Raw genomic sequence first — 288,358 nt, 5'->3', positions numbered from 1 at the left:
AAAACACTAAAAAAGAGAGAGAGATTCAAAAATACTATAAAATAATAACAGTTCATCTACATATATGTTCTAAGAACTGAGTGGAATATGCAAAAAAAAATGCATCAGTTGGAAAACCTGAGAAAAGAATCATCAAAATGACTGACTGAAACTTTTGTGTGAGAAAGTAAATGGGCCTTCAATATGTCTATTAATTAATACACATGAGGAGAGCAGCCTCATGGACTGGCTACCTTCTGTACGCAGTGGGTTCTTGGGCAGAACGTAGGGGGGGAGGGGCAGGATGGCTCTGGACTTCAACCTGGCAGGCTCAGTCAAGCCAAAGGAATCGGCAATTAAAGCTGTATAAAAAGAGCTTGCTGATTAACCTACATACATATCATCGAAAAGAAGAGGAAACTAGGATGGAAGTGAAGCTTGGCATTTGCCTTCCTCTTCTAAGAGCCAAGATATCAAAATGCTTTTCTTGAATAAACTTCAAGGGGCATAGGTCAAATGTTGTTCAATTTAAATTGATTGGTACTCTAAGGGATGTTATATATTTATTTTTAAGCCCACGGGGAAATTAAAAATTTTAATCTCGATCACTCAAAACGTTTTTGTCACAATTAATTGAATGATTAAAAGGTGCCTATGATATAGACATTAAATATGGTCACGGAAACTGGGTCAGAAGGCTTGTCTTAGTATGAACTTTATTAAAGAGCCAACAACCAATCAAACTTCACCTTCCCTCCCCTCCCCACAAACAAGAGGATACAACCAAAGAAGATGCCATGAAGGTTCATCAGCAGGGTTACATTTTTCCTACCATCAGGACACACAGGTGAATCTGGGGCCAGTTGGCAATCCTGTGCCTGCTCCCTAGCTCCTGTGCCATTTTACTGAGTCTTGACCTGTGAACTTTTCAGGTCACCCTGTGCCCCCCCTCCCCCAACGACTGTGCCACCTCAACCAAGCCCCACACACCATTTCCCAGCTCTGCCCTTTATCCTGCATATAGGGACCCTTTTACAAAGGTGCATAAGGGCCTAGTGTAGACTGATAGTGGCTCAGGGTCATTACAGTGTGGTGGCTGCTTGATGTTTAAACTAGAAGAGGGTAGTAGTGGTGGATGTAAGTCAGTGGACTTGAACTGTCACCCCTAAGGAACAAAGAGAAATTCTGGGGAAATAAGTGCACATGATGAGCTTTCTAGTCTACTTGTGAGTGCCAGGGTAGAAATGAGCAGGGGTTGAAGCTATATGACATATAATCAACCCAAGGAGAAATAGCTGATCACAAATGCCCATCTAATATAATCATTTGCACCTCCAACATTCTGAAGCTGACTTCATGGCAGTGACGCCGTGTAGTGTTCATAGGGTTCGTAATCGCCCCGCCCTTGAGGGAACTCTGTATAGTTGTCAGGGAAACAAACGCGATGTCAGAAGGAGAAGGGACCAACCAGAGGCAATCCCACTCGCTCTCACTGCCCCGCCCTCGGAGGGAAGGGAAGGCTGCATATAATATTCACCCACCGGAAGTTCGTTCCCTCCCTCCGAGTTCCAGGGTCATCGTCCGTCCCCCCTCCCAGTTCCAGCGTCCCCACTCCCTCCCAATTCCAGGGTCGTTGTCCCTCCCTCCCTCCCTTCCAGTTCCAGGCCCCCTCCCTCCGAATTTTAAAAGTCATCCTGACTTACCTCGCGCGGTAAAAAGCGTGCGGGCTCGGCACTTCAGTTTTCCCTTTTCTGTCTCTCAGCTCTGGTCCCGCCCTTGCGGAAACAGGAAATGAGGGCGGGACCAAAGCTGAGAGACAGAGAAGGGAAAACTGAAGTAAGTTTCGAGCCTGCACGCTTTTTACTGCTGCTGCCAGCCACCGTAACCCCGACGAAGTAAGTCAGGATGACTTTTACAATTCGGAGGGAGGGGGCCTGGAACTGGAAGGGAGGGGGGACCCTGGAATTGGGAGAGGGGAGAGAGGGGGGACCCTGGAACTGGGAGGGAGGGAGGGGGGACGCTGGAACTTCCCTTAAAAACATTAATGGCAGAAGGTGATTACCTTGCTAGCGCCTGTTTCATTTCAATCAGAAACGGCCTTTTTTTACTAGTAGGTAATAAAATTCCACATCTTCAAGGCTTAACATGGCAGGCCTGGGTATAGTGTTATCAAAGAGACATGGCTCAGTGAGTCTCATGAATAGGACATGACCATACTGGGTTATAATTAGGAAGGATAAGGCTGACAGAAAAGAGGGAGGGGAGAAATAATATTAAAACAATACAGATGTAGGGAAAGGAGGTATTAGAAAGCAGCAATGACATGTGCATCTACACCAGTATGATCTCCAGACCTCTGACTCCAGTGGAGGACCTGGACAGAGATCTGGCCAAAGACATCAAAAAGTGGGAAAAAAGCTGGTGTTGGTGGGAGATACAAGCTTGCTTGACATAAATTGGAATACCCCATTGGCAGGCTCAGATCCTAGATTCCTTTCTAAGGGATCTTCTTGCAATTCTCCTGTAAATGTTGTGTTATATTACTTTTCAGGGGACTCAATATATTTTTTATTAATCTTTGCATCTTAATATGTTTCTGCAAGAACATGGTGATTTGACTCCTTAGCTGAAGTTGGTTTGTTGGGGTTATATAAAGAATTCAATCTTCTTAGTTAAAGATCTGCATATTTGCTTTTCCTTTGTGCTCATGTACCTAAATCTTCTCTACTTCTCCCATTATGAGGGCTTATTTTTAGGTGTGTTTGTTTCTGAATTTATAATTTTAATATTTCCTTTTGAAATTACTTGTTAATTTTCCTTTGTATTTTTGGGAAATGTATATTTCATAAAAGCAATGAAAAAAAAAAAGACAAACAGAAAACTGGCATGGTTATCTAAAGAGGTGACTGAAGAAGAACATAAAGATTAGAATTCATAAAGTAAAAAAGATTTTGAAAAGAAGAACACAGGAAAGGAATGCATCACTTTTAAAGTATGCACCTTAGTCCACAAAATCATTCACGGTGAAGCCCCTGCATACATGTCTGATTTAATAGACCTGCCACCCAGAAACGCTAAAAGATCATCCCGAACTTTCCTCAATCTCCACTTCCCTAAGTGCAAAGGCATAAAATACAAAGTACTGCACGCATCAACCTTCTCTTATATGAGCACGCAATTCTGGAACACACTACCACGCAACCTGAGAACGATCTACGAACTAACCGACTTCCGCAAACTATTGAAGACTCATCTCTTTGAGAAGATCTATTGCAAGGATCAAAACACATGAAGTCTATACACACTAATAGAAACGCATCAATACACTTTCTTCTGAGTTCTCTTCCCCCGTTTTTTCACCACACTTAAAACTCCACCCACAGTTAAAAATGTTATACCCTAATGTTCTCTTGCTATTGTTTTATCGTCTTATCAATTCCCTATTGTTACATTCCATTGTTCTATTCCCCATATAATATTTGACTTTGTCTTCCCATAACTCCTCACAATGTAACCCATAATCGTACTGCAACAAATTGTATTTCCATCATTTACAATGTAATGTAAGTCACACTGAGCCCGCAAATAGGTGGGAAAATGTGGGATACAAATGCAACAAATAAAATAATAAAATAAAAATATATGATCAAGCTGAATAAAGCAGGAAAATAATTCAGGATGTCAGATGGAAATTTGATAGCTAAAGGTAAAACAATGTGACACAAGTTTTATCAGTTATGCCAGTGAAGAAAGGAGTATACACTATCTCTTTTGCAAACCAGGATAATGTTTTGCCACCAAGGGATCTCTTTAGTGGATATTTTTGATTTTTATCTACATATTAAGGAGCACCCTCAGATATTCCCACTGTAATAACTCACAGATAAATAAATCACTGTGGGTTTTTTTTTGTGGTACAGCACCTCATTCATCGGGTTGTTCCTTATTTTATTTTGTTTTATTTTATCCCAATTCAAGTGCCGTTAGATTGGTGCAACACATTCCCATATTTTTAGTTTTCTTTAAAATAGCTTTTTTTTTGGTGTGTGTGTGCCCAATCAATCATAAAACTTCTAACTGATAATCTCAGCTTAACAACCATTCAGGAACTGTTATAAAGTATAACCAATCACTTATCTGAATCGTGTATTGGAATAGTGCCCCGACTGCATCAATATGATCCAATTCAGTCCTACGCCTTCCCCTGAAGACGCCCGACGCCGCGGGTTTCACTCTTCTTTCTTAAGGGACTAGGGTTAAGGCGAGCTTGTTCACAACGAGTAATCAGTACCAACTGCAGTCATTCAAACGTTCCACCTGTGTGGCTTTTAAAGGCGCCTGCTCAAAGGCTACATCCTGAAGCTTTTCTCTTGTGACGTCACTATAAAGTAGGAATTTAAAAACCTGTTGTGATACATATATATATATATACTTCCTACCTGTTGTGATATCTACTACTACTACTACTTAACATTTCTAAAGCGCTGCCAGGGTTACGCAGCGCTGTACAATTTTAACACAGAAGGACAATCCCTGCTCAAAGAGCTTAAAATCTAATGGACAAGTGTAGAGTCTGTCAAGTAGGGGTAGTCAATTTGGGGCATTCACGATTACATGAAAGGTATAAAGGTTAGGTGCCGAAAGCAATATTGAAGAGGTGGGCTTTGAGCAATGATTTGAAGATGGGTAAGGAGGGGGCTTGGCGTAAGATGGATATTGAACTGACATAAGTTGAATGTTGTAATAATTCATAGGGACATTTCCATCTAGATGGACATCGAACTGGCATGAGTGGAAAGTTGTAAGAAGTATATATATACTAGTAAAAAAGGCCCGTTTCTGACACAAATGAAACGGGCGCTAGCAAGGTTTTCCTCGGAGTGTGTATGTTTGGGAGAGTGTATGTGAGAGTGACTGTTTGAGAGTCAGAGTGAAAGTGTGAGTGTGTGAGAGAGTGAGTCTGGGTGTGAGTGTGTTTGTGAGAATGAGAGTGTGTGCAAGTGTGTATGTGAGACACAGTGTGAGAGAGAGTGTGTGTGTGTGGGCGAGAGAGAGAGTGTGTGTGAGACACAGATTCTCTGTTTGAGTGAGTGTATGAGACCAAGCGAGTGTGTGAGTGACTGTGTGGCACATAGAGAGTGAATGTGATACAGTGTGAGACAGAGTGTGTAAGAGTGAGAGTTAGAACGACATTGCATATCAGAGAGAGAGTGTGAGCCGTGCCCTCCCAATCCATGGCCATCTGTCCCCTGCTCCCTCCATTCATCCTTTTCCAGCAATTCCCCTCTCTCTCTGAGCCCTGCCCTCCCAATCAATGCCCATCCATGCTCCTTTGTCCCCTGCCCCCTCCATTCATCCCTTTCCAGCAATTCCCCTCTCTCCCTGAGCCCTGCCCTCCCAATCCATGGCCATCCATGTTTCTCTGTCACCTGCCCCCTCCATTTATCCCTATCCAGCATTTTCCCTCTCTGCCTGAGGCCTGCCCTGCAATCCATATCCATCCATGCCCATCTGTCCCCTCCATTCATCCCTATCCAGCATTTCCCCTCTCCCTGAGTCCTGCCCTTCCAATCCATGCCCATCCATGCTCCTCTGTCACCTGGCCCCTCCATTCATCCCTATGCAGCATTTCCCCTCTCTGCCTGAGGCCTGCCCTGCAATCCATATCCATCCATGGCCATCTGTCCCCTCCATTCATCCCTATTCAGCATTTCCCCTCTCCCCGAGTCCTGCCCTTCCAATCCATGGCCATCCATGTTTCTCTGTTACCTGCCCCCTCCATTCATCCCTATCCAGCATTTCCCCTCTCTGCCTGAGGCCTGCCCTGCAATCCATATCCATCCATGCCCATCTGTCCCCTCTATTCATCCCTATCCAGCAATTTCCCTCTCTCCCTAAGTTCTGCCCTCCCAATCCATGCCCATCCATGCTCCTCTGTCACCTGGCCCCTCCATTCATCCCTATGCTGCATTTCCCCTCTCTGCCTGAGGCCTGCCCTGCAATCCATATCCATCCATGGCCATCTGTCCCCTCCATTCATCCCTATTCAGCATTTCCCCTCTCCCCGAGTCCTGCCCTTCCAATCCATGGCCATCCATGTTTCTCTGTTACCTGCCCCCTCCATTCATCCCTATCCAGCATTTCCCCTCTCTGCCTGAGGCCTGCCCTGCAATCCATATCCATCCATGCCCATCTGTCCCCTCTATTCATCCCTATCCAGCAATTTCCCTCTCTCCCTGAGTCCTGCCCTCCCAATCCATGGCCATCCATGCTCCTCTGTCCCCTGCCGCCTCCATTCATCCTTTTCCAGCAAGTCCCCTCTCTCCCTTCCATGACCCCCCCTCGCATCCATGCTCCTCTCTCTCCCATGTCCCAGCCTGGCCCGCCCTCTTCTCCCCCCCCCCCTCGCATCCATGCTCCTCTCTCTCCCATGTCCCAGCCTGGCCCGCCCTCTTCTCCCCCCCCCCCCTCGCATCCATGCATCGTTTTGTTTTGATTCTTTTTCAATTTACCTCCGTGGCGTTTCCGGCAACGAAGCGTCAGGGAAGGAGGCGGCGCTCCCGACGTCTAGCTTTCCCTTCGCTGTGTTCCGCCTTAAAAAGAAGGCGGAACACAGCGAAGGGAAGGCTAGACGTCGGGAGCGCCGCCTCCTTCCCTGACGTTTCGCTTCCCGATTGTTTGTTTTCTCGCGAAGGCGGGGCAGAGACGGCTGGCTGGCTTGGAGGCTTCACACCACGAATCCACGAACCCTACAGCTTCAGTGACGTCAGATGGCTTCAGGGCTTCAGGGCTTCACAGAACGTTGTCCTCATTAGAACGTTCACGGTGCGTTTTATTATATTAGATATGTATCACAACAGGAGAGTGAGAAAGTGAGAGAGATGCTGGGCTGTGGGAACAGGCAGCGTGGGCAGATGGGAAAAATTTTCCCCACCCCAAATCGGCCCTAAACCAGCCCAAAACCCACCCAAAGTCAAACCCCACCTCCAATGTCACCGCCCCGCCCCCTGACGTCACCTCTGATGTCATTAACCCCAACCCTGATGTCAACCCTACCCCGGAAAAGCTTCTATTGGACCAAATTGGACCAATAGAAGCCCCGGAAAAGCTTCTATTGGACCAAATTAGATCAATAGAAGCCCCCGAAAAAAGCGCAAACCCCGCACAGCTGCAACGAAAAAGAAGCCCAATTTCCCGCAGCCTGCAGCCTTTGAAAATTTCCAGCATCCTGGCTTAAAAACCAGCCCAATTGGATGGGAAGCCCACCCATCTGGCAACACTGGGAACAGATGAAGTGAGAGAGAGGAGGAGATAAATAGATGCTGGGATTGGGGATAGGTGACAGGGGAGAAATGCCAGGACCTGTGGACAAAGAAGGAAGAGGGAGTGGTGCTGGATTAGACTGAAGATATAGGAGCACTTAAATTGACCCGGTGGGGGGGGGGGGGGGGGGAGGCAGAAGAGAGGAAAGAGAGAGGGAGTGTTGCTGGCCTGAGAGGGAAGTTAGAAAGAGGAAGAAAGGCTGGCATTGGGGGGGGGGGGGGAGGGAAGGAGATAAAGACACAAGATTTATGTTGGACTGGACAAGAATAGTCAGAGAGAAGGGAAATGCTCAATATGGTGGGAGGATAGGGATAGGGACACAGGGGCAATGTTGGGCAGGATAGCTAGGGATGTAAAGAAAAGATGGATGGTGAAATGCAGAGAGAAGAAATGCCAAATGGACATGGAGAATCTGTCAAGACAGCTAAGGAAAAGGAAAGCAGAAACTGGGACCAAACGATAAGAAAAATAAAATGATCAGACATCAAAAATAGACAAAAATAATTTTATTCTGTATGTATTGACTAGAATATATCAGTTTTTGGCAGGTACATCTGCCCAAACTGGTTTTAAGATGTGGCTGGGGTCGTGAGAAAAACCTCCAGCATTGTGCGGGTAAATCTCCAGCTTTGGGATGGGCCACCCTTGGCATTTCTGGGAGCATGAGTCAGGAAAGGGTGGGCATAGGTACCAGCAAGTGGTTGGATTTTTCTCTTTCAAACATTTGTGAACCCTGTGTTCTCTATTTTCGTGAAAGTCTGAGAAGAAAATCCAAGAGATCCTTCACTAATAGAGAGAAATCTGAGCATACCTTCCTGTATACTTTACCTCCCCCCTCTTCTACTACTACTACTCATCATTTCTATAGCGCTACTAGACGTACGCAGCGCTGTACACTTGAACATGAAGAGACAGTCCCTGCTCGACAGAGCTTACAATCTAATTAGGACAAACAAGAGATAAGGGAATATTAAAGTGAGGATGATAAAATAAGGGTTAGGAGTTAAAAGCAGCATCAAAAAGGTGGGCTTTTAGCTTAGATTTGAAGACGGCCAGAGATGGAGCTTGATGTACCAGCTCAGGAAGTCTATTCCAGGCATATGGTGCAGCAAGATAAAAGGAACAGAGTCTGGAGTTAGCGGTGGAGGAGAAGGGTGCAGATAAGAGAGATTTACCCAGTGAACAGAGTTCCCGGGGAGGAGTGTAGGGAGAGATGAGAGTGGAGAGGTACTGAGGAGCTGCAGAGTGAATGCACTTATAAGTCAATAAGAGGAGATTGAACTGTATGCGGAAATGGATAGGAAGCCAGTGAAGTGACTTGAGGAGAGGGCTAATATGAGCATAACGACACTGGCGGAATATTAGTCGTGCAGCAGAATTTTGAACAGATTGAAGAGGAGAGAGATGGCTAAGTGGAAGACCTGTGAGAAGCAAGTTGCAATAGTCTAAGCGAGAGGTGATAAGAGTATGGATGAGGGTTCTGGTAGTGTGCTCAGAAAGGAAAGGGCAAATTTTGCTGATATTATAAAAGAAATGACAGGTTTTAGCAGTCTGTTGAATATGTGCAGAGAAGGAGAGAGAGGAGTCGAAGATGACCCCAAGGTTACGAGCTGATGAGACAGGGATGAGAGTGTTATCCACAGAAATAGAGAATGGGGAAAGAGGAGAGGTTGGTTTAGGGGGAAAGATAAGAAGCTCAGTCATGGTCATGTTTAGTTTCAGATGGCACTGAGATATCCAGGCAGCAATGTCTGAGATTTCTGGTGTGGAGAGGTAGATCTGGGAGTCATCAGCGTAAAGATGATACTGAAATCCATGGGATGAGATCAGAGTACCAAGGGAAGAAGTATAGATGTGTCGCATGCTCGAGGACCTTGGCATACTGTCAGGCTTCTTCCCCGGGAGCACTGGTTTCGTGAGTCCTTGGGCCACTACCATGGAGTGGCAGTGGCAGGCAAGATCACCTTCAAGGTAGAGATGAGACAAGACTGGACTGGAACCACGGACTGGAGTTCTACACCGGAATACACGGAACTGGAACGCACCGGACGGGTGCGCACTGGAGTGGAGCCCGCTGGACTGGAACACACTGGAGTGGCCCCACTGGACTGGAACATACAGGAGTGAAACCCGCTGGACTGGAACACACTGGGGCGGAACCCACGGGACTGGAACCCGCTGGACTGGAACACACTGGACCTAGGCTTCACCTACGCTTAACCACCTTTCCCAGAGGGTTGAGCCCTCAAGTTCGGGCAGCCGGCAGGACTTACAGGAAAAACCGGAACTGGAACTTGCAAGCAGGAACAGCAGGAATGAGGATCCAGGAGTGCCCCCAGGCACCTAGGCGAAGGCAAGGCAGACAGGCAGGGAATGTCCGGGTTCCGGCAGTAGGCAGGTTTAAAGCAATGGTCAGGTCAAGGAACAAGACTAAGGTTGGAGCTTCAGTATCAAGGAGTACTGGCAACAGACTGAACAAGGGCTGAAGCTCCAGAGGCAAAAGAAAACACACACGGGAAAACCAGAAGGCTAAACACAAAAGACTAGTAAACTGTACATAAGCTAATAGGAAAGCTATGCCCAAGCAAACCAGTCATACACAAGAAACATACACTAAGCAAACACAGGAAAGCTGTACACAGGCTGACAAACAAAGCTGTGCCCAAGCTAACAAGTCATACACCAGGAACATACACAGAGCAATCTCAGGAGAACTAGTAAAGCTGTACACAGGCTAACAAGCAAAGCTGTGCCCAAGCTAGCTAGTCAAACACTAGGAACATACACAGAGCAATCTCTGTAGCAGTGTACAGAGCACTCTACATACCAGGGCCCTTAGACGAAATGCAAAGGCAAGGACTGTAGTCTCTAAGTGATTAATAAAGCCCTTCATACCAGAGGCACAGCTGCAGCAATCACCTTGCATCCAAACAGAGGCTTGACACACAGAGAAGTCAGCCCGCAGGAAGGAACAGCGGGAGCCATCTTGGATACTGGCATCGAGGAGTCGGCAGCCATCTTGGAAGAGGCATAGCCCACACAGGTGAGGTTCAGTAGGGCAATCAGCACACAGAGCCAGAGAGAAACTAAGGCAGAGACAGACACAGAGACAAGCAGAAGCCAGCACAGCCACTGACTCCCCGAAACAGGGTAAGAATGAGGGTGGTCACGGCCACAGACGTGACAAGATGGAGAAAAGAAGAGATCCCAGGACAGATCCCTGAGGTACACCAACTGACCGTGGGATAGAAGTAGAGGAAGATCCACTAGAGTATACACTAAAGGTACGCTGGGAGAGATAAGAAGAAAACCAGGAAAGAACAGAGCCCTGAAATCCAAGTGAGGCCAGCGTATCAAGGAGTAGGCTGTGATCAACAGTGTCAAAAGCAGCAGAAAGATTGAGAAGGATAAGCATAGGCGCCCGGTATAAGAGGCTTGGGGAGGCTAAGCCTCCCCAGCCGGGCGAGTGGCGCCGTGAGTGTCCCCTTCCCTCCCTTTCCGTTAATTACTATCTGCCCCGTGCCATCTTTAATTTACCTCCGCTCCGTCCCCAGCGTTGGCCGCATCATTTCAAAGCCCGCCCTGCTGCCCGTCTCTATTCTCCCCTCGCTCCCTTTGCGACGTGATTCGTTCTGCAGAGTCCCGCCCTCGAGGAAATGATGTCAGAAGGCGGGACTCTGTCTGTGGCACGAATCACGTCGCGAAGGGAGCGAGGGGAGAATAGAGACGGGCAGCAGGGCGGGTTTTGAAATGATGTGGCCGAGTCGACGCTGGGGATGGAGCGGAGGTAAATTAAAGATGGCGCGGGGCAGATAGTAAGCAAGGGGAGGGAAAGGGGAGACCCAGGGCGCCGCTGGCCCAGATGGATGGAGGCAGGGGAGAGGAGAATCGGGCTGGGTATGGATGGAGGGAGGCAGGGGACAGAAGGGAATTGCTGGATGTGCATGGAGGGCAGGGGAGAGGAGGGTTGCTGGAATGGGTGGGTGGATAGAGGGGATGGCAGGGGAGAGGAGGGTTGCTGGAATGGGTGGATAGAGGGGATGGCAGGGGAGAGAGGAGGGTTGCTGGACATGGGTGGGTGGATAGAAGGGATGGCAGGAGAGAGAGGAGGGTTGCTGGACATGGGTGGGTGGCTAGAGGGGAGAGCAGGGTTGCTGGACATGGGTGGATGGAGGGCAGGGGAGAGAACAGGGTTGCTGGACATGGATGGAGGGGAGGGCAGGGGAGAGAGGAGGGTTGCTGGACATGGGTGGAGGGGAGGTCAGGGGAGAGAAGATTTGCTGGACATGGGTGGGTGGCTAGAGGGGAGAGGAGGGTTGCTGGACATGGGTGGATGGAGGGGAGGCAGGGGAGAGAGGAGGGTTGCTGGACATGGGTGGCTAGTGGGGAGGAGGGTTGATGGACTTGGATGGATGGAGGACAGGGGAGAGAGGAGGGTTGTTGGACATGGATGGAGGGAAGGGAAGACAGGAAGGAGATGCACATGAATGAAGGGGAGAAATTCTGGACATGCATGGAGAGGAGGGAAGACAGAGGAAGGAGATGCACATGGATGGAGGGGAAAGGAGAGAGAAAAAATGCTGGGCATGGATGGAGGGGAGGGAAGAGAGAGGAAGGAGATAAGATGAGGGAAAAGGGAGAAAACCTGCACATCGATGGAGAAAATAGGCAGAAGCTGGATCCACTGGACAGTCAAGTCTGCAGAGGACCCAGCTTTACTTACGGATGTAAGGCAAGAAATGAAGAAGAAAGGCGGAAAGTAAAGAAATAAATGGAAAGGAAGCCCTGGAAACGGAGTTAAGAGGACAGATAGCAGCAGAATCGGATACTTGGCCAGCATGATTAGAAAAACAGTCACCAGACAACAAAGGTAGAAAAGATCATTTTATTTTCATTATAGTGTTTGGAATATGTCCACTTTGAGAATCAGGTGCTCAACATTAAAAGTTTATATTTATTTACTTATTTATGGCATTTTATCCCACATTAAACATGAATTAGGGTGTTTTGTGGCTCTACATGAGAATTGTGATGATATGATCCCTTGTTTCATATTGTTGACGGTCTGCATTTTCCGTATGGGTGGTATATTGGTGTATTAGGTTCTGCCCAGTGTAATATTTATGGTTCTGAGTGTGCTTTTGCACAACGTTGTGCATAGTGTTTTGCAGTTGAGCGATTGTGGTTAGTATATGCTTTGAGCAACAACTTTATTCTTTGACATATGATACATAGCTAATATCTAAATTTAATAAAAGGTATTAATTGTGACTTTTATTTTTATTTATTTATTTTTTTCTGTGTATTATCAGACAATTATGGATTTAAGCTCCACCCATGGCCCCACCCCCTAACCCCGCCCCCTTTAACCTCCCCAAACAGTTGGGCCATCCACCGCCTATGAATAGAGACCTTTGAATCAGTGTTGCCAGGTGGGCGGTTTTCCGCGACCCGCCGCGGGAAATTTTTGCCCGCGGCGGGTTGCGGTTTTTTGGGCTGGTTTTTGTGCTTCGGGCGGTTTTTTTAGGTGGCTTTTTCGGCTGCGGTGGGCGGGGTTAGTGACGTTTTTGGGCGGGGTTAGTGACGTGGGAGGCGGGGTTAGTGACGTGGGAGGCGGGGTTAGTGACGGGGAAGGCGGGGCCGATGACGGCGGGGGCGGGGGTGATGACGCGGGGGCGGGGGTGTCAGGGGCGGGGTTTGAGTTTGGGCGGGTTTTGGGCTGGATTTTGGGCTCCTTTAGGCTGGAAAAATATTTTCCACCTGGCAACCCTGCTTTGAATCTGGCCAGGAACAGATCATTGGAGACCTTAGCAAGCGTTGTTTCAGTTGAATGAAGGGGGCGAAAGCCAAATTGAAGTGGATCAAGAATAGCTTGAGATGAAAGAAAGTCAAGGCAGTGGTGGTGAACAGCAGGTTCAAGTATCTTGGATAGAAAAGGGAGGAGGGAGATGGGGTGATAACAGACAGGAAGGACAGGTAGGGTCCAATGAAGGCATAAAACTAATATGCATGGATGATTTACTTTGGAAAGTGTCTCGTGCTGTCTACACTCTATTTTCAGGGGCATCAAAGTAAACATATGTTGCTTTTCGACTCGCACGTGCAGAGACACCCACAATTTTCTTATATAGTGGTGCACTTCATTTCATTTAGGGGATGGGACTTGATCTACTGCCTTTCTATGGTTACAATCAAAGCAGCTTACATATTGTACCAGGGGCAATGGAGGGTTAAGTGACTTGCCCAGAGGAATAAGGAGCTGCAGTGGGCATTGAACCCAGTTCCCCAGGTTATTAGATTGTAAGATCTTTGAGCAGGGACTGTCCTTCTATGTTAAATTGTACAGCGCTGCGTAACCCTAGTAGCGCTTTAGAAATGTTAAATAGTAGTAGTAGTAGTAGTGACGTATAGTTAAAAGTCTTTGTAAATGTAGATGCCCCTTCCCCCTCCCCCTCCTGCCCAAAACTAGACTGAGGAAAACCAATCTCATTGTAGCTAGTTTCAGTCCCTGCCACAGCAGTTAAGCCACCCCTGCTGCCCACATCAAATATGGCCACCGGCCGCGCTGTCATAATTGTGGACACGTATTAGCCAGAATCACGATAGTTACGTGCAATGACGTAACGGAACGTTTCATTGACGGAAAACAAGGGGGGGGGGAGTGAATTTTTAAGTCCTTTATGTCATCTTGCTGCAAAATAGGGCAATGAAGTAAGTAGCTGAATTTTACAAGTAGGACATGTTGAAGAGCAACTGTTGCTGAAGGAAGACCAAGAAGGCGAGAGAGAAGGCTCTGGTGCGCTGCCCTCTTCCCCTCCCCCCCCCTGTCCTTCGCGGGTTGGAGGCGGCGCCGGCGGGATCAGGTGACCGCGTGTCAGGCGAAAGTTAGAAGCGCGAGGGAGGCGGTGTGTGTGGACGAGCGCGCGCGGTGTAACGGCGTGAGAGAGAGCGAGACGGAGGTACAATGAGGCGGGAAGAAGCGCTGCTCCTGCTGCCCCTCATCAGCCTCCTCCTGCCCGTCGCTAGCGGTGAGTAATGAGAGGAGGGGGGAGGGGAACGGAAGGGCCGCGTAGACCAGGACAGCTGGAGTGGATGTTAATGTTTAATTGGCCTCCCCCCCCCCCCCCCCCCGGCAGGTGTCCAGTTGGGCGTTTCTGTGGCCACCACTTGCAAAACTTCAAATGACAGCACAAGAGCAACAACAGCCCAACCAGCTTCTACTACTAGTAACACAGTAGATGACGGCAGAGAAAGACCTTGTACGGTCCAGCCAGTCAGCCCAACAAGCTAAACTCATATGTGTATACCTGACCTTGATTTGTTCCTGCCATTTTCAAGGCACAGACTGTAGAAGTAGGGTTGCCAGATTTAAATAATTTTTCCCACCCCAAACCAGTTCTAAACAGGGTTGCCAGGTGGAAAATTTTTTTCTAGCCCAATCCAGCCCAAAAACCAGCCCAAAACCCGCCCAAACACAAACCCCGCCCCTGACACCCCCACCCCCGCGTCATCACCCCCGCCGTCACCGGCCCCGCCCCCGCCGTCACCGCCCCCGCCTCCCCGTCATCGGCCCCGCCTCCCCGTCATCAGCCCCGCCTCCCACGTCATCGGCCCCGCCTCCCACGTCATCGGCCCGCCCAAAACGTCACTAACCCCGCCCAAAAAACGTCACTAACCCCGCCCCCCGCGGCCGAAAAAGGCAAAAAGCCGCCCGAAAAACCGCACAGAAACCCAAAAGGCCGCCCAAAAAACCGCAACCCGCCGCGGGCAAAAATTTCCTGCGGCGGGTCGCGGAAAACCGCCCAATTGGGCGGTAAAACCGCCCACCTGGCAACACTGGTTCTAAACCCGCCCAAAACTGCATACCCCCACCCCCTGACCTTCACAGCTCCACCCCCTATGCCATTAACTACGCCCCCCCCCCCGCACCGCAAAAACCACAGCCGAAGAACAAAAGAAACCCCGCACAACCGAACGCAAAGCCGCCCAAAAAACCGCGACCCGCAGCGGTCAAAAAAATTCCCACAGCGAGTCGCGGAAAGTCGCCCAATTGGGCAGGAAAACCGCCCATCTGGCAACCTTGTGTAGAAGTCTGCCCAGCACTAGCCCCACCTCCCAACCAATGGCCCCAACTCCCACCACCGGTGCTGCCACCTAATCTCCGCTAAGCTTCTACTCAGCTACTACTACTACTACTACTTATCATTTCTATAGCGCTACAAGGCATACACAGCACTGTACACCATACACAAAAAGACAGTCCCTGCTCAAAGAGCTTACAATCTAGATAAGACAGGCAGACAGAACTCATCTCCCACCCAAACAACCTACTACAGCAAGGTTCATTCCCTACTGAACAAGCCAACGTTCTACTTACAATCCAATATACCTACATACATTCGGTCGACTAATCAATACCTTCACTTTAGGAAACTACTCAAAACCCATCTATTCAAACAGATTTGCCCGAACAACTTGACCTACCATAGGCAAACCTAAGCAACCCATCCATCTACTGGTTCATCTAATCATTAACAATTATTTATTTATTTATGTAGGGTTAATTTCTACCCCACATTTTCCCACAAATGCAGGCACAATGTGGCTTCCATGAATTACAAAAGTTAAAAGATACAACACATGAATTTTACAGTAGAATAAGGATAAAACTCTAGCAGCAATTAGGATGGCTAAACAGTAGAATTACTGATGGAATACACTTTTTCAAAAAGGTACGTTTTCAGCAGCTTCTTGAAAACATGGTGGTCAGCTTGCGGTTTTAGGTACAGGGGAAGAGCATTCCAAGTCTTCGGGCTGGAGTAGTGGAAAGTAGAGGCAAAAAGAAGCTTGTATTTGACACGCCTGCAAGATGGGTAATGTAGTTGTAAAAAGGAGCGTGCTGTTGTGATGGCATTTCTAGGTGGGAGATCTATTAGAGGAATCATGTATTCCAGAGCTAATCCGTACATTATTTTATGTGTCAAAGTGCAGACTCAGAAAGTACCTCCTACCAATCTTCTTACCCTCCATGCTCTTCATCGCTCCACTTCCTTACCTATCCCTATCCTTTCTCTCATACCTCTTTTATCCCATTTACCCCTTGTTCATTTGTCCTACCACATACCTCCTTTGTTGATTCTGATATTATAGATTGTATTCTCTCATGTTACTATGTAAGCTGTATTGAGCCTGCGATGAGCGGGAAAGTGCGGGGTACAAATGTAATGAATAAATTATATACAGAGTGCTGTTCCTTACACATCAAATAAAAATGCACTCTTGAGAATTTACAAACTGCGTCCTTAATTTATTGATACACATAAGTAATGCCACACTGGGAAGAGACCAAGGGTCCATCGAGCCCAGCATCCTGTCCACGACAGCGGCCAATCCAGGCCAAGGGCACCTGGCGAGCTTCCCAAACGTACAAACATTCTATACATGTTATTCCTGGAATTGTGGATTTTTCCCAAGTCCATTTAGTAGTGGTTTATGGACTTGTTCTTTAGGAAACCATCTAACCCCTTTTTAAACTCTTCACCACGTTCTCCGGCAACACGTATCAGTACAATACAAACACTTCAGGTGCACAGACTTCCCTCTCCATACCTTTTCACAGACTCTCCAGCATACGCCCACATGCACACTTCTACTTTTTATTTATTTATTTATTTATTTGTATCCCACATTTTCCCACCAATTTGCAGGCTCAATGTGGCTTACATTTGCCGTATGGCGGTTGCCATTTCCGGGTAACAGAATTACAAATGGTGTTGGGTTAAGGTGCATACATACATGGTAACATACATGGAACAGATCATGGTATGTATATATATATATATATATATATATATATATATATATATATATATATACACCATGTGCATACATACATGGTAAAGAAGAATACATTATGGTATTGCATGAAGGTTCCTGAGTAATTGGATTATAACATACATTATTAGGTCATTGACTATGGAGAGACCATATTCAACATAAGGATTGAAGTGGTAGTGCTTGTTCACTAATAACAAAAAGCTTAATCAGTCAAGTGATAAGATTTTGTTTGTGTCTAGGTCGTGTATAGTCTTATTATATAGTATTTAAGATGGATGTTTATGGTATGTCTTGAACAGATCTGTTTTCAGTAGCCTTCAGAAGATAGTTAGGTCTTGCATTGTTTTTATGGCCAGGGGATACTTCATCTGTAAACCCATCTTGTATAAATATATCCTAACAAACACACGTTTCAGCTTAGTCCACCCCGTGGAATCAACCAGTAGTCCTTCTTTGTTGTCAATCCGCCGTATAAATATATTTTCACGGCAGCATCCCACGCTGTAACGTGTACATAGACTGAAAATCCCAAACGGCTTATCCCAATGTCCAAGCCGTCAGATATGCGTAGGGTTATAAACAGTTTAATGAATTGTTGTTTCACTCGTCAAGGGAGACGATCTGTGTATCTCATCCACATAGGCTTTACTCAATCTGTTCCTCAAACACCTTAAGTGTATGTATTGTATTGATATGTGTTTGTATATCAATAAATTAAGGCCGCAGTTTGTAAATTCTCAGAGTGCATTTTTATTTGAAACATTCTACTTATACCAATACCTAAAAACCCCAAGAAACCACCGAGTGATGTCACCAACTACCGCCCTGTCGCCTCCATCCCTTTGCTAGTTAAATTGATGGGAAACAATTTAAGCCTTTACTGAGCTTCCTCAGTAAAGAGTTCGGGTTGACCTCTCTGTGCAACTGGGGCAACGCGAAACAGCCAGGGCCTTTGCTAAACTGTTAGAAGACTCATTGGTGGGCATCGGCTTGGCAGAGCCTGGCAGTCGCTCTGTTGGGCTGATGTCATGCAGGACTTCCGTGGGACGTCAGAATGGAGAGAGTGCAGCTGGACACAAGCTCAGTTGAGTTGCGTAATGCCTTCTAGTAAGAAGACGTGTTCGTTTCCCTTTAAGAGAGTTTATTTCTGTTGTGCAACTCGCCTTTAGCACGAGTTAAACCAATAAAAGTAAGGTTGGATGAAGACCATGTAGGGGAAAGGGCGGTGAGCTGCTTTGTTGCAGCTCCTTTAACATGGGTAGGCAAGAAATCCAATAAACTTAGGGACCTAGTGTCTGCTGTTAACAGCAGGGCTGATCCAAGGGTATTAGATGCCCTAGGTGAATCTTCAACCGTGTCCCCCCTCCCCCCTACGAAGTGAGCTGAGACCCCCACCACTGCATCCCTCTCCCTGTAATTCAGTGTTGTGCCTCCCTCCTCAATCTCTCCTTGCCATCTGTACCACTCCCACTACCTATCTTCCCCCTCCCCCCCCCCCCCCCCCCCCCTGTTTTTCCAGTCTTCTTGGCCACTACTGAAACCTTTACCTTCCCATGCTAGTTCCAGGAGGGCCCATACAACGCTCAATCTTCAGGACTGGCACAGTATGACGTAGAATGGCAGCAGCAGGAAAAGGAAGGTTCTTGCATATGCTGGATTTGGAATGCCCACAACCTGCTCATTCCACACCCATGGCCATGCCCCCTTTTTGGCAATAGGCATTAGAATTTATGCACACCACGCTAGAGTATGCCTAGCAAGTTGTGCGTGTAAGTTCTAATTGATGCTGATTAGTGTCAATGATTGCTTGTGAAATGGCAGTTATTGGCGCTGATAGGCTTATTAAGTAAATTGTGCACGCAGATTCAGCATACAAACTGATTTGTGCGCACAATTACAGTCACGCTATATAGAATCTGGGGGAATAAGGGAGCAATTCTATAAAGTGTGCCGAACGTTCATAGCCAAAGTGCTGGGTGCCAAGTGAGAATTCTATAGTGAGATCTGTGTGTCTATTTTCCATTATACAATTATAGTGGAGGTTGGCATTTACATGCCAACATTGAAGCATACCTATGCAGGCATAAAGGCGCACGCCTAAATGCTGCACTTTGGCTCTCCATATGCAGTGGCAGCTGTACCTTTAAGCCACCTAAGGCGGGGGCCTCAGGCGGCATTCTCCATAGAACGACACTCTCCCCTTTCCTCCTCAGCCCTCTTCCCCGCATTTGCCTTGTTTTTGTTCTTTTCCAAAAGGCAGCAGTGGTAGGGGCAGTGATTCACATGGGATGCCCTTCTGCCAGCACCGGCCTCTTCTCCCTACTTCGGCCCGCCTTTTGATGTAACTTCCTGTTTCCTCAGAGGTGGGACAAAGTGGAGCGAGGAGGCCGGTGGCAGGACAGCCAATGAGAATCCCTTTTGGAAGGGAGAAAGTTGGGTTGAGGGAAGGGGAAGATGCCAGGGGTGGGGTCAGGAGCGGCATCTCAACCCTGCCTCGGGCAGCAGATTGCCTTGGGCTGTCCTTGTCAATATGTATAGTTTAGAAGAAAGCTGGGAGAGGGGCTATGAGAGAGACGTTTAAATATCTCCATGGCATTAATGTACAGGAGGTGAGCCTCTTTCAAATGAAGGAGTTATCTAAGGAGATACTTTTTCACGGAAAGGGTGGTGGAGGTGGTGGAGATGAGGACTTTGTCTGAATGTAGGAAAGCATAAGACAGGCACGTGGGATCTCTTAGGAGGAGGAGGAGGAGGAGGAGTTAGTGGTTGCTGTGGATGGGCAGACTGGACAGGCCGTTTACAGTGATAACTGCAAGCCGTATAACCAAGCAACAAAAAACCTGCCCAACCGTTTGCCTATATGGATAGCGTCTGAATACAGCCATTATTAGTATTGCAGTTGCAGTCCTTGTTCTACATGTCTGTTCAGTACATACTATGTACATTAAGGACTAGATTCTATATATCACGCCTAAAAAATCGGCGCTGAAATGAAATTCACGTACAAAGTATGCCTTAATTTAGGCGTGCTTTGTAGAATTAAGCCTAAATTTCCATGTGATATATAGAATACACAGTGTTGCTCTGCATGACTAGATTTTAGTCATGGGATGTTACACCAAGTAAAACTTGGACACACAAATTATGCATGGAGCGCATGTATTCTATAACAATGCACATAGATTTTAGAAACACCCATGACCCGTCCATTCCATCCCCGTGGCCATGCCCACTTTCAAACTACGCGACTTAGAATTTATGCACATCACACTATAAAATACGCTTAGACCAACATTATAGAATACACTTAGTTCTGCGCATAAATTCTAATTAATGCCAATTAGTGCTGATAGCATCCAATTAGCAGTGCTGATTAGCTTGTTAATTAGCTTATGTACATTGTTATGGAATACACTTCGATTTCTGCGCAGAAATCTTGGTACAATGTATAGAATTGTGCTTAGGCAGAATATTGGCAGTTACATGCATATGTGCATGCAAATACCTTTATTCTAAACTAGAGGTTTTCAGCTCAGTTCTCAGGGCATACCCAGCTGGTCGGGGTTTTCAGGATGTCCCCATTGAATTCAGTGGGGGTGTCCTGGAGACCCTGACTGGCTGGGTATGGAATGGGTGGAAAACCTCTGTTCTGTTCTAAACTATGTACAAAAGTGGCATATAATTGTTAGTGCCTCTGTTATGAAATTACCCCCCTCCCATAGACCCATAACTGAACTGAATTCAACACATAGTAAAGGCAACGAGAACATTCCTTAGCATCCCTCCGGACCGGACCAGGATTGGACTGATGGGTTGTGCTCGCCTACCAGCAGGTGGAGACTGAGAAAAAACTCTGACTCTAGAGAGCCAATAGGAGCCCTGGCCATGTGACCTTAGCCTCAGTATTTTCTCAGTCTCCCAGCAGGTAGGAAGTGAGCCCATTAGTCTCTCTCCTTTTCTCTTTAGATATTACAGATATTTGTGATAATTCTTCTGTGCCTGGAATCTTATTTAGAGGCTTGACAGGGTTTCCTTTCTCTTCTTTCTTTGACAGCCTCGGGGGTGTTAAACTCGGGTGTCTCGAGTCCACCCCCCTTCCTCCCCATCTCCCTGGCTTAGCAGGGAAGGGCCGTCCCTTTCTCTGGAAAGGTGTACCGTCTTTGGGAGAGGCAGCCACTTTTAACAGGTAGCTGCTTTAAAAGAATTAAATCAAATAAAAGTAAATTCAAAGAAGCAGCCTTTCTTTCCCCAGACTTCTAACGAGCAGGCAGCTCCAGTGTTTTATTATGATTGAGGGGTTATAAAAAAAAAAACAAAAAAAAACAGAAGAAAATAATTCAGTATCTGTGACTTTAAACAGCGATTTTTCTCGTCAGATTTAATTTCCTCCATTTTCTTGCGTTTTGGCGGCGGCAGTTTAAACAAATGAAAAAAAAAAAAGAAAGGTGCGAACCGCGTAAGCGCGGCCACCTGTTTTTTCCGATATGACTTAAAAGTTCAAACAGCTGCTGTCGGTCAGCGTCGCGCAGTTCACGCAGCCGGAACATGTAAATTTTGCTCTCCCTTCAAGGTTTCTTCGGGTCCGGTGCTGCCTCCAGTTTTTTCGGGGCCTTTTTCGCCGGCTGTTGTTTCTTCGCCGTTCTACTGGGCTCCGCTTGTTCGGAGGTGTCGGGCGCGCTGTCGACGATCGCCACAGGGCCAGTGGAGCGAACGGCGGCCATTTTGTTTCTCCCTCCATCTTATCAGTCGGGGATCTCTCTGCTGAAGGTAAGGCTGCAGTTCATAGAGCAGTTCGGCTCCAAGATGTGTACACTTTTGTATGTGCTGAACGGCGTATTCTAAAATGCTCTTCACATCAGCAGGCAATATTTGGTTGAAAGGGGGCTCCTTTCATATATGGATATATAACAAGCTTTTCTTCTTTTAAATTTCTATGTATCATGGGGCTGTTAACACTAGTTTTTTCTGGTGCTCAGTCATTTTTCATTGCCTGGTGGAAAATCTGCATCTTATCATAATATCATAATTCATTTCAAGCATTTTCCTCAATAGCTGTAGTATTATACAGTGTTTTAAGAACTTTAGAAACTTTCTCTATAGGCATAGAGTAAATTTCTGTCTTTCTCATTCCCTGGTGAATAGGACTACATTGTCTAAGAGTCAATTGATTGGTACTTTGCAATTCTGACCATAATATCTTAGTTCCTTTCAAGCATTTTACTCCATGCGTATGATGTTATATAGTGTTTTAAGAACTTAACAGACACTCTCAATGGCTGTAGTGTTACACAGTGTTTTCTTTTTCCGACTTTAAGAAGCCTTCTCTAGAGGCATACAGTATATTGTTCAGATGCCATGGGGATATATCAGCTCTTTCATATTCTCTGAGGGACAGTCCTGTCTACCAAGCTCCCAATCACTCAGCTGCCTTAGCAGGCATGCTTTATTCATGTCTTCCCTTCTTTTCCAACTGCCTTGAAGCCTCTCATTTTTCATTTTAGCTTTCTTCTGGTTTTTACAGGACATATGGTCACTTAGAGAATAAAGTCATCCTTTCACTTAAAGATAGTGGACGGTCCTCAAACCATCTACTCGTGTTTGTCACTACTCTATCAGTTCAGCATTGGCAGATTATAAACATCCTGGTTTGGTCCAGTATGCCTATACATACCATCTGCTATGTCTTCCTCTTCCTTAGAGACCTGATGTTATATCAAGCTTTCTTGAATTCAGATACAGTCTTGTCTACACTGCCTTCACCAAGTGGCTGTGGCACAACTTCACTTTTTTCGTTACAGGTAATTTCCAAGTTTGTCCTTTTTCATTTTCATTCTATGCGCCTTCACTCCAGAGTGTTCTTTCAATTGGAAGGGGATTCACTCACTTCCTGTGTATTTATACCATAGGTACATAAGTATGGTTATGCTGGGTAAGGCCTAAAGTCCATCAAGTCCAGCATTCATATCTAATGGGCATAGGTACATAAGTTTTGCCATTCTGGGGAAGCTCAAATGTCCACCTTTCTACAGCCAGAACAGCATTAAAGAAAAGAAAAAAAAAAAAAAAACCTCTCACGAGAGTATCGAACAGAAATCTCTGCTCCAAAAGCAAGGCTTTGCAGTAATTCTGCAAACTAACGCATACAATATTTGCCATGGCTGTTCACCACTAGAAACACCGGGGACCCTGGGCCTAGGTTCGGTGTTTTAACCTGAAACAAGCTCAACATTCATATCTATTGGGTGTGAGTCTGGTACTACTACTACTACTTAACATTTCTAGAGCGCTACTAGGGTTACGCAGTGCTGTACAAATTAACAAAGAAGGACGTTCCCTGCTCAAAGGAGCTTACAATCTACCTCTCAGTGAGGGAGGATGCATGACCGTGGTACGTGGATTAGTGGTATGTGGATTAGGGAGATCCAAGAAATTACAGGCCGGTGAATCAGACGTTCATACTGGGACAATTTTTTTCTGTCCGGAGCGTACTACCATAGCTGGTGGACTCCTATATTCAGAACTTTCTATATTCAGAACTTACCCAACTATGGAACGCCATAGAGATAGGGTTGGAGTTTGTAGCCCTATTTAACTGGTGTCCTTGGTCACCCTTCCTCTTCTCCTCAGGATCCAGAGAATGGCTAGTTTTTTGCTTATGCATTAACCGGTCATTTTCAGCAGTACTCTCTCTTCCGTTCTTTTATAGATCTAAGAGGATGTTCATTGCGCTCTTAGGGTCATTTCATTCTTACCTAGACGACTGCCTAATTGGAGAAAGTCTTATCAGCAGAGTTCTCAGGTCACGCACCGGGTGTTGCATTTCTTACAGTCTCTAGGTTGGGTGGTGATTGTAGCCAGGCCTCTCATTTGATCTCTCATTTGATCTCTCATCAGATATCTCTGATTTTCTCTTTGTTTAGTCAGGTTGGCGCACAGTCTTTTGTCTCCTCTGCAAACATCCCAGTTTATATTTTTCTTGGTGACCTTGGGCCTTCGGCCATTTCCTCGCTCTATTCTGCAGAATGCAATTTTACTTTCTAATGCCCAAGAAGGAATTTTCCTTCATCCTATTGCGAATCTCAGGGTCATCAATCGCACTATTTAAGTGTCATCTAGTTATCTCAAGAACCTTAGTTCTGTCATTGGGATGGTTCGTGCAGTACACTTTTTGGCAGAAGCTTGTTTGTATATATTTTTTTTCTGGGGGACCTCAGCAATTCGTTTTACTTTCGGGTGAATTTTGTTTTCCCTACTGACAAACAAGGCGGAGAGAGCTATGTTGGTCCTTGCCGTGGCAATGGGTTATGTCATCCGCCAAGGAGGAGTTAAGAGTATACTCTTGAGTTTGTACTCATTTTTTCTTAGTTGTGTCACCCTGCATTTAGGTGAATGGACTCTCATTTTTTCAGCCTTACTTCCTCACTGCGACACTTCAGGGCTATCTCTTTTTGCCTTCAGGCTCACGAACATTTCTTGCTTCTTCCGTTCAGCAACAGTCTTGACGGAGACAGGGACAGATGCCAACGTCCAGCAGGGGTTTTTCAGCCTTCTTTATGCGTTTCTTCCATCATCTCACTAGGTGTTTACGCAGAACCAAGGCACCCTTCTACATCCGGACCCCCAGTCACTCAAACTTATGGCGTGGTTACTGGGTCTGCAACATCTTTGATATTTTCGCAGGAAGTACTTCAAGTTTTAATTGCTTCCAGACAGAAATCTACATTAAAGTCCTATGAATCAAAGTGGCGACGGTTCACTCTGTGGTACTCCTCTCGCCACTTCATTCCACAAACAGTATCCATTTTGCATGTTTTGGAATATCTTCTGCATCTTGCAAAATCTTGTCTGTCTTACTCATCCATTAGAGTTCATTTGGCAGCTCTATCAGTGATGCATGATACTGTTGACAACCGCACGCTTATGCAGCATCCACTGTCAAAGCGGTTTCTTAAAGGAGTCCTGCACCTGTACCTCCCGCTTCGTCCACCAGCTAGGTGAACTAGGTGAACAGACTCTTAAAGTTCTGTTTTCTAGTAGCCATAACTTTTTCTATAAAGTTTTCCTCTTCAAGCAGTGTTTCCCAGTAGCCATTGCAGCAAGTAGATCTATGTGTGGAATACTTCTACGGTTGGTAACTTCTTTTCGGTCTGCTGTAGTTTAAAGTTTTCACCTTTCCCAATCGGTTTTTTCTTATTGGTTTTGTCCTTCTAGCCAGTAGGCGTAAAAGTTTTTCATTGTTTCTAACCCGCTATATCTCGAAGGATCAAGGAAATGAGAATGTCTATTTCTCTTCTCGCTGAGAGGGCAGTTCCACAGCGTATTACAACATATTCCACAACTTCAGAAGCGGGCTCTATTCTTACTATGGCGATTTTTGGTGCTCTCGGTGCACATTGGTAAGTTGGCAACTTAGTCCTAGTTTCATTTTATTTTGCTCATTGGGACACACTACATGTTAGTTGTCGCCAGGTGGCCTATGCAGCATGAACATTTCTCTGCAGTTTTCATAGGGTCCCTCCCTTCAGATTACTGCTTTGGTACTTCCCATCAGTCCAATCCTGGTCCGGTCCGGAGGGATGCTAAGGAAGGAGAAATTAGATCTTACCTGCTAATTTGCTTTCCTTTAGTCCCTCCGGACCGGACCAGGCCCCTCCCATGTTCTCTCTACTCTTTAGCTTCTTTTATTAAGTAGGAAGTGTATTCAGTAGGAAGTGTATTCATTCCTTTACGATTCGTGGAACAATACTATATATATATGCAGAACTTTACGTGGTCTATACCACTTCTCTGGTGGTTGCTGGTGAGCTCAATTGCTGGAATCTATCTATAAAACCTTAAATACGCCATACCACTTCTCTGGTGAGAGTTGTGGCTGAGCTCAGTTGCTGGAAAATCTATAAAACCTTAAATATGATTTACCACTTTTCTGGTGAGAGTTGCTGGTAAGCTCAGTTGATGGAATATATATAAAATCTTAAGTGGGCCATACCACTTCTCTGGTGAGAGTTGCTGGTGAGCTATAAGACAAGTGAGCCATACCACTTCTCTGGTGAGAGTTGCGGGTGAGCTATATTATACGTGAGCCATACCACTTCTCTGGGGAGAGTTGCTGGTGAGCTATATTACATGTGAGCCATATCGCTTCTCTGGTGAGAGTTGCTGGTGAGCTATAGTACAAGTGAGCCATACCACTTCTCTAGTGAGAGTTGCTGGTGAGCTGTAATACATATTGGGCCATACCACTTCTCTGGTGAGAGTTGCTGGTGAGCTGTAATACATATTGGGCCATACCACTTCTCTGGTGAGAGTTGCTGGTGAGCTCTGATACTTGGCATTGCCGAGTGCTTTGTGGCTGCTAGGATTCCATACGGCACAGAAGGTCTTTCTTTCTTTCCTGCTTTGTTATTCAAATACTGAGGCTAAGGTCACATGGCCAGGGCTCCTATTGGCTCTCTAGAGTCAGAGTTTTTTCTCAGTCTCCACCTGCTGGTAGGCGAGCACAACCCATCAGTCCAATCCTGGTCCGGTCCGGAGGGACTAAAGGAAAGCAAATTAGCAGGTAAGATCTAATTTCTCCTTTTCCCCTATAAAAGCACAGTGCCAACCAGTGGACTTAAAATAGATTGCAGTTTTTAACTTATGGCTAATGCATATCACAATTCTCATGTTCTCAGTCAGTGCAATGATTGCTGTCAACATGAGTTGTCAGGATCCCAAGCTGACCATCCCTGCCACAGCGATGAGAGGCAGGGATGGTCAGCTTGGGGCGGCTGAGAGGAGATATGATACAGGTCTATAAAATAATGAGTGGAGTGGAACGGGTAGATGTGAAGCGTCTGTTTGCGCTTTCCAAAAATACTAGGACTAGAGGGCATGCGATGAAGCTACAATGTAGTAAATTTAAAACGAATCGGAGAATTTTTCTTCACTCAACGTGTAATTAAACTCTGGAATTTGTTGCCAGAGAATGTGGTAAAGGCGGTTAGCTTAGTGGAGTTTAAAAAAGGTTTGGACGGCTTCCTAAAGGAAAAATCCATAGACCGTTATTAAATGGACTTCTGGAAAATGCACTGTTTCTGGGATAAGCAGTATAGAATGTTTTGTACATTTTTGGGATCTTTCCAGGTATTAGTGTCCTGGATTGGCCACTGTTGGAAACAGGATGCTGGGCTAGATGGACCTTTGGTCTGACTCAGTATGGCTATTATGTTCTTATGGAGCTGTGCAGCTGGACCAAACTCCACCAAACTAGGAAGGAGTGCCAGCCAGTTCTGTAAGACAGCATTGCTTACAGACAGCTGCCAGGTGACTTATGTAAACTCAAATAGTAACATAGTAGATGACGGCAGAAAAAGACCTGTACGGTCCATCCAGTCTGCCCAACAAGATAAAATCATATGTGCTACTTTATGTGTATACCTGACCTTGATTTGTATCTGCCATTTTCAGGGCACAGACTGTAGAAGTCTTGCCCAGCACTAGCCCCACCTCCCAACCACTAGCCCTGCCTCCCACCACCGGCTCTGCCACCCAATCTCTAGTGAATACAAATAGCCATTCCTCTCCCTCTCTATAGCCCTGAAGTTCAAAGGTAAACGCAGGCGCTAGAGGCAATTAGCACTGGACTAGTGCCCACATTTACCTGAACAAAATGTAGAGAGGCCCAAAGTGCAGAAACAAGCATGTAAACAGTGCAAGTGGCATGCTAATGTAATCAAGCTCATGAAAATGAGATAACTTTGTATTCCTCCCCAATGCTCAGAAAACGAGCACCCAAAACAAAACTGCTTATTGCTGCAAAAAATAACACCATGAGGGAAATAGTGAATTTCTCATCTGGTACGTTCCTTGCTTGAGGAGATACTAGCATTTAATCTTAAATTAAGATGTTATAGCTGTGCTGAACGTACTAGGCCCTGTGATGTATTTTCCCTGCTACTTTCAGAGCTGATTTTGGTAGTATGCTGTGGTTTAGGATGAGTTGCTGGGCAGTTGTGTAGCCGTGCCTCTCATGTGACTTTGTTCAGCTAAACAGGAAGCTGTTGGCAACTTGGCTTTGATTGATGCAAGAACAATGGCTAGAGAAATAGAGATTAGGTGGCTAAACATCTTTAGAGCAAGGTATGAAATTTTGAGTCACTCTATTTTTTCCACCCAAAATAAATCCTTACGTTTGTGTGTTGTCTGTCTGCCTATGGCTTATGTCTGCTGTGTTCACACAGAGAAATATGATTTAATATTTTATATCCTTCTGTTGCAAGCGCTCAACCTGAGATATGGATTCCATTGTTACTGTGCGGTTACTGAGTGGTTAGAATAGGGAATTTGATAACTGAGTTGGCAGTTATTAGATCAATGCAGGCAACCTGAATAGGTTTTTTGCATGTTTAATAATAGGAACAGTCCCCAGTAATTTGCAGGTGTTTGCGGGAATTGTCACAGTATCATAAAGTTGCATATTCTGGCATTTGTACACCCAATTCATGTAGGGTTTTATTGGAGGGGAAGTGGTGCTGGAAACAGAGGAGGGGCTATGGAATAGGGACAGGGGATTCCAAAGAGTATAGGAAGGGCAGGCAGATAAGGGCTGTAGTAGAGGAAGGGGGGTAGAGAACTGGGAGAGGGAGGAATGATCATCCACCACCCCAAAGCTCCTCTGAGCCCCTTGCCTGCTACCCTTGATCACCATTCATGCATGCCACCTCAGATTTTATCACTCTCTCCCTACAGCCCCCACTATGTTTACTGGTGGCATAGCCACACACACGTTTTTGGAGGAGTTAGCAAGTTAATTTGAGGGCACTAAGCACATCATTTCCTCTTTTCTCTTCAACTTCAGAGTAACTTTAATATTAAAATTACCAAGCCCTCCCAGCTGAATAAATCCAGAGCCATCTACCCTGACTGCAAAGGAAGGGTAGCAGACAGTATCGGGAAGTGATCCACTAGTACTGAGCATGCTTGCTGCCCTGGTGATAGTGGCTTAAAGTGCTGTCATTGTCTGCTGGCTTCTTCCTTGCAGTTGGGGTAGGTAATTCTAGATGATTTCAGCTGGCTGGCATTTCCCCTCAGCTACACTAATGGTGCTTCTGGGTGGTTCTGAGGGAAAAGTGGAGAGTGGCCTAGTGGTTAGGGTGGTGGACTTTGGTTCTGGGGAACTGAGGAACTGAGTTCGATTCCCACTTTAGGCACAGGCAGCTCCTTGTGACTCTGGGCAAGTCACTTAACCCTCCATTGCCTGCCGCATTGAGCCTGCCATGAGTGGGAAAGTGCAGGGTACAAATGTAACAAAAATAAAATAGATACTATTGGAGATTCTACATGGAATGTTTGCCACTATTTGAGGTTCTGTTGCTACTATTGGAGATTCTACATGGAATGTTGCTACTATTGGAGATTCTACATGGAATGTTTGCCACTATTTGAGGTTCTATTCCACTAGCAACATTCCATGTAGAAGGCTGCGCAGGCTTCTGTTTCTGTGAGTCTGACGTGCAGGACGTCAGACTCGCAGAAGCCTGCGCGGCCACATTGGTGATCTGCAAGGGCCGACTTCTACATGGAATGTTGCTAGTGGAATAGCAACATTCCATGTAGAATCTCAAATAGTAGCAACAGTGGAGGAGTGGCCTAGTGGTTAGGGTGGTGGACTTTGGTCCTGGGGAACTGAGTTTGATTCCCACTTCAGGCACAGGCAGCTCCTTGTGACTCTGGGCAAGTCACTTAACCCTCCATTGCCTGCCGCATTGAGCCTGCCATGAGTGGGAAAGCGCAGGGTACAAATGTAACAAAAATAAAATAGATACTATTGGAGATTCTACATGGAATGTTTGCCACTATTTGAGGTTCTGTTGCTACTATTGGAGATTCTACATGGAATGTTTGCCACTATTTGAGGTTCTATTCCACTAGAAACATTCCATGTAGAAGGCTGCGCAGGCTTCTGTTTCTGTGAGTCTGACGTGCAGGACGTCAGACTCGCAGAAGCCTGCGCGGCCACATTGGTGATCTGCAAGGGCCGACTTCTACATGGAATGTTGCTAGTGGAATAGCAACATTCCATGTAGAATCTCAAATAGTAGCAACAGTGGAGGAGTGGCCTAGTGGTTAGGGTGGTGGACTTTGGTCCTGGGGAACTGAGGAACTGAGTTTGATTCCCACTTCAGGCACAGGCAGCTCCTTGTGACTGGGCAAGTCACTTAACACTCCATTGCCTGCCGCATTGAGCCTGCCATGAGTGGGAAAGCGCAGGGTACAAATGTAACAAAAAGAAAAAAAAGCGGAGGAGGCGAGATCCACCTGTGGCTATGCCTCTGCTCCTTACTGCGGTGCCTTGCTCTTCCCTATTCCCGTCTTCCTTCTCAGTTCCCCCCCCCCCCCCCAAAGAACATGCAGCTGGTGGTGTTTAAAATTCCTTCCGTTTTCCATGTTGATCAGGAGCGCTTGCTGTGTGAGCTGTTTTCCCTTCTGCCTCAAAGCGGACTTTGCACTCTCTGTGCTAGGTGGATGTTTGGTTCTCAGTTGAGTCTTGGGCTGTATTTTGTAGCTTTTCCTGCTACTGCATAGTTAGTTGTGGGAGACCAGGGTCGCAGTCATAGAAACACAGTAAATGAAGACAGCTTGGCAGGTTGGCTATCCTTTCTGCCGAGAAAGGTGGCTAGGGTTGTAAGTGCAGCTCTGCAGGTTACCCCCGCCCCCCCCCCCCCCCCCCCCCACGTTAAAGTGAGTCATTTAAGTTTTTTGCTTTTAGTGGAGATGTTCTTTACTTTTTATTGCATCCTCTTGCCACAAGAGTTGGGATCCTCTGTTTATCCCATGCCTTAGATGATTCATTTTAGTACTGTTGAATGAGCACATTTTACTGTGTGAAAGTTCTTCTGCTTTAGGTCTGTGAAAGAAAATTTGCACTGGACTGCCATTAGCTGCTTTGTTCCCAGGAATGTGTAATACTGGAGTATCTCAGTGTACCTTCTTGGGAGAACTTTAGGGCCTGTACTGTAGCTGCCTGTTTCACTGACACTTGGCCAGATATACTAAACTTAACGAGCCATTAACGAGCAAGTAGTAAACCCTGGCATGCACTAAAGGCCATTTTCCGATCACGGTAGCAGCTAACGAAAATGGAATGCAGATGATCCAAAGGCTATTGCGAGGCTATTATAATGAGATGCACTACGGTTTTCCGATCCCCTTAACCGTGAAAAACCTAACGGGAGGTCTACACCTCTCGTTGGGGCAAATCGGAAGGAAAAGATGTCGTCAAGGATGTCCTTTTTGGACGTCCTTCACCTGAAAAAAAAAAAAAAAACCTGCACTCCAAAGACGTTCTTTTTGGATGTCCTTCACTTAATGAAAACTTGTGCCGCCTGAAAGGAAGACGCCGCGCCGCTCACCCCTTCCACGGCTTGCTGCAGGAAGGCTCCGATGCGGCTTGATCATAGCAGGAGAGTGCAGTTGAGGACGTCCATCCAAAAAGGCGTCCCCCCCCCCCCCCCCGGCAATAATAAAAACGGCCTTTTTGGACGTCCACTCAGCTGAGAGACCTGGAAGTCTCTGAGCCAATCACAGCGCATTTAGCTCAGCTAAACGCGTTGTGATTGGCTCAGAGACTTTCAGGTCTCTCAGCTGAGTGAAGGACGTCCAAAAAGGCCGTTTTTATTATTGCGGGGGGGGGGGGGGGAGGACATCCAAAAAGGATGTATTTTTGGATGGACGTACTCAACTGCACTCTCCTGCTACGATCAACCCGCATCGGAGCCTTCCTGCAGCAGGCCGTGGAGGGGGTGAGTGGCGTCTTCCTTTATGGTGGCACAGAGGCGTATTTGGCATGCGCAGAGCAGCCAGCGTAACGCTTGGCTGCTCTGCGCATGTTCGACAGGCCGACTGGTTACCGATGGAATAGAGAATGCAAGTTTTAAGTGGGCGCACTTCTCTTTCGAAAATAAGCCTGTCAGTGTTCTGGGTTCAGAATGGCACTAAATAGGTATTGGTGAGTGCTGCTGCAGTCTGGATAGCTAATCAGAAAGTTAGGATGACAATTTTCTGTGCTACTTTTTATCTAGGTAAGGTATCCGGAGAGTGGTCTAAATATTGCTGCCAGTACCGTGACCAGTGCCAGCTAAACCAGTCATCTGTTTAAGGTGGCTTTTGAATATTGAACCCAATCTTTCGTAGTTAAGCCCAGCAGTTCCCAAACCTGTCCTCGGGGAACCCCCAGTCAAGTCAGGTTTTCAGCATATACACAACAGATATTCAGGAGATCAGGAGATTTGCATGTACAGTGATATTTTGTGAATAAATGTTTGCAAAAATTCCACCTGAATGCTCTGTAAACATATTGCAAAGAAGGTTGTACACATAGCGGAAGGGAAAGGGAAATGGGACTTGATATACCACTTTTCTGAGGTTTTTGCAACTACATTCAAAGCGGTTTACATATATTCAGGTACTTATTTTGTACCAGGGGCAATGGAGGGTTAAGTGACTTGCCCAGAGTCACAAGGAGCTGCAGTGGGAATTGAACCCAGTTCCCCAGGATCAAAGTCCGCTGCACTAACCACTAGGCTACTCCTCCACTCCAGGTGGAGCATGGGTGGGACTTGTTCATAAATTTATAGCTAGGGCTGGCATATGTGCTTGTACCTAACAGTATATGTGCATAGAGCTTAGCCTAGAATGGGTGGCAGAGCTGGTGGTTGGGAGGCAGGGCTAGTGCTGGGCAGACATATACGGTCTGTGCCAGAGCCGGTGGTGGGAGGCAGGGCTAGTGCTGGGCAGACATATACGGTCTGTGCCAGAGCTGGTGGTGGGAGGCGGGACTGGTAGTTGGGAGGCGGGGATAGTGCTGGGCAGACTTATACGGTCTGTGCCAGAGCCGGTGGTGGGAGGCAGGGATAGTGCTGGGAAGACTTTATACAGTCTGTGCCGGGGCTGGTGGTGGGAGGCGGGACTGGTAGTTGGGAGGCGGGGATAGTGCTGGGCAGACTTATAGGGTCTGTGCCAGAGCTGGTGGTTGGGAGGCGGGGATAGGGCTGGCCAGACTTATATGGTCTGTGCACTGAAGAGGACAGTACAAATAAAAAAGTAGCACATATGAATTTATCTTCTTGGGCAGACTGGATGGACCGTGCAGGTCTTTTTCTGCCGTCATCTACTATGTTACTATGTATATATACCCAATTATGTAGAGAGTAGGCACCCTCTGGGCACCTAAATAGGTGCAGTGTAATAGACTTGCTCTTTGTGTAATTGAGTTTTGTGGTTTGAACATAAGAATAACCATAGTAAATCAGACCAATGGTTCATCTAGCCCAGTATCCTGCTTCCAACAGTGTCCAATTCAGGCCACAAGTACCTGACAGAAACCCAAATAGTAGCAACATCCATGCTACCAATCCCAGGACAAGCAAGTGGTTCCCTCTTGTCCATCTCAATAACAGACTATGGACCTTTCTTCCCAGGAACTTGTCCAAACCTTTTTTTTACATTTCAGTGAGGCTTTATTGAAAACTTTCAAGAATACAATACACAGTTCAACAATATCAATTAACCAGTGTCACTGAAGAACAAAGTATAAATAACATGACTTCCTTTTTTTTTTTTTTTTAATCCCAGTAGGGGACATGTCTCTGTTCAAATCATCCTTTTTCCCCCTATGCTTCAGGCACACAAAGGTGCATCCATGCAGAAGGGCTGGAAAGAATTCCATGAACCATGCTCTGTATGCTTTCACCACTTGGGTTAACTTGCAGCAAGAGTGTGTCCTGTTCATCTGTCTCATACTTCCTCAAATGGAAGGTAGTAAAGCTGGTAGCTTTGCCCCTTTATGCCCAATACAGTGGTGCATCACTGATCTTTGTGTCTGGGTTATTAAACTTAATAATATGGTAGTTCAGTGATCTGGTGCTCTGTTTGTTACCAAGTGATTTCATCAGCTCTTGGCAGATGTACAGTCTTGATACTGTTTGTTTGTCATGTGTGAGGTAATGGATGTAGGGCAGCCAGGGTTCAGATCCTGCTGGTGTTCCTTGCATTTCCACGAGTACTTTTAGGAAAAAGGTGCAAGCAGATTGTTTCAGAGTCTGTTGTCCACTTGCATGGTAGATTTTTCATGCATACTGAAGATGACTGTTCATTGCTGGTCAGGATTCTGTGCTTGAGCTACAGTTCTTACTTGGCTTCTTCCTTTAGTTTGCTTGACCTGTATACTAGCTGTATGTTCACCAGTGACTTATAGATAACAGCATGACTGAAATTTACTGACTGTGTCCCATAGACTGAGCAGAAGGACCCACCAGGCCATTTGTACTACATGGAGAAGAGCTTCAGATACCTGGAGGTTTGCCATGTGTCACTTGACTGCACTGTGGTGAATGAGACTGCTTGCCGTGAGGAAGTGTAGCATTTTAGGCAGCGTGGCTTGTTGTGTAACTGTATATGAGCAGTGACGTTATTATTATTATTTATTTTTTTTGGTTACATTTGTACCCCGCGCTTTCCCACTCATGGCAGGCTCAATGCGGCTTACATGGGGCAATGGAGGGTTAAGTGACTTGCCCAGAGTCACAAGGAGCTGCCTGTGCCTGAAGTGGGAATCCAACTCAGTTCCTTAGTTCCCCAGGACCAAAGTCCACCACCCTAACCACTAGGCCACTCCTCCACGTTAGAGCTATTTGCAAAGTGTCAGGTTTCTATTTATACCATGTAATGTGGCACTGTCTGCTTAGTGGCTCAACAAGGGTGTAGAAATAGTAGCTCCTGCTGTAAACAGACCAGCCTGTTCAAAAAGGCATACCATAAGGATACATCTTAACTACCAGACAATGAAACTCAAGCCTGAACTACATAAAACCTAACTCTCTACACCTGACTACAAAAGTCTACTCTACCACAAATGAACTTTAATGCGATTACCACTTTATCTTTAATTCTGAACATGAACTCTTTATATTTGACTGCTTAACCTAAAATGTCAATCATATTCTCTAATGCAATACCACTTATATCTCTCACTCTGGAAATGTCGATCGCCATGACGGAGCAATGTAAGCCACACTGAGCCTGCAAATAGGTGGGGAAATGTGGGATACAAATAAATAAATAAAAGCACTAGATCCTTGGTGGCCACAACATACTGATTTTCAGGATTTCCTTGGTGAACGTTCACGAGATGTTTTGTATTCGAGAGGCAGTGTGCGGATAGCATATGTAGTCCCCATGGAAATGATAGGTTCTGGGCCCCTTGCTTGTCACTGGGATGCTAACAAGCAGAAAACCTGCAGGCAGATGATCAAAAGCAAACGTGGGCGCTAGAGGCCATTAGTGCTGGACTAGTGTCCCAGGATTAGAGCCAGTGAGTGGGTGTAAAAATGTGCTCGCTGGCTGTGAACACTAATAGCATGCAAATGCATGGTAAACAGGGACGTTGCTATTCCTCCCCAATGCTGAGCAGGCAGCGTGCCAAACTAGCGCACTGCTACCACTGTAAACCTTATGCCAGCTCAGAGCTGGTGTTGGGATTTAATAGAGCATTGGGGAGGAATGGGGAGCCCTTTCCAGCATGCATCTGTATGCTAGCAGGCCCCCCCATATCCCCCCCAACAGATGTCCCAAACCTGGCTCCCCTCCTGATTCAAGGAGGGGCCCTGTCCAACATGCATCCCCATATTCCCCTAACAGATGACCTGAACCTGATCCCTCCCCTGATGCAAGGGCATGGGAGGGCTGCAAACCTGAGCCCCCCCCAACCTGGTGGTCTAGCGGACCCCTCTTCTCCCCCCCCCCCCCCGGTACCTTTGCAGTGGAGGAGGGAATAGCACACTACCTCCTCTTCCAGCACTTCCTTCAAAATGATGGTGCTCTGCCCAGTTCATCCTGGGATGCACTGGGTGGTGCTTCCCTACCTTATAAGGGAAAAACTGCCTTATATGGTAGGGAAACCCTTCCCAGGTCATCCTAGGATGCACTTGGCAAGGTGCTGCCATTTTGAAGATGGCTCTGGACGTCGAAGAGGTACGATGGGGGGGGGGGGGGTGAGGTCTGCTAGACCATCAGACAGCATGGGGATCGGAGCAGCAGCCCACCAGGGCAACCAGGTCTTCTTTTTTGGGTGTTTGGGGGGGGGGGGTAGATATCTGGAACTCTGGGCCCTTGTGTTATTGTCTGGGGGGGGGGGGGGGCTTGGGATTGCGGATGGCAGAAGTCTTGGGGGTACCTTGGACCTCCATCTCATTTGACAGGTTCGGGCTTTTGATCATCTGCTGGTCCTTGATTTTGATTTGTGGCTGCTTTTTGACAGCATGCTGTTTCCTTCTTTAGTATTAGTGCTGTCTTTTCTCTCTCCAGAAGAACCTTGTGTATGGTGGTGGGTAGGAGTGGTTTTGGTTTAATTTTAGTTAAAGTTCCACACTTTTGAAGCATCAAGGTCTTTGCATGCACCACTGACAGAAACCCAGTAGCAAGGGAAGACATTAGACTTTGAGCTGGGCTTGATGCAAAGTGATGTTTGTATAGAAGCAAAAGGACTGAGTATGAGCCTGGTGTGCATACAGGAGGGCAGAGAAAGATGATAAATGGTAGCCTGTACTGTTCTGGAAGTACCTAAATGTCACTTGAGACTGGAAACAAGGCAGCACCTCCAGCACGGTTTCAGCTGGAGGAAAATCTCTGCTGTACAGATAGGTTGCAATGCACAGACATCTGATTTGTCTCTCTATCCTTTTAGGAGACTGCGGAAACTTTATGTCCTGTGAGCAGTGTCTTAACGTCACAGGCAGCCACCTAACCTGCCTCTGGGAGTCTTGCAATGGTAAGTAGGAAGAGTTGTTTAATGCCTGGAACCTGAAATTTTGATTATAAAACACCCGCCTGCCTTACAGGAGCCATCCTGTGTGAGATCCAGCCAGTAATGAACTGTACTGCTCAGGTCATCGTTTGTTAACTTGTACCTTGCTCAACATGAAGACTCATTTTGATCTAACTTATTAATTCAGACTAGGCCTTGGTCTTGATCCAATATTTGGCTTCATTTGTTATTTAATGTAAATACCACATAAAGGTTGGGAGTCCTGACCTCCAGGAAAAGGCAATCCTATTTCAGGCACTTTGATATTGTGGTTCCTACACTAGTCCCATTTAACTGTGATTTCCACACAGTCAACAAAAGGACAATACTTTTTTTTGACCAACTTAAATGGAGGACTTGCAAAGAATATATTAAGGTAGTGTAGCTGCTTAGTATCTTCCCTTTGGGTTGTGGAGGAAGATACTGCAGTCTATTCATGCGTAATCTACTGAATCGCCCAACCAGGCCTGCGATGTTTTGTGAGCTTGATCCTTTGCAGTCTCCTAAAAAGCACATTAATCTCATCAGTTGGTGTCAAGCTTAGGAGCTCTTATATAAAGGGTAATAGTTGGGTTGGATTATTTCTACAGCCAGGCCAGAGTTGGTCTAAAATATAGATTAAACAGGTCTTCAGTAAAACAGACTGGTGGCAGGGTATCTGATTCCTTATATACCAGTGTCTTTATAATGCTTTCCAAGAAATGGAATGGCTGGCCATTTATCTGACTGGCATGCAGGAAGGATTCAAGGATCTGCAACTCAAATCAAGAAGCTTGTTTTCTAGGCTTGTTTGCAGCCCTGTTTTGATGAGTCTAGAGCTCTATTTCACCCCCCCCAATCCATTAGCACTTTGATATAGAGTAATATAGCCGCACATGGAAATAACGGATTCGGTTGATGAAGGCACCAAAGGGTATCTTCAAAGCCACCTCCCCACATAGCCAGTGTACACGCCACACTTTCTACAAGCATTTTGGGAACTGGATCTCCACCTTTTCCCTACTTGTTTCTTTAGGTGTACACTGATTGTGTGCATGGTTTTTTGTTGTAGTGCATTGCCTGGATATGTTAATGTGTAACTTTTCAGGGTCGGCATTAAGAGATGCCAAACAGGATAATTGCCCTGAGCTCCTGCAAGTCTTAACACCAGCCATAGGAGCCAACTTTGTTCAATATTGAGGGTTGCTAAAGCACCCACAAACTCCTTGACTGTCAGGGAGAGGTTCCATTGGGTTTAGCACCCCCCCCCCCCAATAATTTTGAAAAGTTGGCTTGTATGACACTAGCCCTGGTAATTTTTCATTCTTAGAGGGATACATGTTTAAATCTAAATTAGAATGACTTGAGGATCCCATTGTCTAGTGATTTTAAATATTTTCTGCTCAATTATTTTTAGCAGTAAGCAAAGATGAGAAAGTTGGGTGTTAATGTACCCTCCCAGGTTTGAAGGAGCAGCCTTGTGCTCAGAGCAGTAGGCAAATCTTGGGTGACCTGAAATTTTACTCATTTGCAAAGACAAGTAGCCAATTCCAAATCTTGAGAGCCAGGGATAGTTCAAATGCTCGTCCTCCCATTGACATTCCTAGTGGGTTTTAACCAATCCCCCCATGCCATGCTAGAATCCAACTGGATCTGAAACTGTGGCCCCACCCCCTCCACAAGCCGGTTGCCCACTACTCCACCCTCCTTGCCCTTCCCAAGCCTGTCATGTAAAGGCCCTGGTGGTCTAGTCCAAATTGCTCCTGCCCCCTTCCACCACACTGAAAATGGTGCCTGTGGCTTCCCGCAGGAGGAGGAGGTCGCAGCTAATATTTTGGAACTGGGAATGGCCTGAGCAGGAGCAAGTCGGTTCTCAGGACATTCCCAATTCTAAAATGGCAGCTGTGACCTCCCGCAACAGACTTGTGAGGCTGCTGCGAGAAGTCGTGGCCGCCATTTATGCAGCCCGAAGGAAGGGGGCAGGAACAATTCCGGACGCTCCTGTTCCAAAGAGAGCACTTGACCACCAGGGCCTTTACAAGGTAGGCTTGCGGCAACAGGGGCAGGGCTATAGTTTCAGGTTTCTGCTAAAAATGCACAGGCATTTTCGGCAGAAACCCAAACCCAGATTTAGGGTCGGTTTCAGTGTTAAAAATTGGTGTTTTTCACACATCCCCTGGCTTGTCTTGTAGCCTCCACTCATTTTTGTCCCTTTTCGATGCTAATGGTTCCACTGATAAAGCTACCTATCAATTGTATCTTGTGTTGCATTGGTTAAAAACTTTGCAAGCCCTCTAGGACTGGGATTTGTGCCTGAATAGTAATTTGCCCTGACCATAAGTTTGGAAAGGCAAGTAACTAAATCAAAACTTACAGCAGAAATGCCTTTACCTTGGTTTTAAGGAGGATGTCTCCCTTGGACCTTCTCTAGTTTCACTTCGCATAAGTTTTGGTGGTTCTTGTTTCCTCTCCCCCACCAATATGTGTCTGATACTCTTCAAATGGTTTTTCTCTTCAATCCCTCTTCTGTTCTACCTCCTTGACCCCTCTGAATCATTCAGCTCTTCAGTATACATGTTCCTTGTGCTCTGGTTTGACTTTTTGTCCAGGATTGCTTGTGTTTTGGCAGCAGAAAAATCTTGGCATCACTGATTCTTATTCTAATTAAGACAAGAGGGGAATTTTCAATTTTCATTAGTTTCATTAGTTTTTAATTAGTTTCTAAGAAGCAAACCCTAAATACATTGCAAATTACAAGTCAAAAGATTATTCTCCGAGGACAAGCAGGCTGCTTGTTCTCACTGATGGGTGACGTCCACGGCAGCCCCTCCAATCGGAAACTTCACTAGCAAAGTCCTTTGCTAGTCCTCGCGCGCCCGCGCGCACCGCGCATGCGCGGCCGTCTTCCCGGCCGAAACCGGCTCGAGCCGGCCAGTCTTCTTTTGTCCGCACTCGGTACGGTCGTATTTTCGCCGTGTCGAGCCCCGGAAAGTCGACCTCGCGCGTCCAAATTGTTTTGAGCGTGTTTTTTCTTCGGAAAAGCTTTTGCTTAAGTCGGGAAGTGCTCCGGAAACCCTCCACCGGGTTTCGTGTCAATCCTCCCCGTACTTCCAGCTTTTTGCCCCGGTAAGTTTTCTTTCGTCGTCGGGGTAGGCCTCTTTTCGGCCTCGGTCGAGATTTTCTCCCTCTAAAGTTTTGGTGCTCTTTTTCCGTCATTTCGGATTTTGATTTCGCCGGCGTGATTTTTCCGCCCATGACATCGAAGCCTTCCAGCGGCTTCAAGAAGTGCACCCAGTGCGCCCGGGTTATCTCGCTCACTGATCGACACTCGTCGTGTCTTCAGTGTCTGGGGGCCGAGCACCGCCCTCAGAACTGCAGTCTGTGTTCCCTGCTTCAGAGGCGGACTCAGGTAGCGAGACTAGCCCAGTGGAACGTGTTGTTCTCGGGCTCTTCATCGGCATCGGCACCGGGATCTTCGAGTGCATCGACGTCGTCAGCGTCCAGACCATCTTCCTCGGCCGTCCCTGCATCGAGTGCATCGAGGCATCGGGCCTCTGCATCGGCGCCGAGACATCGGATAGCTGCATCGACGTCGGTGGTACCGGGACCTCGTCTGCTGATGTTGTCGGACGGTGGTGCATCGTCAGGAGTGCAGGTGAGGGCTGTCCATTCCCCTGCTGGTGGCGGTGAGCCTTCGGGTGGGTCTCCTCCTACCCTGAGGGCTCCTGCGGTACAGCCCCCCCGAGACCGACCTCCTTCGGTCTCGGCCCCGAGGAAGCGACGGATGGATTCTACGTCCTCCTCGTCGGTGCCGGGGAGCTCCGGTGACATGCTTCGGAAGAAATCGAAGAAGCATCGACACCGGTCTCCTCCCCGTGTCGGCACCGAGAGCTCTGGGTCGCCGAGGGATTCGGCATCCAGCAGGCATCGGCACCGAGAGGACCGCTCACCCTCTGTTCAAGAGGTGTCGATGCGCTCCACTCTGGACAGCCCGGAACAGCCTCCTCGCCCGGAACAGGTTCTGACGTCGACGCCTGCATCGACCTCTCAGCCTTTTTCTGCAGCCACTCTGAACGAGAGCCTCCGGGCCGTTCTCCCAGAGATTCTGGGAGAGCTGTTGCGCCCTACCCCTCCGGTACCGGCGGTGCTTGCGCCTCCGGTACCGTCGAGCGTGGCGCCGGCTGGCCCATCGCCCAGGTTGAGGTCCCCGACGTCGGTACCGCGTGCGGTGCCGACCGCGGCCACCTCCCAGGAGGGCTCCCCGACTACGTCGGCGGAGGGAACTTCGCCGATGCGGGCCAGGGAGTCTACCTCTCGACGCCCCCATCGTGGACGTGGCTCCACGGAGTCGAGCAGGGCGAGGTTGCAGACACAGGTCCGTGAACTTGTGTCTGACACCGAGGGTGAGGCCTCGTGGGAGGAAGAGGAAGATCCCAGATATTTCTCTGACGAGGAGTCTGAGGGTCTTCCGTCTGATCCCACTCCCTCTCCTGAGAGACAGCTTTCTCCTCCCGAGAGTCTGTCTTTTGCCTCCTTTGTCCGGGAGATGTCTACGGCCATCCCCTTCCCGGTGGTTGTGGAGGACGAGCCCAGGGCTGAAATGTTTGAGCTCCTGGACTATCCTTCTCCACCTAAGGAAGCGTCCACTGTTCCCTTGCACCATGTCCTGAAAAAGACATTGCTTGCGAACTGGACCAAGCCATTAACTAATCCCCACATTCCCAAGAAGATCGAGTCCCAGTACCGGATCCATGGGGACCCAGAGCTGATGCGCACTCAGTTGCCTCATGACTCTGGAGTTGTGGATTTGGCCCTAAAGAAGGCTAAGAGTTCTAGGGAACATGCTTCGGCGCCCCCGGGCAAGGACGCTAGAACCTTAGACTCCTTTGGGAGGAAGGCCTACCATTCCTCTATGCTCGTGTCCAAGATCCAGTCTTACCAGCTCTACACGAGCATACACATGCGGAACAATGTGCGGCAGTTGGCGGGCTGATGCTCTTCCCCCTGAGCAAGCCAAGCCTTTTCAGGAGGTGGTCAGGCAGCTGAAGGCGTGCAGAAAATTCCTGGCCAGAGGAGTTTATGACACTTTTGATGTTGCGTCCAGGGCCGCTGCTCAAGGTGTGGTGATGCGCAGGCTCTCATGGCTGCGTGCCGCCGACCTGGAGAATAGAATCCAGCAGCGGATTGCGGACTCGCCTTGCCGTGCGGACAATATTTTTGGTGAAAAAGTTGAACAGGTGGTAGAGTCTCTCCACCAGCGGCACACCGCATTCGACAAATTCGCCCGCCGGCAGCCTTCAGCTTCTACCTCTACAGGTAGACGATTTTTCGGGGGAAGGAAGACTGTTCCCTACTCTTCTGGCAAGCGTAGGTACAATCCTCCTTCCCGACAGCCTGCGGCCCAGGCTAAGCCCCAGCGCGCTCGCTCTCGTCAGCAGCGTGCGACTCAGCAAGGCCCCGCGGCTCCCCAGCAAAAGCAAGGGGCGAGCTTTTGACTGGCTCCAGCAGAGCATAGCCGACATCCAAGTGTCCGTGCCGGGCGACCTGCCAGTCGGAGGGAGGTTGAAAGCTTTTCACCGAAGGTGGCCTCTCATAACCTCCAATCAGTGGGTTCTGCAAATAGTCCGGCAGGGGTACACCCTCAATTTGACCTCAAAACCTCCAAATTGTCCACCGGGAGCTCAGTCTTACAGCTTCCAGCACAAGAAGGTACTTGCAGAGGAACTCTCCGCCCTTCTCAGCGCCAATGCGGTCGAGCCCGTGCCATCCGGGCAAGAAGGGCTGGGATTCTATTCCAGGTACTTCCTTGTGGAAAAGAAAACAGGGGGGATGCGTCCCATCCTAGACCTAAGGGCCCTGAACAAATATCTCGAAAAAGAAAAGTTCAGGATGCTTTCCCTGGGCACCCTTCTCCCCATGATTCAGCAAAACGATTGGCTATGCTCTCTGGACTTGAAGGATGCCTACACACACATCCCGATACTGCCAGCTCACAGACAGTATCTGCGATTTCAGTTGGGCACACGCCACTTCCAGTACTGTGTGCTACCCTTTGGGCTCGCCTCTGCGCCCAGGGTGTTCAAGTGCCTAGCTGTGGTAGCAGCGGCGCTTCGCAGGCTGGGGGTGCACGTGTTCCCATATCTCGACGATTGGCTGGTGAAGAACACATCCGAGGCAGGAGCCCTGCAGTCCATGCAGATGACTATTCGCCTACTGGAGCTACTGGGGTTTGTGATAAATTATCCAAAGTCCCACCTTCTTCCAGTGCAGAGACTCGAATTCATAGGAGCTCTGCTGGATTCTCGGACGGCTCGCGCCTATCTCCCAGAGACGAGAGCCAACAACTTGTTGTCCCTCGTCTCGCGGGTGCGAGCGTCCCAGCAGATCACAGCTCGGCAGATGTTGAGATTGCTGGGCCACATGGCCTCCACAGTTCATGTGACTCCCATGGCCCGCCTTCACATGAGATCTGCTCAATGGACCCTAGCCTCCCAGTGGTATCAGGCCGCTGGGGGTCTGGAGGACGTGATCCACCTGTCCATGAGTTTTCTCGAATCCCTGTATTGGTGGACCATTTGCTCCAATTTGACTCTGGGACGTCCCTTCCAAATCCCTCAGCCACGGAAAGTGCTGACTACGGATGCGTCCCTCCTGGGATGGGGAGCTCATGTCGATGGGCTTCACACCCAAGGAAGCTGGTCCCTCCAGGAACGCGGTCTACAGATCAATCTCCTGGAGTTACGAGCGATCTGGAACGCTCTGAAGGCTTTCAGAGATCGGCTGTCCCACCAAATTATCCAAATTCAGACAGACAACCAGGTTGCCATGTACTATGTCAACAAGCAGGGGGGCACCGGATCTCGCCCCCTGTGTCAGGAAGCCGTCAGCATGTGGCTCTGGGCTCGCCGTCACGGCATGGTGCTCCAAGCCACATATCTGGCAGGCGTAAACAACAGTCTGGCCGACAGGTTGAGCAGGATTATGCAGCCTCACGAGTGGTCGCTCAACTCCCGAGTGGTGCGCCAGATCTTCCAAGCGTGGGGCACCCCCTTGGTGGATCTCTTCGCATCTCGAGTGAACCACAAAGTCCCTCAGTTCTGTTCCAGGCTTCAGGCCCACGGCAGACTGGCTTCGGATGCCTTCCTCCTGGACTGGGGGGAGGGCCTGCTGTATGCTTATCCTCCCATCCCTCTGGTGGGGAAGACTTTGTTGAAACTCAAGCAAGACCGAGGCACCATGATTCTGATTGCTCCTTTTTGGCCGCGTCAGATCTGGTTTCCTCTTCTTATGGAGTTATCCTCCAAAGAACCGTGGAGATTGGAGTGTTTTCCGACCCTCATCACGCAGGACGAAGGGGCTCTTAGGGTGAGTGCGGAGGACTACCCTGTTGTGATGAAATTTGGTGTAAGGGGCCTGGGCTACCAGGGCCTGAAGCTCACTGACTCTACGAGCCGAAGTAACTGCCACCAAGAAAATGACCTTCCAGGTCAAGTACTTCGGATGGCAGGAATTCAGTGGCTCAAAAGGAGGTTTCATCAGCTGGGTGAGAACGACATTGAGATCCCATGACACTGTAGGAGGTTTGACAGGGGGCTTTGACAAAAGCAAACCTCTCATGAAGCGAACAACTAAAGGCTGTCCTGAGATCGGCTTACCTTCCACTTGGTAATGGTATGCACTGATTGCACTAAGGTGAACCCTTACGGAGTTGGTCTTAAGACCAGACTCAGACAAGTGCAGAAGGTATTCAAGCAGGGTCTGTGTAGGACAAGAGCGAGGATCTAGGGCCTTGCTGTCACACCAGACGGCAAACCTCCTCCAATGAAAGAAGTAACTTCTCTTAGTGGAGTCTTTTCTGGAAGCAAGCAAGATGCGGGAGACACCCTCTGACAGACCCAAAGAGGCAAAGTCTACGCCCTCAACATCCAGGCCGTGAGAGCCAGAGACTGGAGGTTGGGATGCAGAAGAGCCCCTTCGTCCTGCGTGATGAGGGTCGGAAAACACTCCAATCTCCACGGTTCTTTGGAGGATAACTCCAGAAGAAGAGGAAACCAGATCTGACGCGGCCAAAAAGGAGCAATCAGAATCATGGTGCCTCGGTCTTGCTTGAGTTTCAACAAAGTCTTCCCCACCAGAGGGGATGGGAGGATAAGCATACAGCAGGCCCTCCCCCCAATCCAGGAGGAAGGCATCCGAAGCCAGTCTGCCGTGGGCCTGAAGCCTGGAACAGAACTGAGGGACTTTGTGGTTCACTCGAGATGCGAAGAGATCCACCAAGGGGGTGCCCCACGCTTGGAAGATCTGGCGCACCACTCGGGAGTTGAGCGACCACTCGTGAGGCTGCATAATCCTGCTCAACCTGTCGGCCAGACTGTTGTTTACGCCTGCCAGATATGTGGCTTGGAGCACCATGCCGTGACGGCGAGCCCAGAGCCACATGCTGACGGCTTCCTGACACAGGGGGCGAGATCCGGTGCCCCCCTGCTTGTTGACATAGTACATGGCAACCTGGTTGTCTGTCTGAATTTGGATAATTTGGTGGGACAGCCGATCTCTGAAAGCCTTCAGAGCGTTCCAGATCGCTCGTAACTCCAGGAGATTGATCTGTAGACCGCGTTCCTGGAGGGACCAGCTTCCTTGGGTGTGAAGCCCATCGACATGAGCTCCCCATCCCAGGAGGGACGCATCCGTAGTCAGCACTTTCCGTGGCTGAGGGATTTGGAAGGGACGTCCCAGAGTCAAATTGGAGCAAATGGTCCACCAATACAGGGATTCGAGAAAACTCGTGGACAGGTGGATCACGTCCTCCAGACCCCCAGCGGCCTGATACCACTGGGAGGCTAGGGTCCATTGAGCAGATCTCATGTGAAGGCGGGCCATGGGAGTCACATGAACTGTGGAGGCCATGTGGCCCAGCAATCTCAACATCTGCCGAGCTGTGATCTGCTGGGACGCTCGCACCCGCGAGACGAGGGACAACAAGTTGTTGGCTCTCGTCTCTGGGAGATAGGCGCGAGCCGTCCGAGAATCCAGCAGAGCTCCTATGAATTCGAGTCTCTGCACTGGAAGAAGGTGGGACTTTGGATAATTTATCACAAACCCCAGTAGCTCCAGTAGGCGAATAGTCATCTGCATGGACTGCAGGGCTCCTGCCTCGGATGTGTTCTTCACCAGCCAATCGTCGAGATATGGGAACACGTGCACCCCCAGCCTGCGAAGCGCCGCTGCTACCACAGCTAGGCACTTGGTGAACACCCTGGGCGCAGAGGCGAGCCCAAAGGGTAGCACACAGTACTGGAAGTGGCGTGTGCCCAACTGAAATCGCAGATACTGTCTGTGAGCTGGCAGTATCGGGATGTGTGTGTAGGCATCCTTCAAGTCCAGAGAGCATAGCCAATCGTTTTGCTGAATCATGGGGAGAAGGGTGCCCAGGGAAAGCATCCTGAACTTTTCTTTTTCGAGATATTTGTTCAGGGCCCTTAGGTCTAGGATGGGACGCATCCCCCCTGTTTTCTTTTCCACAAGGAAGTACCTGGAATAGAATCCCAGCCCTTCTTGCCCGGATGGCACGGGCTCGACCGCATTGGCGCTGAGAAGGGCGGAGAGTTCCTCTGCAAGTACCTTCTTGTGCTGGAAGCTGTAAGACTGAGCTCCCGGTGGACAATTTGGAGGTTTTGAGGTCAAATTGAGGGTGTACCCCTGCCGGACTATTTGCAGAACCCACTGATCGGAAAAGCTTTCAACCTCCCTCCGACTGGCAGGTCGCCCGGCACGGACACTTGGATGTCGGCTATGCTCTGCTGGAGCCAGTCAAAAGCTCGCCCCTTGCTTTTGCTGGGGAGCCGCGGGGCCTTGCTGAGTCGCACGCTGCTGACGAGAGCGAGCGCGCTGGGGCTTAGCCTGGGCCGCAGGCTGTCGGGAAGGAGGATTGTACCTACGCTTGCCAGAAGAGTAGGGAACAGTCTTCCTTCCCCCGAAAAATCGTCTACCTGTAGAGGTAGAAGCTGAAGGCTGCCGGCGGGCGAATTTGTCGAATGCGGTGTCCCGCTGGTGGAGAGACTCTACCACCTGTTCGACTTTTTCACCAAAAATATTGTCCGCACGGCAAGGCGAGTCCGCAATCCGCTGCTGGATTCTATTCTCCAGGTCGGCGGCACGCAGCCATGAGAGCCTGCGCATCACCACACCTTGAGCAGTGGCCCTGGACGCAACATCAAAAGTGTCATAAACTCCTCTGGCCAGGAATTTTCTGCACGCCTTCAGCTGCCTGACCACCTCCTGAAAAGGCTTGGCTTGCTCAGGGGGAAGAGCATCAACCAAGTCCGCCAACTGCCGCACATTGTTCCGCATGTGTATGCTCGTGTAGAACTGGTAAGACTGGATCTTGGACACGAGCATAGAGGAATGGTAGGCCTTCCTCCCAAAGGAGTCTAAGGTTCTAGCGTCCTTGCCCGGGGGCGCCGAAGCATGTTCCCTAGAACTCTTAGCCTTCTTTAGGGCCAAATCCACAACTCCAGAGTCATGAGGCAACTGAGTGCGCATCAGCTCTGGGTCCCCATGGATCCGGTACTGGGACTCGATCTTCTTGGGAATGTGGGGATTAGTTAATGGCTTGGTCCAGTTCGCAAGCAATGTCTTTTTCAGGACATGGTGCAAGGGAACAGTGGACGCTTCCTTAGGTGGAGAAGGATAGTCCAGGAGCTCAAACATTTCAGCCCTGGGCTCGTCCTCCACAACCACCGGGAAGGGGATGGCCGTAGACATCTCCCGGACAAAGGAGGCAAAAGACAGACTCTCGGGAGGAGAAAGCTGTCTCTCAGGAGAGGGAGTGGGATCAGACGGAAGACCCTCAGACTCCTCGTCAGAGAAATATCTGGGATCTTCCTCTTCCTCCCACGAGGCCTCACCCTCGGTGTCAGACACAAGTTCACGGACCTGTGTCTGCAACCTCGCCCTGCTCGACTCCGTGGAGCCACGTCCACGATGGGGGCGTCGAGAGGTAGACTCCCTGGCCCGCATCGGCGAAGCTCCCTCCGCCGACGTAGTCGGGGAGCCCTCCTGGGAGGTGGCCGCGGTCGGCACCGCACGCGGTACCGACGTCGGGGACCTCAACCTGGGCGATGGGCCAGCCGGCGCCACGCTCGACGGTACCGGAGGCGCAAGCACCGCCGGTACCGGAGGGGTAGGGCGCAACAGCTCTCCCAGAATCTCTGGGAGAACGGCCCGGAGGCTCTCGTTCAGAGTGGCTGCAGAAAAAGGCTGAGGGGTCGATGCAGGCGTCGACGTCAGAACCTGTTCCGGGCGAGGAGGCTGTTCCGGGCTGTCCAGAGTGGAGCGCATCGACACCTCTTGAACAGAGGGTGAGCGGTCCTCTCGGTGCCGATGCCTGCTGGGTGCCGAATCCCTCGGCGACCCAGAGCTCTCGGTGCCGACACGGGGAGGAGACCGGTGTCGATGCTTCTTCGATTTCTTCCGAAGCATGTCACCGGAGCTCCCCGGCACCGACGAGGAGGACGTAGAATCCATCCGTCGCTTCCTCGGGGCCGAGGCCGAAGGAGGTCGGTCTCGGGGGGGCTGTACCGCAGGAGCCCTCAGGGTAGGAGGAGACCCACCCGAAGGCTCACCGCCACCAGCAGGGGAATGGACAGCCCTCACCTGCACTCCTGACGATGCACCACCGTCCGACGACATCAGCAGACGAGGTCCCGGTACCACCGACGTCGATGCAGCTATCCGATGTCTCGGCGCCGATGCAGAGGCCCGATGCCTCGATGCACTCGATGCAGGGGCGGCCGAGGAAGATGGTCTGGACGCTGACGACGTCGATGCACTCGAAGATCCCGGTGCCGATGCCGACGAAGAGCCCGAGAACAACACGTTCCACTGGGCTAGTCTCGCTACCTGAGTCCGCCTCTGAAGCAGGGAACACAGACTGCAGTTCTGAGGGCGGTGCTCGGCCCCCAGACACTGAAGACACGACGAGTGTCGATCAGTGAGCGAGATAACCCGGGCGCACTGGGTGCACTTCTTGAAGCCGCTGGAAGGCTTCGATGTCATGGGCGGAAAAATCACGCCAGCGAAATCAAAATCCGAAATGACGGAAAAAGAGCACCAAAACTTCAGAGGGAGAAAATCTCGACCGAGGCCGAAAAGAGGCCTACCCCGACGACGAAAGAAAACTTACCGGGGCAAAAAGCTGGAAGTACGGGGAGGATTGACACGAAACCCGGTGGAGGGTTTCCGGAGCACTTCCCGACTTAAGCAAAAGCTTTTCCGAAGAAAAAACACGCTCAAAACAATTTGGACGCGCGAGGTCGACTTTCCGGGGTTCGACACGGCGAAAATACGACCGTACCGAGTGCGGACAAAAGAAGACTGGCCGGCTCGAGCCGGTTTCGGGCGGGAAGACGGCCGCGCATGCGCGGTGCGCGCGGGCGCGCGAGGACTAGCAAAGGACTTTGCTAGTGAAGTTTCCGATTGGAGGGGCTGCCGTGGACGTCACCCATCAGTGAGAACAAGCAGCCTGCTTGTCCTCGGAGAATACATGTTATAGTAAAGAATGTATGTGTTTAGATTATACATTTAACACAAGTTTATAAAAACAAAAAATGATTATTGTATAAAATAAAGTTAAAAAGGTGTTCTAAGAAAAGATCTGAAATAATATATCCATTTAAAGGAGAGAAACCTCACATTCAAGAATAAGTGCATACATTGCCAAACATGATATTTGTACAAATATAAGAGCAAACAAAATAGCATGTACACTAAGTAAACATGTGATGAAGATAAAGAGGGTGTGTATCTTAGGACATAAAATTTTACTGTGCACTTTGTACTGGATAACCACAGGTATAACAGAGTAACATTTAACAAGCAACTTCGTGCCTACAGTACAGTGTTTGTAAATATATAAGGTAAATTTATGACCCACCACTATTTGAGGGGCCAGAGTAGTAAGCAATGCTGTACTCTAGCACAACTGTGTACCCTGATTTTTTTTTCTCCATGCTTAAACCTTATAACACAATGGGTATGAAAGGTGCATCCAAAATTACTCCTCTGTAAGTAGCTTTTAAATTGTGGTACTAGAGAAGAAAAAAAAAAAAAAAAACAAACTACCATAATCTTTACCTCTGCATGGGAGCAAAAGGGTTATCAGAGGAATTGGAGCACATCAGTTTGGATAACCATTTTGGCAGACCTCCACTGGTGACTTAGTGAGTCCTGGATTCCTTTCTCTTCCCACCTTTGGGGTTGGGAGGGAGAGGCAAAGCCCACTTGCTTCTGCCTCCCAACACTATAGTTGGGGTGAAGTAGATCAAGGTCTTGGCCCATCAAGAATCTTCATCTTTTTTGGGGCCCTTATTTGCTCTTTCTGTTGGTGCATGATCCAAAGTCCACTTGTGCACTGACGGGCAAGGAGAGATGCCTTATGCTTGGTGGTGGTATGTGCTGTGTTGGTATACTTTTTTGCTTGGCATTAGTTTACTGCATTGGGGGTATGTCTTTGGCATGATAGAATGCTGTGAACTATTCTAATGCATGGTGTATTAGAAAGATTTAATGGGTTTGATTGCTTTGTTAATAGAACTATTCCTTGTCATCAAGCAGATGAATCCATTACAAGTGGGTTGTGTCCATCAACCAGCAGGGGGAGATAGAGAGCACTGAAAAACCATAGTGCCTCATGGCCAGCTAGCTCCATCTGCCTCTTCAGTATTCTCTATCTCCCCAGCAGGGTGGTTGCAGCTTGTTCAGGCTCCTTCAGAAAATCTGCCTGGGGTGGCTCCTGTGCTTTTGCCAGTTGTAGCAGGGGTGTTGTGGCTGATGGTGCCCACTTTAAAGGCAAATAGGTTAGCCCTTTCCCACGCTACTGATCCTCCGGAGTTGGAAATTTGCCTCTTCCATATCATCAAGCTGATCAATCCATAGACTGGTGGGTTGTGTCCATCTACCAGCAGGTGGAGATAGAGAGCAAACTTTTGCCTCCCTATATGTGGTCATGTGCTGCCGGAAACTCCCCAGTATGTTCTCTATCTCAGCAGGTGGTGGTCACACACAGCAGCAGCTCTGGCTAGGCCTCCAAGCCTAATCCTTAGGTTTTGTTGAGGCCTGGGGTTGAGGGCTCTTTTGAGCAAGTGCAAACCTGGTGGTGCCAGGTCCCTCCTTTTCTCCCCCCTCCCGCTGGCTCCGTTTAAAAAAAAAAAAAAAAAAAAAAAATTTTAAACGTCTTTAAAGGCGTTTAATTCGACGTTTCTTTAAACGTTCATTGCAGCTACTCACTGGGACACCAGTTCGTTACAGCTCGGAGCGGCAAGCAGGTAATTTTACCTTTTTATAGCGGGCAGGGGGTTCCCCGATTCTTCTCCTCGTGGCAATGGCGTCGGAGGGCGAGGGCGCAAAGGGTCGCTCCCCGGATCGCTGGAGCGCTTCTAGAGGGGATGCGGGGGTTTTACAACCTGATTCGCCCTTGATGGGTGATAGTTTAGTGACCGATGAATGTCCCGGTCGTTCCTCCGGCGTGGCGGTTTTTTCCCGCCATAAACGCCCATCCCCCGCTCCTCGCCTCCGCCATCTTGGCCGGCCACGCGGCTCGGACGGCTTCTTCGGGGCCGCCCTTGAGGTTGGAGACATTAATGCCATGAACGCCCTTAATTTGGGCGACGGCACAAAAGCGGCTAAAGTTAAGCGCCGTTCTTCCCGCGCGGCTCCTTCACGGAGTTTCGCGCCGGACGCCATTTTGGATGCGCAGCATGTCTCTCCCCCGCTATTGCGAGCGCCGGTTGAGAGTGCGTCTAGGGCTGTTGCCCAGGCTGCGGAAGTGCACAGTCTGGGGGGTTTCTCCCCCGAGTTTGTTTTGCTGCTGCATCAGGCTTTCCTCATGCAAAACGCTGCCCCTGCTCCCTCTTCTGATAAAGAGGTTGAGGTTCCCAGAGGTAAACGCCCTCGGGTTGATTTCCAGGCCTTGGAGGACTTTTGTCTCCTCCGATGTAGATGAGGGCAGCGTGTCTGAGGTCTCCCAACGATCCTTTGCAGATTCCTTGGAGGAGATAGATCCCCGCTCGGATGGAGCGGATGACCCCTCTGCAGCGCGGCTTTTTAGCCCAGAGGATTTGCCCAACCTGTTGTTACAGGCCATGGACACTTTGAAGATTTCCTCTCCGGAGGACGTCTCTCCCTCAGCCCCTGTTGGCTCTGCCATTATGCTGGGGACGAAGCGCCCGCCTAGAACCTTCCACGTGCATGATGCCATGCACACCTTAATTGCGGCTCAATGGGATGTCCCGGAAACGAGCCTTAAAGTGGCTAGGGCTATGTCCCGCCTCTATCCTTTGGCTGTGAGTGAACGTGAGGCCTATCTGTGGCCTACCGTGGATTCTTTAATCACTGCGGTGACTAAGAAAACGGCGTTGCCGGTGGAAGGTGGCACGGCCCTAAAGGACGCCCAAGTCAGAAGATTGGAGGCGGCCTTAAGGTCGTCCTTTGAGGCAGCTGCTTTAAGTTTGCGGCTCCTATGTGGCCAGGGCGTGCCGGACTATGGTGCAGCGGGCTTCCCCCTCGGATCATTCCTTGAGGGCTGATTGGCCGGCCCTGGAATCGGGCTTAGCCTATTTGGCAGACTTGCTGTATGATGTCTGGAGAGCCTCAGCTAAAGGCATGGCTCAGACAGTCTCTGCGCGGCGGTGGCTTTGGCTGAAACATTGGTCTGCTGACCACGCCTCTAAATCCCGCCTGGCTAGATTGCCTTTTAAAGGCAAGCTGCTCTTTGGGGTCGAGCTGGACAAAATCGTGACCGATCTCGGCACGTCTAAGGGCAAGAAATTACCAGAGGTCAGGGCTCGGGTTAGTACTCGTCCCGATACCTCCAGAGGACGGTTGCAGGAAGCCCATCGGTACCGCCCGGGCAAGTCGGGTTCCTCTGCCCCCTCTTCCTTCAAGAGAATTTCTCCCCCAAGCAGCATTCCTTTCGCAGAGACCGCCGTCCCGGAGGTGCTCCCTCCGGTCCTCCCCCAGGGTCTCGTACCCAATGACGGGGCCTTGGTCCACGCCCCAGTGCAGATTGGAGGACGGCTGTCCTCGTTTCTGGGCGAGTGGACCACTATAACTTCAGACGCGTGGGTGCTGGAAGTCATCAGAGACGGCTACAAGCTAGAGTTCTGCCAACCCTTAAGAGACGGGTTTGTACTCTCTCCCTGCAAGTCTCCGGTCAAGCTGTGGTAGTGCAGCAGACCTTGGACAACCTGATCCGCCTGGGTGCGGTCGTTCCGGTGCCAAAAAATCAGATTGGCAAGGGACGTTACTCCATTTACTTTGTGGTTCCAAAGAAAGGAGGTTCTGTCCGGCCTATCCTCGACCTCAAGGGGTCAATCGGGCCTGGAAAGTGAGGCACTTTCGCATGGAGACTCTCCGCTCTGTTATAGCGGCAGTGAAGGCAGGAGAGTTCTTGGCTTCCTTGGACATCAAGGAAGCGTACCTGCATATTCCCATCTGGCCTCCTCTCCAACGCTTTCTGCGTTTTACAGTCCTGAGACGACACTTCCAGTTCAGAGCCCTCCCTTTCGGGTTGGCTACTGCTCCGCAGACCTTTTCCAAAGTAATGGGGGTCATAGCGGCCTTCCTGCTAAAGGAAGGAGTACAAGTCCATCCTTATCTGGACGACTGGTTGATCCGAGCCCCCTCTTATGCAGAGTGCGGCAAAGCTATGGACCGGGTAGTTGCTCTTTTGAGCTCCCTGGGATGGATCATCAACTGGAAGAAGAGCCAGCTGCGCCCGACTCAGTCCCTGGTGTATCTGGGAGTTCGATTCGACACCCAAGTGGGCAGAGTGTTCCTGCCAGACAATCGGATTGTCAAGCTTCAGGCTCAGTTGGACTAGTTCCTAGTAGCCTCTCCTTTTGGGCTTGGGACTACGTGCAGCTGTTGGGCTCTATGACGGCCACGATGGAAGTAGTGCCCTGGGCCAGGGCTCATATGAGACCACTACAGCTATCTCTGCTGCTGCGCTGGACTCCGATGTCGGAGGATTATGCTGTGCGCCTTCCCGAGGACCCAGCAGTGCGCAAGGCGCTGAGCTGGTGGACGCAGACAGACGAGTTGTCTGCAGGATTGCCTCTGGTGACCCCGGAGTGGATTGTCGTCACGACAGACGCCTCTTTGATGGGCTGGGGAGCCCACTGCTTGGGAAGGACAGCGCAGGGGCTCTAGTCTCCTGCAGAGGCAAGTGGTCTATCAACCTCCTGGAACTCAGAGCCATTCGGTTGGTGTTATTGGAGTTCATCCCGGTACTGGTGTTGAAGCCTGTACGGGTCCTGTCGGACAATGCCACGGCTGTGGCCTATATCAACCGCCAGGGAGGTACCAAGAGCGCCCCTCTAGCCAGGAGGCTATGAGTCTTTGCCAGTGGGCGGAAGCGAACCTGGAGCAGCTTTCAGCGGCCCACATTGCCGGAGTCATGAATGTCAAGGCGGACTTTCTCAGTCGCCATACCTTGGAGCCCGGAGAGTGGCAACTATCTGCTCAGGCGTTCTTGGACATCACGAAGCGCTGGGGCCAGCCGAGCCTAGATCTGATGGCGTCATCGGCCAATGGCCAAGTGCCGCGCTTTTTCAGCAGAGGACGGGACCCTCGATCCCTGGGAGTAGATGCTCTTCTCCAACAGTGGCCGACACAAGAGCTCCTCTATGTGTTCCCGCCCTGGCCCATGTTGGGCAGGGTGCTAGACCGGGTGGCAAAGCATCCCGGCAGGGTAATCCTGGTGGGTCCGGATTGGCCCAGACGTCCCTGGTATGCGGACTTGTTCAGGCTCTCAGTCGACGATCCTCTGCGGCTGTCAGTGGAGCAGGGCCTGTTACATCAGGGTCCCGTGGTGATGGAGGATCCCTCTCCCTTTGGTCTTACGGCCTGGCTATTGAGCGGCAGCGTCTGAGGAAGAAGGGCTTCTCGGACAAGGTCATCGCCACTATGCTGAGAGCGAGGAAGCGCTCTACTTCTACTGCTTACGCCAGGGTTTGGCGTATCTTTGCAGCATGGTGTGAAGCAGGCTCACTTTCTCCCTTCACTGCTCCAATTTCTTCAGTGTTGGCGTTCCTGCAAGAAGGTCTGGAGAAAGGCCTGTCGCTCAGTTCCCTTAAAGTCCAGGTAGAGGCTCTGGCTTGCTTCAGGGGCCGCCTGAAGGGTGCTTCCCTGGCTTCGCAGCCAGATGTGGTGCGCTTTCTCAAGGGAGTTAATCACCTGCGCCCTCCTCTGCACTCAGTGGTGCCTGCGTGGAATCTCAACCTGGTGCTAAGAGCATTGCAGAAGCCGCCTTTGGAACCCTTGTCGAGGGCATCTCTGAAAGACCTGACGTTGAAAGCAGTCTTTTTGGTGGCTATCACTTCAGCCAGAAGAGTTTCCGAGCTCCAGGCGCTCTCATGTCGAGAGCCTTTTCTGCAGTTCACTGAGGCAGGAGTGACTATTCGCACAGTGCCTGCCTTCCTGCCCAAGTTTGGTTCTCGCTTCTATGTGAATCAGCAGCTCTGTCTCCCTTCCTTTCGTAGGGAGGACTACCCAGAGGAGTACTCCGCTCTTGAATATCTGGATGTGAGACGAGTCATCATCAGATACTTGGAAGTGACCAATGATTTCCGGAAATCGGATCATCTGTTTGTCCTGTTTGCAGGTCCTCGTAAGGGTCTGCAGGCTGCTAAGCCTACAGTGGCAAGGTGGGTCAAGGAAGCCATTGCAGCGGCTTATGTGGCCGCGGGGAAGGTGCCGCCTATTCAGCTGAAGGCTCACTCCACGAGAGCTCAGGCGGCCTCGATGGCAGAGGCCGGATCCGTCTCCTTGGAAGAGATATGCAAGGCGGCAACGTGGGCTTCGGCTCATACATTCTCCAAGCATTACCGTTTGACTGTGGCTGCACGGGCGGAGGCCCGGTTTGGAGCTTCAGTGTTGAGGTCAGGGATTTCTATGTCCCGCCCTGGGTGAGTACTGCTTCGGTACATCCCACCAGTCTATGGATTGATCAGCTTGATGATATGGAAGGTAAAATTATGTATAATCATACCTGATAATTTTCTTTTCATTAATCATAGCTGATCAATCCATAGCCCCTCCCAGATATCTGTACTGTTTATATTCTGGTTGAATTTTAGGTTCAAGTTTAGCCTTCAGTTACTTCAGGAGGACTTCGTGTTCAAGTTCTTCTTTCACTTGGATTCTTCAAGAGTTGAGACGAGTTTGTGTTACAGTGAGCTGCTGCATTCCTCTCCCCTCCGTTTTACGGGGCTGGATTGAGACATAAATTCTGCCGGCACTCCCTCCCGCTTCGTGCGGCTGTAGGGCAGCTTTGTACCCCTCCCGCTTCGGCGGTGTTAGGGTCAGTCAGCTCCTCCCGCGGTTGCGGTTGCAGGATAAGCCAGATCCCCCCGCATCGGCGGGTGTGGTGTCCCTCCCCCGCTCCGCGGGGATGAGCTGGACGGATTCCCCTCCCCCACTTGTGTGGGGATGAGCTGGGTTAATTCCCCTCCCCCGTTTCGGCGGTGGTGAGCTGGGCAGAGTGTCCCTTCGTGGGTGTAATTCTCTAAGTGCTGAGTCCTGCGGATGGAGCTTTGATATCGACATACTGAGGAGTTTCCGGCAGCACATGACCACATATAGGGAGGCAAAAGTTTGCTCTCTATCTCCACCTGCTGGTAGATGGACACAACCCACCAGTCTATGGATTGATCAGCTATGATTAATGGAAAGAAAATTATCAGGTATGATTATACATAATTTTACCTTTCGCTGTTGCCTCAAACTTTCCTCATAGTGTTAAAAAAAAAAAAAAAAAAAAAAAAAAAAAGTCGTGTCGCGCTTTGGCGCTGCGATCCTAGAAAAGCTCGGAGACTCAGTCTGGTGAGGTAAGAGCATTTTGTATCTCCTCTGGGGAGGGCCCGTGTTCGTTACGATTTTGGCGCGAATCTGCCATTTTGAATTTCCGCCGTTTTCGGCTTTGGCTGCTGAGAAAGTAAAGCGCTGTTCCGTTTGTGGCAAGCGCAAATCTGCAGCTGGGCTCTGTAAGGCGTGCTTTTCAGACGGTAGAGCCGGCCCGAGCATGGTGAGCGATGTTCCTTCCCGCTCCGTGGAGCTGGCAGCAGGCGCCATTTTGGAACAGCATGGCACGACCCCCGCTGAGGCGGAGGGGTTTGAGCCTGGAGGGGCGCCTTGTGTAGAGGCTAATAAAAGAGCTGTATTTCCCGGACTGGAACCGGGAGGCCAGGGTGAGCCATTTTCCCCTGAATTTGTTTTATTGCTGCATAATGCATACATGTTAAAAAGAGCTCTTCCGCAGGGGTCCTCGGCGGCCCTGCTTTCTGTATCCCCTCCAGTGGAGTCTGGCCTTGGATTACCGTCAGGCGCGTTTTCCCCTGACAGATGGCCGCAAGACAAATGCAGAAGAGTGGATTCCCCTTCAGAGAGTGGTGCACTGCACCCCCCCCCCCCCCCCCCCCCCCCCGTGGTCGGGATGTGAGGACTCTGAGGGGTCTGGAGAGCCAGAAGAAGGTGCAGGATTGCCACCGGATCCAGATGATCCTTCTGCGGTGAGGATCGTCCACCGCGGTGAGCTGCCAGCGCTTATTACTGATGCCTTGCAGGTCCTCTCTATAGAAGACCCTGGGAGTACTGAGACCTCCTCCGGTAATCCGAGGATGGCAAGTACTAAGAAGCCTGCTTGAGCCTTTCCTTTGCATGACTCCATCCAAGAGCTTATCACGGCTCAATGCGCTGACACCGAGGGGACTTTGAAAGTCGCCAGGGCTATGGGGCAATTATACCCTCTTAAGTGAGGAGCATTTGGCGCGCCTAGCAGTGCCTAAAGTGGATGCCCTAGTCATGGCTGTGACAAAGAAAACTACCCTCCCAGTGGAAGGAGGAGTTGCCCTGAAGGACATGCAGGACTGTTGCCTGGAGGCAGCTATGAAACGGTCCTTTGAAATTTCAGGCCTATCCTTATGGGCGTGTGCATGCAGCTGCTACGCTGCCCGAGCCTGCCTCGCTTGGTTACAAGAGGCAGTGGAACAGCCCGGAGATGGAGCGGAGCCCCTTAAGGAGGTGGCACCGCAGATGGAGTCGGCCTTGTCATTTTTGACTGATGCCCTTTATGATCTGGTCAGAGCTTCGGCTAAACAGATGGCTGTAGCGGTGGCGGCTCGCCGTCTTCTGTGGTTACGGCATTGGGCAGCTGACATGGCCTCTAAGCAAAGGTTGGTGAAGTTGCCCTTTCAAGGCCTTCTCCTGTTTGGTGAGGAGTTGGAGAAAATTGTGAAAGGCCTGGGGGATGCCAAACCCCAGCGCTTACCCGAGGATAGGCCGCGGCCTTCTTCCAAGAGTCAGGCGGTTCCCTCCTCTTACAGACCCTCGCTTCCATGAAGCTAGAAGGTACCGCCGGGGCGTTCTGCTGGGTTCACCTCGCGTGCCCGTTTTCAGCAGAGGAACTCCTTTTGCTCGGACAAACGTTCCGCAGCAGCAGGTTCAAGACCTGGAGTTCAAGGGCGACCCTCTCAATGATGGTGCGCCGGCCCCCTCCTCGATTCCTGTGATAGGAGGACGACTTTCCCTCTTTCTCGAGGAGTGGGCCAAGATTACCTCAGATCAGTGGGTCTTGGACCTGATCAGAGAAGGCTACAGAATAGAATTCAATGCCCCGATAAGAGACGTGTTTGTGGAGCCTTGCAAGGCTTGATTCACATTGGGGTGGTTTCCCCCGTGTTTCCCGCCGAATGCGGCTCTGGCCGTTACTCCATTTACTTCGTGGTGCCGCGAAAAGGAAGGTCTTTTCGGCCTATCCTAGACTTAAGGCAAATCAAGTCTCTGAACGTGTGGCATTTTCACATGGAAACCCTTCGCTCCATCGTAGCGGTGGTACAGCCAGGAGAGTTTCTCACGTCTCTGGACCTGAAAGAAGCTTACTTGCACATACCAATTTGGCCCCCGCACCAGAGGTTTCTGCGTTTTGCGATGATGGGAAAACATTTCCAGTTTCGGGCCTTACCTTTTGGCCTCGCCACAGCTCCCCGAACCTTTTCCAAGGTAATGGTGGTAGTAGCTGCTTTTCTCAGGCGAGTGGGTATCCGGGTTCACCCGTACCTAGACGACTGGCTCATCAGAGCAGACTCTGTAGAAGAGAGTCATCAGGTTACAGCCAGAGCGGTCTCAGTACTGCAATCTCTGGACTGAGTCGCCAATATAGCCAAAAGTCACCTGACCCCCCCTCTCAATCTCTCTAGAATATTTGGGGGTCTGGTTCGACACAGCCTGTTGGGGTCGATGATGGCCACTTTGGAAGTGGTGCCTTGGGCGAGAGTGCACCTGAGACCTCTGCAGTGCTCCCTGCTTCAACGGTGGTCTCCAATATCTCAGGATTATTAATGCAGACTCACGTGGCTCCCTGAGGCCCGGCTCAGTATGGAGTGGTGGCTCTCAGACAGCATGCTACGGCGAGGAATGCTGCTAGCGCTCCCCAATTGGTGCCTGGTGGTAACAGATGCTAGCCTGAAAGGCTGGAGTGCACATTGCCGGGGAAGGCATGCCCAGAGTCTTTGGACACCCGAGTAGTCGGAGTGGTTCATCAATCGCTTGGAGTTGAAAGCGATTTTCCAGGCGCTTCTGGCCTTTCAATTGACCCTGGAAGGATTGGCTGTCAGAGTTCTGTCGGACAACACGACAGCAGTGGCCTACATAAATCGCCAAGGAGGCACTCGGTGCATTGCACTAGCAGCGCAGGCCGCACAGATTTGCCACTGGGCCGAGCTTCATCTGCAGTTTCTGTCAGCAGCTCAAATTCAGGTCAGAGCAACATGCAAGCCGATTACCTGAGCAGGAATCAAATTGACCCAGCGGAATGGGAACTTGCAGACAAAATATTCCTGCAGATATGTGCCAAATGGTGAAAGCCCGTAATGGATCTTATGGCGTCAAGCACAAATGCCAAAGTCCCGTGCTTCTACAGCAGACGGAGAGATCCTCGCTCGGCAGGGTTGGATGCCTTGGCTCAACCCTGGCCTCTCAGGGCCTCCTGTATGTGTTCCCTCCGTGGCCCTTGATAGGGCGAGTACTCCTGCGGATTCGGCTCCACCAAGGAGAGGTGGTTCTCATTGCCCTGGATTGGCCCAGGAGGCTGTGGTATGCGGACCTCCGGCAGATGCTGGTAGAGGATCCCCTGCCGTTACCTCTGGTACCGAACCTGTTGTCACAGGGCCCGGTCACCATGGAGGACGCCTGCCGCTTTGGTCTTACGGCATGGCTATTGAGAGGGCACAATTGAGAGACAAGGGATATTCCAGTAAAGTCATTTCCACTCTCCTACAGGCCCATAAGCGTTCCACTTCCGTGGCTTATGCCAGGATTTGGTGCCAATTTGAGGCTTGGTGGGCTTCTAAAGCGATCACACCCATGCGGGCTTCTGTCTCGCTGATACTTGACTTTTTGCAGGATGGTTTACAAAAAGGCCTTGCCTGTAATTCCCTGCGTGTTCAAGTGGCAGAACCCACTAAGTTCTGAGGAAAACTGGCAGTCATTGTGGGGCAAAATCTGTCGGAAATTCTGTGCTTTCTACATCTTAACTTTTTTTTTTTTTTCCTGTGTGTAAGTTGTCTAACATTATCACTGAATAACTTTCTGTATTGATTTTTGTGGTTGTGGGAAATAATAATCGCCACCAACCAAAGAGAAGACAAAACTGCAAGAGGCCAAACACCTACACAACAGTACTTAAATGATCACCTTATTGCCATACTAAAGTTACACGCAGACCACCCTGTGGAACTATAGGACTGGTGAATGCCAGATGAGCTGCAAAGAAATCTTCAGTGATTCATTGCGTCATCCATGAACAGCATCTTGCCATCTTAGGAATAAATGAAACTTGACTAGATGAAAGCAAGGGTGGAGGGGTAGCAGTCTTGATTTGGGATACAGTCAACTACACAGAACCCAGCTAAATGAATCAGAATCTCTTAATCCAGCTAAAAGAGGAGAAGCCAACCACCTTGTAACACATCCATGCAAGAACTCCTTGATCTGATTACATAAGTGACCCTGAATTATCCTAGGATGGTGGTCATGGGAGATTTCAAACTACACATTGAAACCGCAGCTGTTTTCCTGGACACGATGACAGCCCTAGGATTCTCACAGGTGATCAATTCTCCAACCCATGAAAAGGGTCACATACTAGATTTGGTATTCTTCAAGGGGGTTGATAACGCCAGAATATCGGGATTACAGTATTGAGAACACCCTGATAGCCCAGCTCCCTTCAACCCCTATCATGGACAGACCACTTTCTAATTAACTTTTCCCTAAGTGACCACCTGGAACAAATGGCACCTCCCAGAGTTTGGAAGGAGATCAGAGACGAGAACAAGCTGACTGCTGAGAATTTCCTAGAGGACGATTCACATGTGGATGGAAAGACAACTACTGTGTTGGAACAAATTGGTATTTGGAATACACACCTAGCTAAGACCTTAGAGAAAAACGGCACCACTAAAAAAAGTCTTGTGCCCCACTCACAAATGTTCACTCTCCTTGGTTTTCTCCAGAATTTTGGACCCTTAAGCGAGAAGGATGGAAACTGGAAAGGAGATGGCGTAAATCTTGCCTGGATGAGGGAAGGCTAAACTGTAGGAATCACGAAGCCTTAACAGCAGCCAAATAACAATATTTTTCTTGATGCGTCGAACAGGCTGCCAATTCAACCAATAACCTGTTCTGCATAGTAAACAGCCTATTGAAACCCCCACAACAGAACCAGCCTGCCCAGTCACAATTGAACTGCAGTGATTTTGCTGCGTACTTTGCCAACAAAATTAAGTCTCCACCAGGATGTACAGGCGGTCCCACCCAGTCTCCAATCAGCTAACCTAGACGGCACAAACTCGCCCCCTCCTAACACAGACGTATGGGGACTATTTTTAACTCAATAACACAGGAGGGCCTTGACAAGATCCTAAAACCTTCGACCAACTAACTGGTCCCTCGACCCCTACCCATCAAATATAGTGAAGCAGGCAAGCAGGGGTATTGTAGAAGGCGCCACAAAAATCACAAACTCTTCTCTTTCTAATGGGCAACTACCAACAGCATTAAAATGAGCAGTAGTGCGTCCTGTGCTAAAGAACAACCTTGACCAGAACAAACTTGAAAATTACCGACCAGCATTATCCAACATCCCATTTTTAGGGAAACTAATAGAAGACAGTCTGTGATCAACTCAGTGATTGGCTAGGAGAGAGAAACTGGCTAGATTCATGTCAATCTGGATTCAGACACGGTTATGGAACAGAAACAGTCCTTGTATCCCTACTAGAGATCTTCATAGAAACTGAGATGGGATTTGCCTCTGTGTAAGTACTGCTAGATTTCTCGGCAGCTTTTGACACTGTGGATCATGGTATGCTAGCATGTTCAGATCATGTCTATCAGACAGGCAACATAGTGTTTGGCAGCACCTCATCACCGCCATGGGCACTGACCTGTGGGGTACCACAAGGATCAATACAGACACCTATTCTATTCAAAATTGGCGATCGCCATGACGGAACAGTGTAAGCCACATTGAGCCTGCAAATAGGTGGGAAAATGTGAGATACAAATGCAACAAATAAATATCTTCCTCAAGCTACTAGCCAAGCTGATTTGGTCAATGGACACTCAGTTCTACATCTGTGTGGATGATGTGCAGCTACTCGTAATACAAAAAACAGAAGAAACCATCTTCGCAAGAAAATCAACAAGAAACAAAACAGCTACTCATACCCATTGAACTTGACAGTCCTGAATAAACTGGCTGCCGGTCTAACATCAGTTCAAGAATAGGCTAAAAACAACAAACTTTGCCTGAACCAAAGTTAAACAGAGCTTCCGTGGGTCCCTAACACAAGTGGGGAACATACCTGACATCAGAATCTCTTTTGGGAAATATGAACTCCCCTTCAAATCACAAGTCAGGAACCTTGGAATACAGCTCGATTCAATACTTACTCTAATCCCCCAAATCCAAGCAAGCTTGCAGATTCTATCACTTGTGACAACTACGCTGCCCGTCTCCTTACATTAAGAAGGCAAGCCTTGTCTCAGATGTGCATACCATGATAACATCGAGACTAGAGTATTGTAATGCACTGTACGTTGGTCTGACTACAGAGGGTTTGCACCAGCTCCAATTAATTCAGAATGCTGCAGCAAGACCTAATAGAAGGTTGTAATTGACCATATCACACCACTTTTACAAAAATTTCACTGGCCAAATTTAAAACTCTGTTTGACCTTCAAGTCTCTTAAAGGAAATGACCCAGAGTACTTGAACAGGATCTCTCTCGACACACACTCAAAGTTACTAAGGTCCTCCCAAGGAGTTTCCCTAACCACACCCTCTCCAAAGGACATCACACGATACGATACCCGCAATCGAGCCTTCTCCAGAGAAGCCCCCATGCTCTGGACTGCACTCCCTGAAGGCTTCGCTTACTTAGGAAGCAGGTGAAAGCTTGGATCTTCAACCAGGACTTTAAGGGAAGAAGTAAATGACACTGGCTGCAAATATTGTAGCAGGACAAGTTTATCCACTCCTACCCTAGCCAAGGTAATGTTCAAGCACCTTTATGACCACATTTGCATTTTCTTACTCCTGTTCCTCTATCTTATCCATCTATATGTTCATCTTTGCTTACACCCTATGCTGTCTATTAAAATGTTTTATTGTGTGTTGGCATTATAGTAGGTAGTTTAAAAAGAAAGCAAAGCAGCAATGAACTCATTGCCCTCCTCCCCCCCCCCCCCCCCCCCCCCCGTTCCTCTTTACCCTGTAATTCCATTGCCTGTAATGTCTGTCTGTTTTACCTAGATTGTAAGCTCTTTGAGCAGGGATTGTCTCTCTATGTCAAATGTTCAGCGCTGCGTGCATCCGGTAGCGCTATATAAATGCTATTAGTAGTAGTAGTAGTGTACTATGCCATACTTTGTATTGTTTGAATGTTTTTACTGTTGTAATTGTCTATTGCTTATATTTGACCTATTCTTGCTGTACACCGCCTCGAGTGAATTCCTTCAAAAAAGAGGTAAATCCTAATAAATTTAAAAAAAAAAGGATTTGTTCTGTATGTGTGTGTACTGTTTTTGAGTATAACTCTTGTACAAAGTACTGATCAACAGTTGCCAGATTGCAGTATATAAACCTAAGGAAATGTTGGTCTCTTGAGGCAGGTTATTAAATTCAGATATGTGAGCTATTTCCCTGTCCATGTGCTTACTGGATAAGTTATACTTGAGGCACTGGAGGACAGTGACCAGCTCAAGATCACAGGGAGCCTCTAGTGGGAGAAGTATTTTGAGCTTTGGCTTCCTGGTTTGCAATCCTGCTTCTGTAGCCACCAAACCGCTACAACATCTTTATTCCTCAACAGCTAGGGTCACTCCCTACTTCTGGCCTTAACATTGCTGCCCAGTATAACAATATTTATATACTTAAGTAAAATGTGGGCGGCTGAGAGGAAGTCCAGGACTGCAAAATGCATTTTCTCACCAACAGACAGTTTGCAAAACTGTAATGTGCATTCCTTATCTGGACCCTGAAAAGACTTGGGGTAATCCAACAACAATTGAACAGGGGTACCCACAATCCTCCAGTGGAAGAGAGACCATATCAGTAACCTTTCTCCAAAAACATTGCACTTCCAAGCATTCCCAAAAAGAGTGATAAGTATTGTCAGCCACCAGGCATGTAGAGCAAGTTGGCAATGACAAATCTATGGGCTCTGAACAGCTGGACCTGAGTCTAGTATTTCTCAACTCCAGTCCTGGAGTACCCCTTGCCAGTAGTTTTTCAGGATATCTACAATGAATATGCATGAACTTGATTCGCATATACTGCTTCCATTATATGCAAATGTCTTCATGCATATTCATTGTGGATATCCTGAAAACCTGATTGGCAAGAGGTACTCCAGGACTGGACTTGGGAAACACTGCTCTACAGAGCACACAAAAGTAACATTCTCTATAGCCTGCATTTGTGGTCAGTCACTGAATGCCTTTTATATTAGAGAGTCCCAGGATTCCAAATTCACCCCCACATCTTGTTCCCATTTTTTGCTTCACCTGTGATAAATCCCTAGGTCTTTCCAGCTTTTACAAGGCCATATAGAAGTCGTATGTTCTGAGATGTAAAAAAAAAAAACCCCTCCTAATGCTAGCTCCAGTATGAAGGCAAAAGGATTGTCTGTTTAAGGACTGAATATAGTGCTTCTGCTGGCCATAAGGAAAAGTGTCCCTCCTGGCCTAAGCAAATGGTTGAAGGTGACCCTCATTGTTTTCTTCTGGACCTATTTTCGAGGTTTAAGCATTTATCCAAGAACGACTCTATAGCTCTGGTCACCTCTGCTGTCACCTCCGCCACCCAGGCTGAGCTGAAGGATGAGCCTGTGGAGCTTGCCCTTGTCCCTGTCCTTTCTGAGAGCCTTTGCAGCCATAATCCGCAGCGAACCAGCAGCGCAGTGCTCCCAATAGTGCTCAGATCGTAAGCTTCTGTCGACAGTGATATTTATGGGCAAAAGTCACCAAAAAGAATAGGAGTTTGGGAAAAGGAGGCAGGAGCAAGCTAGCTATCCAACCGTTCCTGATCATGGCGTCATGTGACCTCATGTATTTCTGTTTATTCAAATAGCTGAGGCTTGGCAGTGGGTAGTATAGCTTAAGAAATCAGGGTGTTGGGACTCGGGTATAATGGAGGGGTATTGGGATGGGGGGCTGGGACCAATGCTAGGAGTAGCAGATGTTCTGACATCACAGGAGGGGGTGGGGTCACAAGAACAGGATCTTCTGTGGTTGAGCCCAATTCAGAGATGGACCGAGTCTGTCAATTCTCCACATTCCCTTAGTCTGAAAACCATTGCTGCTCATGCCAAAGGTTCCCCCACATCTGAAGCTAAATTCCGTGCTGAATATACATTATTTAGATCTAGCTGTTTCTTATGAATAAATTTAAGTGGATGCTTTATGATTTTATTTTCTTGTCACTTTAATAAATTCAATCTCGTGTCTGTTAGAGACTTGTTAGGAAACTGATTTCTGTAGAATTTGTGTGCAGTTTATGGACTTGTTTTTGTTTTTTTGTAATCTTGGACATGTATTCTGCAATTTGAAGCTGTTTAATGTGTTCATTTCATGTTATAAACATTTTGAGGTGTTAATGTAAATTATCTTCATAACTTCTCTGTTGTGGGCTACAGTTATGTAACATTAGTCACAAAGTTTTGTTTTACAGAAACATTGAATGGATTGATAAGCTGAAGAACCTGTGTGCACATCTAGAATAAACTTTCATGCATGCATCATGTGTATTGAAGGATTTTCAGCCATTGTTTTGTTTTGTTTTCTCTTGCAGGAAGCCTTAGCTGTGTAAATGAAAGTAATGTTGGGATCAGTTGTACAGCTATGAATGACTCAGCAATGTGTACAGGTAAAGCTTCTCCGGATCACTGATAAATCCTGTATCATTTTTGTATTTTTATTTTTTTTTTATTTGTTACATTTGTGTCCCACATTTTCCCACCTATTTGTAGGCTCAGTGTGGCTTACATAGTACCGGAGAGGCCTTTGCAGGCTCCGGTGTGAACAAATACAGGGTGATGTTGTGGTAAGATCAAGTTCATGTGGCACAGCCACATTAGGGAATTGGAGAACGGAAGAGTTGTGTTATGTCCATTACGTGCTTCAGTTTGGTTGTGTTGCAGAGATAGGCATATAAGTTGGATTGGTAGGGTATGCCTTTTTAAACAGGTTGCTTTTTAGTGATTATCTTTAGCAAGTGGCTGTCGCTAGCTGAATCAGGGCAGGGTGTTGCTGGCATCTTTATGCTCACTCGAGTAGCAGGTCACTGGTGTGTGTGGCATGGGTGTACTCTGAGTATTTGGAACAGAGAGGAAACTCAGCATCTGTAAAATCTCATTTCCTTTCTCATTGATCCTAAAGCTCCACAATCAGCTTACTGCTGCTGTCCATGAGACACACCAAAAAAGCATGACAAAAACCTTCACGCTGCTATAATCAGTAATGTTGTGTGTTGTAGGTAATGAGACCACATCTGTCACACCATCTGCGATCAGCAATGTCACCACAATCTCTCCTGCAACAACCACAGGTAAAGAATGTCACCAAGTGCTCATAGCTTTTCACAACCTCCCTTTTTCTCAACCTTTGGATTGGTAGAGGGGCTCTATTTTGAAAATGCAATTTAAAAAATTACCAAAACATTTATGGGGAATGAAGTAGCCACTCTTTTGATAGTGTAAGGCTTCTTGTGATTTTTTTTTTTTTCCAACATAACCTTTCATGCAATTGATTTTGAGGGTTGGTTTAACAGGATAATTTGTAATGATGTGGCTTGACTTTTTTAGTTTGATATGAACTAGAGTAGACTGGCTGCTGATTAGAGCAGTATACAAAAAATGTTTGCCTGCTCTCCTCTTTCCCCCAAATAAACCATGTGTACTTTATCATATCAAGAACCTGGGTGGGTTTAATTTCTGTCTCCTGTTCTGCTATGTAGTCTGCCAGGGGCTGGGGGATACTGCTGAGATAATCTTCGTAGATCTCAATACAGCCATTGCTGAATGGCGGTATACAGCGGTGTCAACCAGCCTGAGAGTCGGTCTTGCCAGGTGAGACTCCTATTAGAATGAAATCCTGCAGAGTCTTCCTGCGCTGACGGCCTGCTGTTACTACTTTCATACTTTAGATAAGCAGGGTAGGAGGTGGGGTGGTGGAGGTGGCAGCAGAGGTGACTGGAGCTGGAGGAGTGGCCTAATGGTTAGTGTAGGGGGTTGTGGACCTGGGGAACAGGGTTTGATTCCCGCTACTGCCTGATGGTTGGCAGTGGATTGAGATCTGGGGATCCAGATTCAATTCCATCTGCAGCTCCATGTGACCCTGGGCAAGTCACTTAACCATATGTTGCCCCAGGTACAACAGTAGTACAGTGTACTACTAGATTGTGAGCCCACTAGAGACAGACCTAACTACCTATAACAGACTTGTAAAATGAAAACTGTAAACCGCTTAGGTCTAAGCGGTATACAATATTTGAATGCGTGAAGAGGGAAAAGTGGATGGAGGCAGGGTATATCATCTAGGGATTACAGTCTTAAGTGTTAAAATGGGACTTCTCAACATCCAGCTCCACCAGTAGATGGAGAAAGAGAAACTGAACTCTTGTCCGTAACATCACCAGTATACAGACTAGTGCTTTGTGGAAAAATCCAGCATTTCTCTACTGTCCAACAGATAGTAGATTGTGTGGGCTAGTGCACCTGGTCCCTGGCCCATCTCTCAACTGTGCAAGCTAAGACTCTACCATGTAGTACAGCCTACACCGTGGCTCCCAGGGTTACAGTCCACAGACCTGACCTTGTAAAGCGCAAAGTCTGTTGGCCATGGGCAGTTAACTTCTGCTCGGTCCCCACATGGCCCTTGCTGCAAGGGAGGGAGGTGTGGGGCCCCATTCCTCAAATGCCTTCAGGGTTGCCTCTCCCTCCTTTCAGGCCAAAATGCCAAATTTGTACCATGTTTGGAAATTGCACTGTGGTCAGAGGACGCTGGCAGCACTGACCGGCCTGGCAGCCCTGAAGAGTGTGCTTTAATCACAGGAGGGTGGTGGGGTCACGCTATTCCAGCATTATTCCCCTGTTATGGAAATAAAAACAACCAAAAGGAGTCCTGGGCTGTATTCCAGCCATGTAGCCAGGCTGGTCAGTGCTGTGCTGGCAGCTTCCTTTATTCACAGTGCAATCGGCCATTTCCAAACATGTTACAAGTTTGGCCTTTTTCATTACAGCCTCTACATCTGTAACTTTTTTGTCCATATTATGTGCATTAGTAAACAGCTTTCCAGATTCTGCCCCTTTTTCCATTTCTGTGCAGTTGTTCTGTGTTGAGGGCTTTGCCCACCTATCCCTCAATAGATCTACTTTTCAAGCCTTCAGTAGGTTAGTCAGTTTTCTGTTTTCAGAGGCACTTCAGGCTTTTCTTTTGATAAGTGGACACATCTCCCTTCACCATAATTGGGCCAAATCATTCCATGGTCTAGGAAGCAGAAATTCTCTTGACATTCACGCAACTGTGCATTCCTCCAGGATGCAAGCCTCTCTGCATTAGCCTTTTATTCCTGACAGTGAGGATTGAGCACCGCCCGCATACATACCTGTTACTTCAACCCCTCCTCTCCCAGAGCATCACTTGTACCAACGTGGGTGAGCAACATCAGTTACTAGTCAGATGTTAATGGTAAGTATACCTGAGGCAACAGAGGATAAAGTGTCAACCCAAAGATTACAAGGACTATAGTGAGCAATGTGGGACTTCAACTGTAACTGATATATTTTTTTCTGGTTTTCAGCCTGCTGCTCTAACCCCTTCTTGGAGACTCATTTAACCAGTTGGGATCATAAGAGATGTGTGTAGATTTGCATAGTATATGCACAGTTATCTTATGCATATTTATTTTAGTGGTCCTTAAAACCTGCTTGGATAGGTGTGCCTTCAGGAGAAGGTTGAAGCACTGCTCTTAATCACAAGTTGGCCACTCCTCTATCTCTTTCAGACAGAACAAACCACCACACTATACACCAGATGGGACTTAAGCATTATCAGTTAGGCCACTGGTTTCGGGGAGGGGGTAAATTTGGTTCCCCTATCTTCAGTTGCAGGTAGTGTATTGAGCATTAATCCTTGGTCTTCATGCCTAGTCCTTCAAGGGCCACAAATGGGTTAGATTCTCAGGATGTCCCTATTAAATATGCATAAGGGAGATTTGCATGTACTGCGAGGGGTAGGCATGCAGATCCTCTCTCAAGCATATTAGTACTACTACTTATCATTTCTATAGTGCTACTAGACGTACACAGCGCTGTACACCTGAACATGAAGAGACAGCCCCCGCTTGACAGAGCTTACAAACTAATTAGGATAGACAAATAAGGGATAAGGGAATTACTAAGGTGGGAATGATAAAACATGGGTACTGAGCAAGTGAGTAAGGGTTAGGAGTTAAAAGCAGCATCAAAATGTGGGCTTTTAGCCTAGATTTGAAGACTGCCAGAGATGTAGCTTAACATACCGGCTCAGGAAGTCTATTCTAGGCATATGGTGCAGCAAGATAAAAGGAACAGAGTCTGGAGGTAGCAGTGGAGGAGAAGAGTGCAGATAAGAGATTTACCCAGTGAATGGAGTTCCCGGGGAGGAATGTAGGGAGAGATGAGAGTGAAGAGGTACTGAGGAGCTGCAGAGTGAATGCAATTGTAAGTCAATAAGAGGAGGTTAACCTGTATGCGAAAACGGGGTGCCAATGAAGTGACTTGAGGAGAGGGCTAATATGAGCATAGCGACACTGGCAGAATATGTCGTGCAACAGAATTTTGAACAGATTGAAGGGTAGAGAGATGACTTAGTGGGAGACCTGTGAGAAACAAGTTGCAATAGTCTAAGCGAGAGGTGGTAAGAGTGTGGATAAGGGTTTTGGTGTGTGCTCAGAAAGGAAAGGACAAATTTTGGTGGTGATATAGAGAAAGAAATGACCGTTTTTAGCAGTCTGTTGAATATATGCAGAGAAGGAGAGAGGAGTCAAAGATGACCCCAAGGTTACAAGCTGATGAGACAGGGAGAATGAGAGTGTTATCCACAGAGATAGAGAATGGGGAAAGAGGAGAGGTTGGTTTAGGGGGAAAGAGAAGAAGCTCTGTCTTGGTCATATTTAGTTTCAGATGGTGATTGAGACATCTAAGCAGCAATGCCAGACAGGCAGGCTGATGCTTTCGCCTGGATTCCTGCTGAAATTTCTGGTGTGGAGAGGTAGATCTGGGGGTCAACAGCATAAAGGTGATAAGATCAGAGCACCAAGGGAAGAAGTATAGATGGATAAAAGGTCCCAAGACAGAGCCCTGAGGTACACCAACTGATAGTGGGCTAGGAGGATCCACCAGAGTATACACCAAACATGTGAGGGGAGAGATGAGGAGAAAACCAGGAAAGAACAGAGCCCTAAAATCCACGTAAGGACAGTGTATCGAGGAGTAGGCAGTGATCAGTGTCAAAAGCAGAAGATAGATCAAGAAGGATGAGGATAGACCTTTGGATCTGGCCAGGAACAGGTCATTGGAGACGAGCAAGTGCTGTTTCAGTTGAATGAAGAGTGCGAAACCCAGATTGAAGTGGATCAAAATAGCTTGAGATGAAAAAGTCAAGACAATGGCGGTGAACAGTATATTCAAGTATCTTGGATAGGAAAGGGTGGAGGGAGATGGGGTGATAGTTGGAAGGATAGGTAGGGTCCAATTAAGCTTTTTTGAGGAGTGGTGTAACTACGGTATGTTTGAAGGCATCAGGGACAGTCACAATGGAAAGTGAAAGATTGAGGATATAACAGATAAAAGGGTTGACAGTAGGAGAGATATTGCTAAGTAGATAGTTGGGAATAAAATCAAAGGGGCAGGTAGGTAGTTTTGAGGAGGAAAGAAAATGTGCAGTTTCCTCTTCAGTGATTTCAGAAAAGGAGGCAGGGGTTGAAAGAGAGTTGAGAGAATGGACTAAGGAAAGGAGAGGTGGAAGTGTCTTGGTTGAGAATTCAAGATTAATCTTGTGAACCTTATGAAAGTACTCAGCCAGAGTCTGGGGAGAAAGTGAAGAGGGAGTTGGAGGTGAAGGCATTTTGAGGAGAGAGTTCAGTGTGGCAGAGAGACATTGAGGGTTTGAGCCAAGAGAATTTGTCAACTGGATTTAGTAGTCCTGTTTGGCAAGTGAAAGAGCAGACTGGAAGGAGGTCAGTAAGAATTTGAAAGGTATGAAGTCGGCATGGGGTTTCAGCCAAAGGCGTTCGGCAGATCGGGCATAGGTGGCAGGTTCTAGAGGTCACCCAAAGCTGGAGTTTAGTATTCCTTACAGAACGGGGAATGAGAGGAGTGAGACTATCCAGAGGAGAGAGTAGTATTATAGGAAGAGACAGCCTCATTGACAGACTTGGATAACACAGTAGTTGAGAAGAGATTTAAAACACTGGTGGACAGAGTAAAAGAGTCAACAGCCTGAAGATTCCTAAATGTATTGATTGAGATTGGACTGGGGGGAGGGTGTTTAAGTGTGAAAGTTATCAGATGATGATCAGAGAGGGGAAGAGCTGAGGCACAGAAACTGGAGAGTGAACAGTTGGAGAAGAAAAGATCAAGACAGCGGCCGTTCTAGTGAGTGGGGGTAGTAGAGCACAGTTGAAAATTGAAAGAGGATGTTAAAGCGAGAAACTGAGAAGCATAAGAGTTGGAGGGATCATTAACATGAATGTTAAAATCCCCAAGAATGAGGGAAGCAGATGAAGGTTCAAGAAAGAAGGAAAGCCAGGAGTCGGTCAGTGAGAAACGAAGAAAGGGACTTATCAGGGGGTCGTTAAATGAAAGGAAGAAAAGCATCAAGAGTGAGGTGGAAGAGGAGGTTGGAATCTACAGCAGGGTGAAAATAGTAGCCTGAAATCACCTCCGCGGCCAACCGGGCGAGGAGCATGGGAGAAAAGGTAACCTCCATGACACAGGGCTGCAGCAGAAGCAGAATCTTGAGGGCAAAGGCATGTCTCGGGGCAAGCAGATGGAGAGTACGAGACATAAAGAGGTCGTGGATATAGGAAAGTTTGTTGCATTCCACAGAGCACATGAGAGAGGCAGGGAAGAAGGGAGGAGGAGAGGAACGGAAATTAGATTGGAGACATCACGGTGTGACCTGCACAAATAGGATGAGAGCTGATGGTGGAGGACCAGGATTGAGATTGATATCTCCAGCGGAAATTAGGAGAAGGCGCAAGAGGGTACGGAGAAGAGTAGGAGATGTATGTACTCAGAGAATAACACGGGGGCGGGGAACCGCAGTAACCATGGGAATGGGGCAGGGATGGGGACGGAGCCCACAGGGACAGGAACAAACTTTGTCCCTGTGTCATTTTCTACTTTGAAGCCGTAGCTAGAAGGTTACTAGGCTGTATAGAGAGGTGTGACCAGCAGAAGAAAAGAGGTGTTGATGCCCCTGTACAAGTCGTTGGTGAGGCCCCACCTGGAGTATTGTGTTCAGTTTTGGAGGCCGTATCTTGCTAAGGATGTAAAAAGAATTGAAGCGGTGCAAAGAAAAGCTACCAGGATGGTATGGGATTTGCGTTACAAGACGTATGAGGAGAGACTTGCGGACCTGAACATGTATACCCTGGTGGAAAGGAGGAACAGGGGTGATATGATACAGACGTTCAAATATTTGAAAGGTATTAATCTGCAAACGAACCTTTTCCGGAGATGGGAAGGCGGTAGAATGAGAGGGCATGAAATGAGATTGAAGGGGGGCAGACTCAAGAAGAATGTCAGGAAGTATTTTTTCACAGAGAGGGTGGTGGATGCTTGGAATGCCCTCCCGCGGGAGGTGGTGGAGATGAAAACGGTAACGGAATTCAAACATGCGTGGGATAAACATAAAGGAATCCTGTGCAGAAGGAAGGGATCTTCAGGAGCTTAGCCTAGAATGGGTGGCAGAGCTGGTGGTTGGGAGGCGGGGCTAGTGCTGGGCAGACTTATACGGTCTGTGCCGGTGCTGGTGGTTGGGCGGCGGGGATAGTGCTGGGCAGACTTATACGGTCTGTGCCAGAGCCGGTGGTGGGAGGCAGGGATAGTGCTGGGCAGACTTATACGGTCTGAGCCAGAGCTGGTGGTGGGAGGCGGGGATAGGGCTGGCCAGACTTGTACGGTCTGTGCACTGAAGAGGATAGTACAAATAAAAAAAGTAGCACATATGAATTTATCTTCTTGGGCAGACTGGATGGACCGTGCAGGTCTTTTTCTGCCGTCATCTACTATGTTACTATGTATGTAAATGAACTGGACTGTTTATGTTTGAGTGATGCCTATAAAGATACTTTGATTTTTTTGGAAAAACAAGCAAACATACTGGCCACAACTAGCAAAATTTGTATGGGGGATCCTGTACATCCTGCTACCAGCACATCTTCTAAGAAGACAACTTCTATTTCAGGAAGGACTGTGGAAGGCAGGAGAGCTAGATTGAATCCTGAGATTGTTGATGACTTCATTTATCCACAGATTAAAAAACCATAGCAGTGCTTCATAGGGCATATTTTTCCCTTCTAGAGTATATAGAACAGGTTTTATTTTATTCCCATGGACATTTTAAGAGTGTGAATTAGGATTCCTTGGTGTAGTAGAAATCACCTATTGGAGTTGGAAGGGTAGATGGTGGTGGTGGGAAGGAGGGTTATTATAGCTGCTCATTGTTGTTATTGTTTTCTATTTGTAATTTATACACAACAGTTGCACAGTATATTGTTCCTTTTTATACTTTAATAAAAAGATTTAAATTTAAAATCATAAGTGTTCAAGGCTTCTGCAGATGAGGACAGAGCCCACGGGGACAGGGCCTGTGGGGACGGAGACAGAACCAGTGGGGATGGGGTGGGTTCCCCGTGTCATTCTCTAACTCAGAATGGAAATGGTTTCAGATGCAGAAAAAGATTGGGAAGGGACAGTACCAAGCAGAGAAACTGCACTGGAGCCATGAGAAAAAGTAGAGAGAAAGTATAAAGAGAAAACAGCGCATGGCACCTGGAACGAAGGCCCTGAGTGGATTGGAGTGGACATGGGAGTCACCCCGGAGAAGGCTGTGAGGCTATACAGATGGGCTGCAAGTCCTCCACAGCACCTGGAAGGCAGCTGGTGGGAGCGCTGGGCACCTGGAGCCAAAGACCTTGAGCAGATCATAGTGGACCTGGGAGTCACCCTGGAGAAAAGGCTGTGAGGATATGCCACTGGGCTGCAAGTCCTCCACAGCACCTGTGGGCTATCCTGAAAACATGAAGGAATATTAGTGTCCTTTCCATTTAAATTCTTGGTCTTCAGTATGGCAATGGGCCCTTGGCTTTTCTCAAACAAAATGAAATTAAGCATTGGGTTGTGCATTTAATAAACTACCAAATAGATGTAGTGGAGGTAAATTTCAAAACTTTAGTGTACAAATGTAACCAGAATCCACTGCAGTAACCATTAGGCTACTCTTCCACTCCTCATCCTGAAAAGATGAAGGGCGTAATCTTAAGACGCCTCCACTCTGAGGATCCTGAACGTTTTCTTGGATAATGAGTTTTTAAACCACATTTCTGTAAAGCATTTTTGGGATGATAAATTCTGTGGAATCATTTTCCCAAAATGTTGTGCATTATACTCTGTCATTGGCAATGTTGGTGATTGTAATTCCTTGCCTACAGGTCTTTTAGATAATCTAAAATACTACACTTAAACTCAGAGGGGCTAAAAACAAAATGGGATTGTGTTGCCTCCCTTATTGAAAGATCAACTCCGTTTCTGATTTGCTTTCAAAATTCTAATATTGGTCTTAAAATCCATCTCTCTGGGTTACTGCTCTTCCTGTCTTACCTGTTGGAATATCCTACTCTTCACCTAGCAGAAGCTCATTATTTCTTTAGACCTATTTGCCTAGACAAAATTTGTCACTATTTTTAGCATAGTCTGTCCGTCACAATGGATCAGCAACTATTCTTTCTCCCTGTACTTTCTATAACGGCACCCCAAATGGCACTATAACTAAACTAAACTTATGGCGGAGATGGGACCACATCTGCTAATTGTTTTCAACTGGGTGTAAGCAGTGATCGATAGGTGGGGGAAAGGGCCTTATATAAAAAGCAGACAGTTTTTTGGGTTTTTTTTTAATGAAGATTTGAAATACCTGCATCCTCTGTCTCCAGCCTTCATTTGACTAATAAATCAGTAGCTAAGATCTGCTTTTTACTGCTTTAAAGCCTTTTTTTTTCCCATTTTGTTGCAGGTAGCAATACTACAAACTCATCTACTACAGCTATTGCACCTACAGCATCTACTACACCTAATGTAACCAGTATCACACCTGCAGGTAATGCATGCTATATGCAGAGCAATATTTTTAGCTGCATGCGAAGAGCGAGAAGTGATATACACTGATGTAGATTCAGAGCTTTGGACCTGCAATCATAAACCGTTTCTGTGCTCCTCCAGGCTTACCTGCCTAAGGGAAGGGACATAACATAGTAAATGACGACAGATAAAGACCTGTACGGTCCATCCAGTCTGTATATGTATACCCGAGTTTGATTTTCCTTCCCTTTCTCGGGGTACTGTCCTTGTACTAAGTTCTGAAGCTAACATCAGTTTACACTCCAGCCCATCCTTATCTATTCAGTCACGATCTGGGTGTAGACCATAGAAGTCTGCCCAGCTCCCAAGTAGACTTATCAGCAGACCTTAAGGCTAGAGAAGGTGTATAGATTTTGAATGGCAGCAAGAAACCTCCCAACATGATTGCATGTTCACACGGTTGCATCAGGCCAGTACACATCCAACAAGATTCTGCAAATTTCTTGCCGACAAACATTCTTACATATTCTGTAAGTTTAATACCAGCAATGTCCAACTGGATTCCAACTTCATAGTTCTTCAGCACACATTCCACATTACTTTGCTACAGCTATAATGGGCTCTAGTGTTTTATACGAAACAGGTCATCAGCTGGTCATTCATACCAAAGGCATCCAATCCAGCTCTTCATTGATCCATCTAGGCATGACCGTGTCCAGCTGAAAAAAATCTACCATTGCTCTTTGTAATTCAGGCAACTCAGTCCCTGCCCTCCCACCCTACATTCACCCCATTAACTCATATCTCCAATGTTGTAGTAATGGAACAAACTGTTCCTGTTTGTATTTGGGATTTAAACTCATTTAACTACCAATTTGACTCAGCTAGTTTTCCCAATGTAGAAACGGTGTTAAGGGAAATGGGACTTGATATACTACCGCCTTTCTGAGGTTTTTGCAACTACATTCAAAGCGGTTTCCATATATTCAGGTACTTATTTTGTACCAGGGGCAATGGAGGGTTAAGTGACTTGCCCAGAGTCACAAGAAGCTGCAGTGGGAATTGAACTCGGTTCCCCAGGATCAGTCCACTGCACTAACCACTACTCTACTCCTCCGCCTCACAGAAACAGAAGCCTGTGCGGCCGCGTTGCTGATCTGCAAGGGCAGGCTTCTGTTTCTGTGAGTCTGACGTCCTGCATGTACGTACATGCAGGACGTCAGACTCACAGAAACAGAAGCCTGCCCGTGCAGATCAGCAACGCGGCCGCAGAGGCTTCTGTTTCTGTGAGTCTGACGTCTTGCACTTACGTGCAGGACATCAGACTCACAGAAACAGAAGTCTCTGCGGCCGCGTTGCTGATCTGCACGGGTAGGCTTCTACATGGAATGTTGCAGTGGAATAGCAAGGCTTCGTTCTGTTTCTGTGAGTCTGACGTCCTGCACATACAACGTGCAGGACGCCAGACTAGAACGAAGCCTTGCGGGAGGGTGGTCGAGAGGTTGGGGGGGGGGGGGGGTTCTAAAATGTGCCCCCTCATCGCGGGCTCTGGACCCCCCTCCCACCGAAGTCTGGCTATGCCCCTGCTGCATACACATAGCATAGCAGGCATACCAGCCTAGACTCATGCACACATGAGCATAATTTCCAATTCATTTACCCAGCTATCTGGGCTCTTGTTAATATTTCCACCCTTCCTGCAGGTGGAAATATTCATTGTTTTTTGAGTTTGGAACCTATTTTGCTTTGCCTTCAGCTGCTTTGCTGCCCTAGATGACTGCCTAGCTCTGTCTGATTTGACCAGCCCTGTCTCTGAGCAGTGTTCTATTGTTTTTGCATTAGTCAGTCTTTCTGGATACTTCAAGATTAATTTTATAACCAAATCACCTAGGTTAAAAGGTAAGAAGGTACCAAGACATCATAACCTCACATTACATAGTAACAGATGATGGCAGATGATGAATGTGTTGCCCCAGCCAGCCTGTGCAGTAGGGTAATGAGGATTTTAAGTGCTATGCTACTTCTTCCATGTCTGTTTTAGGTTGAAACATTTCCAAATTCTAAAGGAACATGGCATTGCAAGAATCTTCCATGTAGTGGCTTCTGCTTCAAATGACTTCTCCTTTTTCTTTACAATTTAACAGGGAACGTGACCTCTAGCACCATCACGCTCACCACTGTGCCTCCCACCCATGCCCCTAAATCAACTTTTGATGCAGCAAGTTTCATCGGTGGCATTGTTCTGGTGCTGGGTGTGCAAGCTGTGATCTTCTTCGTGTATAAATTCTGCAAGTCCAAGGATAGGAACTACCACACGCTGTGAGACCATTGAGACCACGCATCTTCCAGGAGATTTTTCCACACGTGCAAGACAGGGTTTCAGAAAGATACATTTCTATTATGATTGATAGAACTGGTGTGTTATCGATGCACTTCAGCAGGGTGCACCTGCTCTCTCTACTGTGCATTTCTCTTTAAATCCAGGGTGCACCAATATAGCATTCTTTTCCACATATCACCCTTTTGCTGGTGGAAACACTGTCCATGATTTTCTGTGCCATGAAGGGGGGGGGGGCAGGAGGGAAAGTACTTATATTCTGATCCCTAAAGATGTATGCTGTATTCATAGCTGAGGTAAAAGCTGCAGTCTGTACTTGCCTGCTTTTCACAACTTCCCTGCTGTGCTTACCTTTCCTTTGCTGCCCTGCTGCTGCTGGCACTCCTTACTGAATCTAGGGCAGAAGTGCTGGTGGGTGACTAATAGGGGCAGCTTCTTCCCCTTCATTGTTGGTCCTATGCATGTCACCTCCCATCGTCTGCTTAGGCCGGTTGAATGGAAGATTTGAACCTCTCACTGAACTAGTCTTAATTTGCTCCAATCCCTGCTAGTAAGTGGATATACCTTCAAATTATATAACAAAAAGGGGGGGGGGGCGGTATTTGGAAATCTTGCTAGTTCTCTCCCAGTACTTCCCACACCCCCATTTTTGTTTTGCTTTGTTGACCTAGAGTATCTGTTTTGAAGCCACAATTCTGCCTAGCTGAGCAAAGCAATAGTTCTTATATTCCACATCTACCTGCAAAGGTTCAACACGGATCACAAAGACAAGAGTCTGGACAATTTATTCCAGGAATGAGTGCCTTGGTGTTCCCTCCGTTTGTTGGCCTGGGTTACACAGCAGATTAGAAACAAAAAGGGATTCAGCAGCTCTTTCTGGGGTGGAGTATTTCTTCCTTTTTCAGACTTCGGCAGAATGAAGGAGAAGCTGGCTAGGAAGAACTGTGACTTTCATCAGGAGCTGTGCTGCTTCAGCTGGGTTGGGGGTGGGAAGAGAAGGGTTGTAGTAGGCTAGCCTGGCTTCTAAGCCATGATAAATATGGCAAAAATGCATTTCTGTCTCAGAACAAGATACCAAATGCGATTTTACCTTTTTTTCTTAAATCAGTGCTAATTTAATGCTTAAAATCTTGCACCTTCTAGGGGGCAAGACTGAACAGTGCCTTAAAGACTACTTGAACACGGACTGTGTAAGTGTGTTATGTGCCACCCTTCCATTCTCTACCAAGGTGACTGGGTGCTCCTGGAGCTGTTGCATTGAACAGCATTAGCAAGACCAGCTTGTTAGTCACATACCAGGAACAGCCAAGGTTGAGAGGGCAGGAGGACTTGGATATTTGAGCCTTGCAGTGCCTTTCTGTGTTTAGAGTTGTTGGTTCAGTCTTGTGTTTTGCAGAATCACCCTGCATGCAGTTCCTGCTCCTAGGTTGTGAGTTTATTGGTCTTGCACTTTTGCTCTTAGCAAGCTTGTCTTCTAGGGCCCAACATATGCACAGCTGAGGTTTTTCTTTTATTAGCAATGCAAAATTAAACCCACGGTACTCTGTGCTAAACCAAAGCTTGCTTCAAGGAAAAAGACCAACTTAATTTACTTTAGCTCAGTTGCCAAATTAATCACCGATATTTGTAAGCTAAGTACTTGGCAGTAGTGCACACTACACTGTTTTCAAACTTTCCTGTTTTGAAAGGGGATATGTAGGTGCTAGGAAACACTGGGCCTATCTCAGCTAGTGTTGAGACTCTGCATGGGGGGGGGGGGGAATGCTCTGATAGGGGTAGCATTTTGCGTAAATATTCCTAGCATATAGCAGGCCTGCTTTCTGTGCAGGGTGTACATTATTGCCTGTGAATCTGCATTACCCCCCCTGTTTGTGTACAATCTCCGTGTGCTGTATTCTGCATTAACACATCTGTTCCACTTGTGCCTTTCTGCTGTGGGCAGGTGGCTGCATGAGCATAAATTGGGTGGTGAAGGCTTTGTTCCTGTTCCCCAGCCTTAATCTAAAAGACTTCTTTTATTTGCATAGTCACTTTGAGAATGGCAACAGGAAGGTGAGTGGGTGGATTTTTAAAAAATCCTTATCTATTCCACCTAAAACATAGGCTCAACTGCTGGATTGGAGAGGTTAAAAAAAAACAAACCATACGGCCATGCTGATTGCAACGGTCTTCTCATACCTGCGTGTTTTGTTTTGAGTCAGGTGCCAGCATTTCAGCAGACTGAAGTTTTGAGTGAGGCTTATTCAAACACTTCTCAAATGTAAGTGCCTTTAAATTTTACCAAATCGGTGCCTGCTCTGTCAGGTGCTGCTTAATACAACAGATTTCATCCTGCTGGTGCAATAACTGACTTTGATCTGTCTAGTGCAGTATTAGTTATTCATCTTGCAGCTGATGCGTGGAGGCAGCCCTGACAAGTCTGAAGGTCTTCTTGAAAGTGCCCTTTGTAGGGACAAATCACTGTACCTTTTGTGTGCAGAGATGTGAAAGGGTGCTTCTATTAAGTGCAAGAGTCTGGTAGGTAACTTAGCTTCAGGAAGTCCTGTGGCAGGTAAGCAGTGGTGTGCTGGAGCAGGCTCTCACAGGCTCGCAAGAGCCGGTTGTTAAGTTTTTAACAATTTTGGGAGCTGGTTTTTAAAGTAGGGCCCTCCATAGCTACTTTAACAACTGGCTCCCAAAATGTGGGCTTGGGCCCCCTGCTGAATTCTCTTTTACTTTGCTGGTGGGGATGCTGAGCCCTGCCAGCCAAGTAAATAGACTGCTGCTGCTCCCCACTCCTTGTTTCCAGCTCTCAGCAGCAGGCTGGGACTTCTCCAGCATGTGTGAGAAGTTTCAGCATGCTGCTCAGAGCAAGACTTTGGGAGTGGTGGCAGTCCACTTATTGGCTGCCAGCAAAGGTATGCCTAGTGTGCCTGCACGAAGGGAGGGAGGAGAGAGAGGCAAGTGTTGCCCCCCCCCCCCCCCCACGGCCACCCCTGGCCCTGCCAACTGCAGAGCTGGCTACGTCCGGAGAAAGAGCCTGTTAAAAAATTTACCAGCACACCCCTGCAGGTAAGCTCATTCATATGTATTTCTGCCCTTGGGAAGGCTGGCTATAGAGTTCCCATGACCTTTGTAAGCCTGTAGTGACTTCACAAGGATTGTCTGTGTAGGTTAGTACAAATGTTGTTAAATACTGTGCTGTGTAATCTGGTACCACAACTCTCTGTAACCTCAGCAAGTCAAGTTGCAAACCAATTAAAACTGACATTTATTGAATCAATACTGTTGCTTCCCTAAAATGGTTTATTTTTGTTCTCAGTGCACTGCTTAAAGTGAATGTTTTTCCTTGTGTTCTTATCAGGACTTCTGGCCTCTGAGCCTTGGTGTAATGCTCAGCCCTGCTGAACCAGTAATAGGTTGTCTGAGAAGCTTGGTGTTGAATGTCATCTTCATGGTTGTATAATGGGATGATGCTTTTGCTAATACTGTCTAGATGAGACCTTGTGTAAAATTATCTACCAAAATCTGCAACTTGGGCCTGTGCCTAGGGGTTGGTGGATTACTTCACTGGTATTTGAGTTGTCGAAGAGCACTGCACATGCAGACCTCCACTCTAAGCAGAATAGGGGAACAAGCAATGGAGAACAGCAAGTTCTGAACACTTTTTTGATTATATCTAGTGTCATGGGTTCTGACTAGATCTGTTCAGTGTGCCAACAAACTTGGCATCGTGCTGTGGTTCTGAAAAGTGTGGGAATAGCCCACTGGTGCCATTTTAACAGAAGTGTGCCCTGGGACCACAATTCTGAAGCCCCATGTTGATAGGTGTCAAGTCAGCATTCATCCCATGTCTTTAATGATATGTGAATTGGAGCTGTCTGGGTTTTGGAAGCTTGTAAATGTCAATCTGTTTTTGTTGGTTATTGCTGTCATTTTAAAATGTATTGGTTTGTAGAGTGCTAGAAATTATATGTTAAACCAAAAGTCCTTTATCTGCTATCTGTGATTGGTTTGCACCTACTGTGGTGAAAGCTGTGTAGCTAACACTGAGCGGGATCTGATGCATATGAAGGGCTAAAGGCAAGAAGTAAAGAAACATAGCCCCGTTGGCTAGGCTGTCCTTCATTTCTACTGGTGGTTGAGACTTAACATGTTGACCTCTGCCCTTCCAGGACTAGGGAAAGGGGATGTGAACATACATCCTTTCTGTAGTTTCGATCCAAGCAGTTCACATATTATATACATGTACTTATTTTGTATCTGTGGAGGGTTATGTGTCTTACAGAGTCACAAGAAGCTGCACATGTATGCTAGAATCTTCACTTTTGAATGATCCTTCTACACCCCTATCTTAAACTATACTATGTGGGGATCAGTGGATGCCAATTCCCTGGTTCTCAGGCCACTGCACTTACCATTGAGCTACACGTCCACCACCACCCCCCATGTGCTGTCGCTGCACCATTGAGCTTTAATTTGAGACTAAACCCCCTATCTGCTTTAAAGTTGAATGAAAGATGGGGGGGAAGAGTAATGCTTTAGCGAGAGAGGTAATATTTTCATTTTACCACTCTGAACCATCTCTGTTAGAAGAAAATCATCTTCTCCATCAACATTGCCCTTTTTAAAAATCCTTGCAGACCCTTAGGAAGCGAATGGGACACCAAGACTACCTCAGATTTGTAGGATCAAACACTAAGTAATACTCCCATACGCCTAAAGGCAAGTTGAGAAGTGTTTGACCTTGGGGCAGCACCAAAACAGGCCCAGCATAACCAGGGACACTAAACATTTCAAACATTTATCTGGATGTAAAGCAGTATCATAAGCTCTCAAAAGCTGAAATGTGCAATCGCATTAATGCTTTATAGTATATTACTACTACTACTTATTTCTATAGCGCTACTAGATGTATGCAGCGCTGTACAATTGACCATGAAGAGACGGTCCCTGCTCGACAGAGCTTACAATCTAATTAGGACAAACAAGAGATAAGGGAATATTAAAGTGAGGATGATAAAATAAGGGTTAGGAGTTAAAAGCAGCATCAAAAAGGTGGGCTTTTAGCTTAGATTTGACGACGGCCAGAGATGGAGCTTGATGTACCGGCTCAGGAAGTCTAGTCCAGGCATATGGTGTAGCAAGATAAAAGGAACAGAGTCTGGAGTTAGCGGTGGAAGAGAGGGTGCAGATAAGAGAGATTTACTCAGTGAACGGAGTTCCCGGGGAGGAATGTAGGGAGAGATGAGAGTGGAGAGGTACTGAGGAGCTGCAGAGTGAATGCACTTATAGGTCAATAAGAGGAGTTTGAACTGTGTGCGGAAACGGATAGGAAGCCAGTTAAGTGACTTGAGGAGAGGGCTAATTCCCAAAGTGTTATATTTTCAGTTAATGTATGATTTCCTATCAACTAATGTTTAATTCAGGTAGCATCAGTCATGGTGCCCAGATCCCTGCCCCATAATGCAGCTAGAGGACCATAATCGATAGCAGCCAAGAAATTATGTAGATAGTTATGATGAAAATGCAGGACTGGCAGCTGAGCACCCAAGGTGAAGACTGTTAGCAAAGTTTTTCACCTTTCCTCTGTTGCTGCTGAAGAGTGTAGAGATTGAACAAAATGCTTCAATTGCATAAAAGGTCATGAGCACCAACCTAGTTGTTAGCCACACAGAGCTTCAAATGTTTTAGTTCTCCAATGACAATATTTGAATTATTACAACCAGGAGTTAAAAAAAAAAATTACCATGTATAAGACCGGGGGTGGGGGACGACACAAGATGAAAATTTGACCCCTGCAGACCCAATGCTGAGACCTGCATATTGGTTTAACAGATTGGTTGAGGCCCAGGGTAAGGGACATTCTATCGAGTCGTGTAGTACATAAGTAAAATGGTACAGGGCACCCAAATTATGCTCTAATGCTGTGCAAGAAAAGTGACTGGTATTACAGTACCAGTCGTTAAGGTGCCTCATATTGTAAGCCAATATGTGCAGCCTTACATTTAGTAAACCTAAGCCACTCTTCCTAGGCAGGGAAAGAGGGTCCCATGTTCCATTCCACAAGTATCCAGTTTATAACTTAAAAGCTCTGTAGTTCCTAAAAGCATACAGGGTAACATCTGGAAAAATTTACCCACTGCAGCACAATAATAATTGTATAAAGCTATTTTGCTCATTAGACTGGGTAGAAACACCACCTTATCAACTTCAGTCCAGTTGCTTCCAACAAGGGTGTTTTATTTTGATCATAAAGCTGGGTCAAGTTCTGTGTGGTGTGTATACCTAGGTATTTAATTGAGGTGGTTTCACCACACCAGCAGGCAGGCCCTAACCCAATTCCGTCTAACCTCCGGCTGTATTGGTAAGGCTGCTGACTTCTGTAAATTAAGCGTGAACCCTGAATTAAAATTAAACTTATCAATAACACTCAAAAGTCTAGTTAATGAGGCCTGTGTGGTAGATAAAGAAGCAAGATGTCATTAGCAAAAGCCAAATATTTCATTAGAAGCCTCTAGTTGAATACCACAGATCCCCATCCTGCAAGATTGTCTGCAACAAGAGTTCTAAGTATAATAAGGGCAAAAGAGGGCATCCCTAGCAGCCACCCCTCCAAACAGGAAGAAGTCTGTTTTTCTGTCTGTTGACAAAAACTGTTGCTGATGGGTTAGCATATAACAGTTGTACAACCTGGCCTGTAAACTCACATATTGTAGCTCCTGAACAAAGTATCCCCAGGCTACCTTATCAAATGCATTTTCAGCATCCAGACTCACCAGTGTAGATGGTACATTAGTAAGTAGACTGTGTGACATTGCTAATAACATCTTACCCACACAGTGACGTCCCGTAACAAAACCAACATGCTCAGGCCCAATGACAAAAGGCATATATATTGGGGCCAAACAGTCTGCTAAGATTTTTGAGAGGATTTTGATATTGACGTTTATTAGCAAAATGGGGTGATATGCCTGTGAGAGGTGTGGTGACTTTACTGGCTTCAGGGTAAGAGTTATTAAAGCGTTGTCTTGTGGGGGTAGTGAATCCACAGCAATATCTGCTGAGTATAAAACTCAGGTGAGAACCCATCAAGTCCACGAGCAGTGTGGTACTTTAGTGTTTTAGGTTTTTTTTTACATTTCTAAAAGCATAGAAGGGGGTATTGAGACGTGTTCTAGCATTCAGAGGGAATCAAGGCATCCCCCCCCCCACCACCACCACCACCACCACATAATCTAAAATTGAGGTCCCTCCTCCCTTTCATTTTACTAAAGTGTGTAAGGAATATCTGTGCAACTTCCACTGCTTTATTCATTGGCTCACCCCGATCATTCAATAAAGTAGATAAAAACCGGGAGCCCTGCCACATCTTGGTCATTGGGGTGAACAGCCTCACCGGCTTACTGCCAAAGCAGTGGAACTTACACTTCCTGAATGATAATCTCTTTCTGTTCTCTCATGGATAAGGGAATTTATAAGCCAGAGTAGGCTGAGAGATATATTTATACTTAGCAGCTTTATAACTAGCCTCCAACCTCACTATACCCTGCAAGACTTGTTTCACTCTCGCAGCGCTATAGACTTGAGCTCCATTGACCTTCATAATAAATTTTTAATATCACAGGGTGTAACATAAAATGCAATTTTTTTCTCACTCAATTTTGCGCAGAGTGGTGTAAAGTCTTTCTGGTGTTCCATCAAGTATGCTGAGTAATTTTGAAAGATTCACAGGTGTAGTTTCATATGTCACTGCAACCCAGGCATGCTTATAGTAGTGCAAAAATAACACCTTTCCTTAGCGTCCCTCCGGACCGGACCAGGATTGGACTGATGGGTTGTGCTCGCCTACCAGCAGGTGGAGACTGAGAAAAAACTCTGACTCTAGAGAGCCAATAGGAGCCCTGGCCATGTGACCTTAGCCTCAGTATTTTCTCAGTCTCCCAGCAGGTAGGAAGTGAGCCCATTAGTCTCTCTCCTTTTCTCTTTAGATATTACAGATATTTGTGATAATTCTTCTGTGCCTGGAATCTTATTTAGAGGCTTGACAGGGTTTCCTTTCTCTTCTTTCTTTGACAGCCTCGGGGGTGTTAAACTCGAGTGTCTTGAGTCCACCCCCCTTCCTCCCCATCTCCCTGGCTTAGCAGGGAAGGGCCGTCCCTTTCTCTGGAAAGGTGTACCGTCTTTGGGAGAGGCAGCCACTTTTAACAGGCAGCTGCTTTAAAAGAATTAGATCAAATAAAAGGAAATTCAAAGAAGCAGCCTTTCTTTCCCCAGACTTCTAACGAGCAGGCAGCTCCAGTGTTTTATTATGATTGAGGGGTTATAAAAAAAAAAAAACAAATAGAAGAAAATAATTCAGTGTCTGTGACTTTAAACAGCGATTTTTCTCGTCAGATTTAATTTCCTCCATTTTCTTGCGCTTTGGTGGCGGCAGTTTAAACAAATGAAAAAAAAAAAAGAAAGGTGCGAACCGCGTAAGCGCGGCCACCTGTTTTTTCCGATATGGCTTAAAAGTTCAAACAGCTGCTGTCGGTCAGCGTCGCGCAGTTCACGCAGCCGGAACGTGTAAATTTTGCTCTCCCTTCAAGGTTTCTTCGGGTCCGGTGCTGCCTCCGGTTTTTTCGGGGCCTTTTTCGCCGGCTGTTGTTTCTTCGCCGTTCCACTGGGCTCCGCTTGTTCGGAGGTGTCGGGCGCGCTGTCGACGATTGCCACGGGGCCAGTGGCGCGAACGGCGGCCATTTTGTTTCTCCTTCCGTCTTATCAGTCGGGGATCTCTCTGCTGAAGGTAAGGCTGCAGTTCATAGAGCAGTTCGGCTCCAAGATGTGTACACTTTTGTATGTGCTGAACGGCGTATTCTAAAATGCTCTTGTGCTGAACGGCGTATTCTAAAATGCTCTTCACATCAGCAGGCAATATTTGGTTGAAAGGGGGCTCCTTTCGTATACGGATATATAACAAGCTTTTCTTGTTTTAAATTTCTATGTATCACGGGGCTGTTAACACTAGTTTTTTCTGGTGCTCAGTCATTTTTCATTGCCTGGTGGAAAATCTACATCTTATCATAATATCATAATTCATTTCAAGCATTTTCCTCAATAGCTGTAGTATTATACAGTGTTTTAAGAACTTTAGAAACTTTCTCTATAGGCATAGAGTAAATTTCTGTCTTTCTCATTCCCTGGTGAATAGGACTACATTGCCTAAGAGTCAATTGATTGGTACTTTGCAATTCTGACCATAATATCTTAGTTCCTTTCAAGCATTTTACTCCATGCCTATGATGTTATATAGGGTTTTAAGAACTTAACAGACACACTCTCAATGGCTGTAGTGTTATACAGTGTTTTCTTTTTCAGACTTTAAGAAGCCTTCTCTAGAGGCATACAGTGGATTGTTCAGATGCCATGGGGATATATCAGCTCTTTCATATTCTCTGAGGGGCAGTCCTGTCTACCAAGCTCCCAATCACTCAGCTGCCTTAGCAGGCATGCTTTATTCATGTCTTCCCTTCTTTTCCAACTGCCTTGAAGCCTCTCGTATTTCATTTTAGCTTTCTTCTGGGTTTTACAGGACATATGGTCACTTAGAGAATAAAGTCATCCTTTCATTTTGCATATTTCCCACTTAAAGATAGTGGAAGGTCCTCAAACCATCTACTCGTGTTTGTCTCTATCAGTTCAGCATTGGCAGATTATAAACATCCTGGTTTGGTCCAGTATGCCTATACATACCATCTGCTATCTCTTCCTCTTCCTTAGAGACCTGATGTTATATCAAGCTTTCTTGAATTCAGATACAGTCTTGTCTACACTGCCTTCACCAAGTGGCTGTGGCACAACTTCACTTTTTTCGTTACAGGTATTTGCCAAGTTTGTCCTTTTTCATTTTCATTCTATGCGCCTTCACTCCAGAGTGTTCTTTCAATTGGAAGGGGATTCACTCACATCCTGTGTATTTTTGCCATAGGTACATAAGTATGGTTATGCTGGGTAAGGCCTAAAGTCCATCAAGTCCAGCATTCATATCTAATGGGCATAGGTACATAAGTTTTGCCATTCTGGGAAAGCTCAAATGTCCACCTTTCTACAACCAGAACAGCAGAAAAAAGAAAAAAAAAAAAAAAAAGAAACCTCTCACGAGAGTATCGAACAGAAATCTCTGCTCCAAAAGCAAGGCTTTGCAGTAATTCTGCAAACTAACGCATACAATATTTGCCATGGCTGTTCACCACTAGGAACACCGGGGACCCTGGGCCTAGGTTCGGTGTTTTAACCTGAAACAAGCTCAACATTCATATCTATTGGGTGTGAGTCTGGTACTACTACTACTACTACTTAACATTTCTAGAGCGCTACTAGGGTTACGCAGCGCTGTACAAATTAACAAGGACGTTCCCTGCTCAAAGGAGCGTACAATCTACATCTCAGTGAGGGAGGACGCATGACCGTGGTATGTGGATTAGGGAGATCCAAGAAATTACAGGCCGGTGAATCAGACGTTCATACTGGGACAATTCTTTTCTGTCCGGAGCGTACTACCATAGCTGGTGGACTCCTATATTCAGAACTTTCTATATTCAGAACTTACCCAACTATGGAACGCCATAGAGATAGGGTTGGAGTTTGTAGCCCTATTTAACTGGTGTCCTTGGTCACCCTTCCTCTTCTCCTCAGGATCCAGAGATTGGCTAGTTTTTTGCTTATGCATTAACCGGACATTTTCAGCAGTACTCTCTCTTCCGTTCTTTTATAGATCTAAGAGGATGTTCATTGCGCTCTTAGGGTCATTTCATTCTTACCTAGACGACTGCCTAATTGGAGAAAGTCTTATCAGCAGAGTTCTCAGGTCACGCACCGGGTGTTGCATTTCTTACAGTCTCTAGGTTGGGTGGTGATTGTAGCCAGGCCTCTCATTTGATCTCTCATTTGATCTCTCATCAGATATCTCTGATTTTCTCTTTGTTTAGTCAGGTGGGCGCACAGTCTTTTGTCTCCTCTGCAAACATCCCAGTTTATATTTTTCTTGGTGACCTTGGGCCTTCGGCCATTTCCTCGCTCTATTCTGCAGAATGCAATTTTACTTTCTAATGCCCAAGAAGGAATTTTCCTTCATCCTATTGCGAATCTCAGGGTCATCAATCGCGCTATTTAAGTGTCATCTAGTTATCTCAAGAACCTTAGTTCTGTCATTGGGATGCTTCGTGCAGTACACTTTTTGGCAGAAGCTTGTTTGTATATATTTTTTTCTGGGGGACCTCAGCAATTCGTTTTACCTTCGGGTGAATTTTGTTTTCCCTACTGACAAACAAGGCACAGAGAGCTATGTTGGTCCTTGCCATGGCAATGGATTATGTCATCCGCCAAGGAGGAGTTAAGAGTATACTCTTGAGTTTGTAGTCATTTTTTCTTAGTTGTCTCACCCTGCATTTAGGTGAATGGACTCTCATTTTTTCAGCCTTACTTCCTCACTGCGACACTTCAGGGCTATCTCTTTTTGCCTTCAGGCTCACGAACGTTTCTTGCTTCTTCCGTTCAGCAACAGTCTTGACGGAGACAGGGACAGATGCCAACGTCCAGCAGGGGTTTTTCAACCTTCTATATGCGTTTCTTCCGTCATCCCACTAGGTGTTCACGCAGAACCAAGGCACCTTTCTACATCCGGACCCCCAGTCACTCAAACTTATGGCGTGGTTACTGGGTCCGCAACGTCTTTGATATTTTCGCAGGAAGTACTTCAAGTTTTAATTGCTTCCAGACAGAAATCTACATTAAAGTCCTATCAATGAAAGGGGCGACGGTTCACTCTGTGGTGCTCCTCTCGCCACTTCATTCCACAAACAGTATCCATTTTGCATGTTTTGGAATATCTTCTGCATCTTGCGAAATCTGGTCTGTCTTACTCATCCATTAGAGTTCATTTGGCAGCTCTATCAGTGATGCATGATACTGTTGACAACTGCACGCTTATGCAGCATCCACTGTCAAGGCGGTTTTCTTAAAGGAGTCCTGCACCTGTACCCCCCGCTTCGTTCACCAGCTAGGTGAACTATGTGAACAGACTCTTAAAGTTCTGTTTTCTAGTAGCCATAACTTTTTCTATAAAGTTTTCCTCTTCAAGCAGTGTTTCCTAGTAGCCATTGCAGCAAGTAGATCTATGTGTGGAATACTTCTACGGTTGGTAACTTCTTTTCGGTCTGCTGTAGTTTAAAGTTTTCACCTTTCCCAATCGGTTTTTTCTTATTGGTTTTGTCCTTCTAGCCAGTAGGCGTAAAAGTTTTTCATTGTTTCTAACCCGCTATATCTCGAAGGATCAAGGAAATGAGAATGTCTATTTTTCTTCTCGCTGAGAGGGCAGTTCCACAGCGTATTACAACATCTTCCACAACTTCAGAAGCGGGCTCTATTCTTACTACAGCGATTTTTGGTGCTCTCGGTGCACATTGGTAAGTTGGCAACTTAGTCCTAGTTTCATTTTATTTTGCTCATTGGGACACACTACATGTTAGTTGTCGCCAGGTGGCCTATGCAGCATGAACATTTCTCTGCAGTTTTCATAGGGTCCCTCCCTTCAGATTACTGCTTTGGTACTTCCCATCAGTCCAATCCTGGTCCGGTCCGGAGGGACGCTAAGGAAGGAGAAATTAGATTTTACCTGCTAATTTGCTTTCCTTTAGTCCGACCGGACCAGGCCCCTCCCATGTTCTCTGTACTCTTTAGCTTCTTTTATTAAGTAGGAAGTGTATTCATTCCTTTACGTTTTGTGGAACAATACTATATATATACAGAACTTTACGTGGTCTATACCACTTCTCTGGTGGTTGCTGGTGAGCTCAATTGCTGGAATCTATCTATAAAACCTTAAATACGCCATACCACTTCTCTGGTGAGAGTTGTGGCTGAGCTCAGTTGCTGGAATATCTATAAAACCTTAAATATGATTTACCACTTTTCTGGTGAGAGTTGCTGGTAAGCTCAGTTGATGGAATATATATAAAATCTTAAGTGGGCCATACCACTTCTCTGGTGAGAGTTGCTGGTGAGCTATAAGACAAGTGAGCCATACCACTTCTCTGGGGAGAGTTGCTGGTGAGCTATATTATACGTGAACCATACCACTTCTCTGGGGAGAGTTGCTGGTGAGCTATATTATACGTGAACCATACCACTTCTCTGGGGAGAGTTGCTGGTGAGCTATTTTACATGTGAGCCATATCGCTTCTCTGGTGAGAGTTGCTGGTGAGCTCTGATACTTGGCATTGCCAAGTGCTTTGTGGCTGCTAGGATTCCATACGGCACAGAAGGTCTTCCTTTCTTTTCTGCTTTGTTATTCAAATACTGAGGCTAAGGTCACATGGCCAGGGCTCCTATTGGCTCTCTAGAGTCAGAGTTTTTTCTCAGTCTCCACCTGCTGGTAGGCGAGCACAACCCATCAGTCCAATCCTGGTCCGGAGGGACTAAAGGAAAGCAAATTAGCAGGTAAAATCTAATTTCTCCTTTTGCAGGTGAAATTGAACATGGGTTGCCATCATGACATCCCAGCCGATGGTGCTCTATCTAGATGAACAGGCCCCACTGATGCTACCTGTTGAAAATGTGATGGAGATCCAGCTTTCTGAGGTCTCCAACAAATGTTTGGGGACTTGTCTCTGGAAAGCCCACAAAACACAAGTTCTCTTCCTCCCCATCCCCTGTTTTAAATCTTTAAATAAAATCTAAAATTAAAGGTAACCTGACCCAACACAAGTTTTTAAAAATTATAATTTCATGAACAAAGTTAGCCCAACATCCATATCCCCCCATGTGAAAAAAGTAACTGCCCTTACCCGTTTGACCAAATGTAATTGATAATTGCAGCCAGCCCTGAATCTAAAACATACTATATACTGAACCTTACACGAGAGTGAAGTAGTCATCACAAGGTTTTCTACAAGAATGGTATGCAATGCCATGATCAAAGGAACTTCCAGAAGAGATGAGAAAAATAAGTTGATGACATATGTCAGCCTGGAAAGGGTGTTAAAGCCATTTCTAACATTCTTGACTCCACTGAGCCCCAGGGAGTCATCTCTAACTGGACAAGACTTGGAACAGTGGTGAATCTTCCAAGGAGTGGCCAGTGTGCCAACAACTACTTAAAGGGTGCAGTGACAACTCATCTGGGAAGTCGTCAAACATCACAAAACAGCCAAAGTCTTACAGGTTTTTCTAGCCTCAGCTAAGGTCTCTTGGGAATATTCACTATGGTTAATGGCTCTCCCTGTGGTTTAGTGTAGTCTCAGAGCTTTGGCTAGGTCTGTGTAACCCTTTCCAGACATATATTTCCTTTGCCTCCTTTAATCACCCAGCTCTGTTGAATTTAAACCTCATGATATTGAACTGTACCGTGAGAGTGAAGTAGGCACCACAAAATTTCTACATGAATACTACAATCAGTTACACACGGTTGCTATGGGTGTTGGAGTTTTTCAATTACTTTATCTGTGTTCAACAAAATGTTTTATTAGACAAAGGCAACTTGAATAAAGATCAGAGCCCTTTCAGTGTGACAGATGCAAGAGAGAAATTGAGGGGCAGGGGTTCACATCACTGTATACAGAAATAAAATTGTAGAGCTGCCAGCCATGACCCTTAAGCAGTATGCTTAAGATTTAAGTTGAGCAGGGTCAATGCAGGGGTAAAATGCACCCTAGGAGGATCTTCAGTCTTTCAGCCCCTCCCATGGTAATTATGATCATTCAGTTTAACAAACATATAAGGGTTATGTATGTAATACATGCAAATTACAAACTGCACCCAGGAGCCCCTACTTTCCTACATACACAAGTGTATGCAAATTTTGCACAGCCTGCTTTGTACATGTTAAAATGGGGTTTTACACGTGTGAAAACCTTTCTAAAATTACTTTCCACTAGTTAAAATACTCAGCATCCTTTCTATAGAAAAGGAATTGTAAGATATGTTTTTTGTTTTTGTTTTTCAACTTTTACTATTAAAGCTTAACCAAAACAGCACAAACTCGCTCATGGAGGCAGAGAGAAATACCATCAAACAAGGGAACTAGAGCACCAAAATGTGAATGATTCTTTGGAGCTGAAAGCTGTCACTAATACACTCGCAGTAATTGTAGCAGGGTTTGAATTTTCCTGGTATCATTGTTGGACAGCTTCTCATCATTTTATTATGAATTGGGAAAACAAATACAATTGTCAATGATCTGATTCTTGGACTATGGACAGGTTCCTGCAGCAAGAGTTCAGCCATTCTGCAACACTTCCATGGTACATGTATCAGTCGTCAAACACACATTTTGTGTTACATTATAAAAGTTCAGCAATCTTTTGTGCTTATGTCTGGTTTTTTGGTGGGGGAGGAGGGAGAAGGAGGGAGAATATCATGTGTTTCAGTGAAGACAGTGTTCTGCATATTACCAATTCAGCCAACATGCAGGCATTCTTTTAATGTGGCTAACACAGAAACCAGATTACACTCAATACATATCTCTTTACTGCACTAAGAATTCAAAAACTGCCTAAATGACAACATTATTTTAAAGTCATCTATAAAACCACACAAAGATCAATATTTTACATTTTGTCATGTTTTTTTGGTTCAACACCTGCTTCAGGAGTATATGTAAACGTGATTATTTTAGAAGGCTTATTGTCAATGTGCACATATAAATACTAGCATATATATGTAAACCCAATTTCAGAAAGGTATATGGCAGCTGTAAGGTGTGAAAAATGACAGGTACTTGTGATCTGGATTGGCCACTGTTGGACTGGGCTAGATGGAACCTTGGTCTGACCCACTATGGCTATTATGTTCTTATGAAAATCCCCCCAAAAAGTATTTGTTCTGAGCATTGAAGGAAGATACTTCAACCTATAAAGAATTTAAACAAGTCAAACCTCAACTGCCACAGAAGGTCTACATAGATGACCGCTCACACTGGTTTCAATTAAAGCACCAAAAACGTAACAGTGAAAAACAACTCCTAGAAATGGAGAAAAAACACCCCCATAATACCGACTTATTTTTTATTTTTTTTTACTTGCTGCCGAAGCTTCATAAAACTTTAGACCGTCCTTCTGGCTGCCCGATTGTCTTGGCTAGAAATTCTTTACTAGAAAGTGTTTTTGGCTCCAATTGTTCCTTCGACTCTTTCATTCATTAAAGTCACTCATTTTATTTATTTATTTGCTGCATTTGTACCCCACATTTTCCCACCTATTTGTAGGCTCAATGTGGCTTACATTATGTTTCAAAGGCATCATCATTAACAGAGTAAGAGGTTCAGCATAATGTTACAGATTAATGTGTAAGAAATCAGATAAATAGAGTCAATAGAATGATATTCATAACATATAAGTGAGAGCAGGTTAAGATATAATGATCAATAATGATAATATGATTAAAATAATCAAATTAGAAGGGATCAGTATTAGTTGGTTCAGGTATAGATTGGAATCAAGTCATTAAGGAGGATTCTTTTTGTAAGTCTCTTCGAACAGGTGCGTCTTCAGTAACTTCCGGCAGGTTGTCAAGTTGTGTGCTGTTTTTATAGTATTCGGTAGTTTATTCCATGATTGTGTACAGAGGTATGTGAAGGTAGATGCGTGTATTGATTTGTATTTAAGTCCTCTGCAATTGGGGTAGTGGAGGTTTAGGAAGGTACGTGATGAACTTTTGGTATTTTGTGCTGGTAAGTCAGTTAGGTCTGACATGTATGATGGGGCCTCTCCATGGATGATTTTATGAGTTATGGTGCAGATTTTGAATACAATTCAATCTTTTAATGGAAGCCAATGTAATTTTTCTCTAAGGGGTTTGGGCGCTCTCATATTTCGCCTTTCTGAATATGAGTCTGGCTGTGGTGTTCTGGGCAGTCTGGAGTTTCTTAATGGTTTTTGCTTTGCATCCTGCGTAAATGGAATTGCAGTAATCCAGATGGCTCAGTACTAGTGATTGCACCAGCTTGCGGAGTACCTCCTTTGGGGAAAAAGGTTAAGATTTACCTGAAATGCCAAATGATGCAATTCTTGTGACACTGGATGTCCAGTCGTATACTTTTATCCCACAGATGGAAGCGATTGAGACTATTCATTCTGTATTAGATCAGCACTGCAAACCTGTTACAGTACCAACAGAATTCATTCTTCAGTTGGCAAGTTTGGTGCTACAGAACAATCACTTTATATTTAATGGTGAGCTTATTTTTTTAACAATTACCTGGAATAGCAATGGATGCTTTGTTTGCTCCTTCAATTTTATGGCCAAATTGGAAGAAGGTAAAAATCTATAAATTGCCTTTATTCAATCAAGTGTTATGCTGGTGGTACTTTATAGACAGTAGATTTTGAACCCAACCAAATTACAAAAATATATGTTTTTGCAATTTTTTGAAGAGCTGAATGATAGTTATTGCAATATTCTATACATCAAATTTATTTTTTAAATGTGAAAATCATGAAGAAGTATTCCCATTTAGAGACTACTATTTTTTTCAAAGCCTTATGGATAGAAACACCTTACTTACTTATGATAGTATGCATCCCTATCATGTTAAATAGTTTGCACAGTTCCTGAGATATTGATGAATTTGTGATTCCTCAGATAAATTCTGTGCAGTTGAAAAATAAATTACTGGAGAGAGGCTACCCTAAAAAGATTGTTACTCAGTCATATAAATGTGCATTTTTTTTTAATTATCTGGAACATCTTTTAGCAGGTAATGCTAAGCAAGTTTCTCAGGATCCGGTAATATCAAGTGTGCTGAAGGTATACTAATCTTCCTCCTAGAATAGCTGAAATTGTAGAACTCATGGGAAAACCTTATCAGTTCATGAGGTTTGTTTTCTCAGACAGAATGTTTAATATCCTGTTCTAGGGGTACTAATTTATCAGATCTTTTGTGTCATGTGGACTTTGAAAAAGAATACTAACCTTGGACATGTTAAATGTGGTAAGTGTGTAATTTGTGAAGTCACTCAAGAGACATCTAAGTTTTGAGATGGAACACATAAGATATGGATTGATATTAAATGTTGTACAGTGATTTATATTATCATTTGCCCTTGTGGGTTACAATATATTGGTCAGACCAAAAGAATGCTTAAAACCAGAATGATTGAGCATAAACATAACATTAAAACGGGGGAATTGGAAGTACCTTTGGTAAAACATTATCAGGAATTACACCACTCTTTTGAGAAAAAGTGTTGCTTTGCAATTGATCAATTTCTAGACAGTGGTAGAAGAGGCGATATAATTCCATAAATGACATCAAAGAGAACAAAAATGGATTTTTCAATTCAAAACTGTTGCATCACGCGGTCTTAATGGACCTATAGGTGGGAAGCTTTTTTCTAAGTTATATTCCTTTAAATAGTCTGTATGTGTCTGTAAAGTGATGTCAGCAAGTAGGAAGTCTAGATTATGAGAGCGTTTTTAAGCCAGTAATCGCCATCTTGGAACCAAGTTGAATGTTTGTACGTTATTCCTCCTGCAGAAGAAATCGAAATGAGGGGGACTCTTGTCGAGGATTATGGACCCTATGCTACAGTAAATGAATAAAAAATAGAGCAGGATTGAACCAGCCATGTTTTTGGATGCTGCTGTGAAATATTTCATCCTAAGCTAAGTGATATGGATTTTTTTTTCCTTTGCACAGGGGACTCATAGTTTTATTGTTTCAGCTTGAAACTAGCAAAGAATTATGGTTTAGAGGTGCACTGATATCCTAGCCACATTTAGGAACTGATGAGTGATCTCTTGCCTATTTGTCTCCATAACCTCCTGTGCCAATGAGTTCCAAACTTTACCCTCCATGGTGAAGTATTCCCTTTTTGTTGCTTAATACTTGTCTGTAGTTCTCGTAGCAACATTTGCTACCCTTCTCCGGTTAACAAGGAATCCTTGATAGCCACCCAGGTAGCTCTGAATGACCTTTTCCATGAGAGAGCTCTTACACTTTAGAAAATATCAGGGGCGGGCTAAGAGTACTCTGCCCCCCCCCCCCCGCCCACACACACTACCGCTGCCCCTTACCTTGAAGGGGTGGTCTAGTGGCTTGTTTGGGAGCAGCAACACCAATGGTGGCCCCATCCCAGTGCTGGAGATTTACCACCGCAATGCTGGAGATTGAAGGACAAATGAGTGAGGTTTTTCTCGCGGGTCCCTGCCAAGTGTTAACCAGCTCTAGCATATGTATATTTTTTAAACTGACATATTCTAATTAATAGAAAATAATTGTTATTTTATTTGAAAATGTACTACACAGTACTTAAAAAGAGATTGACAAACAAACCAGAAAATCCACATCAATGAGGAGAAGAAGAGAAAACCAAACATTAATCTAAGGAACACAACAACATAACCTCTCTCCAGTAGCAGACATATTATGAATTTATACAAAACCCCTAGAAAATTCACTCGGGACGTGTATGACACACATCTACCATTCTATAACAGCGCCAACAAGGACTTTCCTAGGAAAAGACAGCATTGGAAATATCGCGGTGAGCTCAGAGAATCAATACGCTTATTGGGAAAATTGAACAAACTGGATTATATTACTACTACTACATGTCCTAACAATAACAGAATATGTGGTCTTGGTCACATCTGCAAACACAAATACAGGATAAGTGACCACAAACTAAGGGGCCTTTTCACTTTAGCTTGGCCAGTGCTAATAGAATTAGCAGTGCTAAATCTTGCAAGTCCTTTTTTATACCTATGGGCCACAGGGCACTTAGCACACACTAAGCTTTAGGAAAAGGGCCCCTAAGAGTAGAAATATGTAAACAACAATTAGCTTGAAAGCTCAAGACGTCAGACTCTACATATGTAGCACACCAGAGAAATAGAAAATGGTGCAGTTCCTTGTACAGTGCAAGATATAAAGATAGCAAATGTCAGTCCCCAAAACTGACACATTGCAATCAATAAATAAAATTATTTTTCTGCCTTTAGGGTCCCAGTCTCTGCTCCTCCTTATCTCATCGCTGTCCAGGGCCTCCTGTCCATTTGCCCTTTCTATCTTCTTATTGATTTTTTTCATTCTCAGCATGTTCATACTAATCTCCCTTTCCACCCCCCCTCCATACCCAGCATAACCCCCCCCATTTCCCCTTCTCACATTCCTCCATACCCAGCACGCCCCACGATCTCTGCTTCCACCATGTCCCCTGCCCTGATCTCCCTTTTCACCCCCTCCATACCCATGCCAGAATGTTCCCCAATCTCTCCTCCCCCATTCCTCTGTGCCTAGCACACCCCCCTCAAACTCCCCTTCCATCATATCCAGCAAAAGATTATTAGAAATAATGGACTGCCTATGCGTGGTCTGTCTGTAAAAAGTCTAAAGCTGTTCCAGTTGGATAGCCAGTGCCTTAAAAGGTGGAGGACAAAAGATTTTTTTTTAACTTGACAGCTTTTCTATTCATTTGAAACTTATTTAATATGGTTCAGAACAGTGTTACTGACTAAAGAAAAGAAAATTATCAGGTAAGACATAATTGCTCCTTTCTGCCTCTCTGTCCAGAGTTAATTCATTCTTCCTATCTAGACTTCAGTTCCCTCCCTTTTATTCTCTGTATCTACCTGCAGCTTTCCATCTCTTTCCCTCATGCTAGCCCTTATTCCCCTTCCCCTTATTTCCCAGTCTTTCACTAACTCTGTTTTTTTTCTTTCCTTTTTACCATCCAGCATTTGCTCTTTCTTTCCCACTCCTTCCATCCAGCATCTTCTCTCCTCTCCCCCCTCCCACTTCTGTCCCCCTCCTCCATCACTATCTTCCACCTCTTTCTGTCTCCCCCCTCCCCTCCCCCCTGAGTATCCCAGGCACTGTTGCTTCTCCCCTAAACGAGCAACAGCAGCCAAACAGCATATATCATTCTCCTGGGCTGCAGCCTCTGTATGTGTGACTGCCAAATCTGGTCTGCAACAGGAAAGTGATATTAGAAGGGCAGGAGAAGCATCAGTAGCGGTGAAGGTGGGGAGGGGACGTGCTGCTTTTGCTGCATGACAGTCCATAGGTTCACTGCCATGCAGCTTAAAGGGAATGGTACCTAGCATGTGTGCGTAGAGAGGTTGCTAATTGTCTTTCCAAGCAGAGATAATTAAATGGATAGCAAATGCTATAAGCAAATAAAAAAGCTTTGCTTACAGAGCCGGTAGTGGGAGGCGGGGCTGGTGGTTGGGAGGCAGGGATAGTGCTGGGCAGACTTCTACGGTCTGTGCCAGAGCTGGTGGTGGGAGGCAGGGATAGTGCTGGGCAGACTTATACTGTCAGTGCCAGAGCTGGTGGTGGGAGGCGGGGCTGGTGGTTGAGGGGCGGGGATAGTGCTGGGCAGACTTACACGGTCTGTGCCCTGAAAAAGACAGGTACAAATCAAGGTAAGGTATACACAAAAAAAGTGGCACATTTCTTGGGCAGACTGGATGGACCGTACAGGTCTTTTTCTGCCATCATCTACTATGTTACTATGTTACTATGTCTGAACAAGGAGCACACCCACCCAGGGGCATCTAGTCCACACAGCTGCAGGGAGAGGCTAGATGTCATTGTGCAAATAAAACCTTATCTGGCAGTAAGGAAAAAGGAGAGGTGGGAGGGGGGGGGGGGGGGGGCTCCTGCTTCACCTACTACACAGAAACTCTTCTGGTTCTCCCAGTCTAACTTTCTTAATCCAAATCTGCCGTCTGTCTTCCCCCTCACCCACCCCGCTTCAAACCGGAGGACGGGAGGAGGCTCCTTATCGATCCAGCACTTCTGAGCTCTAAAAAGATAAAGCTGCCGGTAAAGAGCCGCGTGCTGCAACACTGACCGCGAGGCTCTGCTGGAACCTTCTCCACTGCAGCAGGAAGTGTGTCACAGTGCGAGGTTCTGGCAAGCCTCGCTGTCAGTGTTGTAAGCATGGGCTCTGTGGCGGCCGCTTTATCTTTTTCTTTTTAGAGCGTGAGACGGCAGCGGCAGTGGCCACTAGACCACCAGGGTGGCTGTAGTGTGCATCAGCGGTAGAGGCGGGCAAGGGCAACCGGGCAGAGCCTCTGGGCCCTCGGGCACTGCCCGACTGCCTGAATGGTCAGTCCGCCCCTGGAAAATATAATTTTTATTTATTTATTTTCTGCATTTATATCCCACATTTTCCCACCTCTCTGCAGGCTCAATGTGGCTTACAAATACCGTATTGGTGGTCGCCATTTCCGGAATGAGAAATACAGTTAGGGTACAGAAAATATACAATAAAGTTAGAAGAAAATAGATAAACAATTCATTGAGATCAAGGGTAGTGAAAAGCATTCAATAATAACAGTGTGATAGGGTAACCAAATAAAAATAGTTCAATGTTAACTAATTCTGGTACAGTTTTGATGTCATGTTTTTTAAGTCGGATCCTTTTGATAAGTCTCTTTAAACAGTTTAGTCTTTAATAGTTTCTGGAAGGCTACCAAATCGTGTGTTGTTTTTATGGCATTCGGCAGTGCATTCCAAAGTTGCGTGCAGATGTAGGAGAAGCTAGATGCATATATTGATTTATATTTAAGCCCCCTACAATTGGGATAATGGAGGTTCAAGAATGTACGTGATCATTTTATCATTTTGGGAACAAACCAGGAAAGTAGTTAGCACAGCTTAAAAAAGTAGCGCGTTATTGCGGCGTTGGAAGCCCCGGGTGGGGTTTTCACCAAAAGAACAGCGGAAATAGTAGATCTGTTTTCTTGGCACGTTAGCACTGTGTACTCAGCAGAAGAAAACTCAGGAATATCTTGCATTGAAGATTATTCAGGGAATTACAGGCTCATATCATTATCGAATGTGGATCTTAAACTGCTATCCAATATTTTGGCAGATAAGCTGGCTGCTTGCCTCCCGACTCTGATAGGCCAAGAACAGGTGGGATTTGTCAAAGGCAGACAATCGATTGTGAATGTTAGAAAACTGCTTTTAGCAATGTTGAGTGTGAGAAAAACGGGTGAGGCGGTGGTGCTAGCTAGCTTGGACGCTGACAAAGCCTTCGGCAGAGTAGATTGGTGTTTCTTGTTTAGTGTTTTGGACTAGGGTTTAAGTGGGTGGTTTCGGCAGGCCATTCAAGCACTTTACTCGTCACCTACTGCATCGCACCTGTACAACAAATTTCCTAGTGCAGAGAGGTACGTGTCAGGGGTTTCCACTCTCCCCTCTATTATTTTTACTTTATTTAGAACCATTTATACGCATTATTTTGAAAGACCCCGACATCACAGGTATTACAGTGGCGGGTAGGGAGCTTAGCTTTTGCAGATTTGTTACTGTTGTTATCAAAGCCACAGGCTTATTAAGTGCCATAGATGAATTTCATTTCATTTCTGGATTATACGACCAAATCCCTTGTGCTTCCACTCCGAACAGAGATACGAGATGACTGGGTAGGGAATTTCCCTCTTCAATGGGCTCCAAATGTTATAAAATACCATTTTACCACAAGATCTAACCAGACTTTATGATGATAATGTTCTCCCCTTGATAGAATCCATAAGATCCAAATTACACCTATGGGGCTTCTCTCCCCTGTCCGTATTGGGAAAGATTGCACTTTATAATATAATTCTAGTTCAGCAATGGTTATATTTATTACAAATGCTCCTGGTTACATTGGCAGCTTCCACAGAACGGATTTTAAAGAAATTATTGACTGTGGAGTGGCAAATAAATGCGCCTTCCGATGGCAAAATTTACTTTACCAAAGGATAAGGGTGGATTGGGGCTCCTTGATCTGTCTTTTTGCCTTGGCATGCATCATTTAAATGACTGGTTTTGCAATACTTCACACTTTTCACATACCGTGGTGGAAACACAGCTTTGTTACCCTTATCATTTTAGCTATATGTTGTATGCCCCACTTTGAGCGAACAGGGAACAACTGGAGTATCGGTTGTTTTATCTGCCTGCTCGTGCTTGGCTTTGGATTAATAAGTCTTAAGCTCTCTTCTGCCACCAATTCAAGGTAATGGAGCCTTCTTACTTGGCATGACCAACTTGGCGTTTAGAAAGCGGAAACAGGGGTTACAATACTTGTTTCATGTACAGTACATCACGAATCTGGAAAATGCAAATCATTTATTTTGTTGAGTGAAGAATATTCATTTGTACAAACTGCGATTAAAAAGGGGTTAGACGGTTTCCTAAAGGACAAGTCCATAAACCACTACTAAATGGACTTGGGAAAAATCCACTATTCCAGGAATAACATGTATAGAATGTTTGTACGTTTGGGAAGCTTGCCAGGTGCCCTTGACCTGGATTGGCCGCTATCAGGGGCAGGATGCTGGGCTCGATGGACCCTTGTCTTTTCCCAGTGTGGCATTACTTATGTACTTATGCTGTTTGCTTATAGACAGTTACAACACTACGTAGCATCCCTACCACCTGCTAGCTTAACCGAAGAGTCTTGGGATTCCCTTTCACCAACATTGAGCCTAGAAGCTTAGCAATGTGTCCCACTATGTCATCATTACATGAGTCTTAATTGCAGGAACCTATAAATTATACATCTGTGGCTTCAGCATTGAGTAAAGACTCGGGGACCAATGTGTTTGCAGCCTGGATTCAATTTTGTTTGATAGGGACTACTACAATCAGTACAAATGCTGCATCATGGGAAGTTCAATATAAAATACTAATGCACGTGAATATATCTCCATAGCGTGCATACAAAGCACAACTGACAGTGTCTGTTTGAAATGTTCTGGAGATAATGCGACTCTGGGCCATATGTTTTGGCACTGCCCACACATACATTATTGGTTACAAATAACTGCACGTTTCTCAGATGTGGCGAACACGTTGGATTCCTACCCCATTGGACCTTTTTGATTCTTTTGGACCAGTGTCTCTTGCTCCTAAAGGATACAACGGTTTCCTGAAGCATGAAGCTTCATTGGACTCCTGCCTACTCCACCAACGTTGAATCTCTGGCAACTGGAAATGATCAAGTTTTTGATGATGGACAAGATGCGGGTGGGGAAGTTGGACTCTGTAGCCGGTGAAAAAAAATTTACTCAACAGTTGGGAGCCTTTTTGGAGTTTGCTATCACCAGTGGCGTGCAGCGGAATTTTGAACAATTGAAGTCTATTGAGTTTGGTTAGAGGCAGGCGGAGGCAAGGGAGGGGGGAGGGGGTTTGGCTGTTGGGGTTATTAAAAAGCTTGGAGTACTTTTCCTGATGATTGTAAAATTGTGTTTTTATGATTCTGATATTTTGGAAATGTACCTGTATTACACTTAATAAAAATAATTTTAAAAAATATTTGAAGTGCTTTCCAAACATAATTTTGCCCACTGTTTTCCAATTTCTAGTTACATCGCTGTGCCTATGTCACTGTTGCTTGGTCTTGAGCTCCTGCAGCTGTGTGAAGACGGGGTGGTGAGCAGGTTCCAGCTGTGATGTGTAGCCACTAGTTCTGTTTCTGCACCTACTGGGTACCTGAGAACAAATGATCCATATGGATGAACACCATGCAAATAGACACAACCATACCGCATTGACAGGCAGATGATCAAAAGCAAACGCCGGTGCTAGAGGCTGTTAGCACCATACTAGCGCCGGCGTTTGCTACCGCCCCATGATCAGAGCCCTCGAGCGCGTGAAACAACGCGCTCGAGGGCTCTTAGCGCAAGTAGCATGCAAATGCATGCTAATCAGCGCTTAACGCATTCATCCCCAATGATCAGTGACCAGCGCGCCAAAGATTGGGTCGCTGGCCGTGACAAACCCTACGCCAGCTCTGAGCTGATGTTAGGGTTTGCAGATCATTGGGGAGGAATTGTGAGCTCTGTCCATGCATTTGCATTCTGGCAGGCTCCCATTCCCCCCTACAGCAAACCTGCCAGCGAGGGCAGTTGAGGACATCCAAAATTTGGATGGTTCTGTGATGGGGCAGTTGAGGACGTCCAAATTTTGGACGTTTCTGCAATGGGCAGTTAAGGACGTCCAAAATTGGATATTTCTATGAGAAAGATGTCTTTCTCATAGAAACATCCAATTTTGGATGTCCTTAACTGCCCATTGCAGCAGTGGCGTAGGAAGGGGGGGGGGCGGTGGGGCGGTCCGCCCCGGGTGCACGCCGCTGGGGAGTGTCGGCGGCCTCGCTGGTTCCTTGCTCTCTCTGCCCCAGAACAGGTTACTTCCTGTTCCGGGGCAGAGAGAGCAAGGAACCAGCGAGGCGCTGACACCCTCCCAGCGGCGTGCGCTCGGCGGATTGACCCACCCACCCACCTCTCTACCGCCTTCGAGGTATGTTCTCGCGGGAGGGGGAGGGTGCGTCGCGCTGCACCCAGGTGGGGGGGGGGGTGCGTAGCGGCGACCCGCCCCGGGTGTCAGCTGCCCTCGCGACGCCACTGCATTGCAGAAACATCCTAAATTTGGACATCCTCTACTGCCCCGCCACAGAAATGTCCACATTTTGGACATCCTCAACTGCCCCGTTGCTATACTTCCGACACCCCCTTGAAATTTGGCTGTCCCTGCAACAGGGCAGTTGAGGACGTCCATCTTCCGATTTAAAGATGGTTTGCATGCATTATCTCTGATCATAGGTCTAATACCGCACTGCGCTGTTCCAGCGATATTTTAGAGCGCTGTTTGGAACAGTGTGGGGCTTTTGATCATCTGCCTGTGAGAGTACAGGCAAACAAGAGTTGTGGGTGAAAAAATCAGGCTATTTCAAATATATTATCCATCTATAATAGATACAAAGGCTAGGTACAATATATTTATTAGAAATAGTTCAACGATGCAGGAAACAGCATGTGAGTTGGGGAAGAGGTTGAGCAGACAGATGAGGGAACAGGCGGAGAAGAGGGGGAAAGGTAGAAACAAAAATAAGCAGGAAAATTTGTATTTGGGTTGATGCCTAATAGGGGCAATCAGTATGAAAACTGAGGGCTACATGGCACAAAGAGCTTCTGAGGACAAGCAGGCATAATATTCTCACATGTGGGTGATGTCATCTACGGAGCCATAGTGCACTGTCACTTTAAAACTTTGCGAGAGTGCCCCCACCACGCATGCGCAGGTGCTTTCTTGCCTGATGCTCGAGTGCGGGACCAATAGTCTGTCATTTTCCATGGAGCAGAGAGGCTGGTTTTCTAATCTCTCAGCGTGTCAGACTGTTGCCTTTTGGTTCCTTCCATTTTTTGGGGATATTTTTCTTCCTATATTTCTTTTCTGTATTAATTTTCTTCAAATTATTTTAATTTTCAGCCTTTGGGGCCTCTGAGCTCTTCCTTTGCCTGGAAAGCATCAACCATTTTCGAGTACGTGACTACTGAAGCTCCCCGGGCCATAGAGTCTTTTGACCTTGTGTTGGCCGTTTTTCCCTCCATGCCAACGAGTGTGCCAAGTGGCTTTAAGAAATGTACTTGACGCAATAGGACTATTTCAGGCACAGATGCCCATAACTGCTGTGTTCAGTGCTTAGGTCTGGAACACTGAGACCTACAGTATAGCCTTTACATGAAGACCCTTAAAACCCGAGAAATCCAGCATGAAAAACGTTTTGATTCTGCATCAAAATCGAGCGTGGCAGGGTATTCGGCACTCGATGCAGAACCTCTATCAGTATCGGCATCAGATGCACCGATGCAACATTGAGATGGTCCGATGTCTGACTCGGTACCACAACTGTGTAAGGACTCTGTGTCCTCTTCGTCAGTGCTACGTGCATTGAGGGATTTGCAGCATAAAAAAACAAAGAAACATTGCCAACGTTCTCCCTCTTGATATTCTGCCAGCACCTCCACTGCATTGATATCCTCTGCATGGGAAGCATCCATGCCGCAGTGACTGCTCTCCTTCTCTCCAACTTATTTCTCATCGGGAGCCTTCAAGGACTCCTATGCCCTGCACAGGCTATAACTCAGGCTGTATCTACACCACTTTCTCAGCCCCTCGATGCCTACGCTACCAGAAGAAATGCCCTCAGTATGGGCCTTAAAATCTCTGACTGGGTTGGCAACTGAGTGGAAGGCGACAAAGGGTAGTGATAAATGGAGCTGAAAGGTTCAGTTCTTGAGCTGGTTCTTTTTAACATTTTTCTAAGCAATATTGCTGAAGGGCTGTCTGGTAAGGTTTGCCTCTTTGGGGATGATACCAAAATCTGATGGTGTGGATAACATGAGGAAAACATGAGAAAGGACTTAGTGAAGCTAGAGGAATGGTCTGGAATTTGGCAGCTATAGTTTAATGCTAAAAGATGCAGGGTCATGCATTTGGTCTGCAAAACCCCTAGGAAACAGTACAGCTTAGGGGTGAAGAACTTTTGTGCATGAAAGCAGAGCGGGACTTGGATGTGATCGTATGTGATTAGGTTAAGGTGGCCAAAAGGGTAGAAAAGGTGACGGTGAAAGCTAAAAGGATGTTTGGGTGCTTGGGGAGAGGAATGGCCAGTAGGAAAAAGGAGGTGAGACCTCATTTAGAATATTGTGTACAATGCTGGAGACCCCACCTTCAAAAATACAAACAGAACGGAGTCCGTCAAGAGGGCAACTACTAAAATGGTCAGTGGTCTCCATTATAAAGCATATGGGAACAAAAACCCTCCCTTAGATTGTGAGCCCTCTAGGGACAGAAAATGTACTTGTATATATAATAATAAATGCAAACTGCTATCAAATCCATGACCTTGCCCTTCTCTTCCCTCCAATAAAAACCATGCTGATGGCTGAAAAGACATCAAAGAGAGCCAGCTTCAGGGTGATGTGTCAGGGACAGATTCCATTAGCTTTGGGTATGATAAATTTGTACAGGCTGTTAATAAGTAAGTAACTGCCTTTACCCCTCCAGAGTGACTCACCGTCTTTGGCCTTTCCAGCCTTCGTTCCCCTCTTCCGCCTTTGATTCCTTGTGGTTCAGGTGTTAAGGAGTACTGGTGATAGCTCCTGGACATTTCAGATTCGGACTGCTCTGCAAACTGAGCCCATAACGCTGTGCCTGAGATATAACAACACACATCATATTCAGTTCTGGCCATGCTTGAGGTAAAGTACTCACAGGCATAGGAGCCAACTTTTCAAAATTATTGGGGATGCAAAACCCAATGGAAATAACCTCTCCCTGGACATGGCCAACGAGCTTGTTCAATATTGGGAGTGCTCAAGCAACTACAGAGCTGGCACCTGTGCTCACAGGGCACTGAAACTAGTCAGAACATATGGGAGTGATTTACTGAAAAGAGACTGTAGAATAGAAAGTTTATAGGAAATCGGCTCATTTTCGAAAGAGATGGACGTCCATCTCTCAGAGACATTCAAATCGGTATAATCGAAACCCGATTTTGGACGTCGCTAGCAAAAGTCCATCGCAAGGACGTCCAAATCTGAGGCGGGGCGTATCGGACGCGTGGTGAAGGCGGGACTTGGGCGTTCCTAAGACTTGGATGTCTTTGAGTCATAATGCAAACCTACCCAAATGCCCCAACCTAATCTCGCCAACTTCCACCCCCAATTCTGTTCTGACTTAAATACCAATCTCCCATCCTTCTCTTTCCATCTCTCCTTAATTTTATCCCTCCTTACCCTTTCTCCCAAATTACACTATCCTATCCTGTCTACCCTCTTTTATCCTAGTCATATATTATCTAGCTCAACTTATCATACACTACTAAGCCCAACTTTACATTGTTTTACTACTGTTTTATTAAAATTCTATTAACTTTGTATTTCAAATTACTATGTAAGCCGCATTGAGCCTGCATTATGTGGAAAAGCACAGGGTACAAATGTAATAATAATAATAATAATGGAAAAAAAGCAGAGACGTCTATGACTACAACTTGATTTCACCCGGACCTGTTTTTATTGCGAATAAGGCACAAAAAGGTGCCCGAAATGACCAGTTGACCACCACAGGGAATCGGAGATGACCTCCCCTTACTTCCCCAGTGGTCACTAACCCCTCCCATCCTCAAAAAACATTAAAAATATTGATTGCCAGCCTCAGATGTTATACTCAGGTCCATGACAATGCATGCAGGTCCCTGGAGCAGTTTAGTAGTAGGTGAAGTGCACTTCAGAGAGGTGGACCCAGGCCCATACCCCCCATACCTGTTACATTTGTGGAGGAAACAGCGAGCCCTCCAAAACCCATCAGAAACCCTCTGTACCCACACGTGGGTGCCCCCCAAACCCGTAAGGGCTATGGTAGTGGTGTACAGTTGGGGTAGTGGGTTTTAGGGGGGGGGGTTGGCAGACAAGGTAAGGGAGCTATGTTCCTGGGAGCATTTTATGAAGTCCACTGCAGTGCCTCCTAGGGTGTCCGATTGCTGTCCTGGCATGTCAAGGGGACCAGTGTACTAGAAATGCTGGCTCCTTCCACGTCCAAATGGCTTGCATTCAGACATTTTAGACTTGGACGTCTTTGGTTTTGAAAATCGCCAAAAATCTAAGGACGTCCAAATCCAAGGACGTCCTTGGTATTTTCGAAATGAAAGATGGACGTCCATCTTTTTTCAAAAATGACCTTTTCCCCACCTCCGAATTTGAACGTTTTACAAAGACGTTTCTTTTGAAAATGCCCCTCAGTGTGTTAATAGTGACTTTCTGCACAGACCTCTAACTTATGCACAGAAAAAGCAGTAATATCTGTTCCCACATTGGCAGCACCATGGTAACGAACAGAACTCTCTGCTCCACACTGGCTGGGTGTTAATAAAATCTATATAAAGGCATGGGAGACTGTTTCGATCTGAAAACATGATCTTCAGAGTTAATCTGAGATGCACACAACTTGACAATCTTCTAACTCAAAACATATATAATAAGAATGTTATCATAGAGTCTCAATTTGCTTACTGGAAAACCCCCCCGAAGCATTCCATGTTTAAGCTTTACTTCTCTGATCAATGGAAAAGTCTGTGATTCCTTTTACATATTAATTAATCTTACAAGAGGGGACGAGGACTTGCAGTTCTCTAAAAATCTATTCCCTTCAATTCCCATCAGGTTCACCACTTGAACGTCTACGATTCAAACCGACCTCCTCTTTAACCCCTACAGATTTTCTTCTCTTATATCTACCTCCCCCGATCTCAGAGGCTTCCTTCCAATGCCTTCAAACCATGCGCAATAATCACTGTATGAAGTCTAATTGACCATTCATATTAGGAGATCTGAATATCCACTTTGATTACCAACACTCTACTTTCAGTACAGATGTCCATGACTTATTACAATATCTCTGATTACGACAACACATCTCATATCCCACACATCAAGAAGGCCACACACTAGATGTGGTCCTGACCTCGTCAGATATAAGATCAGATGTTCGTTTCACCTGGTCAGATCATAGAAATTTCCCTCCGAACTTCTATATATACTAGTTCTGCTCCTCAGGAATATACTTGTGATCTTAGTAACCTGACTCATTTCCATTATCTCCTACAACTTTATCTTCAAAAGAACAAACTCACTCATGGAACAAGAAATTATCTTCAACGTATAATACAGGCTCATCCTACAAAATGTTGTAGACGACATACTGATACTTGGTTTGGCTCGGAACTACAACTGATAAAAAGACAATTAAAAAGGACATTTGCGGCTGTGTTTGGGCTATGCTTAAAAGCTAAGGTCATTTTTGAGTTTTTTTTTTAAAAGGGAGCATTTATTCCAGTTTGTGAAATAAAATTTAAATCACTGGAGGGTTTTTATTGCAGTGATTGATATTTAACTACTTTGCTTTTTGCTAAAGTATCTTGATTTGTAGTTTTAATATTCCTAATTGTTCAAGTTAATCTTTCACGAACAAAGTTAACCTTATTATAAGACAAACTTTCCTTCCTGTAACCAAATTCACTTTGTATCTTCTACCTTAACTATGTATTTCTCTGCTCCGGAACTGGTATTCACCATTTACGGATCTATGTAAGCCACATTGAGCCTGCAAATAGGTGGGAAAATGTGGGATACAAATGTTAAAAATAAATAAATAAAATAAATAAACTGTAGCACAGTATGCAGGGCTGGTTGTGCTGAGGCTTTTTCCCCCATGTGATTCTTTCCTCTTACCTTTATCTGTTTTCTATTAGGTGTGAGATATAGATATAGTGATTTTGATATAGTTTGGGCTCCACCTCCTTCCCTGTTTATCTAAAAAGTCAATTAAGGCATATAGGACTCCTTTTACCAATCTGCGGCAAAGGGGGGGGGGGCCTGCGCTGGCATCGGCGTGTGTTTTTAATTTGTGCCGAGGCCCCCTTTTACCGCAGCGGGTAAAAGGGAAGTCTCTCTTTTCTGCAGGAAATGGCCGTGTGGCAAGTAAAACACTTGCTGCGTGGCCATTTTAGGAGGTAGCCCTTATCTCCACCCATTGAGGCTGTGGTAACCGAGCAGCGCTGCAGTATACGATTACTGCTGGATATGACAGCATGATAGGGGTGGGACGTACCACCGGGCTGTTGTGGTAGCCTAGCGGTAAGCCCACGGGCTTACCGCCACTTAGTAAAAGGGGCCCATAGAGTGGGCCTGGCATAAAAAAAACATACTCTGATCACTCTCCAGAGATTTCAGTTGCAAGCCTCAATATATAAATCTGCTATTTTTAAAGCCAAAAAAGAATCATTATTCCACTTTAATAGCCAAACAGGTTCCCCTATGAAGTGATTCACTGTGAGATCAGGTGTTATTGGCTATTCTAGCAGTTGGCTTAGAATATAGTATTTTAACTTTATTAATATAAGCAATCGGAACTCCGAAAGCTTTGAGTATTGTGACTAAGAAATTCCAGTCTACCCTGTCAAAGGCTTTTTCAGCATCTATAACCATGGCAATGACAGGGTGCGGAAGAGACTTAGCAAATACGGAGATTGATTAATAAAAGTCTGGCATTGTCTGTAATTAATCTGTTATAAAAAGTAGACCGATACACATATATAAAAACAAAGAAATAATTTATTCAAACCAAGATGAAAGCAGTACCCGACGTGGCCACGTTTCGCCCTTAGGCTGCGTCAGGGGTAAAACTAAAAATCAGGGGTGATGAACATACCCCTTCAAAAAAAGCTGTGCTTGTTAACAGACACTGCTCTGGATCAAAGTGCAACAGAGCAGTGTCTGTTAACAAGCACAGCTTTCTTTGAAGGGGTATGTTGATCACCCCTGATTTTTAGTTTTACCCCTGACGCAGCCTGAGGGCGAAACGTGGCCACGTCGGGTACTGCTTTTATATCGGTCTACTTTTTATAACAGACTTTTATGTAGCAAGTAGACTGTTGCCTTTTGTGTTTTTCTTATTGTCTGTAATTAAACAGCCAGGCATAAAGCCAATCTGATTAGGAAGAATTACTGAACTGATGATATTTCTGAGGCAGTTAAAAAGGAGTTTTGCTAAGATTTTGTAATCAACATTCAAAAGAGATATGGGTCTACGGTTACACACTAACGTGGCGTCTTTATTCAGTTTAGGGAGTATTGTAATTATGGCGTCTGAAAGACCATTAGGAACAGTGTTTTGTTCGTCTAGAGTTATTTATTACATTTGTATCCCACATTATCCCAACTATTTGCAGGCTCAATGTGGCTTACAGAGTTTGGTTATGACATAGTTATTCCATGGTATTAGATACAATTATAAATGTACAAAGCTTGGTGAGGGAGGAGAGAAGGAAGGTGTTAGGCATGATATAAGGTGTACTGTACTAGTTGGGTGAGTTGGTGAGGTAGTTTTGTAAGGCTATGGGTTCTCTTTGTAGGCCTTGTTGAATAGATATGTCTTCAGAGATTTGCGGAAGTTCGTTATATGATCAATGGCTTTCAGGGGTGCAGGTATTGCATTCCACAATTGCATGCAATTTAGGGGCTAGTTCGTTTTTAAATATCTTGTATAACTTGCAGGGAGGACCGCCTGGACCTGGTGCTTTATTAGATTTTATTTGTAAAATAGAGTCTAGTATTTCTTGTTCAGTAAAAAGGAGTTTGCAGGGAAATACCTTCCTTTGCTGACCTGGAAGGTATGCTGACTTTAGTAAATTTAAAACGAATCGGAGAAAGTTTTTCTTCACTCAACGTGTAATTAAACTCTGGAATTCACTGCCAGAGAATGTGGAAAAGGCAGTTAGCTTAGCGGAGTTTAAAAAAGGTTTGGACAGCTTCCTAACAGAAAAGTCCATAGACCGCTATTAAATGGACTTGGGGAAAATCCACTATTTCTGGGATAAGCAGTATTAAAATGTTTTGTACTTTTTTGGGATCTTGCCGGGTATCTGTGACCTGGATTGGCCACTGTTGGAAACAGGATGCTGGGCTCGATGGACCTTTGGTCTTTCCCAGTATGGCAATACTTATGTACTTATTTAGATATTTCTCTAGATCCGATTGAGAATACGAAATTTCAGTTGTGTATAGAAGTTGTAGAATGCTTGTAAAGTATCTTTCGTGTTAGTTAAAGTGGATTTAGGAGAACTTTGTGCACTTACAGGAATTTGGGGTTTTAATCTTTTCCTTTTGAGATCAGTAGCCAGCAAACAACGACATTTATTCTGTTCGGCATATAAAGATCTATTACGGAGAAATATTTCATTACCAGCTTTAATACTCCAGAGCTTATTGTATTTATATTTTAGCTGGTAAATAGAATTAAGGGTGGTATGTGAAGGAGATAAAATATATTGATTCTCCAAGGTTTTGATCTCTTTTTCTAGTTCTGTAAGGCGTTTGCATCTTTCTTTGTTTTGGTGTGCAGTTAAGGCAATAAATTCCCCTCTAATGGAGGCTTTAAAGGCCTCCTACACCGTGATTGTGTAGATATCTGGTGTTTGGTTCCAGAGAAAGAAATTTGATATGTTTTTTATATTCTTCAACCATCAGCAATTGTGAATTAAGCCTCCAAAAGATTTTTTGTTGGTGAGGGAAAGTTGAGTTGAACATTAATTGAAATTGAGGCATGATGTGATCTAGTTATAGGTTCGGTAGAAGCCGTGTTAGTGGATTCCGCTGTTCTAGGGAGTGGAATCTGTACGTGTGTGGTCGAGGTATAGGAATGAGTGCACATTACCTGCTGAGGGGGTTCTGGCAGTGCTGGGACAGTGCGACAACAGGGAGGCAGATTTCTTCCTTAAACCTGTGGAAGGAAGCAGTAGACAGAGGACGTCACATAGCTGGTGCTGGAACTTCTCAGAGACACTTTCTACGTGTTCGTCTTGTAATTCTTGGGACTGACTCTTACAAGGTCAGATATTATACTACTAAACTTCAGGTGGAGGTGAATTTAGAAAACAAACATCTGTAGATATCTATGAGTTATGCACTGTACCATCATGCCCACAGATCTCTCTGGAACAAATTTCTATACCCTGAGACCTCTATGTCCCTGAAGTCCCTATGCTACGACCGTGGGATCCCACACACTTGTGGTCTCGTGCTCCTCCGATCTCTAGGTCCTGAGACCTCTGTGTCCCTGTAGTCCCTATGACCGTGGGATCCCACACACTTGTGGTCTCGTGCTCCTCCGATCTCTAGGTCTTGAGACCTCTATGTCCCTGTAGTCCCTATGACCGTGGGATCCCACACACTTGGGGTCTCGTGCTCCTCCGATCTCTAGGTCCTGAGACCTCTATGTCCCTGAAGTCTCTGTTACTATGGATCTCCACACAATTGGGATTGCATGCTCCTGCAATCTCCAAGTCTTGAAAATGTCTATATTCCTGCAAGCTCCATTTTAATGTCTAGACCCCTGTGAACTCCAAAACTCAGCAATATCAAAACTACCACAAGTTCTACACCCCGGGAACTTCATGCCCCTGGGTACATTTTCCAAACTGGATTCTTCATGGGATTGGGTGACCTTATGAACCAGTATAAGAATTACCCAAAGCCGATGAGGCGCGTGGCCCTTTAAGACTCCTACTGTGATTTCCACAGCACTTGCTATAGTGACAAGGTTTTCAGCGGTGAAGTAAGGGGAGGACCCAGGAGTTATGCGGACACGGGTGATACACAGTGCCTGGCGACCATTGGGCACTGAATATTGACCATGCACCTATAACGTTTAGCTATTTTCAACACCTGGATATTCAGAGCTGGTGCCTGGATATGGTCACCGCTACTGCCCAAGTTACTTTGTAGAATGAATATATTACACTTGTTTAATAAAAGTAACAAGTTGAGATATTGTGAAAAGTACCGTATTTTTCGGACTATAAGACGCACCGGACCATAAGACGCACCTAGGTTTTAGAGGAGGGAAATAGGAAAAAAAATTTTCCTCTTTCCCTCCTCTAAAACCTAGGTGCTCCGGTGCGTCTTGTCCGGGTTTTGGACCTCCGTCCCGTACTTACACGATTCCATGTTCCCTGGTGGTCTAGTGACGTCGGGGCAGGAAAGAGCCCCCTCTTTCCTGCCCATCGCGCTGCTCTCCGTGCTCCTCACTGCTTTCTGACGGTCTCGGCGAGATTCAAAAACGCTACCTTCGGACTATATGACGCACCCCCCATTTTCCTCCCAAATTTTTGGGGAAAAAAGTGCGTCTTATAGTCCGAAAAATACGGTAATATATTGCAGTTACTAGTTTAATAAAACAATGTTCAGTTATTGTGAGTGTGACTACATAAACCAATGAGACATTAGTAGAAAAAGTAATGATTAGAGTTATTTCATTTCATTTTGTACAAAAGTAACCGTTACAATTACTTATTACTTTTAAAAGTAATATACTTAGTAATATATTACTGTCCAGCACTGAGTATTTGGGTATAAATTAGGCAGTGGTGGTGGCTGAACATTGCCTGTTTAGTTCTTACCTGCAGTAGAGTGTTTTTGTGACACCACTTCGAAATCATAGACCTGGGCCTGCAGCTCATCCACCCTCTGAAAGGCATTTAGCTTTAACCAGCGCTCCTGTGTCAGTTGGGCCTTTATCTGCGAACAGGAGGAAATCCTATGAGAGGGAGGGCAGCAGGTGCAGAGAGATTTGTCTTTGCTTGAGGAGGGGGGGAGGGGGGGGTTCTGATGCTCAGACATTTCTGCTATGTGTGTTCAGTGCTTGAGGCTGTAGCACCATGAAGACATCGATGGGCAGATGATCGAAAGCCCCACGATGTTCCAAACAGTACTGTAAAAATAGCACTGGAACAGGGCAGGGCTTTACCGCCTCTATGATTAGAGTTACCATATTTTGTCCCCCAAAAAGGAGGACACATGCCCCGCCCGCCCCCTGTCACACCCTCGCTCCACCCCCTGTTACATTTTCCCCTCCCCCCTGTCACATACCCCGTCACCCCCCTCCCCTTACCTTACTACCGCCCTGGTGGTCTAGTGACCTCTTCGGGGCAGGAAAGAGCCCCCTCTTTCATGCCCAGAGCACTGCCCTGCATGCATCCTTCCTGTTCCTGATCTCGGCGCTGATTCAAAATGGCCGCCGAGAGTTGAAGTCTCACGAGGTCACTTCAAGTCTCGGCGGCCATTTTGAATCGGCTCCAAGGATCAGCAACAGGAAGGAAGCATGCAGGGCAGTGCTCCGGGCAGGAAAGAGGGGGCTCTTTCCTGTCCCGAAGGTGGAAGAGGTCACTAGACCACCAGGGCAGTAGTAAGTAAGGGGCAGGGAGGCTAGCAATCTGCCCATTTGTCCGGATTTCTATAGGACGGCCTGCCCACCAGCCTGCCCATTTATCCAGAAATCCAGCCAAATGGGCAGATTGGCAAAACCCGTCCGGTTGCCCGGACATGCCCTCAAAAAGAGGACATGTCCGGATAAATCGGACATATGGTAACTCTATCTATGATCAAAGATAACAGCATGCGCACTCTGATCATAGGGTTTGTGAAGCTCCGCCCAGCGTATCCCAGGATACACTACTACTACTACTATTTAGCATTTCTATAGCGCTACAAGGCATACGCAGCGCTGGGCAGGGCTGGGCGCCACCATTTTTGAGTCAATGCCGATGGAAGAGGAGGGAGGCCACATCCCTCCTCTAACGAAGGTAGGGGATGGGGAAGAGGGCCACTAGACCACCAGGTCGGGGGGGGGGGGGGGGGGTTATTCACGGCCCACTGGGCCACCGGTGCTCTATTTGAGGGGGTTGGGGAGGCTGGGTTTTCTGCTATATGGATGCATTAAAATGCGTTTTTAGAGTGGAGGAGTAGCCTAGTGGTTAGTGCAGTGGAACATGGAATGTTGTTACTATTTGATATTCTACTTGAAATGTTGCTATTACTTGAGATTCTACATGGAATGTTGCTATTATTGGAGATTCAACATGGAATGTTACTATATTGGTGGTTCTACATGGAATGTTGCTACTATTTGAGATTCTGTTGCTACTGTTTGAGATTCTACATGGAATGTTGCTACTATTTAAGATTCTACACGGAATGTTGCTACTATTTGAGATTCTGTTGCTACTATTTGAGATTCCACATGGAATGTTGAAAGTATTTGTAGATTCTACATGGAATGTTGCTACTATTGAGATTCTATTGCTACTATTTGAGATTCTACGTGGAATGTTGCTACTATTTGAGATTCTACATGGAATGTTGCTATTCCACTAGCAACATTCCATGTAGAAGCCTGCCCTTGCAGATCAGCAATGCAGTCGCACAGGCTTCTGTTTCTGTGAGTCTGACGTCCTGCACGTATGTTCAGGATGACTTACAGAAGCAGAAGCCTGCATGGCCGCATTGGTGATCTGCAAGGGCAGGCTTCTACATAGAATGTTGCTAGTGGATGAGTAGCCTAGTGGTTGGTGCAGTGGACTTTGATCCTGGGGAACTGGGTTCAATTCCCACTGTAACTCTTTGTGACTCTGGGCAAGTCACTTAACCCTCCATTGCCCCTGGTACAAAATAAGTACCTGAATATATGTAAACTGCATTGAATGTAGTTGCAAAAACCTCAGAAAGGCAGTATATCAAGTCCCATTTCCCTTTTCTCTATGTTGGATTTTTGGCACCAATGACAACAAACTGGGACTCCAATAGGGATTAAATGTAATTGATTGTATTTTTTTGTGAAAATCCCGGATCTCTGTTTTGTTTTTCAAAAATTTATCTTTTCTCCCATCCTCCTCCCCTGAGGAGTCACTAGATGACATCTTGAAATTGACTCTTCTGCCACCCGATCTCAATTTCCTACTACGGCCCCGCTTATCCATCCAGCTGTTTAAACTGAGTTTTTTCGTGGATGAAATCTTTCCTTAGATGATTGGAAGTTGAGTTATTGTGAATATCTGACTTTTCATTACATATACTCTCCCTTACAGATTAGAAAAACTACTCAATCGGAACAATTCCCCTTTGGGGGAGTGGACTTTGAATACGATGCCTGTTAGGGTTCATTAATATGTAGGGAGAGAAATTCTCTTATTAAGAGTTATAACAATGTACATTTATGTGTCTATGGAAGTTGAATTAATTGTTTGAAAGCAGTGTGGAAGGGTGTTTGAGCGGCAGGCAGGCTGAATGAGTGAGCTTGGCCAATTCAATTTGAAAATGTTATTATATGTACATGTAATAGTAAATTTAAAAACTCATCCTATATAATAAAAGGCACCTCCAACATTCTGAAGCTGACTGCATGGCTGAGGCATTCCTGCTCTCTGTATCCATCTCCTGAATTGACATCACCTACTTCCGGGTTCGTCACAAGCAGAAGTGACCAACCACATGAGGTTTCTCAGCTTCAGAATGTTGGAGGTGCATTCTATTAAATAGGATTGGTCAGTTCCTTTTCTATATAATAAAAGGCAGCTCCAACATTCTGAAGCTGACTGCATGGCTGAGGCATTCCTGCTCTCTGTATCCATCTCCTGAATTGACATCACGTACTTCCGGGTTCGTCACAAGCAGAAGTGACCAACCACACGAGGTTTCTGGGCTTCAGAATGTTGGAGGTGCATTCTATTAAATAGGATTGGTCAGTTCCTTTCCTATATAATAAAAGGCACCTCCAACATTCTGAAGCTGACTGCATGGCTGAGGCATTCCTGCTCTCTGTATCCATCTCCTGAATTGACATCACGTACTTCCGTGTTCGTCACAACCAGAAGTGACCAACCACACGAGGTTTCTCAGCTTCAGAATGTTGGAGGTGCATTCTATTAAATAGGATTGGTCAGTTCCTTTTCTATATAATAAAAGGCAGCTCCAACATTCTGAAGCTGACTGCATGGCTGAGGCATTCCTGCTCTCTGTATCCATCTCCTGAATTGACATCACGTACTTCCGGGTTCGTCACAAGCAGAAGTGACCAACCACATGAGGTTTCTCAGCTTCAGAATGTTGGAGGTGCATTCTATTAAATAGGATTGGTCAGTTCCTTTTCTATATAATAAAAGGCAGCTCCAACATTCTGAAGCTGACTGCATGGCTGAGGCATTCCTGCTCTCTGTATCCATCTCCTGAATTGACATCACGTACTTCCGGGTTCGTCACAAGCAGAAGTGACCAACCACACGAGGTTTCTGGGCTTCAGAATGTTGGAGGTGCATTCTATTAAATAGGATTGGCGGTGCATTCTATTAAATAGGATTGGTCAGTTCCTTGAAGCACAGCCAGAGCTCAGCGTCCTGCACAGTAACGCTCAGACACCAGAGAGAGAGAGGGGGGGCCTGACACCAGAGGGGGGCAAGGTATCTCTGTCACACACACACACACACACACTCACTCTCTCTCACAGTCAATGTCTTTCTCTCTCTCACACACTGTCTCTCACACACTCTGTCTCACACTGTATCACATTCACTGTTAGATTGACTTCATGTCAGTATTCCTTTTTGCATCTCTGACTGAGCTGTTTTTTCAAATCAAGGTGATCTTCTGTACATTTTATTTCAGTACATATCCAATATATATCCATTATGTTTGACAGTAAAGGATTGTTGTGTAGCCCCTGAAGCAGCCCTGTAGGGCGAAACACGGCCTGTGTCGGGCTCTTTGTGTGTGTATATTTTAATTGGTTTTTATCAATAAACTACATTTGTCTTTTAACGAGGGAGTTGGGTATGACATTTGAGGCTGGCATAGAGGCTGGAAAAATTTGGTTTTTTGTTTTGGGTGGGAGGGAGTTGGTGACCACTGGGGGAGTAAGGGGAGATCATTTGGTCAGTTGGGGCACCTTTTTGAAGCTTGGTCCTGAAAAAAAAGGGACCAAGTGAGGCCGGTAAAATGCTCATCAGGGCCGGCTTTCTATTTTCCATTATCAGGCGAAGCCGGCCATCTCCTGACCACACCCCCATCCCACCCCTGCCCCGCCTTCGCTACCCTACCGATACGCCCCCTTGAAGTTTGGCCAGCTTCACGACATAAAGCAGTTGGCGCTAGCCAAAATCGGCTTTCGATTATACCAATTTGGCCAGGTTCAGGAGATCGCCAGCCATCTCCCGATTTGTGTCGGAAGATGGCCGGCGATCTCCTTCGAAAATAAGCAGGACGGTATCCACACCACAGTAGTGTTTAATCCATAGTAGTGCAATTTGTTTAGGCAGCTAGGAAGATGTGATTTCAGATTTAATAGTTTTTTAAAAATATTTTGCAATACATAATTTTGAGATAACCTATAGTTTATTGTATGTTACAACTATATTGAAATTTATTTACCCATGTTTTGTGAATGTGTTTAACAGATATGCATGAGATAAACTTGTATATACTGAGTCTCCAGGATATGCAAACTTATCTCATGGATATCTGCTGTGGATATTGCATTGTCCTTACAACATTTGCTAGCCTAGTTACTAGATAGCAAGTTAAATCCAGTCAACATTCATACAGGAAGACTAGCTTTCTTAATTTCGAACAGCTTTATTGCAAATAACTAACCAAGGAATTTACGGTGGATTGCTGAAGTGCTGTGCTGATTCTGCATCAATATAACCATAACAGGGCTGTAGATATTTCATCTTTATGTTGCTTAGAGGGGAAAGAATTCCAGGTGAAGGCTGTAGCCCTGAACCTACCTGCCGAATTTCCTTGTTTATTTTGGCCTGCTGCAGCTGGCTGATTTTGGAGGATTTCTCCATTTCCTCGGTCAGAAATTGTAGCTGCTGCTCTCTCTCACCCATGTCTTCTAGAAGTTTCTCCATGCTGGCAGTTTTCATGGAGTCCAGCTGCTGGCAACTCCTGTTGTCCTCTGCCACCCGGTGCTCGACCTCCTTCAGTAACTGCTTCTGAGGTGATGAAATATAACTTTGTTAGGACATCTTCCTCCACCCTGCGGTCAATGCTCAGGCCAGGCTCTATAGAACTCTGCTGCCATTATTAACAATACTCTTCATTATCATTACATCATACATGGGGTTCTCTATGACAATTTCTGTGGTCACTATTTATCCTGACACAAAGAGCTTCCAAACTATACTTGTACTGACCCACACCCTTTTCTTAATCTCGTTTCCCATCTAGTCCTGCCTAATTATGCTCTCACCTATCCACTCTTAATTGTCCTTGAGATGGTCTAAATCCCTGGTTACTTAAGTACATAAGTATTGCCATACTGGGACAGACCAAAGGTCCATCGAGCCCAGCATCCTGTTTCCAACAGTGGCCAATCCAGGTCACAGATACCCGGCAAGATCCCAAAAATGTACAAAACATTTTATACTGCTTATCCCAGAAATAGTGGATTTTCCCCAAGTCCATTTAATAACGGTCTATGGACTTTTCCTTTAGGAAGCCAGCCAAACCTTTTTTAAACCCCGCTAAGCTAACCTCCTTTACCACATTCTTCGGCAACGAATTCCAGAGTTTAATTACACATTAAGTGAAGAAAAATGTTCTCCGATTTGTTTTAATTTGCTTCTTGAACTTATTGTAATTTGTGTTATATTCTGTACTTTTTATGTTTTATTCACTTTATTGTTTGTTTCTAAGCCACATTGAACTTGAGTCTATTTCGGGCTAATGTGGGGTATAAATGTCATTCATGAATAAATAAATAAAAATTAGCGTTAATTATTTCCTGGTACAACCCATCACTTTAAATCAAGTTGACAGCACAATCAGTACTCAGCATTGCCAAGTTAAGAGCAAATTATTTCTTGTATCTATTTTTCTTTTTTTGTTTTTAATCACTTTTTCTTTTTAATCAATTTTTATATATAAACATTTTTGGACATATTTCAAGTGAGTCCTTTATTAACTCACTGTTCGCCCAAACATCAACAGTCCATTAACACTTGTATAATAATTCTTAAACACTTTCATCAAAATTTATCTCAACATTATAAAAAATTAGAACTCAAGTTTAGCACTTAACTTAATCTTAATTAATTAATGTTAATTCATGAACAATGCATCACATCTATCGAACTAAGAAATGAACAATACCCCTTCCACATAGTCCTATTACTTCAAACTGTACAAATTTTACCACTCCAGTTATATTTAAGTGTACTTCTACCCTTATCCTGCTCTGTATTGCTCACTAGAAGCTGTAGCCCCATCCCCGGAGACTTATCAGCCTCATTGGGATTACTTTTCTCTATATGCTACTATATATTTGTCCCAGAGCTGTATCCTCTTTTCCGGAACCTTATCAGCTTCCTTGCACCCACTGTTACTCTGCTTTCCACTCTGTATATATTCCCGGAGTTGGTACTCTCCTCTCCGGAACCTGTAAGCCACATTGAGCCTACTGCTCTGCGGGAAAGTGTGGGATACAAATGTAATACGTAAATAAATAAATAAATCTTCCGGACCAACCTCTACTGGAGGCAGAACACACATGTTACAAAAGGAAATTAGCACGTTCACGTATATGCCAGTACACTGCCTATCTGCTCTTCTGTAAACGCATGGAAGGGCATTTTCGATAGAACGTCTAAATCAGAATTTGGACGTTTTACAAAAAATGTCCAAATTCTGAACAAGAAAGAAGGTCATTTTCAAAAAAGATAAACGTCTATCTTTTGTATCTTTTGTTTTCGAAAATACTATGGACATTTTGTTTTTTTGGACGTTTTTTTTTTTTTTTGGGGGGGGGGGGGGGGGGGGGCATTTTTGAAAAATCCCCCAAAACATCCAAGTGCAAAATGTTCAAAATCAAGCCATTGGGACGCAGGAGGAGCCAGCATTTTTAGTAGACTTGTCCCCCTGACATCCCAGGACAAAAATAGGGCACCCTAGGGGGCACTGCAGGGGACTTCATAAAATGCTCCCAGGTACACATCTCACCATTGCTCCCTTACCTTGTGTGCTGAGCCCACCAAAACCCACCAAAACTCACCCCAAACCCACTACCCCCAACTGCATACCACTATCATAGCCCTTACGGGTGAAGGGGCCACCTATATGTGGGTACAGTGGGTTTCTGGTGAGTTTTGGAGGGCTCACAGTGGTAGGGGGAGGTAGGAGCCTGGGTCCACCTGTCTGAAGTGCACTGCACCTACTACTAAATTACTCCAGGGACCTGCACGCTGCTGTCATGGACCTGAGTATGACATCTGACACTGGCATAGAGGCTGGCAAGTAACGTTCTTCATCACAATTTTTGAGGGTGGGAAGGGGGCTAGTGACCACTGGGGGAATAAGAGGAGGTCATCCCTGATTCCCTCCAGCGGTCATCTGGTCATTTAGGGCACCTTTTTGTGCCTTATTTGTAATAAAAACAGGTCTAGCTCAAAACGTCTGTTTTAGTCCTGGACGTTTTTGTTTTGTTCCATTATGGCTGAAAGATGTCTAAGTCTTAGGAACGCCCAAGTCCCGCCATGAACACGCCCCTGGCACGCCCCCTTGAGATTTAGACGTCCTTCTGACGGACTTCAGAGAAAAACGTCTAAAAAGAGGTTTTGAAAATACTGATTTGGACGTTTTTGTGAGATAAATCTTAATCGACCACAACATCACCATGTATTTGTTTCTCTACCGGACTTGGCGAACGCTTCTATGGTACTATGTAAGCCACAATGAGCCTGCAAATAGGTGGTAAAATGTGGGATACAAATGTAACAAATAAATAAACACCCAAATGCAGACATGTCACTTTTTGGACGTTTTTCTCTTTTGAAAATGAGCCTGACAGTCATAAGTACATAAGTATTTCCACACTGGGACAGACTAAAGGTCCATCAAGTCCAGCATCCTGTTTCCAACAGTGGCCAATCCAGGTCACAAATACCTGGCAGAAACCCAAATAGTAGCAATGTTCCATGTAGATCCCCAAAGAGTAGCAAGATTCTAGAATTCTAAAGAATAACAAGATTCCATGCAGAATTTCAAAGTGTAGCAACATTCCATGTAGAACCCCAAAGAGTAGCAAGATTCCATTCAGAATCCTAAGTACATAAGTGTTGCCACACTGGGACAGACCAAAGGTCCATCAAGTCCAGCATCCTGTTTCCAACAGTGGCCAATCCAGGTCACAAATACCTGGCAAGATCCCAAAATAGTTCAATACATTTTATGCTGCTTATACCAGAAATAGTGGATTTTTATTAGTGGATTCTATTAGTCACCATAAACAATGGAACCAAATCGATATATAATAGCAGATTCATTCAGAGCATAATGAAACACATTTGTATAGGGCCTCTTAAGCACATTAAATACCTGATTGTGGTCTCTTTTTGATCAACCTTTTACTACTTTAAATATATGAATGTTGTAATCTGTTGCTACACTTAGTACAGGATAGATGGTCTCTCTTTCTCTCTCTCTTCCCCCCCCCCTCTCCAAAGTATATATATATTTTTTTCCCAAGAAAACTTTTACTTTTTACTCGGAAGACATCTCTGATACCATATCATGACTCTGCTTTTGCTTATTATTAATGAGGTAGCTTCTAAATTATCCTGTCGTCGGGTACCTTTGCTGGCGGGGGTCCCCAACCCCCGCCAGCTGGTCCTCTTCTCCGGCATGGCCGCGTTGCTGATCTGCAAATCCAGAGAAGAGGACTTTGGCTGGCGGGGGTTGGGACCCCCCACCAGCAAAGGTACCTGGTGGCGGGGGGAAGAGGGGGTCGAAATGGTTGGCGCGCTGGGGGGGTGTCAAAGGTGGTGGTGGCGGCAGGGAAGTCAAAAATGGGGGTGGGGGGGGGTCGGCGGTGCTGGGGGGGCTAAAATGTGCCCCTCACCTCAGGCTTTGGACCCCTCCTCCCGCCGAAGTCTGGCTACGCCCCTGCCTGAAGGTAACTCATCTCGAGCTTGAGCTACTACTGAAAAAGGTGTGAGTAAAATCCAAATAAATAAACCAGACAAAGCCACAGGCTGGCAACTGACCTTGGGAGGGGGGGGGGGGGGAGGTTCTAAAATAGCATCCTTATTTTCTTAAGGAAGTCAGGCTACACCTCCACGTATATGATGGAGCCGGACCAGGAAGGGACCTAGATTCGGTGGTAACCCCAGTCACACAGGATCAGCATGCCTTCAACTCTCCTCATGCCCAGTCCTCACCAGTTCAACAACACGTTTGCATTCCCAAACTAAAATATGCTCTGCCAAAATGGATTCCAGATATCGCACCCTACCTGCTTCTCCAGCTGCTTCTGGATCCTTCTGTTCTCAGCCTGGGATTCTGCAAGTGCTGCCCTGACGACGTTCAGCTGCTCCTGCAGCAGAAACGTCTCCCGTTCGGCCAGCATCTTCAGCTTCAGGCTCGCCTTCTTGTTCCCGATAGCCTCCTGTTGATGCCAAAATCGGAAAATGTCTTGGATCCTTTAGTGACCTATCAAAGCAGTTTGTTCCCTTTTGTTACTGTAAAGACAGTACTGAGCCCATTTGAGGTTCAGCCTTCAGCATCACTGATTGTTAAGTACTGTACACTGCTTAAAGGTTCATTTTCAATTGGTATATCAAATTTAATGAACATTCAACTAGCCCCACTGCCACGATGACCCTATACTCAAAATAAGGGCAATTTCCAAACAGCCTTTACCCAGGTAAAGGGACTATTTGAAAACTGCTCACCCTTGCTGTAGGTACACATATGCCATGATTGTTCTTGGATTTAATGGAACCCTCAGGACTTATTGTTTTGATCTCAGTAAAACTGTTTTCTGCCGCTCCCCCTCCCAAGTTCCTGCCCTAGGAAAAACTGTTTAGGTATCTTACAATCCTATAGTTAAGTGATCAAAACAAAAACATGGACAAAAGGGAAACAGTGGTGGAAAGGGGAGTAGAACTTTATTGATAGGATAAAAGGAGGGGGGTAGGGTAGCATATGGAGGGAAAGGGTCTCTCAGAGATGGTCTGGGAGGGGGAGGTAGATGGTCAAAGTGAATTAGCAGAATGCATCATTGTACAAGAAAGTTTTAAGATCTGCTTTAAATTGGGCAGGAGATGTCTGAAATCGTAAACGAGGTGGTGGGGAGTTCCACAGTTGTGGGTTGTGACCTGAGAATATTGATACCCTGGTGTGCTCATGGATTATTTCTTTGTAGCTGGATATAACAAGCTGATTTTGATCTACCATGTTTCCCCGAATATAAGACACTGTCTTATATTAATTTTTGCGCCCAAAAAGGCGCTAGGTCTTATTTTCAGGGGATGTCTTAGTATTTCGGGGAAACACGGTTGGCCTGCCCACTTCCCTCCGTCGCTCCTGCAACTACCAGTAACCCCCCACCCGAGGTCGCCCCCCCCCACCTGAGATGGCGCGCCCACCCCAAGTCGCCGGACCCCACCCCCCTCCGTCGCTCCGAAACTAACCTGAACTTAAGCCTCCTTTCACTTTCCTTCCAGTTCGCAGGAGCAGCAGGGCAGGGCAGGCCTCTCCTTCCTTCCGTGCCCCACCCTCGCCTGACGTTACGTTACGTCAGGCGAGGGCGGGACACGGAAGGAAGGAGTGGCCTGCCCTCCTGCTGCTGCTGCTTGCTGCGAACTGGAAGGAAAGTGAAAGGAGGCTTAAGTTCAGGGGTCCGGCGACTTCGGGTGGGGGGCGCCATCTCGGGTGGGGGGTTAGTTTCGGAGCAACGGAGTGGGGGCCCGGCGATCTCGGGGGGGGGGGGGGGGGGCCACCCTACTTACCGGTAAAAGAAAAACTTTGCTAGGCCTTACTTTCGGGGGAGGCCTTATATTTTCCAAGGGCACCAAAAACCTCGGTAGGTCTTATTTTATGGGGATGCCCTATTTTCGGGGAAACACGGTAGGGAGCGAAGTAAACGAGGAGGAGGGTAATGGATCAAATGCCAAGAAACATAAAGTTGGCTCTTCAGAGGACAGTGTCTTAAAGACCATAAGGAGGATTTTCTGGGTTATCCTCTGAGAAATGGGGAGCCAATGAGTGGTTACTTACCAGCCTAGTAGATGATACAAACTGTGGTATTTCGTACCAATTGGAGATGTCATATCTTTAAGCCTTTGTATCAGGGGCGTAGCCAGACAACAGATTTTTGGGTGGGCCTATGCAAGAATTGGGTAGGCACCAAGTGTTCTCCCCCCCTCCAAAAAAAAAAAAATCTCAGCTGGTGGGAAAACGCTTCTTTCCACCTTGGCAGCAGTGTTGCACTGAAAACTGAGCATGCGCAGGTGCTGGTGTCGTGGAGAGTAGCGTTTTTGTTACCATCAGGGGAAAATCTTCAGCTGGCGGAGCTTGGGATTCCCACCAGTTACTACTAAACATGTGCTACTGTTGGGTGGGCCTGAGCCATAAATGGGTGAGCCCTGGCCCACCCAAGCCCACCTGTGGCTACGCCACTGCTTTGTATAGTGATAAGAATGTTTATTGCAGAAGGTTACGGTAAGAAGAGCATTTTCCAAACGTGCATGTGCTATTTCCTAGGCAAAGAGCAGGTAGAAAGTTCACAAGCTAGCTGAACACACCAGGGGCTGATTTTCAAAGAGAAGGTACTTCCCCTTGGAAAATGTGTTCAAAGTCTTTGGGTGTGATATACAGGGGGAGGCTTCTGGATTTCTGGTTCCTACCTCAAAGCTGAGCTTGCTGATCTAGGAGGAGAACCCCATTTCCTACAGTCTAGGTGATATTTTGCTGCCCTGTTAGGGAGAGGTAAAACATAATAGCAAATGGACCCGCTCACCTCCTCTGCGTTTCTCAGCTGGGCTCGGAGCTGGCCCTGTTTGATGGTCTCCTTCCAGCGACCCAGAGCTTTCATCTTACACAGCAACTCTTCCAGATGGATGTTCTCCTTCTGTACAGCCTGAAAGTCCTCCTGCAGAGATCAGGCGTGAGGGTGACCAACAGTTACACATTCAGAGACATGGAGGAAGGACAGGCCGGACGACGGAGGAGAGAGAAGGGGAGATGTGAAAAGAGATGGTCAAATATTCCAGGAAAAGAAAGATCTAGAACAAAGGGGTAGAATACACGGAACCAAAGGGCGAGACTGAGAAGCAATGTCGGCAAGTAGTTTTTTTGTGAAAAGGTGATGGATATGCGGAAAGCTCTCCTGGGTGGAGGCTAATGCAGAAATGAGGGGGAGGGGGTGCTGGCAGGGTCGGTATTAGAAAAGTGCAACCAGGGCAATTTCCCTGGACCCCCAACACATAGGAAGCCCCAGGCCTCAAACCTGATAAGAGGCACAGCTTGCTACTGAGCACTGGGGTCCCTCCTAAATTTCAGCCCTAAGCCCCAGCATATATAACACTGGTCCTGTTTGCCAAAATAATCTAAACTAAACACAGGTAACGTTGCTGTGATTATTGGCCCACTGTGGACCTGTACAGATTTCTGTCTCCTTTTCATGTGGACACTTATTTAAGTCAAAAAAAGCACAAGGAGCCTTCAAGAACAGGGGGCGTCAAATCAATACTTTATAAGGCAGATCCGACATGCCGGCGCTTTTTGGCTTTAGGAAGCTTTTACTGTGCTTGATGGTTGCTCCGCACCATTCATGGGCATCTTTGCTGTTTTAAGCTTTTTAAACTGTTCTTTTCACTGTTTGACTGATTGTAATAAAAAGGATTTTAGAGATTGCTTTTCAACTCTATCTGCCTTGACTAACAAGTGCACTCAGGGTCTGTATTGTTGATTAGAAGTAATTCCGTTTAAAAATGATTATTTAACTTTGATTGTGTGAAAATAAGTTGGAATGCAGAAGATAAGACACAGCTCTAATTAATTTGGTATGTGAAGAGGAGGAGGATGGTGCTTGTTTTCGAAGTTCAGACTGGCCACCTGGACTTGGAAACATGTGACCACATTCCCACAGTATGGCTTGTTTACCTATTCTCAAGCATTCTGTAATTTTTCTTGGCTCTGAAAATAAGCTTTAGCCTAATAAAAAGGGGGGCTTGTTGCAGCAGAGCTTTGAGGCTCATCTGTGGGTGGATGCATCGTGCAGAAAAGACTTGTTCCTGGTCATAAGGAGACTTTGGGCTTTCGCTGCAACAGGCCTCCCGGCTGATGAGATAAGGGCCTGAAATTCCTGACCAGTGATGTTGTATGTATAATATGTATATATCTATCTTATAGCTTTCTTTTAGTTAGATGATTTAATCATTGTATATACAAATGTAATAAATAAATATCTTAATCATTGTAGATTTTAGAACCTCTAATAAAGGTCTCATTTACCTAATACAAATCCAAAAGAATCCATGGTAATTACTGAGTAGTCTGTGTCTGTGAGACAGGCTGTAAATCCATAGCAGTACACCCATTATATTGAAGACCCTCTCTACATAAGACCCCTGACACAGACGTTTTATTTGAAACACGGACTGTGTCAGGTCTGCCTAATAAAGCACTGATTTGATGCCCCCTGTTCTGGACGGTTTCTTGTGTGTGTTTTTTTTGTTTTTTTAACTTTTATCCCCGTTGGGTGTGCTTTGGATTCCCTCTCTTGTATCTCTTGACACTTTTATTTACTCCCATGATTTATTTTAAGCCACAGATTAGACTGCCTTCCCCAACCTATCCTCACCCTGGGAACACCTATAAAATCCCCAAGTGAAAGCAGGCTTGTTGTACACCAACATAGGAGCCAACTTTTCAAAGTGATTGGGGGTGCTGAATTTTTTTTTTTTTACAGGTGGTGCATTCCCCCCGCCCCCTTGACTCCCATCCCTCTTCCTCCCCCCGTCCCCCCTCCCTCTCTCCCAGTTCCAGTCCCTCCCAGCTCCAGGCCCCCCTTCCTCCCTTCCTCCTTCCCTTCGAGTTCCAGGCCCCCTCCCTCCGAATTTTAAAAGTCATCTATCTTACCTCATCGGGGTTAGGGCAGCAGCAGCAGCAGTAAAAAGCATGCAGGCTTGGCTCGGTGCTTAGTTAGTTGTTTCCCTTCTCTCTCAGCTCTGGTCCCGCCCTTGCGGAAACAGGAAATGAGGGCGGGACCGGAGCTGAGAGAGAGAGAAAGAAAACAACTAAGCACCGAGCCGAGCCTGCATGCTTTTTACCGCTGCTGCCGCCCTAACCCCGATGAGGTAAAATAGATGACTTTTAAAATTCGGAGGGAAGGGGCCTGGAACTCGAAGGGAGGAGGGAGGGAGGGAACGAACTTCCAGCAGGTGAATTATTGGGGGTGCTCGAGCACCCACAGCACCCACGGAGTCGGCACCCTATGTACACCAATATATCCACTTTTACCCACATAATGGATGGCCAGTCCTCACAAAGCCCATTTCCACAGGTATAGCAGTGTTCTACCCATGGGAAGGGGCTTTGTGAATGATCTAATGGAAACACATGCTCAGGTAGCAGGGTCAGCCTGGCAGGCTGGATGTTTGGGCAAAGGGCCAAGCTAGAATTACTGGCTATTAAGGTTATTAAGAGCTTTGTGGTGAAGCATGAGAAAGGTGGGACGCAGGAAGGAACTAGGAGGGGAACTGAGACACTCACCTATTCAAGATAGTGGAACCCCAAAAAGGAAGAAAACAGGGAGATCAATGCAGAAAGTAGCAGATTAGAATTGGCGACCATACATGGATTTCCCTCAGAAATCATTTGCCATTACTGCCTCGTTAAATTGGTGGCAATAATATGCAGATCATTTGCCAAATGTCACTGTCCCTGTCAGCGTCTGAGTCATGATTGGCTCAGGCACTGACAGAAAGTGTGACATATAAAAAAAAGAGAGAGTTCGCAGTCTGCACCAGCCCTGATCAAGCTCCCCTCCCACTTAATTCACTGCATCCAATATTTAAAGTGACCCCTACATCCCTCTACGGGACTGGGACCAGCCAGCCTCCCTCCCATCCCCCACTAGGGCTAACTGGCTCCATCCCTACCCTCTTTACCCTTTCCTCGTACGAGAGGCGTTCCATCCCCTGGATCATTTTAGTCGCTCTTCTTTGAAACTTTTCTAATTCTGCTATTTCATTTTTTAGATACAGCGACCAGAACTGAATGCTATAATCAAGGTTAAGTCACACCATGGTGCACCCCTTCCCCCTCCCCTAAACCTTCTAACTCTGTTCACTTCCTCAAATAAATCAATCAAAGCTATTTGACAAGATTTTCTCCTTGTAAAAACATTGCCCATCACTTCCATAGCCCACTGGTCTTAGCATCTTGCCCATGGTGGATGTTAAATTAACAGGTCTGTAGCTTTCTGTTTCCTCTCTACCCCCCCACCCCTAAATCTTGTGGTGTGCTACTACATCTGTCTTCAGTCTCTTGAAACCTTCCCGATTTCATGTGATAAGATGAACACAGCTGCGAGGGGGTGAGGTCCCACCATCTTTTTGAGTTCCTTCACTATTCTAGGACATACCCCACAATTTAACAACACAGAAAAGAAGACATATTTGGGACATTCATCCAGCCTGTGCTTTTTATACACGATTGAACCAGAATATTTGTCCAGGATAGACTGAGAGAGAATACCCAGCCATATGAAATTAGATTTAAGGAATACCGTATAGGCCAGGTGAGCCAGAAGATAAAAACGAATGAGGTTAACATAAGAACATAAGCACCGCCATACTGGGAAAAGACTAAGGGCCCATCAAGCCCAGCATCCTGTCTCTGACAGTGGCCAATCCAGGCTTCAAGAACCTGGCAAAACCCATTAAAAAAATTTTAATTTTTAATAATATTCAGTGGACTTTTCCCTCAGGAATCTGTCCAAACCCCCTTTAAACTCCGTAGACTCAGCACGAAGAAATATTTTTTGATGTTACTTCTCACCAGGAAGGACATAGGGCAAACTAGACAGGATTAATTATCTTGTAAATCTCTAAGTCAACCAATTGAAATGTGGTTAGTATTATTTATACCAACATTCGGGGGTCCTTTTACTAAGGGTCGCTGAAAGATGGCTTGCGGTTTTGGGAGTGCACTGATCCATTTTTTCAGCGCGTCTGCAAAAAAAAAAAAAGCCTTTTTAAATTTTTTGCCGAAAATGGACGTGTGGCAAAATAAAAATTGCCATGCGTCCGTTTTGGGTCTGAGACCTCACCACCAGTCATTGACACAGCGGTAAGTTCTCTCGCGTTAACCGTGCAGTAATTGCCTATGCACGTCAAGTCGGAGTTACCGCCCGATTTTCGCCATACGCCAGAAAATAAAATATATTTTTCAGGCGCGCGTAGCAGACACGCGTATTATTTTGCTTACTTTATTTACACCCTAATTACTGATAATCATACCCTGTCCTGATATCATTATGTTATGTTGTTATCCACTTACCCACTTCTTAATCAACATAATTTTCGAATGAACCTTAATAGCAATAATTCTGAAATTCTTCTCCGTTAATATGATTGCCATAATATTCCTATGCACCTTATCTGTTATATATACTCTGATTCTCTGTTCTAGTGATGGCGAACCTATGGCACGCGTGCCAGAGAGGGCACGCAGAGCCCTCTCTGTTGGCACTCGCGCCATCGCCTCACCCACTGGAGGTTCGTTCTCTCCTCCCTTCGAATTCCAGGACCCCTTCCCTCCGAATTTTAAAAGTCATCTATTTTACCTCGTCGGGGTTAGGGCGGCAGCATGCAGGCTCGGCTCGGTGCTTAGCTGTTTTTCCTTCTCTCTCTCTCAGCTCTGGTCCCGCCCTTGCGGAAACAGGAAATGAGGGCGGGACCAGAGCTGAGAGAGAGAGGGGAAAACTGAAAACTGAACTAAGCACCGAGCCGAGCCTGCATGCTGCTGCCCTAACCCCGATGAGGTAAAATAGATGACTTTTAAAATTTGGAGGGAGGGGGGACCCTGGAACTGGGAGGGAGGGGGCCTGGTACTCGGAGGCAGGTGGAGGGGGGACGAGGGAGGGGGGACAGGAGAGGGAGGGGGACGAGGGGGAGGGAGGACAGGGGGGAGAGGGAGGGGGATGAGGGGGAGGGGGAATGCTCCACCTGTTAAATTGCCCTGTTGGCACTTTGTGATAAATAATTAGATTTTGGGCTGCTGTTTGGGCACTTGGTCTCTGAAAGGTTCGCCATCACTGCTCTATTCCATCAATGTGATTGTAGTTGTATTATATTGTAAGCCACATTGAGCCTGCAAATAGGTGGGAAATGTGGGATATAAATGCAGCAAAATAAATAAATAAAATCAAATAAATATGAAATTACTGTATGGGCACTCTGTAGCCGGGCAGTAACTCCGAATTGGCACGCGCTGGTCGCATGTAGGTGCCTAAGCAGCTAAGTGAAAGAGCCCCTTGATGACCCAACCAACTTACTTTTCCAAAGCGATCTTTCTGTGTGCGGTCTTCTCTGGCAGACTCAAATGCTTTCTTCAGCCCTGAGATGCTGTCCAAGCCCTCCTTCCTCACGTCACTGATAAGCTCATACACCTGCCTGTGCATGTTAAGATGATATTCATCCAAACGATACTGAAAGGGTGAAATAACATTTCCAGACCTATAAATCCCAGCACATTCAAACCCTCCGTCTGTCCCAAAGCTAGTCTTTCATTTGGTCACCCTCAAAACTGTTTTGCCCAATTTCTTTTCAGTCAGAATTAACAGGAAATTTAGAAGTAAAATGTGTGCTCTCAGAAATGAATTATGTTCGGGTCAATACTACTACTACTACTACTTATCATTTCTAAAGCGCTACTAGACGTACACAGCGCTGTACACTTGAACATGAAGAGACAGTCCCTGCTCCACAGAGCTTACAATCTAATTAGGACAGACAAACAGGACAAATAAGGGATAAGGACAAAGGGTAGCAAGATTCCGGAATCCCAAAGAGTAGCAAGGTTCTGGAATCCCCAAGAGTAGCAAGATTCCGGAACCCAAATAATAGCAGGATTCCGGAATCCCAAAGACTACTACTACTACTTATCATTTCTATAGCGCTACTAGACGTACGTAGTGCTGTACACTTGAACATGAAGAGACAGTCCCTGCTCGACAGAGCTTACAATCTAATTAGGACAGACAAAAACGAGATAAGGGAATATTAAAGTGAGGATGATAAAATAAGAGTTCTGAACTAGTGAATAAGGGTTAGGAGTTAAAAGCAGCATCAAAAAGGTGGGTTTTTAGCTTAGATTTGAAGACATATATTCAAAACTACTTATCGGCCTAGAACTAGAGGATGGAGGAGTGGCTTAGTGGTTAGAGCACTGGTCTTGCAATCCAGAGATGGCTGGTTCAAATCCCACTGCTGCTCCTTGTGATCTTGGGCAAGTCACTTAACCCTCCATTGCCTCTGGTACAAAATAAGTACCTGAATATACTATGTAAACCCACAGAAAGGCAGTACATCAAGCCCATTTCCCTTTCCCTACTTGAGATTCTACATGGAATGTTGCTACTATTTCAGATTCTACATGGAATGTTACTATTCCACTAGCAACATTCCATGTAGAAGCCTGCCCTTGCAGATCAGCAAAGCGGCCACGCAGGCTTCTGTTTCTGTGAGTCTCAGACTCACAGAAACAGAAGCCTGTGCGGCCACAAGGGCAGGCTTCTACATGGCACGTTGCCAGTGGAGGAGTAGCCTAGGGGTTAGTGCAGTGGACTTTGATTCTGGGGAACTGAGTTCAATTCCCACTGCAGCTCCTTGTGACTCTGGGCAACTCACTTAACCCTCCATTGCCTCAGGTACAAATAATACCCGTATATACTATGTAAAGCACTGAAAGGCGATATATCAAATCCCATCCACTTCCCTTCTCCTCCCAGCTGCTGAGTTATTTCCTTTACAATTGTTAGGATGTTGCATTAATAATGAAGCTGCAACTGGTTGATGTGAACAAGATAAGTGATATTTAACCAATGACTAAGTATTATGTTATACAAGTGTTGCTAAATGGGTTTCCAATAGTAATAATTCAAGTTGGCCACCCAAACAAATTTTGATGCACTATGACGTTGTCCTGTCCATCAGTTTTTTTTAATTACCAGTGATTAATGACTTCCAACCACTGAGCGTCGCCAGCCGAAGTTATGAAAATTCTACACAGAGGTCTTTTTTCTCCAATAGGTTTAAAGGAAACAGCCCCTAATTAAGACAGTTCAACAGCTTTTTTTGAAGTGGAGAAGTTTTAGTGGAACATGTGGATTGTGGGAGTACAACATTAGCCAGAGCCGGTGGTGGGAAGCGGGACTGGTGGTTGGGAGGCAGGGATAGTGCAGGACAGACTTATACAGTCTGTGCCAGAGCCGGAGATGGGAGGCGGGGCTGGTGGTTGGGAGGCGAGGATAGTGCTGGGCAGACTTATACGGTCTGTGCCAGAGCTGGTGGTTGGGAGGAGGGGCTGGTGGTTGGGAGGCGGGGATAGTGCTGGGCAGACTTATACGGTCTGTGCCAGAGCTGGTGGTTGGGAGGAGGGACTGGTGGTTGGGAGGAGGGGCTGGTGGTTGGGAGGCGGGGATAGTGCTGGGCAGACTTATACGGTCTGTGCCAGAGCTGGTGGTTGGGAGGAGGGGCTGGTGGTTGGGAGGCGGGGATAGTGCTGGGCAGACTTATACGGTCTGTGCCAGAGCTGGTGGTTGGGAGGAGGGGCTGGTGGTTGGGAGGCGGGGATAGTGCTGGGCAGACTTTTACGGTCTGTGCCCTGAAAAGGACAGGTACAAATCAAAGTAGGGTATACACAAAAAGTAGCAAATATGAGTTTATCTTGTTGGACAGACTGGATGGACCGTGCAGGTCTTTTTTCTGCCGTCATCTACTATGTTACTATGTATGTTACTATGTTACTATGTTTTAGATCTTCAACATATTCTACTCACTTCTCATGTTATTAATATTGTTTGAACAACAAGGTTATTTCCCTCTACCCCATTGAGGTCTTCTTCCTTCAATCTAGCCAGTGCAGCAGTGACCACAGGCCCACAGGCACATACACTGCAGCGCCTCCTTTGGTCGGCCTGCAGCTGTTGAGCCCGGTCATGACATTCTGGCTCTTAGAAGCTGTGAAGCATTCTCAGCCCTGGGCCCAGGAATTCTACTCAGGTGGGTCTTACACGGAATTTAAAAAACCATGAAAAAATTAGGAGCTTGTTATTCAACCAGTGCAGAGTTAAGTGCTGGCAACTGGCTTTGAACATTGGCTCACAAGCTGCAGTACATAAACCATATACCCCAATGCAATGTGTGTGTATCTCCTGATTCCTAGCTCATGAGCATTGCATAGATGTAAGAGGAAGGAAAAAAATGTTTCCAGGGTCTCCATTGTAAACTTACTTTCAGATCTACACAGGTGCCAAACAGCATCCTGACAAGCGCTTCGTAGCCTGCGCAAACTTCCTTCCTCATGCTCTGCTTAAGAGTCAGCTGCTCTTCCTCTAGCTCAGACAGTCTGGCACGCAAGGCGGTTATTTCCATAATTATTCTGTGGCTCAGGTCTGCAGTCTGTCCCGCAACAGAGGGCGGACAAAAAAAGAGAAGGAAGCATGTACAGTTAAACTCTGGCAGCCATAAATGTGCACATTCACCTTGCAGTCCCCCCTGTCCCGAATTGCATGCAGTGTGCACTTTAAAGTCCTGGGGAACGGCAGAACCCAGCATTCCAACGAAGAGGCATGACAAAGAGGTGTACACCTTTGTGTGCCCCTTCATGTGACATTTTGTGTAATTTTTTTTCATTCTTTAGGTAACTTTTGTGTAGCTTTTATTTAGGTACTAGTAAAAAAGGCCCGTTTCTGAAAGAAATGAAACGGGCGCTAGCAAGGTTTTCCTCGGAGTGTGTATGTTTGAGAGAGTGTGTGTGAGAGTGACTGTGTGAGAGAGAGAGAGAGAGTGAATGTGCGAGTGTGTGTGTGTGTGACAGAGAGAGAGTGAGACTGGGTGTGAGTGTGTCTGTGTGAGAGAGAGAGAGAGAGAGAGTGTGTGTGTGTGTGAGATTGAGAGTGTATGCCAGGGTCCCCCCTCCCTCCCTCCTAGTTCCAAAGTCGTCGTCCCTCCCTTCCTCCCTCCCTCCTTCCCTTCCAGTTCCAGGCCCCCTCCCTAAGAAGTTTAAAAGTAATCTTGACTTACCTCGTTGGGGTTACTGCGGCCGCCAGCAGCGGTAAAAGGCGTGCAGGCTCGGCCCTTCTCTCTCTCTCAGCTGTGGTCCCACCCTCATTTCCTGTTTCCGCAAGGGCGGGACCACAGCTGAGAGAGAGACACGGGCCGAGCCTGCACGCGTTTTACCGCTGCTGCTGCCGGCCGCCGTAACTGTGACTTGGTAAGTGAAGGTTACTTTTAAACATTGGAGGGAGGGGGCCTGGAACTGGAAGGGAGGGAGGGACGATGACACCCTCATGTTTGTGACGTTGCGTTGCTTTGCCTGGCAACTATGCTGCGTCCCCTTCCCTCTCAGTGTTCAACCCTCAACGTTATAAAGCTATGACGAGAGGGCGGGACAGCGAGACAGATGGTTACAGGCAGCACGAACCCTACAAACCGCACAGACCCTACGAACCCTTCAGTGCCACGGGAGTCAGCTTCAGAACGTTGGAGTTGGAAATTATTATATAGGATTTTGTATTGTGTTTCTTGATGTGTTTAAATAAGATTTTTGTTTGCTTTTGGTATTAATTACAGGTTTGGGTAGAGTTGTCTTGTGGAACTGAGTTTGGTTTATTTTCATAGTCCAGTGTATAATGGTTTAATTGAATATCTGTGATTACGTTGGGAAATAGTATAAGTTTGTGTTATTAGGTGGAGATACATATCTGTGGGATAAAGCCTAGAATAAGCACAGAAGACCCTTAGCTGTGGGAGGAGTGAGGGGTAAAGCATGGGATAAGCACAAAGGATCCTCAGCTCAAGGGTGGTGGCGGGGAGGAGGATGACAAAGCAAACAGGAGTAGAGGTTGACCAAAAGACGAATACAACGCTGGAGATAGTGTGAGGAAATACATCATTAGAGTTGATACAAAGGGACCCACTATCTCCAGCGTTGGATTCGTCTTTTGGTCAGCCTGTTTGCTTGGACTTTCTGACGTAGAGGTTCTTCCCTGCCTTTGTGTTTCTGCTCCTGGTTTCCGAGGAGGAGGAGGACGAAGCAGATGCCTCACTAGTTTTATCTGTCATCCTCTTCTGTTCCTGTGCAAGATCTTTCGAGTCACTCTTGACTGGGAAGGGAGCTTTGAGTATGAGGCACATTTGTAGTCTAGAAACCAACCTGGCTGATGTGATCGGCACCTTCCCTCCGTTCTTCTGCAGCCGCCTGTATCTCCTGTAAGGAAGAAAAGTGCAAAAGCATCAGGACAGGGATTTCCACTGTCTCCCCAGTACAAAGCATTCCATCACGCTGCTCTTGTGTGATTATTCTTCCTCCCACCCCTTTGGGTTTCCAGTTCCATTTACACTGGTTCCCCCCCACAGTGTCTTGAGTTTGCATCTGTGGCTCCCTGGGGTTTTCCCTCTACCATCATTTGTTATTCTCTCTCTACCCATCTATCACTGGGAACAGCCCTCAGCCAGGAGCCACAGACCACGATTCCCTTCAGAACCCAGCGGCTAATGTGGATTCTGACACGACTCCCTTCAGAACCCAGCGGTTGACGTGGATTCTGACACGACTCCCTTCAGAACCCAGCAGTTGACGTGGATTCTGACACAACTCCCTTCAGAACCCAGCGACTAACGTGGATTCTGACACGACTCACTTCAGAACCCAGTGGCTAACGTGGATTCTGACACGACTTCCTTCAGAACCCAGCGACTAATGTGGATTCTGACACAACTCCCTTCAGAACCCAGTGCTAACGTGGATTCTGACACGACTTCCTTCAGAACCCAGCGACTAACGTGAATTCTGACACAACTCCCTTCAGAACCCAGCAGCTAACGTGGATTCTGACACGACTCCCTTCAGAACCCAGCGGCTAAGGTAGATTGTGACATGATTCCTTTCAGAACCCAGCGGCTAATGTGGATTCTGACACAACTCCTTTCAGAACCCAGCGGCTAATGTGGATTCTGACACAACTCCCTTCAGAACCCAGTGGCTAAGGTAGATTGTGACATGATTCCCTTCAGAACCCAGCGGCTAACGTGGATTCTGACACAACTCCCTTCAGAACCCAGCAGCTAAGGTGGATTCTGACATGACTCCCTTCAGAACCCAGCGGCTAACGTGAATTCTGACATGACTCCCTTCAGAACCCAGCGGCTAAGGTAGATTCTGACATGATTCCTTTCAGAACCCAGCGGCTAACGTGGATTCTGACACAACTCCCTTCAGAACCCAGCGGCTAACGTGAATTCTGACACGACTCCCTTCAGAACCCAGTGGCTAAGGTAGATTCTGACATGATTCCCTTCAGAACCCAGCAGCTAAGTTGGATTCTGACATGATTCCCTTCAGAACCCAGCGGCTAACGTGGATTCTGACACGATTCCCTTCAGAACCCAGCGGCTAATGTGAATTCTGACATGACTCCCTTCAGAACCCAGCGGCTAAGGTAGATTCTGACATGATTCCCTTCAGAACCCAGCGGCTAAGGTAGATTCTGACATGATTCCCTTCAGAACCCAGCAGCTAAGTTGGATTCTGACATGATTCCCTTCAGAACCCAGCGGCTAACGTGGATTCTGACACGATTCCCTTCAGAACCCAGCGGCTAACGTGAATTCTGACATGACTCCCTTCAGAACCCAGCGGCTAACGTGAATTCTGACACGACTCCCTTCAGAACCCAGCGGCTAACGTGAATTCTGACATGACTCCCTTCAGAACCCAGCGGTTCATGTGGACTCTGACACGACTTCCTTCAGAACCCAGCGACTAACATCGACACTGACTCAGGAAATAGGTGTTCTTTACAGAGGACAGAAATAATAAGGAGATAGGGTTCCCGTCCCTAAGATTACAATGGTTAAATACCCAGTGAGCAATTTGTCTTTTTAAATGCCAGTATGGTGTTCATAAAAATATGAATATTCAGTGCTACAGAGCATATATAGTAACATAGCATTGTGACAAAACTGGGGACTTTCATGCTTTGGAGTGGAGGAGTAGCCTAGTGGTTAGTGCAGTGGACTTTGATCCTGGGGACCCGAGTTCAATTTCCCAGTACAATTAAATGGCCAAGGCAGGGGTTTCCCTCATCCGACAGTGAGACAGACCAGTATTCTTCTCAGCTGTGGGCTTAGTTTCCCGGACACGACTACCGTGCGATCCAACCGGTGGGGTTAGCCAGCCGCAGCCAGTCTTCGCCAGATCACTTAAAAGCTGCCAGATCTGCGCTGGATCCTCCAGGGTCCGAAGTTCAGCTAGTGTTGTAAATAGTTATAAATTTTGAGGTGCTAGGTTTAACATTGGGCTTCTACCCCACCCCCACAATGCTAATACTTATAAAATAAAATCACTAACACCATCCAGACAAAATCGAGCCTTTCGAGTTCCAAGGAGGGAGGGTGACATAACTGTTCACTGAGTCTCAGCAAAGAGATCTGTCTCTCTTTTCTCCCTGGCTAAGACTGGAGCAAAAGCCAGTACACTCCAAATGAAAATGAGGTCCTGGGTCAATCAGAGCCGAGAACAAGATTTAAAAAATATACTGCTTCTTACTTCCTATCTGTGTGCTAAAACTAAAGAAAGAACATTAATTTCTCTGTACAGCAAAGAAACGCCACCTGCTGGCCAAATAGGAGAAATACACTTCAAGACATAATCAAGACAAATCTCTGAAGACTTATCTCTTCAACAAGGCCTACAATGAGAACCGATAGCCACACTAGTCCCTCTCACCAACCCACTCAGTTAAGAAAGCCCCCCTCCTATAATTACCCTAACCACTCCCTTCCTTCTTCTTTCTTCCTTCACTTAATTTCTACACAATACTAAATGTATCTGCTATCCTGTAACGACAATGTTTACATACTACGTAAGCCACATTGAGCCTGCAAATAGGTGGGATAATGTGGGATACAAATGTAATAAAATAATAATAATGCAGGAAAATATCCAATACATTTTATAGGCTAAAACACACTGTTTCTTCACGGAGGTGACACCCTTTTTGGAGTTGCAGGATAAATATGGGGTACCGGCTATCCAGATTTTTCGTTACTGGCAGTTGCGGGATTTTGTGCAACGTAGGGCACAGGAGGAGCTGGGGTTGGCTGAAACTCTGCTGGAGAAAGCTCTGAAGGTGGGTAGCATCGGATGCTCCATCACTAGACTGCATAAAGCCCTGCTTCTAACAACATCCTCCGTACAGTACTATATTCACCAATGGGAGAGAGAGACGTGGGAAGTCAATGGGAATATCGTCACTGGGAAATTACTTTAAAATTTTGAAGATATCTATTGAAGTAGTTTACTGGAAAATAGTTATAGTTGGTACTGTACCCCACACCGCCTTACACAGATGTATAAGACGGGCTCTTATCATTGTTGGAGGGGTTGTGGCTTACAGGGGGCTATGTATCATATCTGGTGGACCTGCCCAGTGATTTATGTATTCTGCACACCCTTCAGCAGTTACACAGGTGCTGTTTGCTCCATATGAAGCCCTACAGGGTCAAGCTTGGTGACCTACAGGGTCATCGACTGGCCACCAGCTTTTTTATGGCTTGCAAACTGGTTGTGGCGGCCGCTTGGACGTGACCTTTTGTGCCTCCGTTAGATGTGGTGCTCTGTAAGTTGGATGATACTTACCCAATGAACAAACTGACAACATACAGAACTGGGTCGTTTGGTTAATTTTCATAAGATTTGGGACATAACACCACTGGAGAACATCTGTATCATAATGTTGCTCTCTCTGCGGGGTGTGTGTGTGTGGGGGGGGGGGGGGGAGGTATTATTTTCTGTTGCTTTCCTTTTCCAGATAATGGAGAGCTTGAGTTGTCTTAGCAACATTTCTGTCTTGGATGATGTATTTATGTAGACCGGGGGGGGGAGGGGGCACTAGGGAGCATGAGGGTTGGGGATTTTATATTGCTATTCATGTTTGATATCATATTTTGGATGCATGTTCTGCTGTGTCTAATGATTAATAAAAGAAACTTTATTTAAGAAAAAAAAAGAAAGAAAGAAAGACTACATCATGGGTTTATCATCAGAAAAAACAAACATAAGCGCATGCTGCTTTTAGCTCCTAGCCACAATTGCCCTCCCCTTGCCCCTTCCTTCCTTCTCACCCATTACTTCCCTCACCTGTAACTGTCTTGTCTGTCTGTGTTATTTAGATTGTAAGCTCTTTTGAGCAGGGAAAGTCTCTTTGTATCAGGTGTTCAGCGCTGCGTGCGTCTGGTAGCGCTATACAAATGCTAATAATAATAATAATTATAAGCACCACCATACTGGCAAAAGACCAAGGGTCCATCAAGCCCAGCATCCTGTCTCCAACAGCGGCCAATCCAGGCTTCAAGAACCAGGCAATCCCCCCCCCCCCCAAAAAAAATATATACGTATATATTTAATAATGTTCAATGGACTTTTCCCTCAGGAATCTGTCCAAACCCCCCTTAAACTCCGTAAGGCCAGCCGCTGTCACCATATTCTCTGGCAACGAGTTCCAGAGTCCAACTACACGCTGAGTAAAGAAAAACTTTCTCCTGTTTGTTTTAAATCTACCATATTCTAGCTTCATCTTGTGTCCCCTGGTTTGGTTGTTGTTTGAAAGTGTAAACAAACGCTTCACATCTGTCCGCTCTACTCCGCTCATTATCTTGTAGACTTCTATCATATCACCCCTCAGCCGCCTCTTCTCCAAGCTGACGAGCCCTAGCTGCTTTAGCCTTTCCTCATAGGGAAGTCGTTCCATTCCCTTTATCATTTTCGTCGCCCTTCTCTGCACCTTCTCTAATTCCTTTAAAACACTGAAAAAATTAAACTAACATAAATCAGACAAATGTATGGGCATCAACAATACTGTTAAAAGAAAAAACAAAAGAGAATGAGATCTATTTCTCTCTTTCTTTATCATTTCAAAAATATAACACAAGATCGATAAAGAGGGGGACAGGAAGAAGGAAAGAAGGGAAAAAAAGAAGAAAAACAGTCATAAAATAAGGCATTAACCGGAAAGACTATCACCAGTCCCAAATATAAACCACATTTTCCATCTTAGATGATCTTCATATCTAGGAATGAGGAATAAAGACATACTTTGCCTCTCTACCTCTTACAATACATTTACATTTGGCAGAGTTTTAAAAGGGGTTGGACAGTTTCCTAAAGGACAAGTCCATAAACCGCTACTAAATGGACTTGGGAAAAATCCACAATTCCAGGAATAACATGTATAGAATGTTTGTACGTTTGGGAAGCTCACCAGGTGCCCTTGGCCTGGATTGGCTGCAGTCGTGGACAGGATGCTGGGCTCGATGGACCCTTGGTCTTCTCCCAGTATGGCATTACTTATGTACTTAATGATACGACAAGAGGAAAGTAGCTCTCAAACCCTTCACGTCTTGTCTCATCGCCAAAAAGATTTTCGTCCTATCTTGTGTTATTTTTGTTACATCAGGGTAAATCCAAAGCTTTTGTCCATAAAACCTTTCCTGAGAATGTCTAAAATAGTCTCAAAGTTGTATTTAAATCTTTTTCAAAAACGTATGACCCCAGCAGTGTTGCCCTTTGACTGGTCTCCGTAATAGAATCTTCTAGAATTGCTGAAATATTCTTTAAGATCTGATGAGGCTTCCTGGGTTGCATTCGATTCCAGTTCGCCTTGGGTTTTTTGTTTTTATTAGAGGGAATTGGCTAATAATAAATCTCATTCATAGGAGGAATATTGACAGAGGACAAACCTAGTATTTCTTAAAGAGTTCCATAGGTAATATTCCAGGGAGTTTTGGAAAATTCAAAACAGGCAGGTTAAGCCTTCTGTTAAAATTCTCTATTTGTTTCAATCTTCTATATAAAGCCAACTTATCACGTACCACAACACTCTTAAACTCTTGAAGATCTTTCATATTATCACTTATCAAATTCTTCTGCGTAGAAAAATCCAGTTTAACCTCTTCTACTACTCCAGCCATTAGGTCGACTTTAGAAACCTAAGAAGTTACCTCTGTTGTAGACCTGGAAACTTTATCTTGGAGCTGCTGCAAAATTTCCCAGATCCAATCCAAGGTAACCGCTGTGGGAGCCTTCAGTGAATTTCCTTCGGCCTGATGCCCTTCTGCGGGCCATGAATCACAGCCACTTCGGCAGTACGGACCCTGCTGTCGGAATCTGAAGCAGTCGCTGGGCATGGCGGGACATTTATTTATTGTTCACTTATATCCCACATTTTCCCACATGCAGGCACAATGTGGCTTACAAACATTAAATAAAATACAGAATAGGAAAACTTAGAAGGATATACAAGGAGTATGCAGGGGGAGAAGCATCTAACAGGGTGAACTAGCAGGGTAGGAGCCAGGGAGGGTGCATCAAGCAGTGGTATAATGGGCATAATGATGCTTCCAGCCTCCAAAAAACAGGCTTTCCCTCACCCAATTCCCCCAACTATTACGGTAGACAGTCCCGCTGTGAATTAGTCTGTTCTTTGCTGACACAGGGGAACTGTTTGAGCCATGGAGGAAGCAGCCTTAACGGTCCCCTTTCTATTTGTCCGAGGCATTAACAGAGTAGGAAAATCCCCAGCAGAGTTACAGTTTCTTACTCACAGCTCCAGTCCTGCTGCCATCTTGGCTCCTCCCCCATCTGTAGCATGTAATTTTTTTTTATTATTGCTGATGCTTATACATTTATGATTTTTATGTTATTGTATGGTTTGTATTTTCTTTTATGTTATGTATAATTATTTAATGTAATTTAAATGAAACATCATTCTGGGGTCCTTTTACCAAGCTGCGGGGAAATGGGCCCTGCGCTGGCTGTTTTTCCTGTGCACCAGGGCCCATTTTAGTGCAGTGGGTAAAAAGACTCCAGGCACACATGGCCATGCGACCGGGGGGGGGGGGGGGGGGGGGAAGCCCTTATTGCCACCCACTGAGGTGGTGATAAGGGCTTCTGCGCTAACCTGGCAGTAACCGATTAGCGCCAGGTTATCGCTGCGAAAGCCGTTTCTGGGGTTTTCTTTTTCACCTGGAAATGGTGCACAATCAGGGCAGGACTATTGGGCTTACTGCTGCTCTGTAAAAGGAATATAATTGTTCCTATGTGTACACAAACACACAGAATTTTTGTTCAGTTTGTTTTAGAATTCTTTTATTATCTGATTTAAGTTTTTTAAATATTTTATGTCTTATGCTTTTGTGATTATAGATCCCTGATGTAGTCTTGAGTGGTTTTTTTTTTATGAATAAGGCTTTGGAAATTTTTAACTTGTTCTTTTTTGCTGCTTAGCAATACAGGCCAGTAAACTAGTTGGAGAGAAAAACCTCTTTATTGAACCAACTTGCTCTATTTATAGCTGAGCTTCTTCCCCCCCCCCCATAGGTCTTAGCCTTTACGCCTGAGTGCCTTCCCCTTCCATCCCTTATAAGAGCATAAGCACATAAGCACCACCATACTGGAAAAGACCAAGGGTCCATCAAGCCCAGCATCCTGTCTCCAACAGCGGCCAATCCAGGCCCCAGGAACCTGGCAACCCCCCCCCCCCAAATTACTTTTTAATAATGTTGAATGGACTGTTCCCTCAGGAATCTGTCCAAACCCCCTTTAAACTCCGTAAGGCCAGCTGCTGTCACTACATTTCCGGCAATGAGTTCCAGAGTCCAACCACACGCTGAGTAAAGAAAATCTTTCTCCTATTTGTTTTAAATCTACCATATTCTAGCTTCATCTTGTGTCCCCTGGTTTTGTTGTTGTTTGAAAGTGTAAACAAACGCTTCACATCTGTCCGCTCTACTCCGCTCATTATCTTGTAGACTTCTATCATATCACCCCTCAGCCGCCTCTACTCCAAGCTGAAGAGCCCTAACCTTCTCAGTCTTTCCTCATAGGGAAGTCGTTCCATCCCTTTTATCATTTTCGTCGCCCTTCTCTGCACCTTCTCCGATTCCTTTATATCTTTTTTGAGATGCGGCAACCAAAATTGGACACAATATTCGAGGTGCTGTTGCACCATGGAGTGATACAATGGCATTATAACATCCTCGTGTTTGCTTTCCATCCCTTTCCTAATAATACCCGACATTCTGTGCGCTTTCTTAGCCATGGCGGCACACTGAGCAGAAGTTTTAAACGTCTTATCCACGATAACTCCCAGATCCCTTCCCCTAAGTACCTGGGTTCTGCAGCCACAGGCTTTCTGGCGCGTGTCCTCACCTGCTCCTTCTGGTAGAGAAGCCGGTGCTCTTGCTGCAACACATTTTCATAAAACATGGAATAGGTCTCGAAGTTGCTGCGCTCTCTCGCCATGATGTCACAGCCCAGGGATGTCAGGCACCTCTGCAGATGGTCTCTGCTGAAAGCAATCTGGGAAGGCAGAGCAGAAAACATGCCACCTTCAGGACAGGAGAATCCAGAATAAGGACATGTGAAGACTCATCCACAGACAGAGCTGACTGCGCACACCATGAAAGTTTGTTTTCTCACATAGCGCTCACAAGCCTGACAGCTATCGATGCAGTGTACATTCAAGTACAGTAGGTATTTTTCATTCCCTAGAGAGTTTATACCTGAGGCAATGGAGGGTCAAGAGGCCCTTTTACAGAGTGGCGGGCTTATCGCTCACTCTTCCGGGACTACCGCCAGCCCAATGGGTGAAGGTAAGGACTCCCCACTGCATGGCCATGTGGTAAGAGTTCCATACCACATGGCCATGTGCGTCTGAGGGCTTTTTTATTCGCTGCATGGGAAAAACGGCCCCCGCCACCAGGGGCATAGCCAGACCTAGGCGGGAGGGGGGGTCCAGAGACCAAGGTGGGGGGGGCACATTTTAGCCTGCCTCCCCCAGCCGCCGACCCTCCCCCATCACTTTCGACCCCTCCCGCTGCCGCCAACCACCACTTCCGCTACCGCCGCAAGGTACCTTTGCTGGCGGGGGTCCACAACCCCCGCCAGCCTTAGTCTTCTTCAGCGCCGGTCTCCGGGGCGTTCGCTGATCTGTGCTGTGAGTCCTGACGTCCTGCATGTGCCTTTAAGTGAAACTGAGCATGCTCAGTTTCACTTAAAGGAACGTGCAGGACGTGCTGGACATCTGGACTCACAGCACAGATCAGCGAACGCACTGGAGACCGGCGCTGAAGAAGACTAAGGCTGGCGGGGGTTGTGGGGGGGGGGGGAGGTCAAAAGTGGAGGGGAGCCAGGACTAAATCTGTGGGGGGTCCCCCGCCAGCACACGTATGCGACGATGGCAGCGGGAAGGGGGGCTCGAGAGGGTCACGGCAGGGGGGTCCAGGGGTCAGGAACTCCGAGGGGGGGTCTGGAAATCAGAGGGAGGGGGGGTCTGCAAATCGGAGGGAAGAAGGCAGAGAGATGGGGTCTGGAACTCGGAGAGCGGGAGGGGTCTAGAACTCGGAGGGGGAGTCTGGAACTGGGGGGGAGGGGGTTCTGGAATTTGGAGGAGGGGACGAGAGGGGAGGAGGGGGGAATGCACCACCTGTACAAAAACTTTAAAAAAAAAACGGGGGGACAACCCTGGAACTCGGAGGAACGAAGGGAGGGGGGGAAGACCCTGGAACACGGAGGAAGGGGGGACACTGGAACTGGGAGGAAGGGGTGGGGGCCCCTGGCACACACTCTCACCCACACACTCTCACTCTCACAGACACATTCGCACCCAGTCTCAATCTCTCTCTATCACACACACACACTCGCACATTCACTCTCTCTCACACAGTCACTCTCACATACACTCTCTCTCAAACATACACACTCCGAGGAAAACCTTGCTAGCGCCCGTTTCATTTGTGTCAGAAGCGGGCCTTTTCTACTAGTATTTCTATAAATAGCTATTTCTCCTTCCAAATCAGGTTTCAAAGCTGATCCAAATATTAAGGGCCCTGTTTTACTAAGCAGCAATATAGGCGTGTTAATGTTTTGTACGAGCGTTAACCATGTATGTACCTACAATATCCCTATAGACGCCTACATGGTGTAGACCACAAAAACACTAACGCACCTTAGTAAACAGGGCCCTAAGACAGTCTTTCCCCCCCCCCCCCCCACCCAGCTGACCTTCTATCAGACCATGGACCTGCTCTATGAATGTGACTGCTGGGTATCCCGAGCCCATTGTTTATTGAAAGAGTCTTATGTTCTGTGTTATCTCAGAAATTCTAAGCGGATTACAAATTTACATACATAATTTTGGTAAAAAAAATCACAATCTGACGTCAATAATAAAATAAAGTAAAACAAAATATTAAAATATATCAACTAAACATTACGACCCACAAGTTCCATAGCTAAACAGGGGTAATAAGCAAAAAAACTTAAAACACCCCAATGTCTTAACCATCAATAAGGTCTTCGCCAAATGCCGGGATACACGGAAAGTATCGACCAATGGATGGTGCTGTTATTAAATCCTGGTTCCAGGTACCTCTTTATCCCGATGCTGAGACTCCTCCATCAGCCGCTGCACAAATTTTTCCAGGATCTGCGGCCTTGCCAATGAGAAGCTCTCCTTCATACACGGGGCCTTCCAGAGCTCTGCAGAGGGAACATGTCAGAACAGACGTAGACATGTCATGTTCACTCATCTGGTCCTGTACCTATAAGGACGACAACTCTCCGCCACCCAACCAACCAGCACATCCTAATTGTCATGTGCTTAACCTGATGACTTCAGTTCACAAGAAATTCTGTGGAAAAGCCACCAATGAGCCAATATTCAACAGTGGCAGTGACTATATTAATTTTAAAATCTGGCATTTAAATTTGCTATTTCTTTAGGGCAGGCTTCTTATTCAGCATTCGGGTGCTTTCCAACACCTGGGGCTTAATTAAACTCCTCTCAAAGTCTGAATTAAATCCCTCTCAGTCTGGGTTTAGGAGTCTCCATTGTGGCACTCGCTCAAGAGACTAGACTAGTGCTGGATAGGGGAGAATAGGTTATTTTGATACAGATGAATCTCTCAGCCACTCTTGATTTGACCAATCACGATTTGCTTTTATTGAAGTTAACTAAAATGAATTTCTGGTAGTTTTTGCAGTGGTTTCAGGCCTAACCCTCTCTATAAAGTTAGCACCTACAAAAAGATATAGACATAAGAACAAAAGCATTGCCATACTGGGACGGACTGAAGGTCCATCAAGCACAGTATCCAGTTTCCAACAGTGGCCAATCCAGGTTATAAGTACCTGGAACGATCACAAAACAGTACAATAGATTTTATACTACTTATCCTAGAAATAAGCAGTGGATTTTTCCCCAAGTCCATCTTAATAATGGCTTATGGACTTTTCTTTTAGGAAATGATCTAAACCTTTTTAAACCCTGCTAAGCTAACTGATTCTACCACATTCTCTGGCAACAAATTCCAGAGTTTAATTACACACTGAGTGAAAAAATATTTTCTCCAATTCGTTTTAAATTTACTACTCTGTAGCTTCATCGCATGCCCCCTAGTCCTAGTATTTTTGGGAAGCGTGAACAGACGCTTCACCTCCACCTGTTCCACTCCACTCATTATTTTATAGACCTCTATCATATCCCCCCTCAGCCGTCTCTTCTCCAAGCTGAACAGCCTTAAGCACTTTAGCCTTTCCTCATAGGGAAGTCGTCCCATCCCCTTTATTATTTTCTTTGCCCTTCTTTGTACCTTTTCTAATTTCGCTATATACACAGTGTGGTCGTCGCACCTTGGAGCGATACATAGGCATAATAACCTTCTCATTTTTGCTTTCTATTTCTTTCCTAATAATACCTAACATTCTATTTGCTTTCTTAGCTGCCGCTGCACACAAGATGGAGTCGGCCCAGAGGGCGGCTACAAAACTGGTCAGTGGTCCCTGTAACAAAGCATATAGGGACAGGTTTATAGACGTCAACTTGTATACTCTGGAAGAAAGGCAGGAGAGAGGAGATGTGATAGAGACGTTCAAATACCTCAGTGGCATTAACGTACAGGAGATGAGCCTTTTCCAAATGAAGGAAAATTCTGGAATGAGAGGGCATAGGATGAAGTTAAGAGGTTACAGGCGTAGGAGTAACCTAAGAAAATACTCTTTCATGGAAAGGATGGTGGACATGTGGAATGACCTCCCAGTGGAGATTGTGGAGACAAGGACTGTGTCTGAATTTAAGAAAGCATGGGACAGGCACGTGGAATCTCTTAGGGAATGGAGGAGATAGTGGTTACTGAGGAAGGGCAGACTGGATGGGTCATTTGGCCCTTATCTGCCGTCATGTTTCTATGTAATTGGCAGTTAGGCACGTAACTGACCTTAATTGATATTCTATATACGGGGTACACAATTTCCATACCATGCAACCGCAAGGGGGGCATGGTCCTCCTGGGAGGGGCATAGGCAGATCAGAGGTCTTACTCACATTAGCCCTCTCCTTAAGTCACTTCACTGGCTCCCTATCCGTTTCCATATTCAATTCAAACTTCTCTTGTTGACCTATAAGTGCATGCACTCTACCGCTCCCCAGTACCTCTCCACTATTGTCTCTCCCTACGCCCCCCTCGAGTACTCTGTTCTGTGGATAAATCTCTCGTCTGTCCTCTTCTCCCTCTACTGCTAATTCCAGACTCCGTTCCTTTTATCTTGCTGCACCTCATGCCTGGAATAAACTTCCCAAGCCTGTACGTCTAGCCCCCTCTTTGGCCGTTTTCAAGTCCAAACTTAAAGCCCACCTCTTTACCACTGCTTTTGACTCCTAACCACTGCTCACTTGCCCTGTCTTTTTATCCTCACCTCTTTATTCCCTTACCCTTAATTGTTCTGTCTGTCTGCCTGTCTTATCTAGATTGTAAGCTCTTTGAGCAGGGACTGTCTTTTTTGTGTATGGTGTACAGCACTGCATATGCCTTGTAGCGCTATAGAAATGATAAGTAGTAGTAGGTCTGCCTAGGAGTTAACGCGTGCCAGTTATAGATATCATCAGTTACGCGTCTAACTGCCATTTGGCTGGTGTTAAGTACCTTGCGCCTAAAATTAAGCGCAAAATTGTGGACTTCTCCTAAGTGTTCTAGAACCACAGTTTCTCGTGGAATTGCCAATACAGAATTTGTACCTGGTACAGATCATTTTCACCACTCTCTCTCAAATTTACCCCTTTTTGTTTGACCAATCACGTAGGGTCAAGCGGTGAAACGAATTCAGTAAGTCTGTTGGCAATTCGTTTGCAGTTTTCCACAAAGCTCATCTTTTGCCTCCATTATTAATGGGTTTCTTTTCTGTTCTTTTGGGGAGTATTTTCAAGATTTGGACATTCTTTTTATTCTTACGTTGACAATGTTGTTTTATTAATACCTTTTAGGTTATCTTGGGAACAAACTTATGAACGTGGTTGACACATGCTTGAACAGGGTGAGTACATGGATAACTTCCAATTGGTTATGTAAAGGATTTGTTTCCTACCCAATCCCTAATCAATCAGGTTCAAAGCGGGTGACAGTATCTCAAATCTACATCTTAAATGAAATAACATATATAAAAAATTAACAATCAGCGCATACAAACTTGGTAAAAAAAAAGTGTGTTTTCAGCTTCTCTCTAAGGTAAAGAATCTGAGATACTAATTGCAGGCACAACCCAAAGACCTTTCATGGGCAGATTTAAACTTCACTCCCTTCGTGGGTGGAAAAACAAAATTAAACGTTTTCTATTTCTGCCACATAAATGTTGAAACAAAGGAAAACCCCTCACCATTCAAAGTTTTTTAAAAACCAAACAACAAAGTTTAAATAAAATACAGGCCTCAATGGGAAGCCAGTGAAGACACACAAAAGGGTGACACGATCAAATCTTGCTTTCTTAAATATCAAACTAGCAGCAGTGTTGAAATACCAGAATACAAAGAATTACAGTAATCCATCTAAGATAGAATGGTAGATTGAACCAATATTCTAAACTGTTGTTGAAAAAAATTAGAATGAATTAAATGCAAATTAGAGGGACATGGGATCGGAGGTAGTGTCTTACTGTGGATTAAAAACTGGTTAAAAGATAGGAAACAGAGAGTAGGATTAAAAGGTCAATATTCGCAATGGAGAAGGATAGTTAGTGGGGTCCCTCAGGGATTGGTGCTGGGACCTCTGCTTTTTAACATATTCATAAATGACCTAGAGATGGGGGTAATTAGTGAGGTAATCAAATTTGCCGATGACACAAAGTTATTCAAAGTAGTCAAATCGCGGGAAGATTGTGAAAAACTACAAGAGGAACTTACGAGACTGGGAGAGTGGGCGTCTAAATGGCAGATGACGTTTAATGTGAACAAGTGCAAAGTGATGCATGTGGGAAAGAGGAACCTAAACTATAACTACATCATGCAAGGTTCAACGTTGGGAGTCACGGACCGAAAAAGGGATCTAGGTGTCGTCGTTGATGATGCGTTGAAACCTTCTGCTCAAAGTGCTGCTGCGGTTAGGAAAGCAAATAGAATGTTGGGTATCATTAGGAAAGGGATGGAAAACAAAAATAAGGATATTATTCTGCCGTTGTATCGTCCATGGTGCGACCGCACCTCGAGTATTGTGTTCAATTCTCGTCGCCGCACCTCAAAAAAGACATAGTGGAATTGGAAAAGGTGCCGAGAAGGGCAATTAAGATGATACAGGGGATGTGATGACTTCCCTATCAGGACAGGCTGAAGAGGCTGGGGCTCTTCAGCTTGGAGAAAAGGCAGCTGAGGGGAGATATGATAGAGGTCTATAAGATAATGAGTGGAATGGAACGGGTTGATTTGGAGCGTCTGTTTACGCTTTCCAAAAATACTAGGACAAGGGGGCATGCAATGAAGCTGCAGTGTGGTAAATTTAAAACGAATCGTAGGAAATGTTTCTTCACTCAACGCGTAGTTAAACTCTGGAATTCACTGCCGGAAAAGGTAGTTAAGGCGGTTAACTTAGCAGAATTCAAAAAAGGGTTGGACGGCTTCCTGGAGGAAAAAGCCATAGAATGTTCTTGAATGGATGAGGGGATACAGTACTTCTAGGATGGGCGGGACAAATTGCTTGTTCTTTTGGCCGCTGTCGGTGACAGGGTGCTGGGCTCGATGGACCCTTGGTCTGTCCCAGCATGGCGATGCTTATGCACTTATAGGAAGATCTAAAACTGAATTCAAAAAAGGTAAGGTTATTGTGAATTGGATGGAATGATAAACAGCTCCTCCTCTCTCATCCAGTTATGAGGTATTAACGTCACACTGGTAACTTCATTGAAATTATTGGGTGTCATTGTGGATTCCTCTTTAACGATGGAGTTATACGCTGATGAAGTGGGTGCATAAGATATATTTTAAATTGAGATTGATTAGACAGATTAAAGCTCATTTCTCAAAGGATAACTTGCAACAGATTGTCCAGGCTATGATTTTATTGGTTATTGATTACTGGAACATATGCTACTTAGGTTTGCCTGTTATACTAAGGCATTGTTTGCAGGTTGTAAGATTGAATTTGATTGTGAAAAGAGGCGAGAGGCTCACCAGTTTTTAATGCATTTAACATTGGGCCGCCCCTATTCAAAATTGACTTTTAAGATTTAATATGGACCACTCCCAGTGTATCTAGGGATACTTTGAGATAATCATCTTCTACTAGTAACATAGAGGGGAATAATCGAACGTCGCCGGCGAAATAGGTCGCCGGCGATCTATTTTGGCGGCGGCGCAACAGCTGGCCGGAACCGTATTTTCAAAAAAGATGGCCGACCATCTTTTTTTTCGATAATACGGTGTGGGCCGGCGAAATGCCTTGGATTTCGCCGGGTTTGAGATCGCCACTTTTCTTTTTCCGCGATAATGGAAAAAACTGCCGGCGATCTCAAACCTGGCGAAATCCAAGGCATTTGGCCGTGGGAGGAGCCAGCATTTGTAGTGCAATGGTCCCCCTCACATGCCAGGACACCAACCGGGCACCCTAGGGGGCACTTCAAACATCTTTTATAAACAACCAAATTAGTTTCCAGGTGCATAGCACCCTTCTCTTGTGTGCTGAGTCCCCCAAATCCCCCCAAAAACCTACTGCCCACAAGTGTGCACCATTACCCTAGCCCTAAGGGCTGAAGGGGGGCACCTACATGTGGGTACAGTGGGTTTTGGGGGGTTTGGGAGGGCTCAACATTACCCACCACAAGTGGAACAGGTAGGGGGGGGGGGATGGGCCTGGCTCTGCCTTTCTGCAGTCCACTGCAACCAACAACAACTGTTCCAGGGACCTGCATACTGCTGTCAGGGTGCTGGGTATGACATTTGAGGCTGGCATACAGGCTGGCAAAAAAGGTTTGTATTTTAATAATTTTAGTGTGGGAGGGGGTTGGCGACCACTGGGGGAGTAAGGGGAGGTTATCCCCCATTCCCTCCGGTGGTCATCTGGTCAGTTGGGGCACCTTTTTGAGGCTTGGTCGTGAAAATAAAAGGACCAAGTAAACCCGGCGAAATACTGCTTATCGCCGGGTTTTATTTTTCCATTATCCGCGAAAGCCGGCCATCTGGTAGCCTCGCCCAAGCCTGCCCATGTCCCGCCTTCGCTTCGCCGCCAACACGCCCCTTTGAACTTTCGCCGGCGAGGCGAAGGGAAAGCGGCGAAGCTATCACAAATGTACTTATGAATATATGCTTTTCGCCGCTTTTGCGAAATCGCCGGCCATATCCCGATTTGTGTCGGGAAATAGCCGGCGATTACTTTCGATTATAAGCTGGATAGTAACATAGTAAATGACGGCAGAAAAAGACCTGCATGGTCCATCCAGTCTGCCCTACAAGATAAACTCATATGTGCTACTTTTTGTGTATACCTTACCTTGATTTGTATCTGCCATTTTCAGGGCACAGACCGTATAAGTCTGCCCAGCACTATCCCCGCCCCCCAACCACCAGCCCCGCCTCCCACCACCGGCTCTGGCACAGACCGTATAAGTCTGCCCAGCACTATCCCCGCCTCCCGCCACCGGCTCTGCCATCCAATCTCGGCTAAGTTCCTTAGGATCCATTCCTTATGAACAGGATTCCTTTATGCTTATCCCACCCATGTTTGAATTCTGTTACCGTTTTCATTTCCACCACCTCCTGCGAGAGGGCATTCCAAGCATCCACTACTCTCTCCGTGAAAAAATACTTCCTGACATTTTTCTTGAGTCTGCCCTTGGTCGATTAGATCAACTCAATTGTATAAAATCTATCTCCCGGCTGCACATAACTTTTGTTAAAATCCAGTTTTGAGAAATCTATACAGTATAGAGCTGTAGTCAAGTAGAACACCTTACCACTGTCACATGGGCAGAAAGGAATTAAATGACATTCCATCAAAACCTGAAGGTGCACTTATTCCATACATTCTTTGGGGATATGTGAACATAAGAGTAGCCTACTGGGTCAGACCAATGGTCCATCTAGTCTAGTATCCTGTTTCCAACAGTGGCCAATCCAGGTCACAGGTACCTGGCAGAAACCCAAATTGTAGCAACATTCCATGCTACAAATCCCAGGGCAAGCAGAGGTTTTCCTCATGTTTTTCTCAATAGCAGACTATGGACTTTTCCTCCAGGAACATGGCCAAACCTTTTTTTTAAACCTTGATATGCTAACCACTGTTACCACATCCTCTGGCAAAGAGTTCCAGAGCTTAACTAATCGTTAAGAGAAAAAACATTTCCTCCTATTTGTTTTAAAAGTATTTCCACGTAACCTCCTTGAGTGTCCTCTAGTCTTTGTACTTTTGGAATGAGTAAAAAAAATTGATACTTCTACTTATTCTACACTTCTGTGTTATGTTATGGATTTTTAAAATGTAATTTTAGTATTTGTATTTTTTTTTTACTTTATTATGATCCATTTGTCACTGTTTGGTACAGAGAAAACAGAAATATGTAAATTAAATTATGGTAAATTAAGAACATAAGAAAAGCCATCTGAATCAGACCAAGGTCCACTGAGTCCAGGATCCTGTCTCTGACAGTGGCCAGCCTAGGTTGCAGATACCCAACAAATCCCTAATAATTAGATCTATTTTCCAAAGCTCCTTTCAACGGGTGAACAGTGGTTCTCCCAAATCTACCTGGCTAATAATTTTGTAATATATTTTTCCTCCAGGAACTTACCTGATCCTCCTGTGAATCCCACTATGTCACTCACAGCTTAGTTATGTGTTCTATGATTTAATTATGCATTCCAACATGGATCGTGCTGGAATACAAAGCATACTTTAATTGAGGGGGGAGGGTCTTTTCAAAGTATGCATTTGTTCTATGATTTGTTTTCAATCTGCTGGTCATTAGTTTCACGGAGTGTTTTCTTTATTTCTTTAAGTGCATACAATTCTTGCATTACTTTACTGAGCTCTTGTTGTAAACTAGATAGCTGAAGACAGATAGGACAAGCTTTAAGTCTCCAGATGATTGGCCTTGAAACTAAAGCCCCCACCTAGATACGCCCCTGGTAGCAGGGACCTGTACAGGGGCACAATGATATTCTGCGATGTTTGACTGATGTATAGATGTAATTTATCCATTTCACCCCTCTCATAATTGTATAAATTCCTCTCGTATCCCTAACATTCAAGCTCTTTTTCTTGGGTGGTGACGTCTTAAGAACCCAGCAATTAATACCTGAATCCACATAACGTCCGGCAGCTGGCTAAGCCCAGATATCGAGTGCCGGTGCCAAAAGCACAATTCAGTTCCCAGAAATCTTTATAAAAACGTTAACTGCTACGAGTTAAATACTGAGCAGTGAGAGAATAGACTCGCCCTGTGGTCTGTATCTGCCATTATTTCCAATCCTTGGATTATGAGACTTTTCAAAGGACCAGCAAAAGCTCTTTAGATGCCATCAGCTCCTTCTTCACAATCTACAAAGATTTCGCTTTATTTAGGACCAGCAGTCACTAGACTTGGCCTAGATAGTGATGCAACAGAAACCTGTACTTAGTAGGCGGAGTGCAAGTGTCGTGGTTTTTTGCCGTGTGTACACGCCTGGGAAATCGCAGTGCACTCAGAGGGTACCAGTTTCTTATTTATTTTATTTTATTTATTTGCATTTGTATCCCACATTTTCCCACCTATTTGCGGGCTCAGTGTGGCTTACAATACTTTGAGAATGATGGAAGTACAATTGGTTACAGTACGATTATGGATTACATTATGATGAGTTATAGAAGACAGAGTAAATTCAGGATATCATTTGGGAATAGGACATCAGAGGATAACAGTGGTGAGTTGAGAGGGGGACAAACAATATCGAGGGATCATAAAGGTCTAACATTCTTATTTGTGGGTAGGATTTTAAGGGTGGTGAGGATACGGGAGAAGAGACTTCAGGATAGAGTGTTTTGGTGCGTATCTATTGGTTTGTATGGACTTCATGTGTTTTGATCCTTGCCGTAGATTTTCTCAAAGAGAGAGGTTTTCAGTAGTTTGCGGAAGTCGGTCAGTTTATAGATCGTTTTCAGATTGTGTGGTAGTGTATTCCAGACTTGTGTGCTCATGTATGCGAAGGTCGATCCGTGCAATGCTTTGTATTTTATTCCTTTGCACTTGGGGAAATGGAGATTGAGGAAGGTTCGGGAAGGTCTTTTAGCGTTTCTGGGTGGTAGGTCTATTAAATCAGACATGTATGCAGGGGCTTCTCCGTGAATGATTTTATAGACTAAGGTGCATACTTTGAAAGTGATGCGTTCTTTCTTAGACGGAGCAGGTTCAGAGGAAGCTGAAAGATCTGGTATAATTGAAAAAGACTAAAACAAATTAAGGGGGTTGTTTGCTAAAGCTTAGCTTTGAGTTTTCTGCAGCAGGGCCCATTTTATTCCTATGGGCCCTGAGGCAGATTACTTGAGCTAAGCTTAAGTAAACAAATCCCTAAATATGTAACCTTTCCAGTGGAGCAGTGCTGGTGTTATGGCAGGGGTGTAGCCAGACAACAGATTTTGGGTGGGCTTAGGCAAGAAGTGGGTGTGCACCAAGTGTTTCCCCCCCTCCCCCCCCCATATCTCAGCTGGTGGGAAAACGCTTCTTTCCACCTTGCAGGCATGTGTTGAATACTGAGCATACGCAGGTGCTGGTATCGTGAACAGTAGCGTTTTCATTACCACCACGGGGAAGTCTTCAGCTGGCCAAACTTTGGATCCCCACCAGCTACCGTTAAACATGTGCTACTGTTAGGTGGGCCCGAGCCCTAAGTGGGTGGGCCCCGGCCCACTCAGGCCCACCTGCGGCTATGCCACTGTGTTATGGGCTCATTCCCTGCAACCAATGGTATGAAGTCTGGACTACGGAGCCCGTCAGTTCCGTGCTGGACCCTGTGATGTGCAGGCACACCCCCCAGCAAGGACAGACCTACCTGTGGGCAGCCCTTGACCCGCCTTCGCCCTTTCCGATATAACTAGCGTCATCTCCTTAGCGAGCTTTTTCTGCACCTCGTGAATCATGTGGCTCTCCAAGCTTTCCAGAATCTTCTGCAACTAGAATGACACAAGACGTACGTAAACCTCAGTCATTAGAGGTTATAATTAAATTAATTTGGCATTTGTAGTCTGGGTTTAAATAGAGTTAAGCACTTGAAGGTGGATTAAAAAATGAAAACCCATCAGCATATACCTCAAGGAAGTATTTTAATCAGTGGTGTGCTGGAGCAGGCTCTCACAGCCTCGCATGAGCCGGTTGTTAATTTTTTGAGAATTTTGGGAGCCGGTTGTTAAAGTAGGGCCCTCCATGGCTACTTTAACAACTGGCTCCCAAAATGTGGGCTTGGGCCCCCTGCTGAATTCTCTTTTACTTTGCTGGTGGGGATGCTGAGCCCTGCAAACTAAGTAAATAGACTACTGCTGCTCCCTGCTCCTTGTTTCCAGCTCTGGGCAGCAGGCTGGGACTTCTCGAGCATGTGAGAGAAGTTCCAGCATGCTGCTCAGAGCAAGACGGGAGTGGTGGCAGTCCATTTATTGGCTGCCAGCAAAGGTATGCCTAGCTTGCCCGCACAAAGGGAGGGAGGAGAGAGAGGCGTGTTGCTCCCCCACCCCACCCCACCCCGGCCGCCCCTGTCCCTTCCAACTGCAGAGCTGGCTACGTCCGGAGAAAGAGCCTGTTGTTAAAAGTTTACCAGCACACCCCTGATTTTAATCCAATATAACGGTACTAGTTAAATGACAAGCGATACAGAGTTGGTAAGAATGTATAAGAAACATCTGTGAGAGATGAGTTAGAATCTAGATAAGTCCCTGGAAACAACAACAAAATGCAGACAGATTTTAAAACACAAAAACTCTGAAGCTATTTCTCCAGCCATGAATTCAATTCACGTATTTGCTTGTGGGACAAACACATCATCATATATTTTTTAAATGATTATTTAACAGACCAATGCCCATGAAGTCCACACCCGTTTTCAGAAGGTTGAATAATATAAAATCAGGTTGGCCAGCTCAGTGGCCCCCAGTTGAATCCCCTAGTCAGGCCTTCTGCTCTCTGAGGCTTATTGGACTGCCCCTGGGGAAAGGGTGTTGGCCATTGCTTGACAGTGAACCCACAAATTCATGGTTCTGAAAGGAGTCTGGTGCATGGTTCCATAGTAAATTTAAAACAAATCGGAGAAAATTTTTTTTCACTCAACGCATAATTAAACTCTGGAATTTGTTGCCGGAGAACGTGGTGAAGGCGGTTAGCTTAGCAGAGTTTATAAAGGGGTTAGACGGTTTCCTAAAGGACAAGTCCATAAACCACTACTAAATGGACTTGGAAAAATCCAAATTTCCAGGAATAACATGTATAGTATGTTTGTACGTTTGGGAAGCTCGCCAGGTGCCCTTGGCCTGGATTGGCCGCTGTCGTGGACAGGATGCTGGGCTCGATGGACCCTTGGTCTTTTCCCAGTGTGGCATTACTTATGTACTTATGATGTGGCACATTGGTGGGGTGAGAAGGTATAAAATAGGGGGCAAATCCCATACAGCTGCAAATGTGGTCTCCCAGGCCTGCTTCTGACTGAGTTTGAGGTCCAAAGAAGCAGGTGGAAACTTCAAGGTCTTTGAAATAAAAGCACTCAGGAAACAAACCGAAAATCTAGTGCTGTCTGAACTCCATCTCTGAGGCTCCTGTGGACATTGCTTACCTGGCGACGCCTGATCTCCACTTCCGAAGCTCCTTGGGCTAGAAGTGCGAACTGAGCCCCTGATCCTAGTCTGTCAAAATCAACTTCTTGACCCATATGCCTTGCCATGGCTTTCATTGCAGGGTTCAGGATTTCAACTCTAGGGAGACACAGCACAGGACATACTCAGCGTGGAGAGTCACCAGCGCCCTTACACACTGCGCTAAGGCATTTTTAATATAGCCGAGCCTGTGTAGTCACTAGGGGCCTGATTTTATTACAGGGAACTTATGTGAGAAGTTAGAAGGGCTCTATTTCATATCAGAAACATAGGCAGGGAGGGTGTTTGATTAAGCCCCAGGCCTCCTTAAATACCTCCAGCTGTTCCCAGATGATGAGGAAGGACCTTAGCAAAGCGTAGGCTGTCACAGGATCATGTGGTACATAAGTATCTGTATGCCTTTATAAAACAGACTCCCCAAAGCAGCTCTAACAGTAAGCAAATGCAAATTTTGGCATGCGAAATGCATGATAGGGTTGAACCAAGCTACTACTACTACTTAACATTTCTAGAGCGCTACTAGGTTTACGCAGCACTGTACAGTTTAACAAAAAGGACAGTCCCTGCTCGAAAGAGCTTACAATCTAATGGGAGAAATGTCAAGTCTCAAGTGGGGGCAGTCTAGATTACCTGAATAGAGGTATGGTGGTTAGGTGCCGAAGGCGACATTGAAGAGGTGGGCTTTGAGCAAGGCTTTGAAGATGGGCAGGGAGGGGGCCTGGCGTATGGGTTCGGGGAGTTTGTTCCACGCATGGGGTGAGGCGAGGCAGAAAGGGTGGAGCCTGGAGTTGGTGGTGGTGGAGAAGGGTACTGAAAGGAGGGATTTGTCTTGAGAGCGGAGGTTACTGGTAGGAACGTAAGGGGAGATGAGGGTAGAGAGGTAAGGAGGGGCTACAGATCGAGTGCATTTGTAGGTTAGTAGTAGAAGCTTGAACTGTATGCGGTACATAATTGGAAGTCAGTGAAGTGACTTGAGGAGAGGGGTGATATGAGTATATCGGTCCAGGCGGAAGATAAGACGTGCAGCAGAGTTCTGAATGGACTGAAGGGGGGATAGATGGCTAAGTGGGAGGCCAGTGAGGAGTAGGTTGCAGCAGTACTCAAGGCGAGAGGTAATGAGAGAGTGAATGAGTGTTCAGGTGGTGTGCTCAGAGAGGAAGGGGCGAATTTTGCTAATGTTATAGAGGAAGAAGCGACAGGACTTGGCTGTCTGCTGGATATGAGCAGAGAAGGAGAGGGAGGAGTCGAAGATGACTCCGAGGTTGCGGGCGGATGAGACGGGGACGATGAGGGTGTTATCAACTGAGCTAGCTACTGGATGCTTAAAACTCACCTGTACAGTTCAACAAACTGCTTATAAAGAGGGAGGGTGTTGATGTCCTCAGTATGAAGCTTGATTCGGCCCCAGGCCTCCTTAAATACCTCCAGCTGTTCCCAGATGATGAGGAAGGACCTTAGCAAAGCGTAGGCTGTCACAGGATCATGGGGTACATAAGTATCTGCGGAAGGCTTCCTTTCTGGCCGGGGCCTCTCCATGCTTAGTTCAGCTTCTTCTGCAAGATTAGGCTGGAATTTGGGAGGGGAGCAGGAAAGTGGACATATTTCACTCTTTAAAGCAAAGAGCTTCAGGCCCTGTGCATACTTTGAAAAGACCCCCCCACCTCAATTAAAGTATGCTTTGCGTTCCAACACACATAAGCCCTTTAGAATTAGAAATAGGTGGGAAAATGTGGGATATAAATGTAACAAATAAATAAATAAATAATTATACAGATTGGTGGTACCCAATAATAACTTCCAATAATCCTCTACACCAATGTAAGGCCTGAGGGTGGTGACCCTTGAGACCTCTGGTGCAGTTCCCATTGTCTTTCTGGGTTTTTTTTCTGCTTTTCTGCCTCTCTGCCGAGGCTCAGGACCAGAGGCGTAGCCAGAAAATAGATTTTGGGTGGGCCTAGGCAAGAACTGGGTGGGCACCAAGTGTTCTCCCCACCCCCCAACCAAAAAAATATCTCAGCTGGTGAGAAAACGCTTCTTTCCACCTTGGCAGTCTGCAGCAGGCATGCGCTGAAAACTGAGCATGTGCAGGTGCCAGTAGCGTGGAGACTAGCATTTTTCTTACCATCAGAGGGAAGTCTTCAGCTGGTAGAGCTTGGGATCTCCACCAGCTACCACTAAATGTGTGCTACTGTTGGCTGGGCCTGAGCCCTAAGTGGGTGGGCCCTGGCCCACCAAGGCCCACCTGTGGCTACGCCACTGCTCAGGACAAAGGGAGAAGTGGATGGGGAGGGAGAGGGAGCTGGATGTTTGAAGGACAAGGCATTTCTCAATAGAGAAAGAGAATGCATTTTGAAATGCTCATAACCAAGAAGTCTCAAGGCAGGCTAGTGGGGATGAATGTCATTGGAACACACTGGTCAGCAGTATCATGGTAGGGGCGTAGCCAGACGTGGTATTTTGAGTGGACCTTGCTTAAGCTGGGTGAGCACAAAATGTTTTCCCACATCCTTCAACTCAATAAAATACCTGAGCTGACGGGTTTCTGAAGCCCCACCAGCTGAAGAGGGCTCCTTCCAGCAGCTGGAACAATCATGAACACTGCAGCCCATGGCCAGAATGCTCCCATGGCACTCTCTATATACTGCTACTGCTGCTTCCCCCCTCCCCCCACACATGCACAAAAACTGAGCATTCTCAGAAGGGTGGGCTGACGAGGTGGCGGGGCATACAGAAGTATTATCTTTGCTGCTCCCCATTGAAGAGAAATTGGCTCCCTATCTGTTTCCGCATACAGTTCAAACTCCTCTTATTGACCTATAAGTGCATTCACTCTGCAGCTCCTCAGTACCTCTCCACTCTCATCTCTCCCTACATTCCTCCACGGGAACTCCGTTCACTGGGTAAATCTCTCTTATCTGCACCCTTCTCCTCCACTGCTAACTCCAGACTCCGTTCCTTTTATCTTGCTGCACCATATGCCTGGAAAAGGGGGGAAAGGGAAATGGGACTTGATATACCACCTTTCTGAGGTTTTTGCAACTACATTCAAAGCGGTTTACATATATTCAGGTACTTATTTTGTACCAGGGGCAATGGAGGGTTAAGTGACTTGCCCAGAGTCACAAGGAGCTGCAGTGGGAATCGAACCCAGTTCCCCAGGATCAAAGTCCACTGCACTAACCACTAGGCTACTCCTCCACTCATTCCACCAATAAGAGCCAACCTCATCAGTGATGTCACAATGGCTTGATTGCCCGATACTTGGCTCACTTCTGATATTGTGATGTCATAAGGGAAAGGGGGAAAGGGAAATGGGACTTGATATACCGCCTTTCTGAGGTTTTTGCAACTACATTCAAAATGGTTTACATATATTCAGGTACTTAATTTGTACCAGGGGCAATGGAGGGTTAAGTGACTTGCCCAGAGTCACAAGGAGCTGCAGTGGGAATCGAACCCAGTTCCCCAGGATCAAAGTCCACTGCACTAACCACTAGGCTACTCCTCCACTCATTCCACCAATAAGAGCCAACCTCATCAGTGATGTCACAATGGCTTGATTGCCCGATACTTGGCTCACTTCTGATATTGTGATGTCATAAGGGAAATGGGACTTGACATAATGCCTTTCTGTGGTTTTTGCAACTACATTCAAAGCTGTTTACATAGTACGTACAGGTGCTTATTTGTACCAGGGGCAATGGAGGGTTAAGTGACTTGCCCAGAGTCACAAGGAGCTGCAGTGGGAAGCGAACCCAGTTCCCCAGGATCAAAGTCCACTGCACTAACCACTAGGCTACGCCTCCACTCATTCCACCAATAAGAGCCAACCTCATCAGTGATGTCACAATGGCTTGATTGCCCGATACTTGGCTCACTTCTGATATTGTGATGTCATAAGGGAAAGGGGGAAAGGGAAATGGGACTTGATATACCGCCTTTCTGAGGTTTTTGCAACTACATTCAAAATGGTTTAAATATATTCAGGTACTTAATTTGTACCAGGGGCAATGGAGGGTTAAGTGACTTGCCCAGAGTCACAAGGAGCTGCAGTGGGAATCGAACCCAGTTCCCCAGGATCAAAGTCCACTGCACTAACCACTAGGCTACTCCTCCACTCATTCCACCAATAAGAGCCAACCTCATCAGTGATGTCACAATGGCTTGATTGCCCGATACTTGGCTGACTTCTGATATTGTGATGTCATAAGGGAAAGGGGGAAATGGGACTTGATATACTGCCTTTCTGAGGTTTTTGCAACTACATTCAAAGTGGTTTACATATATTCAGGTACTTATTTTGTACCAGGGGCAATGGAGGGTTAATTGACAGAGTCACAAGGAGCTGCAGTGGGAATCGAACCCATTTCCCCAAGATCAAAGTCTGCTGCACTAACCACTAGGCTACTCCAAGAGTTGTTTCAACACAAAGGTGTTGAGCTGCAACCCCATAATAAATTCAGAGCTAATGAAAGACAGCTTCATTTGCAATAATCTAAGGAAGGGCACTGCTGTGACAAAAATCCATCATGAAACTTTTGCATTAAAACAAGGGTAGTACATGGGTCAGGTGAAAAGTCTGTGAGCAGAGCTTCCTACGCCCTTTAACCCGGGATATGACTTGCCAGGAATTTACCTGTTTGCCCTTGGACAGCGTGGTGTTCTGACCGTCCCTGTCTTCCGGACAGAAGGAGATAAGCTCATGACCTCCCTGCAGAACGTCCTCCATGAGCAGCTGCACTCCGACCAGCTCCCCGTGAGCTACGCTTCGCTCCTGGTCACTGAGGTCACACAGGCACAGCTGAAAGTGAAGGGAGAGAGTACTGTGAAGTTGAGGGATTACTCAGCCATTCATAACTGAACCGGGACACAGGGCCGTCGGGGGGGGGGGGGGGGGCAGGGGGGGGACAAAATTCCCCTGGCCAGGGCCTCCAAGGGGGGCCCGGCGCCACAGTCCCCTCCACCTGCCCCCCTCTGTCCACCACCGGACCCGCCCCCCTGAATTAAAATCATAGCGCCTCACCTCGACCTCGCTCTATGTGAAAGAAGCGCAGCAGTGGCAGTCTGCAGATCGCCTCCCTTCGGGCCTTCCTTCCCTGTGTCCCGCCCTCGCGGAAACGGAAAGATACATCAGTCGAGGGCGGGACACAGGGAGGGAAGGCCAGAAGGGAGGCAATCTGCGACTGCCGCTTCGAATGCAGGGGGCCCAGAGCCGAGGAGGCAGGCAGGTGAGACCGGGGACTGCAGCAGCGTGGGGAGCGGCGGGGGGCGGAGGCAGGGCGGCCTTGCCCCGGGCCCAGCCTAGTCTCTCAGCGCCCTGGTAATTAGCCTCTAACTTTCAAAGTCATCGCTTGCCTCACTTAAATATTTTTATTCAGATTGTTATTAAATACAATGCCATATATGTGGCTTCTCCCAAAGTCCCGATAGAGCAGCCCTGAATAGAAGGTTAGAGCCACAGACATGGACACAGATGGCAGTAGGTAAGGAGCTCAGGGTGATTAACCATTACCTGCATATCATGGTCTATGGAGTGGAGGCTGCTGATAGTGAGGGGAAAGAACCCTCCATCTGCCAGGATGGTTCTCCATGGAAACAGCATAAAGGCCTGAAACAAAATCCACAGACACAAGGGCATTAAACATCCCGGATCCACGGAGGATACCTGCAGACTACGAGATAACTGTGGATATTATCATGAAACTCAGCCCTGTGGCTAATTTTACTGACAATAGGAGGCTCAGAAATAGGGTTACCATATGGCTCCAGAAAAAGGAGGATGGATTGAGCTCAATCCATCCTCTTTTTTCTGGAGCCATATGGTAACCCTACTCAGAAGCAAATGTTGGAGTTACCACACTTTGCCTCTGTCCCTACAATTTGGGGTTGCTGGTTCCAGAGAAGTGGCTGCTCCCCCAAATGGACTTCCGACAGAGCCGGCGCCTATTTTTCACGCAATCTGTCACATTTAAAATATGCGCCGTCGGCTCTCCGCTTCCCCCCCACCCCCTCTCACACCTTCAACCCGGCTACGCTACTGACTGGTTCTCTTCCTCGACTTGCAGTCCAGTCCCTACACTGCAGGGTTTGCCTGGGCAGAATTTGGGCCACTGACTGTGGGGGGTAAATGTAGCAGCCTGAGGAATCCAACAGGACGGTCTGATGCCCTGAATCCTCAGTGTTTCCACGTTAATTCACCAATAAATAGAATAAAACTCTCTGGCTGAACTTTATTTTTAGGGACCACTAAAAAGTCAACGAAGTGGGTGTGGAATGAATTAGAGCAATAATCTAAAAAAAAAACAAAAATGACCCAATCTAGAGGCAAACAAGTAGCTGTGAGAATGAAGCACTTTAGCACTACAGGAAGGAAAAAGCCTACAGGCAGATGATCAAAAGCTCCACGCTGTTCCAAACAGCGCTCTAAAATAGCACTGGAACAGCGCGAGGCGCTATTAGACCTATGATCAGAGATAATGCATGCTAATTTAAGCAGCGCAATTATCTCTGATGATGGGGTAGAAGTGCGGGAGAATTGTGCCTGAGCATGTGCTCAGCACAATCCTCCGGCACTTGTTTGACAGGTCTGGGCTGGAGACCAATGAAAACAGAAAGACGCCCATCTTTAAGTCGGAAGATGGACGTCCTCAACTGTCCTGTTGCAGGGACGGCCAAATTTCAAGGGGGTGTCGGAGGTATAGCGACGGGGCAGTTGAGGACGTCCAAAATTTGGACAGTTCAGTGACGGGGCAGTTAAGGACGTCCAAATATTGGACATTTCTGCAATGGGCAGTTAAGGACGTCCAAAATTGGATGTTTCTATGAGAAAGATGTCCCTCTATGTTAAATTGTACAGCGCTGCGTAACCCTAGTAGCGCTTTAGAAATGTTAAGTAGTAGTAGTAGTAGTCTCGTGTTCCTCTAGATGCAATCCGGTTGGTCTCCAGCCCCCACTAACCCCCCCCCCCCCCCCCCCCCCCAGCATTCCACCAATGTCCTTGGTGGCCCAGTGGGCCGCGGGTAAATCTCTCTAGCGGCGTTTCTCCACCCCCTACCTGCAGTTGGAGGAGGGAGGTGGCCTCCCTCTTCTTCCATTGGCGCCGCCTGCAAAATGGCGGCACCCAGCCCTGCCCATTGCATCCTGGGAAGCGCTGGTTGGGGCTTCACACCATATAAGGGAAATGAATAGGTTTAGCATGCATTTTCACGCTACTTGCCCTGTTTTGCATGCATTTGCATGCTAGTTACGTTCAGAGCCTGCAAGTGCGTTGTTTCACACGCTCGGGGGCTCTGATCATGGGGCGGTAGCAAACACAGGTGCTAGTATGGTGCTAAAAGCCTCTAGTGCCTGCATTTGCTTCTGATCATCGGCTCATCAGGAAAGCCTGGGATAAGCTCAGAAGATCATTAACGGAATGTGAGTTGTGAAGCTAGATTTTGCAGTGTAGCAGTTGAGGGGGGGCAATGAACAGGCAAGGTGAGCTGTGCAGTCTCTCTCTGCCCTCCTCCTCTGTTTCTAACAGTGGAGTAGCCAGGGGTGGGTTTCACTTCAGTCCCACCCAGTGGCGATAGACATTGTTAGCGTAGCTGAAGAGATCTTTCTGGAGTTCCCCGAGCATTCTCATCCCCGCGGCAGTCAGCAGTGCGTTTCCAGCCACCGACACTAGCACTGCCGCCCCCTCTCCCTGCACGTGCTCAGCTCAACCAGCATCCCTCGTGCATGCATGCATGGGGGTGCCAAATGAACTGAGCATGTGCGGGAGGTGGGGGGAGTGCCGGCGTCAGCAGCTGGATAGGCGCTGCTGACTGCCGCGAGGATGAGACTGTTCAGCGGACTCCAGAAAGATCTCTTTAGTTGGCAGGACTTGGGGATCCCCGCCAGCCAAGGTATTCATCCTTACTGCTTTGGGTATTGAGGGGTTGACAGAGAGGAAATGCGAGGGCCATGCCCACCCAGTCCACCCCCAGGCCCACCCAAAAACTGAGGTCTGGCTACGCTAGTGGTTTCTAGGTTTACTACCTGCCAGGGGCATAGCCAGACAGCAGATTTTGGGTGGGCCTAGGCAAGAAGTGGGTGGACACTAAGTGTTCTCCCCCCCCCCCCCCTCCACACCAAAAAAAATATCTCAGCTGGCGGGAAAATGCTCTTCTCCACCTTGACAGTCTGCAGCCGGCATGCGCAGGTGCCAGTATCATGAACAGCAGCGTTTTTGTTACCATCAGTTGGCAGAGCTTGGGATCCCCAACAGCTACCACTAAACGTGTGCTACTGTTGGGGGGCCTGAGCCCTAACTGGGTAGGCTCCGGCCCACCCAGGCCCACCTGTGGCTACACCACTGCATGCTTTCCCTATGAAGCACTCACCCTGTGACTCTGTGGCTCCAGTGGCTGTGGAAGGGGAAGTTGAGAGGCCATGGCGCTCCTAGTCACAGCATCACTCAAAGGGGGCAGTCCGTGGTACACGCTGTCCGTAGTCCTCTGATATGCTGTGATGTTTCCCGCAGACAGGAAAGCTTCTCTAGAACAAGGAAACAAGCTATGAAGTTGTAATGAAAAGTTATATAGTAGCTTTAAAAGCAATGTTTTAAATGAAAAACATCCATAAATCTTAAATTCACCAAAACAATGATGATGTTTTACATGAAGTAACTTTCACCTCAGACCTCAGCGGTACACAAATTCAGGAGGGAAACCTATCTCTCCCAAGCACTCACTTGTCGAAGTGTGGCCTGAAAGCGGAACCACCTGCACCAGTTGAGGCGGCCCTGAAGCGTGGGAAGATTCCAATATGGCGGCAGTTCCCGCCGCTGAAGAGCCCGCCTGCAGTAAAGAGTCTGCTCCGGACAATCCAGAACTGCTCTGCTTCACCGCTAAGTCAAGCGCCCCTCACCACATAGCAGACTGTGCCCAGGCACCTCTATCCTACTACTACTACTTAGCATTTCTAGAGCGCAACTAGGGTTACGCAGCGCTGTACAAATTAATAACTAAGGACGGTCCCTGCTCAGAAGAGCTTACAATCTAAAGGACGAAATGTCAAGTTGGGGCAGTCTAGATTTCCTGAGTAGAGGTGTTGTGATTAAGTGCCGAAGGCGACATTGAAGAGGTGGGCTTTGAGCAATGATTTGAAGATGGGTAGGGAGGCGGCCTGGCATATGGGCTCAGGGAGTCCACCTCCTGCTAAGGGCATGCCCCGTTTTGAGTTGCACACTAGAAGATTTGCGTGTGAATCTTTTTTAGAACAGCGCTTAGCAAGATGAGTGCGCAAGTCCAAATTGTTGGTGCCCAATTAGTGCTAATTGTCTCCTTAGCCAATGTAAATACACATGAATCTCAGAACTGCGCATTATTTATAGAATTCCCCTGATATCTTAATCTTCTTTAAGGTGCACGTGCAAGATGGAGACATGCCCATGCTCCGCCCACGTGTGCCCTTTTACAGTTACATGCTAAGGCACTTACATGTACACCACCGATTTACAGAACTGCCCCTTTGCGGGGTTAATTTTATGTAAAATTTGAACATGCATAAAAGTAAATCAACTTTCCACTCATTAATCTGAAGACTTTATGTGGATAAAGTATATTTAATATGGATTCCCTATGCACATAACATTTTACTAATCAAAACCGGAAAGCAAATGCGCATCCCTGAGCTCTAACACACACCAGCAAAAGCTGCACCTTATTCAGGTCTAAGCACATAACATGAGCTGAAGTGTCTCACTGAAGCTGCCTATCCCACAGCGGCACACTCACGAGCACGAGCGGCAGTGCAAGAGCTTGGCTGCACACATCTCTGCGGAACTCTTAGAACAGCCGAGTATGGACAGCACGGTAAAGAGAGCCCTGCTCTGGCCCAAAGTCAGTGAAACCTGCTCCCCCCCCCCCCTCCGATAGCTGAAGAACTGGCACACAGCACGGTTTGTTTGTTTTTTAAACTCTGTATTTTAGCCCGGTTGCTGCAGGCTGTTTAAGGCACTCACGGCTCTTACACAGCAGCCGAGGCACACAGCTGTCCACTCCAACTAGAGGACAGAGCAGGGGGAGGGACCCAGCCACCTGGGTGCAACCCCCCATGGGGCCCCATCGGACCCACAACCCAGAAGCACTCCAAGGCACCAGGTACAGGGAAATATATTCGACTCTCCTAGAATGCCTGTTTTTTAAAAAATTCCTCAAAGGAGAGATGCAAGAAAGAACTAGAAACCTAGAACACCCAAAGTACCCCACTGGGCCTGCCAGGCTGCACGTCTACCCTCTGCTGGAGACTGAGGAATACTGGCTGGCTGGGTTTCTGCTCAGGATAGACATACAGTATCCAAACTCAGGTGTTCTCAGTCTCCCTCTGCTGGCAGGCTTGCATAACCCAAGCATCTTCACCAGTCTGGAGGGTTGCTGAGGAAGTTATTTTGTTCCTGGACCGATAACGAAATAAAGTAAAAGTGAGGCTTAAAACCCTACAGCCTGGCGATCCAAGATGGCGGCGTAGTAAGACGCACGGAAAGCAGCTCTGAGCCCGATTCGGCAAAAAAATACTTCTATAGCAGAATGCCACATACAAAACGAAAAGGGGTAACGCGGGTAGTTCCCCCACCTACCTCGACTCCCACGGTGCCTTTGTCGGGTATCGGGCGCTTTTTCGTGCCAGTCTCCCATTCAATAGGAGATACGGAGCCTTTAGCAGGGTTCTCTGGGGAAGCGGAGGCCCTGCAAGAAGAAATATCTCTTTCTCCACCTGCAATTGAGAAACCTCCATGCCCGGCGTCTACGACGGAGCCCGAGGAGCAGGGACGCCCTACCGGAAGTGTTGCGGGCGAAACTGTTTGCGTGGGGCGGGAAACGTCGGGGAAGTCGCCGAAAGCAGAAGAAAGATCAATAGGAACATCGAAGGAGGTAAATCTGGCAATGATATGGACTATGCTGAATAAAATGGATGTGACACTACAACAAACATCAGGAGAAGTGAGTGCTTTTGAAAAAAAAATTCCAAGAATTGAATTTTAAAGTTGACCAGTTAAAAACAGATTTTGCTGAAAAAGTAATTGATCTTCAGAATAAAGCAGACTCTTTTCAAGAATTTAAATTTGGTTTGGTTAAAGACAATGCAGATATTCGAAGAAAGTTGGAACAAATTGAGAACTTTAACAGAAGATTAAATTTGCGTCTGTTGTATTTCCCCAAACTCCCGGGGATTAATCCTTATGACTTGTTTAAAAGATACTTAAATGAAGTCTTAAAAATGCCCCTGGAAGCGATGCCGCCAGTAAATAAGATTTACTATATTCCTAATCCCAGAGGAGAGAAAGGGAAAAAACAAGACGAATTACAAGCTAATTTAGACCTCGAAAATATTTCAGCAATACTAGAATCTACAGTGGACGAAAAAGCAGAGCGGTCAACTTTGATAGTTTCTTTCGTTTTTGAACAGGACTTGAATAATATTATGAGACTTTATTTTAAAAATTTACAAACTTCTTTTGGTGGGGTAAAAGTACAAATCTTCCCTGATGTTACAAAATCGACCCAGCAAAGAAGGAAAGCCTTCTTAGCATTGAAAGTAAGAACTTTAGAGATAGGCGGGTTGTTCTTTCTCGCATACCCGTGTAAATGTTTAGTTAGGCTGGGTCAGGTTAAATATACCTTTTATTCACCAGAAAGTCTTAAATCATTTCTAGATTCTAAGCAATTGTAAACAATTTAAGTAAATGGGAGTATTATGCCACCAAGTTTCTTTTGTATATAGCAATGAAAAATTCTTCCCTAACTCTGATTGCCTCATGAATTTAAATGGGGTCTAAGGAAGCATGACTATTCTGTTTGATAAGATTCTGGAAAGTATGTTAATATTTTCTCTTGCTTATTGTTTATATGAAGAGTTATAATACTTTGATTAACTAATTATTGCTGTATTTCAAAACAAGTGTATTCTTGTTAAAAGTGAAAATTAATAAACAAATTGAAATATAAAAAAAAAAACCCTACAGCCTACCTGATCAAGCCTGGCCCCGGCTTGCATCTATTCCAGCTCAGTGAAAAAACTTTTGCTTGCGGCCCTGGTTCGGGTTCTGACCCGAAGAGCTGGCTGGTGCCAAGAACTTTGTGGTGAGACCAGGGTTATATGGGGATAGGTAAAACAAAGGCCACCGTAGAAACGAATAAATCCAAGGCATTTGTTCGTGGGAGGGGCCAGGATTCGTAGTGCACTGGTCTCCCTCACATGCCAGGACACCAACCGGGCACCCTAGGGGGCACTTTTACAAAAACAAAAAAAAAAAGGTAAAACAGCTCCCAGGTGCATTGAGCCCCTTGTGTGTTGAGCCCCCCAAATCCCCCTCAAAACCCACTGCCCACAAGTCTACACCATTACTATAGCCCTAAGGGGTGAAGGGGGGCACCTACATGTGGGTACAGTGGGTTTGGGGGGGTTGGACGACTAAGCATTAAGCAGTACAATAGTAACAGGTAGGGGGGGGATGGGCCCCCACTGAGGGGCGCCCCGCCGCACCATGCTTACCTCGCCCTCCCGCGTCCCAACTGCCCGCCCTCTTCTCCCCCCAAGATCCCTTTTAAATTTACCTCTGTCCGGCAGCGAAGGCGCGCCACAGCGTCAGTGAAGGAGGTGGCGCTCCCGACGTCTCTACTAGTCTTCCCCCTTCGCTCAGAGTTCCGCCTTCTTCTGACGTCAAGGAAATGACGTCAGAAGAAGGCGGGACATTGAGCGAAGGGAAGACTAGTAGATACGTCGGGAGCGCCGCCTCCTTCACTGACGCTGTGGCGCGCCTTCGCTGCCGGACGGAGGTAAATGTAAAAGGGATCTTGGGGGGGAGAAGAGGGTGGGCAGTTGGGACATGGGAGCGGGAGGGCAGCGATCATTTTCATGGAGGGGAGGGGGGGCGCGCGCCAACTGTTCGTCTGCGGGGGACGGGGGCACCAACTAATCTCCTGCAGGGGGGCAGCACAGACCCTTGGCACGGCCCTGGGTACTGGGGTGGGGGATTGGCTCTTTGTCTCTTACCTAATCGAATGTCTGACTGCTATGCTGAACTGCAGGAGCATCACATCTCTTCGAAGGAGCAGGAATTCAGCTACTCTCTTGGGATCCTGTGGGTTTGTGACGCTGTCGATCAACCTCTGAATCTCAACAAGCTCAGCTCCTGGAATCAAAGAAGACAGTCAAAAGGAATGGAAAGAAAAAACATGAAGAGTCCAATATTCAGGCAGTAGCAATCAGTGTTTTGCTGACCGCCGCTGGCATTAAACAGGGAAATTCAATGCCAGCACTATGCCCAGGCACTGGTGTTGAATTTCTGGGTTTCTGGAGATGGCTAACACATAGCCAGTTAAGTGCCATATTCAGCATCTGCCCCTGCCCCCACCTTCCCAGTACTGGTGATAAAGGGCTCCAAACTCCTGACTCCCAATCTGGCCAGACTCGTATTTTGGTGCCTCACCTAGTCCATAGGTTGAGCTGGCCCTGTGTGGTCCTATTTATGTGGTTAACATATGTGGAAGAGTGGCCTAGTAGTTAGAGCATTGGTCTTGAAATCCAGAAGTGGCCAGTTCAAATCCCACTGCTGCTCCTTGTGATCTTGGGCAAGTCACTTAACCCTCCATTGCCTCCGGTACAAACTTAGATTTGAGCCCTCCTGGGACAGAGAAATATCCAGAGTACCTGAATGTAATTCATCTTGAGCTACTACTGAAAAAGGTGTGAGCAAAATCTAAATTAATAAATAAATAAACCTGACTGTTTAAGTGCTGAATATTGGCATTAACTGGCCAAGTGCCAACTCTACTCTGGAACATCCCAAAATAGCTGGTTCTCAGTTCGATGCTAACCTACTTATCATTTCTATAGCGCTACTAGACGTATGCACACTTGAACATGAAGAGACAGTCCCTGCTCGACAGAGCTTACAAACACTGAAGACACCAAGAATGAGCGTCTTTGCCAGAGGGTCCAATTGCACCAGCTACAGCGCTTAAAGCCACTGGGAACCTTTGATAACATGGAAGGGAAAATAGCTGTGGCCAAATCAAACGGCTCAATGGTGACGGAAAAGAGGGGTAAGCACCAGAAAAATACAGCCCGACCGGAGCTCAGGCCTAAGTGGCCTACAGAGCGTGGTAAAAACAATTTAAAAGTAGGGGGAAACCAAACTAAAACTATACAAGGAAGGGAGAGGAACATTTTCTAAAGAAAATAAAACAAAAATCAGGGTACAAAAACAAACAAACAAACAAGAAACAATACTCAAACACCAGACGCTGTGAGGACAATCACATTCTGTGGTAGTCTCGCGCTCTCGCTGCTGGCAGGAAGGCACTGACACATGTGAAAATATGGTCTGCACGTCCTTGAAGAAAACACCCTACCCAAATTCTGGTTCTGCCTTCACTTCTGGGTTCTGCTGGCAGTTTAACTGGCGAGATGTAACCAGGCTTGTAACTCTGACCCAAGCTTTGGAAAGGACTTTATATTAGTTATGAGGGGAGCCTACTTGGATGGTTGGGGGGGGGCTTCTATTTGTGAGCTTGGGAAAGGGAGAGGGAAGGAGGGGGCTCAGGGGAACTCTTTACCTTGCCTGATATCTGGGTCCTGGCTGAATATCAGCCGTGCCCATAAGTTCTGGCGTCCTGGCCACCCAAAATTATCCCCCGAAATTCAGTGCTGGTGACCGGACATGGCCTGGCACTGAATATCGGGGGATGATTTAGCCGGTGAAGATCAGCGTTTAATAAAACGCTGACCGTCACAGGTTGAATATTGGGGGGGGGGGGGGGGGGCTAATATTTACAGGTATGATACCAATTACGTATTTTTACAGGATCATTCTTGAGGTGTGAAAAGGAAAGGGATCATGACTGGTTCCATTTTTATTACAAAAAAACTAGTAAAAAAGGCCCGTTTCTGACACAAATGAAACGGGCGCTAGCAAGGTTTTCCTCGGAGTGTGTATGGTTGAGAGAGTGTGTGAGAGAGAGAGAGAGAGTGAATGTGCGTGTGTGTGTGTGTGTGAGAGAGAGAGAGAGAATGAGTCTGGGTGCGAGTGTGTGTGTGTGAGAATGACAGTGTGTGCAAGTGCGTATGTGAGACACAGTGTGAGAGAGAGAGTGTGAGACACAGACTCTCTGTGAGACTGAGTGTATGAGACCAAGAGAGTGTGTGAGTGATTGTGTGACACATAGAGAGTGAATGTGATAGTGTGTGAGAGACAGTGTGTGAGAGTGAGAGAGAGTGTGTGTGTGACAGAGATACCTCCCTCCCCCTCTCTGGTGTCAGCCCCCCCTCTCTCTGGTGTCAGCCCCACCCCTCTCGCTCTGGTGTCTGAGCGTTACTGTGCAGGACGCTGAGCTCTGGCTGTGCTTCAAGGAACTGACCAATCCTATTTAATAGAATGCACCTCCAACATTCTGAAGCCGAGAAACCTCATGTGGTTGGTCACTTCTGCTTGTGACGAACCCGGAAGTACGTGATGTCAATTCAGGAGATGGATACAGAGAGCAGGAATGCCTCAGCCATGCAGTCAGCTTCAGAATGTTGGAGGTGCCTTTTATTATATAGGAAAGGAACTGACCAATCCTATTTAATAGAATGCACCTCCAACATTCTGAAGCCCAGAAACCTCGTGTGGTTGGTCACTTCTGCTTGTGACGAACCCGGAAGTACGTGATGTCATTTCAGGAGATGGATACAGAGAGCAGGAATGCCTCAGCCATGCAGTCAGCTTCAGAATGTTGGAGGTTTCTTTTATTATATAGGAAAGGAACTGACCAATCCTATTTAATAGAATGCACCTCCAACATTCTGAAGCCGAGAAACCTCATGTGGTTGGTCACTTCTGCTTGTGACGAACCCGGAAGTACGTGATGTCAATTCAGGAGATGGATACAGAGAGCAGGAATGCCTCAGCCATGCAGTCAGCTTCAGAATGTTGGAGGTGCCTTTTATTATATAGGAAAGGAACTGACCAATCCTATTTAATAGAATGCACCTCCAACATTCTGAAGCCCAGAAACCTCGTGTGGTTGGTCACTTCTGCTTGTGACGAACCCGGAAGTACGTGATGTCATTTCAGGAGATGGATACAGAGAGCAGGAATGCCTCAGCCATGCAGTCAGCTTCAGAATGTTGGAGGTGCCTTTTATTATATAGGAAAGGAACTGACCAATCCTATTTAATAGAATGCACCTCCAACATTCTGAAGCCGAGAAACCTCGTGTGGTTGGTCACTTCTGCTTGTGATGAACCCGGAAGTAGGTGATGTCAATTCAGGAGATGGATACAGAGAGCAGGAATGCCTCAGCCATGCAGTCAGCTTCAGAATGTTGGAGGTGCCTTTTATTATATAGGAAAGGAACTGACCAATCCTATTTAATAGAATGCACCTCCAACATTCTGAAGCCGAGAAACCTCGTGTGGTTGGTCACTTCTGCTTGTGACGAACCCGGAAGTACGTGATGTCAATTCAGGAGATGGATACAGAGAGCAGGAATGCCTCAGCCATGCAGTCAGCTTCAGAATGTTGGAGGTGCCTTTTATTATATAGGAAAGGAACTGACCAATCCTATTTAATAGAATGCACCTCCAACATTCTGAAGCCCAGAAACCTCGTGTGGTTGGTCACTTCTGCTTGTGACGAACCCGGAAGTACGTGATGTCATTTCAGGAGATGGATACAGAGAGCAGGAATGCCTCAGCCATGCAGTCAGCTTCAGAATGTTGGAGGTTTCTTTTATTATATAGGAAAGGAACTGACCAATCCTATTTAATAGAATGCACCTCCAACATTCTGAAGCCGAGAAACCTCATGTGGTTGGTCACTTCTGCTTGTGACGAACCCGGAAGTACGTGATGTCAATTCAGGAGATGGATACAGAGAGCAGGAATGCCTCAGCCATGCAGTCAGCTTCAGAATGTTGGAGGTGCCTTTTATTATATAGGAAAGGAACTGACCAATCCTATTTAATAGAATGCACCTCCAACATTCTGAAGCCCAGAAACCTCGTGTGGTTGGTCACTTCTGCTTGTGACGAACCCGGAAGTACGTGATGTCATTTCAGGAGATGGATACAGAGAGCAGGAATGCCTCAGCCATGCAGTCAGCTTCAGAATGTTGGAGGTGCCTTTTATTATATAGGAAAGGAACTGACCAATCCTATTTAATAGAATGCACCTCCAACATTCTGAAGCCGAGAAACCTCGTGTGGTTGGTCACTTCTGCTTGTGATGAACCCGGAAGTAGGTGATGTCAATTCAGGAGATGGATACAGAGAGCAGGAATGCCTCAGCCATGCAGTCAGCTTCAGAATGTTGGAGGTGCCTTTTATTATATAGGAAAGGAACTGACCAATCCTATTTAATAGAATGCACCTCCAACATTCTGAAGCCGAGAAACCTCGTGTGGTTGGTCACTTCTGCTTGTGACGAACCCGGAAGTACGTGATGTCATTTCAGGAGATGGATACAGAGAGCAGGAATGCCTCAGCCATGCAGTCAGCTTCAGAATGTTGGAGGTGCCTTTTATTATATAGGAAAGGAACTGACCAATCCTATTTAATAGAATGCACCTCCAACATTCTGAAGCCGAGAAACCTCATGTGGTTGGTCACTTCTGCTTGTGACGAACCCGGAAGTACGTGATGTCAATTCAGGAGATGGATACAGAGAGCAGGAATGCCTCAGCCATGCAGTCAGCTTCAGAATGTTGGAGGTGCCTTTTATTATATAGGAAAGGAACTGACCAATCCTATTTAATAGAATGCACCTCCAACATTCTGAAGCCGAGAAACCTCATGTGGTTGGTCACTTCTGCTTGTGACGAACCCGGAAGTACGTGATGTCATTTCAGGAGATGGATACAGAGAGCAGGAATGCCTCAGCCATGCAGTCAGCTTCAGAATGTTGGAGGTTTCTTTTATTATATAGGAAAGGAACTGACCAATCCTATTTAATAGAATGCACCTCCAACATTCTGAAGCCGAGAAACCTCATGTGGTTGGTCACTTCTGCTTGTGACGAACCCGGAAGTACGTGATGTCAATTCAGGAGATGGATACAGAGAGCAGGAATGCCTCAGCCATGCAGTCAGCTTCAGAATGTTGGAGGTGCCTTTTATTATATAGGAAAGGAACTGACCAATCCTATTTAATAGAATGCACCTCCAACATTCTGAAGCCGAGAAACCTCGTGTGGTTGGTCACTTCTGCTTGTGACGAACCCGGAAGTACGTGATGTCATTTCAGGAGATGGATACAGAGAGCAGGAATGCCTCAGCCATGCAGTCAGCTTCAGAATGTTGGAGGTTTCTTTTATTATATAGGAAAGGAACTGACCAATCCTATTTAATAGAATGCACCTCCAACATTCTGAAGCCGAGAAACCTCATGTGGTTGGTCACTTCTGCTTGTGACGAACCCGGAAGTACGTGATGTCAATTCAGGAGATGGATACAGAGAGCAGGAATGCCTCAGCCATGCAGTCAGCTTCAGAATGTTGGAGGTGCCTTTTATTATATAGGAAAGGAACTGACCAATCCTATTTAATAGAATGCACCTCCAACATTCTGAAGCCCAGAAACCTCGTGTGGTTGGTCACTTCTGCTTGTGACGAACCCGGAAGTACGTGATGTCATTTCAGGAGATGGATACAGAGAGCAGGAATGCCTCAGCCATGCAGTCAGCTTCAGAATGTTGGAGGTTTCTTTTATTATATAGGAAAGGAACTGACCAATCCTATTTAATAGAATGCACCTCCAACATTCTGAAGCCGAGAAACCTCATGTGGTTGGTCACTTCTGCTTGTGACGAACCCGGAAGTACGTGATGTCAATTCAGGAGATGGATACAGAGAGCAGGAATGCCTCAGCCATGCAGTCAGCTTCAGAATGTTGGAGGTGCCTTTTATTATATAGGAAAGGAACTGACCAATCCTATTTAATAGAATGCACCTCCAACATTCTGAAGCCCAGAAACCTCGTGTGGTTGGTCACTTCTGCTTGTGACGAACCCGGAAGTACGTGATGTCATTTCAGGAGATGGATACAGAGAGCAGGAATGCCTCAGCCATGCAGTCAGCTTCAGAATGTTGGAGGTGCCTTTTATTATATAGGAAGTTTGGCATTAAAAAACGGGACTGACAGCAATACCTCTGGGGATAGATGATGCGGTTGTCTAAGTCAACCCCAGTTTCCAGCATGGCAGGAGGAGCAGGTTAGACGTGCCAGGCTGCCAATAAGACACATGCTCTGAATTTTTAAGTGTCCAGGAACGCTTCTGTTTATACATTACCTATGCCTTCTATGCCTCCCCAGTCTGCCGTCAGAGACTTTGCTTTTAGGAATTCCAGATTGCTTGAGGCGTTTCCTAGCTGAGCAAAGCTGAAGAGGAAGGCCACGATGTCACGGAGAGCTGCCAGAATCTGCAGGGTGTGGTACAGAGCCCTGAACATTGCCTGCAGCAGGAGACAAATAGTTAACGGGGTGCATAAATAAATATGATGAATTTTGACTGTTTAGATGCAATGCGTAAATGTACCTTATTTGAATCACTCTATCTTTCACACACTACTCCCGCTTTCCAATCTCCCCAGCCCCTCTTTCAATGGAAGATCCCCCTCCTGTGTTGATATGGTCCACATTAGGAGGAGGCGAGTAGCAGTGCTCAAGCCCATGTTTCCCCCTCCCCCCCCCCCCCCCCAAGCCTGTGCTGGCCTGAAATAATTGCATCAGCCAAACTTCAGAAGTAGGGGAGGAGGGTGTGTCTGCTCATTAGCACTGGAGGGAAAGTGGCCGGTGAAGGGATTGGGGGGGGGGGGGGGCAGGAGTAGACAGAAAAGTTACAAACTCATGAGCTGGAGAGCCATCGCTTCCTTGACCCAGCTCAGCTGCAGCTCTCCTCAGTTCTCTGGGGGCTGTGCAGTTCCAGAACTAGAACCAGAATCCAATGACATCAAAGCATCAAACTGGTGCACAAAGTGTGGTGAGATGAAGACCACATCTTCCTCGAAACCCCACACAGATATCACAGTGATATACCTGCCTATCGGAGGGTTGCCAACCTTCCGGGACTGTTCTGGAATCTCCACCTGGACCCTTTGGTGAGCAACCTGGGAGAAAACCAAGGTTCAAACAAGGTTCCAGATGCTGAATTTGAGACATATTGCTGAGCTGGTGGTCCTGTGGTTCTGAGTCTTGGTTCTACCATTTCTGTGGACTTTGTTGGAGAAGAAAACAGCTGATATCTTAAGAGAAGGAAGGGAGGGGGAGTTATGTGCAACTGACCTTTTCTGGCAGTGTCTTAAACATGATCAGCACCTCTGAAGGGTGAGGCACGAACCACAGATTCAGGAAGCATCGTCCATCTGCAGATAACACACTGCGAGGGCGCTTCTGGAAAGTTCTATATGCCAGGGAAGGAAATACAACAACTAAATTTACGTTCACTAGCAAAAGACAGGTTACTGTCCAGGTGACATAATAACTTCACCCCAGGAATTTTCTGCATCCTCCATTTGTTCGGCATCTTCTAATGTTTGCAGATCAAAGGTTCATTAATCCTTCTCATGTGGATTTCCTGACAGTATAAAACGCTGGAGTCCATATTCGGCGGGAGTTATCATAACTGCTGGCCAGATCCACCACAGATATTCAGCAGTACTGAAGGGGGAAATTAATATTGGCTACTGTTAAGACGTGTTATTTAACCGTTAACCTGGGGTTATTAGTAACTAGGACTCATTGCATAAAATGGGACCTATGGTAAAACAGAACAAGTTACTGGTAAATTAACCCATCTTAACAGTAGCCCACGTTGATAACTTCCCACTTAGTGTGAAGAGTTTCAGTCTCTGGTAACCAGAGCTGATATTGTGATGTCATAACACCTCATTCCACCAATAAGAGCCAACCTCATCAGTGATGTCACAATGCCTTGAGTGTCCTCTACTTGGCTCACTTTTATTACATACTAGGAAAAAAGGCCCGTTTCTGACACAAATGAAATGGGCGCTAGCAAGGTTTTCCTCGGAGTGTGTGTGTTTTACAGAGTGTGTGTGAGAGTGAGTGTGTGATAGAGAGTGAATGTGTGAGTGTGTGTGACAGACAGAGTGAGACTGTGTGTGAGACAATGAGAGTGTGTGGCAGGGGCCCCCCTCTCCCTCCCCAGTTCCAGGGTTTTCCCCCCTCCCTCCCTCCCAGTTGCAGGGTCAGCCCTCTCCCCCCCCCTCCCAGTTTCAGGGTCACCCCCCTCCCTCCCAGTTCCTGGGTCCACCCCCCCTCCAAGTTCCAGGGTCCGCCCCTCTCCCTCCCACCTAACCACCCTCCCAGTTCCAGGGTCGTTGCCCCCCCTCTCTCCCTCCCCCTCCAGCTACTCTGCGATGTTTAACTGCAAAATTAGGGAGCTGTGTAGTGTAACAAAACGCACCTGCAACATTGTGAAGCTGACTCCATGGCTTCACTGAAGTGAAGGGTTCGTAAGGTTCGTCAGATTCGTCAGTCTGTCAACATCTCTCTCGGCCCTGCCCTCGCGCCTGATAGGTCCGCCGCCCTCAACGTCATCACGTTTTGACGCGAGGGCGGGGCCGAGAGAGATGGTGACAGACTGACGACTCTGACGAACCTTACGAACCCTTCACTTCAGTGAAGCCACGGAGTCAGCTTCAGAACGTTGGAGGTGCTTTTTATTATAGTAGAGATAGCAGTGATTTCACGTTCTAGAGACATTTCTTTTTTCTTTTATTAAGGGGGGAAGTTAGCAATGCGGGCTATCAGTTATTTTACTGTTAATCCCAGTTATTAGTAACTAGGTCTCATTGGCTAAAATAGCAATAGTTAGTAGTAAAATAACCCATCTTAACAGTAGCCCACGTTGATAACTTCCCCCTTAGTGTGAAGAGTTTCAGTCTGTGGTAACCAGAGCTGATATTGTGATGTCATAATGCCTCATTCCACCAATAAGAGTCAACCTCATCAGTGATGCCACAAAGGCTTGATTGTCCTATGCTTGGCTCACTCTTATTACATATAGCAGTGATTTAACCAGAGCTGAGATTGTGATGTCATAATGCCTCATTCCACCAATGAGCCAAACTCATCAGTGATGTCACAATGACTTGATTGTCCTGTACTTGGCTCACTTTCATTACATATAGCAGTGATTTCCATTTCTGGAAACATTTCTTTTTTCTTTAATTAAGGGGGGGGGGGGGGGAAGTTATCAATGTGGGCTAATGTTAAGACGTGTCATTTTATTGTTAACCCAAGTTATTAGTAACTAGGTCTCACTGCATAAAACGGGACCAGTGCTAAAATAGCACGAATTGTGGTAAAATAACCCATCTGAACAGTAGCCTCTTAATCGGAGAGTGCTGCTGAATACGTGTTCTGAGGCCCCGATGATCAGAAGCAAACGCGGCCACTGGGAGGCCAATGGCGCCATACTAGTGCCTGTGTTTGCTCCCGCCTGATGATCAGAACTGGCGAGCGTGTGTAACAATACGCTACACAATAAGCATGCAAATGCATGCTAAACAGGGCATTACCTATTCCTCCCCAATGCTCAATGGGCAGTGCATCAAACATTGGCGCTCAGAGCTGGCGTTAGGGTTTGCGGAGCACTGGGGAGGAATGGGAAGCCCTGTCCAGCATGTATTTGCATGCTTGCAAGCCCCTTAACCCTAGTTTTTTCCTGGTGGCCCAGTGGCCATCTCTCTCCCCCCCACCTCTCAAACACATGGGGGTGGGGAGGGCTGGAGGTCAGGCGGACCTCCAACCCCCCCCCAACATGAGTAGCATCTCTCCTCTTCCAATGCTGCCTTCAAAATAGCGGCATCCTGTCCAGGGCTTTCCTGCTATATAAGGGAGAAACTCCAATTGGGCCACCAGGGATGTTTTTTTGGGTGTAGGAGGGCTTAGTGGGGGCTGGTGATCCACCTGCCTCCTCTGAGGTGCACCTTTAGAGAGTGGGGCAACGGGAAACCTTGGAGTAGCCAGATCCATTTGAAATGTTGATGCTTTTGGGGCAGATACAATGGTCGTGGAAGGGGAACATGCAGGTATGTCTGGTTAAGTGAAAAGTGGGCTTCAACAATCACCTTCAGTGCTGAAGCTACACTGCTGAGCTCCAAGGCAAGGAGTTCAGCACTGCGGGGAAGTATAAATCCTCTATACTGCCTCTTTTCCCTGTGATGGCAGCTTCCCTCCTCCAGTCAGAAGCACAGCTTTCTGTTCATTGCTTGCTGTGAGGTGAGGAGGAGAAACAGCTGCCATAATGATGCCAGTTTCACAGTCCTTCTGAAGGTGTATGGAGGAGTAGGCAAGACCTGGGAGGTGGTGGTGCAGGACAGTGTGACAGACGCATTATGGAGGGTCAGAGAAGCAAAGAAATATGTAGAGTTAGTACAGTAGGTAGGGGGAGAGAGACATAGGTGGCGATACAGAGAGATGTAGAAAATGGGAATAAAGGAAGCCAGGCAGGTACAATCAGGGGCGTAGCCAGACCTCACCGGGAGGGTGGGGGCCAAAGCCCGAGGTGGGGGGGGGGGGCACTGTTTAGCCACCTCCCCCGCCGCTGACCCCCCTCCCCCCGCCCGCCTGCCACTGCCGCCAATTTGGACCCCCCTGCCGAGTACAACCCTCTTGAACCCCCCTCCCACCACCAACCCTCCCCTGCCATCGCTGTCCGCCCCGCTGCCGCATGAGGTTACCTTGTTACTGGCGGGGGTCCCCAAACCCCGCCAGCCGAAGAGTCTTCTTCAGCGCCGGAGTTAGTAGACTCTGGCACCTTCGTTCAACGAAGTTCGTGTGAAGATCAGCTGTTTTTGACGCCTTACGTCCTGCAAGGGGCTACATGCACGGTGCAGGACATAAGGCGTCAAAAACAGCTGATCTTCACATGAACTTCGTTGAACGAAGGAGCCGGAGTCTACTAACTTCGGCGCTGAAGAAGATGTTTGGCTGGCAGGGTTTGGGGACCCCCGCCAGCAAACAAGGTACCTCATGCTGCGGCGGGGCGGACGGCGATGGCGGGGGAGGGTTGGTGGCGGGAGGGGGGGTTCAAGATGGTCGTCGGCAGGGGACCAGGGCTGAATCTACGGGGGCCCAGGCCCCCCCAGGCCCCACGTAGCTACGCCACTGGGTACAATAGGCTACAGAAATGGAGAGCCAGGAATTGGGGGACAGACATGGATATGGCGAGAAAGGGATTCAGTGGAGGTGAAAGAGATAGGGATGATAGCTGGAAATGAGGGGGGGGGGGGGAGAGAAGGATAACAAAAGGACAGGGAGGAGATGATAGAGAACTGAAAGAAGGAGAAATGAAGATCTCCCCCCCACCCACCCACCCACCCAACTTTGTCTCCACTGAAGTCATCAGTGAAAACTTGGGTTGTTTGCTAGATAATTTCAGGAAAAGTGAAGAATCAATGAGCATGAAGAGATAGTGCAGTACTTCGTGTGATAGGATGTTAGAAGGCCTAACTTAGGCCAGGATAGTGAACTCTGGTCTTCCAGGGCCACACACAGGTCTGATTTTCTGAATTTAGCCAACACATGCAAATACATCTCATGAATAATCATTGTGAAAAGCTTATAAACCACACCTGTTTGTGGCCCTTGAAAACTGGAGATCATCTCTTGCCCAGAGAAACGTCAGATGTATTACAGGAAAAACTTATTTTATAAAACCAGTTAGTGTCACTGACCTGGGGTCTGCCTGTAGCCCTTCAGTGGAGGAGTCTTTGTCCCCTTTCCTCTCATTGGGTTGTCCAAGCATGAAGTACATATCCCTGATAGTAGGAAAGTCGTCTAGCAATGCTCTTAGACTGGTACAGCATGCAATGATCTGCCCTCGCAAAGAATACTGGGACGCACGACTGTTAACCCTAAAGATAAGAATAGCAAATAGAAGATACAAGATATAAACAGGATCTGAAAGCAACTACGCACAGAAAACACAACATATAAAGAGCACATGGAAGGTGGCCATCCAAAGACGACACAAGGTATAAAGACCATACGGAAGGTGGCCACTCACAGAAGACACAAGATATAAAGAATACATTTATTTGGGCTTGATATGCCACAAAATAGATCCAAATAGGCAACTAAGCAGTTTACAGAAAAGTTTTTCTAGTACAAGGCAGAAGAAGATGATAGTCAGTGTAAGAGGGAAGGCCAAGAGAGGCCTTAAGAGGGGGAGGATTCAAAAGCCAGGGAAAAAATATGAGTCTTAAGAAGGACTTTAAATGAAGGAAGGGAGTGGATGAACCGAAGGGGGGGGGGGGGGGGAAGAGAGTTCCAAAGCTTTGGCCTACATAGCTGAAAGCAGAATCATGATGAGAGATCATAAGATGAAGAGTGGTAGGTGAAGGAACACACAACAGATGATCAGATGTAGAACACAGGAGGCAGGATGGGGAGTAAGGAATCTGATGCTGATGTAAGTAGACATTTGCAGAGGGGAGATGTCCTTTGAAAACTAGCATAAGGAGCTTGAAGCAGATACGGAAAGAGACAGGTAACTAGTCAGAGGAGTGCAGTGACATGGTCGAAGCAGCGTGCATGATGAACAATTTTAACTGCTGTCGATTGGATAAGTTGAAGACACTTCAAGGAGTGCAAGGGTAAACCGGCATAGAAGGAATTGCAGTAGTTGATTTTAGAAATTACCAAAGAGAGGAGAAGAGTGCGAATAGACTGAAAAGACACGAAAGAACGGATAGAACAAATACAGTGAAGAGCAAAAAAAGGAAGACAACGGAATTGATCTGTGATTTGAATGTAAGTTTACAGTCAAAACAACCCCAATGATCCTGACTGACTCGCAGAAGGAAAGAGGGTGGCGGTCAACAGTTGGAGCTGAGGGCATTGGGCAATTGTGGGTGGGAAAGAAAATAGATTTGCATTAGGGCTGATTAAGGAAAAGACCATTGTTCTTCAGCCAAGTGGAGATAGCCAACCATAGAAAACAAAAGGTATAAACACCTGAAAAGAAGCCATCCAAAAACATGAGGTATAAAGAACACATGGAAGGTGGCCACCTACAGCAGTCATAATCCAACAATTTCCAGATTAATGGACTGATTGCACTGAAGATCAAGCATTGCCAGGAAGACTTTGGAGTAAAGTAGTCCAGGGTGTGTTGCTGGGGCTTGTGATGGATTGCAGACTTCTGCTTTCCATTCCTCAGCACACAGAAGATGGTGCTGATTTTGATGAAGTACGATATTATAGACCTCTTTCATATCTCCCCTCAGCCGTCTCTTCTCTAAGCTGAAGAGCCCTAGCCGCTTTAGCCTTTCCTCATAGGGAAGTCATCCAACCCCCTTTATCATTTTTATCGCCATTCTTCCTAATAATACCTAACATTCTATTTGCCTTCTTAGCCGCTGAGCAGTGGGTTTCAACGTATCATCAACGATGACACCTAGATCCTTTCCTGGTCAGTGACTTCTAATGTGGAACCTTGCATGACATAGCTATAGTTCAGGATCATCTTTCCCACATGCATCACTTTGCACTTGCTCACATTAAACACCATCTGCCATTTGGATGACCAGTCTTGTAAGGTCCTCTTGTAATTTTTCAAAATCCTCTTGTGATTTAACAACTTTGAATAACTTTGTGTCATCCGCAAAATTAACTACCTCACTAGTTACTCCCATCTCTAGATCCTTTATAAATATGTTAAAAAGCAGCGGTCCCAGCACAGACCCCGGGGGAACCCCACTAGCTATCCTTCTCCATTGAGAATTCTGACCATTTAACCCTACTCTCTGTTTTCTATATTTTAATCAGCTTTTACTCCACAATAGAACACTACCTCCTATCCCAGGACTCTCCAATTTCCTCTGGAGTCTTTCATGAGGTACTTTTTCAAATGCCTTTTGAAAATCCAGATTCACAATTTTAACCGGCTCCCCTTTATCCACATGTTTGTTCACCCCTTCAAAGAAATGTAATAGATTGGTGAGGCAAGATTTCCCTTTACGAAATCCATGTTGGCTTTGTCTCATTAATCCATGCTTTTGAATAAGTACATAAGTACATAAGTAGTGCCATACTGGGAAAGACCAAAGGTCCATCTAGCCCAGCATCCTGTCACCGACAGTGGCCAATCCAGGTCAAGGGCACCTGGCACGCTCCCCAAACGTAAAAACATTCCAGACAAGTTATACCTAAAAATGCGGAATTTTTCCAAGTCCATTTAATAGCGGTCTATGGACTTGTCCTTTAGGAATCTATCTAACCCCTTTTTAAACTCCGTCAAGCTAACCGCCCGTACCACGTTCTCCGGCAACGAATTCCAGAGTCTAATTACACGTTGGGTGAAGAAAAATTTTCTCCGATTCGTTTTAAATTTACCACACTGTAGCTTCAACTCATGCCCTCTAGTCCTAGTATTTTTGGATAGCGTGAACAGTCGCTTCACATCCACCCGATCCATTCCACTCATTATTTTATACACTTCTATCATATCTCCCCTCAGCCGTCTCTTCTCCAAGCTGAAAGCCCTAGCCTTCTCAGCCTCTCTTCATAGGAAAGTCGTCCCATCCCCACTATCATTTTCGTCGCCCTTCGCTGTACCTTTTCCAATTCTACTATATCTTTTTTGAGATACGGAGACCAGTACTGAACAACAATACTCCAGGTGCGGTTGCACCATGGAGCGATACAACGGCATTATAACATCCGCACACCTGGACTCCATACCCTTCCTAATAACACCCAACATTCTATTCGCTTTCCTAGCCGCAGCAGCACACTGAGCAGAAGGTTTCAGCGTATCATCGACGACGACACCCAGATCCCTTTCTTGATCCGTAACTCCTAACGTGGAACCTTGCAAGACGTAGCTATAATTCGGGTTCCTCTTACCCACATGCATCACTTGCACTTGTCAACATTGAACTTCATCTGCCACTTGCACGCCCATTCTCCCAGTCTCGTAAGGTCCTCCTGTAATCGTTCACATTCCTCCTGCAACTTGACGACCCCTGAATAATTTTGTGTCATCGGCGAATTTAATTACCTCACTAGTTATTCCCATCTCTAGGTCATTTATAAATACATTAAAAAGCAACGGACCCAGCACAGACCCCTGCGGGACCCCACTAACTACCCTCCTCCACTGAGAATACTGGCCACGCAATCCTACTCTCTGCTTCCTATCTTTCAACCAGTTCTTAATCCATAATAATACCCTACCTCCGATTCCATGACTCTGCAATTTCTTCAGGAGTCTTTCGTGCGGCACTTTGTCAAACGCCTTCTGAAAATCCAGATATACAATATCAACCGGCTCCCCATTGTCCACATGTTTGCTTACCCCCTCAAAAAAATGCATTAGATTGGTGAGGCAAGACTTCCCTTCACTAAATCCGTGCTGACTTTGTCTCATCAGTCCATGTTTTTGTATATGCTCTGCAATTTTATTCTTAATAATAGCCTCCACCATCTTGCCCGGCACCGACGTCAGACTCACCGGTCTATAATTTCCCGGATCTCCTCTGGAACCCTTCTTAAAATCGGAGTAACATTGGCTACCTCCAGTCTTCCGGTACTACACTCGATTTAGGGACAGATTGCATATTTCTAACAGTAGCTCCGCAAGTTCATTTTTTAGTTCTATTAATACTCTGGGATGAATACCATCAGGTCCCGGTGATTTACTACTCTTCAGCTTGCTGAACTGACCCATTACATCCTCCAAGGTTACAGAGAATTTGTTTAGTTTCTCCGACTCCCCCCGCTTCAAATATTCTTTCCGGCACCGGTGTCCCCCCCAAATCCTCCTTGGTGAAGACCGAAGCAAAGAATTCATTTAATTTCTCCGCTACGGCTTTGTCCTCCTTGATCGCCCCTTTAACACCATTTTCGTCCAGCGGCCCAACCGACTCTTTGGCCGGTTTCCTGCTTTTAATGTATCTAAAAAAATTTTTACTATGTATTTTTTGCTTCCAACGCTAATTTCTTCTCAAAGTCCTTTTTTTGCCCTCCTTATCTCCGCTTTGCATTTGGCTTGGCATTCCTTATGATCTATCCTGTTACTTTCAGTTGGTTCTCTTCTCCACTTTCTGAAGGATTGTTTTTTGGCTCTAATGATTTCCTTTATCTTACTGTTTAGCCACGCCGGCTGACGTTTAGTCTTTTTTCCCTTTTTCTAATACGTGGAATATATTTGTCCTGAACCTCCAGGATGGTGTTTTTAAACAGCATCCACGCCTGATGCAAGTTTTTTACTCTGCGAGCTGCTCCTTTCAGTCTTTTTTTCACCATTTTTCTCATTTTGTCGTAATTACCTTTTCTATAGTTAAACGCTAGCGTACTTGATTTCCTAGTTTCACTTCCTTCAATGCCAATATCAAAACCGATCATATTATGATCACTGTTATCAAGCGGCCCTCGTATCGTTACCCCCTGCACTAGATCATGAGCACCACTAAGGACTAAGTCTAGTATTTTTCCTCTCTTGTCGGCTCCTGAACTAGCTGTTCCATGAAGCTGTCCTTGATTTCATCAAGAAATCTTATGTCCCTTGCGTGTACAGATGTTACATTAACCCAGTCTATATGCGGGTAATTGAAATCCCCATTATTATTGTGTTGCCCAGTTTGTTTGCGTCCCTGATTTCCTTTAACATTTCCGCATCCGTCTGTTCGTCCTGGCCAGGCGGACGGTAGTACACTCCTATCACTATCCTTTTCCCCTTTGCACATGGAATTTCAATCCACAGTGATTCCAAGGAGTGTTTTGTTTCCTGCAGAATTTTCAATCTATTTGATTCAAGGCTCTCGTTAATATACAATGCTACCCCTCCACCAATCCGATTCACCCTATCACTACGATATAATTTGTACCCCGGTATGACAGTGTCCCACTGGTTATCCTCCTTCCACCAGGTCTCAGAGATGCCTATTATATCTACTTTTTCATTTAGTGCAATATATTCTAACTCCCCCATCTTATTTCTTAGGCTCCTGGCATTCGCATATAGACATTTCAAACTATGTTTGTTGTTCCTAAGTACATCATGCTTAGTACTTGACAGTATTAATTGGCAATCTTTTGTCTGATTTTTATTGTTATTTAAAGATACCCGATCTACTACAATCTCTTTTGCAACCTCACTATCAGGATACTCTATCTTCCCTGTTATGGTGATATCTTTGAAAGATACCTTATCCCGAACCATGCTCTTTTGAGCGACTGTCGGCCTTCCCCCCATTTCTAGTTTAAAAGCTGCTCTATCTCCTTCTTAAACGCCGATGCCAGCAGCCTGGTCCCACTCTGGTTAAGATGGAGCCCATCCTTTCGGAATAGGCTCCCCCTTCCCCAGAATGTTGCCCAGTTCCTAACAAATCTAAAGCCCTCCTCCCTGCACCATCGTCTCATCCACGCATTGAGACTCTGGAGCTCTGCCTGTCTCTTGGGCCCTGCACGTGGCACAGGTAGCATTTCAGAAAATGCTACCCTGGAGGATCTGGATTTCAGCTTTCTACCTAAGAGCCTAAATTTTGCTTCCAGAACCTCTCTCCCACATTTTCCTATGTCATTAGTACCCACATGTACCAAGACAGCCGTCTCCTCCCCAGCACTATATAAAATCCTATCTAGGTGACGCGTGAGGTCCGCCACCTTCGCACCAGGCAGGCAAGTCACCAGGCGATCCTCACGTCCACCAGCCACCCAGCTATCTATATGCCTAATGATCGAATCACCAAGTACAACAGCTGTCCTAACCTTTCCCTCCCGGGCAACATTTGGAGATATATCCTCGGTGCGAAAGGATAATACATCCCCTGGTGGGCAGGTCCTGGCTACAGGAGTACTTCCTACTTCACCAGGGTGATGCTCTCCTTCTAGGAGACCTCCCTCCTCCAAGGTAGCACAGGGGGCTACCTGACTGGAGGTGGGACTTCTCTACAACATCCCTGTAGGTCTCCTCTATGTACCTCTCTGTCTCCCTCAGCTCCATCAAGTCTGCTACTCTAGCCTCAAGAGAACGGACACGTTCTCTGAGAGATAGGAGCTCTTTGCATCGGGCACAAACATATGACACCTCACCAATTGGGAGATAATCATACATGTGACACTCAATGCAAAAGACTGGATAGCACCCCTCTCGCTGCTGGACTGCTGACTCCATCTTAGTGTTTTTTGAGTTTTTTCCGTAATTTAAAACTTGCTAAAGTATTAAGGATATCAGCCTATCACTAACTTACAGTTCCTCCTTTAAACCCCAATCTTCAAGTTCCGAAAGCACAAGCAAAATTTGTTCACTTACCAGAGAAATATCCTCTTCTCCCAGAACTTATTAGAAGGAAAGCTTTCGCGCGCCTAATGGCGCGCGGCACCTTGAGCAGAGGCCCCGAGTGGATCGGAACAGACCTGGGAGTCACTCCGGCGAAGGCTCCGAGGATATGCAGATGAGCTGCAAGTCCTCCACGGCACCTGAGAAGGCAACCGGTGGGAGAGCTGGGCACCTCTCAACCAAGAAAAGGCTTACCAGGGGTTAGGCCGAAGCCAGCATTCCTCCCCCTGAGGGTCACCTGTAATTTTTTCTTTATAATCAAACATATTAAACAGCGAGTGACCGTACTCACTCGCAAATGCGCAGTAGAGACGTCCCTCTCTGCCCCGCCCCCGCTTCAATACGTGATGATGGGGGCGGGACAGAGAGGGAAGTCTCTACTGGCATGCTGCAGACGTTGGAACCACTCCCCCTTCCCCCCCCCCCGGAGTCGCCGCCGCCCCTCCATCTGGCCCGAGCACTGTGAACTTACATCAGCAGGCACATCAGCAAAGCTGCCATCGGGCTTCCTTCTCTGCCTTTGTCCCGCCCTCGCCGACGTTACGTCACACGAGGGCGGGACACAGGCAGAGAAGGAAGCCCGCCCCGACGGCAGCTTTGCTGATGTGCCTGCTGCTGCGTGCTGATGTAAGTTTACAGTGCTGCTCGGGCCGGGTGGAGGGGCGGCGGCGACTCTGGGGGGGGCTGGGAAACCTCCCCATTCCAAAAGTAGCCCGTTTTCACGGGCTCAATGGCTAGTAGTCTACTATTTTGTCCGGCACCGACGTCAGTCTCACCGGTCTAAAATTTCCAGGATCTCCTCTGGAACCTTTTTTTAAAAATCTGCATTAATTGTCCATCCTCCAATCTTCCGGTACCATGCTTGATTTTAAAGATAAATTACATATTACAATAGTTCTGCAAATTCATTTTTCAATTCTATTAGCACTCTGGGATGAATGCCATCCGGTCCAGGTGATTTGTTACTCTTCAATTTGTCAATTGCGCCATTACATCCTCCAGGTTTATAGAAATTTTATTTAGTTTCTCTGACTTGTCAGCTTTGAATACCATTTCTGGCACCAGTATCTCTCCCAAATCTTCCAAGGTAAAGACCAAAACAAAGAATTCATTTAATCTCTTCGCTATGGCTTTATTTATTTAGTTATCACATTTGTATCCCACCTTTTCCCACTGATAGCAGGCTTAAAGTGGCTTACAAAAATATTGTAGTAAGTTACAATGTAAGAAGTATAATTTTTCAAATTTAGCAGACTAAAAAATAACAGTTAAACAGCGATGGGCACCTAACCCTTACCGTTCAGTGAATCCAGACTGCCCCAATTTGACTACCCCTATCGGACCGACCGTTCACTTGTCTATTAGATTGTAAGCTCTTTGAGCAGGGACTGTCTCTCTTTGTTAAATTGTACAGCGCTGTGTAACCCTAGTAGCGCTCTAGAAATGTTAAGTAGTAGTAGTAGTAAGTAGGATATGAATAACAATCAGTAGTAAATATGAAAGATAAGATGTAGTTAGAGCCTATTGGATCTTATAATAGTAAGGGATAATTCTGATTATGTTGAACCTGGGGAATAAGCCTTCTTGAACAATACTGTTTTCAATGATTTCCTAAAGTTTAGGTAGTTCTGGATAGTTTTTGTTAATTTGGGTAAGGCGTTCCACAGTTGAGTGCCAATGTAAGTGAAGTTTGAGGTGTAAATTGATTTATACTTTAAGCCATTGCAGTCTGGGTAATGTAAGTTCAGATAAGATCGTGATGAACTGGTTCTGTTTCTAGGTGGTAAATCAACCAATTCAAGCATGTATTCCGGTACCTCACCGTAGATTATTCTGTGGATTAATGTACATATTTTAAAGGCTATTTGTTCTTTCATAGGGAGCCAATGCAGAATTTCTCTGAGTGGTTTTGCAATTTCAAATTTAGATTTTCCAAATATCAGTCTTGCCGTAGTATTTTGGGCCATTTGTAATTTCTTGAGCAGTTGTTCTTTGCATCCCGCATATTTAGCGTTGCAGTAATCCATCTGGCTCAAGACCATGGATTGTATCAAATTGCGGAAGACTTCACGGGGAAAGAAAGGTTTTATTCGCTTAACTCTCCACTTTGAAAAGAACATTTTCTTTGTGGTGTTGGTCACTTGAGACTCTAGTGTTAAGTATCGATCTATTGTGATCCCTAGAAGTTTCAAATTATCTTCCCTTATTAACCCTTTTACCCTTCCGTCATCTAGCCACCCAACCAATTCTTTTACAGGCTTCTTCCTTTTAATATACCTAAAAAAAATTTTACTATGTGTTTTCGCCTTCAACGCATCTTTTTTTCAAAGTCCCTCTTTGCCTTTCTTATCAGCGCTTTGCATTTGACATTCCTTATGCTGTTTCTTATTATTTTCAGTTGATTTCTTCTTCCATTTTCTGAAGGATTTTCTCTTAGCTCTTATAGCTTCCTTCATCTCACTTTTTAACCATGTTGGCTGTCGTTTGGTCTTCCTGTCGTTTGGTCTGGGCTTCCAGGATGGCACTTTTGAACAGCATCCATGCCTGAGGTAAATTTTTGACCTTTGCTGCTGCTCCTCTAAGTTTTTTTTCACCATTCTTCTCATTTTATCATAGTCTCCTTTTTGGAAGTTAAATGCTAACGTATTGGATTTCCTGTGTGTGTACTTACTCCAAAGCCGATATCAAATCTGATCATATTATGACCACTGTTATCAAGTGACCCCAGCACCATTACCTCCTGCAACAGATCATATGCTCCACTAAGGACTAGGTCTAGAATTTTTCCTTCTCTTGTCGGCTCCTGTTCCAGCTGCTCCATAAAGCAGTCCTTCATTTCATCAAGGAATTTTACCTCCCTAGCATGCCCTGATGTTACATTTACCCAGTCAATATCGGGGTAATTGAAATCACCCATTTTTATCATGTTGCCCTGTTTGTTAGCCTCCCTAATTTCTGATAAAATGTCCACATGCGTCTGTTCATCCTGGCCTGTACACTCCTAACACTATCCTTTTTACTCTTTACACATGGAATTTCGATCCATAGGGATTCCAAGTTGTGTTTTGCTTCCTGCAGAATTTTCATTCTATTTGATTCAAGGCCCTCCTTAACATACAATGCTACCCTTCCACCAATTTGATCCACCCTATCACTACGATATAATTTGTAAGCCAGTATGACAGTGTCCCACTGGTTATCCTCCTTCCACCAGGTCTCAGAAATGCCTATTATATCTAATTTTTCATTTAGTGCAATATATTCTAACTCTCCCATCTTATTTCTTAGGCTTCTGGCATTTTCATATAGACATTTTAAACTATGTTTGTTGTTCCTATTTACATCATGCTCAGTAGTTGACAGTGTTAATTTGCAATCTTTTGTCTGATTTTTATTTAAGTACACCTAATCTACTATGGTCTCTTTTGCAACCTCGCTATCAGGATACCCTATCTTCCCTGTTTTGGTGATATCTTTGAAAGATATCTTATTCCGAACCATGCATTTTTGAACAACTGTCAGCCTTCCTCCAGGTTCTAGTTTAAAAGCTGCTCTATCTTCTTTTTAAATGCCGATGCCAGCAGCCTGGTCCCACCCTGGTTAAGGAGGAGCCCATCCTTTCAGAATAGGCTCCTCCTTCCCCAGAATGTTGCCCAGTTCCTTACAAATCTAAACCCCTCCTCCCTGCATCTTCACCTCATCCACACATTGAGATTCTAAATTTGGTTTCCAGAACCTCTCTCCCACATTTTCCTATGTCATTGGTACCCAAATGAACCTCCCTAGCATTATCTAAAATCCTATCTAGGTGATGCACGAGGTCCGCCACCTTTGCACCAGGCAGTCAAGTGGCCAGGCAATGCTCACATCTACCAGCCACCCAGCTATCTACATGCCTAATAATGGAATCACCAACTACAACAGGCATCCTAACCCTACCATCTTCGGCAGATCCTGCTGGAGACACATCCTCGGTGCTAGAGGATATTGCATCCCCTGGTGAGCTGGTCCAGGCTACAGGATTACTTCCAACTTCACCAGGGTGATGCTCTCCTTTTAGGAAACCTCCCTCCTCCAAGGCAGCACAGGGTCTGCCAGATTGGAGATGGGTCTTCTCTATAGCGTGCCTGTAGGTCTCCTTTATGTACCTCTCTGTCTCTCTCAGCACCTCCAAGCCTGCTACTCTAGCCTCAAGAGAATGGACTCGTTCTCTGATAGCTAGGAGCTCTTTGCATCGAGTACACACATATGAACTCTCATCAACTGGGAGATAATCATACATGTGACACTCAATGCAAAAGACTGGATAGCACCCCTCTTGCTGTTGGACTACAGTTTGCATCTTAGTATTATAGAGTTGTTTAATAAAAATGTCTTAAGGTATTAGAGATATCAGATGAATATAAAGAGCCTTAAGGTTGTTGTAATATGTAATTCATTTAGTGCTTGCTTCCCAGAAACTAATTAAATAATTAAAACTATAATGAAAACTCTCCTCTTGTTGTCCTAATTAGAATAACTAACTATAAATGAAGAGTTGAGCTAAGGGTGGGTGGATGGAATGAGAACCGACCTAGGCTCTACTGTGCCTTCTAGAGAGACTGTGTGTTAATGCTATGGCAGAAAATTCAAGTTTTAATACTATGGAGAAAAACGTACAGAGGATAACTAATAAAGCTTGCTTTTTTTTTTTTTAATTCTAATTGTGTTTATCAATATCCTACAATGCTTCTTTTAAACCCAATCTTTAAGTTACCCAAGCACAAAGCAAAATAATGTCACTTACCAGAGAAATGTCATCGTCTCTCAGAACTTCTCAGAAAGAAAGTTAAATGGGACCTTTCCTCTCTATATAGTTTGGATTCTAAGGAGACTGCTTCAGACAAACCCTTTGAAGCTAGCCCAGTAATCAGATTGCCCTTAGTATTCTCTGCAAATATTCTACTTCCTCACACCTTAATTAACACCTAATTCAGGTCAGTAGCAATGCTACCTCTCCAGCAGATAAAAACAGAAATTAACTTTCTTTTAGGACAGTTCAAGCCTTGCTACTATCCTTTTTATACTCTTGGCTGTTAAGTTTCTACCTCTAGAGAAAGTTTCAGTTTAAAACTATAGGGAAAAGAGTTATACACTATGGAACCTAGTTAACAATGCTGCTTCTCTCTCTTTTATATTTTTTTCTAAGACTGAACTAGGCCCTACTGTGCCTTCTAGAGACTATCTGTTAATGCTGTGGCAGAAAATTCAAGTTTTAAAACTATGGGGAAAAGGGTATGTTTTTTTTTAATTCTGTGTTTATCAATATCCTAACAATTCCTCTTTTAAACACAATCTTTAAGTTACCAAGCACAGAATAAAATAATGCCACTTACCCACAGAAATGTCCTCCTCTCCCCTCCCTAAGACTCCTCATACCTTCAAGAGTCCTAGCTTCAAACAGGAGGAAGGACTAGCACTCCTTATATGGTAGTTAAGCCCTGCCCAATGTATCCCAGGATGCACCGGGCACATCAAGGTGCTGCCATTTTGAGGTGGTACCTTCAGGAGGAGGGAGGGAGTGCTAGTCCCTCCTCATGTTTGAAGGTAGGACTCTTTTGAAGGTATGAGGGGAGGAACAATGTTAGACAACTATGCTTAGCTTTCGGGGGGGGGGGGGGAGGCAGGGTCAGGCCAGGCCAGGCAAATATCCCACTGGACCAACAGGATTCAATGTATTCACCAGTGTGGGGGGGGGGGTTATGAGTTTGGGTTGGTGAGGGGTCTGGGGTCCACCAGATCTCCTGGCCCTTGTGGTTTTGGGGGTGGGGGTGGGGGTCTGCTTTTAGGTTTGACAGGTCCAGCTTTTCTCTTGCCCGGACCTGTCAAACTTCTGCGAGAGGATTGTGCCTTGAGCGCATGTCCAGGCACAATCCTCCCACACTTTCCCCCTATGATCAACACTAATAACACGCCTGTATTTGCATGTTATTAGCATTGATCATAAGGGCGTTGATTCTCCGCACTGTTCTGGTGGTAATTTTATGGTGCTGTTTGGGATCAGAACGGGAAACTAATCATCGGCCCGTCAGTTTCTTATTTCTAGTTATTCATAACAGTGTCTGTAGAAGCAAATATTACTATGGACCATGGAAAGTAAAGATAGGAAGCATGCAGCACAAACTGAAAATATGGGGAGACACCAAAGGTGGTCTTTAAAGGGCAGGACAGTGAATTATTATTGTACCTCTGTTAGGTACGAATGAATGAAGAAAGGTCTTCCAAGAAATAATAAGTTTCTCTTGTCTAGAGGTGCAGAGATGAACTGCAAAGATTACAGCTTAGGCAGTTAAGAGATATCTTTCCAAACCCTAACCAAGAGGTTTCAATCCAGTTCTCAGCATATCCACAATGGATAGGCATGAGAGAGATTTGCCCACAATGGAGGCTGTATATGCAAATCAATCTGATGCATATTCATTCTGGATACCCTGAAAACCAGACAGGCTGGGTTGAGAAGCACTGCTCTATGTAAAAGGTTTCTGAGTTTGGAAATCGAATTAGCGATTGTTTCCAAATGCAAAACATAACTCACCTGTGACAGTACTCGGTAATGAGCTCCCTCTTGGTTTTTTCAACTTCTTCCTGTGATAACACCAGAAGATACATTGTCTTCATGAGTAGGGTGGATTGGTGACACAAAAAACCCTTCAAACCCAGATACTCTGGTCACATGAACCTTTTCCAGAGTGAAAATGGCTCTTTTAGACCAAGTATAAAATAAATTTGTCCTGGTATTTGCATATATGCGCATCAAACCACGTCTTTATTCATCCAAATGTAAAACAAGTCAGGGGTCACATGACCCACAATCACACATATCCCTTGGCAAATCCCCATAGAAAAAGATTTTTCTTCCATCATTGCATGATAAAAATCAGTTCAAATCATTAGTGGCACTGGCCAGGAGCAGTGGCGTAGGAAGGGGGCGGGAGGGGTGGGCCGCCCCGGGTGCACGCGCTCGGGGGGTGCCGGCCCCGCTGGTTCCCTGCTCCCTCTGCTCCGGAACAGGTTACTTCCTGTTCCGGGGCAGAGAGAGCAGGGAACCGGCTGACGCAACTCCGAGTGACGTGCACTCGGGGTGGATCGGCCCTCCCGCAGGTAAGAATACGGTCCGGGGGGGGAGGGGTTTGCGCTGGGGGGGGTTGCGCCGCAGAGGGGGGGGTGCGCGCCATGCTGCACCCTGGGTGGGGGTGCGCAGCGGCGACCCGCCCCGGGTGTCATTAGCCCTCGCTACGGCACTGGCCAGGAGCCCCATTCAAATCACTTGTGCAGAGATCTCCGCTGATGTTCAGTGGCACTAACCAGTTAGAGTCGCTGAATATCAGCGCCGACCGCTAAATTAAAAGCCAGGTATTTTATGGGCTCTGGGGCTGGAGTCGGCACTTATGCGGTTAAATGCCAATTTTCAGCACTTAACCACCTAAGTCAACTGGACAAATCAGACTGCACAAAGCAGAGTCGCTTAAGTAGTTAAGTACTGAATCTCGCACGTAAATCGCACAAAAGACAGCCGGCCACAAAGTCAGATGTTCGTTGCCAGTGCCAGGAAATGCCCTGGCTTTGAATATTGAGGCATAAAGCTGGCGGTGACTATAAAAACTGCTCACTGCCTTCTACTTGTAAATTTAGTCCTGCCGTTAATTTGCCTAGATTTATGAGCTTAATGCTGAAAATCACGACTAAGCTCCTAGGAAATATTTTTTCACTCAACGAATATTTAAGCGCTGGAACTCTTTGCCGGAGGATGTGGTAACAGCAGTTTGCGTACCTGGGTTAAAAAAAAGGTTTGGACAAACTCCTGGAGAAAAAGTCCATAGTCTGCTATTGAGACAGGCATGGGAAGCAACTGCTTGCCCTGTGATTGGTAGCATGGAATGTTGCTACTCTTTAGGGTTCCAGAATCTTGCTACTGTTTGAGATTCTTCATGGAATCTTGCTATTCGTTATGATTCCGGAATCTTGCTATTCTTTGGGGTTCTTAGGATTCCAGAATCTTGTTATCCTTTGGGGTTCTACATGGAATGTTGCTACTCTTTGAGATTCTGCATGGAATCTTGCTATTCGTTATGATTCCAGAATCTTGCTATTCTTTGAGGTTCTACATGGAATGATTCTACTCTTTGAGATTCTGCATGGAATCTTGTTACTCTTTAGGATTCTAGAATCTTGCTGTCCTTTGGGGTTCTACATGGAATGTTGCTACTCGGAGATTCTGCATGGAATCTTGTCACGCTTTAGGATTCCAGAATCTTGCTATTCTTTAGGGTTCTACATGGAATGTTGCCACGATTTGGGTTTCTGCCAGGTACTTGTGACCTGGCTTGACCACTGTTTGGAAAACAGGATACTGGGCTAGATGGACCATATGTCTGACCCAGTATGGCTACTCTTATGTTCTTATGTTTCCCCCCCCCATCTGTCCACCCCTGTAGCCACCCTCTAATTCTCCTAAATTTAGGAGTTTAGTGAACTTTCGATGCACTTGGCCCTAGTAAATTTTCAAAGAGACCAGTTTAGGAACAGAATTCTCAAAATTAGGAGCAGGAATCCTTTGAATATCGGGCCCAAACTGACTTGTCCTAGAAGGTCAATTGCAGAGGTGGATTAGAAATGAGATGCAGAGATGTTGTAAAGAGTTTCTTTATATAAGGGAGATGACCCACAAACTTATATGCTACAGGAACAGTTCTAGAAAGAGTGCCACAACTTAGGTACAAGGGGCTGCATTCTACATATGCCTCCAGATTCTATATAGCGTACCTGGCGTTCCGCACCGAAATCCAGGCGTATTCTATAACAGTGCGTGTAACTTAATTGGCTTAACAAACCAATCAGCGTTAATAGCAATTAAGCAATAATGAGCTCTAATTAACAATATTTAGATTTATGCATGCAAATCCCTGTGCGTATTCTGTAATGCATGGCGCCTAACTTTAAATGTGCGCAGGCAAAAAGGGGCGTGGTTGTGGGCAGGGAAATGGGCGTTTCTACTACTACTTATCATTTCTATAGCGCTACTAGACCTATGCAGCGCTGTACACTTGAACATGAAGAAACAGTCTTCGTGGGCGTTCCAAAATTTACACGCACTGTTATAGAATATGGCCCTCTTCATCTAAATTTACGCCGCATTTTCATTAGTGTAAATGGAGGTGCGTAGTTCTAGGTGCTAGGATACCAAGTAAGTGTATTCTATATACCATGCCTAAATCTAGGCACCGCTGATAGAATACGCTTAGGCAGAAATGTTTTCTGTGTGGATTTTTCAGGCGTCATGTATAGAAATCTGGCCAACGCACCTAAAAAAATTGGCGCAGAAAAAAGTGCTATTCTACAAGCCGCGCTTAAAATTAGGCGTGGTTTTTAGAAATAGCACTTATGCCCAGGAGTTGTGCCTAACTATGGGCGTGGCCATTTGCACAAAATGAAACGCGGTACAAACATATGCGCCTAATTCTATAACAACGCCGTAAATACTAGGAACACCTCCGTTCCGCCCATCACTCTCCCACATCTGAACCCTTTTTTTTTTTTTTTTACTCACGTGTAAAATTTAGGCATGGATCCTGCACCTAAATTTACATGCACAAGTTCTGCTTAACTCGTTATTCAATTAAATTACGCATGCAAACTTTGGTGAGTTTTACAGAATTAGTGGGAATATACAGCCCACTAATTTCCTTAACAGCATCCTGGTGCCCAGATTCCATGATAGAATACGACCATAAGCTGGCATTTAGGTGCCATCATTTAGCCACACCCACTGCGTCACTTTAGCGCATACCTTACAGTATTCTTCAAGTTACGGGTGTAAATATGGGCCCTACCTAAGCGTAGGGTTACCATATTTTGTCCCCCAAAAAGGAGGACACATGCCCCACCCCGCCCCCATTTCACACCCCGCCCCCTTTCACGCCCTCCCTCTGCCCAATGTCACATTTTCCCCTCCCCCCTGTCACACACCCCATCGAACCCCTCCCCGTCACCCCCATCCCCTTACCTTACTACTGCCCTGGTGGTCTAGTGACCTCCGGGGCAGGAAAGAGCCCCCTCTTTCCTGCCCGGAGCGCTGCCCTGCATGCATCCATCCTGTTGCTGATCTCGGTGCCGATTCAAAATGGCCGCCGAGAGTTGAAGTCTCACAAGGTCACTTCAACTCTCGGCGGCCATTTTGAATCGGCGCCGCGATCAGGAAACCGAAGGATGCATGCAGGGCAGCGCTCCGGGCAGGAAAGAGGGGGCTCTTTCCTGCCCCGAAGGCGGAAGAGGTCACTAGACCACCAGGGCAGTAGTAAGTAAGGGGAGGGGAGGCTAGCAATCTGCCCGTTTGTCCGGATTTCTATAGGATGGCCCGCCCACCAGCCTGCCTGTTTGCCCAGAAATCCGGACAAATGGGCAGAATGGCAAATCCCGCCCGGTTGCCCGGACATGTCCTCAAAAAGAGGACATGTCCAGGTAAATCTGGACATATGGTAACCCTACCTAAGCCCCACCCCAAGTGTGTCCCTTGCACAGGAGCCAACTTTTCAAAATGATTGAGGGTGCTATACCCAACAGCAGGGCCGCCGAGGTGGGGGGGGGGGGGGGGCAGGGAGTGCAAAATTCCCCGGGCCCGGCCTTCAAGAGGGGGCCCTCTGCCCACAACCTTCTTCCTGCCTGCCTGTTTTCAGGTCTGTCTCTCTCCTGCTCCTGTGTGCCAAGACTCGGATGATTGTATTAACGCAATAACCCCGGTGACCCTGGTTATCATGTTAATGCAATCATCTGGGTCCTGGCACATAGGAGCGGGAAACGAAGAGATTGAGGGAGGAGCAGTCAGACACAGGAAGGTAAGGGGGCGGACGGGTGCAGGGCCAGAGACCCCAAATGTGGGCAATGGCCCAGGTGGAGGGGGTGGTCAGAGGTCCTGCCCTGGACCCGGCTGTGTCTCTTGGAAGCTTTCCCAGTGGAAAGTACCCCTCCCCCCTGAACACAGTCAAGGAGTTTGCTCGATGCTGGCAGGGCTCAAGCACCCACAGAGCTGGCTCCTCAGCCCCCTTGTAGATCTTCAGTACTGGAAAAGTGAGGGGAAAAGTAGACAGGAATGTGGTAAATATGGATATTGATTCCACAGTGCAGGGTCTTTTTCCGCTTCCAACACTCAAGACACTTACAGCTTTGACCATCTTGCTGCCTGCTGCTTCTGTCCTCTGAATGAATGCGTTCAGCATCATGTCCCGGGGTCCCACTTTCTCTAGCTGAATTGAAACGAAAGCTTCTGGAGGCCTGAAAAAAAAAAAAAAAGTAACGGAGACCTTAGAGTACAATGAAGGATGAGGGATACCGCCCTGAAGGCTGAGCTGCAAATTCTCGCTTCACATATCCTGAAACCTGACATTCAGTACTGCTCATGCATTTAAAATAACCCCTGGCTCAGAATGAATTAGAATAAATTACATCTAGGTGCAAAGCGGGGTCGCTGTAAGGGTACTGGGCACCCTAGAAGAAGCTTCTGCCTTATGCCCCCCCCCCCCCCCACTCAATTAACTTTCCAGGGTTCTGATCTGCCCTCTCCCCCCCCCCCCCCCCCACACACACATCATGCTTTTAAATATTAAGGGATCGATACTCAGCCACCAACAAAGCTGGGCCCTGTCCGGGATTTCTTATTGAATACCCAGTTATTTTTGAGTCGGCTAACACATAGCTGCTTAAGTCGATATTCAGCACTTAAGCAGTCATGGTAGTTAAGCCCCTGGGCAGGGTGAGGCACCGCCATTTTGAGGTGGCACCCACAGAGGAGGGAGAGAGTGCTAGTCTCTCCTCCTCCAAATTTAAGGTATGAAGAGAGGGGGTTGGGTTGGGTGGGGGACCCCATAACACCGCTAGATCACTAGGGCTAGCCTTCGGGAGAGGTCACGTCAGACCTGTCGAGGATTCCACTGGACCACCAGGATATTTTCAGTGGGGGAGGGCTATGTGCTTGGGGAGATAAGGGGTCTGGGAGTCCACTGGACCTCCAGATCCCCTTGTGTTTGGCAGGGTAGGTCGTGGGGGGGGGGGGGGGGATTATTGGGTTGGGGGGTGGATTGTGGGGGGGAGCAGTTATGTGTTTGGGGGAGTGAGGAGACTGGGGTCCACTGGACCTCCAGGCCCTTATACGTATGGTGGTCTAGGTGCCTTAAAAACCATGGGCTGACTATCTTTTGTTCCTTACTGAGGAAGATGTAAAGGAGATATCTATGGCAGAAATTGTATTTAATGGGCGTCTCCAGTGACACACACAGTTTATAGACTGCTTTAAATTACACTGTCACTTGGACCACCACTTATGCCTACCATTTGGCCTACCATTTGGCCTACAAAACGCCGTTATAGAATTGGCACTAAGCCTTAGTAGGGTTACCATATGGCTCCAGAAAAAGGAGGACGGATTGAGCCAGCCGGGTTTTACTTCCATTGCTTTGAAAGCAATGGAAGTAAAACCCGGCTGGCTCAATCCGTCCTCCTTTTTCTGGAGCCATTAAGCTCACGGCATCGGGGTGCCTGGACGGAGACGTCAATTTATAGAATTGCCCTTTATGCTTTTGAGTGCAGATTTTTCAAAACTGGATGTTTAGGAAGAAAAAAGAAGCCAAAACGAAAATATGTTGATGTGAATTTAAATAGCATGAAGATAAACACAATTGTCCCCTTCAATCAACTTGTGAAAACCCTCAAGTTCAATCGAGCAGTTAGGACAGTCTCTGAGCAGGTATAAATTCAGACAAAATTGCAACGCACCTTTTCCAGCTGCCTTCCCTCTTCCTTCACTGCATAAGAACAACCATATGGGTCAGACTGATGGTCCATCTAACCCAGTATCCCAGTATCATACTTCCCACAGTCAGGGCCGCTGAGAGACTGGGCCGGGCCCGGGGCAAGGCCACCTCCGGGGCCCCGCCCCTGCCACCCTCGCCGCCCCGCCCTCCTGAGGTCGCTGCTGCCGCTCCCTCCTCCACCCCCCCCAAGGTCGCCGCAGCCACTGCTCACCCCCTCCCCCCCCGAGGTTGCCGCGAGGTCACTTCAACTCTCGGCGGCCATTTTGAATCGGCGCTGCGATCAGGAAACCGAAGGATGCATGCAGGGCAGCGCTCCGGGCAGGAAAGAGGGGGCTCTTTCCTGCCCCGAAGGCGGAAGAGGTCACTAGACCACCAGGGCAGTAGTAAGTAAGTGGAGGAAAGGTAGCAATCTGCCCGTTTGTCTGGATTTCTGGACAAACGGGCAGGCAGGCAGGCGGGCCGTCCTATAAGACGGCCCGCCCACCAGCCTGCCCATTTGTCCAGAAATCCAGACAAACGGGCAGATTGGCAAAACCCGCCCGGTTGTCCGGACATGTACTCATAAAGAGGACATGTCCGGGTAAATCCGGACATATGGTAACCCTACTTTCTATACAGGAAGTAGGATGCTGTCAAGGAGGAGGAGCCAGTACCCTCAGGAATAGTGATTGTTAACTGTAAAATTCCCTCACTGCTATTTTTAGTAGATTTTTTTCAGAATGGGGGAAGGGAGAGGCGGGATCACTTGCAGGAACCTTTGCATTATGCCTGCCACTCCCTTGAAGGCCCAAATTCAGATTGTCCCTGGCAAGTTGCCAACATGGAGAGTACAAAGCCTGCTGTAGCACAGGCAGGTACAGATTAATCCACAATACCCTTTGCAGGCAGCAAATACCTTAGTCCAACCTGAAATCCTAGGTTTCTCTGTTCTACTTATGTTACCACCTCTTGTTCCAGGGTCTCTGTGAGGGATGCCCAGCAGGGTGACAGGCTGCAGTTTCCATCTCTTTCCCAGATTTGGAAATTTTGTCTCTCAACAAGCTGCTCTGACGCCTTATGCTGTGTCTTCTCTCCTGAAACGCCAGGAAGATTGCTCATTACATATGCAAGCCTTACAGTCCCACAATTAACACAAAACAATGTGATACAATTTCACTGCTGGATTTACAACCATATATTATCAGCAATACGTCAATATGCCAACTAAAAGCTACCTGTATTTGGTCACACAATGTGGCACACTGAGTACGACAATACTGACTAGTAAAATGGGGGAATACCTGAGGAAGGAGCTGATGGGCTGGGGGAACATACCAGAAGTGGAAGGGCAGTGGTCCAGGCTGAAAGAAGCTATAAATAGGGCCACAAACCTTTATGTAAGGAGAGAAAATAAAAGCAAGAGAAAAAGGAAACCGATATAGTTCTCGAAGCAAGTACCAAGAAAATAAAGGCTAAAGAGTTGGCATTCCAGAAATACAGAAAAACTCAAGAACAGGAACACGGAGAGGAATACCGAATGAAAGTGAAAGAAGCCAAGAGAGAGATACGTCTGCCAAAAGCGCAAGCGGAAGAACAAATGGCTAGAAATGTAAGGAGGGGTGACAAAATTTTCTTCAGGTATATTAGTGAAAGGAGAATGACTAAAAAGAGAATTGCAAGACTGAAAGATGCTATGAACCGCTATGTGGATAATGATGAAGAAAAAGCAAATTTGCTAAATAGATACTTTTGTTCTGTTTTCACTGAAGAAAATCCTGGAGAAGGACCACGATTGACTGGCAAAAGTACAAATGAAAATGGAGTGGATATAGCACCATTCACAGAAGAGAGTGTGTATGAACAACTTGAAAATCTAAAGGTGGACAAAGCAGTGGGACCGGACGGGATCCACCCCAGGATATTGAGGGAGCTCAGAGAGGTTCTGGCGGGTCCTCTTAAAGATTTGTTTAATATATCCTTGCAGACGGGAAAGGTTCCAAGGGATTGGAGAACGGCGGATGTGGTCCCTCTTCACAAAAATGGTGATAGGGAAGAAGCTGGAAACTACAGGCCGGTAAGCCTCACTTCAGTTATTGGAAAAGTAATGGAAGTGATGCTGAAGGAAAGGATAGTGAATTTCCTGGAAGCCAATAAGTTGCAAGATCTGAGACAACACGGTTTTACCAGAGGGAAATCGTGCCAAACGAATCTCATTGAATTCTTTGATTGGATGATGGGAGAATTGAATCAGGGACGAGCTATGGACGTAATCTACTTAGATTTCAGCAAAAGCTTTTGACACGGTTCCTTACAGGAGGCTCTTGAATAAACTAGACAGGCTGAAGATAGGACCCGAAGTGGTGAACTGGATTAGGAAATGGTTGACAGACAGATGCCAGAGGATGGTGGTAAATGGAATTCGCTCGGATGAGGGAAAGGTGAGTAGTGGAGTGCCTCAGGGATTGGTGCTGGGGCCGATTCTGTTCAATATATTTGTGAGTGACATTGCCGAAGGATTAGAAGGTAAAGTTTGCCTTTTTGCGGATGATACCAAGATTTGTAACAGAGTGGACACTCTAGAGGGAGTGGAAAACATGAAAAAGGATCTGCAGAAGCTAAAACAATGGTCTAATGTTTGGCAATTAAAATTCAATGTGAAGAAATGCAAAGTGATGCACTTAGGGAGTAGAAATCCACGGGAGATGTATGTGTTAGGTGGTGAGAGTCTGAAATGTACAGACAGGAAGAGGGATCTTGGGGTGATAGTATCTGAGGATCTGAAGGTGACGAAACAGTGTGACAGGGTGGTGGCTGTAGCCAGAAGATTGCTAGGCTGTATAGAGAGAGGTGTGACCAGCAGAAGAAAAGAGGTGTTGATGCCCCTCTACAAGTCATTGGTGAGGCCCCACCTGGAGTATTGTGTTCAGTTTTGGAGGCCATATCTTGCTAAGGATGTAAAAAAAATTGAAGCAGTGCAAAGAAAAGCTACAAAAATGGTATGGGATTTGCATTACAAGACGTATGAGGAGAGACTTGCTGACCTGAACATGTATACCCTGGAGGAAAGAAGAAACAGGGGTGATATGATACAGACGTTCAAATATTTGAAAAGTATTAATCTGCAAACGAACCTGTTCTGGAGACGGGAAGGCAGTAGAACTAGAGGACATGAAATTAGGTTGAAGGGGGGCAAACTCAGGAAAAATGTCAGAAAGTATTTTTTTCAAGGAGAGAGTGGTGGATACTTGGAATGCCCTCCCGCGGTAGGTGGTGGAGATGAAAACGGTAACGGAATTCAAAAATGCGTGGGATAAACATAAAGGAATCCTGTTCAGAAGGAATGGATCCTAAGGAGCTTAGCCGAGATTGGGTGGCAGCACCGGTGGTTGGGAGACGGGGCTAGTACTGGGCAGACTTCTATGGTCTGTGCCCTGAAAATGGTAGAAACAAATCAAGGTCAGGTATACATATAAAGTAGCGCATAAGAGTTTATCTTGTCGGGCAGACTGGATGGACTGTACATTTCTTTTTCTGCCTTCACCTACTATGTTACTATGTTAATACAGAACTTTGACTTTTATTCTCTAGTCTCAGATTAGCACAGACCAAAATTTGTCACTCTCAGAAATCTATTTTATGGGCTGTGGTGTTTTCTGCCCAATGTACATAAGTATTGCCATACTGGGACAGACCGAAGGTCCATCAAGCCCAGCATCCTGTTTCTAACAGTGGCCAATCCAGGTCACAAGTACCTGACAAGATCCCAAACAAGTACAATACATTTTATGCTGCTTATCCTAGAAATAAGCAGTGGATTTTCCCCAAGTGCATTTTAATAATGGTCTATGGACTTTTCCTTTAGGAAGCCTTCCAGACCTTTTTTTTAAACCCCGCTAAGCTAACTGGTTTTTACTAGATTCTCTGGCAACAAATTCCAGATTTTAATTATACATTGAGTGAAGAAATATTTTCTCTGATTTGTTTTAAATTTACTACTTTGTAGCTTCATCTCATCAAGAGGTGAGACGTCTAGCTCAGTAAGAAGCCATCATAATAACGCACTGTATATGGTACCTTTTTTGGCAGTCCGAGCAGAACTGTGAAAGTCCTGAAAGGGCATGGTGTCTGACCCCTGGAGCTGACCTTGCCCGAGCACGGTTCAGACACATTGGCAGGCCACTGTAGGGAAGTTAGCTCCATTTTCTGCTCTGATTTCAGTCCTAAGCTAGAATATTTTATAAGCCCCAAAATGTTTAAAAAAACTGCTTAGGAAAGAGCTTTATTGAGACAATAAACACAATATCCATCTACAGACAATAAGGAAAAGACATACTTGTATAGACATTTCTGATTTTTTACGTGGACAGAATACTGACCTTGGCATCCGTGGTCGGAGCAGGAAGCTGGGTCGTAGAGCAGTATGAGGCTTGCTGAACCGCAACGAGCAAAGCATTTCTCTGGGTGATCTGGCAGGCCAATGCCACTTGCAGGTTTGACACTCCGGCCCTGGATAAAAGCTGCAAGAATCAAAAGATCTCAGAGCAGCCCTACGCTCGCTGTTCCCACAACTACAGAAATTGCAGCAGGCGTCTGGTGCTGCTGGTTTAAGTACAAAGATATTCTGATCGATACTCAAAAAATGATTTAGCTAGCCAGAAATGGCCGCTGACTGGTTAAATCACTTGCTTGGGGCTATTTTTAGTGGTACTTAACCGGCTATCGCCGCTGGAAATCATCGGTTAACACCTAAATGAAAACCAGCTATTTGGGGGGTTTTCCAGGGGTCCGAGTGGAGGGCCTAGTGGTTAGTGCAGCTGACTCTGATTCTGGGGAACTGGGTTCGATTCCCATTGCAGCTCCTTGTGACTCTGGGCAAGTCACTTAACCCTCCATTGCCCCAGGTACAAAATAAGTACTTGAATATATGTAAACCGCTTTGAATGTAGTTGCAAAAACCTCAGAAAGGCAGTATATCAAGTCCCATTTCCCTTTTCCTATTGGAGATTCTACATGGAATGTTGCTATTCCGCTAGCAACATTCCATGTAGAAGCCTGCCCTTGCAGATCACCAATGCGGCTGCACAGGCTTCTGTTTCTGTGAGTCTGACGTCCTGCACGTACGTACGTCAGACTCACAGGACCTCAGACTCACAGAAACAGAAGCCTGCGCAGCCGCATTGCTGATCTGTAAGGGCAGGCGAGGAGTAGCCTAGTGGTTAGTGCAGTGGACTTTGAACCTGGGGTCCCGAGTTCAATTTCCACTGCAGCTCCTTGTGACTCTGGGCAAGTCACTTAACCCTCCATTGCCCCTGGTACAAAATAAGTACCTGAATATATGTAAACTGCTTTGAATGTAGTTGAAAAAAAAAAAAAAAAAAAACCTCAGAAAGGCAGTATATCAAGTCCCATTTCCCCCTTTCCCTTATGACATCACAATATTAGAAGTGAGCCAAGTATTGGGCAATCAAGCTATTATGACATCACTGATGAGGTTGGCTGTTATTGGAGGAATGAGTGGAGGAGTAGCCTAGTGGTTAGTGCAGTGGACTCTGATTCTGGGGAACTGGGGTCGATTCCCACTGCAGCTCCTTGTGACTCTGGGCAAGTCACTTAACCCTCCATTGCCCCTGGTACAAAATAAGTACCTAAATATATGTAAACCGCTTTGAATGTAGTTGCAAAAACCTCAGAAAGGCTGTATATCAAGTCCCATGTCCCCTTCTCCTTCCCCACTTGGCAGGTTAAGTGCTGACATTTAACCATCCAGGGTAACTGCAAAAAACACAGTCCTATCTTTATGGGGTAACCCTGGCCGGTTAAGTTCTAAATATTGACTTAAATAGCCATGTGTTAGTCGGGATTGCATTAACCGGATATCAAAGCTGAAGCCCAGACATGGTCCGGCATTGAATATCTGGGTATAATGTCGGCATCGATCAGTGCAATGCTGACCACGGCTGTTGAACATTTACCCCATTATCAGGGCCAACGAGAGACTGACCCAGGCCCCCCAGACTGCCACTGCCATCCCCCACCCTGCTGCGTAACCATATAAAAATTGGGTGGGGGGGCCAGAGACCAAAGTGTGGGAGGCACATGTTGCCCCACCTCCCTGCCCCCGCCGCAACTCCACATACCTTGACTGGCCGGGGTCCCCAAACCTGCCCTGTGGCGGAGAACAGCGCTGGAGGGAGGCTTCTGGGGGGCTTGGGGACCCCCGCCAGCCAAACCAGAGGCACTGAAGTCCTGTGTCTGCTCCTCCCCAGCCTCCAAGGGGGGCACAGTGTTGGAGTTTTCTCTCTCCTGCTCCTGTCGGGATGTGATCACCCGGGTCCCATCAGGAGCAGGAGAGAGACAGACCGAGAGACAGATCTGGGCCCGGGGCAAGGCTGCCCCCTGGGCCCTCCCCACCGCCACCGCCCCACCCCCCAAATCACTATCACTGTCGCCTCCTCCTTCTCTCAAGCCGCTACCTGCCCACCCCCATCGATAGCCCCCCTCCGTCCGCCACCGGACCCCCTGCATTCAAATCGGCAGCACTTCACCTCTGTGTAAAAGTGGCAGATCACCTCCTTTTGGGCCCTCCCTGTGTCCCGCCCTTGCGGAAACAGGAAGTTACATCAGACGAGGGTGGGACACAGTGAGGGAAGGCCCGAAGGGAGGCGATCTGCCACTTTCACATGGAGGTGAGGTGCTGCCGATTTGAATGCAGGGGCTGGGTGGTGGACGGAGGGGAGCTGTCGACGGAGACCGGGGACTGCAGTGCTGGCGGCCTGGGAGCAGGAGAACGAGAGAGACCCCAGCGCCGGGCCCCCCTTGGAGGCCCACGCCCGGGGAATTTTGTCCCTCCTCCCCCCCCCCCCCCCCACCTCAGCGGCCCTACCTGGCTCCGGGCTCTCCTTGGAGGCCAGGCCTTGGGGAATCTTGTCCCCCTTTCTCGGCGGCCCTGCCCATTTGTAACAATATTGCAAAAAGGCTGGTGGCAACTTGTAGATTCACCAGTTGATAGAGGCATGAGCTGACAAGGACAAGCGTCCAGTTATTCAGGTACAAAAAATAATCATAAGTCAACCAATAATCATTGAAATGACTGGTGAAACTGTCACTATTCTAAACAAACATGTGGACAAAGGGGAGCCGGTTGATATTGTGTATCTGGATTTTCAAAAGGCGTTTGACAAGGTACCTCATGAAAGGCTACAGAGGAAATTGGAGGGTCATGGGATAGGAGGAAATGTCCTATTGTGGATTAAAAACTGGTTGAAGGATAGGAAACAGAGAGTGGGGTTAAATGGGCAGTATTCACAATGGAGAAGGGTAGTTAGTGGGGTTCCTCAGGGGTCTGTGCTAGGACAGCTGCTTTTTAATATATTTATAAATGATTTAGAGATGGGAGTAACTAGCGAGGTAATTAAATTTGCTGATGGCCCCTTCCTTGGCCACCTTTAAATCTAGACTGAAAGCCCACCTCTTCAACATTGCTTTTGACTCGTAACCACTTGTAACCACCTGCCTCCACCTACCCTCCTCCTTCCTGTACACAATAAGTGATTTGATTTGCTTCCTTTATTTTTTGTCTATTAGATTGTAAGCTCTTTGAGCAGGGACTGTCTTTCTTCTATGTTTGTGCTGCGCTGCGTATGCCTTGTAGAGCTATAGAAATGCTAAATAGTAGTAGTAGTAGTAGTATTCAAAGTCGTTAAATCGCGACAGGATTGTGAAAAATTACAAGAGGACCTTAAGAGACTGGGCAGCTAAATGGCAGATGACGTTTAATGTGAGCAAGTGCAAAGTGATGCATGTGGGAAAGAGGAACCCGAATTATAGCTACGTCATGCAAGGTTCCACGTTAGGAGTTACGGACCAAGAAAGGGATCTGGGTGTCATCGTCGATAATACACTGAAACCTTCTGCTCAGTGTGCTGCTGCGGCTAGGAAAGCGAATAGAATGTTGGGTATTATTAGGAAAGGTATGGAAAACAGGTGTGAGGATGTCATAATGCCGTTGTATTGCTCCATGGTGCGACCGCACCTTGAGTATTGTGTTCAATTCTGGTCGCCGCATCTCAAGAAAGATATAGTAGAATTGGAAAAGGTGCAGCGAAGGGCGGCTAAAATGATAGCGGGGATGGGACGACTTCCCTATGAAGAAAGATTAAGGAGCCTAGGGCTATTCAGCTTGGAGAAGAGACGGCTGAGGGGAGACATGATAGAGGTATATAAAATAATGAGTGGAGTGGAACAGGTGGATGTGAAGCGTCTGTTCACGCTTTCCAAAAATACTAGGACTAGGGGGCATGCGATGAAACTACAGTGTAGTAAATTTAAAACAAATCGGAGAAAATGTTTCTTCACCCAATGTGTAATTAAACTCTGGAATTCGTTGCCGGAGAAAGTGGTGAAGGCGGTTAGCTTGGCAGAGTTTAAAAAGGGGTTGGACGGTTTGCTAAAGGACAAGTCCATAAACCGCTACTAAACGGACTTGGAAAAATTCACAATTCCAGGAATAACATGTATAGAATGTTTGTACGTTTGGGAAACTCTCCAGGTGCCCGGATTGGCCGCTGTCGTGGACAGGATGCTGGGCTCGATGGACCCTTGGTCTTTTCCCAGTGTGGCATTACTTATGTACTTAAGCTCCATATCCTGAAATCATTTTTTAAAAAACGTTTCATAATTGCAATCAGAAATACCAGTGCTAACATACAACAGATTCATCCCATAGGGCTGTAATGGCAAAAATTGTTGGTTTGGTTTGTTTTCAGATCACCACCCCATTTGTTTCATTTTTAGATAGTAAATGATTCTTTTTATTCATTTCTCGTTTCCATTCAATCCAATCGAGCAATCGGTTTTGTAAAGTAATAGTGAGGTTTTCCATACATTTTCAATGAAACTTCTTTAAAACTTGGTGACAGGCATTTGTAATTGAAGCAACAACACTATAAGACACCAAGAGTGGCACAATAACCCCATGGCGCCAAGACGGGCAAAAGTACTAACAGAAGCAAGAAGACTACAAACCGCCATGAGAAGGGCGAAGTGGCCGAAATAGTGGAATGAAGACCTCAAGGCAAAGGAAGGGGAAAGTCAGTAAAGCTACTGGCAGGAAGATTCCGTGACACAGGAGAGAGGGGAAGCGGCAGCTACATTGATAGGAAGACCCCCAAATACTAGAAGAGAGATACATCAGCAACTGAGCTTCTCAATATGGAGTCTGCTTTGTACCACAGGGCTTAACTTTTCTCTGACACAAATTCCCTCTGAAAATTCAGGATAGAACTCGAAAGAAAACGGTATTGGTCTCAGAATCAAAATGTCGTCGTCAGCCATGGGATTTGGAAGCAAGGCTGGGACAGGCTTGTCTGTCTGAATGCAAAAAGTTTCAACACGTTAGGTCAAGCGACTCCTGCTTGTTCCCTGTCTCTTCCCAAGGAGGATACACTTTGGCTGTAAAACCATGACTCTCAGGAGCAGAGGGTCAGAGGCTTACAGCTGAGGCCAGTGCAGCTGTACAGTCGAGGAAGAAGCCAGTAAGAAGTTATCCTCTTGGCAGCAGAACACAAGATATGCCACTGGACCAGCATGGGGTATGTTCTTGATTAAGACCAAATGCTGGTTCAATGGGCTCCATTTGTCATGCTTTCTATTGCCCACATAAGTACATAAGCATCGCCATGCCGGGACAGACCAAAGGTCCATCGAGCCCAGCACCCTGTTACCAACAGCGGCCAAAAGAACGAGTAATTTGTACCGCCCATCCTAGAAATACTGTAGTCCCTCATCCATTCAATAACATTCTATGGCTTTTTCCTCCAGGAAGCCATCCAACCCTTTTTTGAAATCCACTAAGTTAACCGCCTTAACCACCTTTTCCGGCAGCGAATTTCAGAGTTTAACTAAGCGTTGAGTGAAGAAAAATTTCCTCCAATTCGTTTTACATTTACCACACTGCAGCTTCATCGCATGCCCCCTAGTCCTAGTATTTTTGGAAAGTGTAAACAGACGCTCCACATCGACCCGTTCCATTCCACTCATTATCTTATAGACCTCTATCATATCTCCTCTCAGGCGCCTTTTCTCCAAGCTGCACAGCCCCAGCCTCTTCAGCCTATCCTGCTGCATTGACTGTATAGTTCCTGCTGCTAGACCAGGGCATCTAGACCAGTGGTTCTCAACCCAGTGCTCAGGGCACATCCAGCCAAGTTTTCAGGTTATTCACAATAAATATGCATGAGATAGATTTGCATATCGAGGAGGAAGAGAATGCAGATCTATTTTATGTATATTCATCGTGAATATCCTGAAAACCTGATTGCCTGAGTGTTCCCTAGGGATTGGACTGAGAAGAACTGTTCTGGCCTAGACTCTCAGGGGTTGTGAGTTTGATCCCTGGTGAGCCTCATGCTGATCTGAACATGCATACCTTAGAGGAAAGGAGAAACTGGGGTGACATGATACAGACATTCAAATATTTGAAAGGTATTAATCCGCAAATTAAACTTTTTCAGAGAGGGGAAGGTGGTAAAACTAGAGGACACGAATTGAGGTTGAAGGGGGGCAGACTCAGGAGTAATGTCAGGAAGTATTTTTTTAATGGAAAGAGTGGTGGATATGTGGAATGCCCTCCCGCGGGAGGTGGTGGAGATGAAAACGGTAATGGAATTCAAACATGCGTGGGATAAACACAAAGGAATCTTGTTTAGAACGAATGGTTCCGCGGAATCTTAGCGGAGATTGGGTGGCGACGCCGGTAATTGGGAAACAAAACAGGAGCTGGGCAGACTTCTACGGTCTATGCCCTGATTGTGACTGAATAGATAAGGAAGGGCTGGAGTGTAAATTTTAAGGGGCTTCGACGTTAGCTTCAGAACTTAGTACAAGAACAGTGCTGGGCAGACTTCTACGGTCTGTGCCCTGAGAAAGGCAAGGACAAATCAAACTCAGGTATACAAATAAAGTATCACATACCATGTAATTGAGTTTATCTTGTTGGGCAGACTGGATGGACCGTACAGGTCTTTATCTGCCGTCATTTACTATGTTACTATGATCAAGCACAAACAAGTGCTTTTTCTGACCCTATAGACCAGGGGTGAGCAACCATGGTCCTCAAAGGCCACTGCCCAACTGGGGTTTCAAGATTTGCACAATGAATATGCATGAGGTTGATTTTCATGTACTGCTTCCATTCTATGCAAATAGATCTCATGCAAATCCATTGTAGAAATCTTGAAGACCCAACTGGGTTATGGTCCTCAAGGAGTGTGGCTGCCCACCCTTGGACTATACTGAGTTATGCAAACAGAATATCATTCATTGAAACATGAATGAACATGAATATAGGCAGCCACTTTCTTTTAGAGATACTGGTGTAACAGGTATAATACGAGCCTTTAATTAAGGCACAAATTCTTAAGCCAGCGATATGTGTGCACGAGTCCCAGCCAAACTCTGCCCGTGTGAATGCCCTGCTAGCAAAAACACGCTGTGTAAGATATGTGCATATTTACAGGTAGGTGGAGGAACAGGATCCACTGCGAACGTACTTTGGCGCCTTTTTGAGCGATAGTTTTTTAAAGACCACATCCTATCGTTGCTCTTCTGTGAAGCACTGTTTTCTACTTTTGCACTCTACCATATACACAAAGAAGACTCCTGAGGTAGGCACTTTGCCGAAACACGGTGCCATGTTTGAGTCATCATTTTTAAACATTAATTTATCGAATAAAGTGTATATGCTATTTTCCGCCTCCCTGGTATCATTGGAAGAGTCTTGTTGATCACACTTCTCTTTTGTTTGACCCCCATATTTACAGGTGGCATTTACACAGGTTTGTGTACACAGACATGCGTTTATGATACCAGTGGCATAGCCACAGGTGGGCCTGGGTGGGCCTCGGCCCACCCACTTAGGGCTCAGGCCCACTCAACAGTAGCACACATTTAACAGTAGCTGGTGGGGATTCCAAGCCTTGCCAGCTGAAGACTTCCCCCTGTTGGTTAACTAAAATGCTACTCTCCACGATACCAGCATCTGCACATGCTCAGTTTTCAGCGCATGCCTGCTGCAGACTGCCAAGGTGGAAAGAAGCGTTTTCCCGCCAACTGAGATATTTTTTGGTGGTGGTGGTGGTGGTGGGGGGAGTAGAACACTTGGTGCCCACCCACTTCTTGCCTTGGCCCACCCAAAATCTGTTGTCTGGCTACGCCCCTGTATGATACTAGTCTAATCATTTATACATGTAACTAGTCGTATATAAATGTTAGCACCCACTTTGTAGAATTTCTCTCTGTGTCTTGCTCAGTTTTGATAGGTTGGTGCACTGTTCTGACATATATGTGTCATAAATTGTACTTCTAGCACGGAACATAGAAACAGAGAAAATGATGGCAGATAATGGCCATATGGCCCATCCAGTCTGCCCATGAATACTGCACATGCTCGATTTTTCCCTGTCTTAGGGATAAACGACTTACCTGAAGCATACCTTCTCGTGAATAGAAACTAAATTTCCCGATATGATTCTCATCGATCTCATGAATGCTCAGAGGGAATGTAGAGGGAGCGTATCTACAAAACAAAACAAGATGGAAGCTTCTTATCCTGGATTACTCCACTTTGTCAATAATCCAGGTCAGGTTTCTGCTTTAACATCAAGCTTCCTCACACCGTCTGATCAGTGTGTGTGTGTCAACCCTGAAGGTTTTCCTGCTCAGACTGTGGAAATCCCCCTCGTATAAGGACAAGGACTGAACTCCTGAAGTATAAAAATGGGAGGGAATCATCTTCCATCCGTTGTAAAACAATCATATTCAACAACACAACTTACTACTGTAGAAAAACAGAACTTTGAAAGGGGCTGACCGAAACCTGAGGGACAGGATTGTCATGGTGGTCGAAACTAATAATTGCAAAAAAGATTGTGAGCTGAAACTGCCAGTGAACAGAGGGGTATAATATGGTTACCATATGTCCGAATTTACCCGGACATGTCCTCTTTTTGAGGGTATGTCCGGGCAACCGGACGGGTTTTGCCAATCTGCCTGTTTGTCCAGAAATCCGGACAAACGGGCAGATTGCTAGCCTCTCCTCCCCTTACTTACTAGTATCCTGATGGTCTAGTGATCTCTTCTGCCTTCGGGACAGGAAAGAGCCCCCTCTTTCCTGCCCGGAGCACTGCCCTGCATGCATCTTTCCTGTTGCTGATCCTTGGAGCCGATTCAAAATGGCCGCCGAGAGTTGAAGTGACCTCACAAGACTTCAACTCTCGGCAGCCATTTTAACTCGGCGCCGAGGATCAGCAACAGGAAAGATGCATGCAGGGCAGCGCTCCAGGCAGGAAAGAGGGGGCTTTTTCCTGCCCCGAAGAGGTCACTAGAGTAGTAAGGTAAGGGGAGGGGGGTGACGGGGTATGTGACAGGGGGGAGGGAAAATGTGACAGGGGGAGGAGTGAGAGTGTGACAGGAGGTGGGGTGGGTCAGGGTGTGTGGTGAGGCGGGGCATGTGTCCTCCTTTTTGAGGGACAAAATATGGTAACCCTAGGTATAAATCACTGACAACTAGAACAGTGTATTGGAGAATTCAGTAATTGTGACATCAATTTGAATCACTGACTGACCTCCCTATGAGAAATAAAGAGACTCATGTCCACTGATTGTGCTTGCAAATGGGGTGTGCTGGTAAATTTTTAACAACAGGCTCTTTCTCTGGACGTAGCCAGCTCTGCAGTTGGAAGGGCCGGGGGGGGGGGGGGGGGGGGGGGGGGGGGATGGTGGGGAGCAACACTTGCCTCTCTCTCCTCCCTCCCTTCATGCGGGCACATCTAGGCATACCTTTGCTGGCAGCCAATAAATGGACCGCCACCACTCCCAACGTCTTGCTCTGAGCAGCATGCTGGAACTTCTCTCACATGCTGGAGAAGTCCAAGCCTGCTGCTCAGAGCTGGAAACAAGGAGCGGGGAGCAGCAGTAGTCTATTTACTTGGCTGGCAGGGCTCAGCATCCCCACCAGCACAGTAAAAGAGAATTCAGCAGGGGGCCCAAGCCCACATTTTGGGAGCCAGCTGTTAAAGTAGCCATGGAGGGCCCTACTTTAACAACCGGCTCCCAAAATTCTTAAAAACTTAACAACCGGCTCTTGCGAGCCTGTGAGAGCCTGCTCCAGCACACCACTGATCTTGTAATACCGGCTGTGGTGAGTATTAATAAAAACTTGAGAGCTGATTTCTCATACAACCAGTTTCCTTCTAATTATTGTCTTCTGAGAGATAAACCAAATATTCCTCTCATATAGGGCGTTGCCCAATTTGATTCTCCCTAACTTTGGGGAGTGCGTGGAGCACCTCTGGGTTTAGTTAGAACAAATAAATAAACACTTCTACGTGCATATTTCATTCATACCCTCATTTCTATCACACACACATCGCATCTGTTTCCAATACACCAGTCATATTTGCTTCATACATACACATTACAAAGCAAAGTAGGTTATAAAGGAACAGATCCTCAACCCTACTGAGTCACAGCATTATCCAAGGATGTTCCGGTGGACCTCCGTCTCACCTATCCACGCTGCTGTCGTCTTCCAGGAGGGTGGTAATGAATGTAGGGGGGAGCTGCTCTCCAGGCACCTTTCCAGAAGCAAACTCAAACTGTACTGGCCTCAAATAAAGGTGGAACTCATCAAAGCCCATCTCCGCAGCAAAGGCTTTGTATAATCTGAAACAATATATAAAGCATTTACTGTCATTCTTCTAGGAAATGCGTCACATGGGACGTTTAAAACACTCAGGGGCCCTTTTACTAAGGTGAACCGAAAATGGGCTGCACTAGCGTAGGCGCTTGTTTTGGGCGCATGCAGATCCATTTTTCAGCACGCCTGTGAAAAAAAGGCCCTTTTAAAAAATATTTACCGAAAATGGACTTGCGGCAAAATTTAAATTGGCGCGCGTCCATTTTGGGTCTCAGACCTTACCGCCAGCCATTGACTTGGTGATAAGGTCTCACGTGGTAACCATGTGGTAATCATCTACGTGCGTAGAACAATTACCGCCTGGTTTGTGCTGCGCGCCGGAAAATAAAAATTATTTTCCGGTGCGCGTAGTGAACGGGCGTCAAAAATGAAATTATCGCAAGGGCCACACAGTAGCCGAGCGGTAACTCCAAACTGACATGCATTGGGCACTCCAGTAACCTAGAAATCACTGGGGATAATTTGAGAGCGGGAGACTCGCCCAGAGGAGCTTGTGACCCAGTTGGTGGGAGGAGGGTGCTAGTGTAGAGCACAGTTGGCAGGTGAAGGCAGACCTGAGCTGTGCCCGTCTCATCTTCCGCCAGGGTCGCTTTACTCATACTACCCCTCTCCTCAAGACCCTTCACTGGCTCCCTATCCGTTTTCGCATCCTGTTCAAACTTCTTCTACTAACCTATAAATGTACTCACTCTGCTGCTCCCCAGTATCTCTCCACACTCGTCCATCCCTACACCCCTTCCTGTGCACTCCGCTCCATGGATAAATCCTTCTTATCTGTTCCCCTCTCCACTACTGCCAACTCCAGACTTCGCGCCTTCTGTCTCGCTGCACCCTACGCCTGGAATAAACTTCCTGAGCCCCTACGTCTTGCCCCATCCTTGGCCACCTTTAAATCTAGACTGAAAGCCCACCTCTTTAACATTGCTTTTGACTCGTAACCACTTGTAACCACTCGCCTCCACCTACCCTCCTCTCTTCCTTCCCGTTCACATTAATTGATTTGATTTGCTTACTTTATTTATTTTTTGTCTATTAGATTGTGAGCTCTTTGAGCAGGGACTGTCTTTCTTCTATGTTTGTGCAGCGCTGCGTACGCCTTGTAGAGCTATAGAAATGCTACATAGTAGTAGTAGTAGTAGTAGACCCTCAAGTGGTGGCTAGGCATTTTGTGACGAAAGGTTTTGTCACTTTTAACTTGTAAAGAAGTATAGGAAACATTTGTTACTTTTACTTTTACCAAAGTAGTAATTTCACCAATTTTTACTACTTTTACTCAGTTGCATCTGATGCAGTTAAAAATAAAAAGTAAAAGGGGAAGCAACACATAAATAAATGATGATTCCTTGGTAAACCAAATGAAACAGCAAAACCTGGAACAGGATTTTGCTATTGCAAAGTTTTATCACACAAACAGTGGATCATCTCATCGTAAGTTTTGCTGTTCAGTGAATATAGCCTACGAGAACAGTGGAGTTGCCCGTGTTTGTTGAACTGGTCTCCAGCTAAACTGAACAGTGATGAGTTGGGCCACGTTGAAGTGGAGATGCAGATGAAGCTGGTTGCAATTCTTGGTGAACAGACATTTGTCTCCACCACAACAGACTGCTTGGTCCAGGGGCGTAGCCAGACACCCAGTTTTGGGTGGGCCTGGGCCCAAGATGGGTGGGCAGAACTCCGTCTTGTCCTACAATTTGGTTTCTCCCTCTCTCACCTGCATACCATATGGTCTCTCAAACAACGCCCCCCCCCCCCCCCCACACACACACATACCTTTTAAATAGCAGATTTTCAACAGCAGCAAGCAGCAAACAATACACACTGCTCGTGTTGGCCCACAGTATGTATCAGTTGCTGCTCGCTGCAGGCAAAGATCTTCTATTTACAAAGTATGGAGGAGGGACAGTTGTTGGGAGTTTTCGGCTGGTGGGGCTTGGGATTCCCTTTCAGTCACATCATAGGTGTGCTGCTACTGGGTGGGCCTGAGCCCACTCAGGCCCACCCTTGGCTACGCTACTGGCTTGGTCACCCCATGGAATATTTTACACTGGGGGGAACTGTCCACTGGATTGAGTCTTTAGAGAGAAAGTTTGTTTGTCTGGCCTTAAGACTGAAGGGTTCCGACACATTGGTTATTCTTGCATCAGTTCTCAAAGATATTCAAACAGAGTTTGCCATCAGACAAAAAATTGTTAGAACAAGAACAGATAATGATCACAACTTTGTGAAAGCCTTTCCTGTAATTGGACAATGATAACAATACAATATGTAAGCCGCATTGAGCCTGCCATGAGTGGGAAAGCGCGGGGTACCAATGTAACAAAAAGAAAAAAAAGATAAAAATGCAAGTCATGAATTAGACAGCACTACTTCCCATCAGGGGCGTAGCCAGACTTCGACGGGAGGGGGGTCCAGAGCCTGAGGTGAGGGGGCACATTTTAGCCCCCCCCCCCGGCGCCGCCGACCCCCCCGCCATTGCCGACACCCCCCCAACTTTGACGACCCCTGCCGATGACCCTCTCGACCCCCCCTCCCGCCGCCAACCCTCCCCCCGCCGTCGCCGTCATCTATCTTTGCTGGTGGGGGACCCCAATCCCCGCCAGCTGAGGAGGTCCTCTTCTTCCCACGAAGGCTTCGTTCTGTTTCTGACGTCCTGCGCGTTGTACGTGCAGGATGTCAGACTCACAGAAACAGAACGAAGCCTTGCAGATCAGGCAGCAACGCTGGCTGATCTGCAAGGCTTCGTTCTGTTTCTGTGAGTCTGACGTCCGTCGCTGGCTGATCTGCAAGGCTTCGTTCTGTTTCTGTGAGTCTGACGTCCGTCGCTGGCTGATCTGCAAGGCTTCGTTCTGTTTCTGTAAGTCTGATGTCAGAAACAGAATGAAGCCTTTGCGGGAAGAAGAGGATCTCCTCGGCTGGCAGGGATTGGGGTCCTCTGCCAGCAAAGGTACCCATGGCGTCGGCGAGGGAGGGTTGGCGGCAGGAGGAGGGGTCGAGAGGGTCATCGGCAGGAGAGTCCAGGGCCAAATCTACGGGGGCCCAGGCCCCCCTGGCCCCACGTAGCTACGCCACTGCTTCCAGTGCAGATGTTGATGGTAAAGCTTTTTTTGCTATATGGAAGTCAAGTGTTCCAAACAGGGATTCCCTTGCATATAAAAATGTTAACTGCCTGAAAGGTAGTATATCAAATCCCATGACCTTTACCCTGACCCTTGATCAGAATCTGCAGAGCCAGTCAGAAGACATCAGTAGTTTTCAGCCTTGTCTGATTTGAAGGAACTTTTTAATCAGATTGAACACTTCCTGCCAGGACACACCTTTTTAGCTGTGCTGGTTTAATAATGACTTACAAGTGCACTCGAATAAGGGATAGACATTTTCAAAATGTAGTTTTACTAAAAGCAAAGTGGATTCAACTGTAGAGCAGTAAAGTTATTAGGGTAAAAATGTTAACAACGGTTGCATTCATTGTAGTTGTGGTATTTTTACTTTTTACTCAAAAAGTATTATATTAGGTGGAAACTTTTTTACTTTTACTTAAGCACATTTTTTACGCCTATGTTTACTAAGTGGCGCTATGGGCGCGTTAGCATTTTTAAAGTGCGTAAATGGTGTACACGCGTTAAACGCTAACGCACCCATAGAAATGTATAGGCGCATTAGCGTTTAATACGCCTTAAATTTACAGGCGTGTTAAAAACGCTAACGCAGCTTAGTAAACATATCCCTTAATGTGTTCTTCACTGTACTTTTTACTTTTACTAAAGTATTAAAATATACATTTATTTCTACTTTTTGACCTAGTACTTTAAATAACACTGCAGGCCGCATAGCAGCCAGCTTTATTCGCAGCGGTATACTCACCTCGCTAGGAGCGCTGATTCCAGAGCAGCCTCCACAAGGCGATGGCGCAGAGTGATAATCTCCAAAAGCCGGGAGAAGGTATCCAACACCAAAGCTTGTTTCTCTCTGCCCCAGATTTCCCCTTCCTCTGCTGCAGATGCCACCGTGGACAGGGCCAACTCTTTCAGCAGCAGTGGGTCTTCTATCAGAACATCTGCAAACAGCTGTGGATACCGGAGAAGAAAAGGAGGATTTACTTCTACAGACAGTGCAAGCCGAGGGGGGAGGAGGAGACGATGGCTGCCTCAGACCAGTGGCGTAGCTACGTGGGGCCACGGGGGCCTGGGCCCCTGTAGAGTTGGCCGTGGACCCCCCTGCCAACGACCCTCTCGACCCCCCTCCCGCCGCCAACCCGCCGTTGCCTACCTTTGCTGGTGGGGGACCCCAACCCCTGCCAGCCGAGGTCCTCTTCTTCCGGCGCAAGGCTTCTTTCTGTTTCTGAGTCTTACGTTCTGCACGTATTTGCATGTACTTTTTGTGCAAATATTTATTCCTGCTCCTAAACAGGTGTAAATATTCACTTTTGAGGTCTACAAAATCCTGAGTGGTGTAGAACGAGTAGAAGTGAATCGATTGTTTACTCGTTCCAAAAGTACAAAGACTAGGGGACACTCGAGGAAGTTACATGGAAATACTTTTAAAACAAATAGAAGGAAATATTCTTTCACTCAATGAATAGTTAAGCTCTGGAACTCACTGCTGGAGGATGTGGAAATAGCGGTTAGCGTATCTGGGTTTAAAAAAGGTTTGGACAAGTTCCTGGAGGAAAAGTCCATAGTCTGCTATTGAGATAGACATGGGGGAAGCCACTGCTTGCCCTGTGATTGGTAGCATAGAATCTTGCTACTATTTGGGTTTCTGCCAGGTAGTTGTGTCCTGGATTGGCCACTGTTGGGAACAGGATACTGGGCTAGATGGACCATTAGTTTGACCCAGTATGGCTACTTTTATGTTCTTAATTTATAAAGATGAATAGGTCCCTATTGAGCTTATTTTCGAAACAGATCGCCGGCCATCTTCCGACAGAAATCGGGAGATGGCCGGTGATCTCCTGATCCCAGCCAAATCGGTATAATCGAAAGCCGATTTTGGCCGACCCCAACTGCTTTTCGTCGCGGAGCCGGCCAACCTTCAAGGGAGGGTACAGAAGGCAGGACAGGGCGGGGTGGGGGCAGGACGGGGGCAGGGTTACGAGATAGCCAGCTTCACCCCATAATGGAAAAAAGATGGCCGGCTCAGACGAGCATTTCGCCGGCTGCACTTGGTCCATTTATTTTTAGATCCTAGTCACAAAAAAGTGCCCCAATTGACCAGATGACCACCGGAGGGAATCGGGGATCACCTCCCCTTACTCCCCCAGTGGTCACCAACCCCCTCCCACCCAAAAAAAAGTTTAAAAAAAAGTTTTTTGCCAGCCTGAAATGTCATACCCAGCTCCCTGACAGCAGTATGCAGGTCCCTGGAGCAGTATTTAGTGGGTGCAGTGCACTTCAGGCAGGTGGACCCAGGCCCATCCCCCCCTACCTGTTCCACTCGTGGTAGTTAATGTTGAACCCTCCAAACCCCCCCAAAACCCACTGTACCCACATGCAGGTGCCCCCCTTCACCCCTTAGGGCTATGGTAATGGTGTAGAGTTGTGGGGAGTGGGGTTTGGCGGGTATTTGGGGGGCTCAGTACCCAAGGTAAGGGAACTATGCACCTGGGAGTTATTTTTTTTTAATTTCTAGAAGTGCCCCCTAGGGTGCCCGGTTGGTGTCCTGGCATGTGAGGGGGGCCAGTGCACTACAAATGCTGGCCCCTCCCACGACTAAATGCCTTGCATTTCGTCGGGTTTGAGATGGCCGGGCCCGGTTTCCATTATGGCTGAAAAACAAAGCCGGCCATCTCCTCTAAACCCGGCGATCGATTTAGCCGGCCCCAACCGTATTTCGAAAATACGGTTGGCTCCGCCCCCTTGCAGAGCTGGCGCAGTTCGATTATGCCCCTCCATATATTTTTGTTTTTTTTAATGGGCTACAAATATGTGCTTTCTGGTATTTATCGCTTAGGTGATCTGTTATAAATTTACCTCATGAGCATCAGAGATATGAATAGCCAAACTTACGTCTCTCTGAAGCTGTGGGCTGTAGGAAGTCTGGGGCAGCTTCATGTTCAGCCACTCGTCCAGCACTAGCTGAAGGACCTCTTTCTCTAGGCCTGCAGTCTGGCTAGCTGTTTGTGGTCTGCAGATCTTCTGAAACTCCTGGAAAACGTGATCCAGAGCCCTGGGGATCAGGGATGCAAAGCCAAGCGAAGAATGGAACTCCAGAAGGTAAATATTCTTTAAAGCAGGGCTTAGAAAACAAGCACAAAAAAAATGGGGGTCAGTATTCAGCTGTTGGTGGCCTAGTGGTTAGGGTGGTGGACTTTGGTCCTGAGGAACTGAGTTTGATTCCCACTTCAGGCACAGGCAGCTCCTTGTGACTCTGGGCAAGTCACTTAACCCTCCATTGCCCCATGTAAGCTGCATTGAGCCTGCCATGAGTGGGAAAGCGCGGGGTACAAATGTAACAAAAATAAAATAGATACTATTGGAGATTCTACATGGAATGTTGCAGGACGTCAGACTCACAGAAGCAGAAGCCTGCGCAGCCACATTGGTGATCTACAAGGGCCAACTTCGCTAGTGGAATAGCAACATTCCATGTAGAATCTCAAATAGTAGCAACAGTGGAGGAGTGGCCTAGTGGTTAGGGTGGTGGACTTTGGTCCTGGGGAACTGAGTTGGATTCCCACTTCAGGCACAGGCAGCTCCTTGTGACTCTGGGCAAGTCACTTAACCCTCCATTGCCCCATGTAAGCCGCATTAACCCTGCCATGAGTGGGAAAGCACAGGGTACAAATGTAACAAAAATAAAATTACTGGATATTTCAAGCCAGGACCTGTGTGGGCTTTGGCTTTGAATATATTCGGTTATTTTTAAACTGGCTAACACGTAGCTGCTTAAGTCGATATTCAGCACTTAAGTGACAATGGGTTAGTGCATAAAGATAGCACAGATTTTTTTGCCGTCCCATTTATGTGTTAACCCTGGTCGCTTAAGTGCTGACTCCGCCCCCAGAATGCCCCCAAGAGAGCCGTCTTTGGGTTCAGAGCTCACCACAACATTCAGTGGCACTTAGCTGGTTAAATGCCACTGAATAATAGCAGTTAGCCCCGACCAAGCGAGTCAATCGTCCAGCGGCCAGCTAAGGGGTCCTTTTACTAAGGTGCGCTGAAAAATGGCCTGCACTGGTGTAGATGCGTGTATTGGACGCGGACAGGTCCATTTTTCAGCACACCTGCAAAAAAGGCCTTTTTCCCCCCGAAAATGAACGTGCGGCAAAATAAAAATTGGTGAGTGTCCATTTTGGGCCTGAGAGCTTACCGCCACCCATTGACTTAGCCCTTGCTGAGAAGTTCTGAGAGAAGAGGACATTTCTCTGGTAAGTGAACACTATTTTGCTTTGTGCTTTGGGAACTAAAAGATTGGGGTTTAAAGGAGGAATTGTAGGTTAGTGATAGGCAAAATAAAAATATAAAAAAGCAAATTTTATCAACTAATCTCCATAGTCTTTCCCCCTTAGTTTTAAAAACTTTGTACCACAGCATTAACAGATAGAATCTAGCAGGCACTGCAGGATCTAGTTTAGGAGATCTCGGAGTCATCAGTATAAAGGTGATACTGAAAACCATGGGATGAGATCAGAGCACCAAGGGAAGAAGTATAGATGGAGAAAAGAAGAGGTCCCAAAACAGAGCCCTGAGGTACACCAAATGATTGTGGGATAGAAGTGGAGGAGGATACACCAGAGTACACACAAAAAGTACGATGGGAAAGATAACAAGAACAGAGCCATGAAATCCAAGTGAGGACAGTGTATCAATGAGTAGGCAGTGATCAACAGTCTCAAAAGCAGCAGATAGATTGAGAAGGATGAGGATAGAATAGTGACCTTTGGATCTGGCCAGGAACAGGTCATTTGAGGCTTTAGCAAGGGCTGTTTCAGCCGAATGAAGAGGGTGAAAGCCAGATTGAAGTGGATCAAGAATAGTTTGAGATGAAAGAAAGTCAATACAATGGGGGTGAACAGCACATTCCAGTATCTTAGATAGTAAAGGGAGGAAGGACGATAGTTGGAAGGACAGGTTGGGTCCAATGAAGGTTTTTTGAGGAGTAGTGTAACTACAGCATGTTTCAAACCATCAGGAACAGTTGCAGTAGAAAGTGAAAATTTGAGAATAAGACAGAAAGGATGATATTAGGAGAGCTAATGCTAAGTAGATGGCTGGAAATAGGATCAGAGGAAAAGTAGTTAGTTTGGAGGAGGAAAGAAAATGTGCAGTTTCCTCTTCAGTTATTTCAGAAAAGGAAGAAAAGCAGGCAAGAGTTGAAGAAGGGTTGAGAAAATGGACTGAGGGAAGGAGAGGTGGAGGTGACATGGTTGAGAATTTAAGGTTAATCTTGTGAACCTTATCATGAAAGTATTCAGCCAGAGTCTGGGGAGAAAGTGAAGGCGGAGTTCGAGGTGAAGCCACTTTGAGGAGAGAGTTCAGTGTGGCAAAGAGACGCTGAGGGTTTGAGCCAAGAGAGTTTGTCAACTGGATGTAGTAGTCCTGTTTGTCAAGTGAAAGAACAGACTGGAAAGAATTCAGCAAGAATTTGAAATGTATGAAGCCAGCCTGGGCACGGCAGATTGGGCACAGGAACTTAGGTAGCGGATTCTAGAAGTCAGCCAAGGCTGGGGTTTGGTACGCCTCACAGAACAAAGAATAGGAGAAGTGAGATCATCCAGAGCAGAGGAGAGAATAACATTATAGGTAGAGACAGCCTCATTGACAGACTTGGATAACATAGTGGTTGACAAGAGAGTTGAAACTGTAGAGGACAGCATAGAAGAGTGACTAGCCTGAAGATTCCTAAATGTATTGGTGGAAATTGGATGGGACTTGGGAAGAGAGTGTTTAAGTATGAAAGTGATCAGATGATGGTCAGAGAGGGGAAGAGCTGAGAAACAGAAACTGGAGAGGGAGCAGTTGGAGAAGATCAAGACAGTGGCCATTCTAGTGAGTAGGGGTGGTGGAGCACAGCTGAAGATTGAAAGAGGACGTTAAAGCGAGAAACTGAGAAGCATAAGAGTCAGAGGGATCATTAGCATGAATGTTAAACTCCCCAAGAATGAGAGAAAGATGAAGGTTCAAGAAAGAAGGAAAGCCAGGAGCCAAAGTCAGTGAGAAAGGAAGAAAGGGACTTATCAGGCGGTCGATAAACGACAGCTACTCAGAGAGGTAGAGCAGTGAATAAATGGATGGAGTGAACTTCGAAGGAAGAAAAGCAGAGAGACTGATGTGGAAGAAGAGGCTGAAACCTACAAGAGGGTGAGAGTACTACTACTACTACTTGACATTTCTAAAGTGCTACTAGGGTTACGCAGCGCTGTACAATTTAACATAGAAGGACAGTCCCTGCTCAAAGAGCTTACAATCTAAAGGACACGTTAACAGTTAGTCTGATAGGGGCAGTCAAATTGGGGCAGTCTGGATTTCCTGAAAGGTAAGAGTTAGGTGCCGAATTAAGCATTGAAGAGGTGGGCTTTAAGCAAAGACTTGAAGATGGGCAGGGAGGGGGCTTGGCGTAAGGGCTCGGGAAGGCTGTTCCAAGCATAGGGTGAGGCGAGGCAGAATGGGCGGAGCCTGGAGTTGGAGGTGGTGGAGAAGGGTAATGAGAGTAGAAGCCCTACACCAGCTCCACGGCCAACTGGGCGAGGAGTGTGAGAGAAAAGATAACCTCCATGACACAGGGCCGCAGCAGAAGCAGAGACTTCAGGGCAAAGCCAAGTCTCAGTTAGGGTAAGCAGACGGGCAGTACAAGAGATAAAGAGGTTTGTTGTAGAAAGAGTGGGCATTCCACAGAGCACATGAGAAAAGCAGAGAAGAAGGGGAGAGGAGAGGAACAGAAATTAGATTGCACACATCACTGTGTGACCTACACGAATAGGATGAGAGCTGATGTGGAGGACCAGGATTGGGATTGATATCCCCAGTGGAGAGCAGGAGAAGGAGCATGTCGCGTTCTCGAGGACCTTGGCATACTGTCAGGCTTCTTCCCCGGGAGCACTGGGTTTGTGAGTCCTTGGGCCACTACCGTGGAGCGGTAGTGGCAGTCAAGATCACCTTCAAAGTAGAGACGAGACAAGACTGGACCGGAACCCCGGACTGGAGTTCTACACAGGAATACACGGAACTGGAACGCACCGGACGGGTGCGCACTGGAGTGGAGCCCGCTGGACTGGAACACACTGGAGTGGCCCCACTGGACTGGAACATACAGGAGTGAAACCAGCTGGACTGGAACACACAGGAGCGGAACCCACGGGACCGGAACCCACTGGACAGGAACACACTGGACCTAGGCTTCACCTATGTTTAGCCACCTTTCCCCGAGGGTTGAGCCCTCAGGTTCGGGCAGCCGGCAGGACTTACAGGAAAAACCGGAACTGGAACTTGCAAGCAGGAACAGCAGGAATGAGGATCCAGGAGTGCCCCCAGGCACCTAAGCGAAAGCAAGGCAGACAGGCAGGAAATGTCTGGGTTCCGGCAGAAGGCAGGTTCAAAGCAATGGTCAAGTCAAGGAACAAGGCTGAGGCTGGAGCTTCAGTATCAAGGAGTGCTGGCAACAGACTGAACAAGGGCTGAAGCTCCAGAAGCAAAAGAAAACACACACGGGAAAACCAGCAGGCTAAACACAAGAAGACTAGGAAACTGTACACAAGCTAACAAGAAAGCTATGCCCAAGCTAACCAGTCATACACTAGAAACATACACTAAGCAAACACAGGAGATCTGGTAAAGCTGTACACAGGCTAACAAGCAAAGCTGTGCCCAAGCTAACAAGTCAAACACCAGAAACATACACAGAACAAACAATGTAGCAGTGTACAGAGCACTCTACATACCAGGGCCCTTAGACGAAAGGCAAGGGCTGCAGTCTCTAAGTGATTAATAAAGCCCTTCAATACCAGAGGCCCAGCTGCAGCAATCACCCTGCATCCAAACAGAGGCTTGACACTCAGAGAAGTCAGCCCACAGGAAGAACAAGCAGGAGCCATCTTGGATACTGGCATAGAGGAGTCGGCAGCCATCTTGGAAGAGGCATAGCCCACACAGGTGAGGTTCAGTAGGGCAATCAGCACACAGAGCCAGAGAGAAACTAAGACAGAGACAGACACAGAGACAAGCAGAAGCCAGCACAGCCACTGACTCCCAGAAACAGGGTAAGTATGAGGGTGGGCACGGCCACAGACGTGACAGAGCAAAAGAGTAAGGAGAAGAGTAGGAGAGACATGATGACAGCGACAAAGATGAGATGTACTCAGACAGAATGGAGATGGTTGAATGAAAGGAAGGAAAAATTGAAGGCTGAGAGCTGAGAAGAAGGGAGAAGAGAAAAGGGATGGTGAGATGATGAAAGAAGGAAGTAGGCAATGTGTTCCTGCAGTATACAGTGGTTTCAGATGGAGAAAGAGATTGGAAAGGGAAAGTTCAGAAGGAATGGATCCTCAGGAGCTTAGCCGAGATTGGGTGGCAGAGCCGGTGGTGGAAGGCGGGGCTGGTGGTTGGGAGGCAGGGATAGTGCTGAGCAGACTTATACGGTCTGTGCCAGAGCCGGTGGTGGGAGGCGGGGACAGTGCTGGGTAGACTTATATGGTCTGTGCCAGAGCAGGTGGTGGGAGGCAGGGATAGTGCTGGGCAGACTTATACGGTCTGTGCCAGAGCCGGTGGTGGGAGGCGGGGCTGGTGGTTGGGAGGCGGGGATAGTGCTGGGCAGACTTATACGGTCTGTGCCAGAGCTGGTGGTGGGAGGCGGGGACAGTGCTGGGTAGACTTATATGGTCTGTGCCAGAGCAGGTGGTGGGAGGCAGGGATAGTGCTGGGCAGACTTATACGGTCTGTGCCAGAGCCGGTGGTGGGAGGCGGGGCTGGTGGTTGGGAGGCAGGGATAGTGCTGGGCAGACTTATACGGTCTGTGCCCTGAAAAGGACAGGTACAAATCAAGGTAAGGTATACACAAAAAGTAGCACATATGAGTTTATCTTGTTGGGCAGACTGGATGGACCAAGCAGGTCTTTTTCTGCCGTCATCTACTATGTTACTATGTTACTATGAGAAGAACTGTACTGGAGCCATAAGAAATAGCAGAGAGAGAAAAGAAATAGTTCAGAGAAGATGTTTTGTACACCGTTAGGTGTGAGGCACCTGGAGTGAAGGCCCTGGATAGATTGGGGAGGAACTGGGAGTTACCCTGGAGTAGGCTGTGAGGATATGCAAATGGGCTGCAAGTCCTCCACAGCACTTGGAAATATAAAAAAAGTAATTCAACTGGTTACGTAACTCCAGACTATTTGGATTCAATAAGCGAACACCCCACATTTTCAAATAACAGTCTGGTTTAAACATGGCTGCCAGGGGCAAGGCTGATAGCATAGTAGCAAAACTGTGTACTGTCATTTAGGTGATATACCTGATTCCCAGAGCCTAGCTTCTGCTTGTGGAGCCAGCTAAGGATGACCTTGGGTGGGTTGCGGGTGAGGTTGGGAATCCCCACTCATACTGGGTTCTTGAGGGAACCTTTGATCTATGATCCCTCACTGAAGAATGATGAAGTGACATAACAATCTTGTATCGTTGGAAGTGAGGGCTCTTGCCACTGTCAGGAAGAAGTTCCAAGTGAGGTGGAAGCCTAAAGACGCCAAAGGAAGTTGCTGGGCCAAAATAATACGGATGCCACTATGTATTTCCATACTGAACCTTTCAAGGTGAGGTCAATCCTCCTTGCTTCAGTTGTCTGGAACATGAGTCCCTACTGGCTAAATAAAGGGGGAAGGGGGTGGGTAGCTTGAGGATGTTGCTCACTTAGGAAAACAGAAAGCAACTGGGAAAGCTGGAGCCAAGCATAGCTAAGTGGGACAAAAAAATACACTCTGAAAAATGTAACAGCGAACTACTACTACTACTTAACATCTAGAGCGCTACTAGGGTTATGCAGCACTGTACAATTTAGCAAAGAAGGACAGTCCCTGCTCAAAAGAGCTTACAATCTAAAGGATGAAATGTCAAGTTGGGGCAGTCTAGAATTCCTGAATAGAGGTATGGTGCTTAGGTGCTGAAGGCGACATTGAAGAGGTGGGCTTTGAGCAAGGATTTGAAGATGGGCAGGGAGGGGGCCTGGCGTATGGGCTCAGGGAGTTTATTCCAAGCATGGGTTGAGGCGAGGCAGAAAGGGCGGAGCCTGGAGTTGGCGGTGGTGGAGAAGGGTACTGAAAGGAGGGATTTGTCTTGAGAGCGGAGGTTACGGGTAGGAACGTAGGGGGAGATGAGGGTAGAGAGGTAGGGAGGGGCTGCAGATCGAGTGTATTTGTAGGTTAGTAGGAGAAGCTTGAACTGTACAAGGCATCACAGCAATTCTCTCTTGTCCACAGCTTCCTGGGGGGGTGGGGGGGCACACTGCTCAGCCTGGCATTTCTTCGCTGTACACTGAATGCTGCCATCAGGGCTTACGCAGAGATTTCATCTGCTGAATCTGTCTGAAATGCCAGGGAGTTCCTAGTCACGTGAGATCAAACTCTCCAAGTGGAGAACGAACTTACCAGCTATTGTTAATGGAGACAAGTTGCTTAGAAATGACATTCAGGGGAAGACCAAATTCTGCAACGCCCCCTTGCTGCCCTTCTCGCCAAATCTTCTGGACATACTCCCGCTGGGTATCAATCTGTAAATATACCAGCACTTGAGTATCGGTCTGTGAACATGGTGTATATGACAAAAGTTGACGCTCAAGATGAAACACACCTAGGAACCCTTAAATCAGTCATGGGGCCCGATCTTCTGCGCTATTTAATCAGCCAGGAATGGCTCCTGGCATTAAATATTTGGGGACAGCGCCACCGGCGGCAGCTAACTGCGCTGCCTGCCGCCAGCTGAATATTGGGGGATGGTGTCCAGGGGCGATGGGATGGCTGTAATCTTTATGAGACTTATGGAGGTCCATTATCCTGACACATCTCCAAGATTGAGATTGGTACTTGGAGAAGTGGCAGAAGATACAACAGATCCCTGGCTGGTAGGATAGCCAGGACAGGAGGTTATTCTATCTTTCCAGGATCAATGAAGGTGAAACTCAAATTGCATGGGAATACCTTTCTTCCTCAGGACCTGAACTGTGTACATATACCCCTGGATCCCCCACCTTCTCTGCACAGATTCCCCAGCAATCCCTACTGCTGTTCTGCACAGTCTCCTCAGTGCCCCTTCTAGGCATGCATGGGCACCCCTAGGTCCTTCTGCTCATGGACCCTAACGCCCCTTGCAGAAAATGATCATTTTCTCATACCTCTGCAGTTAGATTTAGGCTGTAAGCGGTGAATTATTATGATACATCAGAACAATAATTGTTATAAAGCCCAGTAATGTCCATCGGCCTCCTTTCATGGTTTTGGTGCCCTCTAGCTGGGGGAGGATTGTGCTGCATTTCATTTCTATGGTATTTGCTGTCTAATACCTGCTTGTTTAACACATCCCTGACGAGCTGCTGGTGAAGCTGGAGGCAGAGGCATTCATCCTGGTACGCACTCACAAAACAGCGCCTGCCAAAGTCAAAGCGTGGCCGTCGGTACATGATGTCGGTTATCACTTGTGCCAAATTAAATCTCTCTTCTGGATCCACAGCATGCTGGTAAGCCTCATAATAGGTGTCAAGAAGCTGAAAGGATAGGTTAAGGACAGGTTTCCATGAGCAAAGTTGAAGTAGGGTTAACCACAGACTGCAGGTCATCTGGACAGACTAAGCCGGTCATGGTTTTACCCTAGTGACTGTATCCAATTTCCCTATGAATTAGCGCTACAAAGCGGTATTTATTTGTTACATTTGTATCCCACATTTTCCCACCTATTTGCAGGCTCAATGTGGCTTACATAGTACCGTAAGGCGTTCGCCATTTCCGGTAGAGAAAACAAATACAAAGAGATGTTATGGTCAGATAAGGTTCATGTGTTATAGACACATTGGGGAATCGTAGAGAGGAAGAGTTACGTAGTGTCTTTTACAAGCTTTGGTTTCGTTGTGTTGCAGGGTTTAGGCACTTAGGTTGGGTCGATAGGGTATGCCTTTTTGAACAGGTTGGTTTTTAGTGATTTCCGGAAGTTTATGTGGTCGTTCGTTGTTTTCACGGCTTTTGGTAGTGCGTTCCACGGCTGTGTGCTTATGTAAGAGAAGCTGGTTGCATAAGTTGACTAATATTTGAGTCCTTTGCAGCTTGGGTAGTGGAAATGTAGGTATGTTCATGTTGATTTAATTGTGTTTCTTGTTGGTGTAGGTCTATGAGGTCTGTCATGTATCCCAGGGCTTCGCTGTAGATAATTTTATGGACCAGGGTGCAGATTTTGAAAGCAATACGTTCTTTGATTGGTAACCAGTGTAGATTTTCTCGGAGGGGTTTGGTGCTTTCGAATCGCGTTTTTCCAAATATAAGCCTGGCTGCTGTGTTTTGAGCGGTCTGAGCGGTCTGAAGTTTCTTTATGAGTTGTTCTTTGCATCCCGCATAGATTCCATTGCAGTAGTCCGCATGGCTTAGTACCATTGATTGTATCAGGTTGCAGAATGTTTCCCTCGGGAAGAATGGTTTCACGCGTTTGAGTTTCCACATTGAGTGGAACATTTTCTTAGTTGTAGAGTTAACTTGGCTCTCAAGTGTAAGGTTACGGTCGATAGTAACGCTGAGGATTTTCAGGCTGTCTGAGATAGGGAAGGTGTAGTCTGGGGTGTTTATATTTGTGGGTTTGTTCGTATTGTGTTGGGATGAGAGGATGAGGCAGTGTGTTTTTTTCTGTATTGAGTTTTAGTTGAAATGCATTTGCCGATGAGTCCATGATGTTTAGGCTGAGCTTGATTTCGTTGGTGATTTCTGTCAGGTCATGTTTGTAAGGTATGTATATTGTGACATCATCTGCATAGATGAATGGGTTGAGGCCGTGGGAAGATAGTAGACCAAATTAGGGTGGAGTTGTCCCGATGGAAGGGGTTATGGCTTTCTTGGTGGGGGCGTATGGCAGTGGTGAAGATGAATGTGTTGCCTAGATTGTTATTTCTGTTTCAGGCTTGGGTAATAATTGAGAAAATGCTATTAAAAGTTATATTACAAAGCATGAAGTTGACTTGGTTAACTTCTGCTGTATATCAACCAGTAGTAAGTAATAGTAATAAAACAATATTAAGTGCATTTTTATAATATATCACTGCATTCTTCAAAACAGAAGGAGCAAGTTCCCACAAACCATCTTTCTCTTTTGATCTAGGCACAGGGGGAAAAAAAGCTTTCAAATGGTCCCCAGTTCCAACCTAATACTTGTTAAATGTGGGATATGAATGTCAAATAAATAGATAGAAACTTTGAATGTTGAGCACCTGATTCTCATAACATGACGTCTGTTTTAGTGGCCCATTACCAGGAGAAAGAAAATGTCTGCACGAATTAATATAACATGTGCTAGGGTGTCCCTGTAACCAGCCCCTCCAACTGACCACTGATTAAGATTTATAACAAATTACTACTCTACCTATGAAAAGTTATTCCGTTATTATACTTCCTCTGTGTACATCCGTATGCTGCACAAGCTGGCATGGTTGAAAATCTAAGTGAGATTAAATAAAAATGATACCATCAAGAATAAAGAATGACAAGGGATGCAGCAGCTCATAGGTTTAATTGCTTCGTTTTGAGTGATCAGGGATGAGAGCTGCATTCTGACATCATTTCATCTCCTGTCTATTAAACCTCCTTGGCAGAGTCAGTGCTCACAGCCCTCAGGGAGAGGGAACCCCAAGCATCATGCAACAGTGACACCTACTGGCCAGACTTGGTATGCACAAATTCCAAGCTTAGGAGGGACTTGCAGTCTGTGGTGTCCTGATCAAGGACTATTTTGATGGCTTGGAAAGATGGGACGGAGTTAAGAATAGGCATGAAATACCCAGAGTAGTAGCAAATCACAGCTCATGGCATCAATGTCTCCGCATTGCCTTAGCTCTTACCACTACCCCCCTTCCCCCAATACAATCTCAGTACCTAGTGTAACATAGTAACCCCCCCCCCCCAGCTCTTACCACTATCTCCCTTCTCCAACAGTCTTTGTACCTAGTGTAACACAGTAATCTCCCCCCCCCAACTCTTACCACTAACCCACTTCCCCCAATAGTCTCTGCTCTGTACCTAGTGTAACACAGTTTGTCCTGTTTGTCTGTCCTAATTAGATTGTAAGCTCTGTAGAGCAGGGACTGTCTCTTCATGTTCAAGTGTACAGCACTGCGTACGTCTAGTAGTGCTATAGAAATGATAAGTAGTAGTTGTAACCCCCCAGCTCTTACCACTAACCCCCCCATCTCCAAATGTAGTCTCTGTATCCAGTGTAACACAGTAACCCCCCAGCTCTTACCACAACCCCCCACTTCCCCTAATACAGTCTGTGTTCCTAGTGTAACACAATAATCCTCCCTCAGCTCTTACCACTAACCCCCCTTCTCCCAATGCAGTCTTTCTACCTATAGCTTACACAAGCTTCCTGGTGCAGTATAACAGAGGATCCCCTCATCCCTTACTGCTGCCCCCCTGTACCTGCTGCTTGTCTTTGAGCAGAGCGGCCTCCCAGTACCACAGGTCCAGCAGCACAGCAAAACGATCCACTGTAGCATGAGCCTCATCCCTAGACTCCCACTTGCGTGATCGGAGGCCTGGCACAATACCCAAAGGAAGAGAGTCCAGTCAATCATTACAAATGTGGCTTCCTTGTAGTACACAACATACAGACCCCCCACCCCCCCCCCAAAACAGGTTCAAATCAACAATAGTGTACAGAAAATCCTAAACATTATGCCGAACAAAATTAAATCATTGTCCAACAAATAATTTTAAGTGAAGATCGGGGGAGCTCTCATTCCAAACATGAGCCATTAACACAGCCTTGTATTCAAAACTGTTATCTTGACTCAGTGGCGTAGCCACAGGTGGGCCTGGGTGGGCCAGGGCCCACCCATTTAGGGCTGAGGCCCACCCAACAGTAGCATACGTTTAGTGGTAGCTGGTGGGTATCCCAAGCTCCACCAGTTGAAGCTGATGGTAACAAAAACACAACTCTCTATGATACCGGCACCTGCGCATGCTCCGTTTTCAGCGCATGCCTGCTGCAGACTATCAAGGTGGAAAGAAGTGTTTTCCTGCTAGCTGAGATATTTGTTTTGGTGGTGGTGAGGGGAGAACACTTGGTGCCCACCCACTTCTTGCCTAGGTCCTCCCAAAATCTGTTGTCTGGCTACGCCCCTGTCTTGACTCTCACTTGAATATAATCACTGAGCAGCCTCCTGTGTAACAGTGCCTGTGGTGTTATGGAGAAGTCAATGTACGATCAACAACATAAACACTTTTGCATAGTATAGTCTCTATTATAATTATCGACCAAATGTGAGAAATGGCACAGCGATACTTGTCTCAAAAATGGCTTTTCAAATGCTGTATCGCCTTATCTAGATATACTTCCATTTGTCTTATGTAACATCCAAGCACCCTCCCCTCCCTCCAAGAACGCAATTCCCCGAGTTTCATCAGTGCTGCATCAGGGGTTGGTGCAAAATGACCACTGCAGTCTTCTAGATTCTGTTGCTCTGTTTTCTATCTTGATATTATTTTTGCATCTCTTCACATATTTATTAAAGGCACACACTTTGGATTCTGAAAAGTGTTCATATATTTATTTATAAAATGTACACTTTTCAAGATCCGGAGGTGCGTGCCTTTAATTATGACTACACAGAGAGTTTCTTTTGTAAAGGAGAAATATCTAAGGATACATAAGCTTCTTTTTTGAAGCTATACTTGGTGACATCAGGCTATCTCCACCAATAGCAAGAAAGTTTTAACAGTGCCTGATGACATCACAATGTGCACTAGCTCCACCAATAGCAAGGCAGCTTTAACAGTGCCTGATGACATTACAATGTGCACTAGTTCCACCAATAGCAAGGCAGCTTTAGCAATGCCTGAAGACATCATAATGTACTCCAGTCTATACAGAGGGATAAGAAAGCTCAGCGTACCCTGTATTTCTCACATACAGTAATACCTTGGTTTTCGTTGACTTTGGTTATCATCGGTTTTGGTTTTCGTCGATTTTTTCCACGAAAACTTTGTCTCGGATTTCATCGGCTTGCCCATGCGACCTCGCTGCTAATTTTGCGAAAACAAAGGGCGACCCACGCGTTCTCCTGCTCATTGAATCATATGGAAATAATTGCCTCGGTTTTCGTCGGTTTCGGATTTCGCCGATTGTTTTCGGATGGATTATCGACGAAAACCAAGGTATCACTGTATATGCAAAATCTTTGAAGTATTTTGGTTCTGAGTCATTATAGGTCCAATAACCCAAAACTAGGTTTGCAATAAAGGACATGGGCACATGTAGAACAGACAGAACTGTGTTGATGACCTGGTCTTTTGCCTTCCGTCCTTCTCGCTCTCTCCATGCACTTAGTGGCCACCAGCAGCAACTGCTCTTCCAGCTCCTTCAGGTCACTCAAGGCCACGTTATACATGATGTAAGTACCACGCTGGTCCTGCGTGTGCATGCAGCCATCGCCATCCACGCTGTAATAGTCATCATGGTTGTCCGCCTCTGAGAACTCCATGAACTGTACACTCTGCACCTGGGGAGGAGGGTAAGGGTTACATGCCCGGTCTTGAGTCCCTCGACACAGAACAGCATTTGGTTTCGAGAGAAGCACCACAGTACCTGAGTTAGTTTCTAAGGCAGGCTGTACCTGGAAGTCGGCAGGTGTATAGTGCGCATACTGATGAGATCCCAAACCTCCGGGAATACCAGAGCCCCCTCGAGCTGCATCCACCCAGCAGGGTTGGTCTCCGGGGGCAGACACCAGCTTCCCAGCACTCAGCTTGAGGCTACACGTGCTGATGGTCAAGCTGCGCTCAACAGATCGGAAATAGTTTAGGATACCCAGGCAGAAGCGCTGGAAGAACCAAAGGAAATGACGAGGTGATCACAGGTCAGGAATAATAAAAACCAGGATTAAGACTAAAGACAACAGGGTAGGGAAAAGTAGTTAGGAGCTTAACACTGATTTTCAGAACTAGACAACTCGATTTTGATAAGGCTAGCAGACTAAGGGGTCCTTTTACAAAGCCATGCTAGCGTTTTTAGCTTGCGGTAAACGCTGAGACACCCATTATATTGGTAGGGGCGTCTCAGTGTTTACTGCCAGATGGCTTTTACTGCGAGCTAAAAATGCTAGCGCAGTTTTGTAAAGGGCCTCCTAAATTGTGAACCACATATAAATGCAAGGAAGTCTCCATATAACTTGCACCAACTTGCTTCTATAGTGTTGCTAACTGGTTATTACCAGTATCATTCAGAGTGCGCTACATGATTAAATTTTGTTTCTGATTTTCCTAGATCGTATATGTCACGAAACAACTGCAGCTACCTGGAGGGTCTGTCCTCAGCACTGGTCAGGCTCCTCCCTCTGACTGGGTTCCGCTTGCCTCTGGGCAAGTCTCCCACTCTCAAGTTATTCCCTGGTGATTTTTATGGCACTGGGGTCACACTGCCAGGGGTCCCACAGTTCCTAGAAAGCACTCACAGACACAAGCCACCAGAATTCTTAATCAGTCCAAGACAACAGAGCTAATAAACTAGTGAGTTTATTATCACAGAAATTGAACAGTGGGCGATATAGAACTGGTTGAAAAAGAACAAGCAATAAAGTAACTGAATAAGGATCAATATTAAAATTATCTAAACACTTTGTCACTACCTGGGGAGTTTCAGGAAAATAACTGCTCACAATTCTAGAACAGGGCCTCAGGGCAGAGGTGTTTACCCTCTGCACTTCCTATCTGAGACTGGGGAATATCCAGTACCTCCTGGCTGAATTTTGAACTGCAGGGCTAATCAGAGCCCAGAGCACCAACTTTGAAAGTATCTGGTCAATGACACTGCAGGTTGCCTTTCCACAGGGCTAAACTGAAAAGAAAACATCTTTCACTGCAACAGTTTTAAAACACAGAACAAACACCACCTGCTGGCCAAACAAGAGAAATACACTGCATGAAAATATTACAATTCATAGGCTTGAAAACCCCCTGTTTCGCCACAGTGCAATTTTGCCTGTGTATTATTTTTGTCTTAGGGTTAATAATCTGTAAGATTACCTGTATGTAACTGAGATTGGGTTGTAGTGGGTCGGATGTGTGGAGGGTAGGTGGGACTATAAATTTCAAAGTGATTCAGCCAAGTACCAGTATTAAAATATTCTCTAGTAGGGACAAGCAATGAGACAATTTGCAACAAAATCAAAAATGGTATGGGATTTGCATTACAACATGTATGAGGAGAGACTTGCTGACCTGAACGTGTATACCTTGGAGGAAAGGAGAAACGGGTGATATGATACAGACGTTCAAATATTTGAAAGGTATTAATCCGCAAATGAATCTGTTCCGGAGATGGTAAGGCAGTAGAACTAGAGGACATGAAATGAGATTGAAGGGGGGCAGAATCAAGAAAAATGTCAGGAAGTATTTTTTCACGGAGAGAGTGGTGGATACTTGGAATGCTCTCCCGCGGGAGGTGGTGGAGATGAAAACAGTAACAGAATTCAAAAATGCATGGGATAAACATAAAGGAATCCTGTTCAGAAGGAATGGATCCTCAGAAGCTTAGCGGAGATTGGGTAGCAGCACCGTGGTTGGGAGGCGGGGCTGATGGTTGGGAGGTGGGGCTGGTGGTTGGGAGGCGGGGCTAGTACTGGGCAGACTTATACGGTCTGTGACCTGAAAATGGCAGATACAAATCAAGGTCAGGTATACATATAAAGTAGCGCTTATGAGTTTATCTTGTTGGGCAAACTGGATGGACCGTACAGGTCTTTTTCTGCCGTCACCTACTATGTTACTATGCTCTTCCTTTGACCTCGCGTCAAATGTCTTGTTTGCCTTTGTATAGATAACAATTGAAGGCTCTATTGTTCCGTAAGGCTTTTTCTGGTTTTTAGATGGGGTTTGGGAATATGGGGGTTTCTGTGATTAGATTTGTTATTGTTTTAATTGTGTTTGTGATTATGATGATTTTTGTTTTATTGTAACCTGCTCAGATGTTTAGATGTATGGGCTATACATTTTGTTAAATAAATAGAATACAAAGCTTTTCTCCTATTAATACCAAATATTCCCAATAAATATTGCAGTTTCTTTAACGTAGTAATCTCTGACTGCAAATTAAACCAGCTGTAAGACTAACAGCTACTCTCTTACCTAAGAAATAAACCTTGCAGAGCTTGTCTACAGTTCAGTAGCCAAAGGTAGAAAACTTTAGCAAGAGCTAGTAATGTTAAAGACCAGAGACAGTTCGCTAGGCAGTTTTGGTCTAGGTTAGAAGACAGAGAAGTACACCATAATATAGATACACAGCCAGTACAATTTAACTACCCTGTTTCCCCGAAAGTAAGACATCCCCCGAAAATAAGACCTAGTAGAGGTTTTCCTGAATTGGTAGATATAAGGCCTCCCCCGAAGGTAAGACCTAGCAAATTTTTGTTTGAAAGCAGGGCCGCCGAGAGCCGGACAATGCCACCCCCGGGCCGCCCCCCACCCGAGGTCGCTGGGCCCCCCCTCCACCCACCTTCCGTCGCTCCCGGAACTAACCTTAAATGCCTCCTTTCACCTTTGCAGCAAGCAGCAGCAGGGCAGACCTCTCCTTCCTTCTGTGCCCCGCCCTCGCGAACGTTACGTCAGGCAAGGGCAGGACATGGAAGGAAGAAGTGGCCTGCCCTGCTGCTGCAAAGGTGAAAGGAGGCGTTTAAGGTTAGTTCCGGGAGCGATGGAGGGCGGGCGGGCCAACCCCGATCCAACCCCGATGTTTCCCCATAAAATAAGACAGCCCCTGAAAATAAGACCTAGCGCACTTTTGGGAGCAAAAATTAATATAAGACAGTGTCTTATTTTCGGGGAAACATGGTAAGTAATTGAAGTCTAAAGCGTAAACCTGTAGCCATACAGTTGAGATATTAAGAATAAGAATTAGAACGTACTTAGCAGTGTTCTTATTCAGATCTTTGAAGGACAGCAGACACCATTTACCCCATTTACTAAGCCGTGGTAGTGAATGCCGTGCGCTAATGCCGACACAGCCTTTCACTTTGAATGGGCTGCGTCGGCACTGTTGCATGCAGGGGTGTAGCCAGACTTTGGCGGGAGGGGGTCCAGAGCCCGAGCTGAGGGAGCACATTTTAGCCCCCCCCCGGCGCCGCCGACCCCCCTGCCGCTGACTACCCTCTCGACCCCCACCGCAGCCTACCTTTGCTGGCGGCGGACCCCAACCCCCACCAGCCGAGGTCCTCTTCTTCCGGCGCAAGGCTTCGTTCTGTTTCTGTGAGTCTGATGTCCTGCAAGGCAACGGAGGCAGGGGAGGATTGGCGGTGGGAGGGGGGGGTCGAGAGGGTCGTCGGCAGGGGGGTCCAGGGCCAAATCTACGGGGCCCAGGCCCCCGTGGCCCCACGTAGCTACACCACTGGTTATACGGGAGCAGCTGGTGAAGCTTTGTAAACGGGTAGGTTAGTGTGACATATATGCAATAATTGGGGGAAATCAGGAAGGGAGGGGCAAACATTTTTTCACACCACTGTAACTGGCAGGATTTCCCAAATAAGCAAAGCAAATTCTGGATATATCCTTGATTTTTTTTTTGTTCTCCAGGATTTGCCCCAATTAACTAGATTCCACTGAATAATGTCTCAGAGCTGTTCACCATGAGCCCTGTTCAACAGCTTCCTTTCTCTTGAAAGAGGTTTGGGAATGGGAATGGGAAATGGGACTTGATATACCGCCTTTGTGAGGTTTTTGCAACTACATTCAAAGCGGTTTACATATATTCAGGTACTTATTTTGTACCAGGGGCAACGGAGGGTTAAGTGACTTGCCCACAGTCACAAGGAGCTGCAGTGGGAATTGAACCCAGTTCCCCAGGATCAAAGTCCACTGCACTAACCACTAGGCTACTCCTCCACTCATTCCACCAATAAGAGGCAACCTCATCAGTGATGTCACAATGGCTTGACTGCCCAATACAGTTCCCCAGGATCAAAGTCCACTGCACTAACCACTAGGCTACTCCTCCACTCATTCCACCAATAAGAGCCAACCTCATCAGTGATGTCACAATGGCTTGATTGCCCGACACTTGGCTCACTTCTGATATTGTGATGTCATAAGGGAAATAGGGAAAGGGAACTGGGACTTGATATACTGCCTTTCTGAGGTTTTTGCAACTACATTTAAAGCAGTTTACATATATTCAGGTACTTATTTTGTACCAGGGGCAACGGAGGGTTAAGTGACTTGCCCAGAGTCACGAGGAGCTGCAATGGGAATTGAACTCAGTTCCCCAGGATCAAAGTCCACTGCACTAACCACTAGGCTACTTCACCACACTGCTTGTACATTACCAATATCTTTCAGGAATGTGAATGTCTCCTCTAGGGTACTTCTTCTTAGATTTATACAACTCATCTCACACCCTGCAATATTTTGGCAGTTCTGTCTCTTACCACCTCAGCTCTATCTCAGTTCAGAAGGACAGAGGTAGCCTGGAGGCAGTTCAGAGCAGTGTTTTTACCAGGGACCTACACAGAGTCATTGGTAGAGTGAGCGAGGATTTGAACTGAGGCACAGGAAGAGAAAGTGGCTCACACAGGGTGACACAGAATCAGTGGGGATTAGAACTGAAGCCCAGGAAGTAGTGGCTTATCTATTATCACAGAACCTGAGGGAGGAAGGGTTTTCAAATGGTTTTTAGGTCACCGCTTTACCTGAAGCTCCCGGATTCTCAGGTGACGCAGGTACAGGAAAGACAGGTAGGCCCCGTGCAACATAACTGGGTCCTTGGTGCTGTCATGTTTCTCCTCATCTAATCCCAGCAGCTGCAGGGTGGTCTGGTAGCAGTACCTTTTCCAGAGAAAAAAAGACAAGACACTATAAAAATCTGGCTGCTGAGTTTTTCACGGCCGGGGACCCGTTTTCCCAAAGGGGTTCGCCTGTTCTGGGGCGGCTGGATGCCGATGTAGGATGCTACTGTAACCCGGCCCGGTTAGGTTGGGAATTATTGAAAAGGATAAGTCTGGTAGAGTCACTGGGAGGTCCCTGGGTGGGAGAAAGCCCCAGCCCATGGGAGGGTGTATGAAATAAAATACAGAAGAATAGTGCCCCTGATTTTGTAGAATTACAGCTTGGGAGGAGTTTGGGAGGAAATGAAAGGACAGGATTAGAGCGGGAAAGTGTCCTTGGTTGGTTGCCTAAGTTTTGAGTTGCCTACAAGCCCCCTGCCAAGTGACCTGCAGAAGAATTAAGGGGGGTTCTGAAGTACCAGCTCCAGTTCGGATAAATTCAAGGGACAGTTGCTGTCAAATTCGTAACAACCGGTGAAGGAGCCAGAACTTCGGGTGGATTGAAGAGTCCGGCCCGTAAGTGAGGCTCAGGGTAGGACACGGTCTGCAAACGGCTAGGGTTACCATATTTTGTCCTCTCAAAAAAGGACACATGTCCCGCCCCCTGCCCCGCCCACACCACACCCCTTTCGCATCCTCACCCCGCCTCCTGTCACATATTCACCTCCCCTCCCACTGGTTCACATATTCCCCTCCCGTGCCACCTCCCGTCACCTCCCCTCCTCCGGGTCACCTCCCCTCCCCTTACTTACTATCTACTGCCCTGGTGGTCTAGTGACCTCTTCGGGGCAGGAAAGAGCCCCCTCTTTCCTGCCCGGAGCTCTGTCCTTGCCCTGCATCCTGTTGCTGTGACGGTCTCGGGATTCAAAATGGCCGCCGAGAGTTGAAGTCTCGCTAGGCCACTTCAACTCTTGGCAGCCATTTTGAATCCCGAGACTGTCACAGCAACAGGATGCAGGGCAAGGACAGAGCTCCAGGCAGGAAAGAGGGGGCTCTTTCCTGCCCCGAAGAGGTCACTAGACCACCAGGGCAGTAGATAGTAAGTAAGGGAACGGGAGGCTAGGATAGGCCTGCCGCCCACCCATTTGTCCAGAAATCTGGACAAACGGGCGGACTGGCAAAACCCGTCCAGACGCCCGGACATGTCCTCAAAAAGAGGACATGTTCGGGTAAATCCGGATATATGGTAACCCTACCCACGGCTGGGGTGTTACCTGCAAGGTGATACCCAAGAAAGGACAGCTATAAAAGGTCCAGACCTGGTGGTAGCAGAGTACATCAGGAGGAGAAATCAGCCCTGGGGTTACATCTGGCTGCAGGATAGGCATAGAAAGGTTGTTCCTATGTGCATAGCCCTGGAAAGAAACTGGTCCTTGCAAATACTCCTGAAAGGTGTAGGGTAAAAGATGCCCCCACTTTGACTGAAGTCTGACCGTGAATTATAGGAGCAGCTACTTCATTGACTGTGTTGAAGATTGTTGAATCAAGGGTATTGCCAGCTGCTGAAGTGGCAAATAAAAGTTCAAGTTATACTTAAGCCTCCTGGAGTGTCACGTGAAAAGTTGAATGGAACCCGGAATTAGATAAGTGTCTACCAAAGCTCGACTGGAGCGGAAAATGGGAGAAAGTGTGAGGTGTGCACGGCCTGAGAGTGAGCAGAAGCTGTGGAAATGAAGCAGTGTGAAAGTGTCCCTCTGAGACCTAGGTCCAGGGTTAACCTGGGTGAGACACGAGTTACACCACCCAAGGATACCCACAAGGAATTTGCATGAGATAAATGTGCATACTACTACTTGACATTTCTAAAGCGCTACTAGGGTTACGCAGCGCTGTACAATTTAACATAGAAGGACAGTCCCTGCTCAAAGAGCTTACAATCTAAAGGACAAATGTACAGTCAGTCAAATAGGGGCAGTCTAGATTTCCTGAAAGGTATAAAGGTTAGGTGCCAAAAGCAACATTGAAGAGGTGGGCTTTGAGCAAGGATTTGAAGATGGGTAGGGAGGGGGCTTGGCGTAAGGGCTCAGGAAGTTTATTCCAAGCATAGGGTGAGGCGAGGCAGAATGAGCGGAGCCTGGAGTTGGCGGTGGTGGAGCTTTTGATGATGCCCATTTATCTCATTTTATTATTTATTCATTTATCTTATATATCATTAAATTATAAAATCTTATAACAAACAGAAAGATTGGAACTCTCCCACACTGTCCCACCTACCCCTTATGCAACCATATCTCATGTATATGCATTTCATGTATCCTGAAAATCTAACTGGCTATGGGGTTCCTAGAACAGATTTGGAAAGCCCAGGTTTAAACATAAAAGATGGTTAACAGGTAAGCCCATAAGGCCCATCTATTCTGCCAAATTTTCTATGATTGTAGATAAAACTGAACCAAGATTCTGGTGGAAGGTTTATGATGCAGTAACAGGAGGTTGGGTGGCAGCAAGGCCAGAAGTCCAACACGTGGTGTCTGACAGCCATTGAGAAGTGATTCAGAGGAAGCAAACAACAAAACTAAACTAAAAAAAAAACAACAACCAAAAAACTCCAAAAACTAACAAAAAAACAACAACAAAACTAAACTAAAAACAAAAACAAAAAAAACCCAAAAATTAAACTAAAAAAATTACCAAAAAAAACAACAATACAAAACTAAAAAAACAACCAAAAACCAAAACCAAGCAAAAAACCATCCAAATCATCCCCTAACATCTGAGCCAATGACCATTACAAGCACTGGATCTTCACCCTCTCCAGTTCAAGATACCATCACAAGCCCTCACAGTGTCAACAGCCTATAGCTTTTGATCTGGTTTGGCTGTAGCCCATAGGGTGGGAACACCACATTTCTGGAACGTACCCTGTTTCCTGCTTCTTCCTGGGGGACAGGGGATGCTTCCAGACATCCCCAATGTCTGTGTCCTTCTCACTCTCTGGCAGTGGCAGTCCCTGACAGATGGTGGTAGAGAATGAGAGAGAGATGGAAAGTGAGATGTTATGCACTGTTAGCATATTTAGTGCATAAGTATATAAGTACATAAGTGTTGCCATACTGGGACAGACCAAAGATCCATCAAGCCCAGCAACCTGTTTCCAACAGTGGCCAATCCAGGTCACAAGTACCTGGCAAGATCCCAAAACAGTACAATACATTTTATGCTGCTTATCTCAAAAATAAGCAGTGGATTTTCCCAAGTCCATTTTAATAATGCCTTATGGACTTTTCTTTTAGGAAGCTATACAAACCTTTTTTAAACCCCGCTAAGCTAACTACTTTTACCACATTCTCTGGCAATGAATTTCAGAGTTTAATTACACATTGACGGAAGAAATATTTTCTCTGATTCGTTTTAAATTTACGACTTTGTAGCTTCATTGCATGCCCACTAGTCCTAGTATTTTTGGAAAGAGTAAACAAGTGATTCACATCTACCCATTCCACTCCACTCTGTATTTTATCGACCTCTATCATATCTCCCCTCAGCCGTCTTTTCTCCAAGCTCTTACTACAGAGCTCTATTTTGCTGATGCAGCGAATGTGTGTATCTGTGTGTATGCGTGGGTATCTAGGTGTAAGGTGTGTGACAGTGTGTGTGTGATGATGATGATGTTAGGTTCAACATTAGGCGTCATGACCGAAGAAATGGATTTAGGTGTCATCACAATATGTTGCAATCTTCAGTTCAGCCAAAAAAGCAAACAGAGTTTTAGGAATTATTAGAAAGGGAACAGAGAATAAAACAGAGGATACTGTAATGTCTCTGTATTGCTCCATGGTGAGGAGGCTGCACCTTGAGTATTGTGTGCAATTCTGGTCATCGTATCAAAAAAATATATAGTGGAACAGGAAAACTTACAAAGAAGCATAACCAAAATGATTAAGGGGCTGGAACGATTCTCATATGAGGAAAGGCTGCAGCTTGCAGAAGAGATGGCAGAGGGGGGAGATGAGGTCTATAAAATCCTGACTGGAGTAGAACAAGTAAATGTGAATTGATTGTTTACACTTTCAAAAAGTACAAAGACCAGGAGACACTCCACGAAATTACAAAGTAATGTAAAACAAATAGGAGAAAATATTGTTTCACTCAACATATAGTTAAGCTCTGGCACTCGTTGCTGGAGCAAGTAGTAAAAGTAGTTAATATAGCTGGGTTAAATAAAAGGTTTGGACAAATTCTTGGAGGAAAAGTCCATAAACCATTTATTTCAGTTTGCTCACACCTTTTTTTAGTAGTAGCTCAAGGTGTACACTGGGCATTTCCCTGTCCTGGGGGGAAGGAGCTTACAATAAATAAATCTAAGTTTGTACTTGAAGTAGTGGCAGATTAAGTGACTTGTTCAAGATTACAAGGAGCTGTAGTGGGATTTGAGCCAGGCTTCCATGGTTGCCAATCCAGTGCTCTAACCCCTGGGCTACTCTATCATTAAGGGAGACCCGGAGAAAGTCACTGCTTATCCCTGGGGGTCGGTAGCATGGTATCTTGTTACTTTTTTTTTTAGACTCTGCCCGGGTACTTGTGACCTGGATTGGTCACTGTTGGAAACAGGATACTGGGTTAGATGGACATTGGTCTGACCCAGTTTGGCGATTCTTATGTGGCTATGGGGATGTAGATGTGTGATTGTGTGTTTGTGACTGTATATGGGTGTTTATTGCTTACTAGTAAAAAAGGCCTATTTCTGACACAAATGAAACGGGCGCTAGCAAGGTTTTCCTCGGAGTTTGTATGTTTGAGATAGTGTATGTGAGAGTGACTGTGTGTGTGTGAGAGTGAATGTGCGAGTGTGAGTGTGTGTGTGTGAGAGAGAGAGTGAGTCTGGGTGCAAGTGTGTCTGTGAGAGAGAGAGTGTGTATGTGAGAATAAGAGTGTGTGCAAGTGCATATGTGAGACACAGTGTGTGAGAGAGAGAGAGTGTGTTTCACACAGATACAGTGTGTGCAAGAGAGAGAGTGTGTGTGAGAGACACAGACTCTCTGTGAGACTGAGTGTATGAGACCAAGAGAGTGTGTGAGTGACTGTGTGACACATAGAGAGTGAATGTGATAGTATGTGAGAGAGAGAGAGAGTGAGTGTGTGTGTATGTGAGACACAGACTCTCTGTGAGACTGAGTGTATGAGACCAAGAGAGTGTGTGAGTGACTGTGTGACACATAGAGAGTGAATGTGATACAGTGTGAGACATAGAGTGTGTGAGAGACAGTGTGTGAGAGTGAGAGAGAGAAAGACATTGACTGTGAGAGAGAGAGAGTGTGTGTGTGTGAGAGGGAGAGAGAGAGAGAGAGAGTGTGTGTGAGACACAGACTCTCTGTGAGACTGAGTGTATGAGACCAAGAGAGTGTGTGAGTGACTGTGTGACACACAGAGAGTGAATGTGATACAGTGTGAGACATAGAGTGTGTGAGAGACAGTGTGTGAGAGTGAGAGAGAGAAAGACATTGACTGTGAGAGAGAGAGAGAGAGAGTGTGTGTGAGAGAGAGAGAGAGAGAGAGAGAGTGTGTGTGTGAGACACAGACTCTCTGTGAGACTGAGTGTATGAGACCAAGAGAGTGTGTGAGTGACTGTGTGACACATAGAGAGTGAATGTGATACAGTGTGAGACATAGAGTGTGTGAGAGTGAGAGAGAGAAAGACATTGACTGTGAGAGAGAGAGACAGTGTGTGAGAGGGAGAGAGAGTGTGTTTGAGATACAAACTCTCTGTGAGACTGAGTGTATGAGACCAAGAGAGTGTGTGAGTGACTATGTGACACATAGAGAGTGAATGTGATACAGTGTGAGAGACAGATTGTGAGAGTGAGAGAGAGAAAGACATTGACTGTGAGAGAGAGAGAGAGTGTGTGTGACAGAGGTACCGCCTCCTCCCTGTCTGGTGTCAGACCCCCCCCCCCCCCTCTCTCTCTGGTGTCTGAGCATTACTGTGCAGGACACTGACCAATCCTATTTAATAGAATGCACCTCCAACATTCTGAAGCCGAGAAACCGCGTGTGGTTGGTCACTTCTGCTTGTGATGAACCCGGAAGTACGTGATGTCAATTCAGGAGATGGATACAGAGAGCAGGAATGCCTCAGCCATGCAGTCAGCTTCAGAATGTTGGAGGTGCCTTTTATTATATAGGATGGGCTAATGGTTAGTGCAGCAGGTTGTGGACCTGGGGAACTGGGTTCGATTCCTGCTGCTGCCTGATGGTTGGCAGTGGCTTAAGATCCTGGGGAACCAGGTTTAGTTTCCTCTGCAGCCCCGTGTGACTCTGGGCACGTCACTTAGCACCAGGTACAATATATAACTTAGGGACAGTGCAAAGTACCTGTGATAGAAATTGTAAACCGAATAATTGCCTTAGGGATCACTTGCGGTATATCAAGTGCTATAAATAAATAAATTAACGGAAAAGTACAGTTGGATTTGACTTCTCGACAACCTGTAAGCAGGGGTGTAGCTACCATTGAGCAAGCCTAGAAAAATGCCCAGGGCCAGCCAATAGTAGGGGCTGCCCACTGTTCCTTCCCCCCTCACAGGTCCTGGCATCTCACCCCCTTTCTCTACTCCCTCTCTCCCCCCCCCCAAAGGTCCAGTATCCCCCCTGAAACCTGTGGTGGGCAGGCAGTCAGCAGAGGCAGCAAGATAGAAAAATTGCCTCCAGCCGGCACCACTAGGGTCTTTCCACTGCAGTGTCCCACCTCTCAGATGTTACTTCCTGTGGGCAGGACACAGCAGATGAAAGACCCTGGCGGCACTGACTGGAGACAGTCTGGCTGCCTCTGCCTGCTGCCCAAAGGTTTCAAGGGCCATGAAGGGAGGAGAGGGAGGTTAGAGAGATGCTGGGACCTGTGGGGGGGAGGGGTGATATTGGACCTGCCATGGGTGGGGGGGAGTGTGAGGAGAGAGAAGGAGAAAAGCCATGACTTGTCAGGGGGGGAAAGGGGAGAGATGCTGGGACCTGTGGGGGGAGGGGCGATATCGGACCTGCCATGGGGGGGGGGGGGGGGTGAGGAGAGAGAAGGAGAAATGCCAGGACTTGTTAGGGAGGAGAAGGGGTGAGATGCTGGGACCTGTGGTGGGGGGGGGGGAAGGAGTGATATCGGTCCTGCCATGGGGGGGAGACTGTGAGGAGAGAGAAGGAGAAATGCCAGGACTTGTCGGGAGGGAGAAGAGGAGAGATGCTGGGACCTGTGGGGGAGGGGCGATATCAGACCTGCTATGGGGGAGGGGAGTGTGAGGAGAGAGAAGGATAAATGCCAAGACTTGTCAGGGGGGAGGGGAGAGATGCTGGGACCTGTGGGGAGGAGGGGTTATATCGGACCTGCCATGGGGGGGGGGGGTGAGGAGAGAGAAGGAGAAATGCCAGAACTGTCAGGGAGAAGAAGAGGAGAGAAGGAGAAATGCCAAGACTTGTGAGAGGGGGAGAAGGGGAGAGATGCTGGGATCTGTGAGGGGGGTTGAGAAAGGAGGGCTTATAGAGATGCCAAACCACAAAAAGAGAGAGGTACCAGGACCAGGGGGGGAGGGGGCTTGGGGAAATAGGTGCAGAGGGAAGAGAGAGAGAGAGAGAGAGAGATCTGGGGAAGAAAAGGAGAGAGATGATGCTGGACCCAGAGCTGACTGGAGGGGAGAGAGAGAGACTGGAAAAGGGGGGGGGGGGGGGGGGAGACGCTAGACTCTGGATTAAGTGGAGAGAAAAAAGAGAGAAACTGGATAAAGTAGACCAATAGAGGAGATACACTAGACCAACTGAGGGAGACAGTGATGCCGAGGTGGGGAGGGAGAGAGAGAGGTAGGGAGAGAGAAGATGGGCCTAGGTTGGCGGCTATGGAAGGAGGGGAAGAGAAAAGCAACAAGCTGGATAAGTGGAGAGAAAGGGACACAGAAGAAATGCTGGGTAAAGAAGGATCCCAGAGACAAGAAGAGGTACTGGATAAGGGGAGGGATAAGGACATTGAGAAGGCAGGTGCTGAACATGGGAGGGGGGTTGTTCAGGGATAGGGGCACAGAGGGTAGATGCTGGAATATGGATGCAAGGAAAGATGGATAGTGGGAATAAAGAGAGAAGAAACATCAAAAGGACAGAAGACCCTGGAAGAGATTTAAGAAAAATCAGAGAGGTGTGGTAGCCGTGTTAGTCCACTCTTAAGGTTATCAATAGAAATCAAACAAAATAAAACATGGAAAAGAAAATAAGATGATACCTTTTTTATTGGACATAACTTAATACATTTCTTGATTAGCTTTCGAAGGTTGCCCTTCTTCGTCAGATCGGAAATAAGCAAATGTGCTAGCTGACAGTGTATATAAGTGAAAACATTCAAGCATTACTATGACAGTAAAATAGATACTATTGGAGATTCTACATGGAATGTTGCTACTCTTTGAGATTCTACATGGAATGTTGCTATTCCACTAGCAACATTCCATGTAGAAGGCTGCGCAGGCTTCTGTTTCTGTGAGTCTGACGTCCTGCACGTACAGAAGCAGAAGCCTGCGCGGCCACATTGGTGATCTGCAAGGGCCGACTTCTACATGGAATGTTGCTAGTGGAATAGCAACATTCCATGTAGAATCTATAGAAATCAAACAAAATAAAACATGGAAAAGAAAATAAGATGATACCTTTTTTATTGGACATAACTTAATACATTTCTTGATTAGCTTTCGAAAAATTTAGAAAAATCAGAGAAAAGCAGAGAAGAGACAAGAAAGGTAGAATTTGTAATATGTGAGTTTTGGGAAATGTACATCTTGCATTTCAGTTTCTATGTCTATTACAGGTTTTCTATATAGGGCTCGATTGTGTTTGTACACTGGAACTCTGAAGAGATTCCTCTTCCCCCTCTCTCCGGTCCCCCTACCTTGAAAAAGATGGTATTATAGGAGGACCACCTTAATTTATCCGCCCAGGGCCCATTCAGTCCTAGATACGCCATTGCCTGTAAGGAACCATTTGAGAGTGGGTAATGTATCAGACACAGGGATAGATGAGGACAGATGGGCTGTTGGTGGCAAGGTGAAATGGGCTTCCTGAAGACAAGGCGTGAGTCACATGTGTGCTCCTAGCACGGGTCATCTGTGCGCTCCTAGCATGAGCCTAGCAGGGGCATCTGTGTGCCTCTATCATGGGTCATCTGTGTGTGTTCCTAGCATGGGTCATCTGTGTGTTCCTAGCATGGGTCATCTGTGTGTGTTCCTGGCATGGGTCATCTGTGTGCTCCTAGCATGAGTCACTTATGTGTGTTCCTATCATGGGTCATCTGTGTATTCCTAGCATCGGTCATCTGTGTGTTCCTAGCATGAGTCACGTGTGTGTTCCTATCATGGGTCATCTGTGTGTTCCTAGCATGGGTCATCTGTGTGTTCCTATCATGGGTCACCTGTGTGTGTTCCTAGCATGGGTCACTTGTGTACTCCTATCATGGGTCATCTGTGTGCTCCTAGCATGGGTCATCTGTGTGTTCCTAGCATGGGTCATCTGTGTGTTGCTAGCATGAGTCACGTGTGTGTTCCTATCATGGGTCATCTGTGTGTTCCTAGCATGGGTCACCTGTGTGTTCCTATCATGGGTCACCTGTGTGTGTTCCTAGCATGGGTCACTTGTGTACTCCTATCATGGGTCATCTGTGTGTGTTCCTAGCATGGGTCACTTGTGTACTCCTATCATGGGTCATCTGTGTGTTCCTAGCATGGGTCATCTGTGTGTTCCCAGCATGAGTCACTTGTGTGTGTTCCTATCATGGGTCATCTGTGTGTTCCTAGCATGGGTCATCTGTGTGTTCCTAGCATTAGTCACGTGTGTGTTCCTATCATGGGTCATCTGTGTGTTCCTGTCATGGGTCACCTGTGTGTTCCTAGCGGTTCTACCTGCTGCTGATCCATGTTCTGGTATATCCTTGTCCAGACCCGGATGCTGTCCTGAGCTGACAGCGAGCACACTGGGGCTGCTTCCAGCACGACTGCGGCATGTTCCTGCAGAGCCTCCATCACTTTCTCTGCTGTGGAAACCTGAACTCAAACACAAGGAGACTGATATCCAAGCAACAGGAAAATTAACAAGTCGGCATTAGAGCCCCAGTCTCATAGTAACATGGTAGATGATGGCAGATAAAGATCCAGTCTGCCCAAGATAAACTCATAGCATATAATATAATATATGCATAATTGATCTTGATCTGTCCTTAATATTTTTGATCCACAGACCATAGAAGTCTGTCTGATATTTGTCTTATAACCCAACTACTGGAGTTGCCATGGAATCCTCACTCCAGCCCATCCAGATGTGTCTAGCCATAATCGGGGAACAGACCGTAGAAGTTTTCCCAACTCTGGCTTTATTTCTCAATTACTGGAGTGGCCATCTAAGCACCACTACGTTCATTTTGCTTCAATTCTTTTTTAAATAAAGGAATCCTTTGTGTTTATCTGCTACACGACTAATATTCCACCAGTGTCATTGTGCTCATATTAGCCCTCTCCTCAAGTCACTTCACTGGCTTCCTATCCGTTTCCGCATACAGTTCAAACTCCTCTTATTGACCTATAAGTGCATTCACTCTGCAGCTCCTCAGTACCTCTCCACTCTCATCTCTCCCTACATTCCTCCCCGGGAACTCCGTTCACTGGGTAAATCTCTCTTATCTGCACCCTTCTCCTCCACTGCTAATTCCAGACTCCGTTCCTTCTATCTTGCTGCACCATATGCCTGGAATAGACTTCCTGAGCCGGTACGTCAAGCTCCATCTCTGACCGTCTTCAAATCTAAGCTAAAAGCCCACCTTTTTGATGCTGCTTTTAACTCCTAACCCTTGGTCACTTGTTCAGAACCCTTATTTTATCATCCTCACTTTAATATTCCCTTATCTCTTGTTTGTCCTGTTTGTGTGTCCTAATTAGATTGTAAGCTCTGTCGAGCAGGGACTGTCTCTTCATGTTCAAGTGTACAGCGCTGCGTACGTCTAGTAGCGCTATAGAAATGATAAGTAATAGTCTTTAGGATTCTGGAATCTTGCTATTATTTGGGTTCCGGAATCTTGCTACTCTTTGGGATTCCAGAATCTTGCTACTCTTTGGGATTCCGGAATCTTGCTACTCTTTGTCCTTATCCCTTATTTGTCCTGTTTGTCTGTCCTAATTAGATTGTAAGCTCTGTGGAGCATGGACTGTCTCTCCGTGTTCAAGTGTACAGCACTGCATATCTCTAGTAGCGCTATAGAAATGATAAGTAGTAGTAGTATTTATCCCACTCATTTTAAAATTCCATTACCCTTTCGTCTCCACCATCTCTCACGGGAGGGCATTCCAGGTATCCACCACCCTTCTCTGTGAAAAAGTACTTCTTGAGGTTACTCCTAATTCGTCTGTCCTGCAACCTCAATTCATGTCCTCTAGTTCTGCCGCTTTCCCATCTCTGGAAAAGGTTTGTTTGTATATTAATACCTTTCAAACATTTAAACGTCTGTATCATGTCACCCCTATCTTTCCTTTCCTCTAGGATATACATATTCAGGTCATCAAGTCTTTCCTCTGATGTCTTGCGCTGCAAACTGCATTCCATTGTGGTCGTTTTTCTCTGAACAACTTCTAGTCATTTTACATCCTTAGCAAGATACAGCCTCCAAAACTGAACATAACATTCCAAATGGGGCCTCACCATTTAGAACAAATCGGAGAAAATGTTTCCTCTGGAATTCATTGCCGGAGAGCGTGGTGAAGGCGGTTAGCTTAGCAGAGTTTAAAAACGGGTTAGACGGTTTCCTAAAGGACAAGTCCATAAACCACTACTAAATGGACTTGGGAAAAATCCACAATTCTGGGAATAACATGTATAGAATGTTTGTACGTTTGGGAAGTTCGCCAGGTGCCCTTGGCCTGGATTGGCCGTTGTCGTGGACAGGATGCTGGGCTCGATGGACCTTTGGTCTTTTCCCAGTGTGGCATTACTTATGTACTTATGTACCAATGGTGGCTTGTACAGGGGCATCAATGCCTCTTTTCTTTTACTGGCTGCAACCTAGCATCCTTCTGGCTACGGCCACTGCCTTGTCACATTTTTTTCATCACCTTGATGTCCTAAGACATTATCACTCCAAGGTTGCTCTCCTGAAATGTGCTTATCAATCTCTTGCCTCCTGTCATGTACATCTCCTTTGGATTTCTGAACTTTTTGCATTAAATTTTAACTGCCAGACCTTAGACCATTCTTCTAATTTTTGGAGATGTCTTCTTATGTTTTCTACGCCCTCCGGGATGTCCACTCTGTTGGCAAGCTTCATGTTATCTGCATAAAGGCAAAATTTTACTTCTAACCCTTCGGCAATGTTGCTCACAAATATATTAACTAGAATCGGCCCCAGTACCAATCCCTAAGGATCTCCACTGCTCACCTTCCTTTAGTCCAAGCAGATTCCATTTATCACCACCCTCTATCATCTGTTGGTCAACCAGTTTCTAATCCAGTTCACCAACTTGGGTCCTAACTTCAGCCTTCTCAGCTTATTCATGAGTCTCCTGTGAGGAACTGTATCAAAGACTTTGTTGAAATCCAAGTAGATTACATCTAGTGAATGTTTTACCTAGTTCTTTGGTCACCCAGTCAAAGATATCAATCAGATTCATTTGGCAGGGTTTTCCTTGTTGCCTCAGATATTGCAGGATTCTAGAAAATTCACTATCCTTTCCTTCAGCATCAATCCATTATTATTCCTACCACTGATGTGAGGCTTACCAACCTATAGTTTCCCATTTATTCCCCTGTCCCCAATTTTGTGAAGAGGAATGCATCCACTCATCTCCAATCTTGTGAGACTTCTCCCATTTCTAAAGATCTATTAAATAAATACTTAAGAGGTCTCACTAGAATTACTCCATGTTCTCTCAGTATTCTGGGATGTATCCCATCCGGCCTCATAGCTTTGTCCACTTTCAGATTTTTAAGTTGCCTATAAATGCTATCTTCCATGAATGGAACAATAATCACTCCATTCCTAGATATAACCTTGGCAGTTGACCATAGTCTATGTCCATGATTTTCCTCCATGAACACAGAACAGAAGTATTTGCTCAGCATGTCTGCTTTTTCCTCATCTCTCTATATAGTGGGAGTCGGCAGCTTTCAGTCTTACAATTCCATTCATAGTTTCCTCCTTCTCCAGCGTATCTGAAAAAAAATTCATTACCTCTCAACATCTTTAGCCATTTTCATTTCCATTTGTTCCTTTGCTTGCTGTATTTCCCTCTTCACTTCTTTGAGTTTCATCTGGTAATCTCGTACTGGATAGGAGGGGAAAGATTAGTAAGCTCAACTCAGGAGAGAGACCTTGGGGTGTTGGTGTCAGAGGATATTAAGGTGACGAAACGATGTGACAAGGTGACAGCTGTGGCCAGAAGGATGCTAGGCTGCATAGAGAGGGGTATAACCAGCAGAAGAAAGGAGGTGTTGATGCCCCTCTACAAGTCGTTAGTGAGGCCCCACTTGGAGTATTGTGTTCAGTTTTGGAGGCCGTATCTAGCTAACGATGTAAAAAGACTGGAAGCGGTGCAAAGAAAAGCTACGAAAATGGTATGGGATTTGCATTGCAAACCGTACGAGGAGAGACTTGCCAACCTAAACATGTATACCTCGGAGGAAAGGAGAAACAGGGGCAGGGCTTTTTTTGAGGGGGTACTCGGGGGTACTGAGTACCGGCACCTTTTCCATTGTCTGCTAAAATTGACCCATAAATGCCAAGTTTTAATGAAAGAGCTCAAGCTTTACACACCAATTCTGCCTTGTCATAGATTCTGTGACTGGTTGCAGGGGGCCTGGTTATTGTGAAGTGCATCCCTCAGTGATCACCCCACCCTTGAAGGGTGGCCTAACATTTGAGTACCGGCACCTTTTTTGCTAGAAACAACGCACTGAACAGGGGTGACATGATACAGACGTTCAAATATTTGAAAGGTATTAATCTGCAAACGAACCTTTTTTAGAGACGGGAAGGCGGTAGAACTAGAGGGCAAGAATTGAGGTTGAAGGGGGGCAGACTCAGGAGTAATGTCAGGAAGTATTTTTTCACGGAGAGGGTGCTGGATATTTGGAGTGCCCTCCCGTGGGAGGTGGTGGAAATGAAAATGGTAATGGAATTCAAACATGCGTGGGATAAATATAAAGGAATCCTGTTCAGAAGGAATGGATCTACGGAATCTTAGTGGACATTGGGTGGCAATGCCGGTAATTTGGAAGCAAAACCAGTGCTGGGCAGACTTCTGCGGTCTATGTCCTGAGAAAGGCAAGGACAAATCAAACTCGGGTACACATATAAAGTATCACATACCACGTAAAATGAGTTTATCTTGTTGGGCAGACTGGATGGACCGTACAGGTCTTTATCTGCCGTCATTTACTACGTTTCTATATGTTACCTTTCATTTTTACCCAGGTCTGCTTTCTTTCCCTCACCTCCCAAATCTGCCTTTTCAGTGGAAAGCGGTAACAGCCTACAAGTGAAGCTGGAGGGAAGCTCAGAGCAAACATGAGGAAACGCTCTTTTCCTGAGAAGGTGGGGGGAACCTGCAATCTTCAACCAGCAGAACTGATACCAATCAACACATGTCAGAATTCGAAGTATGCAGTGGACACCCTGTTATAGAATCCCACTTTTCATCTTTTCTGCCCTCTTCTACTGTGCTATGGGGTTATTATTTGAGGGGATCATGGTTACCTCTGGGAGCTGTGAATGAAGACGCAGTAGCTGATCCACCTTCTTCTGCTGCTTGAGTTTACTCAGGAACTTTTGTTGCCAGGGGTCTTGCTTCGCTTTAATCTGGATGGCATTAAAAAAAAAAAAAAGGATGAACTGTAAAGACTTCAAAATGGAGATATGTAAGGGTATTTTTTTAAAAAGCTTAGTCAGGAGTTACATATCTAGATTTCTGAATACCACTGCCTACACTTACACACATCAGTTCAAAACATGTAGCCACAGGGCATGTGTGGAGAGCAACCATTCCTGGTGACATGTTGTGAATTTACATTCATGCGTTTAATTTTAAAAGGAAACCCATAACCAGCATATCGATAACGCATCACTATACCATTGCTCCGTGAAGACATGAAGGGGGCCTAACCGGGCACTTAAGAGTAAATCGAAAAAAAGCGTAGAGGCAACATAAGGAACAGGAACAGTTTGACGTCTTCCCGTACTTACCTTAATCTACACCTCCCCAACTGCAAAGGTATTAAGTACAAATCCTTCTACGCATCCAATTTTTCCTTTTCAGGTAGCCAGCTTTGGAATGCTTTACCAAGACCCATCCGTACCATCAATGGCCTTTTGCCCTTCCGAAAAGCACTGAAGACCCATCTCTTCAAGATAGCCTTACCCTAACGATTCAACCTAACCAAAACTTGCCCACATGATTCCTACTGACGATTGTTACACATTGACCATGTTTCCTATTATCCTTATTGCTACCCCATATCCATTCCTCTCCATCTTTCTACGCCTACCTCCCAACGCTCATTTCCTTCTGCAACCAATTCCTCCTATGTTCAATTTATTTATCCGTTAACCCCATTAATATTGTGTTTACTACAGACTGCTCACTCTTTTTACGACTTTGTAATTCTTTATATTGTTACTATGTAAGCCGCATTGAGCCTGCCACGTGTGGGAAAGCGCGGGGTACAAATGTAATAAATAAAATAACATAAACATGAATGTTTTAGAAAACAGACTCCCAGCTTAATTCCCGGCAGCACACAGTTGACCTTCCACAATTTACAACTGCTGTGAGGAAGCTGTGACTTTGTTCTTGTGTAGTACTTGCCAGCAAGCTTCAGTGCACGTGCGTGCATTTTAAAACACCCAACGCTTCTGGGAAATGGAGTGGGTTAGAACACCTTTGAAATAATAAATACTGCACTTATCGTATGTCCCAATCAAAACATGTACATATCCCAACACAAGTACAGTGCAATCCGCTTAAGTGCAAGGGTCTGGGACCATGGGACCAAAGAAATGCATGCAAGTTAACCGGAGCATGCAGTTAACCGTTGTGACCCAAAGAAGCTTGACATCTGATCAACATATGTACAGTACTGTTTATTATTATACATACAGTATACAGTCTCAATTAACTGACATTAGGCTTACTTGAAGTAATCAGTTATAGTCCTCTGTACACTCTTGGGTCTGTGAGTCCCATAGACTACGTCTACCAGACGGTAAAAACTGTCATAGCACTGACATCCAGTGGCCTCCAGATAGGCCTGCACGGTGTTGAGACTCTCCAGCGCTCTTGCAAAAGTGACAGGAGGAGGCTGTTGAATTTCATCAGCATGTGCCTCGCTGCTCATTTCTTCATCTGTTCCATCATCAGCCATTGTTGCCTGCGTGTAGGAGCATATCTCGACATCAGTGCTGTCTTCAGCTGTTTCTAGATCGTAATCAGCAACTATGTAGCGATGGAACTCCTCTTCAGTAAAACCAGCTGGGATGTCAATAACCTCTTCATCTGACGCATTTGTAACAGCTGCACCTGTTTCGTCCCTCTCCACATCCTTAACAAAGCTTGCCCACTTGTAGCAGTTCACAATGGTTGCCTGTGTAACATGATTCCAGGCTTCTTTCTGCATATGTAAAGAATCCAACAGTGATAGATTACGAGCCAGTTCAACAACACATTTATCCTTCCCAGCCTGGTCATCCATAACACTCATCAGACGATGTAGCACAAGAGCCCAATAATGTTGTTTGAAATTGGCTATTATGCCCTGATGCTACTAAACGGACTTGGAAAAATCCAAAATTCCAGGAATAACATGTATAGAATGTTTGTACGTTTGGGAAGCTTGCCAGGTGCCCTTGGCCTGGATTGGCCGCTGTCGTGGACAGGATGCTGGGCTCAATGGACCCTTGGTCTTTTCCCAGTATGGCATTACTTATGTACTTATGATCCATAGGTTGGGTCAGAGAGGTAGCGTTTGGTGGCAGGAAGACCACCTTGACGTTAGACAGCCTGACATCATCCCTGTGTGCGTGGCCGCACTGCTGATCTGGAAGGGCAGAAACAGAAGCCTGCACGGCCGCATTGCTGATCTGCAAGGGCAGGCTTCTGTTTCTGTGAGTCTGATGTCCTGCACGTACGTCAATGCCCGCTGTCCTGTTCCGATGGTTGGTGAGCCCTTAGGTTCCCTGAGGCCTGGTAAGACCTCCGAGGACCGCCGCGCACCCCGAATCTTCACCCGCGGCGACCGCCGTTCACCGAGGGTTGAGCCCCCAGCTGCAGGCGGCCAGCAGGACTGCTGGAACCGCGGGGTGACGGTCGGCCTGGCTGGTAGTCAGCAACTCAGTCTCTAGAGGCAGCTAGCAAGGACGGCTAGCGCAAAAAGGAACCCAGTCTCTGAAGGGGGCTAGCAAGGACGGCTAGCTGGGAGAGGAACACAGTCCCTGGAGGTGGCTAGCAAGGACGGCTAGCTGAAAGGACACAGTCTCTGAAGGTGGCTAGCAAGGACGGCTAGCTGAAGAGGACACAGTCTCTGAAGGTGGCTAGCAAGGACGGCTAGCTGAAGAGGACACAGTCTCTGAAGGTGGCTAGCAAGGACGGCTAGCTGAAGAGGACACAGTCTCTGAAGGTGGCTAGCAAGGACGGCTAGCTGAAAAGGACACAGTCTCTGAAGGTGGCTAGCAAGGACGGCTAGCTGAAGAGGACACAGTCTCTGAAGGTGGCTAGCAAGGACGGCTAGCTGAAAAGGACACAGTCTCTGAAGGTGGCTAGCAAGGACGGCTAGCTGAAAGGACACAGTCTCTGAAGGTGGCTAGCAAGGACGGCTAGCTGAAGAGGACACAGTCTCTGAAGGTGGCTAGCAAGGACGGCTAGCTGAAGAGGACACAGTCTCTGAAGGTGGCTGGCCTTCCGATCCACTGTGTGGGCTTCTGACGAACGAAACAGAAGCACTGGACTCTTTCCGTTTCGTTGTTTAAATCCCCCGCCCGTCCATCCCCTTCAAGCAGCTGGAGCCAATCCCCCCGGCCTAGGCAGGCAAGGGAGGCCTGGATTGGCCAGCCTGCCCGGCGGGCGGGGTCTCCTTGTCAATGCGCCAATCCGGCGCGAGTAGGCGGGGCTGGCTCGCTGGTCCGCTCCAGCGAGGGAGACGACGACGCCGGCGCCGCCATCTTGGCCGGCGTATCCCCTTCTCCGAGGCCGGCGCTTGCTCCAGCGGATCGCCGGCCTCGGAGCGGCCCGCGGCAGCGCCGGTCCCGTCGGCGGCTCGTCCTCGCCGCCCCGGATCCCGCGGCCTCCGTTGGTCTTCGCCCCCCGCTGCGGGCCCCCAGGTAAGGGCCCGGGACGGGACAGTATCCTCCCCGGATGCCCCCTTTTCCCTGGGCCCGGGTTTGGAAGGATACTGGGCGTGGAAGGCTTTGACCAATTTAGGAGCATGTACATTCGCGGTGGGTTCCCAGGAGTTGTCTTCGGGGCCAAAATTTTTCCAGGACAATAAGTAATAATGCTTTCCTCGCTGTCTTTTTGCATCCAGGACTTCGTCCACTTCAAACTCTAGATCAGGATCTGCTTCTAGATCTTCGGTTTCCTGCCGTTGAGGATGCCATCGAGACCCTCGGAAACTCTTCAATAAGGAAATATGGAAAGCGTTATGCACCCGCAGGGTACTAGGTAGCCGCAACCGATATGTCACAGCTCCAAGTCGGGATTGGATAGCAAAGGGTCCAATGTACCGAGGTCCCAATCTATGGGAGGGCACCCGAAGCCGGAGGTATTTCGTGCTTAACCATACCTTCTGCCCTGGTTGCAAGACGGTAGCAGTTTTCCGATGCCGATCTGCGAAGATCTTGTATTTGGTGGCTGCCTTCTGCAGTTGTTCTCGGGCCGTTTCCCAGACTCTTTGCAGATCTGCCAGAGTTTCATTAACCATGGGGGTCGGAGATCCAGACGGGAAAGGTGCTGGAAGTCGAGGATGTCGTCCATACACCAAGAAGAATGGAGAGTCTCCCGAGGCCGAGTGGACACTGTGGTTATATGCAAACTCGGCCCAAGGGAGCAGGGAGACCCAGTTATCTTGGCGTTTGTTGACAAATGCTCGTAGGAACCCTTTTAACGTTTGGTTCGTCCTCTCGACCATGCCATTGGTTTGGGGATGGTATGCTGATGAGAAATGGGTTTTCACCCCCAATGCAGTACACAAGGCCCTCCAGAAATGCGAGGTGAATTGGGGGCCTCGGTCACTAATAATCCGAAGAGGCAGCCCATGAAGTCGAAAAATGTGTTGAATGAAGAGTTGAGCTAATGCGACCGCCGAAGGAAGTCCCGGCAAGGGAACGAAATGGGCCATTCGGGAAAAACGGTCAATTACCACCCAAATCACCGTATGTCCCCAGGAACTGGGGAGGTCGGTGATAAAATCCATGGAAAGCTCCGTCCAGGGCCCTGTCGGTACGGACAGTGGTTGTAGCTTCCCCATGGGGGTCCCGATCACCGGTTTGGTCTGGGCGCACACAGGACAGGTGGTGACAAATTGAAGAATGTCCCGCCTCATCTGAGGCCAGTGATACTGTCTGGTAATGAGACGCAGAGTCTTTTGATACCCAAAATGTCCCGCCCATCTGGACGAATGCCCCCATTGCATTACCTTCGCTCATTCAGCGGCCGGCACTAGTTCTCTCGTAGGAGCCACTTCCCCTACGGCCGCGCTGAGGCATGCCGGATCCAACATGGAATGGGTCTCCTGAGTCTCCTCTGGAATCTCAAATGCTCTGGAGAGGGAATCCGCAGGGGTATTTTGAGCAGCCACCCGAAAAACTAATTGAAAATGGAATCTGGCGAAAAACAATGACCACCGGGCTTGTCGGGGATTGAGCCGTTGAGCCTCTTGTAGATACAGGAGATTCTTGTGGTCAGTGATCACTGTGAATCGATGTTCCACTCCCTACAGCAGATGTCTCCATTCCTGCAGGGCTAATTTCAATGCTAAGAGCTCTCTGTCCCCTACTGTATAATTACATTCCGCCGGGGAGAATCTACGAGAGAAGAAAGAGCAAGGCTGGCGCCGGCCCTTAGAATTCACTTGCGAGAGGACCGCCCCGGCTCCCAACGCGGACGCATCCACTTCCACAATAAAGGGTTTGTCTGGATCCGGGGCTAACAAAATGGACGCTGAGTTGAATGCCTCCTTTACCTGGCGAAAAGCCACCTGCGCCTCGGGCGGCCAGTCCCGGACCTTCGCGTTTTTTCTAGTGAGCGCTGTCAACGGCGCCGTCAGTTGTGAATACTGGGGAATAAACTGGCGATAGTAGTTCGCGAATCCCAAAAAACGTTGCAGTTCTTTCAATCCCAGCGGTTGTGGCCATTCTCGAATTGCCCGGAGTTTGTCCGGTTCCATCTGTAGGCCCCCGGGTAACAGAATGTGTCCCAAAAATGGTAACGACCTCTGGTGAAAAGCGCACTTGCTGAGCTTAGCAAACAGGCGGTATTGTCGTAACCGCTGCAGCACTGCGCGAACATGACCCACATGTTCCGCGGGGTTTTGGGAAAACACCAAGATGTCGTCCAGATAAACAATTACCGTGGAGTTCAGCAAATCCTCGAGCACAAAATTAATAAGTCGCTGAAACACCGCAGGGGCATTACATAGGCCAAATGGCATCACCCGATACTCGAAATGTCCCTCGTGGGTGTTAAAAGCCGTCTTCCATTCGTCCCCTCGCCGGATCCGCACTAAGTTGTAGGCCCCCCGTAAGTCCAACTTGGTAAACATCTGGGCTCCTTGCAGCCTGTCAAAGAGTTCGGGAATGAGCGGTAGAGGAAAGCGATCCTTTACCGTGATGGCATTTAACCCCCGATAATCGATACAGGGCCTCAAGGAGCCATCCTTCTTGGTAACAAAAAAGAATCCAGCCCCGGCCGGGGACGTAGAGGGCCGGATGAAGCCTCTTCGCAGATTCTCCCGGATGTACTCCTGCATCGCCTTGGACTCCCCTCGGGACAGGGTATACAGTCGGCCCCGCGGTGGCATGGTATCTGCCATCAAGTTAATGGCACAGTCAAACGACCGATGAGGCGGTAGAACTTCCGCCTCCACTGGACAAAACACATCTGCAAAGTCCCTATAGTCCATGGGCAGGGAGCCCAGCTCTATCCGCGCCCCCCCCGGGCATACTAGTAAATGCGGGGCAGCTGCCGGTCCGGCCCTTACAACAGTTCTCCCGACAGGAACTGCCCCAAGCTTGGATACTACCCTTGGTCCAGTCAATAACAGGGCTATGAGTCCGTAGCCAGGGCAATCCTAGAACCACTGGATGAATGGTCCGGGATAGTACCAGGAATTGGACTTCTTCCCGGTGATCCTCCCCCACCTGCAATTCCAGAAAGGAGGTGATCTCCGTGACCGGCTGCGGTAATGTAGTTCCCTGGATGGAGGTGATTTGCAGCGCAGGCCGCCGCGGGAGCGTGGACCAGCCCATCTGTTGTAGCAGTTCGTACCCGATGAAGTTGCCCCCCGACCCAGAGTCCACAAGGGCCCGGGTCTGGATAGCGGTCTCGTGCCACCGTAGAATTACTGGCAGTGTGATCAAGGAATCCGGTAGGGGAGCGGAATGCCCCAAGACCCCTCCCCTCAAGGTGCCTTGGGGGAGACGTTTCCCGCCCGGGCGGGACAGGCTCGAATAAAATGTCCGGCCTCACCACAATAGAGGCACAGTCCGTCCCACAAGCGTTTTTTCCTGTCTGAAGGGGCCAGTCGCTGACGGCCCATCACCATCGGCTCCTCCCCATTCTCCTTGGAGTCCCGGTTCCCACGGCGAGGAGACGGCCCCTTACTAGTCCGGGACGTTCCCCGTGCCCACTTCTGCCGTTCCGCCCGGGCTCTCGCTCGCTCCTGGAACCGGGTATCTACGCGGATACAGAGCAAAATCAGGGCGTCCAGTTGGCCTGGGACCTCTCGCCCTGCCAATTCGTCCTTGATTCGTTCTTGTAACCCTTCCGTAAAGATGGCCATTAAGGACTCCGGGTTCCAACGGAGCTCCGTGGCTAAAGTCCGGAAACGAATGGCATAATCGGCCACCGTTCCCTCACCCTGATGAATTCGCAGCAGTTCCGATGCCACGGAAGATGGTCTCCCAGGAAGGTCGAACACCATACGGAACCGGCGCTGAAATTCGCTATAGTCATCCAAGATGGGGTCCTGTTGCTCGTTAAGTGGGGCCACCCAGGCCAGGGCCTTCCCTTCACATAAGCCCATGATATATCCCACTTTACTTTGGTCCGAAGCAAATGTCTCCGGTTGCATCCGGAAGGCCAAGTTGCACTGATTGAGGAACCCCCGGCAACCTCCGGGGGCCCCATTATATCGCGCCGGCTCAGGGAACCGAGGTCCCGTGCGGAACCCTCCCGAACGGGGAGCCGCTGCGGCCCCCTGGACCGCAGCGGCCTGGTTCTGTACCTGAAGCGTAGAAAGTTGAGAGCATACGTTCTGGAGCGCCCCTGACAGGGCGTTCAGCTGCTCCTGCTGCTGCTGAAGTACCTTGGCCAGGTCCCGTAGATCGGGCTGCGTAGGCGAGCTCATGGCTTCCGTTTCCTGTCCTGTTCCGATGGTTGGTGAGCCCTTAGGTTCCCTGAGGCCTGGTAAGACCTCCGAGGACCGCCGTGCACCCCGAATCTTCACCCGCGGCGACCGCCGTTCACCGAGGGTTGAGCCCCCAGCTGCAGGCGGCCAGCAGGACTGCTGGAACCGCGGGGTGACGGTCGGCCTGGCTGGTAGTCAGCAACTCAGTCTCTAGAGGGCAGCTAGCAAGGACGGCTAGCGCAAAAAGGAACCCAGTCTCTGAAGGGGGCTAGCAAGGACGGCTAGCTGGGAGAGGAACACAGTCCTTGGAGGTGGCTAGCAAGGACGGCTAGCTGAAAGGACACAGTCTCTGAAGGTGGCTAGCAAGGACGGCTAGCTGAAGAGGACACAGTCTCTGAAGGTGGCTAGCAAGGACGGCTAGCTGAAAAGGACACAGTCTCTGAAGGTGGCTAGCAAGGACGGCTAGCTGAAAGGACACAGTCTCTGAAGGTGGCTAGCAAGGACGGCTAGCTGAAGAGGACACAGTCTCTGAAGGTGGCTAGCAAGGACGGCTAGCTGAAGAGGACACAGTCTCTGAAGGTGGCTAGCAAGGACAGCTAGCTCAAAAGGACACAGTCTCTAAAGGTGGCTAGCAAGGACGGCTAGCTGAAGAGGACACAGTCTCTAAAGGTGGCTAGCAAGGACGGCTAGCTGAAAAGGACACAGTCTCTGAAGGTGGCTAGCAAGGATGGCTAGCTGAAAGGACACAGTCTCTGAAGGTGGCTAGCAAGGACGGCTAGCTGAAGAGGACACAGTCTCTGAAGGTGGCTAGCAAGGACGGCTAGCTGAAAGGACACAGTCTCTGAAGGTGGCTAGCAAGGACGGCTAGCTGAAGAGGACACAGTCTCTGAAGGTGGCTAGCAAGGACGGCTAGCTGAAGAGGACACAGTCTCTGAAGGTGGCTAGCAAGGACGGCTAGCTGAAGAGGACACAGGCTCTGAAGGTGGCTAGCAAGGACGGCTAGCTGAAAAGGACACAGTCTCTGAAGGTGGCTAGCAAGGACGGCTAGCTGAAGAGGACACAGTCTCTGAAGGTGGCTAGCAAGGACGGCTAGCTGAAAGGACACAGTCTCTGAAGGTGGCTAGCAAGGACGGCTAGCTGAAGAGGACACAGGCTCTGAAGGTGGCTAGCAAGGACGGCTAGCTGAAAAGGACACAGTCTCTGAAGGTGGCTAGCAAGGACGGCTAGCAGAAGAGGACACAGTCTCTGAAGGTGGCTAGCAAGGACGGCTAGCTGAAAGGACACAGTCTCTGAAGGTGGCTAGCAAGGACGGCTAGCTGAAGAGGACACAGTCTCTGAAGGTGGCTGGCCTTCCGATCCACTGTGTGGGCTTCTGACGAACGAAACGGAAGCACTGGACTCTTTCCGTTTCGTTGTTTAAATCCCCCGCCCGTCCATCCCCTTCAAGCAGCTGGAGCCAATCCCCCCGGCCTAGGCAGGCAAGGGAGGCCTGGATTGGCCAGCCTGCCCGGCGGGCGGGGTCTCCTTGTCAATGCGCCAATCCGGCGCGAGTAGGCGGGGCTGGCTCGCTGGTCCGCTCCAGCGAGGGAGACGACGACGCCGGCGCCGCCATCTTGGCCGGTGTATCCCCTTCTCCGAGGCCGGCGCTTGCTCCAGCGGATCGCCGGCCTCGGAGCGGCCCGCGGCAGCGCCGGTCCCGTCGGCGGCTCGTCCTCGCCGCCCCGGATCCCGCGGCCTCCGTTGGTCTTCGCCCCCCGCTGCGGGCCCCCAGGTAAGGGCCCGGGACGGGACACCCGCATATAAACTGACACCTATACATGCTTTCAACACCATATCCCCAAGTTTGGCACTGGATTTATTGTTTGCATCTGATATCGAGTTTGGATTACAGTTTGAGATGAAGGATTCGGACTGCCTGTTGCAGAATCTTCAGTAAAGTTTGCTTCGTTTGCATAAGATCTGGACTGGAGTCTTTTCTTTGAGTGAAAGGGAAAGTTATTTGCTCTCGGACTGGAAAGAGTAAAGAGAAATAAGACCCCTGCTCAAAACCCTTCGGCCTTCCGGATTTTTCTCTGGCCCTGGCCTGCGCCCAGGTTATTTATTTATTTATTGCATTTGTATCCCACATTTTCCCACCACTTTGCAGGCTCAATGTGGCTTACAATACATCATGGATAGTGAGAATAATTATGAAGTAGACATTTGGTATTACAGAAGGGTCTTGGGCAACATGATAATGGTAGAACATGAAGTAATATAGCAATAAAACATATAAGACAGTTCTGGAATCCTGTGCCGAAGGAATGGATCCTCAGGAGCTTAGTCAAGATCGGGAGGCGGGGCTGGTGGTTGGGAGGCGGGGATAGTGCTGGGCAGACTTATATGGTCTGTGCCAGAGCCGGTGGTGGGAAGCGGGACTGGTGGTTGGGAGGCGGGGATAGTGCTGGACAGACTTGTACGGTCTGTGCCAGAGCTGGGGTTGGGAGGCAGGGTTGGTGGTTGGGAGGTGAGGATAGTGCTGGGCAGACTTGTACGGTCTGTGCCAGAGCCGGGGTTGGGAGGCAGGGCTGGGGAGGTGAGGATAGTGCTGGGCAGACTTATACGGTCTGTGCCTGTGCCAGAGCCGGGGTTGGGAGGCGGGGCTGGTGGTTGGGAGGTGGGGATGGTGCTGGGCAGACTTGTGCGGTCTGTGCCGGAGCCGGTGGTTGGGAGGAGGGGCGGGTGGTTGGGAGGCGGGGATAGTGCTGGGCAGACTTATACAGTCTGTGCCCTGAAGAGCACAGGTACAAATCAAAGTAGGGTATACACAAAAAGCAGCAAATATGAGTTATCTTGTTGGGCAGACTGGATGGACCGTGCAGGTCTTTTTCTGCCGTCATCTACTATGTTACTATGGTACATGTGTGAGGTTCACATGTGTTGATCATCGTGGTATGTCTTGTTAAAGAGATAGGTCTTCAGAAGTTTGCGGAAGTTAGTTTGTTCATAGATTGTTTTTAAGTTGCGCGGCAGCGCATTCCAGAATTGTGTGCTTGTGTAGGAAAAGGTTGACGCATGCGTTAGTTTGTATTTTAGCCCTTTGCAGCTGGGGAAATGAAGATTAAGGAATGTGCGGAATGATTTTTAGGCATTCCTGGGTGGTAAGTCTATCAGGTCTGACATGTAGGCTGGGGCATTGCCATGAATGATTTTGTGAACTAGGGTACATATTTTGAACGTGATGCGTTCCTTGAGTGGGAGCCAATGTAGCTTTTCTCGTAGGGGTTTAGCACTTTCATATTTTGTTTTTCCGAATACGAGTCTCGCTGCAGTGTTCTGGGCTGTCTGAAGTTTCTTGATTATTTGCACTTTGCAGCCTGCGTAGAGTGCGTTGCAATAGTCTAGATGACTGAGTACCATTGATTGTACCAGGTTACGGAAGATGGTTCTTGGGAAGAATGGTCTTACTCTTTTTAGTTTCCACATCGAGTGGAACATTTTTTTGGTTGTGTTTTTTGCGTGGTTCTGAAGTGTTAGGTGTCAATCGATAGTAACTCTGAAAATTTTTAGGGTGTCCGAAATTGGAAGATTCAGTTTTGGTGTGTTAATGGTGGTGAATGTGTTCGTATTGTGTTGAGAGGTGAATATTAGGCATTGGTTTTTTTCTGCATTAAGTTTCAGCTGAAATGCATCCGCCCATGAATGCATGATGTGCAGACTTTGGTTGATGTCATTGGAAATTTCCTTTAGATCTTGTTTGAATGGGAATGTGTGACTAATAAAGCTACAGTGCTTTTAGTGAACTTGTTCTTTGTGGCCCTGGTCCCGGGAGCAGACCCGCGACGGACTGTGTGTGGCGAGACCAGGGTTACATATATCAAAGGTAAAACAACTCATGTATTGTGAGAAAATGAGTCTAGCAGGAACAGGTCCACTGATCGTCCAGAAATAGGAAGAGCGCCTTCTGCTGGCCAAGTGGTAGCTTTCTCTCTTCTCAGCTGCAGCACTTTCCACTTAACCAGAGAAGGGATCTCACTGTAGTACCTTTATGAATGAAACCCAGTTTGCGTCCTTCTTCAAGGCCTTGCTAGGTTCTGCCATGCCCCAGTTTTCTGAAGGTGCTTCCCCAGCATCGAATCCTGGAAATGTTCTCATGGTTTGCTGTTGGCCGAAAACACTTTGAAATGTACTGACAACCTGTAAAGGAAAAGAGAACAGATCTAACACACTGCTGTCAGCTGGAGCTGGATCAGACACTTCTCACTGGCAGGAGGTGGCATGTCCACATTATATTTCAAAAGATTTCCTGAGACATTAGTTCAAGGGATTCTCTTCAGGAACTCTCTCTCTGCATGACTCAGGCAAGTCATGGAATCTGTGTGAGCATGGGCTAGACTAGGCTGGGCTGGGCTACTACCTCCCTGTGACTCAGAGACCCAGCTGAAATCAAGTGATACCTTAATCTGGCTTTTCTGGCAAAACAAGACACTTCAACTATAGCTGTTTGAGCAAAACTTTTAATCACAATTGCCCAATTAAAAATTTTGATCACGGTTAATTGCATTTTTAAGCACTATTCTGCCCTCCCCCCCCCCCCCCATTTGCATGGAGGCAGATAATATAATAGAACTACAAATCCTTGTAGTCCTGTAGTTCCCTGTAATAGGCTCTTCAAGAACACAAATCCAGTTCTCTGTGCCTTATGGGCCTCTTTCTATTGGCTTGTCTTGTTCTTTGTACATGCTGGGCAAGTTACCCCCCCCCCCTTCTTTTTCCATTGGGTCTGTAAGAGTTAGTCTGCAGCATATCTCCTCGTGAACTGAAACTGCCTATGCTGTATTTTTGTCCTTCCCTACACCCCTTCCCGTGTACTCCGCTCCATGGATAAATCCTTCTTATCTGTTCCCTTCTCCACTACTGCCAACTCCAGACTTCGCGCCTTCTGTCTCGCTGCACCCTACGCCTGGAATAAACTTCCTGAGCCCCTACGTCTTGCCCCATCCTTGGCCACCTTTAAATCTAGACTGAAAGCCCACCTCTTTAACATTGCTTTTGACTCGTAACCACTTGTAACCACTCGCCTCCACCTACCCTCCTCTCCTCCTTCCTGTACACATTAATTGATTTGATTTGCTTTATTTATTTTTTGTCTATTAGATTGTAAGCTCTTTGAGCAGGGACTGTCTTTCTTCTATGTTTGTGCAGCGCTGCATACGCTTTGTAGCGCTATAGAAATGCAAAATAGTAGTAGTATGATCTTTTCAAGATACTGTGACTCTATCGAGATTTTACAAGTGTAAAAGTATAAACAGCATTACTCTCTGTATGTTGTTGAATTTCTCCCAGCTTCTCTCTTCAATGGAGAGAGAGAGTTGGTGGAGAACAGATTCCCAGTTTGCAAGGCATACTAAGCGATTTGCTGAAGGGTTACATAGAAGAAGATGTCCGGAGAGTGTTATTAAAACAGCCTATAGACGAGCCAAATTTAATAATTAGGAACTATTGTTGAAAAGCAAGCCTGAGAAAGATGGTATGGAAAATATCAACATTTTTGTATTGAAGTATTCAACGAGTGGGGAAGTGGCAGCAATGATTATAAAAAAAAACCTGGATTGTCATGAAATCACACCCAGTATTTCAGGATTATAATTTAAGGGTGGCTTTTTCCAGGCCTAGCAATTTAAAGGACAGTCTTGGCTGCCATTTTGAAGCGGTGCCAGCAGTGAGCAGGCATTGGCATTGATGGGCAGGAAAGAGTGGGATCCTTTCCTGGCCCGAAGAGGCCACTAGACCACCAGGGCATGATAAGTACATAAGTAATGCGTGAAAACAATGTACGACCAACTGAACTTCCGGAAATCACTAAAAAACAACCTGTTCAAAAAGGCATATCCAGCTGACCCAACCTAAGTGCCCAAACCTCACAACACAACGAAACCAAAGCTCGTAATAGACTTTACAAAACTCTTCCTCTCTACGATTCCCAATGTGTCTATAACACATGAACTTTATTTGTCCACAACAACTCTCTGTATTTGTTCCACTACCGGAAATGGCGATCGCCTCTGCGGTATTATGTAAGCCACATTGAGCCTGCAAAAAGGTGGGAAAATGTGGGATACAAATGTAACAAATAAATAAATGCCACACTGGGAAAAGACCACGGGTCCATCGAGCCCAGCATCCTGTCCACGACAGCGGCCAATCCAGGCCAAGGGCACCTGGCAAGCTTCCCAAACGTACAAACACTCTACACATGTTATTCCTGGAATTGTGGATTCTTCCCAAGTCCATTTAGTAGCGGTTTATGGACTTGTCCTTTAGAAAACCGTCTTACCCCTTTTTAAACTCCGCCAAGCTAACCGCCTTCACCACGTTCTCTTGCGATGAATAAGGGAGGGGAGGTGAATCATGGATGGATTGTGGGTAGAGGGTGAGGGAGGCTTTCTTTGGGGTGGATCAAGTTGACTGTGTGGAATAAGGGTGAGGGTGGGGGCATGGCACAGGGTGTTGTGGAGTGGGGAGTGGGTGTGACAGGGGTATGGCAGGGTGTGGAGAGGGCATGGCAAGGCAAATATGGTAACCCTAAGTACCCGCCACCGGGAAGAGGGATTTGAATTGTCTCAGATATCTTGAGCCTTTGTAGGTCTGTGAAGAGAAGATCAACTGATCTTTTAGTCTATCAGAAAGAAAGGAATAATCCTGACTTTACACAAGGAGATGTTCTTTGGGGGCTGTAAAAAGAAACAGAGATAATGAGGCAGACAGGTAATTACACACAGAGGAAAGAAATCAGCACATGTGTAGTTTATTCACACTACACATGGAAGAGGTAACTATGTTGATGATGTCACTTCCTGTCACATGACCTGTCTACATGGTGTTTGTGGTGGCAGTCATGTTGATTATATCACTTCCTGTCTACATAGGTTGCTGGAGTGTGGTTAGAATTGTGCCAACGTCACGGCCTGTGGCAACATCAAAATATCTGTTGATGTCATCAAAAAGGGGTGGATTGTAGCTAAGGCATGGGCAGAGAGAGTAGGTGGGAGAGGTGTGAATTGGAAGGCAGGACCTCAATGCTGACTGACTGCGAAGGCCAGAAAATGGACATTTCCACATGTCAAAAATACGCAAATGTGGTTTGACAAATCCTCTGTTGGATTCCAGAACATTGGCAGGACACGTAAAACGTAGGCCAATGCATATATCATAAAAGCAGCATGAATTCTGCTGATAGACCAGGAGGCTCATTTTCGAAAGAGATGGACGTCCAAAAAGCGACGTAAATCGGCACTTGGACGTCCATCTCTCAGAGACGTCCAAATCGGTATAATCGAAACCCGATTTTGGACTTCTGTATCGGAAGTCCGTCGCAAGGATGCCCAAATCTCAAGGGGGCGTACTGGAGGCGTGGTCAAGGCGGGACTTAGGCGTTCCTAAAACTTGGACGTCTTTGAGCTATAATGGAGAAAAGCAAAGACGTCCAGCACTAAAACTTGGACGTTTTCACCCGGACCTGTTTTTATTACGAATAAGGCACAAAAAGGTGCCCAAAATGACCAGATGACCACTGGAGGGAATCGGGGATGACCTCCCCTTACACCCCCAGTGGTCACTAATCCCCTCCCATCCTCAAAAAGCATCATTAAAAATATTACTTGCAAGCCTCTATTCCAGGCTCAGATGTCATACTCAGGTCTATGACAGTGCATGCAGGTCCCTGGAGCAGTTTTAGTGGGTGTAGTGCACTTCAGACAGGTGAACCTAGGCCCATACCCCCTTCCAAAACCACCAGAAACTCTCTGTACCCACATATAGGTGCCCCCTTCACCTGTAAGGGCTATGGTAGTGGTGTGGGTTTTGGGGGGCTCAGCACACAAGGTAAGGGAGCTGTGTACCTGGGAGCATTTTATGAAGTCCACTGCAGTGCCCCCTAGGGTGCCCGATTGCTGTCCTGGCATGTCAGGGGGACCAGTGAATACTACAAGTGCTGGCTCCTCCCATGTCCAAATGGCTTGAATTTGGACGTTTTAGACTTGGACGTCTTTGCGTTCAAAAATGGCAGAAAATCAAAGACGTCCAAATACAAGGATGTCCGTGGTATTTTCGAACACAAAGATGGGCGTCCATCTTTTTTCGAAAATGACATTTTCCCCGCCTCTGAATTTGGACATTTTACAAAGACGTCCAAATTCCAACTTAGAAGTTTATTTCGAAAATGCCCTCCAGAGGTTGTTAAATTAACTTATAACTCAATATTGTGCAACTCCTCTCCGTGCAAGACTACATTGGCTCCCAATCAAAGAACGTATCAACTTCAAAGCCCAGACTTTAATCCACAAGATAATACACGGAGAATCTCCAGACTATATGATAAATCTGATCGACCTCCCAGCAAGAAACATGTCTGTATCATCGCGAAAGTACCTTAACCTGCACTACCCCAACTGTAAAGGTCTCAAGTACAAAACTTATTATGGATCCAATTTCTCCTTCCTGGGCAGCCGTCTATGGAACGCTGTCCCTAGACCTATCCGAGCAATCCATGACTACCTACCATTCAGGAAAGCACTAAAAACCCATTTATTCAAGCAAGCCTACCCAAAGGACCCAGATTAATCTTATGAACCCATCTACCTTACATATACCGAAGAGAAAACGACATTGACCCAGACTCTATCTCCCACCTTACCTTCCTCTCTATCACCTGTCTCTACCTACCCATCCATCCTTTTATTATGTTATACTTAATTTCCTACTTTACATTACAAAATTCTGTGTTACCTATTACTATGTAAGCTGCATTGAGCCTGCTTTTAGTGGGAAAGTGCGGGATACAAATGTAATAAATACATAAATAAATAAATAAATAAATAAATAAATAAATATTGCTTCCAGAGCAGTGTGAAACAGAAAATACCTGCTTAAAGCATTTGATTGTCCACGAGCACTGCTGTACCTCTAGCAATATAAAGTGCATCAGTATTTCATACAACCCTATCTCACTTACCAAAGACAAGAGTTCCATCTCATTTGCAGTGTTCTTCAGATCCGTGATATCATAGGCAATCTTGAAGTGAGCAAGCAGCTCTTGCAGCCATGGCTTGAGGTCTTCAGTCTCAATCTTATGCTGGGGTAGCATGTACGCCATATTGCTGCTCATCAATCCTACAAAAGAGGAAAAAAAAAACTTCATCAACTGGACCACACCACCCTAACAGTGGACCTTTTTTTCCATTTGTGTGTGTTGTGCTGAAATAATACAGACAACCCCAGTTTAGGAGATAGCATGAAATTCAGTGGAACTCGAAGCAAAAACGAACACAGTTTGCAAACATCCTTGAATGGAATGTTTTGGAAATGAATTGTACCATAAACCTGACAAAGTGACGAGGGAAAGCGGATTAAAGCATGGTACCCAAGACTCGGTGAGAAAGGACTAGCAGATATGGGCAGAGACAAATTCTTTCCACTGAGAGTGTTTGAACATCAGCAGAGGGATAGGTCGTGTCCATTGCTCCTGCTCATTGTATGCCTTCCAGACTTTGATATTATATTTTGGTTATCGATCCTGGATCTTTACAAATTAATTTAATTTGGCACTTTTATTCTGTTTTTACCCAAATGTCTTGCAATCAAGGTGGATTACAGTAGTGATGTGAGGTAGGTGTCATTAAAGGAGGAGTGGCCTAGTGGGAGGAGGAGTGGCCTAGTGGTTAGGGTGGTGGACTTTGGTCCTGAGGAACTGAGGAACTGAGTTCAATTCCCAATTCAGGCACAGGCAGCTCCTTGTGACTGGGCAAGTCACTTAACCCTCCATTGCCCCATGTAAGCCGCATTGAGCCTGCCATGAGTGGGAAAGCGCAGGGTACAAATGTAACAAAAAGAAAATAGATACTATTGGAGATTCTACGTGGAATGTTGCTACTATTGGAGATTCTACATGGAATGTTGCTACTATTGGAGATTCTACGTGGAATGTTGCTACTATTGGAGATTCTACATGGAATGTTGCTATTCCACTAGCAACATTCCATGTAGAAGGCTGCGCAGGCTTCTGTTTCTGTGAGTCTGACGTCCTGCGCGGCCACATTGGTGATCTGCAAGGGCCGACTTCTACTACATGGAATGTTGCTAGTGGAATAGCAACATTCCATGTAGAATCTCAAATAGTAGCAACAGTGGAGGAGTGGCCTAGTGGTTAGGGTGGTGGACGCTGGTCCTGGGGAACTGAGGAACTGAGTTTGATTCCCACTTCAGGCACAGGCAGCTCCTTGTGACTCTGGGCAAGTCACTTAACCCTCCATTGCCCCATGTAAGCCGCATTGAGCCTGCCATGAGTGGGAAAGCGCAGGGTACAAATGTAACAAAAATAAAATAGATACTATTGGAGATTCTACATGGAATGTTGCTACTATTTGAGGTTCTGTTGCTACTATTTGAGATTCTACATGGAATGTTGCTACTATTGGAGATTCTACATGGAATGTTGCTATTCCACTAGCAACATTCCATGTAGAAGGCTGCGGAGGCTTCTGTTTTTGTGAGTCTGACGTCCTGCAAGTACGTGCAGGACGTCAGACTCACAGAAGCAGAAGCAGAAGCCTGCGCGGCCACATTGGTGATCTGCAAGGGCCGACTTCTACATGGAATGTTGCTACTATTGGAGATTCTACATGGAATGTTGCTATTCCACTAGCAACATTCCATGTAGAAGACTGCGCAGGCTTCTGTTTCTGTTAGTCTGACGTCCTGCGCGGCCACATTGGTGATCTGCAAGGGCCGACTTCTACTACATGGAATGTTGCTAGTGAATAGCAACATTCCATGTAGAATCTCAAATAGTAGCAACAGTGGAGGAGTGGCCTAGTGGTTAGGGTGGTGGACGCTGGTCCTGGGGAACTGAGGAACTGAGTTTGATTCCCACTTCAGGCACAGGCAGCTCCTTGTGACTCTGGGCAAGTCACTTAACCCTCCATTGCCCCATGTAAGCCGCATTGAGCCTGCCATGAGTGGGAAAGCGCAGGGTACAAATGTAACAAAAATAAAATAGATACTATTGGAGATTCTACATGGAATGTTGCTACTATTTGAGGTTCTGTTGCTACTATTTGAGATTCTACATGGAATGTTGCTACTATTGGAGATTCTACATGGAATGTTGCTATTCCACTAGCAACATTCCATGTAGAAGGCTGCGGAGGCTTCTGTTTTTGTGAGTCTGACGTCCTGCAAGTACGTGCAGGACGTCAGACTCACAGAAGCAGAAGCCTGCGCGGCCACATTGGTGATCTGCAAGGGCCGACTTCTACATGGAATGTTGCTACTATTGGAGATTCTACATGGAATGTTGCTATTCCACTAGCAACATTCCATGTAGAAGGCTGCGCAGGCTTCTGTTTCTGTGAGTCTGATGTCCTGGATGCTGGACTCAGTGGACTTTGCTCTGACTCAGCATAGATTTTCCTATATGCTATTGACACACAAAAAAAAACTTTCTTCCCAAGGGAAGTATTCCGCAACCTAGTACAATCAATGGTGCTAAGCCATCTAGACTACTGCAATGCCATTTATGCTGGATGTAAAGAACAAATCATTAAGAAGCTTCAGACCACTCAAAATACAGCAGCCAGACTCATATTTGGGAAAGCGAAATACAAAAGCGCCAAACCCTTAAGAGAGAAACTACACTGGCTCCCACTAAAAAGAACGAATTGCGTTCAAAGTTTGCACCCTGGTCCACAAAATTGTTCACGGGGAAGCCCCAACCCATATGTCAGACCTTATAGACTTGCCTACCAGGAATGCAAAGAGATCAGCACGCACATTCCTCAATCTCCATTACCCTAACTGCAAAGGACTAAAATATAAATCCTCATACATCTGCACGCAGCTATGGAACGCACTACTGAAGGCCATAAAAATAACGCAAGACCTAACTATCTTCCGAAGGCTACTGAAAACAGATCTGTTCAAGAAGGCATACCATAAACATCCATCTTAAATACTAAATAATAAGACTTTACACGACATAGACACTTGACTGATCAACCTCCTTACCACTAATGAATAAGCATAACCACTTCAATCTCTATGTCGAATATGGTCTCTCCATAGTCGATGACCTAAAAAATGATACAACCCAATTTCGTACTCAGGAACGTTCATGTATTAGCATAATTTATTCTTCTTTAACATATATATGCACATGATATATATCTATACCATGATCTGTTCATGTATGTTATGTTACATGTATGTTACCATGTATGTATGCAACTTAACATATTACCATTTGTAATTCTGTTATCCGGAAATGGCAACTGCCATTACGGCAAATGTAAGCCACATTGAGCCTGTAAATTGTTGGGAAAATGTGGGATACAAATGCTACAAAACAAACAAACAAAATGTATTGAACTTTTTCAGGATCTTGCCAGGTATTTGTGACCTGGATTTGCCGCTGTTGTAAATAGGATGCTGGGCTTGATGGACCTTCGGTCTGTCCCGGTATGGCAATACTTATGTGAATAAAACGTTTTACTTCTTCGAACTACTGGAAGTTCATTCCAAGCAACTGAACCTGCTGGATGACTCGTCTCTGAGGAGGCTTTGCATTTATCTGAGCCTCTAGCAAAATGCCTAGAAATCTCCCGGCATAACATGGAAATACCAGAGAGACAGTACATGCCCTGCAGTCGCCCACCCCTACCCTCCCTCTTCCCTATTACCATCTGATGCTGGAAGGTCACGGATGATAGGGGGTGCAGACGGATGCACATTAGTAGAGTTAGCATCGTCCTCATGGTCCTGAGCCTTTATAGATACCTTCTCAATGACGACCTCAGCCCTGTCAGAGAGAGGCAGGTACTGAAGCACCTAAAGGAGTTAGAAGCAAGAAAGAATTGTCAGAAAATCATTGATAAAGGGGGGAAAAATTCACCTCTTCTAGACTTCCTAAAATGTAAACAATGAAAATGTATTCCAGGAAGGGTTACAGAGCTTCTCGGAACAACTTCAGTCGGTAGAATGAATAAGACAAAGATAGGTTTGGTGATACCAGTACCTAAGCATACAGGGCTAATTTTTGTTCAGGTTCAAATTTGAGTTTATTACTTTGTGATCTACTGCATTTCGAACAAACTTTCAATGTAGTTTATAATACACAAGTGGAAGAGCAGCCTAGTGGTTAGTACAGTGGCCTGGCTTCAGTTCCCACTGCAGCTCCTTGTGACCCCGGGAAAAACACTTAACCCTCCAGTGTCCCAGGTACAACATGAGTATCTGTATATAATATGTAAACCGCTTTGACTGTAACCACAGAAAGGCAGTATATCAAGTCCCAGTTCCCTTTCCCTATTTCAGATTCTCCATGGAATGTTGCTACTATTTGAGATTCTGTCGCTTCTATTTGTTATATCTGAAGATCCGTATTATCAAAATGATATGTTTTGCAAAGTAGTTAAAGACATGTGTGTTGTGTATGATCCTGGGAATAATTTCGGGCGTGTTTTAAGGTCCCTGCACATCAAAAAAGTTTTGTCCTATCTGCTGATATTTAGCGGCATTTAACCGCAGAGATGGGGTCACTACTTTTTTTTTTTAAGTGCTTAAGTAAAAAGTAAAAGTACTGGCTTCAAAAGTAGTGAAGTCAAAATTGAAGGCCTTATCAAAGAAAAACTATAGCCTTTTAAAATTACTTTTATATTACAAAGTAAAAAAATATTCATAACAAGTTGGACACACAATTATTTGAGAGGCCTTATTTGATTTTTGATTTTTTTTTGTCAGATGCTGAGTTAAGGTCCAGCTGATCTTCAAAATGGTCATCTATCAGGAATTTTGGACATGCCAACTGCTAGGGGGAATTGGGGAGCCCACTGGGGCCCTGTGCTTTGGGAGATCCAGTGCTTCCATGTGTCAGCAACTTGCAGCTGGAGTGAACAAATATATGCTTTGAAAAACAGTAGCCCTTGTCCTCGCCGAAGGTGTCAGCAAGTAAACTGGAGCGGCCCTCTGCTATGGACCTGAGAGGTAGCACCCGCCGAGCCCAGCCTCTATTTCTTTTACGTGGCGGGGCCCCTGGACTGTGAAGTGTGGGACCTGTATGAGCTGCAGCTGATTGGAAGTCAGAAAGTTTCGGCCCAAAACACGGCAGCCAGACTTATTTTTGGTGTCGCGGTTTGAAAGCGCAACACCTCTCCGTGTAAAGCTTCATTGGCTCCCTATTGCGGAACGAATTAATTTCAAAGTCCACACGCTGATTCAAGTGCTTTAAAACACCTCACACACGACCTTACCTAACACCTTTCCATCTAAATCCTCATCTACCTTCAGCTTATTATCGACTGTATCTAAGATTATGTAATGACTATATCATATTAACACCCTGTAAGCCACATTGAGCCTGCAAAAAGGTGGGATAACGTGGGGTACAAATGCAATAAATAAAAATAAAAAAATAAAGATTATCTACAGAGAATCCCAAGCTACATGTACAATCTGATTGACCTTCCACCCAGGAACGACTCTAGATCTTCTCGTACTTATCTAAATTTACATCTTCCCAACTGTAAAGGAATTAAGTACAAAACATATTATAACATCCAACTTCTCCGTCATAGGCAGCCAACTCTGGAATACCTTACCAAGATCTATTCTTATAGTCAATGACCACTTACGCTTCCGGAAGCTGCTAAAAACTTATCTCTTCAAGCAAGCCTATACAAATGACTTGAATTAGAAGTCCATCTGCGCTACCCGGATTAGACTATAAGACAGAACTTTAAATATGCTTCCCTACTTAATCCTTTCTGAATTCATCCCTCTTCCAACCCTCATTATCCATTCTTCCTTAATTAACAACGCACTATCCCAATATACTCCCTACCTCTACCACTCTCCTCCCTTACCCATCTTACTTACCCACATCTAATTGTCCACCTCTTTATACAATATATTACAGCTGTTATCCATTCTATGTTATCTTGTAAACCTGTTATATTATGTAAGCCGCATTGAACCTGCTAATAAGTGGGAAAGCGCGGGGTATAAGTGTTACAAATAAATAAATAAATAAATAAATAGGTCCTTGGGGGTCTCCAGAGTTGGCCTTGGGCTGTCTATGGCACTGCAGTTCCTGTGGTTCCACATGCTGGAACAGCCTCTTCCTGATTAACTTCTTTCCTTGACTCCTTCCCAGCGATGTCAGACGTCTGGCTCCTTTTTGGCAGCCTCTTCCTTCATCAAGAACCGGCTTGCAGCTCAGCTGTTTTTGGGGACTGGAAGTTCAGGCCCATTCAGCTGGGAAAAGGGATGGGATTTGATATACCGCCTTTCTGTGGTTACAATCAAAGCAGTTTACATATTATATACAGGTACTTATTTTTGTACCTGGGGCAATGGAAGGTTAAGTGCCTAGAGTCACAAGGAGTGGGAATGAAATCCAGTTCCTCTGGTTCTCAGGCCGCTGCACTAACCACTAGGCTACTCCTCCACTCCTAGAACAACGCTGCTTGCAGGGTGGCCCTCAAGGAGCATTATTTTTTACCAGAGGATTCAGGGGGTCCTTTTACTAAGGTACGCTGAAAAATGGCCTGCGGTAGTGTAGGCGCATGTTTTGGCCATGCGCAGATCCATTTTTCAGCGCGCCTGCAAAAAAAAAAAAAAAATGCCTTTTTAAAATTTTTGCCGAAAATGGACGTGCGGCAAAAATCAAAATTGGCGCACGTCCATTTTGGGTCTGAGACCTTACCGCCAGCCGTTGACCTAGCGGTAAAGTCTCATGCGGTAACCGGGCGGTAATGTCCTACACATCACATGCCACTTGGCGTGCGTCCGAAAATAAAAATGATTTTTAATTAATTGATGAAATTACTGCAAGACCCAGTAACTCCATTTTAGAGCATGTTGGGCGTGCGTAAGAGGACCCCTCAGTAATTGTGGTACTGAGATACTGGAGATTGCTGAATCCCATGCTAAATCAAGGTGCAAAAAAGGGTCGCCTTTTACCGCACCTTGATAACATGCCCCCCTAAGTATCTTTCCATAACAGTACGCTGGTAAACATAAGTACATATATATAAGTATTGCCATACTGGGAAAGACCAAAGGTCCATCGAGCCCAGCATCCTGTTTCCAACAGTGGCCAATCCAGGTCACAAATACCCGACAAGATCCCCCAAAAAGTACAAAACATTTTATACTGCTTATCCCAGAAATACTGCATTTTCCACAAGTCCATTTAATAATGGTCTATGGACTTTTCCTTTAGGAAGCCATCCAAACCTTTTTTAAACTCCGCTAAGCTAACCACCTTTACCACATTCTCTGGCAACGAATTTCAGAGTTTAATTACACATTGAGTGAAGATTTTCTCCGATTCATTTTAAATTTACTACATTGTAGCTTCATCACATGCCCCCTAGTCATAGTATTTTTGGAAAGCATAAACAGATGCTTCACATCTACCCGTTCAACTCCACTCATTATTTTATAGACTTCTATCATATCTCCCCTCAGCTGCCTTTTCTCCAAGTTGAAGAGTCCTAGACACTTCAGCTTTTCCTCATAGGGAAGTCGTCCCATCCCCTTTATCATTTTCGTCGCCCTTCTCTGCACCTTTTCTAATTCCACTATATCTTTTTTGAGATGCGGCGACCAGAAATGAACACAATATTCGAGGTGCGGTCGCACCATGGAGCGATACAAAGGCATTATAACATCCTCATTTTTGTTTTCCATTCCTTTCCTAATAATACCTAATATTCTATTTGCTTTCTTAGCTGCAGCAGCACAATGAGCTGCTCTTCTCATCTCTATTCCTAGACTCCTCCTAAGCCCCTTGACGTGAAGAAAAGACAGAAAAGAGCAAGATTAGCGGAGAAGGTGAGGATGTGTATTACCGTATTTTTTGGACTATAAGACACACTTTTTCCCCCCAAATTTGGGAGGAAAATGTGGGTGCATCTTATAGTCCGAATGTAGCATACCTGGTCGCTGTGTGGGGGGGGGGGGGGCGGCAGTGGGGTAGGGTCACAGGAGGCAGGAGCAGGGTCACCGCTGCAGGAAGCCGATGGTGGCAGGAGTGTGGCGATGCTGCTGGCCCTGGGCTGGGAGGAGGGGGTGTCGCGGTGGTGCGAAACAAGGGAGGCAGGAGCGGAGTCTTCTTCCGGCGCAAGGCTTCGTTCTGTTTCTGTGAGTCTGACGTCCTTCACGACTCACAGAAACAGAACGAAGCCTTGCAGATCAGCCAGCAACAGGAGTTTCTGTACTTAAAGCTTAAATTCAGTAATAATGGTTGTTAATGCTGCTGTTGAGTTCTGTTTACATTTACATTGGTTAAATATTATGTTATTTATGTTAATAAATATTTTACCACACTTTTCCTAATTTCCTGTACTTACCCTGAGGTAGCTGTGGATGTTCTTCAGCGAGTAGAGGTGACACACAAACCACTGTAGGTAGATCACCAGGTCCTCCTGGGTCACCACACCTGCGGCGTTTCTTTGGTCTGTAAGGAAGCTTTCTCGTGCAATGGAGAGTCTCTCAGCCCTCTGAACTGCATCGTTGTACTCTTGCATAATATAGCCAACTTGCTTCTATGGTTTAAGAAATAACATCAAGAGATGACTTAACATCAGGGGATGACTTAATTCTGGAAGAAACATGCCCCACTCAGGTTGGCCAGCTGCTCTCACAGGCCACGGTAGAAGCTGAGAATGTAACAGGTGACCTGAGTCGGTCAGACAGACAGAGAAAATGTGGCTCAATGCCTTATCCGGAGCCTCATAGCTAAGGGGGCAGAGATGGTACAGCTTATTCAGGGGTTCCATCTTCAAAGACAGCAGAGAGAATGCAGCTCACTCAGGGAGAGAACAAAGGGAATGCAACACCGAGTCCCATGACTGAGGGAAGAGAGTAAATGTAGCTTGGGAGGTAGCAAAGGGTACAGACTCCCAGTTGTTGAACCTAGGGGTTAAGCTAGTGTCTGCTCATCTGATTGTGGAAGAGTGTCGATCAGGAGAATTCCTAGATGTCAAAAGGCAGAATTGACAGAATCCCTGGGGGGGGGGGGGCAAAAAGGGGGAGGGGGTGTCTGCAGACCCTGGTTTGCTCATTCCCAGTCACTGTGGCCTGAGGTTAAAGGTAAGACCCTGTCCATGGTTTCATCTCCAGCCATGAAAACACATAAGATTCCATTCTATTGGCTGAAAGCTGAGGGAAGGGGAGACATGAGGGGACTGGGCCCCATATTCTGAAAGAATCTAGGTATGAAACAGGGTTCACCTGCTCCAGTAATGGTTGAGTCTGGTGAAGCAATGTGTGGGTCTGGCACCAGCACATGTCACCATGTGAAAGATGTTAAGAGATGAAGAAAACGGAAATGGGTCAGTCTCTCTCTGTGTAAGGAGGAGTGGCCTAGTGGTTAGGGTGGTGGACTTTGGTCCTGGGGAACTGAGGAACTGAGTTCAATTCCCACTTCAGGCACAGGCAGCTCCTTGTGACTCTGGGCAAGTCACTTAACCCTCCATTGCCCCATGTAAGCTGCATTGAGCCTGACATGAGTGGGAAAGCGCAGGGTACAAATGTAACAAAAAATAAAATAGATACTATTGGAGATTCTACATGGAATGTTGCTACTGTTGGAGATTCTGTTGCTATTCTTTGAGATTCTACATGGAATGTTGCTACTATTGGAGATTCTACATGGAATGTTGCTATTCCACTAGCAACATTCCATGTAGAAGGCTGCGAAGGCTTCTGTTTCTGTGAGTCTGACGTCCTGCACGTCAGACTCACAGAAGCAGAAGCCTGCGCAGCAACATTGGTGATCTGCAAGGGCCGACTTCTACATGGAATGTTGCTAGTGGAATAGCAACATTCCATGTAGAATCTCAAATAGTAGCAACAGTGGAGGAGTGGCCTAGTGGTTAGGGTGGTGGACTTTGGTCCTGAAGAACTGAGGTCGATTCCCACTTCAGGCACAGGCAGCTCCTTGTGACTCTGGGCAAGTCACTTAACCCTCCATTGCCCCATGTAAGCTGCATTGAGCCTGCCATGAGTGGGAAAAGCGCAGGGTACAAATGTAACAAAAATAAAATAGATACTATTGGAGATTCTACATGGAATGTTGCTACTGTTGGAGATTCTGTTGCTATTCTTTGAGATTCTACATGGAATGTTGCTACTATTGGAGATTCTACATGGAATGTTGCTATTCCACTAGCAACATTCCATGTAGAAGGCTGCGAAGGCTTCTGTTTCTGTGAGTCTGACATCCTGCACGTCAGACTCACAGAAGCAGAAGCCTGCGCAGCAACATTGGTGATCTGCAAGGGCCGACTTCTACATGGAATGTTGCTAGTGGAATAGCAACATTCCATGTAGAATCTCAAATAGTAGCAACAGTGGAGGAGTGGCCTAGTGGTTAGGGTGGTGGACTTTGGTCCTGAAGAACTGAGGTCGATTCCCACTTCAGGCACAGGCAGCTCCTTGTGACTCTGGGCAAGTCACTTAACCCTCCATTGCCCCATGTAAGCTGCATTGAGCCTGCCATGAGTGGGAAAGCGCAGGGTACAAATGTAACAAAAAATAAAATAGATACTATTGGAGATTCTACATGGAATGTTGCTACTGTTGGAGATTCTGTTGCTATTCTTTGAGATTCTACATGGAATGTTGCTACTATTGGAGATTCTACATGGAATGTTGCTATTCCACTAGCAACATTCCATGTAGAAGGCTGCGAAGGCTTCTGTTTCTGTGAGTCTGACGTCCTGCACGTATGTGCAGGACGTCAGACTCACAGAAGCAGAAGCCTGCGCGGCCACATTGGTGATCTGCAAGGGCCGACTTCTACATGGAATGTTGCTAGTGGAATAGCAACATTCCATGTAGAATCTCAAATAGTAGCAACAGTGGAGGAGTGGCCTAGTGGTTAGGGTGGTGGACTTTGGTCCTGAAGAACTGAGGTCGATTCCCACTTCAGGCACAGGCAGCTCCTTGTGACTCTGGGCAAGTCACTTAACCCTCCACTGCCCCATGTAAGCCGCATTGAGCCTGCCATGAGTGGGAAAGCGCAGGGTACAAATGTAATAAAAAAAATAACTATCAAGAAAGAAGATGCTGTTCCACACAAGTTTTTCACGACCTTCTTCACTGTTTGGAAAAAGAAGCTGGAAAACTGGTAAGAATGGTTAGCATCAAGAGGTATCTCAATCCAGGGAGGTATGTGCGTTGGTGATCACTGTTGGGGAAAAAAGCCTTAGACTATAGTGATTCACAGTAGTGTGTGCAATCGTTTCCCTGTGCCTCGGATCTCCTACCTGGTAGAGAGGGTAGAGGTGCTCGATGGTGCTGCTATGCTGGCAGAATCTTCTCCATCTTAACAGGTGCAAATATTTGCTCTGAACTAGATGGGGAATCCTATCTATAAAAAACTTGGAGAAGACAAACACATGTTACTTAAGAAATAACAATGAACACCTAGGTCAGCGTTTCACAACCCTCTCCAGGAGGCACCGCTAGCTAGTTGAGTTTTTGCTATTACCACAAAGAATAAACATGAGATAGATGGGCATATAATGGGTCTCTAATACATGCAAATTTAGTAAATGAAATGACGGCAGATAAAGACCTGAACGGTCCATCCAGTCTGCCCAACAACATAAACTTATTTTACATGGTATGTGATACTTTATACCTGAGTTTGATTTGTCCTTGCCTTTCTCAGGGCACAAACCGTAAAAGTCTGCCCAGCACTGTTCTTGTACTAAAAGTTCTGAAGATTCTGGAATCCTAAAGAGTTACAAGATTCCAGAATCCCAATTAGTAGCAACATTCCATGTAGAACCCCAAAGAGTAACATAGTAACATAGTCAATGACAGCAGATAAAGACCTGTACGGTCCATCCAGTCTGCCCAACAAGATAAACTCATTTTACTTGGTATATGATACTTTATACCTGACTTTGATTTGTCCTTGCCTTTCTCAGGGCACAGACCGTAGAAGTCTGCCCAGCACTGTTCTTCTACTAAAAGTTCTGAAGCTAACATCGAAGCCCCTTAAAATTTACACTCCAGCCCATCCCTATCTATTCAGTCACGATCAGGGCGTAGACCATAGAAGTCTGCCCAGCATCGATTTTGCTTCCCAATTACCAGCGTCGCCACCCAATCTCCGCTAAGATTCCGTGGATCCATTCCTTCTAAACAGGATTCCTTTGTGTTTATCTCACGCACGTTTGAATTCCATTACCGTTTTCATCTCCACCACCTCCCACGGGAGGGCATTCCACGTATCCACCACCCTCTTCATGAAAAAATACTTCCTGACATTACTCCTGAGTCTGCCTCCCCTTCAACCTCAATTCACGTCCTCTAGTTCTACTGCCTTCCCGTCTCCGGAAAAGGTTCGTTTGCGGATTAATACCTTTCAAATATTTGAACATCTGTATCATGTCACCCCTGTTTCTCCTTTCCTCCAAGATATACACGTTCAGGTCAGCAAGTCTCTCCTCGTACGGTTTGCGACGCAAATCCCATACCAAATTTGTAGCTTTTCTTTGTCTCATGCATATTCACTGTGGTAATTCTGAAAAGTCAATTGGCTGTGTGTGCTTTCAGGAGAGGGTTGAGAAGCACTGACCTAAGTAGAGGACACCAAACCAAAGAGAAAGAGAGAGAGGGTGTGAAGCTGATGGAGGGGTCACTCATGAGTATAAATCACCAGAATGTAAGTAGATGGGAAAATACAACCGATATAGTGTAGTAGTAGACAAGAAACCAAGCGTGGCCAGGATGTTGGCAGTAGTGCAAACTAGGTATTAATGCCCTTCCCAAGCAGGTAGACTGGGGAACAATATCAAGAAATATTATATCATGGAAAGGGTGATGGGTGCCTGGAATATCCTTCCCAAAATGGTTGCCGGAAGCTAAAACGTTAATGTTTATGGGATAAAAATGGAGGAGCCTTAGTTGTGAAGAACTGAAGAGATATTGAAGAAGATGTCTTGGGAAGAGTCTTGGAGTAATCTGCATAGAGCGGCCATTATTTATTTATTTATTACATTTGTATCCCACATTTTCCCCACATAGCAGTAGGCTCAATGTGGCTTACAGGTTCCAGAGAGGAGAGTACCAACTCCGGGAATATATACAGAGTGGAAAATAGATTAAAAGTAGGTGCAAGAAAGCTGATAAGGTTCCGGAAAAGAGGATACAGCTCTGGGACACATATATATTAGCATATAGAGAAAAGTGAGGGTGAAAAGACTCCGGGAGGGACAACAGTTTCTGGTGAGCAACACAGCGTAGGATACAGGGTAGAAGTACACTTAATTATA

At 46.5% G+C, this 288,358-nt stretch overlaps 2 protein-coding genes across 2 annotated transcripts; one reads left to right on the top strand and one right to left on the bottom strand.

The window, feature by feature from the left end:
* Nucleotides 1-5,003: 5,003 nt before the first annotated feature.
* On the top strand, nucleotides 5,004-78,847 carry CD164 (CD164 molecule). Its single transcript, XM_030199189.1, has 8 exons — nucleotides 5,004-5,009; nucleotides 8,967-8,971; nucleotides 14,246-14,330; nucleotides 36,863-36,946; nucleotides 66,372-66,446; nucleotides 67,056-67,127; nucleotides 75,860-75,943; nucleotides 78,069-78,847. Exons 3-8 carry the CDS (start codon nucleotides 14,267-14,269, stop codon nucleotides 78,245-78,247), a joined length of 558 nt encoding a protein of 185 aa, XP_030055049.1. The 5' UTR covers nucleotides 5,004-5,009; nucleotides 8,967-8,971; nucleotides 14,246-14,266; the 3' UTR covers nucleotides 78,248-78,847.
* A 24,653-nt stretch (nucleotides 78,848-103,500) lies between these two features.
* On the bottom strand, nucleotides 103,501-270,135 carry LOC115465264. The gene is made up of 40 exons (XM_030195666.1): nucleotides 270,054-270,135; nucleotides 258,172-258,273; nucleotides 253,337-253,477; nucleotides 246,341-246,429; nucleotides 243,345-243,480; nucleotides 238,284-238,490; nucleotides 237,936-238,169; nucleotides 236,089-236,187; nucleotides 232,980-233,180; nucleotides 232,069-232,190; nucleotides 224,507-224,735; nucleotides 222,363-222,565; nucleotides 218,312-218,467; nucleotides 216,227-216,320; nucleotides 208,123-208,263; nucleotides 204,713-204,840; nucleotides 202,121-202,232; nucleotides 197,500-197,549; nucleotides 184,315-184,494; nucleotides 179,897-180,014; nucleotides 178,905-179,067; nucleotides 172,630-172,768; nucleotides 167,976-168,129; nucleotides 165,125-165,220; nucleotides 164,249-164,413; nucleotides 160,946-161,178; nucleotides 159,573-159,711; nucleotides 157,809-157,929; nucleotides 147,900-148,009; nucleotides 145,679-145,828; nucleotides 137,624-137,677; nucleotides 135,700-135,867; nucleotides 132,741-132,893; nucleotides 127,197-127,328; nucleotides 124,689-124,841; nucleotides 120,184-120,393; nucleotides 115,027-115,144; nucleotides 113,283-113,348; nucleotides 107,086-107,222; nucleotides 103,501-103,715 (listed from the first exon to the last, which is right to left on the bottom strand). Exons 1-40 carry the CDS (start codon nucleotides 270,108-270,110, stop codon nucleotides 103,608-103,610), a joined length of 5,568 nt encoding a protein of 1,855 aa, XP_030051526.1. The 5' UTR covers nucleotides 270,111-270,135; the 3' UTR covers nucleotides 103,501-103,607.
* Between the last annotated feature and the right edge of the window lie 18,223 nt (nucleotides 270,136-288,358).

The sequence above is a fragment of the Microcaecilia unicolor genome, chromosome 3 (genome assembly GCF_901765095.1).
Source record: "Microcaecilia unicolor chromosome 3, aMicUni1.1, whole genome shotgun sequence".
Lineage (NCBI taxonomy): Eukaryota > Metazoa > Chordata > Amphibia > Gymnophiona > Siphonopidae > Microcaecilia > Microcaecilia unicolor.
Note: the sequence above shows the minus strand (reverse complement) of the source record. Positions and strands in the feature narration are given on the sequence as shown.

Excerpts from the sequence above, each read along its gene's own strand:
- CD164 (XM_030199189.1), top strand. The coding sequence starts at position 14,267 with ATGAGGCGGGAAGAAGCGCTGCTCCTGCTGCCCCTCATCAGCCTCCTC. Across the intron at positions 14,331-36,862 it reads CCTCCTGCCCGTCGCTAGCG|GAGACTGCGGAAACTTTATG; the intron begins GTGAGTAATGAG and ends CTATCCTTTTAG. Across the intron at positions 67,128-75,859 it reads CTCTCCTGCAACAACCACAG|GTAGCAATACTACAAACTCA; the intron begins GTAAAGAATGTC and ends ATTTTGTTGCAG.
- LOC115465264 (XM_030195666.1), bottom strand. The coding sequence starts at position 270,110 with ATGGCAGAACCTAGCAAGGCCTTGAAGAAGGACGCAAACTGGGTTTCA. Across the intron at positions 216,321-218,311 it reads GACGACAGCAGCGTGGATAG|ATACGCTCCCTCTACATTCC; the intron begins GTGAGACGGAGG and ends TTTGTTTTGTAG. Across the intron at positions 172,769-178,904 it reads GGGAGGCATAGAAGGCATAG|GAGCTGAGCTTGTTGAGATT; the intron begins GTAATGTATAAA and ends CTTTGATTCCAG.